The following is a 257,895-nucleotide window of genomic DNA, read 5'->3' on the forward strand; positions in this document are numbered from 1 at the left end:
AAAATGATGGGCTTCCACGCAGCGCCTCTCTCCAAAGCGATTCGGATTTGACGCATGCGCATCACGGCGATAGGGGATGGGTAGGGATGTTGCATGTTTGCCAGCCGCGAGCTCTAGGTGGCGTCTTCAGCCCGGAACGAAGCACGCACGCGCCGAGATTCGCACGAGGGCAGGGCGGGTGCGCGCCGCGGGCATGCGCCATGCTAGGCGAGACGGCGGCTCGGCTGGGTCATCCCAGCGCAGGCGCAGTGCGGTGTTTGTCTGCCGGACTGACGGACGGCCCGGCGGTGCGCGGCGGCGGCGGCGGGGAAGATGGCGGCGTCCTCCCTGGAGCAAAAGCTGTCCCGACTAGAAGCAAAGCTGAAGCAGGAGAACCGCGAGGCCCGGAGGAGGATCGACCTCAACCTGGATATCAGCCCCCAGCGGCCCAGGCCCAGTAAGCACGGCGGCGTGGGGGAGGGGGTGGGCGGGTGGGGCGGGGCGCGCTCTGCGGGGGGCCCCGCCCCCGTCGCCAGGCCCCGCCCCCGCTTCCGGGGCGCTCGGGCTCCTCCTCTCTGCCCTACCGCTGTTGGCTCGCTGGGTGAGGGTCACGGTGACCCAGGGGGCGTGGGGCCTGCGGGTTCCGGGCGGCCTTTCCCCGGACCCTGGGGGTTCCCACTCTTGGGGCTTGGGAGCCTAGTTACTGGGCTCAAAGGAGGCTCCGCTCACTCCATGACCCGCCTCCGATCCCGGGTCATCGCGATACCAAGATCCTCTGCCACCTGCACTGAACCGGGCTCACCGACCTCACACGACCGTGAGCGAATCCAGGTCCCCCTCGCAAACACACTGACATCTCTTTTGACCCAGTAATTCTGCTGCCATCTCAGTATCAAGAGTTCCCCTTCCCTGGCCTGGTCAAGCAGATGATCCACTCACACATACCTACCACTGGGCCTGGGGACACTTGAAGTCACTTAACCACGTATACCTGTACCCACATATAATCCTTCTGGACAGAGGAGTCTATCATTTGATCCTGTGACCATATCTGGTGCTCTGTTTTCCTCAGCCTGGGATTACTTTGTCATTGGGGTTCAACAGACCCCTTAATACCTCTGTGACAAGCTCCAGTACGTCCATCTTGGTCAATGTGTCTAGTTCTCCAGAAACATACGTACATCTCCCAGTCTCCTGGGCTCTGGTGACTTTTTCCTGTCCTCATATCCAGCTGGCTTGTGGAAACCTAAGGCCCAAATGAATATAGGTTCAATGAGCAAACACACACCTCTTTTCGGATCTTGCCATCTCTGTGCCCTAGCTCCCTGACATTTTGTTGCCCTGAATCAACAGCTGTCCTTGCCCCTCCATACATACCTGACCTGGGATCATCATGACCATAAGTAGCTTCCCTGTTGTGTCCCACAGGCCTCTGTCCCCAATTCTCTGCTGAAGGGAATTGGATTTTCCCCTGCTGTAAGGATCTTGTGACCAGTTCCACCCCATGACTCTTTTCTGTGTTTCTCTTGACACAGCAGAACACCCTCTTATGTCCCCTGTGATATAATCCTTGGAGTTTATATAGTTCCCTGTGGAGTCATCCTAACAGGAGGGGGAAGCCCCCCTCCCCCCATATCTAAGTACTCTATCCACTTCCTGTTCAGCTAGTCTGACCTCCACAGCCTAACCCCTCACCCATCCCTATTCAAGGTTCACTTCTGTCCCTCCCTCTTCTGACCTCAGTCTGTGTGGGTCCCTTCCTTCCTGGGGAGTCCCTTGTGGGCCCAGAGAAATTCTGGAGGTGGAGATGCTGTCATTTGGATGCTGCCTATGACCAGAAGCCTGCCCAAGACTTGGAGGATCCCTGCTAGACTCGTCAGGGCTGACCTCCCCAGTCCCAGCATGAATGAGATAGGGTTGGGTATGGGGTCCCTGTGCCCCTAGTTGCACAGTGAGGCCTGGTGAGGCCCATGGCGGGCAGGCCCCGAGAAGCCCCCTCCAGGCATCTGTGTCTGTCAGCTCCATCCCATCCTCCCACCCTCCCATCTCTGTCAGTTTCTACCCATCTCTGCAGTTTGGTGCCTTGTGCCACCCCCCCCCAATTATGATTTGATTTCTTTTCTTTTGGACAAATCGGTTGTTTCTGTTGTGATTTATCGTGGTGTTGTTTTTTTTCTTCCTTTTCCCCATCCAGTTATTGTGATCACTCTAAGCCCTGCTCCTGCCCCGTCCCAGCGAGCAGGTACCAGCCTTTTTATCATCGCCCGCTTGGACATCTGCACCATTGACCTAACCACCCCGAACGCAGAATGCCATCCCCACTCCATGCTCTGTGTGTGTCTTCACCCTCACTTTCTGTCGCTCCACTAGAGTAGTGTGGGCCTGGCCCAGCCCTATGCGTCCTCTCACTGCCCCCCTTCCTTTTGACTCAGTTTGGAGTTCCTAGAGAAATGGGTGTCTGGCAGGAATCTCATGGGTGTGTTCCTGCATGTGTGTGTGTGTAAGAGAGAAAGTGGGGCCAGGCAGGTGCACTGTGTTCAGTCTTTCTCAACCCTGGTATAAATGTCTGTTCTCAGCACCAGGGACACAGCAGTGAGCAGAACAGACCAACCCTTTGTCTGTGGGGCTGAGGCTGCAGTAGGGGGTCCACCGGTGGACAGGGAGAACATTCTAATTGGGTGAGGGGTTCTGCAGGGGATCACTCAGGGAAAGTCTCTGGAGGAGATAGGATTTGTACGAAGTGTCCTGGGACACTGGGGGAGGGGACAGCCCCAATGAGGTTTGGGAGTGTGTTTGGGAGCAGACAAGTTGGACAGTTGGGGCATGCAGTTCCCACCTGTGCAGTGCATGTAGAAGAGAGTGCCTGTGTTGACAGAGGTGGGAGGTCTGACTCGGTGGGTGGTTGTGTGTTACTGTGGCTGGGTGAGGCTGTTGTGTGTTCCCAACCTTTTTGTGTGTGAGGGAGGGGATGGAGGAGGGGTGGGGATTCTGGCTCTGTCCCTGTCTGCATGTGTGTGTGGATTTTTCCATGCCCTGTGTATACTTGCATGAGTATGTGTGAATGTTGGGTTGGCATCCTGAACTTACAAGGCTTCTGTCAGTGGGCACATGTCCTTCTACTCTCTCTCTTTCTCTCTCTCATTTATTCATTCTCCCCCTCTTATATTCACTCTGCTCTCCTGACCTGCTGTGTGACTGTCACCCTCTCTATGACCTCTGTTCTCAGTGCCTTTGTGCATTTCCCTCCCTTTCCCGTTCTAGCCCCCCTCAAATCCCCACCATGCTCCAGGGTCTGGGGCCTGCAGCCTTTTTCCCCAGGAGGGCCTAGTGGACTGCAAGGGGCACCCATAGGGCACCTCACTGTATGGAGAGACTGGGGATGTAGTCCTGTCTCCAGAGAGTGGAGGGTGTTGGGTGAAGGAGCCCAGGTACCCCTGGAGGTGAAACCCGGACAGTTCCTAGAGATAGTCAGGGTGCTGGGGAAGGGGACACAGGTCCTTAGGAACCAGTGAGGAATCAGGATTGTGATTGGGGTCATGGCCACAGCAGAGGCATAGGGACATCAAGATGCTGCTGCTCAGCCAGGAGCAGCAGGAGAGGACATGGGAAGTGAGGCTTCGGGCTGGTGGTAAGTGCTGGACTCAGCCATGTCCTCAAGGCTCTTCCTTTGCTCCCGCCAAGCTCTGGCAAGACCTGCCCCTGACCCGCATCTCTGACTGCAGGTCAGGGTCCTCTTACCTGCTTCCTATTGCTGGTTGAGATCAGGGACCTGGCCATGAGGCCAAGAAGGAACGTGGCTACAAGCAACTTGAGTGATTTCTCTCTACTCCTTGGTCACTGGGCCCAAGTCTCCAGGAGCCTGCAGTCCTGAGGGCTGTGGGAGAGTGATAGGCTCCAGGCCCCCAGAAAGGTGATTCTTGGAGAGGGCTTGTTGCCAGTACTCTGAGGTGAGCAAGCCATTGTCTGTTCAGGGCACTGGGCCCTCTGGGGTACAAGCGGCCCCTGGAGGACAGGCGCTGCACCAGACTCTCAGTTCCTGCTCCCCCACGCCATCGCAGTCAGGCCAGGGAGACCCTAGCTCTTCAGGCACCTGTTCTACCATCCCAGACTTCTTTCTGGCCTATCTGCAGTGCCTCCTTTGGGCAGCTAGGCCCCAAGTCTTGGCTCCTATCTGTCTGTCTTCTGCCCCTCTTCCTACCCTCTAACGCCACCTGCCCATCCTGGGGTGCCCGCTGCCTGCCCGCCTGCCTGCCCACCTTGCCCGCCTGTAGCATGCCCAAGCTATCGCATGCAGGCCGCTGGGAAGTACCAACCCCTCTGCCTGTCCCAGTGCTCACCCCCAATCTCTAGAGGAGCTATCCCCCTTAATTCCCTTCACCTGCTCCAGCTCTGCAGGCCTGGCTTGGGGGCATACAGATCAGCCGTCTAGTCAGAGGGTAGCCCTCCCTGATGCTGGAGCAGAACATGGGGCGTGGCAACCAGAACCAGGAACCCCTGGCTCTTGTTTGACCACTAAATTCACTGCTGGTGACAAGGCCAAAAAGGCCCAGTCCGATCCTGGCGGGCGTTCTGTCCTCACATGGTCAGATGTGGATGCCATGGGCCTGCTTCCGGGCAGAGGCGGACATAAAAGTAGCATGCCAGGGAAGCCACCTAGCTGAGGTCTCCACCTCATGTCTCTGGCAAACGTAGACTTGGAAACAAAGTCTTTTGTGACCACCCCTCCCCCACCCACCCCATCTTTCAGGTCGGGGAGTGGGGGGGGCAGGAGAAGGCACCTTGAGGACAGTCCAGGTGGGGAGGGTGACCCCAATCTGTAGGGCAGGGGCTCTGCTGGCCTGGCTGAGGGCTATCAGGGAGGGGAACCTGAGGACCTGTCCCCTCTCCAGAATGCCAGCCCTGGAGCTGGGATCAGCTAGATATTAATCCCTTCCCTGCCCCTGGTTCTCAACCTTCCCAGCCCTGCAGCTCCCGCTGGCCAATGATGGGGGCAGCCGTTCGCCGTCCTCAGAGAGCTCTCCACAGCACCCCACACCCCCCGCCCGGCCCCGCCACATGCTGGGGCTCCCGCCGACCTTGTTCACACCCCGCAGCATGGAGAGGTGAGTTGATACAGGGCTATCACTCAGCCCTGTGCCAGCTCCCAGGGAGGTGGGTGATGAATTCTGTGTGATACCCGGTATGTGGGACTGGTATTCCATTAGATTGGTCAGGATTCCTTCCTCCAGCCCCTGCTCTCTGACCCCACAGCATCGAGATCGATCAGAAGTTGCAGGAGATCATGAAACAGACAGGCTACCTAACCATCGGGGGCCAGGTACCACCCTTCATTCTGCACCCTGCATGGCTAGGACCAGACACAGCTGGGCTGGGGTGGGATTAGAGGCCCCAGGGACCCTCCAGCCTTGCTCTCCTCCCAGCGCTATCAGGCAGAAATCAATGACCTCGAGAATCTGGGTGAGATGGGCAGTGGTACCTGTGGCCAGGTATGGAAGATGCGCTTCCGGAAGACAGGCCACATCATTGCCGTCAAGGTAAGCCATGGTCCCTCCTCCAGACTGGGTCCCACATCCTGCAGCCCAGCACTGAGGTTCCCTCTAACTACTCCTCCTTGTAGCAAATGAGGCGCTCGGGGAACAAGGAGGAGAACAAACGCATCCTCATGGACCTCGATGTGGTGCTCAAGAGCCACGACTGCCCCTACATTGTTCAGTGCTTCGGCACCTTCATCACCAACGTGAGCTGCCCTGCCTATTACTGGGGACCAGAATGAGACTGGGGTGTAGAGCAGGACAGGTTTCCTAGCCACAAGTGCCACTGTCCCTCTACAGACTGACGTCTTCATTGCCATGGAGCTCATGGGCACCTGTGCAGAGAAGCTTAAGAAGCGGATGCAGGGCCCTATCCCTGAGCGGATCCTGGGCAAGATGACTGTGGCGGTGAGTGGGCCAGACCAGGGCTTGTGTGGCCAGATGGGCAGCCCTGGACCCTGTCTCCTCCTCACGGTGTCTGCCCTCTCTGTACTGCAGATTGTGAAGGCGCTGTACTACCTGAAGGAGAAACACGGCGTCATCCACCGAGACGTCAAGCCCTCCAACATCCTGCTGGATGAGCGGGGCCAGATCAAGCTCTGTGACTTTGGCATCAGTGGCCGCCTCGTCGACTCCAAGGCCAAAACACGGAGCGCTGGCTGTGCCGCCTACATGGCAGTGAGTGGGGTCCAGCAGGGCCTGACTGGGTTCCTGGGGGCTAGCCCTACCTTCGGTACATCCTTCTCTTCTCCCTCCCGGTAGCCTGAGCGCATAGATCCCCCGGATCCCACCAAGCCTGACTATGACATCCGGGCTGATGTGTGGAGCCTGGGTATCTCCTTGGTGAGTTGGAGTCCTGCCTCTGGCCTCAGGCTGGGGTTGAGGCCATCTAGGTTGCAGAGGGAGGGAGGGAGGAAGGGCAGGGACTCCTCTGCCAGCCCAGCCATGCCTGTTTCCCTCCAGGTGGAGCTGGCAACAGGACAGTTTCCCTACAAGAATTGCAAGACGGACTTTGAGGTCCTCACCAAAGTCCTACAGGAAGAACCCCCGCTCCTGCCCAGTCACATGGGCTTCTCGGGGGACTTCCAGTCGTTCGTCAAAGACTGGTGAGCATCCCACCCTGCCCTGCCTGTCCACTCGGAGACCCTGGGAGGTCAGCTGTGGTCCGGTGCCCAGGAATACTTGGGTATGACCAGGAAGGGAGGGGCCGGCCTAGGACAGAGTGGGGTTAGCTGTTTTTGGGCTCATGGCCAGGGATGCAGGCAGGCGCTGAAGCTGGTGCCCTGGGAGCCACGACTTGGTTTGGATGTAACCAGAGGGGACAGCTGGCCCTGTGGGTGTATGGCACCTGTGGGAGATTGTGCACAAAGCACACATTCAAGTCACCCTGAAAGTCCCACTTACCTCTTAAGTGGGAACCTCACACCCCAGATCTGGCTTCCCAAGCCAGGTCCTAACATGCCGCTCTGGGCCAGGAGGCTTTGGGGATGCACAGCTTGGCAGAGTTCAGCTGCCAGCAGGAGGCCCAAGAACACCAACAGCTGCTTCCCACAGATCTGGAAGATCCCTGGCTCACTTGGGGAGGGCCTGAGCAGAGGAGTGCAGCCAGTCCTAGCTCTCACTTCTCTCCTTTTTCTTTCTCCAGCCTTACTAAAGATCACAGGAAGAGACCAAAGTATAATAAGCTACTTGTGAGTACTTGGGCCCCACCCCCACCCCCACCCCCACCCCCACCACTCGGGAAGCCCCACCCCCCCAAGTGAGAGGCCAGGAGGGAAGACCCCTCGTTCTAAGCCACCCCTCGGCCCACAGGAACATAGCTTCATCAAGCGCTATGAGATGCTCGAGGTGGATGTGGCATCCTGGTTCAAGGATGTCATGGCAAAGACCGAGTCACCGCGGACTAGTGGAGCCCTGAGCCAACATCATCTGCCCTTATTCAGGTAGCTGTGTGGTGGCAGCCAGCCCCACAGGGGCCCAGGGGCGTGGCCACAGGCCCCTCTTCCCTATCTGGCCACCCAGCTGCCCACCAGGGGAGACCTGGGACCTGGACGGCTGCCGAGGGCTGAAGACAGAAAGTAGGGGGCGCCCACCCACCCCTGACTCCCTGCCCACCAGCTGTGGACAGATGTGCCTGCTGGGCCCCAGCCCTTCCCATCCCGGGGTCAGCCGGCCATGCACGTCCCCCCAACAGACACTGTGAACGGAAGACAGCAGGCCGCAAGCAGACTCAATACTATTTATTCAGTTGTAACCTCTGGGCTGGGGCGGCCCCCAGGGGCCAGGAGGGCGCCTCCTCGTCCCAACCCCCATGCTCCCAGCGTCTGTCCTTTCCGCCTCTCCCCACACGCTTGCTGTCCGTTTCCCTCTGTTCCCTCTTTTTCTACCTCTGTGTTCCTATCTGGCATTCCCCATCTTCCTCCTGCCTCTCTCCTGGCCCAGCCTGTGGTGGGAGCCCTAGATCTACCTAGGCTTCCCGCAGTCCTCACCCCAGGAAGACTGTGTGGGCATGGTGACTGCACCCAAACTGGGGCTGGGTTTTCCTCTCTTTCTCTCGCTCTCTCTCTCTCTTTCTCTTTCTCTCCCCCCCCCCTCTTTCTTTGATCTCAGGGGGTCCTTTATGGAGTTTATTGTATTTTATTGTACTTGGTGGGGTGTTTGGGGGGAGGGGGAGGAGAGCTTGTCCTCATGGGGTGTGTCAGTACCTTCAGAAACTTTTACCAAAGTCATGTTTAGCTGCCGTGGTGAGTCCCCCTAACCACCCTTGGGTGCTGGGATCCTGGGGCCGAGCTGAGGGGGCCTGGCTCGCTACTCCCTTGTCAACCCTGGCCTAGGAGAGGCCCAGGAGAGCTGAGACCCAAGGCTGGGCTCCAGGGAGCTGCTCTTCCCAAAGGGCTGGAGACTGGCCATAGCTTGGGGGTGAGTTGAAGAGCTCAGGCGGCACAGAGGGAGCCCAAGGGGCCTCGGCCACAAAGATGGCCTTCAGGGAGGGTGAGGAGGGGGTGCAGAAGAGAGGAGCAGGTGACAGGGAGGCTGCTGAAGGGAATCGATGACAGGAGTGGGGCTAGGGGGGCTGATGGGGGTGGGTGAGGAAGGAGTCAGGGATCAAGAGTGAAAGGAGTGGTTGTGGAGGTTCGAGGATGTGTGACAGGGACAAGAGGGACAGGCATGAGTGCAGGGGAAGGTCAGGCCAGGGTATGGGACTGTGAAGTGGCTAACCCCATCATGCCCCTGAGCATCCCTCAGCTCACCCGGAGCTGGCCAGCCTGAGCCCACCTTGAGGTCTGGGTTAGGGAAGAATCCACCCCAGGCATCTACCCCAGGACCCAGGCTGTGGTGCCCCAGAGCCCACTGCAGCAGCCAGAGCAGGATGGGGTGTGTTTCTTTTTTGTTGGTAATGCATGCAGATCAAGTGGACAAGAGAACAAAATAATAAAAGAAAAAAATATATACATAAAACCACAAACAAAACCCAACCAACACCAAAGGTGAGGAACCTTGCTGGATGTAGCTGAAGCAGCATAGGCTTAGCCGTCACTATGGCCTCTTACCTATCATATTGACTTATGTATTCACAAAATGTCGCATGTTTAAAGTGTAATAGAAGTCATCTTCTCTCTGCCCCTTGTCCCCTTTGTGAGGGGATATGGGAGTGGCCAACAGGCCTGGCCCCTCAACCTCACTGAGGCTAGCCATGGGGGCCTCTCTGTAGCTGGAAGGTTGCTAGACTGGTTCCAGGGCCAACACAGGCCTAAGGCTGGGTTGCCTGGTTTTATCTTTAACTTTTATTTTCTGTTTTGTGAGTGTGTGTCTACCCTCAGCCCCCTTTTCAGTGTTAATTGGGAGCCCAGGGGAAGTCTCCTACCTCCCCACCTCTCCCAAGATCTCCCATCACCAGCCATCCCTCTGGACCAGGCAGAGGGTGGATGGGGCCAGCAGGGGCCTGGGGTGGCCTGACCCAGGCCCCTGGCCCACGGACTCCTCAAATTCCTCAGACAGCTAGTGTTGCCCTGTCCCTTTTTAAACAAAATGCCCACGTTTGTAAGTCCTTAAGATGCTTGAGAATAAAATCCTCCCTTTTCTTCTGAGTCTGTGGTGTGTCCCGAGCCAGGTAGGACCTGGCAGGGAAGATTGGGAAGGGGCTGGGGTGTGCCATTTTGGTGGATGAGGACTCTTCATTGAGGGGAAACTGAGGCAGGGTTTGGGGCTGGATAAGTGGGAGGTGTTCAGAATGACTTGTTATGAAGCAGCTTGTGCAAGGGACCCCTTCTCTGTAGTAGTCCCAGGTGGAGCTGGAAAGGAGCCCTTAATCCCTGAAGGCCTTGGGCACCTGCTCAGATTTCAGCCCCTCAGTTCTCCACCCCCGCTTTCGAGGGTGGCTGCCCTGCCAAGGACAGGGCTGCTTGCTCCTCTGCAGGGCCTGGGTGCAGTCCAGCCAGGTCCTTTCACTGGTGACCTGGAACTACCAACTTCAGGGAGTCCAGTATGCTGGGCACCCCACTCTTGCTCCTGGCCCTGCTCCCAGGGACCTCCACCTTGCCTGATGGGCCACTTGGTATGTAGAGGCTGGTGTAACCCTGGGCCATCATGCTGTCACTCCCTAGTGTCCTTTCTTACCTTGACCTTATCTGTTGCACCTGGGGATAGGGAGTTATGGTGGGCTCTGCTCTATCTTCTGTCCCCAGGCTGGCTTCTGATGGCCTGTTCACCATGCTCTACTCAAGTGGCTAGTTACTGTGCTATCCCCTTAGTGACCCTGAGACATTACAAACTAGCAGCTTTTTCTTCAGAGTCCCCATAGCCAGGTGAAGACAAGGACTATAGGAGTGGGGACAGGTGTGCAGACCTATTTGATGACCCCAGCTGAGTGCCACATGAAGACAGATGACTGCCCGCAGGCCAGACTAGTGTGTTTGGGGGTCACATAGGAGACCCCAGCGCTCTGTGGCTTCTGCAACCCACAGTCTGGGAGTGTGAGGCTCCAATGAACAGAAAACCCAAGACCCTAGGGGTCTGGCTAGGCTGTGGCTCTGCTCAGAAAAGCTTCCAGGTGGGCATGCTCCTGTCCTCCCCTTAGAAAGCGAGCAGCAGGCCCTGCTGCACCCGTAAGAGCAATCCAGAGACCGCCATCTGGCGCTCTTCAACTCTGCCCTGGGATTCCCTCGCCCACTCGGTAGATGGAGAAATAGAAGTCGAGAATGAAGGACCTTCCCTCTGTGGCACACAGCTTTGCGTGGGGCCTCAGCTGCTAGGTTGTAATGTCTCGGGGTGGTTAGGGGAACAGCTCAGTAACTAGCCACTTTGGGAGTCGAGCATGGTGAACGGGCCATCAGAAGCGCATCCCTTTTCCAAAGGAGGCGTTGGGGCAGGAGTTCGGGGCTCTTTCTTGGAGAGACTGGAGGAGTGTGTTCTCCCTCCTCTGTGCTGCCTTCCCCCCCTTCACCAGCACCCCCATTTCTCGGGGCGCCTGGCCCCTGGCTGCGCAGACCCCTTTTCATTCTGGAGCTGTCGGACGCAGAGGACGCCTTCCCGAGGCGCGCCGGACCGCTCGAAGTCCCGGCCGACAGTCGTGTGTTTGTGCAGGTGCGGACACTCGGCGGGACAGACGGCGGGTGGGGACAGGTGGGGACCGGGCGATCCTGATGACGCCTCCGTCCCCCAGGCGGCTCTGGCCCGTCCTTCCGCGCGGTGGGGCCTGGCCCTGCACCGCTGCTCAGTGACGCCGTCCTCACGCCCGGCCCCAGGGCCTGCCCTGGTGCTGCTGCGCGGGGGCTGCCCTGCTGACGCCTCGGTCGCCTTCCCACCACGGCCGCACCCGGATGCCGCGGGTCTCCCCGCACGCTTCAGCTTCCGCCTGCGCCCGGTCTTCAACGCCTCGGTGCAGTTTTTGCACTGCCAGCTGAGCCGCTGCCGCCGCTTCCGGGGAGGCCGCCGGACGCTTGCGCCTCTGACCCCGCTACCGCCATCGCGGGTGCGCGCGCAGAGCCGGGAATCTGGGCGCCGAGGCACCTCACCGGCTGGACACTAGCGTCTGGCATCTCGGGGAGGGGCTCCTCGGGATTTGGGGACCGGGAAGGGTCGGAGCGCTTTGGGTTCTGGAGCAGGGAACCCTCAGGGCTGAGGCTGGGGCTGGATGCAGAGACTCCCGGAGGCCCTTGGGGCTCTTCGCAAGGACTCCTCAGGGAGAACAGGAAGTGAACACTAGATTCCTTAGTGGACAGGCCTCTGGCACCCTTTGGAGGGGCCTGAAGTCCCTCGGCCTGGAGATTGGATACGGAAGCCTGCGACGGGGCTAAATCTGATGTTAGGCTTCACTGGCTAGGTGCCAAGAGTCGGATCATGTGACCTTTGCTGACATTTGGGGTTTTTTGGGGGGGGGTAGGCGTCCAGCCACTTGTATATCTATGGGCTCAGGAAGGGATAGTGGTCTCCTGGCTTCGGCGGAGAGTTGGACGCTTAGGTCTGTCTTAGGAGCCCCAGTGGCCAGACCCAGTATCGCCAGGCCCTGACGTCCCCGTCTCTTCCCTCCGCCTACCCCCAGTGTCTGCCTCAGGATGAGGCGTGTGCGGGCGCCAGCGGCAGCGGCGAGAGTCTTGGTGCAGACAACCCCCACCTGCACACGCTGACGCAGCCCATCGTGGTCACAGTACCGCGGCCGCCCCCCAGTAAGCTCGCACTCCTCCCCTGCAGAGGACCGTAGGGCCTGAGTGGGGAGGACATCTTGATCCTGGGCCCAGTCTCAGCGTTGCACTCTCCACAGGGCCGCCCAAGAGCTTCCCAGGCAGGGCTTTGCGCCCCGAACCGCCCGCTCCAGCCCCGGTGGCCCTAGAGCCCGCGCCAGTGGTGGCGCTGGTGTTGGCAGCCTTCGTGCTGGGCGCCGCGCTAGCCGCCGGGCTTGGCCTGGTCTGCGCACGTTCAGGTATCGGACTTCTGCCCTCGCGAGTCCCTAGCCAGTTCCCACCGCCCAGACCGGGGACGGCCGGACATCCCTAGACCTGCCTCTGCTACGCCCGCAGCAGTCCCCAGAGGGCGCGCGTGCCCTGGCGCAGCGCGCGGCAACCCCACTACCACCTTTCCTTCCAGCGCCCCCGCCCCCCCGCCCGCCAGCAAGAGCCTCGCCCAGCGGTCCCCAGCCCCGGAGACCCCAGTGAGGCAGGTAAGTTTGGAGCAGGGAGATCTGGAGCAAGAACTTGAGAAGGGAGGGAGGGAGTGATAATGGCCCTTCATAGAGCTTACTCTTTTGCGAGGCATAGCTACAAATATTTCATACACATTAATACTCCTAATGACCTTTAGGTAGATGCTATTAAAATCCCCACTAGAGATGAGAAAAGTGAGGCACTCATATAACTTAACGAGGTTAAGCAATTCGTCAAAGGTCATAACTTCAGGTGGCAGTGGGATTCGAATTCAGGGAGTGGGGCCAGCCGCGACGAACTGCGGGCTCTGAATGGAAACAAAAAAGGTCCTCAAACTTCAGACAGACAGTAGGAGAGGAAAATGTGGGACTCAGACCCAGTTCCCAGTCTTATCCCGACACATAGACTGATGAAAGAGGGCAATGCCTACTGGGAAAAGGGTGGCCTACGTAATGTTCCCGCTCTCGTGCAACCTCTGCCACCCCTCCCCAGGGATGGCGTGCCCCAGCGGGGTCCAGAGGTGCAGCCAGCCATGGCTTCAGGGCTAGGCCCGCCAGGACCGGACTCGCCGCCCTGGAACGCGACTCTGGAACCATGACTTCTGCGCTTCTCCCCTCCCTCCATCTCCCCCTTCCCTCCATCTCCCCCCTCCCTCCATCTCCCCCCTCCCTTCATCTCCCCCCTCCCTCCATCTCCCCCCTCCCACCTGGGCTCAAAATAAACTATGTATTGCCCTGCTGAGTTCTGGTGGAATCAAGATGGGCGCATGGCGGTGGGGGGAGGGGAGGATGCCTGGGACCAGAACGGGGAGAGGGGGCTAGGAAAGGTCTGGACTGGAGGAGCGGGGCTCCTACGCCCACATACACGTGTCAAGGGAGAATCAAGGGTGTTTTGTTCCAAACAGAAAGTGGCACCCAACCCTAACAGTTTAAGTTTAAAATAAGCCCCGCCTTCTCCTTCACTCCTATGCCAGCCCACCAGCCACCTTCCATCTTCCCCCATCTGGGCCTTTTCTACTCCTCACTTCCACCTCCTGGACCATGCCATCGCTCGTTCCCCCTCGCTGATCTGGCCTCTGCACTCCTCTTAGCCTAGAGTTCCTTAAATTCCTCCTGCCCGAGTTCCTCCCTCCTCTGAGCATAGACAAGACTGCAACTATTCTCGCAGTTTACAGATGAAGAAACTGAGGCTCGGCAAGGCTACATCACTTGTCGAAGGTCCCCAGAGCTGTCCGACCTCATAGCCCAGGTTTTGGGGATTTTGTTTGTTTTTTAGCCAGGGTCTATGTAGCTCTGGCTGGCCTCGAACTCACGCTCCTCCTGCCTCAGCTTCCGGAGTGCTAGGATTACAGGCGTGCATCACCAGGCCCGGGGCAAGCCCAGGCTCTTGGCCATGACTGCCTACTCTTCTGTGAGAAGCCAAATATGCAGTAGGAGTTTCATGAGTTAGTTCAGAAATGTAAGTAGGACACGAGATCCAAAGTGCTCCAGTTCAGGAGGCAGATAAAAGGCGGACCGAGGGTCTCTTTTTGCCCCCGCCTCAGTTTCAGCGCCAGTCCCGCCTCCTTTCTACGAAAGCTGCTCCCTGCCACCTACAAACGCGAGCCACGCCCCCATCCGCTTCCGCCTCCGCGCGGAGCTTTCTGGCTTCCGCGGCCTCCGTAGCTCCGCCCACCAGAGAAGCGGTCCTAAAGCGCCGGAGTCCTGAGCAACATGAAGCCACCGCAGCGGCGGCGAGCGGCCCCGGCACGCTATCTGAAGGAGGTGACCGGTCCCACGCCCTGGAGTCCCCGCGAGAAGCGGCAGCTACTGCGACTACTGCAGGCTCGGCGGGGTCAGCCGGAGCCAGATGCCGCCGAGCTGGTCCGGGAGCTGCCGGGCCGGACCGAGGCCGAGGTGAGACGCTGGTCCCGGTATAGAAGTGGGGCTGGGGGCGGGGCTAGAGTGTGTCCTGGACCGGGCTTAGCGGAGGAGTGGGTGGGACGAGGGTAAAGTTAGGGGCGGGGCTACCGCCGGCTGCTGCAGGCCGTCGTGCAGCTGAGGCTGGATGTGAATGGGCGAGCCGGATGGGCGTGGCCTCTCCGGGGGCAGGGCATGAGGAGCCTGAGGGGCGGGGTCTGTCCTTGGCGGGGGAGTGGGCGGAGGGAGCTTGTGAGTAAGGCTTGGGAGTAGTGTGAGGCTAAGCGGTCAGGCCAGTAGAAAATTAGAGACGGGCCAACTAGGAGTAAGAGGAGGTGGGGGCTGGACACTTGGTAAAAGACCATTTTGGAGGAAGCGAGAGTGAGGATGAAATGAGAGTCAGGAAATGGGGTGGAGTGGAAGTGAGTAGGGACCGGCTCTGCCTGCAGGGAGGAGCCAGAACAGACTGGTTCTTCCATCTTCATTAAGTAGCTGGTCACACTCTGGAGCCTTGGTCTGAGTCGCGGCAGAATCTCAGGAATTCATGACACCAAACAGAAAAAGGGAGCAAGTATGACAGTGGACTTTGGAGTCTCTCCATCCTTGAGCTCATAGAAGACCCATTCGATCTCCTCCTCTTTCTCTCTCAGATCCGGGACTTCCTCCAGCAGCTCAAAGGCCGGGTGGTCCGTGAGGCCATTCGGAGGGTGCATCCAGGTGGCTCACAGGGTCCAAGAAGCCGAGAGGCACAGACCCCAGCCCCCATAGAGGTAAGGCAGGTAGCCAAGGAAAGGCTTCTAGGACTGCCTCTAGTAGAGGGGGGATAACCTGGCCAGGGAACTCCCAGGACGGGCAGAGCGTGGGAGATCCCTCCTGGCTGATCAAGATCTGTGTACTGATTTCACCCAGGTATGGATGGATCTGGCAGAGAAGATAACAGGTCCACTGGAGGAAGCCCTGACCACAGCTTTCTCTCAGGTACCACTATCTCCCAGGCAGGTCAGGGGTGTACCAGGGAACAGAGTCGTAAATATGAGTCCAGATAAGGTGAGACTTGTGAAATGGGGGGGGGTCACTGGTAGAGCAACAAAACAAGGTGGATCAGGGTCCTGATTGGGCCCTTCTTGCCAGCTTGGTGACCCCAACCAGGCACTAGACACCTTTGAGTCTGTGTCCCTGTCTGTGAAGCCGTCTTTTGTCTGTGCCATCTTCCTCATTGTGGCAGGGAAGATTTAGTGAGTGGATGGAAGTAGAGGGCTCTGCCTCCCCTGGCAGGGCAGTGGAAGATGGAATAATTCTCTCTTCCTTCCCTGATGGCTCTGCTGCTAGGTGCTCACCATTGCTGCTACGGAACCCCTCAGCCTTCTGCACTCCAAGCCCCCCAAGCCCACGAAGGCCCATGGCAAGCCGCTGCCTCTAAGCACCACCAGGGGGCAAGAGAACCCTACTTCTGCGGCTTCCAGCCCCGCCCCTGAGACCTCTGGCTCCACCCCTGAGGCCTCTGGCTCTGCCCCTGAGGCACAAGCCGAATCCCTGGCTGGCCCCTCCATTCAGGAAGACTTTAATGTGGATTTTGAGAAAATCTACAAATACCTGTCCTTCTCCTCCCGAAGTGGCCGTGGTCCCGAGCTCTCAGCAGCTGGTGAGTAGGGAAAGGGAAGGGAAGGACTGGCAGGAGGAGGAGGGGTTCCAGGCTCAGGCCTTGCCCTCCCCTCACTCCTTCCCTTTTCCTCCATTACCAGAGTCAGCTGTGGTCCTTGACCTGCTCATGTCGCTTCCCGAGGAGCTGCCACGCCTGCCCTGCACAGCCCTAGCGGAGCATATGGCTGAAACATATGCTCGCTTGATGGCCCCCCAGCCCAGCCCTCATGATGGGAGCCCTAGACCTGGGGCTGAAGATGGTGGGCCTGGCATTAGGGGACCAGAGGAGCCTGGCCAGGTTACTCCACAAGCCTCTGAGCCCAGAGAACTGAAATCAACCTGGCAAGCAGCTGGGATCTGCCCCCTGAACCCCTTCCTGGTGCCCCTAAAGCTCCTGGGTAGGGTGGCCACCCCTGCAAGGTGAGGGGCACAGCAGTTGTAGGATATACCTCACTTCCAGGTGGGGCCCTCAGTCCTGCACCGCTGGCACTGGGTTGTCATGAGGATTGTTGTGGAAGTTCCCTGACATGGCTCTCAGCCGTGAGCTAAACCTTCAGTTAATTGTACAAGGGGCTCCCTGGGGGTAGTCAGCTGGAGTAATGGAGAACGGGGTCACAGGACTCTACACACTCACAGTCTGAATTCCTGGACACATGGATGCCTTCCCAAGCCCAGCTGTGCCTTATTCTCTACCAGGGAGCCATAGCTGGTACCCACACCATAGCCCCCCATCACATGCCCTCCTGTTTGCATTCCCCTAGGCCTCTTCAACTGACCACTGTCCAGTGCTCCCCACTGCCAGCTCCTCCCTCCTTCCCTTCCTGGGGTGTCCTGTGACCTTAAATAAAAGTTCTTGTGTACCTGACTTGCTGTACTTTTCCTATGACTTAGATAGATAGGAGTGGGGGCTCTGAAGGTCCCATAGTTTTGGGGACAGAGATGCTGGGGAGGATGGTGCAGTCCTTGCCTAGAGTGACCTCGGTTTGGCCATGAGCCCACTGGTGACAATATGGAGGTTTGACAAGTGTGGATGGGAAGAGGGAGAGCCAGGCAGGGCTCAAAAGGGGACAGGTGTCAGAGACAAGTTTTCAGAATGGAGCAATGTCACATCCAGATGGAAGGTAGAAGCCATCAAGGGGCTTGGCAGCCAGAGTCAGTCAGGGAGCAAGGGCCTGACTCAAAGGAGGCTAAGCTAGGTATGGGCTACCCCAAGTGACAGGAGATGACTGGAAGGAAGGAGGGGATGGTGTTCTTGGAAGTCACCTTGGGGCCTCAACAACTGTAGAAGTTGGGAGAGGAGGGAGGCTGAGCTGGAGGGATCTTAGATACAGGGAGCAGGGCATTGGAGAGAGGGGCTGAATTCCTTATTGATTCCCAAGACCCCACATTCCTGAGGGTGCTGGGCTTCCTAGCAGCAAATGCACCTGCCCTGTAGGCATGGAGTAGAGAACAGGCCTGGGGGAAAATGGTTCTTCTTGAGGAAGTAGGTGTTCCTCGGCAGCACCCTCCCCCAAGCCTAACTAGTCCTCTGAGTAGGTAAATTTTCTGTTCACTGAGCTGTGCCTTCTCACGGCTTTTTATGGAAACACTAGTTTCTCCCCCACACACATTGCACACGGCTCCCCTGGGGCACACAACACATCTCCCGGGCAGAATGTGGAGCAGAGCCAGCTCACTCAGTAGTTACAGCCCCACAGTGCCAGCCCCACAGGTTCCAAGGCACACAAGCTGATAAGGGCAGGAGGTTTGGGGCTGCAGGTGCCATTCTTGGGGCTGACTTCCAGGGCAGTCTGAGGGCACCTCATCCCAGCTTGCCAGATCAAGGGAACAAAAAAAGAGTGTGGTTTGGGGAGGGGGGTTCTCAGCTGTGCCTGGAGCTGGAGAAATCAAGATGGTTATACACATCAGCCCTCAATGCCAGTGCATGTGAGTTTGGGTGACTTTGCAGGACCTGGCAGCAGTTATGAACATACAAAAGCCAGACCTGGGTTCCACTGCCAGCCTGAGTGAACACTAGCCACATGGCTAAGGGCAATCGCTCTAGCTGCCAGGACCTCTCTCCCCTGGCCTGCAGAATGGACATGCTAGAAGGTCTGGCTCTTTCTCACCATCCCGGAGAGCAAAAAGGAAAGGTTAGAAACAGGAGGTGCTAATTCAGCCCACTACTTGGCATGCAGTAAGCGCTCAAGAATAGCTTTTATTATCATCTTCATCGCTCAGAGGCAGAGAGAAATGAAAAGGCATAGGAGGGAAGTGGAAGGATGGCAGGGGTGCCAGGGGAAGGTGGCAGAAGGGCAGATGGGGGACGGAGGTGGGTAGGAGGGAGGGGCGCTGACCTGTGCTGGGGCCAGGGCTGGGGGCGGGGATAAGCTTGCTCGCACTCTTCCTCCACCAAAAGCACCACATATCTTGAACACCACAGCCATAGTGTCTTCAGGTTCATCTTCAGAGCAGGGTGTGCAGGCCATCATTGGTATGCAGCGTCTGCCCGGTGAGCCAGGGAGAGCTGCCCCGCAGGTCAGAGCTCAAAGAGGGATTCAACACTCCATCATGATGAAACTGGGGAAGGTCAGAAGACAGGGAAGGGAGCGGGGGACAAGGGGACCCTCACGCCCAGTAAAGGACGTGACATTCATGCCTGGCAGCAGGGCAATAGCAGACTCACTTGCAAGCTGGGGAAGAAGGGAGTTGGTGCGGGGGTCCTCCTTCCGCCTGGGATTCAGAGTTGGGGTACCAGCCGGCAGGGACAGTGTGCAGAGAGTGAGGGAAAGGACAGATAAAGGCACAGAGATGGGGGTCCGGCCAGGCCAGGAGGGGAGATGAGCGGGGATTAGGAGGGGAGCGGTTGGACTTGTCCTAACGCCCTCAACCACCGGCAAGCAGATCTGGGCGGAATCCTGAGCGCAGTCCAGGCTGGGCCCCTCACACCAACGCGTAGTCGAACTGCCCGCGCTCGAGCGCCTCCTTGTGGTCGGTCCAGGACGAGGCGGGCATGCGGCTGTAGGGGTCGAGCAGGATGCGCACGCAGCGCACCATCAGCAGCACCAGCACCACGAGCAGGCAAAGCACGAAGGCAAACACGGTGCGCTGTTCCGCGTCCAGGCCCGCGCCCACCGGGGGCCCTGTCGAAGGCGGCAGCGGCTCCGGGGACAGCGTCCACGTCGCGCTCATGGCTCACATCGCCGCGTGCCCTGAGGAAGAGGGGGTCGGCGAGGGGATGAAACTACGCCCTCCCGCGCCAACGCCTCGCCCCCTCCTGCCTCCGCCCCCTGTCGTATCCCGCAACATCCCAAGCCACCGCCGCCATCCCCGGGCTACGCCCATGCCCGGCCCAAGGGTTTGCTGCCATCGCCACGCGGGGACCCAACTCCGGCCGTGCGCGCAGGTAGGGGCGCTGAGAGTGGAGACAAGGAGTCCAGGCCGGCTCGGCCCGCGCACAACAGGTGCGAACGCGCAGCCCGGGTTCTGGGCAACACAGCGCGGACGAGTCCCCGCTATCCGCGCTGCGCTCCCTTTGTTCTCCGCGGCCTGGGACCCCCTCCCCCACCGCCGCCCCCGCCCGGCGCGCCCCTCACCCTGGCTTCGACCCAGACAGGCACGGGCAGCCTGGCGGCCGCGCTCTCTCAAAACCTGCGCCGACTCTGCTCCCGGTCTCTCCCCGGCGGCGGCGGCGGTGGCGCTGGCAGCAGCGGCGGCGGCGGCAGCAGCCCGAGCTCAGCCCACCCCACCCGCCCCTGGAGTGGAGGAGACCGAGGCAGGCGAGCCGCGCGCCAGCCCGGCCGCCGCGGCTGTTCCCATGGTGACGGGGGCGGGGCCGTCATGGGGGCGGGGCCATGGGGGCGGAGGCTGCGCAGGGAGCGGCGCGTGGGCCCGCGACCCCGCCCCAGTCTGCAGAAGACCAGAGCCCCCGCCCCTGGAGTCTGTGGAGTCACCAGGACATCGGAGGCCCCTGAACACCCAGGACTTCGTCCGGACGTGGGCAGTCCCGCCCACATTCACCTCGGCCACCCCCTGCCTGACCTCAGCACCCACATCCCCATTCCCTGCAAGACCCTTCACCTAGACTGTTGAGGGAGGGAGGTTGTGCTAATGTCCTTCCACATCACTCGCGGGCGTTCAAGTTCTTCAGCCCAACAGACCCTAGGCAGGTTTCCTGGGGGACTAATTCCCTCTAGTATTTGTCACTGGCCTCCCCAAAACAAGGGGCAGGGTCCTGGCCACAGCAAAGCAGGCCCCTCTGGGGCTGCAGTTCCTTCACTGACCTTGACTGCTCTCCAGAACCAGCTGGCCACCTCCCACCGCTTCCCCCACCCCCTCCATCCCAGAGTCCCTGCCAGAGACACACACCTCAGACCATGCAAGCTGCTTTTCTGCACTTTGGTGTTTTATTTCCAAATCTCAGGCTTATATACAGTAAGTAAGAGCACTGATATAATTAAAAACAGACCTAAAATGGCCTGGCTGGCGTGGCCAGTGGGCCATTTGAAGTAGTGGGCAGGCCCCCACCACCCTGCCCTCCAGGGGAGTCCCTGGGCTGGGGGCCTCTTGGCACTGCATGACTGGTGTGCCCGTGCTGACCAGCCATCAGGAGCGCCCGTGTGGCACCATGGGGAGTGTCAATCCCCACGAGGCACCCTCCACAGCCTGTGGCCCCTTCCTTGTCCAGCTGATTTTGCAGCTGCCATGGTAGAGCTGGGGGCAGAGCCCTGAGTAGTGTGCCTGTGCCTGCCACACTATCCAGCCCTGGAGCTCCATTTGCAGCTGGGCATTCACAGGATCTGCTCTGTGCTGGAGGCTGAGATGTCCAGCAGACGCCAGGCTGCATAGGGGTTGAGCTCATCCTGGTCTCGACAGAGCGCCCACACGTACAGCATGCGCAGCACCTTGTCCTGAGACCAGGTAGAGTAAGCAATCAAGGAGGGGCCACTCAGCAACGGCAAGGAGAGGCATGACTGGTGACTGGTGGGGTCTTCTGATATCCACCAGGCCCCCAACTCCCACCCCAGGGTTTCTCCTCATCCACACAGGTCACAGGACTGATGTGTGTGTCAGGTGACCACAGGCAGGGTCCTGGGTGTGGTAGGCTGTCCCTATCCCAATCTCCAACTCCCCTACTCACCGGGTCACCCTCGACCACCTCGCCCTTGGGGTTTCTGATCACCATCACCAGCTGGGCCTGGAAGGTGATGATCAGCACCGGGCCCTGCTCCATCATCTTGCCCATGGCCAGCTGCAGGAAGTAGAGAGGGCATGTGGGCTTCAGAATGGCCTGTCCTCCTCCTGCTGAGGGCATCATATGCCCCTCCCCAGCCCAGCCCAGCCCACTTTGGGGGGGGGGGAAGACCCTTTCTTTGGACAAGTCCAGAGCCTCAGTTGTAAGACACTCACGGGGCTTCTCTGTCCCTGGACTCAGGTCATCAGATCATAAAGGCTGAAGGGACAAGGAGCTGGCCGTGGCATGCATGCAGCTCCCCATAGGGAGGAAATCTGGGAGATCAGGGCAGAGCTGCCTCCTGGGCACCTCGCTGTAGTGACAAAACTCTTGCCTTTCCCTGGGAAGGTGCAGGGCTATCACTGCTTATGGGGCTCTCAGGAAGCTGAAGTCTGGGCAATGCCCCCCAGCTACCCAAGAACATAGGTGCTCCTGGACCTATGATGGGAGTTGATTCTGAAAAACTAGTTGAAAATAATGCTTGCAATACACCTAACCTACTGAGCATCTGACCTAGCCGATCTTAAATGTGCTCAGAACAATGTTCACTGGCTTAATGCTGGACATCATCTAACACAAAGACTAGTTTAATTTTTGAAATAGAGTCTCATTATGTAGCCCAGGCTGGCCTTGAACTGTCCAACCTCCTTCCTCAGCCTCCCAAGTGCTGGGATTACAGACGTAAGCCATAAGCCACCATGCTTGGCTCATTACATAGAATCCCCTCCCCCCCACCCCGCTTAACCCCCGTACTGGGGCTTTAACTCAGGGCCTACATCTTGAGCCACTCCATCAGCCCTTTTTTGTGATTTTTTTTTTTTTTCCCCAAGATAGGGTCATGAGAACTCTTTATTCAGGGCTGGCTTTGAACAAGATCCTCCTGATATTTGCCTCCTGAGTACCAAGGATTTCGCACATGAGCCACCAGCACCTGGCTATTATACAGAATTTTGAATCAAAATTTGAAGTATAGTTTTAACAACAATTGGGGATGGACTATATTCTAACCTTTGAAGCCTTGTGCAAAAAAGCAACCCTGCAGGTCATTTAATTGTAAATGCCTGCCTGTGTCAAGCAGGCATTGACTGTGACCAGCAGTTTCCAGCCGCCCTCTGGGGGTCGACCCACAGAGGCACTTACATCCACGCTGTCGATGTCCAGGATACGGGAGTGGAACTGGAGGCCCAGGGCCTTGGCCTGCTGGATGGGGTGGGCCAGCTGGCTGTAGGTCTGCAACGAGAGGCCGATAGGCCCATGTGGATGACCACTGAGGGCAGGTGACACCCCAGCTGCACTCATGTCCACATGTCCCAGTTCCCCAAGTGTGTGTCAACTAACACCAAGAGCAGTAGAGGCCAAGATCTAAGCAAGAGGCAGGTGCCACCGCCTTGCTGGCCTGAACCATAGGCTTGCTTCTTGTTATGGAAAGAGCAAGATGCCCAAGTGAAAGAAGTATTAATCAGCCAAGTGGGTAATTCTGGAACATGATCCAAAATATACTCCCTGGGTAAGTGGGTGGATCCTTGGCTGATCTCTAACATTCCATATTCACCTCACTTGGAATTTTGGCTGGAATGAAAAGTCTTTTCTAGGATTTGTCCTAAACCCGTGGGCTGCCCTGGAACTCATTGCCTAGGGCAGCCTCTCTCACAGACCACCCCCGCATGTCCACGACCCCCTCCACCCCCTGCTGTGCCACGACCAGCAGCTTCTCTGGGCTTGGCAGGCAGCTAGGATGGAAGACACTCAAGGCCTCTACTTTTTATGGAAATAACTGATCCACTGAGGAAAAGAAACAGGGCCAATCCTGCTTGGTGGGTTTCTTCAAGATGGCATTTTAAAAACACCTCAGTGGAAGCAGTTGGGACTTCAGCCATGAGTCCAGGGGTACCAGCTGCTCTCTGGCAAAGATGATCAGCCGCAGCTTAATGGTACCAAAGTTAGAAAAAAGAAACACAACAACTCATAAATGCCTGCTGGATTAGTCACCGTGCAGGGGAGTACTGAAAAAGAAAATCTGACAGTATCTTCTCTTCTATGCCTTCTCCAAGTTGTTTGTTAGCTGGGTACAGAATAGAATGAGCCAAAAGTCTCTGGACTGCTTCATATAAAGAAGCTGGGAGGGAGGAAAAAAAAAAAAACGCCTGAAGAGGCAGATTGGGGAGTGACAGGATGAGTTGAGGTGGCCTGACCAGACAGGAGCCAGGAGCCCCACAGGGATGGGAAGGCTGCCAGGAGTGGGGCAGACAGCATGTGCTCCTGGGCACGCCCGCCGGCCTGTCTGCACCCCAGCTCTGATGGTGGCCCTAAGACCCTAAGCCTTGACTCCGGGAAGCTGTCAGGACCTTGTCAGGACACGACGTTCCTCCCCAGGCGGGAAGTCTGTCCACATTGTTTTGATCTGTGTTTCGGAACCTTGTGAGAACAGCTAATGGATCTGTCCGGCACTTTGTGCTTCTGTGTATAATTTGCCCTTTACGACCCCCTAAGTGTGTCAAGGGATGGAGGATGGGCCCAGTACCTACAATCACTATGCACAGGGCTTGGGAGCACCCTCTCCCTGACTTCTAAGTCCCCAGCCCACACATACCCCAGGCCATCTCAGCCATGGGATCTTACTCCTAGAGACCTGACCAGGGGAGGAAAAGGCACAAAGGGCCACTCTGGAACCCCCATGGCTTGAATTGCCTCTCCCCACTCTTCTTACTTAAAACTAGTTGAAGATGAGGACTAGGGGAAGGCCCAGGAAAACTGGCAGCTCTGTGGAATTGGGCTGTCTCTCAGGAACCAAGCCAGAATGGAATCATTCCTGACTGGGGAGTTCACTGTCTGGAAGCAGAGGACCCAGTACCAGCTCACAGGCACAGATGTACCACACTAAGGAAGGGACGGAAGGGTGGGCTGTTGGAATCTTCAAGAACCACACATATCAGAAACAAGGTCCCACCACAGCCCTGTGCTATCTTCCCTAAAGGAGTCCCCAAGCAGACCTCCTACTCCACATTGTGACTTTGCTTTCTGGTTTCTTTTTCTGGTGCTGGGGATGGGACCAGGGCCCCATGTGTGCTAGGTAAGCACTGTATCCTGAGTCACATGCTCAGTCCTCCTGTGTTTTTTTTTTTTGTCGGAAAAAAAGAAAGAAAGAAGAAAACTCACAGCTTCATAGCACCAGTCTTTGAGAATGTCAAGCTCTCCAGAAATCATGGCCTAAAAAGGAAAGATAAAAAATAAGCACAAGGAGAGCAGGCTTTTGCAGCAGGAGAACTCCTGAGGACATTCTCTGGTGGGGGCCTTTCCTAGAGACCCCTGGGCCCCAATCTGAAGGCTTAAATCTGAGAAGGAAAGGAGGGACCAGTCAGGTGACACCAGTGGCAGCTCTTGCAGAGTGTGTGTGTGTGTGTGTGTGTGTGTGTGTGAGAGGCTTTGGCCGCCTAGGTGCAGGCATAGGAAAGGCATGGAGACTGCAGAGGTGCCCCATGATGGGTCCCCAGGGGCCTGTGGAAAGAAGGTAGCTGTGTGGTCTCAGATGTATGAGTGAGGAGCTCCTTTCCGGCTCTCTTGAACCCACAGCCCTGCCTCCCTGGGGACAAGGTTTTGACCAGCCAGGACTACCACTGGAACAGACCTCCCAAACAGTGGGGGAAATACAGGCAAGGCAGACTACAAAGAGTGGTTCTCAGGTGTGGGACACATCCACAGGAACCTGGGCACAGGACTGGGTCTGGCAAAGATGAGGGAGGTGCTGAGAGAGAAAACAGCATGAAGGAGCCAGATGCTCATGAGGAAAATCGTGGCCCAGTTAGTGCCGAGAATACCATACCTCAGGAGAAGCTGCCTGGGCTTCAGCTGCTACTCCTGGCAATGGCTCCCCTTCCCACCTCCTCCCAGCCCTGCCCAAAGTGGCGGTAGGATCAGACAGATCGGAGGAGGGGACCATATGAAGGTGGCAAGCAGGCTGCAGGATGACTTGAGCAAGACATTCCCTCCTTGCTTATAAACCGGAGGGGCAAAAGGACTTGACTGCGGACGTCAGGGTTACCGGACAGTGGCCCTGAGCCTCTCGGCTGAGGTCTAGCCAGTGTACTCTGGGTCAGAGCATGAGTGTAGCACTGCCACTACTGGCCACTGTGGCTGCTCTGGGCAACCTTCAGGGAATGACTTTAGGCAGAGAATTTGATGGAAACCACAGCACAAAGCCTGGGGCCAAGTTTCAGGGAGTAAGCAGGGGGTAGGAATATCTGTCTGAGCACAAGGAGAAAGAGAAAACCAACTCCCTGAGCACCTCACACCCTGTGGGTAAGGCAAGACCGCAGCCACTAGCTCTGTACCACAGGTGAGGCCAATTCCCTCTTCTGAGACTGCTCTCATGAGTGGGACATGGTCAGGCCTCTGAAGCCTGGGAAGGGCAAGGAACACACCCTGTGGGTCAGCTGCAGTCAAGCAGGAGTCAGGGAGTGCTGTATCTGCTCAGAAAACAGCCCCACCAGCCAAACTCCCTTTGAGTAACTGCGGACTTTAACCCAGGGTGCTGCATGGGGACAGGGAGGTGATACAGCATGCCCGGGCCTCCACCAGAGGACCTGCCACCTGGGGAAGGGGCCATGCTGAGTTTACCCACACACCTCTAGGATGTTGGGGATGATGTCGTTCTCACACTGCTGCAGAAACCGGTCCTTGTCGAAGGCTGGGTCCACCCGCAAGATCTCAGTGAGCACCTCTGACATTTCTGTCTTTGAGAAAAGGCCCCCTGCAGGGAGTGGAGCCCTGAGTGAGTCCAGGGCCTGGGTCCCTTTCCCACTGCCAGCCAGGACAGACAGTATGGTCTGGGGCTAGGCACTCACCCAGCAGGTCAGTGACTTTGTCCGTCAGGGCCCGGGATGCCCGGATTAGTGCATTGTCACTCTCATCATACTTCATCTTCATCTCAAAGAACCCTGTGGGGGATAGGGAGAGGGGCTGGAGGGGTCCCTTCTGGAAAGCCACCCCAACCCCACAGCTTTCAGGGGCTCCCATTGAGACCCACCCTTGACACCAGTCAGCTCTGAGAGGCAGATCTCAGAGCCTGCTTCCTCATCTGTGCATGGGGGACCACTACCTGCCCACCTACCTGGCAAGGCCGCAGAGACCCTCTGCCGTGGCCCTACAGGGGCTGTGCAAATTATGGGGTGCCACCCCTGCTGGCTGTTGCTTCCACTACAAAGGAAACACAGGCCTCTAGTGGTCCTTACAAGATAAGGGATAAGGGCGGACAGCCCATGGCTCTCCTGCTCAGTCCCTGGGAAATTCCATGCCCAGCTGAAAACAAACCAGTGCCTACCACGGGGCTTTGGGCTGACCATGGCCTCCATTAACACCAGGACTCTAGTGCCCCAACTGTTCTGTGAGGGACTGATCACATAGCATCTTGGGGACAGAATCTACAGCCAAACAATCAGGTGGCCCTTAGGAAGTGAGCAACCCTCTCTGGCCCCATCTTCTCCTCCGCAAAATGGGGCTCTGTCCAGTGCCCAACTAGTGTATTGTAATGCTGCCATCACCCTGCCTGGGACCCTGCAGGATGGTCACACTCACGGTTGAATACCACGTTGTTGTCTTTGAAGTCCTTCCACTGCTGGTACCATTTGGAGTCCTTGTGCAGCACGACCCCCAGAGCCTCCCTGGGGAAGATGGCAGGTGGCAAGTGTGAGCCACAGCCCCAGTACTGCCAGGCCAGAGCCCTGCACCCTTCCAATCCCATGGGAAGAGACAGCAGAAGACGACTTCAAGCCCAGGGGCTGCAATGACCCTGTCCTCACTTCCTGCCTTTCCTCCTCCCCACCCATATCACTTCCTCCACATCTCTCAAGGGAGCCAGGAACCCTGCACAGAGAAATGGATGTGTACAGGGGCCTCCTGTGGGTCCTAAAACAGATACTGAGGAGAGGTGGCATGGTGACCATCTGGGACCTACTCATTGGGCTCGAACACTTTCTCCTCCTTGAACTTCTCTCCCGCAAATTCCGTCCTTTTCCTGAGCCGCTCAGGCCTGCGGTAGGGCCCCGTCTGTCCCAGCACACTCTCATCAATCTCCTTCTTCACAGACTCCACTCCCTGCCAAAAAAGCAGCAGGCTGGTGGGCACTGGAGTGGCTGCTAGCCCCACCCTGCCACCACCTTGTCTGTCTGGACCAAGCTTGGCTCACCTGCGAGATGGCTTTGAAAGCTGCAGTCCTGCCCAGCTTCTCCCCACCCTTGGACACCGACTCAGCCGACTGCTTGGCTGTCTTGGCAGCCTCTTCCACCCCTTCCTTGATCTTCCGGCCAAGGTCACTCTTACTGACTTCGTCAAGACTCTACTGAGACAGACAGAGAGGCGGGCGCTTGCACAGCACCCCATGGGGCAGGGAGAGGCCCATGCCTAGGAGCTGTGTCCAGCATTGGATTTCTGGAGGGCTGGATGCCAGGGCTCAGGGACAGATGCTGGGTCAAGCGGCTTTACCCTGTCATGGCAGAAAGAGCCTTGGGAACTACCCAGCAACAGTGACTCCAAGGGAGCAGTTGGACAGGGGGTGAATAGTATCAAGGGGGCACCTGAGCTGGGCCTTCAGACATATACAGTCCTACTCTGTCTCCTCCACTGCCCTTTCAGGAGGGCTGCAAAGCTACCTCACCCTCACCTGGAGGTGGCAGTATCCCCTCCCCTTTTATTTTCGGTCAGGAAGAACAAAAATCCTCACTTTACCGTCTTATTTTTGCTAGTGTCACATGACAATGACTCAGATGGTTACCACCCTGCCAATGGGCCACAGTGTGACTTTGATGCCCCATGTATCTGAACTCCTGAAGCTTTCTGGGAGTGCCTGTGGCCACCACCCACAGGCATTGCACCCCACTCACTCCTGGCTGCCTGGTCAGCCCCTCCCGGGCTCCCAACTACCTGTGACTCAGCTTTCAATGGGGTGGCAATACCAATGGCTCCAGGTCAAGTCTGCCCATTACCTCCTTCACTGTCCCTGTCAGCTCCCCCAGCTTCTTCCTTATCGCCTCGCTGGTACGCATTGTCTCCGACTCAATGGTTTTCTAGGGTAAAAGACAGTGTTTCTTTTTGTTTCCATACAAGTGAGGTTGATCTTACAACCAAAGATCCCCAGAAGCATTTTCTCATCAGCCCAAACTCCCCATAGAGCTCCTACCCCATGCCTGCCACCTGGCAGTCACCTCCTGAGCACTAGATCCCCTGGCCCTGGGTCTTTTTCTAGGTGGCAGGAAGTGGTTGTGGCAGTCCAGTCATCAGCAACATTATCTCAGGGGCCACTCTTGGCATGATCCTGACCTCACTACGCCTCCCTTCCAGCCTCCTGCAGCTCGATCTTGTGTCACCACCTTGCTCTGCCCTCAAACAGCCCCTTCCTTAATAACAGGGCAAACCAATCTTCCACTGGGTGTTCCACTCTACACAGAGTACCACCAAAATGAGCAACTTAGGGAATACTCAGTGGAAAAAGGGCCTTGCCCAGGACCTGGCTGGGGCCAAAAGAACAAAATGCTGGGAGGCCTGGGGAAAGGTACACCTCCTGAGGCTCAGGTGTTTATTGGTAAATGGGGATGCAGGGTCTTTACATAGCATAAAATCATGGAGCCTAGTCCCATGGCTGGCCCTTGGCAGCTGTTCAAAGAGTGACAGCGGTGGTAATTAATAATGACACTGGTGCAGTGACCCAATTTCCATCACCACAACCAGGAGCTCCAAGGAGCAGTGTGTGTGGCTCAAAGCTTTCATGTTAGCCGACACCAGTGGCTCACTCCTGTAAGCTTAGCTACTCAGGAAGCAGGGATCAGGAGGATCGCGGTTCGAAGCCAGCCCAGGCAAATAGTTTATGAGACCCTATCTCAAAAAAACCCATCACAAAAAAGGGCTGGTGGCGTGGCTCAAGGTATAGGCCCTGAGTTCAAACCCAAGTACCACAACAACAACAAAAAAAAGCTTTCATTCTATGGGTCAGCCAGACATTCCCCAGCAAGCCGCACAGTTCTAAGAAGTGATACTGCTGTTCAGTGGCCATATTTAGGGGGTTTTTTTGGCAGTGCTAGGAACGGGTCTCTTCCATGCTAAGCATGTGCTCTACCACTGAGCTACACCTGGGTTCTGACCACACTCTGAGCTATAAAGAGCCCTGCAGAACCAGGAGGCCTGGGTGAACCACTCCTGTCCCCTGGCTCATTCTCATGAGGGTAGCGACCTTATCTTTCAAGCAGCCACCTTCCTAGCAGCCCTGACCCTGGTTCTAGGAATAAGTGGGTTAGGCAGGAGGTATAGAGCAAAGGTATAGACTCACATATTTCCTTCTTGCTTCCTGGAGTGCATCTGACTCTTCCAGCTTCTTTGCCTCATCTCGGAATTTTTTTATACTTTCTTTCATCTCTTTGTTTTTGGCTAATTCTTGTTTGATGTTATCTACTAAGCCAGACAAAAAACCTTTTCTGTTCCCAGAAGAATATGATTTGGACTAGAAAGAATATAGAAGAAAAAAAAATTTAAAAGACTGGAAGAACACACAAGGAAATGTCTGGTAACTACCAAGTACCTACGAGGGATTTTAAAATTTTCTCTCTCCATTGATACAGGTTTAATAGTGAATCAATGTATCTCCATTATGATAGTAAGTAAAGAAACACCCACCAGTGTAAAACTGGGGTGCAAACCTTTATACCCACAGGTTCCATATTCAGAGATTCAAACACCACAGATCAAAAAAGAAGAAAAAAAAAAAATTCTGAGTCAGGCCTGGTGGTGCAGGCCTTAATCCTAGCTAGAGGCAGAGGCAGAAGGATCATGAGTTTGAGGCCAGTCTGGGCATTCAGGGAGACCTTGTCTCAAAAGACAAAACAAAACCAAAAAAGTTCTAAACACAGGCAAGCTTTTTTCTTCTCAGTATTCCCTAAAGAATACAGTGTAGCATTTACATTGTATATTACATAGTATTTACAATGTATTAGATAATACCTCATTTATAAGCAATGAAAAGTCTACAGGAAGCCAGGCACAACATGAAATCTTAGCTGTTTGGGAAGACGCCATCTCATCCAACTCTATGACATTGTGAAAGACAAAACTATGGAGACTGTAAAAAGATCAGTGGCTGTCAGGGATTGGAGGAAGGAGGGATGGACAGGTAGGTCATAGCAGAGTTTTGGGGAGTGAAACTACTCTGTGTGAGTCTATGAGGTCCTTGTGTTTGTCACAAGGAGAACAAATGGAATGGAGAATACAGAAGTGAACCTGAAGGTAACCACAGATCTCAGTCAGTAACACTGTATCAAGACTGGCTTGCCATTGTAACAAATGTCACCCACAATAACAATGGGAGAAGTGAATAACAAGGGACATGATGTGCCCAGATGGGGGAGAGGAAGTAGATGGGAACTCTCTATACTTTCTGTCAATTTTTTGGTAAATCTAAAACTGCTCTAAAAAAAAAAAAAGTATATGAAAAGTAAAACAAAACATCAGGTTCCTTCTCCAATAGTGGGAACATAGAGGTTAAGGAATGGGCTGGACTCTGTATCCTCATGGGCAAACACACTCCCATAACCCAAGGCAAAATCAACACAAAGGGGCCTCCATGGGGTGAGGTCCAAGTTCAGCCTGGGCTCCTAGAGGTGAGATCACTTCCCTCTGGCCCCTCTTGGAGAACTGGGGCCACTCCCAATGAACCCAGCTGGCACCCATCTCATCCAAAGCCTGGGAAACACAGGTTTCCCTCTCTCCATCCACAGGATAACCATCACAGAGGTCAGGGTTCCCCCCCTTGGGAAAATCCAACACACCTAAAGGCAGTTTAAGAGAAAGCCTGAGGCAAAGCTCTGGGTACAGTAGCCAATGTCATCCATTGCTCATGAACACAGGCCTAGGGAAGGAGGGGATGCATAGAGGCAGGTTAATGTTGCAGGAAGAGAGGCTGTGGGCTGCCCCAGGGGTGTAGTTGGATAAGAGGACTAACTTCTAATGTTCTGTAGCACAGCAACAATGGAAGACAACAATTAATTGAATGTTCCAAAATAACTAGTAGAGAGGATTTTGAATGTCTCCAATACAAAGAAATGATCAATGTTTAATGAGGTGATGGATATGCCAATGACCTTGATCTGATCCTTATACATTGTATATATTTTAAAATACCACATTATCCCATACATACATGTAATTATGTGTCAATTAAAAATAATACATATATTAGCAGGGCATGGTGGTACACATCTGTAATCCCAGGATTTGGGATGATGGAGGCAAAAAGGCTTGAGAGTTCAAGGTCAATATGGGTTACATAGTGAAACCCTGTCTCAAAAACCCAAGGGCTAGGGATGTAGAGAACTTGCCTAGCATGTGCAAGGCCTTGGGTTTAATCCTTAGCACAGAAGAAAAACACAAAAAAATATAAAAAAACATAGATTTCAGGATCAAACTGAGCTAGATTTAAATCCTTATTTTGATATGTGTGTAGTTGAGAGTAGTAGGCTGAAAAACAACACACAGCTTAAGCAAAAACTAAGAGTGTCAAGTCACAAGGAGTGACCACATGCAGTTAACACGTGTTGGGCATAACACAGTGGCTGAGGGGGCCACTTTACCAGCATCAAGAACAACTGCCTCCCTGGCCCCTGTCAAACCACAAGGTAGAGTGGTACAGGGTTAGGAGGGCTGGCCAGGCCTCCTGCCCACTCACATTCCTCTAGGCCATATGATGCCCAGGCCCTAAGACTGAAAGGGATTCCACTACCTTGCCCCAGCCCGAACACACACTCTGAGGCTGTAAACTCTTGATGGACAGGGAGGGGAGACAGGACTGACAACTAAGGGAGAGAATCACTAGGGCCTGTCCCATACCTAGGACACCCCCAGGAAAGGATCAGGGAGATAGTTAGCTGCCTGCAGGAAGTAGTTGTTGAGTTGAGGCTGTGAGTGCAGGAAGAGAGGCTGTAGGCTGCCCCAGTAAGCAGGTTTGGGGCAGATGTGACACATCAAAAGAAGCATGGTTGAAAAGGAGTGACTAGGAGAAAGCAAGACTCACAACAATGGAGTAACTCTATTCCAATGCTAAAGACTATCTCCCAGAAGAGAGGACAGCCATGCTTGGTGAGGAACCCACACACTAAAACCACAGGGAGGGAAAATGCAGCTCAATACAGGGCAGCCTTCTCTAGCCACCAGAGCTGATCTATGTGCTATTTTTGAGGCAAGAGCATTTTTGCTGTCGCTGACAACGTCAAGCGGGAGGCTGACCAAGCACTTCCTGGGACACCAAGAACATTGGGTCTATCAGCCTTTGAAACTCTTAATACAGAAGCCCACCCCTGAGCTGCCCCTGGTGATGTCTGCAACCTCAGTAGCCCCACCCCTTTCCCCAGCAAACAAAGACCAACTTTTCAGACTTCCCCGTGCCTGCTTGCTGGCATCCCAGGTCACTCACCACCAATGGCAGCTCTCTACCTGGCCAGCGTATCTGGTAGGCTGAACCATGGGGTAGGTTGTGGCTAGAAAGAAACTGGACTCCATTGCCAAGGCATCTCTAAATGGATGAGAAAAGAGAAAGAGTCATTCAAACGAGAGGGTGACTGGGAAGTAGTCAAGAAACACAGGGGTTGCCTGTGACTCATTTGCTGATTTTGATAGCGTGCATGTTTTGTGCTAGAAAATCTGCAATCTTTGCAAAGTCTGAGAAGCCAGTGGAATTTGGAGGAAAGAGAAAATGCTGTATTCAAAACTGGGTGGGAATCAGATGAATCCAGGCAGATGCCAACCTGCAGGGAAAGAAGGCTAAAGGTATCCAGAACTTGACCTAATCCTTAGTCTAAAGAGGGCAAACTAAGTCTCCAGGCTGGTGGCAAGTAGTCTTCTATCACAAGCCCACCCCACTTCTGTCAGACTCCTAATAGAGCCTCGGACTCTCAGAGGCAAACCAATTAACTAACTGCCCCATGGAGAATCCTGCAATAAAACTAGTAATGTCCTGGTCAAGGGTTGGGCTACAAGCAGAGCAATTTAAGGGAGTCTCTGTGGACAAAGACTCAACTGACCTCATGAGAAAGGACCTTTCTTCTCCTACCAGGCAATAAACATTAAGCTGTTGCAGGTCTTGCTCAATTCTGCACCCTGGCACCCAGCGTGGGAACCTGATACACTGAAGTCAAAGATCAAATAGAACCACTCTGTTTTCTGGGCCTTTCCTCTCTCTCTGTTCCCTGACTCTTAGCTCTGGGACCACAACATCCTAAATTTATAGTTACCACTATCACCAATGGTTACTGGAGGATAACTCTTTGGTGCGTAAATAACCAAGTATATGTAGGCACATACTTCTCTATATGCCCACACTGGTGATCCCAGAAGCATGAAATCAGCAATCATCTGAAGTAGAAGTGGATGGCTGTCAACTTGGGAGAGAAATCTCATGACAGTATGAAACCTGACATTGGTTCTGCTTAGTCTCATGCCCAAATCCAATAGGTGTAAATTTAACCCCTGAACCCTGACTCGAAAGACAAAGAATTCCCCCTCCTCTGCAAAAAAAAAAAAAAAAAAATGCAGTCCTGATTCAAGGACACCTTCTATCTCTCAACATTCAGTTCCTATGAGATACTGTCCTTCTTCGTTAACAGTTTGGCTCTAGAGTAAGTCTGATCTGGGGTTTGAACCACATCAGCCACCTAGTAGCTCTGGGATTGCGGGCAGGTTACTTAACCTTTCTGAGCCTCGGGTTCCGAAATCGGGTCAAGCAGTGACAATACGAAGTACTATTTTCTGAGTGTGCATTACAGACTCTGACTCCCACCGCCTTAGGGAAACAAGAGCCCAGCTCTTAGCCAACGCGAAAGGGGAGGCGATGCAAGAAATGCCCTCGCCAAGGACCTGACATTTAAACGCGAGGCGTGAATGTCAAGGATTTTGCCTTCACCTGGCTGCTACTTCTCTACGGGGCACTGCCGCCCCGGCCAACACTCATTCCACCCGCACATGGTCTGATCGGGAGGCAAGAAGTGCACAGCTCCCCGCGAAGCTCGTGCACTGCCGCCCCTCGTCCGGCACGCTCGGTCCCCGCCCTCCGGCCTCGCTACGTGCTCCCTGCCCCGACCTCATTTGACCCAATGGCCTGACCCCAAGAATCCCGTGGTGGCCACGGGAAGGTCCATCGAGCCAAGGGCCTGAGCACAAGGAGGCCTTGGAGACTGCGCGCCCAAAGCTCACTAAACCCGCCCCACCAGCCCCGTACAGCCACTCACCCGTGAACAGCGGCACCAGCCGCCCCGCAGCGCCGCCGCCGCCATATTGGAGAATTCCGTGTGACCTTACTGCGTCGCGCCCTGATGGCGTCATCCGCCCCATCTGCCTGGACCAGCGCGGGCCTGGGAAAAGCCGACCTCAGGGGCGGGATTTAGGAAGGGAAAAGCCTTTGATTGGGCAGGACTCTCCAAGGAGAACACGAGATCAGTGATAGGGGTGGGACCGACTAGAGGGCGGGGAATTCTTAGAGAGCTCGTCTTCTGATAGGGCAGGGTTTTGAAAAAGCGGACCTATGACTGGATGCGGCCCTGTGAGTCTCAGATCTGTGGTTGGGTGAGACTACAAAGGGGCGGGGCCTGAGGTGTGAATTCAGTCGCGAGAGACAGCTCAGTATTGTAGCTCCAGGGACGGACGCGTGGGTTGATCGATTACAAGGACAGATTCATTTGGATTTTGACTGACTGGTGGACTAAACCAAGAGTGATTACTCGATCTCTACGGACAATGACTGATTGATTGACAGCGACTGAGTTGTTCCAAGCGCAAAAAGGAGTCAACTCCTGTTCAGCGCTTTGGGAAGACGCTTGTTGGTGCTTAGCAAAAAAGGGAAAAACTGAGACCTCAGCCTAAGCTGTGGACAAGTTCTTCATCAGTTCAGCGTGAGTGGATACATCTTGCCCTGTGAAGCCCAGGCTTTTGCTATTTCAGCATCCCTATGCTAATTTCCATTTGGCGAATGCCGCCATCAAGTGGCGGTACTTTGACCTGGCCATGCAATCTGTGGCTAGATAAGGTTAGGAGGGGTGGCCCATGGCGGAGTGAATGAATGTCGCTGTGAAGCAGTGATACAGGCTTATGGACTTGATTCTTTGAAAAGGAGGCATCTTACAGTGGAGAATATTGAAGACAGGACCAGCATCCCACCTTTGAGATTATATCTCCAGACTAATGCTTCAACATTTGGGACAGAAACACGTGCGCCTTGTGTATCAGACAAACCGTTCTTCTCAAGAGAACCAAGGGACGTATCTGAAAAAAATTTGAAAAACAGACACATTTGTTATCACTAATTAACCTGCATAACAGGCGCTTCTATACTTTTAATAAATTTACTTTTATTTTAAAAGAAAAGAAGAGGAAAAAAGGCAGCTTGGCACTGGGGAACATGTATTCCCTGACTTTCAGCCTGGACAGACCTGTCCTTCAGGAACTCCCCTTCCAGGATGGAGTAAGGGAAAAAAGCTACTCTGGTTTTACATGAGATGTCTTTACTTCCAGAAAAGACTAGTTACGTGTTTGGAGTATATAGATTTGTGGGGGAGAAGGTGGTCTGGGCTAGAAATACAGCTTCTTAGTTGTGTTGAAACACAAGACAAGGGTACCCAGGGACAGTGTGTCAAATGGGCAGCCAAGGTGGGAGAATAAGAGCCCTTGGAGGAGCCTGGGCAGGACTGTCCAGTGGTATGAACATGACTTGCAGGGCGGTGGAGAAGGCGGGTGGAATCAGCAGTGTGGAATGCAGGCAAGGCAAAGACAGAACTGTGTTCACTGTCCTTTACACTTTGCAAAATAGGTCTCTGGGGAGAAGAGCCTGCAGGGTTTTGATTGAATAGTGAGAGAGAAGCCAGATTCACTGGATTGAGATTTTCTTTCACACAGGTGGTCTGAAGCCAGCTTGTATTGATTCTTGAGAGCCAAGTGGCAAGTTTTCAAGAATTTTGCAACCAGTTGTTAAACACAGCTAATATTTAATGATGAATTGTATAAACAGGACCAAATGGGTTATATTAAAAACAAAGGTAATGAACACCCTGAATGATTCACTTTTTTTTTTTTTAGTACTGGAGTTTGAACTTAGGGCTTCACACTTGCTAGGCAGGTGCTGTACTGACTGAGCCACCCCCCCAGCCCTTTTTGCTCTGGTTATTTTTATATAAAGTCTTGGGTTTTGCACAGCCCTGCCTGGACTGTAATCCTATTTTAAGCTTCCCACTGTCAGCTGAGATAACAGGCACACACCACCATGCCCAGCTTTTTTCAGTTTAGATCGGGTCTCGAAAACTTTTTGCCTCAGCTGTCCTGGAAACTCTGTCCTCCCAATCTCAGCCTCCTAGGTAGCTTGGGATGACTGGAACACACCATCATACAGAACTATTGGTTGAGATGGGGTCTCAAACTATTTGCCCAGGCTGACCTTGAACTGTGATCCTCCAGATCTCAGCCTCCCAAGTAGCTAGGATTACAGGCGTGAGCCACTGGTGCCTGGATGATTCACTTCTTAATTATTTTACTATTATCTATGCTTAAAGTTATTTACATATAAACATGTGACACAATACCATTTGAGTCATAGACAGGCCCATATAAGATGGCCAGTAGTTTCATAAGATTATAATGGCACTGGGCTGGGAGTATAGCTCAGTGGTAGAATGCTTACCTACCATGTGTGAGGCCCTGGATTCATTCCCACCCAGCACCACACACACACACACACACACACAAAGTTACAATGGCACTGAAAAATTGCTGTGGCATAGTGACATTGTGTAGTTGTCATAGCACAATGCATTCATTACTCACTCTACTGAGCTGCCAATCATTTAAAAATATGGCACAGCCGGCCTCAGTGGCTCAGGCTTGAAATCTTAGCTACTTAGAAGGCAGAGATAGAGAGGATCACAGTTCAAGGCCAGCCTAGTCAAAAAAAAAAATCAGTGAGAGCCCATCTCAGACAATAAAAAGCTGGGCACGGTGGCAGGCGCCTGTCATCCTATCTACGTGGGAAACTTAGATAAGAAGATCAAGGTTCAGCCTTGCCCAAGCATAAATAAATACAAGACCCTATTCAAGGGGCTGAGGATGTACCTCAGTGCTAAGTGTTTGCCTAGCATGAATGAGGTCCCAGCTGTGATCCCCAATACTGGGGGAAAAAAAAAAAGACCCTATTCAAAAAACTTTAAAAAAATCACTTCTCAGTCTTTTGGCTAAGATCAAGTGTAGTATCTGTTCTTATCAGTTTAATATCTGATATGTCCTCTATCCAAGGACAATATATTAAATGGATTTTTGGAACAGGGAGATAGAATAGGAGCTTGCTCCGTCCACTCCACGCATCGACCTGGTATTGCAGTACCTCCAGGAACAGTGCACCCAAAAAAAAAAAAATTTAAAAAAGCAAAATGGGCTAGGGACATGGCTAAAGTGGTAGGGCACGCTCAAAGCCCTGAGTTCAAACCCTAGTGCCACACACACACAAAAATATGGTACAAAAATTATGTACAGTACATACACTTGATAATAAATGACTATATTACTAGTTTATTTTACTTTATTTTGTGGTACTGGAGGTTGAACTTAGGGCCTCACACAAGCATTCTACCCACTTGAGCCACGCCTCCAGTCCTTTTGTTTTTAGTTTGTTTTTTAGGGAAGGTATCATGCTAACTTTGCCTGGGCTGGCCTGAAACCTTGGTCCTTTTCCCTCTTCCTCCCCAGTAGCTGGGATTATAGGCATGTACCACTACATGCCCAGCTGTACTACTGCTTCATGTCTTTTCTATAGTGTACATTTATTGCTATTTTAATTTTTTTCTTAGGTTTTGTTTGTTTGTTTGTTTGTTTGTTTTAGACAGGCTTTCACTATGTAGTCCAGGGTGGCCTTGAACTTGCAATCTTCTGGCCACAGACTCCCAAGTACTGGGCCTACATTTACTGCTATTTTAGAATATACTCCTACTTATAAAAAAATAAAAGTTTAAACCCCAATCCCACCAAAAAGACAGTTTATTACTAAGCAATCAACCATATCATACCATACCTCATGCTTACCATGCCTCTCGACTGGATTGAGAGGGTGAATGAGATGATCAGCTGACACTGCTGTTCACAATTACAAGATTGCATAACACTGCATTTGTTAGAATATGTCCGTGTCCCTAAATAATGCATGACTGTAACGTTAAATCTGTATGCTGGACATACAACATGAAGGGTGTCGCCACCTCTTTTACCAATTCTGTCTTTGATGATGCCCTGATATAGTGAAATCAGTCATGGTGGGAATATTTACACCACAGGAATTGACAAAAAAACTACTAATCAGGTGCATTTTGGTTTATTTAGAAAGCCAGTTATTAAACATTCAACCAGCACAGTGGTGGCTGGGAACATAGGGACAGTGAACATAGATGCTTCTGAGGAATCTTTGCTATGTGCAGAAGGTGAGATGATGACAGCTGGAGGAACATATGGAAAGGAATGAGGGTGCTTTGTTTTTTCCAATTTTTTATTTTGCAGAATTTCAAAGCTACTTGGGAGGTTGAGATCAGGAAGATTATGGTTTAAGGTCAGCTGGGCCAAATAGTTCCTGAGACCCCCATCTCCAAAATAACCAGAATAAAATGGACTGGAGGTGTGGCTCAAGCAGTAGGGCACCTGCTTTGCAAGTGCAAAGACCTGACTTCAAACCCCAGTCCCACCAAAAAAAAAAAAAAATCTGCAAGAATAGTATAATTCTTATATGTCCTTCATCTAGATTCATTTAGTCATCCCATCCTTGCTTTAGTGTTCTCTCTGTCTCTCTCATTAATTTTGCTAACCCATTTGTTTGTTTGGTTGTTGTTTTTATTTCCTCTACTGGGCATTGAACCCAGGGCCTCTCACAGGCTAGATAAGAACTCTACCACTGAGCTGCACTACAGCCCTGTTTTTAATTTTCTTTTACTAATCCATCTCTTTTTTTTTTGTTTGCATTTTAAGAAAGTAATTTTGTCAGCTTATCTCATTTATTTTTTGGTGGCACTGAGGCCACCCCCAGTTCTTGAATGACAGTTCCTTATGTTTACTGGGCTGACAACTAGCTTCCTTGCTCATTGTCAGTCAGGCTGCTCTGTGCTCCAGAATCCTTCTCAGGTGGCCCCCTCCACCTTTATGGAAGCAGTGTCCCTTTCCACCATTCTCAGCTTGGATTCTCTTTCTCTCTCTAACATTCTCTGCTGCTACAAGATAGAGACAAATGCTGTGTAGTGCTGGGTTCCAACCCAGAGCCTTAAGCATGCTAGGCAAGCACACTACATCCCCAAACCATTGCTTTGCTTTTAAAATGCTCCTGTTTAGCCTGGGGGACTGTATCAAGTGGTACAGCACCTGCCTAGCAAGTATAAGGCCCTAAGTTCAAGCCCCAGTACCACTCAAAAAAAAAAAAAAAGAATACCTTTATAGGGCTAGAGGCATGGCTCAAATAGTAGAGCACCCAAGCACCCACCTAGCAAATGCAAAGCCCTGAGTTCAAATTCCAGTACCATCAAAAAGGAAAAAACATAAACTTTTGGATCACCACAGCTGTGGCACCCTGAGGTGACCAAGACAGTCAGTTCTCCTGGATCTTTAGATGAAACTGCATCTCAGACTTCCCGGTGTTGAGGCAGGGTACAGAGGACCTTCCCACAGCTGCATGGTGAGTGTGCTTTGGAACAGGCAAGGCACAGTCAATGACACAGTCAGTAGTGGTCAAAGGACAGAAGCAATCAGGGAGCCACCCTTGGAAGAAGCATCCAAGCCTGTTCTTGGGAGTATTTCCATCTAGGAAGGACAAGATTTGGGGAACTACGATGATCGTAGCAAGACTCCTTGCTGGGTGACAAATCACTGCAAAACATAATGCTTAACAGAATGGTGGTGAATGAATGGACCCATTGCTTTGAGTCTGTGTGTGTGTGTGTGTGTGGTATACTTGATGACAATGGTGGAGGGCATATGGTGAAGCAGACTGCTGGCCTCATAGCCAGAGAGCAACATGGAGCTTCCACACTCTCCTTCAAGGACACACCCTCAATAACCTAAAGACCTCCCACAAGACTCTACCTCTTAAAGGCTTCACCAGTTCCCAACAGCACCACCCTGGGGATCAAGCCCTCAATGCAAGGGTGTTTAGGGGACATTCAGTATCCAAACTATAGCAGGGGTTAGAACAGCTCCAATGGAACCCTGAGTTAGTTCTTGAGAGGGGGTTGTTATTAGAAAAAAATAGCAACCTTGGCCCCCTCCCGTTGTTTTGGCTTCCTGTCTTGATAATGTGATCTCTTGCTTCTACATATTCTCCTACCATTTGGATACCAGCTTCCATGAGGCCCTCACCAGAGCCCAGCTGCTGCTGGTGCCAGAGTCTTGAACCATGAGCTAAATAAGCCTCTTTTCTGTATATAGTACCCAGTTTTAGTTATTTTGTTATAGTAACAAAAATGGACTAAGACATTCCTCTGTGCCTGTTAGGGAGTAAATTGTGTCCTCCCAAAATTTATATGCTGAAGTCCTCACCCCCAGTGCCTTAGAATGTGGCTTTATTTGGAAGTAAGGTCTTCAAAGAGGGAATTAAGGTAAAGTGAGGGCACTGGGGTGCACCCTAGTTCAATAGGACTGGTATCCTTAAAAGACATTAGGAAAGACATGTACAGAGGGATGACCATGTAAGGACACAAGGAGAAGACACTATCTGCATGTCAAGGAACCAGCCATGCTGACACCTCAATCTTAGAACTTCCACCCTGCAGAACTGTGAGAAGATAAATTTCTGTTGTGAGAACCACCCGGTCTGTGTCCTTTGTTAGAGCAGCGCGAGCAGACTCATACAGTGGGCCCTCAGCCTTCTGCACACCCCCCTCCACCATCTGTTTTCCCTGACTGATACTTCCTTTCCTCTTCTGCTCCTTCTACTCTCTGCTGACACCCTCCTCCATCTCCGGCTCAGCTTTTTTTATTTTTTGTGATACTGGGGGGCTTGAACTCAGGGCCTACACCTTGAGGTACTCCACCAGCCCTTTTTTTGTGATGGATTTTTTTGAGACAGGGTCTTTTGAACTATTTTCCTGGGCTGGCTTTGAACCGCAATCCTCCTGATCTCTGCCTCCTGAGTAGCTGAGATGACAGGCATGAGCCACTAGCACCCAGCTTGACTCAGCTTAAGGTATAATTGCTGCTGGTACTACTGCCTGCCCATCTCTTCCTGCTTGGCCCTAGGAAGCAGGAAGTGGGTGCTGTCATGGGACTTCTTACCCCATGAAGAACCCAGAGCTTCCAGAGGGGAAGGAAGTTGCCCATGGCCACACAGCTAGTGTCAAAGAGAGACTCCACTGGTCTGCTTGGAGCAGGATTTGTCCCAGGCCACCGTGCAGATGCTGGCTGCCTTCTCCAAGTGGGTGGGGTGTTGAAGAAGCAGGGGTAGGAGTCTATATGAGACTTGGCTTCTGCTCAGAACCTGTGAAGTCAGCAGTGTTAGGCCCCGGGAACCTAAAACTGCTAAGTACTGTTAATAAAAGTGTAGTGTCAGTCCCTCTTTTACAGGCAAGGAAGTGACGGGCCTCAGAGTTTAAACGCTCAACTGTCACGTGGGACACCCAAGGTGTCTTGAGAAGAGATCAAGGGTCAGCTGGGCCTGTGAGGGAATTTCAAGACAGGGAATGACCAGTGTCATATCCGGGAAGCAAAGGAACATGGCTGGAGAGCTAGGAGGGGACAAGGGGGACAAAGTCAAGGAGCTATTGCAATCTAAGCTTTACACTGAGAGGAACCAGGAGCTACTGAAGAGTTTTGTGGCTTGGGGCTTTTTTGTGGATTTATTTATTATTTTGGTGGTGCTGAGGTTTGAACTCAGGTCCTCACACTTGCTAGGCAGGTGCTGTCTGAGCCACTCCATCAGCCCTTTTTTGTGATGGGTATTTTTGAGATAAGGTCTCTCGAATATTTGCCCAGGCTGGTTTCGAACCATTATCTTCTTGATCTCTGCCTCCTGAGTAGCTAGGATTACAGGTGTGAGCCAACAGCACCTGGCCACCAGCTCTTTTTTGAGTTATTTTCAAGATAGGGTCTCTTGAACTATTTGCCCAGCCTGGCCTCAAACCATGATTCTCCTGATCTCAGCCTCACAAGTATCTAGGATTATAGGTGTGAACCACTGGCACCCAGCCTGTGTGTGTTTGTTTTGAGACAGAGTCTCACTGTGCCACTCAGGTTGGCCTGGAACTCACTATGTAACCAAGTTTGGCTCTGAATTTATGATCCTCTTGCCTCAGGCTCCCAAGTACTGGGATTACATATGTGCCACTGCATCTGGTTTCCTTTTTTTTTTTTGTTTTCTAAAACTACTTATTTTTTTAGTAGTATGAGGTTTGAACTCAGAGCCTTGTGCTTGTTTGGCAGGTGCTCTACCACTTGAGCCACACCCCAAGCCCTTTATGCTTTTAGTTATTTGGCAGATAAAAAGGTCTTGATTTTTTGCCTGAACTGTAATCCTCCTGATCTCTGCCTCCTAAGTAGCTGGGATTTTAAGTGTAAGCCCCTATGCCTGGCTCAAGACAATTTTTTTTTTTTGGTGATACTGAGGTTTGAACTCAGGGCCTCAGGCTTGCAAAGCAGGAGCTCTACTGCCTAAGCCATGCCTCCAGTCCCCAAGACTATTTTTTTAGAACAGTTTTGGGTTCACAGAACAATTGAATGGAAGGAAGGCACAGAGAGATCCTGTTTACTCCCTGCCTTTTACTTACTGCAGCCTTCTGCACTCCACTCTGAGCATCCCGTACCCCATGCAGGAGCTGAAACCCAGGGCCTTGCACATGCTAGACAAGCAGTTTGTGTTGGAGAAATTTTGTTTTATGCTTTCTTTGCAGTACTGGAGTTTGAACCAATGCAGGGCTTCACGCTTGCTAGGCAGGTGCTCTATCATTTGTGCCACTCCACCAACCTTCGTGTGTGTGTGTGTGTGTGTGTGTGTGTGTGTGTGTGTGTACTTCTTTTGAGATAAGGTCTCGCTTTTTGCCTGGGCTGGCCTCAAACCTCAATCCTCCTAATCTCTGCCTCCTGATTAGCTAGGACTACAGGAGTGAGCCACTGGCTCCCAGCTGTGTTGGAGAGTTTTAAATGGAGCTTAAAGGGGTGTTGTGCGAGGGATGTTTTGTGGAACAATCCCTTGGCTGCAGTAGGGAGGCTGCTGTGGTCCCCAAGAACAGAGACGGTAGTGTCTCAAAATCAAGGACTTGGCAGATGGGCCTGCTGAGAAGCCAGGAGATAGGTGAGCAGAACTTGGTGACCTATAACATGACTCCAGAGCCTGCCTGTCATGGAAGGGCAGGCGGTACAGCCCATTTTGAGAGCATCTGGTTCCAGCCCTCCAGGCACACCGTGAGCACAGAGCACCACCAGGTCCCCATGCAGGGCCTGGAGCTGTGGCCACGGGCAGCCCTGGGCTTCCTGGGGCCCCTTGTGGTCAGTCAGAATCCTCCCACTCTGGAATCAGCTTCTCTCTGTCATTTGCACCTCTAAGAGTCCATTTAGGAAGCAGGTGGGAGGGTGGGAAGTCAGCAGATGGCACAGGCAGATCCTCTAAGGCAATCTGACCTTGGAAAAACCAAGCCTGACCTCTTAGTAGGGCTGATTTAACTAGTAAATGCTCAGGTCTCAGCACATATCTTAAAATTGGAACTCTGAGAGATGAGCCTGGCCCTTGCTCAAAGATGACATTCAAATTCGTGAAGCGTTCCATATACTTATATATACATTTTTTCCAGGCATGACAGTGCATGCCTGTAACTCCAGCTAAGTGGGAGGCAGAGGAAGGAGGAGGAGCATCTTGTTCCCAGGCCAGCTTAGGCAAAGTCAGTATGAGACGCTATCTAAAAAAAACAAGCTAAAAGCGAAAGGAATGGGAGTGTGGTTCAAGCAGTGGAGTGTGAGGCCCTGAATCTAACCCCAATAACACAAAATAAAATAAAATAAATGCTTAGGAACATGATTCTCTGGGAGCCCTTGATGATGTTTCAATTTCTTTTCTTCCTTGTTTCTTCCTTTTGGGGTTGGGGGAAGTGGGGTTTGAACTCAGGGCTTACAAAGCAGGCACCCTACTGCTTGAACCACACCTCCAATTTGTTTTGCTCTGGTTATTTTGGAGATGGAGTCTCGCAAACTATTTGCCTGAGCTGGCCTCAAACCTCAATCTTCCTGATGTCAGCCTCACCTGAGTTGCTGTGTCTAGCTCAAAAAGAAGTTTTCACACATTACAACGTGGATGTACCTTAAGCATCCATGTTGATGCTCAATGAAATAAAGCAGACATGAAAAGGACAAAAATTGTGTGGTTCAGTCAGGCGCTGGTGACTCATGCCTGTAATCCTAGCTACTCAGGAGGCAGAGATCAGGAGGATTGAGGTTCAAAGCCTGCCCCAGGCAAATAATTCACAAAACCCTATCTCAAAAAAAACCCATCACAAAAAAGAACTGGTGGAATTGTTCAAGTGCCTTCTTATCAAGCATGAAGCCCTGAATTAAAACCCCAGTACTGAAAAAAAAAAAAAAAGTACAGTTCCACTGACAGGAGGCCCCTAGATCCACAGAGACAGGAAGTGGGATGGTGCACACCAGGAACTTCAGAGTGGGGAGATGAGAAGGTTCTGGAAATGAGTGGTAGGGACGGCTGCACAGCAATGTACTTAGTTCCACTGTACTGTTCACTTAAACATGATTAAGATAATAAACTTTATGCTATATGTATACTTATCAATTTTTTAAAAAATGTGTAACAATTAATTGTGTATTTTAAAATAGCTAGCAGAGAGGTTTTGGGGTTTGTTTTTGTGATGCTGGGAATCAAGCCTAGGGTCTTATGCATGCTAGGCAAGTGCTCTACCATTGAGCTACATTCCCAACCCTTGGTTTCTTGACAGGGTGTCAGTAGGTAGCCTAGGCTGGCCTCAAACTCACAATCCTCCTGTTTCAGTCTCCTGAGTGCTAGGATTACAGGTGTGCACTACACCACCCTGCTATAGAGAAGATTGTGAATGTTGTCAACAAAGAAATGATAAATGAGATGATGGGTGTGCCAATGACCCTGATTTCATTATTGCACACTAAATGCATGTAGTGAAGTATCACACTGTACCCCACAAGTTTGTATGATTATCATATCAATTAAAAAATTTTAAAAATTAGCCAAGTGCAGGTGGCCCATGCCTGTAATCCTAGATACTTGGGAGGCTGAGATGGGGAGGACTGAGGTTCAAGGCCAGCCCAGGCAAACAGAATCACGAGACCCCCATCTCCAAAATAAGTAGAGCAAAGTGGACTGGTGTGGTACAGCTCAAGCGGGAGAGCACCTGCTTTGCAAGTGCAAAGCCCTAGGTTCAAACCCCAGTCCCACCAAAGAAAAAAAGAAAAAATTAAAAGCCCACTAGAAATCTGATGGCTTCACCCCCTATTTAAACCTCACAATACAGTCTGATAGATTTCCTTGTATGTGCATGGAATGTTTTTTGAGGGATTAACACAGGCAGCTCACAGGGGAGGGAGGGAGTTCGGTAACTAGGAAACCAGAGAGGGAATTTCCATTCAGTAATCTTTGGACCTTGCAAGCTTTGAACCATGAATGTTTCCTATTAAAAATAAACATAGCGGACAGGCATGTTAGCACACACCAGTAATCCCAGAACTGGGGAGGCTGAGGCAAGAGGATTGTGAGTGAGAGGCCAGTCTGGGGTACATAGCAAGACCCTGTTGGAAAAAAGTAAAATAAAATAAAAAATAAACATAGGGGATGGGGAATTCATATTCAATGTGGACAGAGTCTGTTTGGGAAAAGAGAGTTGTGGTAGTGGTGGTGGGATAGCCGCATAGCACTGCCAATGTGCGTAACGCCACTGGGCCATGCCCTTAAAATGGTTAAGGTGGTTATTTTAAGTCGCACATGCTTTGCCATAATAAAAAATTAATAAACATGCCAAATGTGGTGTTTCATGCCTATAACTCCAGCACTGTCGATGCTGAGGCAGAAGGATCAAAATTCAAGGCCAGTCTGAATTATACAGCAAGATCTTGTCTCAAAAAAATTAATAAGCACAATTATATATATATTACCAAAGAAAGAAAAGACTCAGGAGCCAGACTGCCCTTGGAACCCTGGGTAAGGCCCTTCACCTATCTTGTGCCTCAGTTTGCCCACTTGTAAAATGGAGATAATATTAACTGCCTTATAGAACTGTAAGGACTGGAGGAGTCAGTCAACTGTGTGATATCCATCTTACAGGGGTGAGAATGCCTGCCTTGTTATGATCGGGGATAGAAAACAGACAAATGTGCCAAATTGCCAGTGGCTCACGCCTGTAATCATAACTCAGGAGGCAGAAGAGATTAGGAGGATCAAAGAGGTTTGAAGCCAGCCCTGGGCAAACTGTTAGCAAGATCCTAGCTTGAAAAAAACCCATGACAAAAAAGGGCTTGAAGTAGCTCATGCAGTAAAGTGCCTGACTAGCAAGTGTGAGGTCCTGAGTTCAAACCCCAGTGCTGCCAAAAAAAAAAAGGGGAGAACTTTGGAGTCACTGATAATTTATTAGTTTCCTGTTGCTGCCCTAACAAATAGCTGCAAACTTCAAACAAGTTTATTCTTACAGCTCTGGAGGTCAGAATTCTGAGTGGGCACCAGTGCCCTGAAATCACCTTGAGAGCAGGGATCAAGCTCCCTGCGGCCAGATGTTCTAGGGGAGAACCCATTTCCCGGCCATTTTCAGCTTCCAAGCCCGGTTTCTGGCAGTCATAGGTTCATGGCCCTTCCTGCTGCTAGCCCAGCATGTGGTCTCTGACTTCTCTCGGTGCCTCCCCTCCTGATGACATCCAATCACTTGGAAAACCCAGAATGAGTGCCCCATTCTAAGACCCTCAACTTAATCTTTTTTTTTTTCTTTTATTATTCATATGTGCATACAAGGCTTGGGTCATTTCTCCCCCCTGCCCCCACCCCCTCCCTTACCACCCACTCCGCCCCCTCCCTCTCCCCCCCTCAATACCCAGCAGAAACTATTTTGCCCTTATCTCTAATTTTTCCTCAACTTAATCTTATCTGCAATCAGGTAATATACTCACTGGGTCCAGGGATCAGGAACTGAGTATCCTTGGAGGCCATGATTCTCCCTCCCATAACCCTGGCTGGAAGCCCTCCTGCACTTCCAGGCAGGCCCTTTTGCAAGCCTGGCTTTCCTCACCTAGGAAATCAAAGCAACAACCCCTGGTTAGGTGACTGCTGTAAGGCTTGTGCCATTCCAGCACCAGGCCAGGCAGGTGATGGTCTGCCCCCTCTATCCAGACCTTGCTTCAAGGACACGCAGTATGGGCAGGGCTGGTTGGAGGACTTTCAGTGGTGAGTGCCTGCTGCCCATTCTCTGAAACTGAACAAGTTCAGGCAGATGGGGCTGGATGGGCTCCCATCACTCAACATTTGTGCATCACTGGCCACAAATCAGGCACTAATGGCCAAACCTGTGGTTGTCTCCAGCACTGGTCCCCTTCACTTCTGGCATGACCTTGGCATTTGGGACCTCCACTTTCTTCTACCCATGAACTTTTCAGAGAACCACATCCCCACTGCTCCCCAAAGACTGGTGTGTCCTACTTTCAGTGCATCTGCCCCTAATATTCTTTGGTTTTTGGACAAAGGGTCTCACTATGCTGCCCAGGCTGGCCTTGAAATCTTGTTGCTCCTGCCTCAGTCTCCCCAGTGGTGGGATTACAGGCTTGTTCAAGCCCACTTTTAGAAAGTTACTCTTTGAGGACAGGGTCTTGAGCATATAGTCCATGAGCTTAGGATTCTGGGCCTGCCCCCAAGACAGTGTTCTGAGGGGTCCTGATGTGAATTCTTGGTTGCCACCTCCAACCAGAAGACCCTTACCATCCACATTTGGTGACAAGCCATCCAGCTGTCTTCTTGGATGTAGCAATTTTATTTTTGTGGGCAAAGGAGAAAGCTATGTTCATCTGTAGGGAAAACCAGCATCATGCACTTGGTGGTTCTGGCATTTTCCTTAAAGGCTTCAGGCCCTCCAGGACCCTCATGGATTATTTCTGGACCTTACTGTCCCCAGCCCTTTTGCACTCACCTGGGGCTGGCCATTTGGCTCAAGTTAGGGGTGTATGGTTTACAGTGCTGACCCACAAGGTCTCTCTCTCCAGGAGGCCTGACTTAACAGAGAGAAAATGGCATCTGTGTATGTTCCCCTTGTCATCTGCCCACTCTTGTGCCCATCCTCACAGCCACCTCTTGTCCTGGGTTCCTTCAGCTGGGGAGAGTCCTTCAGCAGCCTTTCCTGAGGCCTGATCCCTCTCCCTCCTTCCCTCCCTCCATGCAGTGGCTGAAATGCAACTTCCTCTCCAGACTCAGGTCCTCACTCCTCCTCCTCTTCCACTTCCTCTTAGGACCATGCAGCAAAATCCTTCAACTTGAGAAAATCTATGAGATCAGAGCAGACCAAATGCAATCCTTGGGAATGAAAGGTGAAAGGCAGATTTTGAAATTCCATGATCCAGTCCAAGACAAGCCGAAAACCCTGAACAGAGACTGGAGGGCATGCCCTAGGAGAGGTCAACAATAGCTGTGGGAGGGACCCCTAGGGGAGAAAGCTGGCAGGAGACCCAAGAACAGGGGAGTCTGGGGGACAAGCTGGTGTCCTGGGCATAGGACTCTGTAACTCTTGTGCTCCTAAACCATCTGACTGTCCTATCTTTGGGTAAGTTAGAGAGTTACACTGGCCTTCCTGTCCTCAAAGGAGTCCCAGTAACCCCACGTGGCCTCAAACTCAGGTATGGCCATACTATGATCCAACCTGGGGGTGAGGGGAAGAGGGAGGATCCACGAGCCAACATCAGAACAAGGGAGGCCAGGCTATGGTATGGGGAACAAACAGACCACACCCAGGGACCCCAAGACAGGCCCAAGGGCTGTGAACCTGGAAAAGCAGGGCCTCAAAGTCTTGGACGAGAGGAGGCTGGCTTGTGAGCTCATCCACAGGAGGAAACATCTGGGCAGACAAAGGGAGGTCATGGGATAGGTGGCTCCCAGCACAGGTCAAGGCTGTGGCCTGGCCCAGGCTTACCAAGCCAAGAAAGAGGAAGTCACCTGGCGCTTTACTCGGCTGCAGCTGCTCACGAGTCACACATGATCACCCCTACACCGTAGCATCGCGATTATCCCACTTCATTTATTACCAAAATATCACAGAATTCCAGTCATTGGTAACATACAGCATTTAACACAAACCTGATACCTGCGGAAGGAACTGAGTATTCGGACAATTGACTTGTTTGGAATCATCAGTAACTCCCCGAACCGTTACCACTCTGCACTTCAAAAATACGCTTTTGAGAGCTTTGGAAACTGAATTAAAATGTCTACACAGCTATGAACAATTGTTTAATAAAACTTTTTCATGTTTCCATTACATGTAAATATATCAATTTGGCATCTCTATAAAAACTCTGAAAATGGTGCAAAAGTTTCATTCTCTTTGAGAAAGCCATTGACAAAAAATATTCACACTTCACTAAAATTTTGAAAAATGGTCTTCTTTCAAAGCTTCTTTATTAATCTGAAATCTTCTGGATTATCAAAATCTAGGTTTGCTTTTTCCTCCTAAAACACTAAAGAACATTTAGTCACAAGGATTAAAGAGAGAGAGAGAGAAAAAAAAAAGGCAATGGGGAAATGGAAAACTGATAAGGACTTTTTTCCCCCTGTTTCTGAAAGTAAATTTAAAAAGCTAGTTACATAAGCATCCTCAAAAGAACACAATGGGATTCATTTTATTGTTGACTTTTGGACAGCAGTGTCAGACTTTATTGAAAACAAACCCATGTAAAAACAAAGTTAAAATGAAAAATGGTACCTGAAAAATAAATTATTTCATATAAAACAAATCAATAACTTAAAACACACTAATATACAAAATGTCTAGCCATCTACGGTACAACATGGGAATCAGTTGGTTCAATCCCCCCTCCCCCAAGCAAGCCACTGTAAACGCAACATCACGTGGGAAAAGAGGTGGCCCCAGCCAGTGGTTGGGCCTTCTCTTCCAGGGGAAGGAAAACACAGTCCTCTCAAAGTCTCCATCAGCCTAACTTAGATACTTGCAGTGTGTGACTTATAAATAAAATAAATAAATAAATAAATAAATAAATGAAATAATTTCCTTTTCTATGACCAAGAAAAACCTGAACTACATCACTGAGAGATTGTGGGAAAATACAATACAATCATTAGAGGTCGGGGAAATCCCTGATGGGATCAAGATTCAGGTTCTACTGCTCTGGAATGTGTCAATGATCAATGCCACTCAACAGAAAGCACTTGTGACTTCACTTGTCTCTCAGGAAGCTTGGGAACAGGACCCCCACTTCCTGGGAGTGTGGTGAACCCTAGGGGTCTTCCCTAAGGAGCTGCCTCAGGGCCCAGTAGGTGAGGCAGGTCCTACGAAGATGGGAAGGAGTGATGGTATTGAGATGGGGGACAGTTTCTTACTTTCTTTTGTCCAATTGTACAAAGCATATGGAAATAGTATCAGGCTAAATCTAACGTGAAATGCTACTGACAACTGATGTCAACTTTCATTTTCAAGTCTGACACCAGACTGGGATAACTCATGTCTTCTCAGTAACTTATAGACAAACGGCTCTTGTCTGGAGGCAAACTGGGGTAGATAATTAATTGCTATCAACTGTCTTAGGGGGCTCACCTACTTCTGTTACCCAGAAGGAGCCCCTTGATTGCCAGTTCCAAGGTGACAGCTTTGGCTCTCTACATCAGTGTGGTTCAGTCCATGGATGCCTGAGGTTTCCTGAACTAATACAAGTGCAGACTCTCCAAGGTTAAGGCAGCTGCCCTTGGCTAGGGAGACTCACCTGTCAGAAGGCAGAACCCACCCAGCACCATCCGCATGGGGCCCCAAGGAAGCCCCACTTTCAGATAGTGATGTGGAATGGTGGTTGTGGAGGGGACTAGGTACCCTCAGGTTTGGGGGTAGGGAATGTCACAGTACTGCGATCACAGGCATAGCCAGCACAGAAAGTCACACTTGGCACATTACATGGAAAAGCTAAATTGGGGCAGAGCCACTTGGGGAGAAGTGGGTAATTCAACCAGAAACAGGTTCACCAATTTGGAGCTGCTCAAAGTATAATAACTACCACAGGAAATGACATAGGTCAAAAGAGAATTCAATCAAAACCTCTTTGGTATTCACCAAACCAAAATTTTAATAATCTAGCATTATCTACTCTTTATTCTTTTTCATCAAATTCCTGAATGACTGAAAAGCACTCATTTTTGCTCTGTACAAATCTCATGAATTTGTAAAAAATTTTTTTAAAATGATTTATTTTGGGTTGTGACTTTTTTTCTTTGCAGTGCTAAAAACCCAGGGCCTTGCACATGCTAGGCAAAGGCTCTACCACTGAGCTACATCCCCAGCCCCCCAGGGTTCTGAGATGGCCTCTTTGCAAACAGGCCTGGAAATTAATGAACTCTCTGAGCCCAGGGCCAGCACCTAGGTTCTTTGATGGGGTGAGAACTGCTTTCAGAAATGCCGTATCAAAAGCTAAGTCTTCTACACACTGGCAAATCAAAGCTCCTGGAGAAATGCACTGTGATTTTTATCTAGAAGGCTGTTCAAACAGTGGAGACCAGTTCACTGAACTGAGAAACCCAGACCACCTCCACAAGTTGGCATACTCTGTTTCCCACTCCCATGTTCCAGCATCAGAACAATAACTAGGAAGCAAACAGGAGAGGAGGGGAGGAGAGCAGCTGAGATTCTGGCTGCGAGCTCATGGTGCCCTTAACAATTAAGACTTAAGACAGAATCCCCTTCAGGGATGGGATTCTAGCTAAGCTGCAGCAATGTGCAGGAGTGTGAGGATGGCAGGGAAAGTTTCTGGATTAGGAATCCCACTTTCACTCAGACATTGGTCCAAGGAACCAGAAAGGGCTACTTTTTTCCAGGAAAACATTCTGGTCCCAAGGGGAGGAGCGCTCCAGGGCAACAGAGCAGGGACCCTTTTGTGTTGGATCCAGGCAGATGGGCCTGGATTCTAGGTTCCAGGAGGAGGCCCCATGTGTTGGCTTTGAGTGAGGACCTGGGATTTCTGGGATGGGGGTGGGAGGAGGCCCTGTATAGCACAAAGCCCACTTCTATACAACAGAGCCTGAGTGTGGGGCAACCTCTTCAGGTTGCCCTGAAACAGGCCCTCTATGAAGGTCAGAGAAAGGGGGCAGGGGGCAGGCAGCCTCAAATTGTCCAAGGGCTTCTTGAGATGCTGACCTGCTCTGGAGACGACTGTGCTTGTTGCTCAAATTTCTACTTAAATAGTTAGATTAATAAATAAATAAATAAATAAATAATGCTATCATCCCATGATTCCAAGAACTTAAAAAACAGCCTGTCGTTAGATATTTTATCTCAGATCAAGGCTAAGATCTGCCAGTACTGAGTTATCCTGGTTTTGATTCTTTCTGTACACTAGTTATTTAAAAACTCAGATCACATTCCTGAGAAGCTGCAGGGGACCGGCCCTATCTCCTCCGCAGGCCTTCCCTTGGCCCCTTCCTGCCAGCTCTCAGGTTAAGAACCACTAATCCATGACCGTGTTCCTACGCCATGGATTCAGAAATGCTTTCTCTTTGAGACAAGTGTTTTGTTTCTCAAGGTCTTACGACTCCTCCCTGAATGCTGGGCTGTCTGTGCCTTCCCTAGCCAAAAAGAAAGAAAAGGTAAAATAAAAAACAAAACAAAACTCGAGCAAAACAAAATCAAATTTAATGGTCTTAAATGCAAAAGTAAAAACAAACAAAAAACACAAAAAAGCAAAAGAAAATTAACAGAACAGAACAACCCCAAATGTCAAGGCAGTTATGAAGAGAACTTTGAGGGTTAATTTTTAAAACTACAAATCAAAGGTTTTGTTAATAGATAACTGGCAAGAAGTACTTTTCTGCTGAGTGTCCATAAGAAAGCAAAATTCCAAAACAAAATCCGACTAAGATAGAAAAAGTCTAGCGCTCACAAGGAGGGATGCGAGAAATACAATGCTCAAATGTTTATGTGTTATTAAAAAATAGAGCTATCTTGCACATTCAAGCTATGTTAAATGCTCTTGGAAACTGGAGAAATCATGTGAACAACAGTGTCTGATGTGTGGGGCACTGTGCATGCAATGTGTGGACAGCAACTGGGGATGTCAGAGGAGCGACACATCTTCAGGTGTGCCTGGAGCTCAGGTCTGACTCTGGAATATACTGGAGTTTCCCTGAAACTCTTTGGTCCATTCCCATTGGTGCCCGGGCTAAGGAAACACCTTTGTGTCCTCTGGAGGGCCCAGCCCGGCCCAGCATGTGGACCCCCTCCCTGGTGGTAGCCCACAAGGGATAGGTGCGCTGCCACTCCCAGAACCACTCCACAGAGCCCAGGACTGAGTGAGCAGGAGGTGGCAGCGGAACCTGCTTGGGAAAGCAATTTCCTGTCAACCAAAGCATAAATCGCTTAAAAAAAAAACGTACACTCGACATCTGTCTAACATCTTTAGATTAAAAACTAAAACTAAAAGATTGTTTTTTAAATCCAGTTTGTGGAGACATCGAGTATAACGAGTGTTAGACAGTCTTAGAAGTTAAAGCATGCTTCAGTTCCACCACCATCCAGAGGGACTGGTTAATCAATGCAGTCTACTTAGGTTTCTGTTTAATATATATTTTAAAGGAAATAACTTAAGAAACTTAAAATTGGCCTAACATTGTGGGATTTCAAACATTTGAACATGTCGGTTGCATCCCAGAGTATAAAAACCTTTTCACTTCTCATTTAGACTAAGACAAACACTTGTGAAAATTGGCGCAAAATGAGTTGTACACTAACAAAAAAGTTTCAACTTCTTCACTCTTAATTATCTATTCCGTACAAAAAAAGCATGAGCGAGTTATTTGTGGGACTTGTTGGTTTTGAAGGAAACCTGTAAGATTTTGTCCCCCAGGCGGTAGCCATTCAGACTTGCTATGGCCATTGCAGCTTCTTCATAGTTTGTCATGGTCACAAAACCAAACCCTTTGCACTTGTTGGTGTTGAAATCACGAATCACTTTCACATTGGTGACTGCGCCAAAGGGGCCAAACATCTGCCAGAGGATCCCCTCATCAGCATCTTGCCCCAGGTTGTAGATGAAGATGCACCAGCCCGAAGAAGCGTTTCCGGGGACATTGACACCAGAAATCCCACTCATGTGATCTACACCCATAGGGGAGAACCTAGCAAACAGAGAGCACATGTTCAGGTCAAGGTCAGTGCAGGTGATTTGGTGACATAGGAGCAGCAGGGGATGGCAGGAATAGGACATCTGGCTCAGGCACACACCAACATAAGGACATTGGGTCCCCTTCCTTCTCTATGCAGCCCAGCTCCTCCAAGATGCAGTTGCTCAAGACTGCGGTACCACTTGTGTCAAAAATTACTTTAAAAAAAAAACCATACTAATTGTATAAATTACAGGGTTCACTGCCTCCATCCCTGTGTGTGTGTGTGTGTGTGTGTGTACGGAGGGCTGTTCAGTTGTTTCTGTGGCCTGCTCCATCTTACTTTATTTCTTGTGGTGCTTGGGCTGTAACTCAGATTTGTGCACCACCACATCCCTAGTCTCACTCGTATCTACCTATCTAATATATTTACGTATTTGCGGTACTATCGTTTAAACTCCATGCCTCCAAGTCCTCCGCAAATTGAGCCATACATGCAGTCTTTTAATTAATTTATTTATTTTGCTTTAGTTATTTTTTTAGATAGGGTTTTTTTTTTTTTTTTTTGCCTGGGTTAGCCTAAACCACAATGCTCCTTAGTCCTCCCATGTAGCTGGGACCACAGAATTGAGTAAACATTCCAGGCTTACTGGTTGAGATGGGGGTCTCCATAACTTCACACCTCAGCTGGCCTCGACACACAATACTCTACATCCCGACTAGCTGGGATTATAGGCATGAGACACCACACCTGGTCCTTCCCACATTTTAAATGATGGTGCTTCTTCCACATCCTCCTAGGCAGATAAAAGCACCTGTAGGTGTCCCACACTGCCAATCTCCCTGGTGTAAGTGTACATGTGCGCTTATGTGTGTGGAGAGAGAAGGAAGTTCTTTTTCCAAGTTTAGTCCCTTCTCATCATGACACCCTCCCCCCAGGGGTCACAGCAAGCCAAAAGGACTCTAGTGAGAGCACAACCCTGCATGGGGCTATTATAGGTTACAGGAACTCCTCGCCACAGCTTTGGGCTGGCTCAATCCATCCCACAAGGACCAGGGCCAAACACTGAGAGCTGTGAAGGTGTCAGAACATCAGCAGCCACAGGTCACCCAACTTGACCAACTCATGGAGCACTTCCCACCGCGATAACTTTTGTTTACTTTAAAAAAAAAAAAAACAAAACTGGAAAACATGTGGATACAGAAGGACTGCGGTGGACTAAGGTGGATGGTAAAACTGTTAGCGAAGCTATGCTGCACCTTACATGTTTTGTAAATGAAAACTGTATTGGGCTTAGGGCTGATTTGGGAACACCTGATTTGGGGTGCCTTCAGTGGTCCTAAGGCCATCTTGGACAAGGAGACCACAGTATCATTGACATGGGGTGGGAAAAGGCACCCCAGGTATCTGTGGAACACTAGGCCAAGCTACTTTTCAATGAGAACTGGAAGGAGATGCCAACACTGCAGTCCCAAGTCATCAGAGTAGCCGAAATTTTCACATAGATATTTTAGTTGACCGGCTCTATCCACCTGTTTTGAATCTGCAATTCAACAGACTTCCAATCAAAGAAAGTATCTGCAAAACCCCTGCATCTGTCCTGAATGTGTAGACCTTTTTCTTGTCATTATTCCCTAAATGATACAGTGTAACAACTATTTCCATGGCATTTATATTGTGTCAGGATATGTCATAAATCACCTAGAGATGATGTGAAGTCTCTGGGAGAACGTGTGTGGGTTCTATACAAACATGATACCATTTTATCTAAGAAACTCAAGCATCCGAGGATTTGGCATCTGAGCGGGTGAGTCCTGGAACCGATCCCCCATGTACAATGAGGGACAACTGTATCCTGAAAATAATCTGGGGTACTTTTGGTGATACTGGGGTTTGAACTCAGGGCCTCACACTTGCTAGGCAGGAGCTCTACCACTTGAGCCACTTTACCAGCCCCTTTATGCATTGGCTATTTTTGAGATAGGGTCTCGAGAACTATTTACCCAGGCTGGCCTCAAACTGAGATCCTCCTGATCTGTGCCTCCTGAGTAGCTAGGATTACAGGCGTGAATCACTGGCACCCGGCTAGGGTACTAGTTTACCATAATCTTTCCTCCACATGCTGGGATTACAGGCTTATACCACCATGGCCAATATCCAGCAAATGACTCTCATTAAGAATTATTCATGTCTGTTGGTCTTTCTCCTACTGATGGGAGCTGATTTCTTTGACCCACACCTCATTCTCACCTCTGTTTTTGTTTTGTTGTACTGAGGGTTGAACTTAAGGCCTCATGCTTGCTAGGCAGATGCTCTACTCCTTGAGCCATGCCTCCAGTTCTTTTTGCTTTAGTCATTTTTCAAATAGGGTTTTACCTATTTGATTTATGCCCAGGCTGGCCTGGACCACGATCTTCCTAGTTATGCTTTCTGCTACCTAGGATGACAGGTGCACACCACCATACCCACTTTTTAATTGGTTGAGATGGGGTCTCGTTGACTTTTTATAAGGCTTTGAACCACAATCCTCCCAAGAAGTTGGGAAATACAGGCATGATTCACCAAGAGCAGCTGTACAGATACTTTTGATGGAGGTGGGGACAGAGCTAGGAAATGGTCCTGAGAGGCAACTCTGTTAGGATTGGCCTCATGTCCCCAGTGTTATCTACTCTGTGTAGCCATCCGCCCGCAGGGTTGCATGCAACTTGAAAGAGCATGGCAGACTTCCAGCACACAACCTACAGACCCACCTGAATCTCTGTGCCTGGTGGTGCACGGGGCCTCCGAACCGCCTTGCAGGAGAGTGGTACAGCTGCGAGAGGAGGGCCATGTTTTTGTTCTGGTTGGGATTGGCTGCGAACTTCACTGTGATGGGCTCAGAGGAACCTGGGGGTTTATGACCATTGAAACTGGTAATTGCCTCTTCTGCTTCCGACCGTTTGTCAAACCGGATAAACGCAACCCCTCTGGACAAACCTTTTTAACAAACCAACAGAAAAGGAATTAGGGGAAAAAAAAAAAGGACTTGTAAAACTGAAAAGCAAAAGTCAAGTCAATCTACTACGCTTCAAATTGGACATCTAGTTAATGAAATAAATAAAATTAAACCTAAACATGAAAACAAATGAACATATTAAAGAAAACAACCAATGATAATAAAAGATTAAGGGTTCAGACTCTTTTTCCAGTTGAAGCAAGGGCAACCACAGTCTTGCTACCAAAAGATATTTTGGTAACACATATCCTAAACAGATACCCTGAGCCTGTTTTCTAAAGGAAAGCAACACCAGGAAAGATAGTGTCTTGGTCACTACTTAGCCACCAGTTGCCTTACACAGTATGGGTGCATGGACATTCTAGGAAGTGTGGCCCTAGGCAGAGGGCTGGGTCAGAACTCCTCTTTTGCTGTAGGCCTGTGTCCCAGCTATTGCCTCCAAACGTCCACTGTAAGGAGTAATAGCCAGGTGGAGGGCGATGAGGGTAAGACTTGAAGCCCCACCAGACCTTTCTGGCTTGACCTGAGCCCACCTTTGGCTGCCTCAGCCTACAGACCTTCTCAATGACTTCAGGAGAGTATGCAATACTGGAACCAACCTTCTCCTAGTTCTTTCCTGCCCTGCTGCTTCACTCATCTCTTACAGGCTCTCCTGTGAGGCCCAAGGACCTCCCATCAACCCCAACTGCCCTCAGAAACAAATTAGGTCACTTGCCCTCTCTACAGAAAACCTCCCCACATGGACAACAGAGCAGAACCCACCAGATTCACCAGGAGAATCACAAGCCACTGATAGGAGCCCCTCTATGGAAAGGGCCATGGTCCAACTGGCACAGCATCAAGGGGCAAGAGGAAACCTTTCCTAGCCACCTGAAGGCAAGCCCTGCCCTCCCTTTGGAAGCCAATCCCTCACCTGAGCAGCCTGAAACCCGAGGCCTGATTGCTGAAGGCAGTGTCATCAGCCCAGCTGGAGTGTGAGATACAGAGCAAACTGGGAAAAGGAAGGGCCCAGCCACCCTTCATTTGCTACCTGTCCACATTCTAGGCCTCTGGGAGGAGAAAATGGGTTGATTCTGTCCCTGGAAGAGCTTGAGGAATGGGGCAAGGCATAGATGTGTTGACAGTGGGGCAGACTGGCTCCTTCTCCGGGGAAGAAGAATGTTAAAGCCGAGGGGAAGGACAGAGTATGGGGAAAGGTAATGGCTAAGAGGCCTGTCCAAGTGACTTCTCTGGGCTCATAGGCAGGAGAGGCTTCCCCAGCTTGGCTAAGCACCCTCATTCTCAAGACTAGCAAAGGCGAAGTGGGGCTTCTCTAGGAAAAGGACTTTTTGCACATGGTGAATGATAATGACCAAAATGAGAGAGCCCAGGACTTCAGGTGATCCACTTAGTGAGCCACCTGTCCTCAAATCCCTTCCTACATTTTGGCATTTTTCCTCATCATTTCCAGAAAGGTTCTCAATACACCCATGATTGAGATACTGTGAGCTTTGCATGAGGACGCGGACAACAGCCAAGGACTCTTTCTTTACAAATGTAGAAAGTCTTGGATACCTCTCTCTACTGAGTCCTCAAGCTCACACTCCAACTCTCCAACTGGGATTCTCCTCCTGATCTTGGGGCCATCCCTCCCCCAACACAGCAGTTTCAAAGTTGCCACTACCAGGGTTCCATGACTATTTAAATTTATATGCCTAGCATGTGTGAGGCCATGTTCAATCCCCTCGAAACAAAAGAAAACATTTCAAATGACTTAGTAAGGTCAGACCTAGCAATACACAGTGTTACAAAGATGTTAGTGCCTTGACCTCACTGTCAAATTTCAAATTTGAAAGATACCTGAAGTCACACACTAAGCCCATGTTGGGTTTCTATTTACTCTTATGTGGCACGAATGACAGATTAGTTAGTCCTGCGCAGCTAAATACAAATCTAACATTAGGCCAATTGGACTGAAAGCTGTGACAGGCTGGCTCTCACACAGAACCACTTCAGAGAGACATCACTCTATTCCTAAAGACCTGTGACAAAGCAGAGAAAGTGTTTGTACAAGTGTGCTTTCCTTGCCTAGTTTTATACAATGGTGTTTGAATGAGAACTGCCTGAGTGAAATGAAGAAAACCTGGAAACAAAAAATAATGGTATTTCATGAAAGGGGATATAAAACCATTAAATTATTTGATGAACTTATAATTTTTGAAGGTGGCTCTATTTTTGCTTTTATTTTTTCTAGTGTTTTCTGGATTAATAGCAGAGACCAAGAAATGGCACAATCTCCAGATAAGTGAACTAATAAAGTTCACAATTAAGGATGAATGAAAGAAATTAAAAAATAAAGTTCTGTCTGAGTAGGGGGTGGGGGCTTCCAGTCCCCTTGCCGAAGTGAGTAAGAGAAGTCCAAGGAAGGGAGCAATGGTGAGGGGAGAACCCAGGAAAGCATGGTTTGTGTGTACAGGGTGTTCCTGAGGGAGGGCTCCAATTGAGAGTTTTCCATACATGGTAGTGCTAGGACTGAGTCCCAGAGTCCACTAGGCAGAGCTGCTACAGCCAGTTGGGAGAAGGCAGAGTAGCTGACAAGGCCACTGTCCCACAGCACACAGCTCAGAGGGATACAGCTCAATGTATACAGTTCCAACCCTGCCTGCCATGACCTGGAAGGACCAGGGATAAGGCAGGGATTGTATGGGTCCACCCACTGCTGGTCTCTCAAAAGGGAGGTCATCCCCAAGCTGAAACTACCACAGTTCAACTACCCACAGCCAAGGGGTGGGGCATGCAATCTGTGTGGGGAGAAAGTAAAAAAACTACAGGTGATGGAATGGGCTTCACTGAGCCCCAGTGAGCCTGTGAACAGACTTCCTTTCTGGTTTGTCAGCAAATTCCCACTCCTGCTGGGAAGAAAGCACATGGATTCTAAAGTAGGAGGGGCCTGCCCTGAAGACAGGGCTGCACATGAGGCTTAGTCCAGAATGTCCTGGTCCCAGTCCCTAGATTAGTAGGACAGGCAGGCAGGCAGAAGGGTTGAAGCACAGCCTTCAGCATGTGTATGTAGGTCTTTGGTTCATCTGTGCCCAATGGCTTCACATACAGCCCAGAGCTCAAGTCCTATACTGAGGTGGCCCAGGAGGAACTGGGCCAAGTGGCTAGGATGCTAGCGAGATAATTCACTGCCTTTGTGCACTCTGAGCTTGTTCCCTGGAAGGGAGCATAGCAATTATGAAGACTGAAGAAGGGTCCACCTGAAACAGCAAACAGTGTTGCTTGAAAGCAATACAAAGTCAGGGCTTGGAACCATAAAAAGAGACAGTAACACACCATCTGCCTGCAATAGGAACTGCAGTGGACAGATGAGCAACTGCCTTTCCACTCCACTCCACTCATGCATGGTAGATGAAGTCATTTGGGTGCCTAAGAGGAGGTGCCAGAATTCCTTGGAGTTTTATTATAAAATGTTGGACTTCTTTTAATGCCATCTAATTTCCTCAGCTAAGGTCTTCACATTTCCATTTGTCCTTTATTTGAAGAATATCTAATGATTCTGAAAACCAAACAGTGATCCTCCTTCCCTAGAACACCTGGTCTTTGGCCTGGAGGAACGCCCTTAAGCCCGTCCCTGCCGCCTGCCATACCTGTGGTCTGATCCACAAGGACCCGGGAGTTGATGATTCGCCCAAACCGAGAGAACATGTCCTCCACGTCCTTCTGGGTCATGGTTCTTGGGAGCCCACTGATGTATAAGTTGGCATCTTTAATGACCTCTGAGCTCGGGCGAGCATATGACACCTTAAAAACAAAACCACATTCTAGGATTAGGTTGGGTACACAGCCAAAGCACCAAGGAGGGCATCAAAATGTAGAATTAAGAAAAGTCAATGCTGTGGCAGGAAAGTGCACATGACAACTTTTCATTTTAATGCTCATGATCTGTAGCAGCCTGTGCTATCAACTCACTATGAGACAGGCTATGAGCCAAGACACCTTGAAGTGTTTTCTCACTTAGTAACATGGTGATCCTTACTATCTTCAACAAAGTGGCCATTATTCCTATTTTGGAAAGTCAAGAGATTGAGGACCCACAGTGGTGGGTGGCAGGGCTGGGATCCAAGCTTGGGTTGCCTGTTTTACTGTCTGATGAACTGAACAGTGAGTTGGGGCTGGGACAGGATCTGGTCCCCACCTGAGAGGAGAATGAGGTGTGGCACACAGAAGAGCTGGGAGCCCCTGTGAGCATATATAACACTTCCTGCCAAGAGGCAAGCTTCTCACAGAAGCCCAGTGGGACCCAAGTCTGTCCCTCAAATGCTCACTATTAATGTCTGTGCTGGATGATGGGGAGGGAGGCCCCAGAGGCAACAACAAGGTGTTTGGTCTTTCCCAGGTGGACACTGTTGGCTATATGGATACCACAGACCAGGAGGGATGGGACCAAGGCTACCCCTGATGAGAAGGTATAGCTGGCAGGAGGTCCTTCTGCTTGCAGAGGAATAGTCTGGCAGGGCAGCAGAACTCACAAAGCAATCCAGGAGCCTAGGCATAGAAGAGGGAGAGTGTTCCTGAAGGGTGGGGCTTGAAGCAGTACAGGAGAGAGAATGTTCTCTTTGAGAGACACAGAACTGCTGAGAACATACTGCAGGGAGCAATGAACCTCTTGAGTGATACCAGGCAGGAAGGAAACTAAGGGGCACAAGGTATAGTCAGGGGCCTGGGGGAGGGGTGCCTCTGATGAAGGGGAGCTGCATATGCCAATGTTTCCTGGAAGCTCCCCATCTGCTCCTAGGCCCAGAGAACCTTGGTTCAGCCTGTGGGGCAGGAGCCATTCCATGGGGACACTTGGCCATTCCATGATTGAGGTCAGGAGTTGATACACATACAGCACTTCCCACCTTGGCCCATAGCCTCCCCACAGAGATCTAAAAGTGTCTGGGTCAACCATCCAGCCTCCCCACCCCAGGGTCTCCAGCTACTCTTTGCTTTCCCAGATTTAGGCGGGAGCGGGAGCTAGCTGCTGCCCAAGACCACCCCACCCTGAGTGCTGACCGAGGCTACATGCAGGATGGATCATTCCTCAGCTTCCAACAGAAGATGTAGTGGGAATGGGCATTCCCAAACTGGGAGCTCTAGCATTGTTGAGCAGAGCTGGCACTTCCCCAGATGATGCCCCAAAGGAGAAACACCTTTTGGAGTCAAATGCTGGAGAAAACTTCCATACCAAAGGGCAATGGTTGTCTTCAAGGACCATGATAACTCTGCTTTACTCTGCTCTCCAGCCACTGTCAAGTTCAGAGTCAAACAATAATCACATGGGGTTGTACTAGAGCAGCTGGCACTACAGGAACCATTAGGGTGCTGCTCCATGGCACCTTGAGAGTCCTCTTTCCTCAGCTCCTATCAACACTTGTTCTTCAGCTTCAATCTGGTCTTTTCCTGTTCTCAGGAAATCTCCTGTGAGGGGCTGAATTGTGTGTCCTGATTTCCAATTCAAAGTCACATGGTTAAATCTTAATTCCTCAGGATCTCAAAATGTGACCTAATTTGGAGACAGGGTCCTTATAGATGTATTTAGTTAAGATGACATCACATGGAAGGGTGGGCCCTTAATCCACTCTGGCTGTATCCTTATAAAAAGGGGGAAATTTGGACACAGGCATACATACAAGAATACCAAATGAAGATGGGGGCAGAAAGCAGGGTGATGCTTCTACAAGCCAAGGATTGCCAAGGATTGCCAACAAGCACCAGTAGTGAGGAAGAGGCCTCAGGTGGATCCTTCCCCAGTGCCTCCAGAAGAACCAGCCCTGCTGACACCTCGACCTCAAGACTTTCAGCCTTCAGAACTGTGAGATGGTTAAGTTTCTGCTATTTGAGCAGTCTGGGGTATTGTATTGGGGCAGCCGTACCAAGCTTGGCACGTTCTTGACCATGTAATTGGCATGAGTCCCTGCACCAACTCAATGACAAGCCCCACCCCCATCCCTATTTCATTATTAGCACCATTGTATTTACCATGCCCTGACACACTATGTATTTTACCTAACCAACTCCATGAGGGAAACACTTGGGTGATCACTGCTATAACCCAGCACCCAGACTCAGGAGGATGCAGGCATTTATTAAATACCTGCTCAATGATCAACATAGTCACCAGTGCTAAGAATACCTCCTGGCTGGGTGTGGTGGTGCATGTCTGTAATGCCAACAATATAGGGAGGCTGAAGCAGAACTGCGAATTTGAGGATAGTCTTGGATACGCAGTGAGACCCTGTCTCAAAAAAACCAAAACCAAAGTCAACTAGTTGGTGTCAGACTAAAGGTGATGTATGAGATGAACCCGTATTTATACGCTGCACAGATGGGCTGCCCTTAAACTGGGGGTTCTCAAGACAGGCAGAGCAGGGCAGGTGATTTAAAGGCTCTCAATCTCTAGGAATCTGGCTTAGCACCTGGCATTGGCTGGGGCCTTTGGTAAAGGTTTGCTGAATGAAAGAACATACTTGGAAGACAAAGGACCCCAGAATACACCAGAGGAGCTGCTAAAGGAGCCAGGCAGCATCTACATAGAGATGACTCCAGAAAGGATGACCAAGGGCCATCATGTCCATGAGGAACTGGCCTGTTTCTGTAGAACTAGGACAGTAGTGAGAACCGCCGAGAACCAAATTCAGTTGGCCAAAGGCAGGGATGTCAAAGGTGTAGCAGACTTCCACAGGCACTCAGTCAGGGTGACAGGGAAGGACAGCAGCACCTGCCCAGGCCTGCTCCCTTGTGGCCCCATGAGGTACTGGCTTTGGCCTCAGGAAGGGTCACTTCCTGTCAACATCAACCTCAAATGGTGGATCAGATTCATACAGGGATGTGTGTTTTTTGCCTGTGAGTAACAGAACACCGCGTTTATGAATAACTGTTCTGCTTTCTACCTTGCTTGGCTGCCTCAGAAACAAGAGCATGAGAGCCTTTTCCAAATGAGGGAGATAATTCCTAAGAGGTAGGGTGCACACTTGGGGCTGGGGCCAAAGAATCAAAGTCCCTGCTTAGGAGAACATGCCAGAACAAGTGGCTGCCTTCATTAACCTTTACTGTGTAAGGGGTCTTTAGGAGCCTGTGCCACATACAAGGGTACATGCATGAGCTGTCCTTCTGCCCTGGAGCAGCTCCAAGTCCACCTGGCACAAGGCACAGCAAAGAAATCTGCTTCTTAGTAGTTCCAGGAAGGGTTTGACCACCCAGTAACCAAGATCACAGACCAATTTAAGGACGGAGCAGAACCCTCCAGACTGAATGTGCACTGCTTTGCCCAGGTGAGCAGGCTTCCCTGATGAGCTGGCAAAAATAATGTTGCACCAGGCACCGCTGGTGGCTCACACCTGTAATCCTAGCTACTCAGGAGGCAGAGATCAGGAGGATCTTGTTTTGAAGCCAGCACCAGGCAAACAGTTTGCAAGACCCTATCTCAAAAAAACCCATCAAAAAAAGGACTGGTGGAGTGGCTCAAGGTGTAGGCCCTGAGTTCAAGCCCCAGTACTGCAAAATAATAACAACAATAATAATAATATTGCCAGGGCCATCCTGCAGTCACTCTAGAAATCAAATGCAGCCCTGTGCACCTGTATTTTTCAAGTCCCCAGGTGGTTCTGATACTCATGTAAGCCCAGGAAACACATTTTTGTGCAGGTCCTAAAAGGGATCCCCCTACGCACTGATGTGTGTGAACTGAAAGGAGTATCCTCTTATGGGGAGGGATAATGTCCTGTACATTTCATACAGGACAATCTCACTCTCAATACTTCAGATCAATAGAGATGATTCCAGTAGGTGTATGTCTGTATGTCTTGGGAACAAGAGGTTAACAACCCAGGTCTGTGGGCACAAGACCAGAGCCCGTGAGAAAGACAGTGGCCAAAGAAGCTATGTAGCTATGGCACAAAGTAAGGTCATGGGGCAGAGGCTCAGGGAAGGCCGGTGGTGCCTAGGACTGACAGTGGGTGAAGAAACAAAGGTTGGAGAGAACATGAGGCTGGTTCTGGACAGCAGCTACTACCATACTCAGGGGCTGCCAGACAGATCGTGGGGTCAGGGAGGAGGTGGGGTCCTGCTGTGAGAAAACCATCCAAACAGAGAGAGTGGCTGAGGCAGCAGGTTCAGGGGGATGCAGAGGCAGAAGAAGCTGATCTGTGCAACCAGAAGGACCTGCTGACTGAGGAGAACACAAGAGCCCTGCCTGAGGCCCCTCCCACAGGGCACTGCATGGCAGGTTCCATTATCACCTGTCACCCTGAAGCCTCCCCCCAAACCACCTGCCTGTGTCACATGTGGCTTTCCTATTTCTTGTTTACTGACTGCAGCCACTTCCCCCTGGCTCCTGGTTCCATGAGGACACTGAATCTGTTTTGGTCACTGTCTGGAGAGTGAGTTTATTGAGCAGGTACTCAATGGATGCTGAATGAACTGGTGAGAGAAGAGTTATGACTGGTGTGAGGAAGCAAGAAGGGAGCCCTAGGCAGGAGAGCAAAGACGGTCACACACTTCCAGGAGGACAGGATCCACATGGAGAAGGGAAATGGCAAGGCAAGGAGAAGAAACAAGCTGGGGAGGACTGACTTGGTGACCAAGTGTGTACCTATTTGATGGAGACTTCCAGATGCGGCAGGCCTCAGAGGAACAGTCAATCTGATGATCCCCTAGACAGTGAAAGGCCAGGCCAGGGCACAGCATGACCCCTGCTTGGGATAGGAATGGATGACATATGATTAGGTATCTTTACCTTAATGGTTTTTGACTGGAGCCTCAGGCCATTCAGCGTGCTGATCGCTCTCTCTGCATCCTTTGCAGTCACATAGTTCACAAAGCCATAGCCCAAGCTGTGTCCTGTGCAGGAGAACATGAAGATATTGGTAAACTGGCTGCCAGTGAGAACCAACAGGATTTTATCGGACCAAGCTCAAGGGTAAGGGCAGAAAAAGAGAAGACGAAAATAACACAACAAAGAGTCAATAGAAGTGGTCTTTGGGGAACCATATTAGAGATGGTGGCAAACTTTCTTTAGCAAACTCATTTTGTAATTAAAAGTTATTTAAACAGTAATAATGTGCTACTGACTGCATCCTGTGGAACTGAAGAGCACTATGGGGTCTGGGTACGTGAGTATGAGGAGAGTTATAGCAGGCCAAGCCCGTGTGCAGGGCCAGGTAGACTATGGGATGTCTATCTTATGTCCCTGCTGGTTCTCTGATATCTTGTTCCTCAGAGTGGGTAGGCTTGCTGGTTCTGGCACCACTGAACACTCATTCCATTCCCTTTCCTGAACCTAAAGCCATCTGGACACACTTGAAGAGCAGTAGAGAGCTGGGAGTTCAAGGAGAAGCCAGAGCTGAGAAAATCCCCAGCCTGCCAAGCAGCCCCAGCCCTGGCCAAGATTCCAGGTCCTCTCCTGGCAGCAGACTCCACTGTAAGTAACAATGTCACCAGCTCAAATTCAGGACAGTTGTAGTAAAGATGAAAAGCTGAGCGCAGGGGGCTCACCACCTGTAATCCTAGTTACTTGGGAAACTGAGATTGGGATGATCAAGGTTCAAGGCCAGCCTGGGCAAACAGTTCTTGAGACCAAAATGATCAGAGCAAAACGGACAGGGAGTGTGGCTCAAGTGGTAGGGCTTTGCAAGTATAAAACCCTGAGTTTAAATCCTAGGTTCCACAAAAAAAAAAAAAAAAAAAAAAAAAGTAAAAACTCCAGTCCACAAAGAAGAGCAAGGTGACAGGTAGGGGTCCCAATCCCCTCTTTGTGGAACACTCAGTTCAGGCAGGAGCAACCACCAACCAGATACCAGGGGAGGGACACAACACAGCAGGGGGAAGGCCCAGGGAGACATAGCTGCGGGCGGTGTGTCTCAGAGGATACCTAGCCAAACCCTTTAACTAAAGGAGCACAATTCACATTCTAGCTCAAGCTGTCACCCACAATGTTAGTCAGCACTTACTTCACTCTGCTCTGGGCACCAGAGGGAGTAGGTACATGAAAGGCCTGAAGCCATGCAGAGGCAGAGATTCTCATGGTAGCTGAGCCAACAGCAGATGAAACCCAGACCACTCTCACTAAAAACAAGACCCCAAACCCTGTGGACAGCATAACTCAGTCTTGCATTTTCTTTTCATTTGTTGCCACTTTTTCAAGTAAACATTTTTCCTTGGGAAAATTAATACACAGAGAGTCCTCCTACCAGCTTCCCCTCTTAGTAAAATTTTACACGAGCATGGTACATTTCTTACAATAAAACATACTGCTAATGTCCATACTTGATGTCCTTAGTTTTTCCCTTAAGGCCACTGTCCCAGGATTCTACCCTACATTTAGTCCTCAGGTCTCCCTAGGCTCCTCTGGGCTCTGACAGCTGCTCAGACTGCCCTTATTTTTTTTTCTTTACTCATATGTTCATATGTGCATACGCTCTTTGGGTCATTTCTCCCCCCTACCTCCTCCCTCTGCCCCCATGACTGTCTTTATTTTTGATGGCCAAGCCATTCTGCAGAAGGCCTGGTTGGTGTTTTATACAGTGTCCCCTATTCTGGGTCTGTCTAGTGATTTTGGTTGGAGTGATGAATTTCAGTGAAGAAGACCACAGAGGTGAAGTGCCTTACTAACCACATCTGATTGAGGGTTAAGTGCCTATGCTGTCAATGTCATACCATCCTGATCACCTGGTTGGGGCAGTCAGTTTGTTGAATTCTCCCCCACCCCTTTCCACATTGTCCTTTCTGGAAGGAAGTCTGGCTGTACAGCTGACACTTCAGGAGCAGCCTTGTGAATCCCATTCCTCCTCCTCCTTCACAGCACAGCAGCTACATGCATTATTTGCAATTCTACACAGGTCATTTTCTTTTTGGAGTCACAGCAGCAGGAGTTTAAGGCCAGGGCCCACCCAGCACTATCAGTTCAGAAAACTACTAACAGTGCCAGGTTGGGAACTTCAAATTCTCCATAAAAAGTCCAGACTATAAGTCTGCACAGTACGTCACACCTGTAATCCCAGACACTTGAGAAGCAGAAATTGTAAACATCTTAGTCCAAACAAAACCAAAATACCCTATTCAAAAAATTAATAAGGCAGAGGGCAGAACAGGTTCTGCCCTGTGGTGGTGCGGTGGGAGGGGGAGGTTGGCACCAGTGGGAGGTGGTGGGTAAAGGGGTAGGAGAATGAATATGGTGCAAATAATGTATACATATATATAAGGGAGGGAGGGAGGAAGCGGGGAAGGACTGGAGGCATGGCTCAAGTGGCAGAGCACAGCCTAGCAAGCACAATGGCCTGAATTCAAACCTCAATACTACAGGGAAAAAAAAGGGGTCCAGACTGCAAATGTGAAATATATGTGTGAAATATATGTGTGGAATGTCTGTGGTGAGGATTCTCAACCACCATTCCAGTCTGATCAGATTTTTTTACTTCCAAGCACTTGCTGTTTGAGACCCCAGGACAGAGCACCTTGGCCTCTCTGAGGCCTCACTGTTTAAGACTTTTTTGTCTTTCTCCTCCAACCCATGACCCTGGACGATCCATCTCCTTTGCTGCTGGTGCCTCAAGTGGCCTAAGCACTGCTGGGAAAGATCAGACACTAATGAGGACTTCCTTTCCAGGTCCTGTCCAGACACCAATGAGGACTTCCTTCCCAGGTTCTGTCCATGTCTTCAGTCACAGCTGGCTCTGCTCACTTCTGCTTCCTCCCCTCCCAGTTGCTTGGCAACCCTGGCCAGCCCCACTAGGTGGCTACTGCTGACACTGAGGTATGGCCCTGAGGTCTTTCTAGATGTGTTTTCCTGAGCTCTCAGTAGCACTATCTGACTTGGGATGCCACCTCTTCCAGGGCATGGCAACAACACAAGGTTGGCCTCCCGTTGCCTATCCCTCCTCAGGTTCCTCAATCATACACTCCTCTTGACTACACATGAGCATATGTGTGCCTGTCACAAGGAAGTCACACAGCCTCAGACATCCACTGCCTCCTTCCTTGGTCTGGCTCTTCCTCTCACCTCCTCAATGAGCCAACATGTTAACTGAGCACCTACGTTATTGTCAGGCCTTGTGCCTGGCTGGAAGTTGATGATGTTCACGAGAGAACAGTTGCTGCAGTAATGAAAGTTGTCACATCCTTGGGGGCAAGCCAGAAAACAAACCAGTGAAAAAATGAATGAGCAAAGCCCCCCTAGAACAAAGCTCCTGGAAGTAGTATAAGGTTGACCTCCATTGGCTGTGAAGGACTGCCAGGATGGACTGTGTCAGGGTGGCTAGGAGGGCCTGTGGCAGAGATGACTTTGAGCCAAGCCTTGGCATGGCTGGGCTTGAGCAGTCCAGACAGAAGAGCAAGTGCCAAGTCCTCCAGGTGTAGGAGACTCTAGTGTTTCAGGAAAGGAGAGGCAGTAGTGAAGCCAAGCAAACTCATCCAGGGTAACAGACCACAAGGTGGCTGCTACATGGAGAGTGGACAGTCATGCAGCAGAAGCTCACGTAAAGCCCAGGGGAGCCTCCATTAGTCATTCCAGACTAGCAGAAGGACTGCAGAGAGTGTGACAGGAGAGGCAGTTCTACAGGGAATGGGAGAGGGCAGCTCCTGACACCTCTACAGGTTGAGCCTTCCAGGCTTGTGTCCAAGGAGGGTGGAGCTTCATAGTAATGCAGAGAAGCCCGGGCCTGGACAGTAAGCACTGAGAGGAGGAGGCTGGTGGGAGGCCTCAGAAAGGGAAGCAGCCCCTAAATGACCGTTTCTTCCCTAGCTGCCAGTATCTGGGAAGGCCAGCAGACATGTGAATCTGCATTTCCAAGCTCCTTCCTGATGCTTCTCCTGCTCACTAGAAGCAGAGGGCCAGTCAGGGCTGTTCCCTTTTGGAGAAGTAGATCAGCCTAGAGAAAGGCCTGAGGGCTGGAAGCAGCAGAAGTGCCAAGTTAGGCTGAACATGGCTCCTGCACAGGCTGCTGTGGGCTTGGGCAGTAGGGCCTGCCTGGAATTAGGGCAACCAGAATCCTGAAGATGGACATATGGTACAGAAGATGAGGTAGGGAGATGAGAGAAAGAAGGAAGAGAGAGAAAAGAAGGAGGGATAAAGACTAGATAAACCCTGGGTTTGAGGTCTGAGGATGTTCCAGAGGCTGGTGCTTCTCAGCTCTCACTTCCTTGAAATGTAGAATACAATTCTGGGCCCTGGTTTTAACACAGATGATCCAACTCCCCAGAGTGGCTGATTTGGTGTGTCTAGGTGGGGCCCCAGACCTGTATTTCTCCAAGTCCCCAGAAACTATCAGGGGTCAAGGAACAGCTTCAGAGGGATGCTGCCCAGGGAAAAACAAGGCTGCCTCTGCATGGAACACCACCTCTGCTGCTCTGTCAGGTATCTCCCTGATAAACTTGGGCCAGTACTCTTACATTTCCAAACATATTTCTCACTTTTCAGACAAGGGTTAAAAATGGAGAGATGATGCCTCGCCACTGTGTCTTACATTGCCAGACATAATGGTTTAATCCCTTGGTGCTTCTTGGAACTGGGAACCTCAGAGCAGCCTGGGGTATGGGGCTAGGGGAGGAGAGGTTTCCTCTGCATGGAGAGGGCAGGTGTCATGAGATCTTTCTTTAAAGGTCGATGGGGGCATCAGGGAAAACCTCCAAAAGAGAGAGACTGGGGCTAAGAGCAGGGAGAGGGAGGGAGTGAATTCATCAGGTAGTAAGTATGAAGCAGTAAAGGGCCCCAAAAGAAATAAGGTAGGCAAAGGATGAGAAGGGTATTTTCCAAAAGGAGAAATAAAGCCAGTAAAAATATGAAAACAATGATTAACTTCATTAGGAATGCAAATCAGCACCATGACTGAATGTCATTTGTCATGTTATCAGGCTGGCAAAGAGAAATTCTGCCAGCCCCAGGGGATGGACAGAGGGCTGGGTGGAAGGGAGGGTGAGTTGGCAGCAGGGACCAAAAGTTCTTATGAAGAATGCTCTCCCATCTGCTACTTCACTTCTAAGAAGACTCTGTATGGAAATAATCAGGGAGCAAAGACTTATGCCAAGATACTCATCTCAATTGGGCTTATAAATATGAAAAAAACCAAACAACCAAATACTACACAACCACTGTGATGATGGGATAGTATGACGTTCCATCACAAAGGAATATATTCAAATACAGGAAGAAAAGTTTATTGTATAGCTTGCGGGGTGCCTGCCCATTCTTTTGTGAAGTACATGATTGTTTACAAACAGTACATAACAAAAAAATGTCAGGAAGGACATATACCTTCAAGGAAACTGGTGGGATTATGGGTAATTTAAGCTTTTTTTTCTTGCTTATCTCACGTTTAAATTTTTTTTGTAAGTAACAAAGATGACTCGTATCAAGGAAAAAAAGTGATCAGACTGGCAGTGTGTAGAAGGGACAGTGTTCAGAGAATCCTGACAGTCCAAGAGCAGGGTATGTCCGGGAAATGACAAGCAGTTTAGTTCAGCCCAAGGGTGGTCACAGGGTACAGCAAGTAGGAATGAAGGGCCAGGCATCCAGGAGTCTTAGGAGCTACAGGCAGGGGTGTGGGCTCTATCCTGACCAGAGGTGCATGGCAAAAAGAAGCTGAGCAAATGGTCTGAAAGCTGGAAATCCAGTGTCTGCCTAAGGGTTGTCCATGAGGATAGAGGGCTAACTCTTGGCACCTACAGGGTCAAACTGGACCACTGCAGGCTCATACAAGACCAGACACCAGGGCAAAGAGCAGAGCCAGGCTGTATAGGAAGGCACTGAGCAGCATAACTGGAGTCTGCAGTGACAGTGTTTGTGTGTTTGTGGCTGAAAGAACTAACAACAAAAGCTGTGACCCCAACAAGGGGAACCTGTGTCTTACTTGCCAGCAAAATATTCTGAATTTTCAGGCCTACACACCGGACATTCCCTTCACCCCAGCTACCACATGTTCTTCCTATTGTCACTCATGCAGTGGTTGGCCCACAACAGACATTTGCTAAATGAATGAACGTCCCCAGGCTCTAGCACTATTCATTCTCTTGCTCATACATTCATTCAGTCAACAAATACTGAGGCTGTATCTAGGCTACACAGAATATTAAGGCTCCTACCTCCAAAAACTATACTGATGTACTGGATGAAAAAGTTCCAACCTCAGTGCAGTGTGGAAACCCCATGGTGCAGGGCATCCTGGTTGCTGTGAGAACCCACAAGTGGAGCATGAGACTGGCTGGGTGGGCTACAGAAGGCCTCTCCAAGCAAACACAGCCCAAGACCTGAAGGGTTTTAAAGGAGGGGAGAGACAGGGTCACATGTGGGCAGACGAAGAGGTCCCTTTACAGCAGTGAGAAGAATGTATGACAAAGGGATAAGGCAGGGGGTCAGTAGGAGGCCATAGCAATAGTCAGGCAAAGGCAAAGGCATTCCTGGGCTTGGATGATGTTTGGGGAGATGCAGGGAAAGGATGAACTGAAGAAACATCCAGAAGATAAGTACCAGAACCTAGGTCAGAAGCCATCCTTTGATTTCTGACTGGAGCCAGTACAGACAGTGGTGCCATCCACTAAGATGAAGGACACTGGAGAGCCAGCTTGCAGTATAAGATCAGTTTAGCATAAGCTGACTCTGTGGTACTGAAAGGCCTGAGGCTCAGGAGAGCTTTCTGGTATAGAGAAACTCAGGACAGTTTCTGGTGGCAAACTGAAGGGACACTGAAGCAGTGAGGGCAGATCCTCTTAACCAAGTACTGGTTCTGAAAAAAGGACTGCAGAATAACCTTTAAGGACCACAGATATTCAAGGCTGGGAAAAGGAACAGCTGCAACAGACAGAGTGTGGCTTTGAGGATAGGATGACAGGGAAAGAGGATGCTTTTAGAAGTAGAGATAGGAGAGTCTGTGTGCAGAAGGACAACAAAGAGTGGTGGTTCTCACCCAGGGCCAATTCTGCCTCCCACAAGACACATAGCAATGTCTGGATACATGTTTTGGTTTTCACAACTGGTTTCTAGTTGGTGGAAGACAGGGATACTGCTCAACAACCTCTAATGTATAGCCTAGCTCCAGACAGTATTATCCAGTCTTGAATGTCAACAATGCTGATGGAGGGAAACCCTGAGCTTCTAGAAGTCAAGGAGCCTAGAAAAGTTGACTCTTCAACACTGATGGAGGAATCCAGGAAAAGGGGCACTTAGATAGCTTGAGTGTCCTGGATAGCCAAAAAGGGAAGGGATTTAGGGTACAGGTAGAAACGTCTGTTAGTTCCACTGTGAAACAGGAGGTGGTTATCAGCTATTAGCTGAGAGTGAGGGGCAGAGGCCAGAGGAGGGAAAACACACTGAAATGGTGGTCGTGAAGAAGGGGTCACCCGTGGTCCCAGCTGAGTAGGCCAGGACTGGCCTTGGCAATGTGCCTATCTGACTGGACATAAGAGACTCCCTTGCTGGGGTGGGCAGTGCAATCTCTAGCCAGAAGAAAGCAGGGTTAGGCCAGGGTTTGGGCAGAGTGGTCAGGACATTGTCAGGACAGACTGACAATGCCATGGCCCCAGCATCAGCAAGCAAAGAAGTTTTCACACACTGATGATAGGAGGAGAATACTGAGGGCACAGTGAATATTTCAGAAAGCTCCATTTATTGAATCTGAAAGACAGGAAGTGAGAGGCCAAGCTGAGCTACAAGCCCAGGTACCTCCTCCACAAGCCCCAGCATGCTACTGGGGCTTGAGAAAGAAGACCAACTTTACCTCTGAACTGAACTTATTTCCCAATCATACTTTTGCTGCCTCCACTGGCTTCTAAGACCAGTTCTCCCAGGACTGACCTCCCCACCTAAGTGTTCCCACTAGCATAGCTCACATTCCTCTGAAAACCACAACAAGCCAACAGAGAAAGAAGTCAGGTAATGAGAATCAGACTCCAACACATGGATGAAGATTCCCTCCCACCAGAACGTAAGCAAAGAAGCAAAGACTTGTTAGAGGCACTGGAGAATTTCAAAATCCCTCTAGACAGAATCCACTTTTTCAGGGTGGTGTTCTGGAACATTCTAACACTGTTCAGGTTTTATAATTCCAAAGTTCCTCTTTAGGAGGTACTTATTAAATCACAGACTTGAGGGCTTTGGGGTTCAATTCCCTCATCTGAGGAATTAATTCTCTAGATGGCCATCAGAGAAACTGTAGGGGGGAGTCATTAAGGGGTCAAGCACCTTTAGGTTACTGGTAAAATGTTGACGATTGATGAACCAGGACAATGGGTACATTGGGCTCAATATATTACTCTTTGTTCATGAAGACTTGAAATTTTCCATGATAAAAAATGTATTTAACTTTTAAATTAGATTCTAAGATAAGGAATCAAGGTACCTACAAACCAGGCAGCAGCCAGAATGCCCTGAGAGTACTACTTGTTCCTCAGCCCGCCAAAGTGGAGCAGAGAGGAAGGAGGTGGACGGAGGTGGAAGGAGGAGGGGGAAAAGGAAGAGGTGCAGAAAGAAGATGAACGTTTCTCAGAACAACATTGCTCCTGGGGAGAAAAGGAAAGAAGCAGAGCTTTGTAGCACCTGATTTCTCTTATGCTCCAAAGTCCCTGAAGTCACACTGTTAGAATGGAGGCCATCCCATAAGCAGGGCCTTAATAAGAACTGGGCCTTCCACAAGCATCTGCAAGGTAGTCAGGATACCACCATCAGGGCATAGGTACCACCATCCTGCTTCATGGATGGTTACAGGGAGTCCCAGGTGTCTTTGCAAGGAATTTGAACAGTGGAACAAGCTCAGTGTGGTACGGAAGTTCAAGTTGATGGAGCAATAATAGTTGGAGTGGCCTAAACTTAAGGAAGGGCTGCCCACGGGCTGGTCCATGACTGGGAGTCTGAACAAACAGGGACAGATCTGCCAGTGCCTGCCCCAGGCCGGGGCACTCACCAGGGATTCTTCCACATATGGGATTTGATCAACCTATGCAAGTGGGGTCAAGCTAATAATGTTCCTTGGCCCTTCCAGTTCTCAGAGGAGTCCCTGTTTCCAATGGCTCTTCATTATCCTCTCCCATGTTTTATATTTTGTATATGCACTCCGTCTTAATAATTTTTCAGGCTGGCTGAGTAGCTCAAGTGGCAGAGCGCTTGCCTAGCAAGCATGAGGATCTGAATTCAAACCCCATTGCCACCAAAAAAAAAAAAAAAGATTCTTTTCCCCTTTAGGGAACCTATGTACAATTTTACACTAAGACACTGGAAAAACAAGAGTTCAACACACAAACACAAAATGAAACTTCAAAGCCACAGCTTCCAGCCTATTCTTGCTTTTCTTTTTTTGCTATTGCCTTTTTTTGTTTTTTTGAGATAGGATCTCACTATATAGCCCAGACTGGCCTGGAACTCACAATCCTCCTGCTAAGATTTGGTGTACAACACTAAGCCTGGCTCAGGCTGTAGTTATTCTACACTAAGGAACATGACAGTCACAGTCAGGGATGACAGTACTTAACAGGACGGCCGCACACACCCCTTCACAGAAACTTCTTTACCTGCTACTTTATCGCGAATAAGTTTTGCAGATTCAACTTCACCAATGCTGCTGAACAGACTTCGTAGCTCCTCCTGGGTCATGTTCTGAGGGAGGTAGTTGACAATTAGATTCGTTCTCCCAATGTCATCCCTGCAGTCTTCGGCCATGTGGTCTTCATAACCATTAGACATTGTATTTTTAAAAAATCTGCAAAGAAAAACAAGATGGAGTAAATTCCAAATGTTCATACTATGGTATGTGAGGGCAGGGATAATGTCTATGCTTATACTTAAAGAGATTTTCTTTTTACCACTCTAAGTTCAACTATGGTGATTAAAAAAAAAAGTCTGCTTATGGATGCTATTATTCATAATTGCCAAAACCTGGAAGCAACCAAATGTCCTTCAGTGGATGAATGGATAAACTCCATTCCTATGGTACACCCATAAAATGGAGTTATTACTCAGTGCTTAAAAAGAAATGAGTTACTAAACCACAAAAAGACAAACAGGAAATTTATTTTTAATTTTTTAACTTTAAAAAATATTTTTGGGCTGGGCACAGTGGCTCAAATCTATAATTCTAACTACTTGAGAGGTAGAGATTGGGAGGATTGCAGCTCAAGGCCAGCTGGGAAGTAAGTCCAGGAGATCCCCATCTGAACCAACAGCTGGGCACAGGGGTGTGTGCCTGCCATTCCCAGCTACACAGGAGAAGCATAAGTAAGAGGATGTCAGTTCAGACCAGTTCGGGAATAATGAGAGACCTATCTGAAAAAAATAACCAAGGCAAAAAGGGCTTGGAGGCATGGCTCAAGTGGTAGCACGCCTGCCTAGTGAGCATAAGACCCTGAGTTCAACCTCCAGTGTCAAAAAAAAAAAAAAAAAAAACAATCAATCTGTGGGTTTGGGGGTGGGGAGTCCAATCTAGGGCCTTGCCCGTGTTAGGCAAGCACTCTACCACTGACCTACATCCCCTGCTCAGCAAGGAGGAACTTTAAGTGCATATTGTTAAGTGAAAGAAAACAACCTGGAAAAGGCCACAGGTTATACGATTTCAACCATATAACATTCTGGAAAAGAGACAGTTTAAAAAAAAAAAAAAAGGTCAATGGTTTCCAGGGATGGGAGTGAGGAAGGATTAACAGGCAGATTACTAGAGATTTTTAGGATAGCAAAGTGTTCTACAGGCTACTGTAATGGCAGATGCAGACATATGTCAAAGCCCAAGGAATATACAACACAAAGAGTGAATTACAGGCTTCAGTTAATATTTTGATATTGTTTCATTAACTATAACAAATGTACCACTAACGCAAGATGTGAAAAACAGGGGAAATGGCTGTTGGGGGAAGAATGTATGGGACCTCATTGTAGTTACATCACAATTTTTCTGTAAACCTAAAAATACTTTAAAAAATAAAAGCCTATTAACATAAAACAGAGCAATTCCCAATTCAACCATGTCCACTAAGATGGCTTTAAAGAGGGCTGGGAATGTTGCTCAGTGGGAAAGCACTTGCTTAGCATGTGCAAGGCCCTGCACCTTAAAAAAAAAAAAAAGGCTTTAAAGAAACCTACACATGATCCCAGCACCATAGCTCAAGCGCCTGTAAGAAAATTCATGCTGTTTTGAAAGTTTGCCAAGGATTCCTAACCACTTTATTCCCATGTCCACGGATGACCACAGCTGGATCCTGAGGAGCCCATGACTTCCACCACAGCAGCCCAAGCTGTGGTTGAGAAAGCACTGTACCCTTTATCCCCAAAGAAAGAGGGATGGAGCTAGAAAGAGGTTAACATTTTTCTCCCAGTCAGATAGGCTTGGCCTTCAGGGCTTGCAGGCTTGGAAACCCTCACAGCTTGCTGTAGTCTTTACTTTCAGTGACAAAACATCAAAGCCCAGGATGGCTTTGGAAAGTGTCTGGGTTAATGCAGCTGAGAAGCAAGTTCTGAAAGCGCAGCCCACAATGGGTTTGTGCATAGATGTTGCCATGTTGTGACCTAGCCAAAGAAGTCCTGCATCCCTGCCTGTAGCCTGTAAGTACTCATCATGCAGTGGGTGCTGACCAGCCTAGAGGTCTCAGCGGGCAATCCCCCATTCCTCCTGATCCCTGGTGTGCATGTGCAGCTCTGCATTATGTCTGAAAAACCCAATGCCATCTTTAAACAGCTTTTCAGGACTGGGAATGTAGCTCAGTGGTAGAGCACTTGCCTGGAATACATAAGGCCCTGGGCTCCATCCCTAGTTCCCCTTTTTAAAAAAAAGGCAAGCTTTGCCAGTCATTACATAAAACTTTGAACACACCTCTTGCACAGACTTTCCTCCTGCCCCTTGAATCAATGCTGAGAAGAATTAGGCCTGTTTTCTTTATTCCTGGTGGAAATGTTCAGGTCTTCCCAATCCTCCTACTCTCAGATAAAAGGGCAAAATTAATACAATTTCCCAGCATTTCTGTTACCTATTTGAAGGTTTCTATGCTTCCTGCGCTCTATAAAGTAGGTAAGGATTGAAGAAGAAAAGCCTGAAAAGTCAAACTTCATAAAACTCAAAACTGTATGGAAAAAAGCACTGGAAACAAAGACTAGCAGTAAGACTGGGAGAAAATAATACTTGCTATGCATTATTTAGATCAGTGGGTTCTTGGGGCAACTCCCCTCTCCCCCTGGACAGTGTGCAACGTCTGCAGACATTTTGGGTTAGATCCCAGTATCTAGTGGTTAGAAATCAAGATGGTGTTAATGAAATATTCTTCAAGGCACAGGGCAATGCCTACAACCAAGAAATTATCCAGCCTAAAATGTCAGCACAGATGAGTATCTACAGACCAACAAGAAAGAAACCTAACGTATTACCAAAAGAAAAGTGGGCAAAGCAGCCAACTACAATTTAAAGATGTTAGCAATTCAAATCAGTAATAAAGCCATTAGGAGCTCAAAAACGAAGAAAATGCAAAATAAAATGAGATGCTACTTTCTTCCAGGAAGATGAAAGAAAATCTGATTAAATCCAGTGCAAGTAAGAATAAGAGGGGGAGAAAGTCTCATAGACTGACATGAGCACAAGACAGTACCACCTTTTTGGAGAGTAAGTTGGCAGCTCCTACCAAAATTTTCAATGTGAACCACTACCCTGTGACTCAGAACCGAAGGAATCTGTTCTACAGAAATAATCACACATGTGCAGGTTAACATCCAAGAGGAACATACATATAAAAGTACAAAACCTAACATAATCTAAATGTACATTAATGGGGGATGGATAAATAAATATCAATTTTCAGTAGAAAACATTAAAATTTAATCATGAAAAACTCCAGTGAATCTGTTAAACTGTCCATGAGACTTAAAATAGAATATTAGATCAAAACAAACAATGAACAAAAATACTTGCTGAAGCCTAATCCAAACCATACAAGTTTTCATGCTGAAAATTAATATGCATGCTTACGTTTGTTCAAGATGTGATTCAAATATTTCTCTTTCTCCTTCCTTTTCTTGGGGGGAGGGGTAGGTACTGGGTACTGATCCAGGGGACTTATGCATAGTAGGCGAGTACTCTTCTTTTTCCTCATTCTGCCTTCAGGATGATAAATCAGACAATGATTATCCCTCTCTTGTTATACTTTATGCCTGGTAAAAAGTGGGCCTTCTAATTTTTTTGGTGGGGGGGGGTGAGACTGGGGTTTGAACTCAGGGCTTCCTACTTGCAAAGCAGGTACTCTACCTCTTAAGCCACACCTCCAGTCCAAAAGTGGATCTTCTAAAACAGAGATCTGTCACCATGGCCTGAAGAATAAATGTGCCCCATTACCTGTTTTGTTTGTTTTTTGGTGGTACTATTGTATCTCTAGCCCTTTCTGTTTCATTTTTTTAAAATAGGGTCTCATGCTTTTGCCCCAGCTGGCCTTGGACCTCAATCCTACTGCCACTACTTCCCAACCAGTTGGGATTATAGGTGTGCATCACCACACCTGGTCCATTATTTATTTTTATAAATAAAGTTTTACTGGCACATAATCACTCTCTTTTATTTATGTACTCTCTATGGCTTATTTTTTCATTACAATGACAGCACTGTGTAGTAACAACCTAGTAACAACCGTATGGCCCACAGAGCCAAAAACATTCACCATCTGGCTCTTCACAGAAAAAGTATGCCGACCTCTAAAATACAAAAATATAAATTTCTACAAGAAAAGCTTTGTGACACTGGGCTAGACACAGATTTCTTAGATACAACACCAAAAGCTCACTCCAGATAACTGGATATCATCAAAATGTAAAACTGCTCAGCAAAAGACACTGATAGAATTAAAATCCACAGACTGGAGAAAATATTTGCAAAATAGGGCTTATATTCAGAACATGTTTTTTAAAACTCTTGAACCAGTTAGAAAACAACCCAATTTCAAAAATGGCAAAAGATTTGGATACTACATCAAAGACATATAGATGGCAAATAAGAATGTGGAGAGATGCTCAATATCATAAGTAAATAGGGAAAATGCAAATTAAAGCCACATAGAGGTACTTGATACCCACTTATCAGAATGGCTAAAACAAAACAGAAGCAAACAAACAACAAGACAATGTATGGGCTGGGGAGGAAGGGAAGAAACCACACCTTTCATGCACTGCTGGTAGGAATGTAAAATGCTATAGCACTCTGGAAAACAAATTGACAATTTCTTAGTTAAACACATTAGTATACTAGTAGCCTAAAATTCTACTTCTCATATTGATGTAAGGAACATGAAACCTATGTTCATACAAACCTATACACAAATGCTTAATGGCAGATTTACTCATAAATACCAAAAAAAAAAAAAAACACCCAAGTAAACTGTTCATGGATACAGTATGGTGCACTATACAATACATACAACTTAGCAATGAAAAGCCACTACCAATTCATAATACTTTGATGAATTTCTAACACAACTTGCTAAATGTGAAAAAAACAAAGAGACTCAAAAGGCTACCTACTATGTGATTCCATTCCTAGGGCATTCCAGAAAGGGTCAAACTACAGTTGGTCCCCAACCAATAATGGTTCAACTTACAACCTTTCAGTAGTGCAAAAGTGGTATGTATTCTGTAGAAACTGTACTTCAAATTTTGGCTTTGGATCTTTTTCTGGGCTAGTGATGTGGTATGATGCTCTCCTGTGATACTGAACACTAGCAACTCCCAGATAGCCCTCCCATCACAAGGTGAACCAGAGACTCCACAATGTACTATGGACCTGGGCTATGCAGCTCTGTAGGTTAGCTGTATTCAGTGCATTTTTGACTTAAGATATTAATTACAACAGGTTTATCAGCAGTTCCACTGTAAGTAGAGGAGTATCCATATAGGGACAGATTTATGGTTGCTAGGGATAGGGAGTGAAGGGTAGAGTCAACTACCCAAGGGCAGGAAGAGGGAAGACTTTTGTTTTTGGATAATGGATAATGAAACTTCTTGGTAGTGACAAATCTGTGCATTTATCGAAAGTCACATCTATACCAAAGAATGAATTTTTCCATAATGCAAATTAAAAAATAGAATTAAGATTTAAAAAGGGAACTCTGTTCCACTCCTCCTGACATTCAATCAAAGCTGAGCACCCTCCTGCAGGCCAACTCTTTGGTCAACTGGCAACAATGGAGTCAGTCTTAAGGAGCTTCAGAGCCACTTCAACCTGCACTTGACCCTTTCCAAACATGCATCGGCCAGATTGGGCCCAACCAGCCTCTTTGTCCACAAGCTCTAACCACAACTAGGCCCTATCACCACCCAGTTATGACTTCCAGGTCATCTCCACCTCCTGCTCCCTCTAAGTCAACTCCCTCCATCCTCTCATTTTCCCAGTCAGTGGTGTCATTACCTATTGAGGCTCAGAGGCACAACTTTGCTCGTGATGGCATCATGCCTCCAGCAAACGGTAGGACTTGGCCTTGAGCTGTCCCTACAGAGTCATTTTCCAAGCATGAGTCACAAGGCTTTTGCAATGGGGCCTCCATTGGGTTCTCCAGCCTCAGCATTCCCTGCCCCAACTTCTTCCCAACATGCCACAGACTTTCATATTTCAGGATCTCTGTTTGCAAGGTACATCCTCCTCTTTCACCTCCAACCCATCTTTATGTCACCTTCCCCCAGGACAATAGGTTGTGCTAGTTCTCAGTTCCTCTACACCATCACCTTTATGATTGTTCTAATCACTCCAACTTGTAATTATGTGCAATTCACCAACATCAAGGGTAAGAGCCTTGAGGGCCAAGGCTACACCACTGTCATCTAAGGGTTCCCAGGCAAATGCAGGGTGTGTTACACAGTAGGAGAGGGAGTCGCTGGCTCTCAGACTCCCCCTGGAGTCATGTATATGTGAACTATTTCTTTTCTGTTAAAAAAGGGCAGTCAGAAATTGCCTTGACACGCATTCTATTAACACATTCAGTATATTACATACTTAGGATCATCAATAAGCGCTGTCCCAAAAAATCAAGAGTTAACTGCAGGGAGCAAAAAGGGAAACTTAGTTTGACGGAATGATTCCTACTGATTTGGAAACATTTCAAGTAATTGGAGGTATCAGGAAGAAGTCTTATTTGGATGATCTTGGAGTTTTTACTTCCATCACAAGATTTCAAACAATCCTGGTTATGCCTGAGTGATGCCAGTGGTAGGGTTCACAAGTGTGGCACACCCACCACACACACAGAGGATAGATGTGTGTCTTTATGTATGACATAAAAACATAGACAGGTGGTACACCAGTGAGACTGATTTCCATTAGGCACATGTGAGAATCTGACTTCATAATAATGGAGCAGGCTTTCTAAATGACTTGCACCATTTAGAAATGGTTTGAACTAGAACAGTCAAATTCATCTTCAGGCTCAACCCTGACACCTCACACATCATCCGACAGGGCCTGGGCTCAATTTTTCTAAGGTCCTTTCCAGATGTAATACTCTGAGCTTTCAAGGTAAAAGTGTCAGGTCACCCAGGAAATGTTCTGGTGCTAGAAAAAACTGAAGGTACCACCTGACTCAATTGTCACTGTCACTTGGGCAAAGGCTCAGGTAGATGTAATGCACATAGCTCTTACTGGCTTCTGTCCACGGCCCACAGAAGGGAAGGCCACCTGACTGGAGTTGCTTAGCTAAGTCATAGCAATTCTGCATTTGCCAGGCTAAGCCAGGGGGAGAAGCAGGTCAGGTATAACCAGCATGTGGCCCAGTCTAAGTGCTCTACAGATTCAGGAGGACCTAATGAGCTTCAAACCCTGCTAAGAGTAGCTCTTTCTAGCTGATAAAACTCTCACACAGAAGAACAAACCAAAATGGCAGAGCAAGAAAAACCCACAGGCTCCAGAGTCTGACAGGCCTGAGCACTTCCCTTCCCTGAGTCTCAGTTGCCTCCCATGGGATGGGATGTAACCACCTGCTACATAACATCTGGTACTTGGTAAGTGTGCATCCCCTACCCTTATGTCATTAAAAGCAAGGTGAATATGTGTGCATATGTGTGTCCTGAGTTCTCTGTTTCCAGATGCAAACATCCTCTCCTCTTCTCTTCCTGTCCTTGCCCCTCTTCAAATCTCCTCCTCCTCCATCCTTCCTGTGGTGGCATCTCTATACCTGTCCTCCAAGTCACCTCTCTTCATTCCTTGTACTTAATCCAAGTCCTGCCGGTTTGACATCTGAGATACATCACTAACTCTACCCATCTCTGCCATCATTTGATCCCTGTCTGTCATCTGATCTATTTGATCCCTGTCACCTCTTACCTAGACTAACTCCTAAAGGTGTTTCTAAACCCTTTCCCTCCAAATGACTCCTCTTCCTCCATCCCCCAGCTTTTATTCATGATGACATCAGCTTTGCCATTGAGTTGCTCTGCACTGTTCCCTCTTCTGTGAATCCTTTCTCTGGCATAAAGGTCTCTTTGATGGATAGCTGGATCCAAGCACTTCTGAGCTCTCTGCTAACCCTTTCTTCCCCTGGCAAACAGAGGGTCAACCAGGTCCCAGGCATAGGGCAAGGCATGGGACACACAAAACACAAGAGACCCTGAGAGTAGGGGTCAGCTAAGAACTGTAACAGCTCTCTACTGGTTGGTCTTGTCTCTCCCTGACCAAGCAATCTTCTGGGATCATCTTTATCAGGTTTAGGAATCTTCTACCACCTGACTCTAGCACTTTTCTAGATTTATCTCCAAGTTTACCTTCCTGACCCTCTGCCTGGCCAAACAGGTCCACTCAAGCTACACAGCCTCTTGGCCATCTGCTGTCCCTGGACAGCCCTCCTGGCATCTCTTTAATCACAATCGATTGAACAAAAACAAATCCTCAACACCAAATAATCATTTCTTTCAACACACTGCTGGGTCTGGTCCCTTCATTTTTGTTATTAAATCTCACACATGGAGGTCCGTTCTCCTCAATCCAGCAGGCAGTTTCTTCCTCTTCCCCATGACAAGAGCAGGCAGTTACATTTTACATTTTCAAGCTACTGAGGTGTGAACACTGGCTCTGCCAGTTCACACAGGGTTTCTGGTGGGGTAGAGATGGACTACTGAGCACACAAGTGAATCCCTACACACCCGTGGATATGGGCGGTCTTTCTGTCACCTTTCCAGTTCCCACACTCTGCTCCAGTGATGTGCTTTCTTATCTCCATCCACACTGAACTGTTCCTTCTCTTGCCTTCTCAGTTTCTTTTAGTGCCAGTCAATTTCCAGTCACTCAAGCACTGGCAAATATCAGCCATTAGTTTTCTTTCTTGCTCAATTCCCATATCCAAATACCCTCAAGTCCTGTGACTTTGACCCCTACCTACTTCTCAACCCTCCCTTCTCTGTTCCAACCACCACAGCCCTGGGTCATATTTGCAACTTTTCTGACTTGAAAGACAGCAACTTTCTCCTAGCTGATTTTCTGGCCTTTGGCTCTATCACCCTCCAGCTCCTCCTATGCAAACCTGATTACTTCTTTGTGGACTAACACTGCTGAGGAGCTGATCCTGAAAACACCTAAGCTCTCTGCCCAGCAAACCTACAAGTACCGTCACTACTCACTTCATTCTTCTTGCCCCGGAAGTATCACAACCCACGTGGCTTCCTGAACAAACTGAGTTGGTCCCACCTCCGTATCTTGGACACTGTGGTTTCTCCATCTTGCAGAGCCCTTCCCACTGGTCTTTGCCTGGGTACCTCCTCCAACCCCTCTTGCCTCACTCTTCCCAGAAGCATTCTGGGATCTCCTGGGCCCACCTAGGCTTTGGTACATCAGCGAGTGCTACAATCACCAGAGTGGCTGAAATGACCTAAACACATCGCATGCACCACTGCACCACTAGCCTCCCCAGAGCCTAGCACAAGGCCTAGGACACAGCTTAAAGCAGGAAGAGTCCTTCAAACAGGAGAGCAAGGCTCACTTCCCTCCTATAGGCTGGTTTCCTTTGGTTTTCCCTTGACCCACAGCCAGCCACTCTGCTGCACTACTGCCATCTAGGGGTAAAAGACCATCACTCTCACCATTCAGCATTTAACTAGATTCAACAAACTGAATGAGATGGGAACACAAATGAGGGAACAGTTGATTCTGGAGGGGGTGGAGGAAGGGTGTCAGTTGGAAGCGGCTTCAAGTGGTGAGTGAGCTAAGCTGGACCATGCAGCAAGAGAAAGAGATCTCCGGGGGAAGAGAACAGCCTTACAGGCAGAGAAAACAACACGGAGGAAGGCTCAGCATTGGGGTCTATGCGCAAAAGAAGTCGGAAAGGAAGAGAGGGGTGGAGTGTGAAGTTAATTGGCATCCCAAGCTAAGGGCTTCAGACTTCATCTAGGAGGCCACTCAAACAGGCCGGAAGAAAAAAATTGCTTTTATCCACCCAAAGACTTTTAATCAGGAAGGACACATTCAAATCTACATCTACAAAAGGCAACTCTCGATGGAGTGTGGAAAGGGGACAGAAATGAGAAGTAAGAGAAGTGACAGAGCAAGTATCAGAAAGACAGCATTTTCATAATTCTCTCCTTTTCTACTTGCTGCCCCATTTTCCTACAACTCAACACATGCAGACTGAAATTCTGTTCCCTCAAGCCAGTGCTTCTAGAGAAACATTATTTCTCACCACATCTGGGATGTTAATGTAACTCAGCCTCTTCATGGACTTCAAAGTTGCAGCATTTTAAAACACATCCCAGCAGAGTTTTGTACACAGACGTTCAATGGCAACAGAATGGGACTCCCTGAAACACTGCCTCTAGGGGTGCCCTGGGCCTCTGAAATTGTAAGACAGTAAAGTTCAGTGGTTTCGAGTAAGGGCTTTGAGTCAGAAGGCCTGAGTTCAAACCCATCTCAGCCACTTTAGTGCATGACATTCGCCACAACAAGCCACTCAACAACGCCTTGGCTTCTTCATCTGTAAAATGGAAATCATGACAGTACCTACTTCAAGGACTGGAGACAAATGTCTGTGAAGTGTCAAGCACTTGGGAAATGCCTACCATGTTCAGCCATGCACAATGCTAGGGGTTCCCTACACCCTTAAATCTGTACAATACTTTCACCCTTCCCATTTTACAGATAAGACTAAGTAAGGTTCAACAGAGCTGAGTTTGTTCGAAATAATTGGGAGCATCTCCCTGGACATCAGAAGAACTTTTTTGTAGAAGATCATTTAGGTCAGTAGCAGTTTTCACCCGTGGGATGGAGGGAGGGGTATAAGAGCAGAAAGACCCCCCCCCATACTCCCTCAGGACATCTGGCAATGTCTGGAAATATTTTTGATCCTCACAACTGGGGCGGGGAAAGAGATGTTGGTAATATCTAGTGGATAGAATCCAGGGATGCTCTTCAACTTCCTACAACGCACAGGGCAGCCCTCCACAAGCAAGAATTACCTGACCCCAGTTGTAGGAGTGCCCAGGTTGAGAAACCCTTGTCTAGCCAGATAGTCTTCCCCATTTTACCCGTTCTGGATTAATCCCACATAAACACTTAACATAATGGGGTCTCTGTCGCTCCAGGGACGCCTCGTGCAAAAGTTCTTCTCCACCTGCCCTACACACAGTAGGTATCAGAATCCATTTTAATAAACCTATCAGCACTAGATACCGGAAAAGGAAGACCGTCCGTCCCCCATTGTTCAACTGCGTGTACTTTTGTATTTTCAACACACACATTTTACAAATTCAAATATTACACTCCCTACTAACAGCTTTGATAGAGACGGCGATAATATATACATATTTTTTTCCTTTTCTAGGACTCCCTTACGTACCAAAGGGCTTGCACACTTTTAAAAGGACCTCGGACCGGCCGCGGCGCTCTGACAACGACCACAAAAGAATCTAGGATTTCCCGAGAGCGAGCCCCTGGGCTGTGACCTCTGCGCGCTCAAGACGCTCACCCCATTCCCCGCCTCTGGTTCTACCCTCCCGCCCCCGGATCCAGGGCCTCTAAGACTACCGGGGCCCCGGCAGCGGAGCCCGGCCCCAGCCGCGTGCCCACGCCGTGTCCCCCTCGCCCGCCCCTCGCGGCGCCTAAGGAATCTGGCCCTGGGTCTGACGCCGGCCCCCTCAGTGGCCGGCTCCCGCCCGCCCGCCGCCGCGGCCCGCGCGCGTCCCCTCCCGGCCTGGCGCGGCCTGGGCCTCAGCCGGTGCAGGCCCGCGGGCACCCGCGGCCCGGCTAGATGAGCTCAGGCTTGCCGCGGCCTACTCCGTTGGATGCCGCCGAAGGCTCCCTGCCTCACCTGGACGCAGGCGGGAGGGCCCGGGACTGCTCCGGGGCGGGCGGGCGGCGGCGGCTCGGCGATAACGGCTCCGTTCGGCCTCGGTAGCGGTGGCGGTGGCGACGGCGACGGCGGCGGCGGCTCCTCCTCAGCCCGCACGACCCGCTCCGGCCCGCGGCCCGGACACGCCCCCCCGGCGCGCGCGCCCATTGGTCAGCGTCCACTACGGCGAGCTGCTCATTGGTCGATGAGGCTGTCGCGGCACCCTGGAGTGCGCGGCGGAGGCGGAACTTCCTGTCTGCGCAGCCTGCGGAGGACTAGGCGGCCGGCGGAGACGCTGGTGGCCAGCGATGGCCGCGGAGTGGGCGAGTTGGGGCCTGGCCTAGAGAGGCCACCTGGAGGCAGCAGCCGAGGAGCGACGCTCTTTGTCGGACGCATGTTGTGTGTCCCGCACCTGCCCGTCGCTGCCTCTGCCCAGCAGGATAGGAGCGATCTGTGCGCCAAGGCTATGAGGACAGAACCCGGGTTCGAATCCCAGCCCCGACGTTTGCGCACGCCGTCACCTCGCCTGGCCTCAGTTTTTTTATCTGGAGCGGTGAGGAGGCGGGGCATGGGACGTGGTCGGCGCTCCAGCAGTAGTGGCTATTACAGCAAGTGAGTTTCCATGGCTCAGCCTCCCCTTCATTCATTAAAATTTTATTGAGCACCTACTGTATGCCAGTCACTGGGCAGTGAACAGACAAACAAAAGCCTGTCTCATTTTTGAGCTGACATTCTACGCCTGTATTGTCCAGCAGAAATCCAAGCGAGCCACAAATTTGCCAGCTACATATACAAATTTAAATTTATTAAATTATGGGCTGGGAAGTTTAGCTCAATGGTAGAGCTCTTGCCTAGGATACCTAAGGAGATTGCAAAAAAGAAGAAAAAAAGTTAAGCTATTAGGTGTGTTTTTAAAAAGTAAAAAGAAGCAGATGAGGTTAATTTTACTAATCTATTTCAAAATAAGAAGTTACAAGATCTTTTACATTTTTCCCCATTTCCTTTTGAAATATAATGTGTACTGTACTCTCAGATTGGACTGACAGCATTTCTAGGACTCAACAGACACATGCTGCCAGTGGCACTACATTGGACCATGCACTGACTGCTACATGGGGAGGCAAATGAGAAATCAAATGGATTCCACCCCAAGTGGTGAACAGGATAAGAAGAAAAGTAAGTTGGGGAAAGGAAGGGTTGTAATTTGAAAGAGGGTGGTCGGGAAGGTTGAGAAGACAGCATTTGCAAAATGATCCAAAGGAGTTGAGAATACTAAATAATTATATTCTGCATTGTTTAGGAGAACTTGCCAAGATGATGGTCATGTTCTATTTGAGCATTGTCCAATTCAGCCTCTGGGTCAGTGTTGCCTTGGGGCACTTGACAATCACTAGTGCCACTGAAGAACTGAATTTTTAGTTGTATTTACAAGTTTTAAATTCTAAATAATGATAATTTACTTTTTTTTAATACAAGATTTCACTATTTAGCCCAGAATGATCTCCAACTCAAGAGCCTCTTGCTTTAGCCTCCCAGTTGCTGGGATTACAGGTGCAAATCACAATGCCCAGCCAATTATTTTAAATTTAATAGCCACGTAGGGTTAATGCCTCCCATAGTGGATGGCATAGGTTTATTAACAGTGGTAGTAAGTGTTAAAAAAATTTAGCATATGTTTTGTGCAAAATTCTTTATGTACATTTTCCCAGTAAAATCTTAGAAGTAGCTCTGGAAGAAATGAGAGCTCTATGGCCAGGCCAGGTGTGATGGCTCATGTCTGTAATCCCAGTTACTCAGGGAGAGATGGAGTTCCAAGGCCAGCCCAGGCAAAAAGTTAGTGAGACCTCATTTTAACCAACAGGCCAGGCATTGTGGTCCATATATATGTTCCCAGCTATAAAAGAGGTATAGGTAGGAAGATGGAGGTCTGAGGCCTGCTCCAGACAAAAAGTTGAATCCTACCTAAAAAATAACTAAAAGTAAAAAAGGCCTGGGGGTGTGGCTAAAGTGGTAGAGCCATTGTTTAGCAAGCACAAGGCACTGAGTTCAAACCCCAGTACCACAAAAAAGAGAGAAAGAGAGAGAAATGCAAACTATAATCCCTGTTGTCATGATAAAGAATGGAGTCTTTAGGCCAGGCCCAGTGGCACGCATCTGCAGTCCCAGCATTCAGGAGACAGAGGCAGAAGGAGTTCAAGGCCAGCCTGGGCTATATAGAGAGATGTCTCAGAAAAGAAAACAGAAAACAAAAAGTGAAGTCCTTCATTCATTCATTCATAGATTTTATTTTTTAGAACAGTTTTAGATTTATAGGAATATTGCAAAGATAATAGAATTACCAGTCCCTGTTAGTAACATCTTTTATTAATATATTTGTTATAATTAATGAGCCAATATTGATATTTTGCTGTTATTAACTAAAGTTAATACTTTATATAGACTTTCCATGTTTTTTCTATAACGTCCTTTTTCTCTTCCAGGACCCCATCCAAGCTACCATGTTATACTTAACTGTCCTGTCTAGTCTCCTCTTGGCTATAGCAGAGTCTTGGACTCTGCTTGTTTGTGATGACCTTCACTGTTATTTTTAGGATGCTCCTCTGTTGGAATTTGTCATGATAAGACTGTGATGATGGGCCATTGGCAGAAAAACCAAAGAGGTAAACTGCCATTTTCATCCTATCATATCAAGGTATATCCAATCAATAGTATTGTTTGTTTGCTTGTTTGTTTTTGCAGTCCTGGGGAGGGGACCCAAGGCCTCGAGCATGCTAGGCAAGTGCTCTACCATTTAGCTACACTTCACCGCTTATTGTATACTTTGGAAGGAAGTCACTGTGGACAGCCCACATCTAAGTAGTGAGAGTTTATGCTCCACCTCCTTAAGAGTGGTTAGCTACATAATAAATTATTTGAGCATAAATCTTCTGCATGGGAGATAAGTCTCTCCTCTTGCATTGTTTAATTAGATAATTAACTCAATCATCTAGTTATGTCAGTGTAGACTCTGGATGTTTATCTTATGCTTTTGATTCTAACCCAAGACTACTTTATTGTCTTGCTCAAACTATTTTGACTTTGGCCAGCTGCATATTTTTCATTTAGCTCTTACAGCCCTTGAAAAACTCCCTTCTGTGTTTTCTGATGTTTGGTTTTTTTGGAGCACTTCCTTATTCTCTGGTGTTGAAGACACTGCAGGCTCACCTTGTGTACTTCCAGCCACAGTCATGGAAGCAGCCATTTCTCCAACAGACTGTGGTTCTTTTTATCAGAGAACAGTAGAAATTGAGATCTAAGTGGTGGTGTTTCTCTTATATCATCAATGCAAGTGTGTGTGCATGTATGTTGCTGGGGATGGAACCCAGGGCCTCATGCATGCTGAGCAAATGCCCTACCACTGAGCTACAGTCCCAGCCCTAGTCAATACTTTGCAACAACTCACAGTGCACCAGGTGAGGGCACTAAGCAACAAGGAAATAACCATGTGCAGTACTTGCCCTCGGCCTCGTGGAACTTAGTGTCAATCTATGAGGACATGCTTAGTACAGCAGCTCCAACAGTAATTAGTTGTGCAGCCTTGGAAAGTTAATATCTGAGCTTCAGTCCCACCCCCACCCCCCACATCCTCCCCCCACCACCCCACCCCTGTAAAATGGGTATGATTATAATACTTCCTGAGGCACTGTGAGAATTGATGAAGTGACCCATTTTTAGAAACTCTGGGTCTATAGCCATACCAGTCTCTTTTGATCTCAGAAACTAAGCAAGATCTGGCCTGGTTAGTATTTGGATGAAGAAATTGTGGAACACAGCCTGGCATAAGGTGCATATTACACATCTTGTTCGTTTCTTTTTTTAACCCTTTGGTGCTAGAGAGAGAACCCAGGGTCCTAGGCATGCTAGGCAAGTGCTCTGTCACTGAGCTACATACCCAGTCCCACATCTTATTCGTTATAATAGTAATAATGAGTTACACAAATGGTTATAATCTGCAGAGGTTCAGAATACCACAAAAGCATGGGATAGGAATACTCAACCTCATTTTGGGGCATCCAAAGAAGGCTTCCCATGTCAGCACTGTTGCAGCTAAAGGCACAAGAGAGGGATACTATTTCAGACAGAATGAATAGCATGTACAAAGGCCCTGAGGCAGGCAGAAGTCCAGCAGACTTAGGGATTGAGAACTGGCCGGCTGTGGAGACATGGATTGACAGGGCCTGGTTGGCTGTGATGTGTTGAGACGTGATCCTGAAAACAAAGGAAGTGATTAATCCCAATGCACACAGCAGTGATTTGAATTTAAGATATGCTTAATTTCAGATCTTATTTCCCAGATTGAAATTTGAGATAGCAAGTTCTTGTTTTCTGCTTTGTTCTTCTGGTCAGAAATGTAGTTTCGATCCTCAGGGGGAGGAGTCAGAGGACACTCCAGCCAGGGTTGTTTCAGGTTGTTCTTGCTGTTCCTCCTCCTAGCACAAACTATCAAGGGTCCATAAGGTCAGAAGACAAAGAGATGACTCAGTGCTGGTCCCTGCCCTTGAGGACATTGCTGCCCTGAGGTAGGCTTTTCACAGTGAGCAGTGTCTGATTAGCATGCTCGCTCAAGGCCCCCCTAAAAAATCAAGGAGGGTCTGCCTGTCAGAGAAGGGGTGGAGGGAGGTGTTCTAGACAGAGGCACAGATTTGTTCAGGAGAGTTGTTCCAGGTCAGAAATGCAGGTAGTAAGGAAAGAGGGCAGTTAGACAACACTGGAGAGGTGTTTGTCCCCAGGTCAGAGAAGTTGGAATATAACCTTATAGATGAGGTGCCAGCAAACGATTACCCAATTCAGCTCATGCCTGTTTTTCTACAACCTGTGAGATAAGAATGAGCTCTACATTTTTACATGCTTAGAAAAACCCAAAAGAACAGTAGTAGTGTGTGATGTGAAAGTTGCACAAAAAGCTAGAAATCCATTGGTGGGTTAATCCATTGAGGTCAGAACCCTCATGAACCAGTCACTTCCCCAAAGCTCCACCTCTGAACACTGCTGTTTTGGGGAGCAAGACTTGAAGACATGAACTTTCAGGGGACTTTTCACCACCATAGGAGGCAGAATAATGACTCTCCAAAGATGTCTACATCCTATTCCTTTGGAACCTGAATGTGTGACCTCATGTAGCCAAAGGAGCTGTGCAGAAGTGATTGGGCTACCGATGGGGAGCTGGGATCCTCTGGGGCCCAGTGTCATCACAGGATCCTTGTAAGAGTGGGACAGGAGGGTCAGAGGCAGAGACTGGGAGACGCTGCACTGCTGGTTCTGAAGAGGGAGGAAGGGGCTGCAAGCCAAGGGACGCAGGGCCTCTAGGAACTGGGACAGGGATCCTTCCCCAAAGCCTCCAGGCGGGACCAGCCCTGCCAGCACCTTATCTTAGCCTGGTAAGGCTTAATTTCAGTACTCTGGTATTTATTATCTTACAAGACAATAATATGCAGTGTTTTAAGCCGGCGAGTTGTAGTAATTGATTGCAGCTGCCATAAGCTAGTAGGCAACAAGCATCTAAAAGAATTGGTCTTCTAGTCAGAATTTTTAAGTGAGACCTAATGTGATTTTTTTATTTGTTAATTTGAAGGAAGGAAACCTGAGGCAAGCAGGGAATTCAGCCTGAGGAGAAGGAAAGATGGAGCAGGGGACTGGCAGGGCAGGGAGAGGTGTCAAAGCAGAAGGGGAGGCTGATACGTAGAGAAGGAGGTCAATTCTAGGTGTTTATAAGGTGGCGTCTGTGGGACTTGGTGGTCAATACAGAGATGCGGGAAAAGTCATGGTAGCTGAGCCAGGTGTATGGCTCCACATGCAAGTTGGGGAATTTGAGGAACTTTAGAAATGGATACAATGTGAGGCAAGCAGTTCACTGGCCAGCCCCCTCCCCCCGGAAGTGACTCTGCAGACCAGAGCTGGGCAAGTGCCAACAAGCTCAGAGAACCTTCAAGAGTTCTTTGGGGGCCAAACTTCAGTCTGATTCTGCCTCAGGTGCCAAATAGGTCAAACTTCAGTCTGATTCTGCCTCAGGTGCCAAATAGGTCACAAGGAAAATAAGCTTAATCCTCCCCATACCCCCATCCCCCCATCCCCCAGCCTTAGGCAGCTCAGTTGGTTTTCAGATTAAGAACAGTTTGGAGTTCTTTCCTGATAACATCACAACCAGAGGAGCAAGTAACCTCTGGATCAGTCTCCTGGGTCCTTCTCCATTCCTGTTTGTGCATATTTGTGACCTGAAAGCTAGTCCTGGAGCACACAGAAATGGGGGTTTCCTTCAGGAATTCTTGGACTACTAAACTCACTCCCCAGCCTCATGGTTGCTTACGTGCAAAGGCAGGTGGTACCCTTCCCTACGCCATCTTGGGAACCACAGGCAGCAGGCTCTGAGCACACTGCCACACACTGATCACAAGGCTGTGATCAGTGTCCCCAACAGCAGCAAGGGCTACTTGGCCTCTTTCAATTTCTGCTCCAAGATAAATATGGGTCATTGACCTGGGCCAACCTGGGAGGTTTGTTTTCCAGAATCATTAAGGGTTCATCTCATAACATTCCCATCCCAGTGTCTTTCTGTGAGCACAGCACTGGGCATTTTAAACTCCTGGGTCAGGATGGGGAAAAACCACACAGCTCTGACTCCCAGGGGGTCACAGAGTGGTCCATTGTGTCCTGTTGTCTCCCAGCAGTATTGGCAGTGACCCTGTTTGCTCTCAGGCATTCCCCAGTGGGTCATTAATCAATAAATAAATCATTTTCACCCTTCTCATTTCTACTCTCATCTACACTACTATTTTCAAGATTATTTTTTATCTAACCATTCCATTTTATGTCATGAGTTCTCTTTCTTGCCGTGCCTCCAAATGTTTTATATGTATTTGTTAGTTTTTGCCATGATAGTTTGTGTTTTTAAGTGAAAATTCAGTGGATTCTAGAATAGTGACAAAATTATACAACTAGCACCACTGTCTCATTCCAGAACATTCCCATCTCCCCAGAAAGAAACCCTGTGTCTATTAGAAGTCACTCCCCATCCCCCCAACCCAGCCCACTGATCTGCTTTCTCACTGTGGATTTGCTGCTTCTGGATACTTCTTTACTATATGTGGCCAGCATAATGTCCTCAAGGTTCATTCATGTTGTAGCATGTGTCAGTGCCTTGTTCCTTTTTTTTTTATTTTATTTTTATTCATCTATTCACATGTGCATACATTGTTTGGGCCATTTTGCCTTGTTCCTTTTTGTGGCTGAATAATATTCCACTGTGTGGATGGACTACGTTGTGTTTATCCATTTATCCATTACTGGACATCTGGGCTGTTTCTACCTTTTGGCCATTGGGAATAGGGCTGCTGTGAAAGTACACCTACAAGTTTCTGTATGGACCTATGTTTTCATTTCTCTTGGGCATGAAATTGCTGGCTGTTTCTTTTTCTTTTTTTGGTGCTGGGGGTATAACCCAGGACTGCACACATTTGGCAAGTGCTCAGCACTGGGCTACATCCTCCCCCCGTCCCTATTTCTCATTAAAAAAATTTTCTGGCAGTACTAAGGTTTGAACTCAGAGCCTCATACTTTCCTTGGTTGCTAGGCAGGCACACTACAACTTGAGCCACTCCATTAGTGCCTCCGACCCTTTCTTAAAGACTTTTTTGATGTTGTTTTGAATCAGGGTCTCCCCATATAGCCCAGGCTGGCCTCAAACTCGTGATCTTCCTTCCTCAGCCTTCTGAATGCTGAGATTATAGGTTCACACCACCATATCCAGCCTGTTTCTTTTTAAGGAACTGCCAGACTTTCCCAGTTTTTTCTTTCTTTTGTCTTTTTTTTCCTTTCCCTGTCTTTATAAATGAGATGGAGGCTTGACATGGTTATCAATCATTGCCAAGCAGTCAGTTTATCATTTCATTTCCTACAGTGTAGGCTAGGGTTTAGCTTAGTAGTAGAGTGTGTCCTTACTGACTGCAAGGCCCTGGGTTCAATTCCCAGTACCACATAAACAAAAATCAGTTCAACCAGCCTTTTTCCTCATCCAGGGGCACAGGGATTTGCCAGTGTACTTTTAAGGTGGTTCCACCTGCAACAACCCTGGGGGGAAGGATGAGCACTTGGAATACCCAGTTCTGCCCCACCCTGGCAACTTCCACACTCAGATATCATAAAAGCCTCCAGCCCCCCAGATAAGAGATCAGAAGATGAAGCCAGCAGCATTTCTGGGAGTGTTCCATATACTCAAACCTCTAAGTACACACTGAAGAGAAAGTACTTGCAATAGCAAAGCACATGTTATCAGTCTATTAAAACCTCACACAAATTGATAAGAACAGAAGGAGCAAAGATCAAGAACAACAATTCACGGGATGAGAAAGTCAACCAAGCTGGACTGGGTCTAGCAAGAGCTGTGGGCAAAGATTTGCCAACTGAAGGCCCATTCTAATGCTGACAGGACCCCAACACTCACTTCCCTAAGGGGTGCTGCCCACATTAATCAGAGAACCCCTTTGGTGGGTACCAGCACAGAGTAGGGTTCATGATCTGACCCTGTGGTTCTATCACTGAAAATGGTCCTGAGCCGCCCATGAAGGGCTGTCCATGAGGATGCCTTTCTTACAATTTTTATTAAGTTCCCTTCTAGTTGGGTACTAGCTAAACGCCTGGCAATCAGACTGCCTTCATCCACTGGAAACTGTGGTTAGGAGGCCAGGTACCATGTGGAATAATGGTGGCTCCCAGGCTCCAGGCCAAGCTCAACGTGGATGCTTATTAATCTTCACGGTAAACCTGTGAGTTGGACTCTGCCCCATTTTACAGAAGGCCCAAGGGGCCGCGCACACACACAGAAGAGTAGCTGATAGAGTTTGGGTCTGGAATGTCCCCCAAAGGTTCATGTGTTAAAGGCTTGGTCTCCAATGCAGCAGTGTTCGGAGGTGGAGCTTTTGGGAACCGATTGGATCATGAGGACTCTGACCTCATCAGTGGATTCATCAGTTGATGGTTTCTTAATTCTTTAGACAGTTGGGAAGTAATGGAAGTTTAGGAGGTGGGACCTAGTTGAAGGGAGTGGACCTTTTGGGACGTGCCCTTGGGGACTATTATCTTACTCCTGGACCCTCTCTCCCTCCCTCCCTTCTTCCTGGCCACCATGAGATGAGCTGCTTTGGTCTACCATGGACTTCCCACCATAATGTTCTACCCCACCTCAGCCCAGAAACAACAGATCCCAGCAACCCTGTACTAAAACCATGAGCCAAAATAAGTTTTTCCTCCTTTAAGCTGATTTTCTCAGGTATTTTGTCACAGTGAAAGATGGCTGACTAACGTGGTGGCCAAAAGAGGCAGGGGCTGAAATCTAAAACCCTGGGACTTGTGCACAGAACCTTGATGCTTCACTACACCCAATCGCACCTGCACCATTCAGGACCTCTACTTACAGCTGCAGAGTAAGGAAAGCTGAAGAGGAATGGAGATGGATTGCGAGTGGGGCTCCAATCCCAGGAGCAACACAGGTGAAAGAATAGTATAAGAGATGGGGGAATAGGAAGAAATGAGGCCACCAGGGCCACTGGGGAAGCAGAGGAGCCCAGTGGGTGGAGGATTGTGGGTTCATCGTGGCCTGTGTGTGTGTGTGTTTGGGAGGGGGTGTTATTCCCACTCTAATCAAGGCCCTGCAACTTGAGGTGCTTGAGTTGTGGGAGGGGGCATACCCAATAATGCAGTTACAGCAGTGGTTTCAATTGCAGATGGAAGAGGAAAGAAACCAAGGGTGGAGGCAAGGAATCCTTTACTTTTTTTTTTTTTTAATTTGTTTTTTTGGTGGGACTGGGAGTTTGAACTCAGGGCTTCATGCTTGCAAAGCAGGCATTCTACCCCATGAGCCACACCTCCAGTCCATTTTGCTCTGGTTATTTTGGAGATGGGGATCTGGAGAACTATTTGCTTGGGCTGGCCTCGACTTGTGATCCTTCCAATCTCAGCCTCTCAAGTAGCTAGGATTACAGGTGTGAACCAGCAGCACCTAACTCTTTGTTCTATCCACTAGACACCAAGGAGTCAGGATTCTGGGGTTTAGGCGCCCTGTTCTCTGATGGGTGAGGCTGGCCTGGAGCCCCTGCATGAGGACCAGGTGCTATCATACAGCAGGGGATTGGGGTCAGCCAGGGCCCACCTGGAAATCCAGAACTGGCCTGAGCAACTGCAGCCTGTACTGTAGGGAGAGGGATCGGAATCTAGGAGCCGCAACTGGATTGGGTGGGAGGGACAGCGAGTCTTCCCAGGTCAGACTTCCTTCTCCCAGGAGAAGGGGAGGAAGGCTTCTTGGGGTCACCTCTAGGGGTAGGGTTTTCCCAGGGCTTCCTGGGCTTACACCCCGCAGCGCTGGGAACTTGGGGCTTCCCTAGGTTCACACCCCCAGGGGTGGAACTCCCCTACGCTCAGTCTCCTCCCCCCTCCCCTTGAGTTATCTCCAGAGGCGGGGCTTCCTTGGGTTCACCTGATAGGCTGGGGAGGCACCCTGGGCCTCTCCCCTCCCCCTCCCCCTCCTGCTCCTCCCTGAGCCGGTGCAAGGTGGCACGCCGCCTGGGGCGTCGTCTGCACTGATCCCTGCTGCCCTCTTCCCTGGCTGACGCTCTGCCCCTCCATTCCCGGGAATGCAGGTGTCCTGCCCTCAATGAAAATGCTTGCAAGACACCCAGATAGGTAGGGTCCGGCTCTCAGATAAGCCGGTTCTGCGCAAGTGAACCCTAGCCTGCCTTGTCGCTGTTACCTCTTGAAGGACAGAGGCTGAGATTTGCCCACTTTGGCCTCACCAGCGCTCGGTGCTCAGTACGCGGCAAAGGTCTCCTAACCATATGAACACGCAGCCGGCCGTTCTCTCCAGAGCCAACAGCAGGACGACGCAGCCGGGTTTATTACATCCCAGCCGGCATGAGGCCAACACGCTGTACCTGGGCCTCTGCCCCATCTGGCCTCCCCTTCCAGCCCAAGGAGGACCTGCACAGCACGAGGAGGTGGCTGTTGTGGAGGGGATCAGTGACATGAGTCCTGCCGGGAGGCAGCAACAAGGAGCTAGAGAACAAGGCAGACGGAAGAAGGGGGACCTACCACCCCAACTCACTGCCTCCTCTAGGCGGTCACCTGCTGGCTAGTGCCAACTGTGTATCCATGACAATCACAAGCTAACACAAGTCTCCCTCTCCCAGGGCAGCCTGGAACCCAGAAGCCTGAGCTGCTCAGGCCTGGGGGTGGAGGAAAAACGCTGCTATTCTTAGATCCTTCTTCCTTGGGGAGGGGGAGCACTTCACATTCCAGAGGCAGCATTCAACCCACACAAATGCTCCATTCCAGGGGCTAAGTTCGCCAGGAACTAGAGTCGACCTTTCTCAAGAAGGATAATTAGGGGGTGCAGGGATAGAAAGGCCCAAAGTCACCAAGTAGAAACTCCCCAGCTGCCCATGGTGGGGACAGAGGAGAACAGCAGCATCTCTGGACCTCCCTCCACCCCAGTTGTGACAGTCGAATATCTCACCAGCATTTTCAGGTGTCCCCTGAGGTGAGATTCATGGCTTTGTAGAAAAGAATGGACAGATGCTGGCTTATGGGCCTCAGGTCACATCTCTGGCAGGTATTTAGGGAGCCTGCTGTTTGTTGGTGCTTGGGGATAGAAGCCAGGGCCTCCTGTATGCTAAGCAGGAGCTCTCCAGCCTGCTATTTTATGTGCCCTATTCCCTCTGCCTGGAAAATCCTCTCCACCAACCTTACTCACTGTCTTCCAGAACTAAACCTCCACATTCCCCCCCCAAGAAGTGTTCTGCGGGCCTTTGTCTTATGACTTTGAACACTGTGAATGTTACGATAGGCAAAATAATGCTCCCTTCACCAGAAGGTTCATGTTTTCATCCCCAGAACCGGGGGATACTTCTCTAAACTCACAAAAGAGATTTTGCAGACAGGATTAAGTAAAGAACCTGAGGTGGAGGACATACCGTGGATTATTCAGAGGCAGGAAAGTCAAAGTCTCAGAGGGAGATGTGAGCCCGGAAGTAAGGTTAGAGAGAGATGCTGGGCTGTTGACTTAGAAGATGGAGTTAAGGGGCCACAAGCCAAGGGATACCAGTGCCTCTACAAGATGGAAAAGGGGACACAGATTCTTCCCTGGAGCCTTCAGGAGGGACCAGCCCTGCTGATGCCTTGATTTTAGAATTCTGACCTCTACTACTAGAAGAGTATAAATTTGTGTTGTTTTAAGACACCATTTGTCATTTGTTACAGCAGCCACAGGAAACTCATACCAGCATCTATTTTCAAGTCCTGAGTCAGGAAGAGCCCCTGCACAGTGGGGCTGGCCTTCGCTTCTCTGAGCTGGAGCTACATCACACTACAGAGCTTGTTTGTGGGGTTCATCTCCCAGGAGACAGGGAGGACTCACTGTAGGAAGACTTGGGAGAAGGTTTTCTCAAGTTTAAAACACTGCCTCATCAGGAAGATAGAAACGTACACAAGATGGCCACCTTTTCTCCTCTAATTAAAAAAAAAAAAAAGTCATCTTCAAAGACCCAGTATTAGCTTTGGATTATTACAACAAAATTCTTGAGACAACTAACTTATAAAGAGAAAAGGTTTATTCAGCTTCCCAGTTATGGAAGTTCAAGTTCAAGATCAGGCAACCCCTCGGGCTTGGTCCACTGATGAAGGCACTGGATGACAATGGTGTGGAGTGCTGTCTGACAAGGGGTCAGCCACATCTCAAGCTAGAGAGCAGAGAGATACTGAGAGACAGGGAGTCCCATCAGCCCCAGTGGATCAAAGAGGAAAACTCAGAGGAAATTAGAAAATAAGAGGAATGAAAATGACAAAACACACTAAAACACAAGGTGCAAAAAAAGAAGGGCTCAGACAGAAATTTATAGCTGCAAGTGACTGCATTACAAAAATGATTTTAATTTATAATCTATACTTTAAGGAACTAGAAAAAGAAAAGCAAACTAAATCCAAAACTAGAAGAAGGAAGGATATAATAAAGATTAGGGTAGAAACAAATGGAAACAGGGAATAAAAACACAATCAGTAAAAAACCAAAATGATCCACAATAGTATGATCATTTACCTTGACTAAGAAAAAAAGAATATTCGGGCACAATGGCTCATGCCTGTAATCCCAGCTACTGAGGAGGCAGAGATCAGGAGGATTGCGGTTTGAAGCCAGCCCAGGCAAACAGTTCAAGAGACCCTATCTCAAAAAACCCTTTCCAAAAAAGGTGTAAGGTCTGAGTTCAAATTCCAGTACTGCAAAAAAAGAAAAGAAAGAAAATAGAATGAATAGCTAAAATCAGAAATCAATATTGGCACACACTACAGACCTTACGGAAGTTAAGACTATTTACAATTATATACTGACAAATTAGCTCATCTAGATGAAACAAGCAAATTCATAGAAAAACGAACCACCAAAACTGAGTCAAGAAAAAAATATAAGTGCTGGAGTGTGGCTCAAGTGGTAGAATGCCTGTCTAACCAGCACGAAACTCTGAGTTCGATCCCCCAGTATATTTGAACAGTTGTATGTGCCTCTCTAGGGATTTTGCTTTTGGCTTCAGCCAGTGGTTTTCAAACTCTTTTCAGAGGTCTAAGGATACTTACAAGTCCATGGTGGATGGAAATGGGGTATGAGTGGCCAGAGGCTCACATTCCCTAGTTGAACCATATAACTCCATTCTAATTTGTTTTCTCTTGGGCAGGGGGTGATGGATTGATGGATTCTGCACAACTTCTTAAAGAATCGCACCCTGCCGGGCACCAGTGATTCACGCCTATAATCCTAACCACTCAGGAGACAGAGATCAGGAGGGTCGAGGTTCGAAGCCAGCCAGGGTAAATAGTTTGAGAGACCCTATCTTGAAAATACCCAACACCAGAGAAAGGGTTGAAGGAGTGGCTCAAGTACTAGAGCACCTGCCTAGCAAACGTGAAGCCCAGAGTTCAAACCCCAGTGCTGCCCCCCCAAAAAAAAAAAAAGCCTGTATAGAAGGAGCTTGAAAGGTTGAAGCATCAGGATGCAGGATGAGCGAGGGTTAGTGTTAGCCTAGGGCTGCTCTGAGGGAAGACATATGCCCAGCTGTTGCAGCCAGAGGGTGCTGCAGGTTCTGACAAGATTCAGGCTGGCCAGGCTGGCATCTGTGGGGCTGTACCCTACCATAGGAAGAAACCTGCAGGCTCCCAGCACCAGTGGCCTTGGCTCTTTGATTGACTATTGGAGGTCCTCTGCAATTCTATTATAAATTTTAGGATTTGCTTTTCCATTTCAGTGGGGGAGGGGTGAAGACGTCATTGGGATTCTGATAGGGATTGCATTGAATCTGCACATCACTTTAGGGCTTGTCATTAACTTACTCATATGAGGTCTTCCAATCCATGAACATGGGATATCTTCCTATTTAGTTAGTTTTCTTTAAAATTTCAGCAATGTTTTTAGTTTTTTGTGTATTAAGCTTGCACCTTCTTAGTTAAATTTATTCCTAGATATTTTGTTCTTTTTTTATTCTGTTGTAAAAGGTCTTGATTTCAAAATTTTCCTTTTTCAAGTTGTTCATTGATACTGTACAGAAATACAGCTGGTGCATGTTGATCTTGTAGCTAGTGAATTTTCTAACTTCATTTATTGGTTTTTTGTTTTGTTTTGTTTTTTTGGTGGTGGTACTGAAGCTTGAACTCAGGGCCTACACCTTGAACCACTCTACCAGCCCTTTTTTGGATGGGTTTTTTTCAAGATAGGGTCTCTCAAACTATTTGCCCAGGCTGGCTTCAAACCATGATTCTCCTGATCTCTGCCTCCTGAGCAGCTAGGATTGTTTGTGTTTAAGCTCAGGGCTTTGTGCTTGCTGCTTGAGCCACACCTCCAGCCTTATTTTATTAGTTTTAATAACTATGTGTAGTTGGATTCTTTATAGTCTATGTATAGGATCACATCCTTTGCAAATAGAGAAAAAGTCAGCATCTATGAATTCAGCCAACCATGGGCCAAAATATTTGTTTTAGTTCAGTCTGGTTAGGCATAGTGCTACATACCTGTAGTTCCAGTACCTGGGAGGCAGAGGTAGGAGGATGGCAAGTTCAAGGCCAACTTGGGCTACACAGTGAGACCCTGTTTCATGTAACTCTGTGGTAGACTGCTTGCCTAGCATGTGATCCCAGCACATACTGAACATGTGCAGACTTTTTCTTGTCATTATTTCCTAACAATACAGTGTAAGAACTATTTACTTAACATCTATGTTGGATTAAATGCTAATCATCCCTAGATGATTTAAAACATGCAGGAGGATGTGTATATGTTCTATGAAGATACTGTGAAATTTTATATAACAAACTCAATACCCACAGATTTGGCAAGTACAGGGTGTCCTGGAACCAATCCCCTCAGGTAGAGAGGGACAACTATAGTTTTAATTCCATCCCATTTTGGATGGCTTTACATTTTTCTTACTGGATTGCTCTGACTAGTACTTCCAATGTCGAATAGAAGTGGTGAAAGTGGAGGTCTTGTTCTTGTTTCTCATCTCGGGAAAGCTCTGTCTCTTACCACTGAATGTAATGTTAGCTGTGGGTGTTTCATAAATGATCTTTATCGGATTGAGGAAGTTCTTTTCTCTTCCTATTTTGTTGAGTGTGTTGTTTTTGTTTTTTGAAATCAGGAAAAGGCTGGGTATGGTAGTTCACACCTGTAATCTCAGCACTCCGAAGGCTGAGGTGGGAGAATCATGAGTTTGAAGTGATAGCCTGGGCTACTAGTAAGGTCCTGTCTCAAAAAAAAAGAGAGAGAGAGAGAATGATAAAGAATAATACTGAAATACATTTCAGCTGAGTAGGAAGAAGGTATAGCAAAAGTATTGAAAGCTGTTGACCAATAGGGTATAGCGGGAAAGAGTAAGGGAGAGTAATAGAGAGGGTTAGACTGATTAAAGTATAATATATTCTTTGGTGAAATACCAGGGCAAAAATCCTTTGAAGAATGAATATAACTTAAGTAATGAAGGACAGGAATGTGAAACAGGTCCTGTTACAGGGAAGGCATTAGTGGGAGAGGGAGGGGGAATGGAAAGGGAGAATATATACTTATATATTTGTATGAAAATAGAACAATGAAACCTGTTGAAATCATTTTAAGTAGGAGGGGAGGGGGAAGAGGGAGAATGATGGTGGGGGGAATCTAACCAAGGTACATTGTAAGTATATATGGAAATGACACAGTGAAACCCCCTGTACAACTACATGTTAATAAAAATGTCAAAAAGAATGGTGTCACAGGTGGCTTTCTTTACTCATTGACTTGTTTCCTCTCTTGTCATGTGATTTCTCTCTCTCTCTCTCTCTCTCTCTCTCTCTCACTCACTCATATCCTGCCATATGATGTTATCCATCACGAGGCCTGCTACAGTTTGATCATTTAGTGTCCCCCAAAGGTTCCATGTATTAAAGGCTTAGTCCCAGGATGGCACTGTTGGGAGATGGTGAAACCTTTAAGAAGTGGGAACTAGTGGAGGTCCTCAGGTCATTGGGAGTGTGCCCTTCAAGGGGATTGTGGGCCCCAGCCCCGTTCTCTTCCTTACTTTTGCCCCTGGCTATGAGGCAAATGCTCTGCTATGTGCTCCTGCCTAAAAGTAACCAGACCAAGCAATCACCAACTAGAACCTCCAAAATGTAAGCCAGAGCAAACCTTTTCTCTTTGTAAGTTGATTATCTCAGATATCTTATTATAAAAATGGAAAGTGACTAACACAAGGTCCTCACTAGAAACCAATGCTAGCGCCTTGCTCTTGGACCTCCAGAACTGTGAGCTAAATAAACTCCTTATACATTATGTAGAGTTAAATGTTCTGTTAAAGAAACACAAAAACGACTAAGATGCCTGGTTTCTATGCCTTTGCTGTTATGTCTGCCTAGCATACCCTCAGGATAATTTAGCTTCTTCATTGTGCATTGTATCCATATCCAAGTTCAAAATACGGCTCATATCTAAGGTTCAAAATGTGATCTTAGAACCACATACTGAAGTTGGCAGAGCCACAAGAAGGAAGGGGTCTAGGTTCTAAAATTTACACTTGCCTGTCTATCAGTAACACTGTGGAATTTTTTTTTTTTTTGGCAGTGCTGGGGTGTTGAACTCAGGACCTTGTGCTTCCTAGGCAAGTGTTCTACCACTTGAGCCAAGCCTCCAGCCCTTTTTAGGTTGGTTGTTTTTATTTTTCTTTGAGATAGAATCTCTCTTTATGCCTGGACTGAGAGCTTACTATTTGCATTTTCCTGTGTAGCTGAAGATGACAGGTGTGCATCCATTCATTGGTTGAAATAGGGTCTTGTTAACTTTTTGCCCTTAGCTGGCCTGGAATCACAGTCCTCCCAAGTAGCTAGAATTACAGATCTGAGCCACGGTGCCCAGCTCACTGTGGATTTTATTTTATTTTATTTTTTCTTTTATTCATGTGTGCATACAATGTTTGGGTCATTTCTTCCCCCTTCCCCCCCACCTCCTCCCTTACCCCCCTACCCCCTCCCTCTCCCCCCACCCCCTCACTACCAGGCAGAAACTATTTTGCCCTTATCTCTAGTTTTGTTGAAGAGAGAGTATAAGCAATAATAGAAAGGAACAAGGGTTTTTGCTAGTTGACATGAGGATAGCTATACAGGGATTTGACTTGCATTGCTTTCCTGTGCATGTGTGTTGCCTTCTAAATTAATTCTTCTCGAACTAACCTTTTCTCTAGTTCCTGGTCCCCTTCTCCTATTGGCCTCAGTTGCTTTAAAGTATCTGCATTAGTTTCTCTGCATTGAGGGCAACAAATACTATCTAGTTTTTTGGGTGTCTTACCTATCCTCATACCTCCCTAGCGTGCTCTTGCTTTATCATCACTGTGGATTTTAATGACTTGGACGCTGTCATTTGTTCACAGGTGTTGTGGGTTGGATGTTTCTCAGAATTCATATGTTGGAACTCAAACCCCAAGATGATGGTATTAGAAAGTGTGGCCTTTGATTGGGTCTTCAGAGTTACATCCTCCAACCTTATGAAAGAGCTGGAGGAACTAGCTAGGTCTTTCTACCTTATGAAAATGCAGCATGGCACCATACTGGAAGCAGAAAAGACACTGAATCCTCTGGTGCTTTACCTCCAGAACTGTGGGCAATAACTTTCTATGACTTATACATTACCCATCCTTAGGTATTGTGTGATAGTAGCACAAACAAACCAAGACTCCCCTCCTTCCCCTGGCATAGCTCCCTATGCATGGGATGCACTCCTCATCCCCTAACGTAGGTGTGGCCACAGACTGGATGGAAGTGACCTTCACCAGATTTGTGACAAAAGCTGCAGGAGCATCAAGTGGTTTCATCCCCCCCTCTTGCCATTACTAGAAGACAGATATACCCTGGGACGCCTCTGAATAAAAAGACACATGGAGCAAGGCACTGGCCGCTCACACCTGTAATCCTAGCTACTCAGGAGGCAGAGATCAGGAGGACCATAATTTGAAGCCAGCTGAGGGCAAATAGTTCACAAGACCCTATCTCGAAAAAGTCCATCATGAAAAAAGAACTGGTAGAGTGGCTCAAGTGGTAGAGCACCTGCCTAGCAAGCATGAGGCCCTGAGTTCAAACCCCAGTGCCACCAAAAAAGACACATGGAACAGACATTGCATCAGTCAGCTCTCTGTTGTTGTGACAAAATACTTGAGAAAAGTCAGGCATGCATGATGGTACACCTCTGTAATCCCAGTACTTGGGAGGCTGAGGATCTTAAGTTCAAGGCTAGGATATATACCAAGACTCTGTCTCAAAAAATCAAAAAACAAAAGAAAAACAACTTAAAGGAGGAAAGGTTTAGTTTCAAAGTTCTCAGTTCATGGTTGGCTGGCTCTATTGCTTTGAGGACTGTGGTGAGGCAGAGCATCATGGCAGAAGGATATGGTAGAGGAAAGCCACTCATTTCATGATGGCTAGGAAGCAGAGAGGGAGAGGGAGCGAAGGGGAGGGGAAGAGAGAGAATGTAAGAGGGGTGGGAGAAAGGGCCAAGGACAAGATGTAGCCCAGAAGGGCACACTCCCAAGAACCTACTCCCTAGGTCCCACTTCCTAAATTTCCACCACCTCCCAATAGCTTATCAAATTTGGGAACCCATCAGAGGAACACTGGTGGCTCACTCCTATAATCCTAGTTTATTGGGAGGCTGAGATTAGGAGGATCATGGTTGGAGGCCAGCCTGGACAAAAAGTTCAAGAGAGCCTTTTCAACCAATGACTAGGCACAGTGGTATACATGCCTGTCATCCCAATGACAATCATCTGGGCAAAAAGCAAGATCCGATCTTCAAAACAACCAGAGCAAAAAGGACTGGAGGTGTGGTTCCAGCAGTAGAGCACCTGCCTAGCAAGTGCAAAGCCCTGAGTTCAAATCTTAGTATCATCAAAAAAAAAAAAATGAATCCATCAATGGGTTAATTCACTGATGAGGTCAGAATCCTGGTGATCTGATCATTTCCAAAAGTCCCTCTTCTGAACACTGTTGCATTGGTGACCAAGCTTTTGCCACACTAGCCCTCAGACTGAAGCCATAACATACATGAGTCCAATTCACGCTTGAAGTAAGGTCCAGCAGGGTCATGGCCGATCCCCAAGGGAGAAACAAATGCTCTTTCTCTTACAAAAAACCCAAAACTTTGCTCAGCTACCTTGATCCAATCATGAATTCCTTGTGTAAGGAATGGGGTAAGTACTTTGCTTACTGCAATGTGTCACTGTTAGACTCCCATGCAACAATGCTCAACAGTGAGAAATGTGGGGAGACGTGAGAAACTGAGTGAAGGGGACCTGAGAAGAGTTTGTAAGTTTGGACAGAGTGACAGCTTCTGGGGGGGGCTACAGCACTTGGGGACTTGCAAGAGGGGGTCTTGGCCCTTCCTAGAGGGGCTTTCTCAGGGGAAGTTGATGGGGTACACATCACAGGTAAAGGAGAAGATGGAGGCACATTTGTTCCTTGAGACCCCATGGCTGCAAAGTGAAGGCAGATACATGATAGGATTTCAGAGCCAAAGATGAACAGAAGCAGGACAGGCCTACCACAGAGCCCAGGTTGTCAGGGTGACATATCTCAGAAGCCTAAAAACCAATCCAGGCCAAGCTGGCTTCCTTGAGATGCATGCTGGGTGAGGGTGTGAGGGGCGAGAGTACACTAGGGAGAAGGCCCTGCTGGGCCAAAGGTTCAGCAGGAGGCAAGAGGAGATAAGAGTCCTAGGGAAGTAGGTGACATGGAAGAAGAGGAACCACAGTGGTGGAGAGCCAGTCTTCCTCTCCAGTACAGCACCCCTAGGACTGTGTGAGCACCTGGCAGATCTGGCTCTGTGTGCTTAGAATGACCTGGAATCAGGAGCTGGCACTGCAGATATGACAGGGTATGGGTAGAAGCTCCTAATATTCCTAAAGTTGGATGTTGGGCCAAGTACAGTGGCTCACGCCTGTAAATCCAGCTCTTCGGTAAGTGGAAATTGGGAGGATCAACATTTGAGGGCAGCCTGGGCAAAAAGTTAAGACTCCCTCCATCTCAACAAAAAAGCAGGGTGTGGTGGTACATGCATGTGATCTTAGCTATGGGTCAGGGTCAGAGGCTGGCCTGAGTTCAAACCCCAGTTCATCCAAAAAAAAAAAAAAAAAGATCCAAATCAAAAACCCTGGGCACTGGCATCCTTCCAGAGTCCCTTCTTGTGAGTGGCATGCACTGTACTTCCAGGGTGTCCACATGTGAGAAGTAGACGGCAGTGGGAGGCTCTCTGGGATCTGCCCACCTGTATGCATGGATCTGGTCCATTGATGCTCCCCGTCTTCCAAATGACCTTGGCAGAGTTCAGAAACAGGCTAGACTAAATAAACCCCTTCAGCAGCTCTCCAGTGTCTTCCTGATGAAGGTCATCTTTCTTGGCTTTGCAGGTGAGGCCCCAAATAGTCTTTCTCCTCCCACTTCCACTATCCACCCCCGCCCCACCGTCCTGCCCCAGCTGTTCCGCACTTGGCAGTTTCCTCTAGCATCCTGCTCTGCTGACCTCTGACTGACACCAACTCACCCTCTAGGTCTCCATTCAGCTGTTGTTCCCCCTGGAGAAGTGGTGGGGCGCCCTCAGCATCCCTGCAGTCTGTGTGCAGCCCTCCTATGGGATGCTGACCTCCAGGAAGCTTTGAGCATCCTATGAGAGCCTCCCCATCCAGGGAGTGGCATGTCTGTTATCTGCCCTCTGTCCCCAGCTCCCTGGATATCACTTGGTATCTGTTTTTATTTATTATTATCCTTTTTTTGGCATTTTTGATTACCATATATTAGTTGTATGGGGGGGTTCATTGTGACATTTACATATGTGCTTACAATGTATCTTAATTAGATTCACCTCTCTATCATTCTTCCTCATCCCCCTTCTGAGAACCATTTCAACATGGTTCATTGTGCTATTTTCATGTATAAAAAGTATATCCACCATAGTCACTTCCTTCACCCTGTTTGCCCTCCCCCTCCCACTGTACCCATCCCTGACAGGACCTGTTTTACCTTCTGTCATTCATTTTTTTAGTGTATATTGATTGTTCAAGGGGGTTTTGCCTTGGTATTTCACACATGTACATACCATACTTTAATCAGATTAACCCTCTCTATTACTTACTCTTTATTGCCCTGTTCCCCTATTATTCAGCAACTTACAGTGCATTTCATTATGCTGTCTTCATACACAAATGCAGTGTATTTCAATGTTACTCAGTGGCTCAAGTAGTAAAGCACCTGCCTATCCTTTTCTTTTTCTTTCTGTGGTGTTGAGGATCAAACTCAGGACCTTGTGCATGCTCTCCCATGGAGCATCGTCCTCAGCCCTGGACATCTGTTTTTACATTTTTTTAAAGTATTTTATTTTATTTTTCCAGGTAGGGTCTCAGATGTTTTCCACAAAGCCCAGCCTTGGACTTAGATTCTTCTATCTACACTTTCTGCATAACTGAGATTACAGGTGTGCACCACTAATCCCAGCCTCTATGTCTGTTTTTATTTTGCTTTATTTTATTTTATTTTTTTGGCAGTACTGGGATTTGAACTCAAAGTCTCACACTTGTTAGACAGGTGCTCTTCCACTTGAGCCATGCCCTCCGCTATACCTGTTCTTAAATGTAGGTTTTACCCAACAGATCAGATGATTGGCATGAAAAAGATACTTGTTACTTTCAGTTTCCAAGAGGAGGAGCCATGCCACACCACCCTGCCACATGGGGAAGCACCAGGAGGCAGAGGGAGTAGGGAAAAAAACTAAGCAAGAGCCTTCATGATAGTTTAAAGGAGCAGGTGAGGCAGGATAAACAGGCAGAGGCTTGCCTAGTTGACATCATTTCAGAGGACTCTTGAGCGTAGGGGATGTCCCTAGTGGGCTGCTACCTGGCCTTGGAGTGATTAAAGCAGGTGGATAGGAGTTGGGCTGTGGTTCAGCCTGTGTGAAGCTCTGGGTTAGAGCCTCAACTACCCCTCTCCCTGCCCCCCCCACCAAAAAAAGGGTGGTGGCCTAGTCTGTGCTAATTAAAAAGGTGGTTGAATGTGGGCTCTGGATTGGTTGGTTTTCATTTGAAAAGCACACACTGGGGGTGGGGGTGAGTGGTCCTTTCTATCTCGAGGAACTGGCTAGCCCTAGGAGGGGTCCATTTTTTTCCAGGATCTGTAAGGACCCAGCTGTCAAAACACTGGGACTTTTTAGTCATGCTGTGTTTTTGGTTCTGTTTTTTCCTTTTTTGTCAGTCCTGGGGTTTGTACTCAGGGCCTCAAGCTTGCTAGGCAAGTGCTCAACCATTTCAGCCATGCCCCTGGCCCATTTACTTCAGTTATTATTTTCATAGGGTCTCCCGCTTTTGCTTAGGGCCTGACTTGGACCAATCCTACCACCTATGCCTCCCACATAGCTGGGACCACCACTACTGACTTGTTGGTTGAGATGGAGTCTTGCTAACGTTTTTGGCCTGAGTTGGCCTAAAACCCCAATCTCTGACTCCCAAGTACCTGAGACATGTGCCACCATATCACTGTCAAATACAGAGGGTTTTTTTATGTGTGTGTGTGTGTGTGAGTGTGGTGCTGGGGCTTGAACTGAGGTCTTCTCACACATGCTGGGCAAACACTTTCTACCAGTGAGCTACATCCCCAGTCCAAAAGCCATGCTTAACCCAGCACTGTGGGATGCAAATGTCAGATTTGGTTTTAGAACCCGGCTCTGCTATAAAAGCACCCTAGCCTCTCTCATCCTAGATTGATTGCTTTTTCCCTGTAGAGGCACACTGTAATCTTATCGGGCTCTTTTTACTCCAGTGGAAGTCTTAAAGGAGCTCAGACCATCCTCAGTGCTTTGTTGTCTTATCTGCTCTCTCACTAAACTATGAGCACTTGAAATCATCTCTGTCACTGCTTGTTTCTTCTGGTTTCCAAAAGGAGGGGGTATGCCACATCATATAGGGCCACACCAGAGAGCAGCAGCACTTGTCAGGAGACAAAAGGAGTGAGGGAAACCATGGATAAGAGTCTTTATTTTCTGGCATCTGCAGAAAGGAACAGGTGAGACAGAGTAAGCCAGTTTAGAATTGGCCAAGCACCTAACTTCACACCTGGCATATAGTAGGTGCTTACTAAGTGTTTGTTGAAGGAATGAAATAGCAAATGACTGGAAATAGGTTTTTAATGAGGCATCAATGACATCACAGTCATCTTTGTTTGTTTTTGAGATAGGGTCTCACTACGTAGCCCAGGCTGATCTTGAACCCCAGCCTCCTACCTCAGCCTTTGGAGCACTGAGATTATAGGTGTGAACCACCATTCCTGGCTCTATCACCATTATCTTTGAAGTGACACTCTCCTTGCTTATCACTGTCACCTCCAGGTACACACATGGCAGGCCCATAAGATGCTCAGAGGCTGGGCACTGGTGGCTCATGCCTGTAATGCTAGCTATTTGGGAGGCAGAGAACAAGAGGATTGAGGTTTGAATTTAGCCCAGGCAAATAGTTTGAGAGATCCTATCTCGAAAATACCCAATGGAAAACAGGGCTGCCAGACTGGCTCAAGTAGTAGAGCACCTGCCTAACAAGGCTAGAAGCATGAGGCCCTGAGTTCAAACGCCAGTTCTCCCCTGACCCCCCCTGCCCCAAAAAACCCAGATGCTCAGAAAACCTGTATTGAGAGGAGCTCAGCAGTTTCAAAGAGGGAGTCTACATGACTCTCTCCTCAGGACTTACCCCCTCCCTCCCATATCCCTTCCACAGTCAGGGCCAGCATTGGGTAGTCAACATGCCCAGCTGTTCTACCACACACACCCAACAGAGATAGGAGAAACTCAAGGACTGAGGCCAAAAGCAGAACCAGTGCTGGTAGTATGAGGGCCTCTGGTCAGCCATGACCCCCACCCAAGGCCATGGCTGCAGCTGGCCCCTAGAATAGGGAAGACACTGGTTAGCCTGGTACAGGAAGTTCCTCAAAGTCAACCTTCTAGGAGGCAGCAGGGTCAACTTACACTGGGGACACAATGAAAGGGGTTGCTCAGGGACTGTCCTTAAACCAGGCCAGGGGCTTGCAAGGCATCCTGATAGAATACTTTTTCTTCTAGTCCTCCAGTTGCCAGGAAACCACTGTGCATCTGGACTACAGCAAGAGGCAGGTGGGTATAAGACCACACATAGATTGAAAGAGAAGGGATGAAAAAAAGATACTCCTTGAAAATGTAAAACCAAAAGAGAGTGGGGATAACTATACTTATATCAGATAAGAGAGACTTTAAGTCAAATGCTGGAAAATGAGACAAGAAGGTTATATAATGACAAGAGGGTCAATTCATCAAGAAGATATAAAAATAGTAAATATAGGTGCACCCAATATAAGAACAACTAAATATATTAATATTAGATATTAATAGACTTGAAGAGAGAGATAAACTACAATACAATAATAGTAAGGGGCTTCATTACTCTACGTTCAGAGCACACAGACAGAAAATCTAATAAGGAAAGGTCAGACTTGAACTATATTCTGGCCCAAATAGACTAGAATATTCAATCTGACAGCTTCAGAATCCATATTCTTCCCAAGTGCACATGGAAAATTCCCCAGGACAGATCATATTTTAGGCACAAAACAAGTCACCACAAATTTTAAGATGGCTGAGATCAAATTAAGTGTCTTTTCCAAACCTGAAACTAGAAATTAACACTAAGTATGAAACAAATTAACTTTAGGAGAAATTTCAGAAAATTAACACTTATGTGGAAAATAAACAACCAATGGGTCAATGAAGAAATTAAAAGATAAATGCAAACGGGCACACAATACACCAAGGCTTATGGGATGCAGCTAAAGCATTCCCTCTTAGAACTGTAAGAGGAAATTTTATAGCAATAAATGCCTATATCAAAGAAGAAGAGGAACAATCTCAAATAAATTCTATTTTTTAAAAAGAGGCAGCTTGGCACAACAGGAGTCAGGCCTGGCAGACAGGGCACCAGGGATATGTGCCCCTACGAACTGCACAGCGATATGGGGAAAGGCCTTCTGGGGCTTCTCCCAGGGACCACAGAGCCAAGGCTGCCAAAGAGTCTTAGCAGGGACCTGGGGGCACCAGAACTTCAGGATAACCAGGGTCAACCAAGGTCTGATTTGCAAAAGTGACCGCAGGAGGAGCGAGGACCCTCTCCCCCACGTACTTCAGCACAGAGTGCTCACCCAATGCCCCTACACCTTTCCTGAAGACCTCCCAGTCTCTCTGCTTTACAGCCCTCCAACATTAGATGTCTCCCTTTCCTTCACTCGTGTGTGTGTGTGTGTGTGTGTGTGTGTGTGTGTGTGTGTGTTACTGGGGTTTGAACTTGGGGCTTCTCACTTGCTAGGAAGCCACACTACTGTATTTATGTATTGGTTATTTATCTATTTTAGCGGGACTGGGGTTTGAACTCAGGGCTTCATGCTTGCAAATCAGGCGCAAAATCAGTCCATTTTGCTCTGGTTATTGTGGAGATGAGGTCTTGCAAACTATTTCCCAGGGCTGGCTTTGAACCGCGATCGTCCCAGTCTCAACCTCCCAAGTAGCAAGGATTGCAGGCGTGAGCCGCCAGCAACCGGCTCCCCACAGTATTTTTTAAACAATAAATTGCTTGGCTTTCCTGAACCTTTCTCCTCTGAGAGTTGGGCCAACAGTGAGCACTTAGGATGAGACTTCATTTACATGCACCCACTGAGGGCCACCTCCAGTAGGTGGAGGGTGCTCCCCAGAGCTGAGTCCAGCCCCTGCCAACCACCTGGCCACTACAGCTGGCTCAGCTTGATGAAAGAAGAGCCCTGCAAGCTCTAGGGTGTCATCAGTCCCTCAGTTTGGCTGAGTTGCAGCTAAAGAACCCCCTCCAACCACCTCTATCATTGCTGGTGACTAGAAGCCAGAAGTTCTGGTGGGGGATTTGATCTCCTCACCCCAGCGCAGAGATCATTTCACAAGGCAGAGAAGAGAGGCTCCGTTGGTAGTAGCAATTTTTGTTCCCAGAAGCTGTAGAGATGGAAGAGGTGTAGCCTCCCCAGGTCGGCCCTGACAGTGAAGATCTGGCCCTCACACTTGTAAATCGTGGTCCCCGGGACTGTGCGCTTTAATTCAAGGCTTCATCGCTTTGAACATCCTGTCTCCTGCCTGAACACCTGGATCCCCAGCGCGCACATCTCTGGATAACTGCATCCTGATCCCTCGCACCCCCTCGTCCCCATGAAGGCTGCTGATGGGACAAACTCTGAGGGGTAGGGCGGGGAGGTGGGCTTACACTCCAGGTCTGGGTGACGCCAAGTCTTGGCCGCTGCCGGCCAAAGGGGCAGGTAGGGGGGCCAGTGACCCATAGCAGGTAGGCAGGCTCTAGCCCACCACGCCGCGTCCCCAAGCCCTCAGTCACGCGGAGCGGCGTCCAACCCATCCTCTCATTCACCTAAAACAAGGCGTGGAGGAACTTGAGCAGTTCGCCGGCCCTGGGACCTGTGCATCCCCGCTGCAAAAGACTGCTGAGAGCCGGGGCCTCAGTTTAGGGCGGAATCTACAAGCCCCGCCCCTAGCATGAACCCCACCCAGAAAGCCCCACGCTTGCTCCCAAGCACCACCACTCAAACCCCGCCCTGCCCTCACTGCCTGAGGCACTAAGTGCCATCCATCAAGTCCCATCCCACTCTAATCCCCACCCACCAAGTCACGCCCCCAGCCCCAGGTGCCGTTCCTCAAGCCCCGCCCCAAGCATCCTACAAAAAGCCCCACCTCTGCTCTAGGCCCCGCCTTCCCAGCTGCAGACCAGCCTTCAGAGAACAGGAACGGGACCACACCTGCGCCGACGCAGAGCAGGAGAAATGAGAAAGGTTGAGTATGTTACATACCCGGAGAGAGGTCAGAGTTAGCTATGGATGAGGGCGTTGAAAAGTTAAAAGCAATCAACTGAGGTCTCTGCAGCGCCTGCTCCCCTCCCTCACCGCCACCTCCCCCATCGCCCTAGCCCCTGTTGCGTGGAGTGGGTCATGCTGACCCAGGGAAGGAAGGAATGCCTTGTAAATGAATTTTGCGTTGCTTCTCACGGAAATGGTTCGTTACCTGGGACTCCTTCCTGGCTTTGCTTCCAAACCCAGAGTATTTCTTCTTTGTTTCTTGCGGTTGTTAATAACAGTTTCATTGGGATTATCCTTAATATAATCTTGGAGAAAATTCCCATTTCACACTTCGCCATTGAAAACATACCATTCTAGGGTGCTTACTAGGCTTAGACAATCAACACCATTACCTGATTTCAGAGCAAAAAATATACACATACCCTTGAACAGCCTTCCCTCCCCCAGCCACCCCTCAGGGCTACCACTAAGCTACTTTCTGTTTCTATGGATGCGTATTCTGGAAACCAGGGCATTTCTGCAACACAATAAATCATCCAGTGCGCAGAAGATGAAGAGGGGAGGGAAGTTAGCGACCCAGGGGAACAGATGGCTTGGGAGTGGGCAGCCCAGGAAATACTTCCTTCTGGGACTCTTAACTGGCTGAGGCTTTGGGGCAGAAGGCTTGTGTCCACCCGCCTAGGTGTGTGACGTGAAGGACCTGAGAAGGAAGGGAGAGAGCAGGGATGCTGGCAGGGAAGCTTGGGATGGAGTGAGGGGAATCAGAAGGCTCAAGGACCAGCCAGTTTTTGAGAGCCAGGTGGTCTGAACTTGGTCTATCTGGGAGGGAATAGCCTGGAGTTTCACCAGGGGATGCGGTTGGGGGAGGAGGAGGGAGGGAGGGAGTGCAGAGGGAGGGCAGAAGATTGTAGGGTGGGGCTCTATCTATAAAGGGTGAAGTCGGTCTGCTGACCCTACAGAAAGCACACCTCAGCAGCATCAGCTCCCAGGACTACACAGGCACCGGTGAGTCCTTTCCCTGACCATGGCTGAGATCAGCAGCAGATCCCTGGCCTGCTCCACTTTTCCCTGACCTGTGCCACCTGTCTCTTGCTGAAGGCCCCTGGGGCCTGGCTTGAGATGGGTTGCTCCCAGTGCCTGCTGATGACCTCACCACCCTCTCCACCTTGCCAGGTGGCCCTGTTATCTCTTAAGGCACCCACAGAAGAGATCCAGACTACACCATGAACGTGTGGCTCCTTGTCTGCCTGGTAGCGGGTTTCATGGGATCCTGGGCCACTGCTGTCCACGCTCAAGGTACTGTCTTCAGCCATACCTACCCTACCACTCTGGACTGTCCTTTCCCTATCCATCCTCCTTGTCCCTCTGGCTCTCTCATTGTCCCTCCCCACTCCTAGAAATCTCCCAGATCTCATCTCAACATTGAATTCTCAATGTCTCCTGCCCAGAGCACAGCAAGAATTCCTGGCATTTGAGAAGCTCCTGGGGTGGAGGGAGAAGGAGAGTCCCCAGATCCCAGATCCTTCATTCAGAGACCTGGCACCCCCCTATCCCCATGGTGCCTTCTTTGCAGGCCTCCAGTGGCCTAGGAACTGCAGGGAGGAGAGGGTGGCTTCCAGCCTTGGGCGAAGCCACTTACAGCTAGGAAGCAGCTGCAGTGCCTTGACCCTGAAGAGCCAGGGATGAGGTCAGAGCTTGGAGTCCTGGAGGCCTTTGGAAGTTCATTCCTGTCCCAGGCTGTGTTCCTCCTTCCCTGTACAGCCTGGCTGTGTTGTTCCTCAACTATTGTGAGCCTCGGTTTCCTCATCTGCAAAGTAGGGATCTGAAATTTCCACTGCATGGACTAGACATAAGGATCCAATGAGTCCGTGGCTGAAAATGCCCAGTGCTCAGAAACAATAATAATAATAGCCATTATTTTTATTAATGGGGAACTATTTCCATCTCCCTGCCCCCCCCCACCCCAGAGTGGGTAACTGAGGATTTCAGTCACCAAAAGGTCAGTTCTAGGCATGCAGTGTCCCTCAGGATCCCCCATACTAGGTGCTATATCTCTGGGGTCCCAGCATGGCCCCTGCCAGGTTGATGCCCCACAGCCCCACCCTCCTGTCTTGCCTGCTCCTACCCTGGGTCTGACAGTTCCAAGCCCAGTTCCCAGCAGAGCCTACCCTTTGCCCAGGAGAGAGACTGGGCTTCGTTCCCATTGCCAGCTATCAGAGCCAGGCCCAGCCTCTGCCCTTTGATCCTAGGGGGAAAGTGGCCCCCACCTTTGGAAACCACCTGCAGAGGAGCCCTGGAGCCCCAGATCCATCTGACCCCACTGCCTTTTGTCCTCAAGGGTCAAGGTTGGACTGTGCAAGGAGGCTGAGTCCCGCCCCCTGCTCTGCCAGGACTCAGACTGGGCCCCTGGAGGGGGCACTGGCAGATGGGGATTGCAGAGGATCTGGAAGACTGGCTGGGCTGGGGAACCCCCATCTCAGTTCCTCTTCTCCTCATTCATTTCAGGTGCTCCTCTTTCTAAATCTTTCTACGGGTTCCCCCAGCACCTGTACATCCTCCTGTTTGCATAGTTCAACCTCCTTGGACCCCATCAGTCTGGAGCTCCCCCAAGACACTAAGTTCAGTTCATTTTTATATTGTCTGGACCTTTGACACCTAATGGGAGCTGTTTAAATACTTTTTTTCTTCCTTTTTATTGCAGTGTTGAGGATCAAACCGAGGGCCTTGAGTTTATTTGCTTATTTATTTATTTTCAGGGCCTTAAAAAAAATCAGGGCCTCATGATTGCTAGATAGGTACTCTATCACTTGAGCCACACTCCTGGTTTTTTTGGGATTTTTTGCTTTAGTTGTATTTCAGATAGGGTCTTTTTTTTTTTTTTTTTTTTTTTGCCCAACCAGCCTAGACTGTATTTCCTACTTTTGCCTCCCCAAAGCCTACTTTTGTAGCTGGGATAACAGGTGTGCAACCACCATATCTGGCTTTTTTGTTGATATGGGGTTTGCTAACATTTTTGCCCAGGGTGGTCTTCAGCCATAATCCTCCCAATCTCTGCCTCCCAAGTAGCTGGGATTACAGGTGTGAGCCACTGTTCCCAGGCTTATTTCTTTTCTTTTTAAAATTCTCTATTATTTATTTAAGACAGGGACTCACTAGGTAGCCCAGGCTGGCATATAAGAGGTGATCCTTCTGCCTCCTGAGTTCTTGAATTACAGACATGCAACCCCATGCCTGGCCCTCAAGAGTCTTTAAATACATGTTAGACCAATGGGAAAATCAACATGGAACTCCGCGTCTGACCAGGTCAATTGAGTGGTCACTATGATGGGGACAGAAAGGAAGAGATTTGAGCTAGTCTCATGTAGGAACAGGCCAGCCTATAGCTGGACCTGGGACTTGGAGGCAGCTGATCAAGCTGTCCAATTTTAGGAAAGTGGCACTGGGTAGAGGAAGGAAGCCCCGAACCCCTCCTCAAGGCGTGTAGTTGCCCTCCTTTGCCCTCTGCCTTAGAGCAGGAGTAGAAGGGGCTTGGTCTTGTTCCTTTGGTTGCCACCTGTCCCCATAGCAAGGACTAAGAGTGATCCAGGCAGCTTCCTTATCTCTCAGACAGTCTGTTAGCCTCTGCACGTCTACAGACCTATGTGTGGGGCCTATGTGTGTACACAGGTGCCTATGACTGTGACCATCCCTGCTGAACCCACACACAGATTCAAGTGTACAGTGGCCTTGTGGTTGCAGGTGCCTTTGAGGACTGCTGTCTGGGTTACCACCGTAACGTCACCTGGCGTCAACTCCAGCATGCCAGGCGTCACCTGCACCAGGAGGTGAGCGGAAGCTGCAATCTACCTGCCGTGATGTAAGTAGGGCTGTGAGGGGTGGGTTAGGGCTCATGGGGTAGGGCTTACTATCGGAGGTGGGGCTCCTCCTTTACACTCTGACTTGGGCACCCCCTCTCCATGCACCATAGATTCTATTTCCCGAAGAACAGGATACTGTGTGGGAACCCACGGGACAAGGAAGTGCAGAAGGCACTGAACCTATTATTCAGGAGACGGATCAAGTCCAGCCACAACTCCTGGAAGGCCTTGCAAGGTGGGTAGGGCTCCCACCCAGTCCAGTATTTAGGGGGCCTGTCCTCCCTGTCTTCAGGGGAACCTGAGCTCAGCATGTTAGCCAAAGACAGCCAGTTGCTGGCAAGTCAGGGACGAAGTGAATGACCAATGGATGGGACCATCTTCCAGCTCTTTTAATCAGGACATTTTCAGTTGTTGCAGATGGAAAGTTCAAGCACAGAGAAAACTCACTGACTGCCAGGCTCTGGTGGCTCACACCTGTAATCCTAGCTACTCAGGAGGTAGTGATCAGGAGGATCATGGTTCGAAGCTAGCCCCAGCAATTAGTTTGTGAGATCCTATCTTGAAGAACCCATCACAAAGAAGGACTGGTGGAGTGGCTCAAGTAGTAGAGCATCTGCCTAGCAAGCAAGAGGCCCTGAGTTTAAATCCCAGTACTGCAAAATTAAACAAACAAACAAAAATTCACTGGCTTGAGTAACTAACCAACAGCTTCAGGATCAGCTGGATCAAGGGGCTCAAAGGGTGTTGGTGGAACTCTTATCTATTTCTTTCTGTTGTCTGATAGCTTCTCTGGCTGGGAAGAAGAAATTGCATTCAGGAAAGTCCAAGTTTAAGGATTCCAGCAGCAGCAGCAAGAGAAATGCCTCCCTAAGTGATTCCAGGTAAGGACTCTTGATCACACATGTGACCTTCCTCCATCTATCACTTTTGTTGATGATCAAGGACTCATGACAGTCCAGACTGGGACAGTATTTACCTTTAGGACCTAGGAGAGCTGGCTGTGTGGTCAGTTTCACAGGTTCACACAGGAGGGTCCCAGATGATTGTTCAGGCCTCCAACCCAACCTAGGGGGACTTTGGTAAAAGCTGAAGAGAAACCATGGCAGGTGAACCAAGAGCTGTGTTACTCCTTTATATAGAAAAACAATTTTTTCCCCCTCTCCTCACATACACCATTTTCTTCTTCTTTTTTTGTTCCTACAACTTTTATTTCCCCCAACAGTTTTTTTTTGGTGATACCGGGGACTGAACTTAGGGCCTCATGCTTGCTAGGCAGGTTCTGTGCCACTTGAACTATGACCCCAGTTCAGCACAACACTTCTCATGGCACATATGCAGGTGTATCTCCTCATACCCTAAGCAACTCTCCCACAGACACTGGTAGGGTGTCCCATAATGCAATTCAATTCTGACACTATCCGCCTGGGAGTGTCAGATCTCACGTTAGAGACTCAGAGCCATGAGGCTACCCCTACTTACGATGTAACCTCACTGTGGGGTAAGCAGCTCATGCCTGTAATCACACCTACTTGGGAGGCAGATAGATCATGGTTCAAGGTCAGCCTGGCAAAAGGTTCTCAAGACCCCATCTCAACCAATAAACTGGGAGTGGTGGTGCACACCTGTTATCCCATGTACGAAGGAATCCTAAATAGGTGAACAGTGGTCCAGGCCAACCTGAACAAAAGTTCAAGACTCTGTCTGGAAAATAACTAAAGCTAAAAGGGCTCAGGGACATGGCTCAAGTGGTAGAGAACCTACCTAGCAAGCACAAAGCCCCGAGTTCAAACCCAGTGCCACCACCGCCACCAAAAAAAAAAAAAAAAAAAAAAGGCACACCTCTGTGAACCTGTTTTCCCATCTTCAAAATTGGAGATGATAATGACACTGTCCACTGTCTATTCCACAGGATTTTCATGACGACCAAAGGGATCAACAGTCATAAATTACTGAGAATGGTGCATGGTATGTAACATGTGGTCAGTAATGCCACCTGTACTTCACTGGGAGTCCCATGATCGCATCCTTGGTTTGGATTATTTGCTAGGTCAGCTCCCAGGACTCAGAGAAACACTTTCCTTCATCCCCTGGCTTATCATAAGGGATATTACAAAAGGAAGGGTGAACAGCCAGATGAAGGAGATCCACAGGGCAGAATGTATGAGCCCTGAGTGCAGGAGCTCCTGTCCCTGCAGGGTTGGCGCACATGGAAGTGTTCACCAACCTGGAAGCTCCCCGAACCCCGTAGTTCAGGGATTTACGGCAGCTTTATCAGATAGGCATAATCAATTATTAACTCCACTTCCAACCTTTCTCTCTCTGGAGAATGAGAGGTGAAACAAAAATCTTCTAATAATGGTTGGGTCTTTCTGTGACCGGCCACCATCCAGGACCCAACTCATCCAGGAAATCCCAAGGGATCAGGGGCTCTGTGTCAGGAGCTGGGGGCCAAAGACCAATGATTAGAACAAAAGATGCTCCTAGCATCTTTAGGCTCCAATTACAAGGGTTTTAGGAGGAGCTCTGTGCCAGGGACTGGGGGCACAAGCCAATTACGTCTATTTCTTGTTTCACAGTGCCCCAAGCCCCTGCAGTCAGGCCTCTGTAATCCCTCCTGCAGGACTGCAAGACCCACACCTCGGAGATCCACAGCACAAGAGGCGCTGGACCTTTCTTTGCCTCCATGGCCAACCCGTCTGTGGCCAGGCTGCCCCAGCCCTTCTGTCGTTCAGCCTGATTCTTAATACCTGTGCTTGCATTGGTTTTCTGGTCTTTGTTCTACCACCTCATCCCTCACTCCCCTGGAAAGAGATAGTTGGCTTTACTTTAAGCTCCTTGCTACTCTGGGGACCAGCATCAAGCTTGGATGGGGACCCTTGTAGACAAGACCCCTTGGGATATATCACCCACTTGCAGCCTCTTGCCATTCACCCCCAAGCTACCTGCTTGTGTCCCTCCAGGTCCTTGCAAGACTTTGGTCCATCAGGGACATCCTACTACGCCATGCTTTTTTAAATAACATTTAAAGAAAACTTTAGAGAAGATGTCATCTCTTAAAACACTGGCACATTTTGGTTTTTTGAGACAAGTTATTGGTGTTGGACTTGTTGTTTTGGTGGGACTGGGATTTGAACTCAGGGCTTCTGGATTGCAAAGCAGGTGTTCTATCGCTTGAGCCACACCTCCAGTCCGGCGTTGAACTTATGATCCTCCTGCCTTACTCTGTGAGTGCGGTCATGATTAATTATGAGGTGTCCCAGACTGGGGCGAATCCCATCTGAGTCCTATCACCCCAAGATCTGTGCCCCAGTCCTTATAACTGTTTCGGGGGGATGCTGAGCACAGGGCTGGGTATGGTGATGCATGCCTGTAATCACAGCTCCAATGAGGTTTGGTAAAAGAATTGTGGTCCAAGACCTGGCTGGGTAAAAGCAAGGACCCTATCTGAAAAATAGCTAAAACAGAAAAGGACTGGTGGATGTGGCTCAAATCAGAGAAAACCTGCCTAACAAGAATGAGGCCCTGAGTTCAAACTCTAGTACCACCCCCAAAATTAATAAAATGGAGGTCACTGTGCTTGCTCTGCTCAGATTTCAGAACTGTGGGGGGTCCAGCTAATGAATGGAGAAGCCCTCTGTAAGCCTTAATGGGCTTCTCACATGCCACTGGTAAGTCAGGTGGGCCAGGACCAGAACAAAGACAGTCCTGTGGCAAAGCACTAGAGACAGCTCTACAGGTAGAGGTTTGAGTCATGACTTTGCTGCCCTGTCTTGGGCAGCCTCAGTTTCAATCACAACAGAGAATGTTCTAGATAAAAACCTACTGCTACCTGGACCTGTGTCTCTGCACAGGTGACGATGGTCTCACTACATTTTCTTCTCAGAGCCCTGAGTCTGGACCCTCCTGGGGCTGCAGAAGTCCAGCCCAGGTCTCTGGCACCCCCATGCGGAGGACAGCATCTACTTATTTGAGAACTTGCCAAGAGGCAGGCAGATTTACCCAAAATAACTTTATTGTTTTCTCCACTTTTGATATAAAAGCATCCCTGGAACCCTAGCCCAGGCCCTGGAGGAATGAACATGGGTGCTGTGGCTGTAGGGTCAGGATTCCCCTTTCTGCTTTGAGGGATGAGCCCTACACCCCATGTCCCACTGACAACCCCCTCCCTGGGGTGAGCCACAGTGCAGTATAGAAGTTTAAGCCTGAGATAGACCAGAAACAGTGACCAATGGGCCCCCCATGGACCCTGGCTGTGTGTGTGTGTGTGGGAGGTACACTGCAGCTTCTAGCTGTCTCCAAGAAAGACTGAGTGTTGGGGTCCCCCAGGCTGGCAAAGAGGGTCCTGGCATGGGGCTGAGCTTGTCTGAGGTCATGTGATATAGCATTCCACTCTTCCTGAGTTTTGGGGTTTGACCTGCTCAGCCACTGCCACTGGAGCATCAGTTTTTCCTAGTTCTACAATCTCCACCTCCAGATGGTTCAGGAGTTCTGGGGTTCATAGAGGTGCCTCCCAATTACAGCAGCTGTAATTTCAGATTCAGCCGCAAGGCCTGGCCCACTGGCCCTGGCTGGACACTTTGAGCCCCTGCCACGCTCACCACCTCCAGCTGGTACAACCCAGGCTTTGGCCTCTGACGCCCCAGCTGCAGGGAGCTAAAGCCACCCAGGTGGTGCATGTGGAAGAAACCTTTCTTGTTGCCATGAACGATGACATAGCGAACCTGGCCTTCTAGACCCTCCAAAGCCGGCCGCAGCTCCAGGATATGCTGGGCTTGGCCCAAGCGTGAGAGGTTCAGGCCCAAGGTCAGGGGCACTTCCGCATCAAGAGTGGCCAAGCTCACCTGGGGAGAAAGACCAGAGACTGGGTAAATGGGGATGTGGTGGGTAGAGGGTCATGGCCAAAGAGGAGGTTTTTAGCTTTGCACACTTTGTCCTTGGCTTCTTTTGTCTAGCTCTCCACAAGGCCAAGGTTAGCTTAGGCTGAGGAGACAAGGCTGAGGCTGCTGAAATGCAGAGGGAGGGAGGCAGGCAGCCACTTTGTATACACGGATGCCAGACCTCTGCCAGCCTGGGTTAAGGGAATCAAAGGTTTGCCTTAGAGACCCAGACAAGGGGTCAGGGAGATGGCATCAGGCCCCAGAACCCAAAGGTCACTCAGGCAGCCCAGGGTAGCTAGTGTTAGGACCAAGAGCCTCTCTGCAAAATCAAGCCAGCTCTCCAAAAGGATGCCAGAATGGACAGAGAGAAAAGCAGGACACTCAGCTGGACCAGAAAGAAGAAAGTAAGGGCCAAATCACAGAAGAGCCACTCACTAGCTAGCTTCCGCTGTACTTCCTGTATCTGGCTGTTTTGAGAATCCCCTGTGTGTAGATGACAAACCCTTCTTTATTTGAGCTCCTCTGAAGAGCCTTGGTGATCCTGGCAGCTGGACAGTGCCCTCAATAAGCCAGCAATCCTCGATGACAAGCTACCCCGGGCTGGGTGACGTACTGGATCCCACAGAAAATTATCTGTGTCTGTTTCACCTCATTTACATGCTGGTGGAGTGTTCTACTGTTGCATTCAAGTGAAAGCTATTTCTGTTTCCCAGCCTCCTGCATCTGGGAATCTCTGGCTTTTTCCCAGGAGTGTGGCTCAGACATATGCTCTTACTGACACCTGCTGGTGGAGAGCAGGTATTGCAGGCAAAGGTACAAAGACAACCACTCCACTCTCACTGAGAACAAAAGGCTGGAGACACGGTGGCAAATAACAGTAACTATGGGATAATTTCCAAGGTGGACGTTTTTCCCAGCAAGGGGGGAAAAACAACTAGAGAAGAAAATGAGTATAAAGTAATGAATTCACCTCTAGTCAATCAGACTCAATATGCTTATCTCGCTCTGGCTTTATATTTTCCTGTAGCATATATCATGGGTCATATTTATCATGAGTTATAAAACATGATATCTACTTAATGATTTCTTGTCTGTCCCCTATGAGACTATCAGCCCCACGAGGGCAGGGACTTTTTTCTTGTTCATTCCTGCATCACAGAGTCTAAACAGGAGGTGCCTGAATCATCGTAGGAGTGAGGTAAGGTACCCAGAGAAAAGTCTCCACAGGGAAATACCAGGGCTGAGAAAGTACAAGAAGACCTGGGCAGGCACCATGCCATGAGGGACAAAATGGGATGTGAACCTAGTTTTCTTTCCTGGGGTACCACAGCCTCCTTCCCACCCTGACAGCCCCCTGGCCCAGTGAAACCTCCATTGCACCTGGTGGCCCCTGTGAGTGCTGCGTCGTGGCCGGTCTGGAGAGGAGAAGCCCTTTATCTTACATTCGTAGCAGGCTTCAGATGACAGTGGCTCCACTTCATCTGAGGTGTCCTGAAGTCCAGGGTGGAAGCCCAAGCCGGAGACACAGTGCCTGGGCCATGATAGTAGAGAGGGACAAGGCTCTCAGGGGCAGGCTGGTGGCACCTTCCCAGCCACCTCCTACACTACTCTCCATCTCACTCCATTCTGAGCCATGGGAGAGGGGGTGTCAAATGCTATCATGCAAACGAGCTGTACGTGCTGACGTGGCTGTGGAAGCCCTTGCACACATGTGCACCTAAATGAAGGGTGTGTGTGCATGTACATCTCTTGATTTACCTAGGCATCGGTGTGAACACAGGAAAGGGATGGCATGCATGTGCTGGGATAGGTGACTATATCCGAGCATGCACAGGGCTGTGTGTACATGCGAGCCTGTGTGCACACCTGGAAGATAGTGCCCAAGTACACACCATGCCAACCATTCAGGGACTGAAAATGTTAGCTCTTTGCTGGTGTGTGCCATGTAGTTAGATCTATAATGGTTGCATCTGTATTAAACATATATGTACTAAATGTATACTAAATAATATGGTTACTCTTTCCTTGCCATTATCCCCAAAACAATACATTATGACAGCAACAGACTTGGCATTTACATCATATTATGTATCAGAAGGCTTGGAGAGATGATTTGGAGTCTACGGAGGATGTGCACAGGTTCCATTGTAAACACTATGCCATTTTATATAAGCAACAGGAGCATCCTCAGATTCTGGTATCTTGGGGTTGGGGGAGTCAAGGAACAATCCCCTGTAGATACTAAGGGATGACGTATGGCATGAGCCAGCACACAAAGAGGGCTCGTCATGTGTTATTCCTCATGTGTGCAAACCAGGATGTATCACTGGCACATAAGTATCCCCAAGGATTTGAGCACACGTGAGCCTGCACAGACACTGAGATATGCCACGGACATGTGCACGTGCACACTGGGATCTATAAATGCCCGAGGGTGTGCTGGTGCAGGTGTGTACGTGTGGGCAATTACATACACAGTAGGGGGTGTACACAGGATGTTGGTGCCTCTGTGTGCAGTTCTGACAGAGGGAGTTCTTCTGTTGGATTCTCAGTGTACGCACAAGCCCGTGTTGTATACACATTTGCACAGCATGGAGTCCAAGCCTACTCCGCCCCTGCTTGCCCCACTCAAAGCTCTTACCCTTGTCCAGCCCGGAAGTAACCTCGGGGACAGCCACACAAGAAGCCACCAGGCGTGTTGGCGCAGCCATAGCTGCAAGGGCTGTCACGGTTGGCACACTCATCCACATCCTGGCAGCCCCCAAGGGCCTGGTTGAATTCGAAGCCAGAGGGGCAGACACAGTGGAAGCCACCAAGGGTGTTGTGGCAGGAGGCACTGCCACAGGCCATGGGTGACAATGCACACTCATTCTCATCTGTGGGCAGGGAGGAGAGGAAGAACGGGATGGGGGAGGCTTTGTACCCCCAGAGCCTTCCATCAGGCACGCACCTGGCATACTCACTAATCAATTCCTGCATTTTTGCTGTGCAAAGCCTCCAGCAAGCTTGCTGGACATGTCTTCTTCCATCCCCTGCTTTATACCCCCAGTCCCTGCCCCAAAGCCTGTGATTCTCCTTCACAGCATTTTTCAAACCTTCCCCTAAATCCTAAATTGTGGAATGTTCTACAATAAGCTTTTTCTTCCTCAGCCCTACTGATATGTGGTGCTGGGTCATTTTGTGGTGTGAAATTTGAGCAGAATCCCTTGGCCTCTGCCCACTCAATGCCACGATCACTCTCCTCCTCCAGTTGTGACTAGACTATTAGAAATGTCTCTAAGATACTTCAAAATGTCCCCTAGGGAACAAAATGGTCCCCAGTTGAGAACCCAATGTATGGCCTAATGAATCCCCATCTCCATTGCTAAGACTGAAGAACTCTGGGGCAGGCATGGTGTCTGTCTGAGGCTCACTTCTACATCCTCAGTGCCTGATGTAAGGCAGGTGAGTAAACATGCAGAAGGCAAGAAGTTGAGAAGGACGCAGTGCCAGCAAAGGCCAATGGTTTGTGCCATCTTGAGACTCCTGGGCATGAATGCCCCGGTGGGGTAGGGTGGGAAAACTGACAGGAACTTAGTTAAACACCTGCCATGAGAAACAGAAGAGGGATCAGAGAAGGCAGCCTGGCAAGGCAGCAGGAAGGTGGGGACAGCTATGTCACAGAGGCCTCAGAAGGCTGAAGTATCCAGCAGGTGGCAGGTTGCAGTACCCAGAATATGAAGGTTGAAGGTAAGAGCCGAGCAGAGGTGGACAGAGAAGACTCAGGAGTGGGGCCCACAAAGGGGGAAGGTGAAAGTTGGAAGAGTGTAGACAGATGGTGAAGACGAGGCTGTTAGGAAGGCCTGAGGCAGTAAAAAAGATAGGGAAGGATGGGAGGGCAGAGGGCAGAAGAGCCTCTGTGACACTTACAGAAGAGATGCAGCATGCATGTCTTAAATGCCATTGCTGTACCTATGGCAGACATCATTAATCAATCACACCATTCTTTCCATTGCATTCTTTCCATGCAGACATCACAAATCAACCACAGCATTCTTGGTGCTATACCCACCCATGCAGCACTCTTTTGGAAAGATTCAGGTAGGGGACCCAGTTTCCTGCTAGCCCCTGCCACTCACCCACACACTGGGCCCACTGGGAGTGTTGGGTGAAGCCCTGGGGACAGCTGCAGCGGTAGCCTCCCAGCTCATTCTGACAGCCGTGCTGGCAGCGATGGGGACCGTCACATTCATCTATATCTGAGACACAGACAGAGAGGGAGAGAGGCTCAGCTGGCGACCCTCAGGACCATCCCCCAGTCCTGGATTCCACCCAAGCCTGGCTTTACCTTCACAGCTACGGCCAGAGCTGTCCAGGGTGAATCCTTGGTAGCACTCACAGCGGAAGCTGCCTGGGGTGTTGTGGCAGTGTCCTCGGGTGCCACATGGGCCAGGTTGGGTCAAGCATTCGTTATTGTCTGTATAGGACAGAGAATGGACAGGGTTGCCTGTGCTGCTTCAGGCAAAACACTCACCTTCTCTGTGCATTTCTCCTTCTGTGAAATAAGATCCAGAGAAGTTTCTATCATGGCCACTATTTGGGATGGTGCACATAAAAGATTTTGCTTGAATCCCCTTTCCGCTGTTGCCAAGCTGTGTGATCTCAGTTGAATGAATGACTTACCTTTTCTGTGCCTCAGCTTCCTCAGTTGTAACAATGGAGATGGTAATACTCCTTTTTTGCACTTTTAAGGTGAGAACTAAAATTGATTTAACCACACACAAGACTGAGGCCAGTGCCTGGCATGGGAGTAAAAGATTATCAAAATTGGGCTGGAGGGGTGGCTTAAGTAGTAGAGCGCTGCCTGCTTAGCAAGTGTTAAGCCACGGCAAACTCCACTATTGAATAGAAAAACAATTACCAAAACCAGGCTAGGGGTACAGGTCAGCGGTAGAACATGTGCTTAGCACATGTGAGGCTCTGGGTTCTATCCTCAGACCAAGAAATACACAACAACCCCTTTTCCTTTTTCCATGGGAAAGTGACCTAGTTGAGCTTTGTCTCAGGAGACCTGACACATGCTGTAGACTGGAAGTTTGTGTCCCTGTAAACCCTATGTTGAAACCCTAACTCCCGATGGGACAGTATGTGGAGCTCTTTTGGAAAGAAGAGCTCCCATAAGGAGGGACCCCCATGATGGGATTATAAGTGACAGCCCTTATAAGAAGAGACAGCCTGGAGCCAGAGGCTCACGCCTACACTCCTACCTACTCGGGAGGCAAAGATCAAGAGGATTGAGACTTGAGGCCAGCCAGGGTAAATGGTTTGAGAGACTATCTAGAACTAACCCTTCACAAAAAAGGGCTGGTGACATGTCTCAAGGTGTAGGTCCTGAGCTCAAACCCCAGTACCATGCACACACACAAAAACCCTTAACGTTCTGCAAACATCTTTCCATGTCTTTAAGTATTTTGTTCTGTTTCGTTTAAGACAGGATCTAACTGTGCAGCCCAGATGACCTTGACCTTGCTGTCCTGCCTCAGCCTCCCAAGTGCTGGGATTATAATCGTGAACAACCACTCTCAGCTTAAATATTCTTAGTACTCTTATTTAAATCATGATTAATGACTACCTCATTTTTGGTTTGACCTCAAGGTCAAGGCCTTGTGCTTGATAGGCAGGTGCTCTAACACTTGTGCCACTCGCCCCCCTCCCCCCACAAGCCACTTTTTTTGCTTTAGTTATTGTTCAGATAGGATCTTGGGCCTGGGGCTGACCTTGGACCTAAATCATCCTGCCAACACCTCCTGGGCCAATTGTAGATGTTGACTTGTTAATTGAGATGAGATCTTGATAATTTTTGTCCAAGGTGGCCTTGAACCTCGACCCTCTCAATTTCTGCCTCCCAAGTAGCTGGGATTACAACAGTGCACCACTCGCCTCTTCTGATGCTAAGATTCTTTTTTTCAATTTTCCACCATTTTAAACAATGTAAAGACTAAGTACCTGTGTGTAAGTATGGTGATTTCCTTAGAATAAATTCCTAAAAGGCACAGACAGCCATATCTGCAAGTTTTGGAAGTGAACTGCTAAATCCTACTCTTACGGTCTATGGTATTTTGTTACCACTGTGAAACTAAGACAGCTGAGTTTTCAGGCAGTATTATTAGTGATAATGACACAGCTAGTAGACTGTATTTGGACTGGGAAGTCAACAACAAATTCCTGATGGTGAACCCTAGTTTTGGCTTCCCTAAGCACAAAGATTCTTGATATTAAGCATTATCCCTGGGTGTGGTGGTGCATGCTTGTAATCTCAGCCCTCAGGAGGCTGAGGCAGGAGGATCGAGTTCCAGGGCAGTTTGGGCTACATAGCAAGACCCCATCTCAAAAAACCAAAACAAATAAACAAAAACCAAAACAAACAAAAACCAGCCAAAGTGATGCAGTGTCTCTAGCTTCTGAACCACCGTCCCCAGAGGGAGCTGGGTGAATTCCTGGAGTTTTGGGAGCACTCTGGGGAGGTCCTAGGAGGGAGACCTAGCAGGGACTGGTCAGGGGCAAGGGGAGCTGCCCTGGGTGCAGGTCAGCCTTCTTAGAGTGGGCTTCCTGCTTCCCTAGGGTGAGGAAGAAGGAAGGAGGTTGTAGATGCTACCAGGATGTGAGTGCTGAGGAAGCAGGCACTTTGTTCCAGTCACTGCCCTCCCGTGTCTGGGGTTGTGCGCCACCTGTCACGCATGTGTGTGGGAGGAACTCACCGAAGCAGGCCTGGTGGCGCTGGATGAAGCCGGGAGGACAACGGCAGGTGAAGGCACCGATGGTGTTGAGGCAGATGAACTGGCAGTTATGCTGCCTGGAGGAGCACTCATCCAGGTCTGTGGCACAGAAGGTCCCAGAGACTCAGGGGGCGGGGCCCGAGCAGTCTGGAGGCGGGACCAGAGCCTGGGGGCGGGGCCCGAACAGCCTGGAGGCGGGGCCAGGGGCGAGGCCTGGAGGCAGCCCTGAAGTGTCAGGGGCAGGGCCACGAGGCAGGGGCGGGACTCCAGGGTGGTAACTAGCTCCATGCCCTGGGGAGGGTGTGAGACCACAGGGGCAGATGGGGCACAGGGTGTGGGGAGCGAGACGTCACCCTTGCAGATCTTGCCATCTTCTTCCAGCAGGTAGCCGCGGGGGCAGGCGCACAGGAAGCTGCCCTCCGTGTTTTTGCAGAGGAAGGAACATGGCTTGGGGTTCTGGCTGCACTCGTCCACGTCTAGAGGGATGCCAGGGTTGAGAGGTCAAACACTCCCAGGGATGGGGGTGCTTAGAGGCTGGGGTCCCCTTCTCAGACTCTGGCTATCCAAAATCTGTGGATATACCTACACAGGAATTGGCACATTTTCTATAAAAAGTCAAATAGTAAACAGAGTTGGCCCTCTGTACATGTGAATCCAACCAACTGCGATGGAAAAAAAATTTTTTAATACATCTGTACTGAATGTGTACAGATTTTTTCTTGTCATGATGCCTTAAACAATATAGAGTAACTACACAGCATTTATATTGCATTAGGTATTGGGAGTCATTTAAGATTATTTAAAGTCTACAGCAGAGGCTGGGATGTGGCTCAGCGGTACAGCCCTTGCTTAGCACATGGGTGCCCTGGGGTCCATCCCTAGGACCACCAAAAGTAAATAAAAAAATAAAAGCAAGCAAATGAAAACTACCCAAATAAAGTATACAAGAGGATGTGTGTAGTTCATATGCAAACACATCATTTTAGCCAGATGCAGTGGCTCATGCCTGTAATCCCAGCTACTCTGGAGGCAGACATAGAGAAGACTGCCATTACAGGCCAGCCTGGGGTGTAGGAGAACATTAGCAAGACCCCATCTCAACCAATATGCCAGGTGTGGTGGTGCGTGCCTGTGATCCTAGCTACACAATAAGGCCACAGGTAAGAGGATCAAGGCCCTAGAAGGCCCTAGGCCAAAAAGACCCTATATGAAAGATAATTTAGAGCCAGGTGCCAGTGGCTCATGTCTGTAATCCTAGCTATTCAGGAGGCAGAGATCAGGAGGACTGTGGTTCAAAGTCAGTCTGGGGAAATAGTTCTCCAGACCTTATCTCAAAAATACCCAACACAAAAAAGAGGCAATTGAGTGGCTCAAGTGATAGAGCACCTTCCTAGCAAGCGTGAGGCACTGAGTTCAAACCACAGTAGCACCGAAACCAACAAAAACCCACACCATTTTATGAAAGAAACTTGAATAACCCAGACTTTGGTGTTTGAGGGGTGTCTTGGAACAAATCCTCCTTGGATTCTGAGGGACAACCACATGTTTGGCTTTGCAGGCCAGGCTGTCATGGTCACAACTAGCCAACACAGCCTTCTAATCAGAAAAGTAGCCACTGAAGGTAAGGCATGGCTGTGTGCTAATAAAACTACTTACAAAAACAACCAAGGGCCAACTTGGCCCCGGGGTTGGAGTTTGTGGTCCCGACTTAGATGAATACCTGCTACATAATGTAAGTGAAAATGTCAGGATGTACAAAATAACGAGGAAATAAGAGCAGAGATGTGGCCCCAAACAGGGTGGAGAAGCCAAGAAAGCTTTATTTCTGCTCTTGGTTTTCTGGTTTCCTCAGGATGTGCGTACCATGTTGGAAGGCTCCAGGGAAGAGGAGGCCAGGAGCTACTTGCAGGGGCCTGGCTAGGGATGGGGCTAGGCTCACCAATGCAGGAAATGGCAGTGGAGTCCAGGGTGTACCCAGCCTGGCAGTGGCAGCGGAAGGAGCCAATGCTGTTAATGCACTCGCCATGGGGGCACAGGTGAGCAAGCACATGGCATTCGTTCACATCTGCGGACAAGCGGGGTAGGACTGCGTGGGATGTGTGGTGACACATCGTGTCACCAGGGCATGCCTCCTTCCTTCTGCTCACCAGCCCTCTTTCCAGAAGCAAGCCCAGTCTCCCTACCCCTTCCTCTTCCAGCACCCCAGCCCATGCAGACACGAACTTCAGACTGCGAGGTGTTCTCGAGCCAGCAGGACACAGTAATGGTGCTCCTTCCACACATACCACACACACACCCAGACAGTGCTGCAGAATCACAGAGACACACACACATACCTCAGCAAAGGCACCTCCCCCAGGTCTAGCCATGTCTCAGAGTCCCTGACACACTTGGTGACACTCTTGCTCATTCCCACACACACATGCACGTGCACACACATGCCTACCTTCACACACTCGCTAGAATCCAGAACACCTTGGCCAGCTCACTCCCTGTCACTGACTTCTAGTCTGTGGATGGCATGTTCCTCTCCCACATCACAAGCACAGAATACACACCAGCTTCTATGCTCACACGCACACATGCACACTCATTAGCAAACCTGCACACACAGAGAACACATACTGGCTCATAGAGAACACATGGCAGCTTGCACTCTCACCAATACACATGCATACACAGGCAAATTCATTAATACAATAATAGAAGGAGGACACACACCAACTATGTGCGTGCTATCACCTCACTAACACACACGCTTGCCCATACAGAGAACAAACACTGGCTGAAGTGCTTGTGCATGCTCACTGGCATGCATGTACTTATGTACAAATGTATACACGGGAACACACCCAGCTCATATACTCACTAGCACACACATACACACGCTCATTAACATGTGCCATGCACACACTCTCGCACACTCATTAATGAGCTTGCACACACACATGTACTAGCTCACGTATCTGCCCACCTGGGCACTGGACTCCATAAACACACACAGCACACATACTGTTCACACACACGTGCACATGTACACACCGAGTGGCTCACACAATCTAGCACACACATCCATACAACCTTGCATGGGACATCAAGGACCCCACCTAGGCCCTCAGTCGTGTAGCCTGAGCCGTGGGGACACAGCTTCCTGTAGGTGGAAGTGCCAGGCAGGGGACAGAGCTCGCAATGGGATCCCCAGGCCCGGCCGCCTCCACAGCAGCATGCAGCCCTGGACACAGCTTCAATACCGCTTGACCGGGCCTGGCACATAGCCTGCAGCACTTCTGTGAAGCACAGCCCCTGCCGGATGTCTGCAGAAAACAGGTAGGGATGGTGGGCAGGAGAACTGTGCCGCCCTGAACCCCTCCTTATGGTGTCCTCCCTATGCTATCAGTAGCTAGGCACATCTGCAGAGGGGGCAATCTGCCCAGTCATTGCCACTGGACACTGTGAGACACCCTCAACAGGCTGGGCTGGGCAGTGATTGCTCTGGGGGAGGCTCAGAAGCTGGGTGGCCTCTTGGAGCCAAGGGGCAGCATGCTTTGGCCACAGACAGAATGGATTGCCAAGGGGTAGAAGGGAATCCAGGGACCATCAGGTAGAGGACAAGAGGTGGTGATGTCCAGGATAGAACAGCAGGGTCAGAGGAGAAAAATGACATCCAGACAGGTGGGAAGTGAGGAGGACCAAATGTAGACTAGATATTGGGGTGAGGGACAGGAGGACACTGGTCATTCTAGGAAGCTGACTTGGGCATCTGTCATGAGATGTGGCTTGGGATGTCTAATAGGCAGCTAGATACATCTGGCCTGAAGCTGGGGGATGGACACCATGCTCAGGGGAGGGAAGAAGAATGGTGGGACAAGCAGGGCACCAGTGGCTCACGCCTGTAATCCTAGCTATTCAGGAGGCAGAGATCAGGAAGATCGCGGTTTGAAGCCATCTTCCTGAGACAGGGTCTCAGAAAACCCATCACAAAAACGGGCTGGTGAATTGGCTTAAGGTGTAGGCCCTGAGTTCAAGACCCAGTACTGGCAAAAAAAAAAAAAAGAACGGTGGGCAGTAATGGACATGTGCCAGGACAGATGGTACCAGAAGGTCATCTGCTGGATTTATTTCCCAGGAAGTGGGAAATCTGAGGAGGGCTCTTTCTTGGGTGATGTGTTGGCCATTGGAAGAGTCATGGGAGATGGGTGGGATTGGGGGGAGGGGGGGTGGCTCTTCCAAAGTGTTTGATTGAAGGGAAAAAAAGGAAGGAAAGAGAGAAACAGACAGATAGACAAGAGACCGAGACAGGAAGAGAGAGAGAGCACATGTGTGCAGTGGACACGTGCGTTCTGATTGGCACAGCAACCCCCTGCATGTCCTCTTTGTACCCCCAGCCCTGACGCCATCCCTGCCTCATGGAGCACCCCAGTGACAAGGAGAGACAGGCAGTAGTGGCTGCACCCACCTAGCTCCTGTCTGGTCACACTCACCATGGCACTCGGTGAGAGTGGGGCTGGGCTGGAAGCCCTCGTCACAGTTGCACTGGAAGCTGCCCACAGTATTGACACAGTGTCCATGAGCACAGAGGCTGGGCTGAGTGTGGCATTCGTCCTCATCTGAGGTGGGAAGGATGAAGGAGACCAGAAGGGGAGGCAGAGCCGCGAGCCAGCCTCCCTACAGGTCCAAAGATCCCCCTTGGGTCTGCCCACAACCTCTTGCTTTGACCTCTCCCCTCTGTGGGGGGTTCCTGCACCCCAGAAGCACCCCATACCTGTGCAGCCCTCCTCAGAACCAGGCTGTGGCTGCATGCCTGGGGGACAGATGCAGGAAAAAGTCCCGATGAGGTTCTTGCACAGCATTCCTTGGATGTGACAATCTTGCAACCCATCTGCACACTCGTCCACATCTTTGGATGACCAGAGACAGGTGTTGGTCAAAGCTGGGTGCCCCATGTCCTGGTCCCAGGCAGGAAGGTCCTGGGTCACCCTCCTCCCCCTGCAGCCTCAGTGAGACCTCAGTGAGGTTCTTGCAGTCCTGCAAGGAGCCTGTCCCTAACAGGAAGAGAGCCACCAGACCCTGGGCACAGCCTCAAGGGGCTCAGGACTGCACTCAGCCCTCCTCCCCTACCACTTCAGGGACTGTGACTCTGTCTGCCTTAAATCATGGCTCCTGGAACATGAAACTCTGAAACAGCCTTGGACCAAGGACCAAGTCCCAGCCTCAGGATTTTGCCCTGACACTATGAACATTTGGGACAAGAAAGTCATTTGTGGTAGGAGCTACTATGTGTGCACTGTAAGATATTTAACAGCATCCCCAGTCACCCACTGTCAGCAGTGTTCCACTCCCCTGTGTGACAATGAAAAATGTCACAGACATGACCATGTGTTCTCTGGAAAGCACAATCACTGTCCTCTCTGTCCTACTCCATTGAGGGCAGGTCCAGCCCCAGCTGTCCCATTGGACTCTGGACCCAGGGAGATCCCATGTGCAGAACAGCAAAGTTTATAAAAGAACCAGAACTCTGCTATAGCTGGTGTGTCCCCAGAGTCCTATGTTAATGGCGTTTGGAGGTGGGCCTTTGGAAAGTGATTAGGACTGGATGGGGTCATAAGGTGGCATTAGTAGATTTATAACAGAAAAACCTGAGCTAATAACCTGTGCCATGTTGTGATGTAGCCCGGAGGCCCTCACCAGATGCAGTGTCATGTCTTTGGACTTCCTGGCCTCCAGAGCCATGAACCAAATACACTTTTATTTTTATTTTTCTCAATTACCCAGTCTGTGGTAATCAGTTATAATAGCAGAAAACAAACAAAGACAAATATTCTTTCCAACAAAGTGCCTACTGTGTGCTCATTTGATTTAGCTCTTTGCACATATGAACTCCCTCAATGCTTGTTCCCACTCTTGAGGGCTCAAGCCTTATTTCTCCATTTCACAATTAGGAAGTGGAGGACCTCAGACCACACCAGGGTCTGCTGAACTCCAGGGCCCAGCGAAGATCGTAAGACCAAAGGTGGGGAGCCCCAGGGCCCTGCCCCCATCTCCAACCAGTGCAGAGCATACCTCGGCACATGGCCCCGTCCTCCCGCAGGGCATAGCCGGCTGGGCAGGTGCACAGGTAGGATCCCTCAGTGTTGTGGCATCGAAAGGCACAGAGCAGCGGGTTCAAGGAGCACTCGTCAATGTCTGTGAAAGTCAGCAGAAACATTGGGTGGTTAGGTTCTGCCTACCCAGCCCTCCAGGCCACCCCTCCAGGTGTCCCTGTCACACAACTGTCCTGGACAGGCAGCAGCATACCCTCACAGGTCACCATGGGGCCAGGCTCAAAGCCATCAGCACAGGCACATTCAAAACCTCCAATGACATTGGTGCACGTGCCTTCTCCACAGGGGTGCCCGACAGAGCACTCATCTGTGTCTGGTTAGGGAAAAGGAAGGAATGGTCAGCACTTGTGAAGCCTCCGTTTTCAACATTATCCCATCTGACTTCTTTTTGAATGCCACAGACTGGATAGGCTGGCTAAGATGCAGGCATGAATATATGTTAAAAGAACGAATGAGGGGGTGAGTGAGTGGAGAGTGAACAGTAGGCAAGAGAATGAATGAGCAAGGGATTGAGGGAACAAATAAAATGAAGTGAATGAGTGTGAAAGAGCAAGTGATTGAGTTAGTGAGAGAATGAACGAGCAAGGGAGTAAATGAGTGAATAATTAAGTGGATAAATGAATGAATTATTACATACCTAAGTGAATGAATGGGTGAATAAGTGAAGGAGTTATTGAGTGCTTGAGTGAATAACTGAGCAAGGGAATGAAGGAGTGACCAAGAGAGTGACAATGAGGGAATTAATGAATGAGTAGGTGAAAGAGTGAATGAATGCATTATAATTGAGAGGAAAAATTAAATGAATGAATGAACAAGCAAGTGAGTGAGTGATCAAGTGATGAATGAATGAGCAAGGGGACAGATGGGGAGATGAACGCGCAAGTGAATGGATGAATGAGTGAATGAATGAATGAGTGAGTGAATGAGTGAAGCATGAGGAGTGAGTGTGAAGGGGCTGGGGCAGGATAGAACGGCTGCTCACCCACACAGCTGATGCCGGTGAAGTCCAGGCTATAGCCAAAGGGACATTCACAGCGGAAGGACCCGTCGGTGTTAATACAAAGGCCATTAGCACAGATACTGGGGTTCTCTGCACACTCATTCACATCTGCAGGCAACAGGGGTTGAGACAAACACCTGCCACTGTGACAACCCCAGGGCCACCCGTGTGACAAGGAAGGAGCCTAAGACTTGGGGATCCATGCAATGCTGAGATGGCAAGACTGGGCTGCTGAGGAGGGGCTCTTAATGGGTGACAGGCTCACCTTCTCTAGTGTCATCTGGTCCTGGGACTGCCCCATGGCCAAAGGGACAGAGTTCCTGAAAAGCAGCTGGACAAGAAGGGAGAGGAAAAGGGGAAGTCAGAATTAGGACCCTGTACAGCACCTAGGATCCTGGACTACTGACGGAAAACTGCAGGAGGAGGAGGAAGGAAAGCACAGGCCATCAGAGTTGTGCACGGATAGGGCAGATGCTCACCACTGCCCTCCTGAGGACACAGCTCACAGGGGTCGCCCCAGCCTTCCCCAGGCCTCTTACTGCAGCAGCACCGGGTCTTGGTGGTGTTGAAAGCTTTGGGCACCAAGCATTTCCCAGCCTCAAACCCAGTGAAGCAGAAACTCTGACGCATGTCTGTGGGATGGCAAGTAGGGGGCTCCATTACTATAATTAAGGACCATCAGCAGCAGGCACCTGCACGGTCCCCCTCCTTCACCCCTACTGAAGGGGCAGAGCTGATCCTACTAGCAGCCAATCAGAACACTTGATGTCCCCAGGCATGGTGATTGGCTCAGGAATTAACACATGACCCACACTGGGCCAATGAGGATCAGCCTTGGGACTTTGGCTGGACAAATGGGAATCCCTTCCACCAATTCCAACCCACTTCACTGCTGTGGGGTGCCCTTGCACGGGGAAGGATCCAACTGGGCCAGTTACTTTTGGATCAGAAGCCCCTTCCTGGAGAAACAAAGCCTCTGATTCCAGGGGACCAGGGGACCCTTCCTGCCCCTAGCAGATTCCAAACCCTCAAACTTCAGTTCCACTGTACTCCTATCGTGAGAAGTTCTCAGGGGCAGGCTAGGATGCTGCTCACCACTGGACCCCAGATCCCCAGAACAACAGACATTGCTCCAGTCCAGCTACAGGCTGTGCTCTCATCCTTTTTGCTCCTAACCTGTGAGAGAAGGCTGGCTTAAGTTGAGTGAGGCTAGCCCTTACTGCACTAGGCTAGCCCAAATGAGATGAAGCCAGCCCAGATTGTTCTCAGCTAGCTTCAACTAACAAAACCTGTCCAGTGAGAGCAACTGCGATTAATCCAGGACAACCTAAGCCCCAGGAACAAGTTAGCCCCCTGTAGAAGTGATCTGTCTAGTTAGAACTCCTGAAATGTTGTAGAAACATTACTGGGTCATATCCCCTTACTGGGTAATAGGACCTTACTCCCCACCACCCTCTTCCCCAAGCCCTGAGTGCTCCCCGAGCTCCAGGCTCACCAAAGCAATGGTGTCCATTGTCAGAGAGGACAAAGCCAAGAGGGCAGAGGCACTGGAAGCTCCCGGGACTGTTGGTACAGGTGCCAGAGAGGCAAAGGTTAGGCTCCTCCAAGCATTCGTTGATATCTGGAGGGGCAGAGACATGAGCTGGGATGGGTACAAGTTAGGTCCTCTGTCACTATGCAGAGGACTTGACTGTGGGGGACAGGCAGATGCAGTGGGGGTCCAGCCCTCATGGGCCCAAGGGCTGAAACAAAGCAGGGAACCTGAGGGCTCAGTATGTACCATAGCACTAGGTTGGGGGGTGGTTTTTCTCCAGTGTGTCCAGAGTATAGGTGTGGTCAAAAAAAGTTTATTTTTAGAGACTTAAATTTTACAAAGTTAACTGAGACTGGGATCAGTTTAACCTGTACTAAATGAAGTCCGCTCATGTTGCACCAGGCTAACCCAGATGGAATAAACCAGAAGGGGCCAAGTCAGACTGTCCACATTAGCCCAATGTATACAAGCTAGCCCATCTTCTCAAGCCAAACGGTCCAGGTTAGCTCAGATTTTGTAAGACTAGCCCAAACAGAAGATTGTACCAGAGGTGGTACAATCCAGGCTATCCTGGTTCAGGTTAGCACAGATTATACAAGGCTAGCCCAAATAAAAGAATAGAATAGAGGTGGTCAAGCCAGGTTGGTCTAGGTTAGTCTAGACTATACAAGCCTAGCCCAATGAGTGGATTGGTCACTCCTGTGGCTAGAAACTGGGCCAGACTGGTCTTTGACCACTTTTTTTTTTTTTTTAAGAGTACCTGGGTTGGAACTCAGGGCTCATGTTTATGAGGCAGATGCTCTACCTCTTAACCTAAGCCTCCACCCATTTTTGCTCTGGTTCTTTTGGAGATAGGGTCTCACTTGTTTCCTGGATTGGCCTGAACTGCAAACCTCCTCATTTAACACTCCCGCCATCACTGAGATGACAGGTGTGTACCACCACACCTAGCTTTTTTCCATTGAGATGGAGTCTCACAAACATTTTTTTGTCTGAACTGCCCTGGAACTGTGATCCTCCCGATCTCAGCCTCCCACATAGCTGGGATGACAGGTGTGCACAACCATGCCCAGCTACTGGATGAGATGGGGGTCTTGTGAACTTTTTGCCTTGAATTGCGATCCTCTGGACTCAGCCTCCTAAGTTGCTACAATTACAGGTATGAGCCACCTGTGCCCAACCCTTGACCACTTATGGAGTGAGAAGTTCTATTATTGGATGCTCTGAAGTGCACTGATACCAAAAACCCATGTCCATTTTATAAGGAAGTCTGTGGACCTTGGAGAGAAAGCCCTGAGCCCAGGAGTAAAAAAAAAAAAACAAACAAAAAACAATCCTAACAGTAACAGTATATGGAGCTGTGTTTGGTGCTGTGCTAGGTGTATTTCTACCTCACTATTATCTGGCTGGTATTCCCATTTTACAAATGAGGAACTGAGGCCCAGAGGTACCTCCCTGTCCCCAGAGCTGGGAGATGGGAATGAACACTCACCAACACAGTGGTCACTCTGCACCTGGAAGCCAGCGGGGCAGATGCAGTGGAAGGAGCCCTCGAGGTTCTGACAAGTGCCGGACCGGCAGGTTCCCGTGAGGCTAAGACACTCATTGATGTCTGTGGAGAGGAGAAGGAGGGGATCCCAGTGCCAAAAAGGAGGCAGAGGGCTCACCAGGATCTGGAGCCAATACCTGCAGTCACTGTTTGACAGCCAAGGGCCCCAGGATGAGCCCTTCCAGTGACAGTCTGGATCCAAGGGAAAGGCTGAGAGTCCAGAAAACAGGGATAGCAGAGAAAGGGTTTATCTGGCCTTAGTGGGGTTATAGGTGGTGCCAGATTGTGTCCTGGGGGCAAGAGGGAGCAAGATACCTTCTAAGATTTCGGATTTTTTTTGTTTGTTTTCTGCAGTATTGGGATTTGAACTCAGGGCCTTGCATTTACTAGGCAGGCACCCTATCACTTAAGCCACGCTCCCTCCTTTTTGCTTTAGCTGTTTTTAAAATAGGGTGTCATGTTTATACGCGGGCCAGCCAGAACAGCTATCTTCCTATTTATGCTTCACATATAGCTAGTATGACAGGCATGCACCACCACACCCAGCTTTTATTAGTTGAGATGGGGTCTTGCAAACTTTTGCCTGGGCTGGCCTTGAACTGCCATCCTCCCAATATCCTCCTCCTGAGTAGTTAGGATTACAGGCGTGAGCCACTACCCCAACTCCTTCTAAGATTTCTGTGGCTTCCATTTAGCTCCTCAACTATTCCTTGTTTCAGAAAATTTACATTTTCAAGACAGTCTCACTCTAAACCACACCCCCGGTGAAAATGGAATGTGCTAGTTTTTTTTTAGTTTAATATTATGCCTTAAAATGCACAGATAGTAAATGAAACCATGCTTGCTCAAAAGTATCAACTGCAGGTAAATGTGACACAAGGGCTGGCTGAGATGGTTTCAGCAGCGTGAGGAGACTTACCCATACAATTCTTCCCATCAGCCGTGAGCTCGAAGCCATCCTGGCACAGACACCGGAAGGAGCCAGCCATATTGAGGCACTGGCCAAATCGGCACACCTGTCCCACCAAGGTAGTACACTCATCAACATCTGCAGGGGGGTGATAGGCAGGAAGGGTCAACCACTGAGCCCGAGGAGACTAAGCCTCCCTTGCACTCCTGTCCACAACTAAGCTGAGTTGATGGCATTGACTTTAATGCATCGAGCATTCATGTATGACTGTCTTCTTATTAGCCTATGAGGAAGGTACCAATATTTTCTAATATAAAACCATGTAAGGCTATGAAAGTGCCACTAAATGCTCTTAGCTGCATCCCACACATTTAGATGATATGTATTCATTTTCATTTAATTAAAAATATTTACTAATTGCCTTTACAATTTCTTCTTGGATCTATGAATTATTTAGGAGTGTGTTGTTTAATTTCCAAATCTTTGGGAACTCTGAGCATCTGAATTCTACCTTCATTCCCTTACAACCCAAGGACCTATTTTGTGTGTCTTCAATTCTTTTATGGCCCAGAATATGGTGTTTCCTGATGAAATTCCATGTACATTTGAGAAGAGTGTGTATTCTAGAATGTTTTATAAATATCATTCAGGTTGAGGTGGTTGATAGTGTTGTGCTTGCCTTCTATATCCTTCTTGATTCCTGTCTACTTGTTCTTTTTATGACTGAGGGAAGCAAGTTGAAGCCATCAACGATAATTGGATTGCTTTACCAGTTCTCTCAATTTTTGCATCATATATTTTGAAGGTCTGTAGTAGGATGCCTATGCATTTATGATTAGGTCTTCTGAGAGAATCGACCCCCTTGCTCAGTATATATATATCTCTCTCCCTTGCTCCTGGAATGGAGCGCAGGGCCTTGAGCAGGCTAGGCAAGTGCTCTACCACTGAGCCACACTCCCAGCCTAATGTGTCTCTCTGATAGCATTCCCACTGACAAGTCTATGTAGTCTGATATTTTTTACTCTGGTAGGTATTATCATTAACTCCCTTTTACAGACAAGAAAGTGGAGGCACAGAGAAGTAAATGACTTGTTTAGAATCACAGAGCTGGTAGATGGCAAAGTTAGGATTTGAACTCACACTGCCTGACCTCAGAGTCTACATTTTTTACCTAGTGTCCATATTTTTTACCTAGTACACTAAACAGGTAGAGAAAGACTTTCTCTCTCTTTTCATCCAAGAAATCATAAAGCTAGAATATATTTTAATTGAATGAAAATGAAAACCTAACATATCAGAATTTGTGAGACGCAGCTAAGAAGCACTTAGAGGCAAATTCATACCATTTAATTGTATTATCCATCTGCCTCCCACCAACTTCAGCTTCAACTCTGACAAGAGGTCCCTAAAGTCCCCCCATTGGCACCAGGTGATTGAAAAGGTATGGAGAATTTTGTGGTTAACTCCTTTTCAGAGGAAATCCAGCCCAAGGTTCCATATGGCTCCCTAGGTAGAGATCTTTGATTGAAGAGGAACCTTCAGGCATGGATCCACTTTTCAGTGGGGAACACTGAGGCCTGGCCATTGACTCATTGACCCAGCCAGCTTACCCACACAGTCCCCATTGTGCGTTGCTACAAAGCCAGGGAAACAGAGGCAGCTGTAGGAGCCAACGATGTTCTTGCAGGTCCCATTTCCACATGGCTGTTGGTCACATTCATCCAGATCTAACAGAGCAAAAGCCCACAAACCCACTCAACTCACTCAATGGCATTGAGTAGCTTAGGGAGAGACTTTCTGGCTGGACCTAGCCTGCCTCCCCTGTACCAAGCCCTCCCTACATGGCTAGGTAGCAAGCCCTACAGGGAGTGGTTGGGAAGTATCCCTGGTTCTATTTATGATTCCCACTTTACAGATGGAAAAATTGAGGCACAGGGAGGAAAAACAGAGTCATTTGCCCAAGATCTTGGGTTCAAGTCATACCTAAGATGCCAAGATTCGAACCTGGGCCTGTCTGTGAGTTAGGATGGATGAACAAACCATCCCCACCCCAGGGGAGATGAAGACCCCAGGCAGAGCCTGGCCTGAGAGGAGGAAGTAGGAGGGGCTCTCACCCATGCACAGGGTCTGGTCCGCCGAGGCCTGGAAGCCCTGGTGACACAGGCACAGGTAGCTGCCCTCCGTGTCCACACAGTCACCATGGCTACAGACATTCGGGATCTCCTCGCACTCATTCCGTCCTGGGGGCACAGGCAGCATGATGTCCCCAGTGTCCCACTGGTGTTTCCCTGAAACCGCCCCCCACCATGCTGCAGCAGGGGAGTCAGTGCCTGACTTAAAGCTGTCCCTCACATAACAAGCTTCCCCCCAGGGACCACGGGTTGCCACCTCCATCACATCTTATTTCACCCTCACAGCTGCGCTATTGATGGGTGCTTATTAGAATAGGGAGAAAGACCTGTGCGAAGCCACACCCCACACATGTCACAGCAAGCAACAGAGCCCACTGCCCTCACCTCCTTCTCCCTTGCTCTGCTGGAGTCTGGCCTGTCACTTCCCTGGGGACCCACTCACCTACACAGGCCCCACTGGGCGACAGCTTGAAGCCTCGGGCACACTCACAGCGGTAGCTGCCAGGGATGTTGACACAGTCTGCATTCCTCTGGCAGGGATGATTTCTACTGGTACACTCATCCACATCTGGGGGGCCCAGCAGACAGAGTGGGAGTGAAAGAGAAGCCCACCCTGACAGAAGCAAGCCCCAAACTGAGCTTCTGAGCGGGTGGTCTCTCTAGAAACAGCCAAGACTGGAATGAGGATGGTTATGGGGGAATGGAGAGCATCAGCAGGCAGGTGTTAGTTCTGTTATTCAGATAGGGAAACTAAGGCTCACAGGGTATTTTACATGGCTCGCCCAGTGGGGGACTGGTATCCCACCCAGGCCCCAGGGCTGGGGACAGAGTGAGGAGGTGGCACCTTCGCAGGTCAGCAAGTTACTGTTGTACTCGAAGCCCAGGGGACACTCGCAGCGGAAGCTCCCAATTTGGTTGATGCAGATGCCATGGGCACAGATGGCTGGGATCTCCCCACACTCGTCAATATCTAGGGGTCACAGTAACCATCAGGGACTGCCCAGCCCTGGGGACTTTCTGGGGACAGTGAGCTCGGGAACCCACTAGTCCTGGAGTGTAGCAGATGTGGTCACAAATCACACATGTTGCACAAATCCTGCTGAGGTCAAAATGCATCCACTCACACCAGAAAGAGGCCAGGATGTGCAAGAATGGCAAGAGCAGGAGAGAGTGTTACTCTCAATTGAAAATTCATATTTTAAGTTGGTGCCAATGGCTCACGCGTGTAATCCTAGCTATTTGGAAAGCTGAGATCACAGGGTCGCAATTTGAGGCCAACCTTGGGCAAAGAGTTGGTAAGACTCCATTTTCAAAATAATCAGAGCAAAATGGATTGGAGGTGTAACTCAAGTGATAGAGCGCTTGCTTTGCAAGCTCAAAGCCCCTCCTTCCTGAGGGAGGGAGGGAGGAAAGAAGGAAGGTCACACATTTCCCGTGACCTAGCAACCCTGCTCCTCACAAGCTACAGAAACTAAGAGTGCTGTGTGAGCAAGAAAACTGGAAGAGGGGCTGGGCACAGTGGGGCACACCTGTAGTCTCAAGTATTCAGGAGGCTGAGGCAGGAAGATCACTTGAGCTTAGGAGTTCGAGATTAGCCTGGGAAACAGAAGACCCCGAGAAGAAGGAGGAGGTGGAGGAGGAAGAAGAGAAGGAGGGAAGTAAAGAAGGGAAGGAGAAGAAGGAAGGAAGAAAAAAATAGAATGAAAAGGAAAAGGAGAAGAAAGAGAAGGAGGAGGAAGAAGAAAAGGAGGAGGAGGAGGGAAGAATGAAAGCAAGGAAAGAGAAAGAAAGGAAAGAAGGGAGGAAGCGAGGCAGGGAAGTAAGAGAGGAAAGAAAGAAGGAAGGAAGGAAGGAAGGAGAAAGAGAAAGAAAGAAAACTGGAAAGAGACAGTACTTAGCAAGAAACTGAACAATTGATTGATTAATAGGTAATGAAATATGAGCTGTGAATATTTTGTGGAATATTCTTTAGCCATATGAAGCATTGGCACATGAACCCTGAAAACAGGATGCCGGGTTAAAGAAGTCATACACAAAAAGGCAAATATGGCAGGACTCTGGAAGTGTCAAGAAATGGCATATCAAGAGAGAAAGATTTGACAGGCACCTGTGACTCAAGCCTATAATCCTAGCTACTCATGAGGCAGAGATCAGGAGGATTGTGGTTCAAAGCCCGCCCGGGCAGATAGTTCAAGAGACCTCATCTCGAAAATACCTAACACAAAAAGAGCTGGTGGGGTGGCTCAAGGTGTAGGCCCTGAGTTCGAGTCCTGGTACCACCAAAAAAAAGAAGGGGCAGAGCAGTGATTGCTCATGGGGACAGGAGTTCTTTCTTTTCTGTTTTTTTGAGGCAGGTCTCTCTATGCAGCCCAGGTTGGCCCCAAATTTGCAGTCCTCCTGCCTCAGCCTCCTGAGTGCTAGGATTACAGGTGTGTACCACCATGTCTGACAGGATAAGTTTTTGTTTTGTTTTGTTTTTGTAATGAAGATGTTCAAACTTAGATGGGGGATAGTTGCTCAACTCTGTGAACTCACCAAAACCCACTGGATTGTGTACTTTAAATGAGTGACTTGTGTGGCACATGAATTATATCTCAATAAAGCTCTTCCTCCCTCTCTCTCTCTCTCTCTCTCTTACAGTTGACCCTCCATATCTGTGGGCTTTGTATCCATGGGTTCTGCATCCACAGATTCAATCAACCTTAGATCAAAAATATTTTTTTAAAAAATAGAATCTCAGGCTGGGCTGTAGCTCAGTGGCACCTGTGCAAGGCCCTGGGTTCCATTCCTAAACAGAAAGAAAGAAAAGAAACTGCATCCAGGGCCCAGTGTGGTGGTTCACACCTGTAATCCCAGTACTTAGGAGGCTGAAGTAGGAAAGTCATGTGTTCAAGGCCAGTCTGGGATATATAGCAAGACCCTGTCTCAAAAAAAAAAAAATCTATGTTGAATGTGTACAGACTTTTTTCTCACATTATTCCCTAAATAGTACAGCATAACAACTATTTCTGTGCCATAGCCTTAGAAGTTATGTAAAGATGAGGTAAGGACATGGGAGGACGTTCATAAGGTTGTATGCAAATACTATGTTATATTTTATTTTTGTGGTTCTGGGGATCAAACCAGCCTCGCTCATGCCAGGAAAGTGCTCTACCTCTGAGCTTCATACACAGACCCTGTGCCATTTTATACAGGGACTTGTGCATCTGTGGATTTTGGTGTCTATGGGGAGTTCTGGAACCAATCCCCAGTGGACAGCAAGGAAATATGTATAGTTACAACTATAGTTATATACACACATACACACACACATACATACACACACACATACATATACACACACACATAAAAATACACACAAACATATTCACACACACACACACACACACACACACACACACAGCCTAAGTGCCACAGTAGGGACTAGCTCATGACCTGGAGTGCAGCCAGACTGTGGAATGTTCCAAAGTGAGACAAAGAGGAAGGCCACACTGCATATGGCCACTTCTTCAGTTTTGGGTAAAAAGGAGCAAGTCAGGGGCCAGTGTACCAGGTATTGTAGAATTTATGTAAAACTCTCCCAGAAAGTTGGCTTAATGCTTTCAACATGGGGAACCTGTATGTGTCATGAGTGAAAATAATTCTAGAAACAAACATTCTAGGTGTAAAGCATAAGCAATGTTCAGGGAGTGGAAGGAGACAGACCTGGGCGGTAACAAGAGGAAAGTGTGTTTTCTCTGCACATCCCAATTTTGTAAAAGTAGGAGAAGACCTCTGTAGGCTTCAAGCAACTAGAAGCGCATTCACCAAACAAGCACCACACAGCTGAAATTAGGCGCTCAGGTGTAAAACTGCACAAAACCCTGTTTAACTTACAAAGAGAGTATTCTGTCATTTCTGTTACATAGTAAGACTAAAGTACTTCATACCCATGTACAAAAACAGAATAATGAAACCTGTTAAAAACTGTTTTTAAAATGGGGGGAGGGAGGATAAGGAACAGTAAAAGGGGGTGAATTTGCTCAAAGTACACTATATGCATGTTTGGAAATATCACAATGAAAGCCCTTTGTATAATTAATATGTGCTAATAAAAAATTAGAAAAAAAGAAAAGGAAGAGAAAGAAAGAGAAAAAGAAAAAAAGGAAGCATTCTTGGGGTGGGATTCCTGGGGAGTTGGAGGTACAGGGAAGATGGGGAGAGAGGGTGGGAAGGAAAGAGCTGGGGACAGGGGAAGGGAGAGGAAGAGCCAGAAGGACTGGCGCTCAGAGGTGATGGGCGGGGGGCAGCTGTCACTCACCAAGGGGCTTCCCCGTGTGGATGTCAATGACGAAGCCGGGGACTGGGTTCCCACACAGGATCTGGTAGTCAGCTGGGCAAAAGAGACCAGAGCTGCAGACCAGGTCCACACCCACTCCAAGAGACCCCCTCACCCCTGAAGCTGTCCCCATCTTTAAGCGGCCCTGGATTGAAGGCTGCTATAGTCCCATGCAGTGTGATCTTCCAACACACAGATGGTGACCTCCGTCTCTTCCTTGTCCAGGAAACACCAACCATGCCTCACCAAACACCAAGCGCCAAGACTGCTCAGTTATCACTTCAAGACCTTCACCCCGCCCCACTATCCCTCCAGCAGAAATTCCTGCCCCCAGCCATGAGTATAGCCGTCTGTCTGAATGTGACCAGCTCTGTCAAGCAGCCACACCTTTGCACAAGCTGTTCTCTCTGTCCACAGGGTCCTTCTCTCCTTACCTTCCTCAATGCTACGGTTTGATGTATCTCCCAAAATTTTACGTTCTGAAAACTTAATCTCCAAAGGCATATATTGATGGTGTTTGGAGATGGGGCCTTTGGGAGGTGATTAGCATTAATGAATTCAAAGAGGGTGATAGGAGTAGGGCCAGGATGGCATAGTGGCTTTAAAAGAAGAGGAAGAGAGCCAGGCATGGTAGCACATGCCTGTAATCCCAGCTTCCCTGGAGGCAGAGGTAGGAGCATTGTGATCCAAGTGATAGAATACTTGCCTAGCAAGCATGAGGTCCTGAGTTCAAACCACAGTACCAGCAAAAAGAGAGAAGAGGAAAGAGGGAGAGGGAAAGAGGGAAGAAAGAGGGGAGAGTGAGGAAAAAAAAAGAGGGAGGGGAAAGAGGGAGGGGAAAGGGGAGATTATGGGGAGAGGGAGAGGGAAGAAGTGGGAAGGGAGAGGAAGGGAAGAGATGTAGCTACAGGCCAAAGATCACTGAAGAACCCCTGGAGTCACCAGCTGGTGACTAAGAAGAGGTAGGAAGAGTTTTCCCTTGGAGTCTCCAGAGCACAGCCCTGCTGACACCCTGATTTTGAACTTCTGTCCTCCAGAATTGTGACAGCCCCCTCCCCCAAGTTGATGATAAAGGGTTTCCAGCAGCCTCAGGGAATGAACAGACTCACTGCGTCTTTCTGCTCATTGCCCCACGTCCACGGCTCTTTCTGCATCCTGGTCTGGCTGCTACATCATCCCAACATTCTGCTTTGCCTTGTTAGAGACAGGCTCTCGCTTTGTAGCCCAGGCTGACCTCGAACTCACAATCCTCTTGCCTCTGCCTCTGAGTAGCCAGAATTACAGGCCTGTACCACAGTGCTGGCTTCTAACAGGTTGTTTATCATGTGCCACCATCCTCTGCTCAGTCCTGCCAGTAGCTGTTTGCCCTTGCCGTTCCCTCACCTGGACCCCAGGCTCTCATCAGGGGTCTAATCTTCCTCTGAATTTCCTCAACTCTCTGTCTTCCCCAGCCCAGGGTTGGGGGATGTTCTAGGTTTCTCTAACCCTCTGTGCTTTTCCCCCTGGTCCAGGCACTCACCAAGCCCCACCCACTAACTAGCTCTGTAAGTCTCAAAGAGCTTTTCCCACCACCGACCAATCCTGAATTCACAGAGTCTGCAAAATGTTTGGCCCACCTGAAATCCTGGTTTCCATACACAGGAAGGTGGCTGACTCTCCAGCTCTCATCAGAACAAGGAGATGAATAGTTTAGAACCCTCCGTGCACTGTGCTAGGAGGGGGCCAGGCTGGGGGGCAGGTGGAGAGGAGGGCACTCACGGCTGGCAGGGGTGGGGCAGGCCTCACAGGGTCTGTTCCAGGCCCGGCCAATGTTGTAGGAGCAGCAGCACATCCTCCGGGTCACGTTCAAGGGCAGCTCGTTCTCACACGTGCCGTTATAGTGCCGGGAACACACACTCTTTCTCATGTCTACAGTCAGCATCAGCGGGGAGAAGAATGGGTGGGGTCCGAGGAAGAGAGGGCCAAACAGATGAAGAGCTCATTGATGGACAGCTCTCCTCCCCAGCACACTATTCATATTTTGGCTTTTCTTGGGCAATGCAAAACCTGAGCAACTCTTCATGGCAGCCCTGGGCTCTCGTGTCCTGTCATACTGTTCACTGACACATGTCAGTTGTTATAGCAATTACCCTCCTCCCATCACGACACCGCCTACCCATGCAGTGCTTGCCGCCGTTGACTTGCAGGTACTCCGCAGGGCAGACACAGGTGTAGTTCCCCAGGGTGTTGTAGCATGTGCCAGGGGCACAGATGCCTGGGTGCACAGAGCATTCATCGATATCTGCAGGGGAGGGGGACTGGCGTCAGTGTCCAGCGCCTGTCCGAGTAACTCCAGATCCCAAACTCAGCAGTTACTTCTTTACAGGCTTCGATTTGGTTTCAAAATCAGTTTAAAATTGTACAGACACTTTAGTGATATGGAATGCTATCACAGGGTATAACATGATAAAAGTATGCAATGATACCAATTCTGTTAAAAAAAAAATGACCTGAGCTCATATGTTCATTTTGTTATCACTAAGAAAGAGCAGCCGTGTGGCCATAATGTGAGGTGACAGAAAGCAGGAGCCCCATTGAGAAAGTGCAGTCACCCTCCCCTTATCCTTGTTCCAAGACTCCCACTAGAAGGCTGGTGGAGTGGCTCAAGTGGTACAGCACCTGCCTAGCAAGCTTGAGGCCCTGTGTTCAGTCCCCAGTACACCAAACGAACAACAGTCAGGCACCGCTGGCGCACACCTGTAATCCTCGCTACTCAGGAGGCAGAGATCAGAGAACTGCAGTTCAAAGCCAACCCCAGGCAAATAGTTTGTGAGACCCTATCTTGAAAAACCCAACATAAAAAAGGGCTGGCAGAGTGGCTCAAGTGGTAGAGCTCCTGCCTAGCAAGTGTGAGGCCCTGAAACAAACAAATATACAGTGGATGTCTAAAAATATAGATACTACCAAATCCTATATTTACTATATTTTTCCTACATTTCCTGTATTTTTCTACTTATGCTAGAGCTTAATTTACAAAATTAGGCACGATAACAACAAAAATTAATAATAAATAAGGATAATTATGAAATATACTGTAATAAATATTTAAAACTTTGCTGTTTATTTCTGGAATTGTCCATTCAATATTTTTAGATTGATCATGGGTAATTGACACCATAGAAAGTTGAAAATGTGATCCAAGCATAATGGCTCACACCTGTAATCCCAACTATTCAGGAGGTAGAGATTGGGAGGATTGCAGTTTGAGGCCAGTTAGTGAGACCCCATCTCAACCAATAAACCAGATGTGGTGGACCATACTGGTAACCCCGGCCATGTAGGAAGCATAGGTAAGGGGATTGCAGTCTGAGGCTGGCCAAGGGCAAAAAGTGAGACCCCCACATGGAAAAAAAAACTCAAAAAGAAAGTGAAAATGTGGATAGATAAGGAGGATCACCGTATTACAGAGGGAAAAAACTGATTCTCAACCTACTCTATCCCTTTAGTTCAGAGGCAGCAAACGTAGATATTTTTTTTTTGAGGCAAACTAAAGTTTCTAATAGTAATTATTCAATCTGTCATTGTAGTATAAAAGCAGCCAGGGACAACATGTAAAGTAATTATGGTATTTACTGTACTCCAAGAAAACTTTAGTCATGGCCCTAAAATTTCAATTTCATATAATTTCCATGTGCCCAAAAATATTCTTTTGATTTTTCCCCCAACAATTTAAAAAATGTAAAAAGCATTTTTAGCTAATGGGCTGTTTAAAAACAGGTGCAGAATGTAGTGCTAGAAGTGATGTCACCAAAAGTGACTGAGTAAGTGACAACCATTCTCCACTCCTATTAGGCAAAGAACTAAAAGAAGAAAATTCAACATTTGCAGAACTTTGGAATGTAGTCAAAAATTTATGATTAAAAAAAGAACTATGAGCCAGGTGCCAGTGGCTCACACCTGTAATCCTAGCAACTCAGGAGGCAGAGATCAGGAGGATCACGGTTTGAAGCCAGCCCAGGCAAATCATTCACGAGATCCTATCTCAAAAAACCTCATCACCAAAAAGGGCTGGTGGGGTGGGTCAAGGGGTAGAACACCTGCCTGGCAAGCATAGGCCTTAAGTTCAATCCCAGTGTTGCTGAAAAAAACAAAACAAAACTATGAGCTGGGTGCTGGTAACTCCCACCTATAATCCTAACTACTTGGGAGGCTGAGATCGGGAGGACCACAGTTCAAGGCCAGTCCAGAAAAATAGTTCCCCAAACTCCATCTCCAAAATAACCAGAGCAAAATGGACTGGAGATGGGGCTCAGGTAGTACAGTGCCTGCTTGGCAATAATGAAGCCCCAAGTTCAAACCCCAGTCCTACCAAAAACAAACAAACAAAAACACTATGCCATGTTGTAGTAGGGGTGCTCTGTGGCATTTTCAAGAGTCTCTTACCCTCCCCCAACTGCAGACCCACAGCAGCCAAGAGAACCTTAGAGCAGCAAAAGAGAAGTGACATATGTCATACAAGGGGTCTTCAATTAGGTTAACAGACAATTTCTCTTCCGAAGCCACAGAAAAGAAAACAATGCTAGGAAAATATCCTATCATCTAAGAATTCTGTATTTGGCAAAACTATCCCTCAGAAATGAAGGAGAACTTAAGATAGCCCTAGAAAAACGAAAACATAGGGAGCTCATCTCTGGTAGACCTTAGAAGAAATACTAAAGTCTTCCAAATAGAAGAAAAAGACACTGGAGAACAACTCAAAGTAATACAGAGAAATAAAGGACAATGAAAATGTTGGCAACATAGTAAATATAAAAGCCAGCGGTATTGTATTTTTTTCCCTGTATGATTCACGAGATAAATGCATAAACAATTATTTTTTAATTAGAGATGAAAGTTTACTATGTTGCCCAGGCCAGTCTCAAACTCATGGGCTCAAGCAACCTTTGTGCCTCTGCCTCCCAAGTAACTGGGACTACAGATGTGCACCACCATGCCTGGCTAAAAACAATAATTATTAATAAATGTTAACAGGCACACATTTTATAAAGATGTAATTGGTGATAAGAACAACATGGAGAGGAGATGGAGATGGAAAAGAGCAGAGTTTTGTATACTATCATAACTGAGTTGGTATTAAACTTGATTGTTGTAAAGTTAAGATGCTAATTGTAACCTCAAAACAACGTCTTGAAAACTTGAGAAAAAACTTGAAAAGTGTACAGAAAAAGAAACAATCAATGAACATAATATACCACATTCACAACCAGTTGGTGTTGCTGCTGGGAGTATAAAATGGTGCAGCCACTGTGCCATGACTTGAACCAGAAATGAAAGTGGAGACATCACTAACAACATTAAGAAGGCTGGGCTCCTGTAGAATACAGTTGTCCTTATGTGGATTTCCATGCCTGACTGGACGTAGGTGCTCAGTTACTACTGGCTGGAAGAGAAAGGATGGATGGATGGATGAATGGATAGATGGGTGGGAAGGTGGGTGGATATACAGATGAATGGATAGGTGGGTGGGTGGATGGATGGATGGATGGATAGATGGATGGGAGGGTGGTAGATAGATAGATGGATGGATGAATGAATTTGTAAACTGCATCAAAAGAGTTCAGGCTTGAGGATCAGAAAGGTGGGTTCAGAGCTGGTCTCCATAGCTGGTGCTTCTGGACAAATCTTTTAATCTCCTTGGGCCTTACTTTCTGCATCTGAAAAATGGGATCAAAATAGGAAAGCTTCCCTCATTGGGCTCTTGTGGTGACCAAATCACAAACAAGGATTCTCAGCACAATGGTAAACCACAGCCCTGGACACCAGCTAGCTGTTGGCCGTTACCATGATGCTCACTCAAAAAGAATAAAGTGACAGGTGAATTATGCTTGAAGAAAAAGTGAGACTGTTCCTTCTTATCTTTTCCTTCCCACCTGTTACCTCTGGGCTTGGTCAGCTTTGCCCTAAGGGAGGAAGGGCATGGTTTTTGTTGTAAAGCCAAGTCACTTCTTAGTGGGTAAAGAGCAGAACAATGGTGGGGCGGGGGATTGTAGATGGATGGATGCGAGAGGAAGAGGCAGCAGAGTAGAGGACAAACCAAGGCATTCAGATACAACCTTCTCCTCCCTAAGTCTTAAGAAGCTCAGCAGGGCAGCAGGAAGGGAGGGGAAGAGCCTGATGCAGCCTGGGGAGAGGTCACACTCACCCTCACAGACGCGGGTGTCCTCTTTGAGGTGGTATCCACGTGGGCACTGGCACTGGAAGCTGCCAAAGGTGTTGGCACAGTCTCCTCCCTGGCACAGACCGGGAAGCTCCTGGCACTCATCAATGTCTGTGTGGAATAAGGAAGCTGGGCATGGGAGCTAAATCCCAGCAGAGGACTGGGGGGCCCACAGGCTCCTGTGGGCTCCCTCAAGGATCCCCAAGAGCTCTCCTATGGTTGCTGGATATTTGGAGGGTCTACCTCAAAGGCTGGACCCAGACTCTCTTGAGTCAGTGCTAGCCTGAGTCCAACTCCTTTTATCTGTGTCAATCTTGCCATCCATGAGAGTTCCCTCAGGTTGTAATGTCTTCTCCAACCTCATCACTCCCTGCACATGGGACTGATGCAAGGATGGATGGATGGCTATGAAAAGTAGTAGATAGGTAAAGAAGCAATAGGGTCAATGGGTGAGAAGATGAATGAGTGGGTGGATGAGTAGGTGGATAGGTGAATAGATGGATGGATGGATGGATGGATGGATGGATGGGTAGATAGTGCATGGGTGGATGGGGGGTAGATGGATGAGGGACAGTGGATGGAGAATAGATGATGGGGGATAGATGGATGAATGGGTACACAGGGGATGGGTGGATAGAAGGTAGATGGCTGGGGATAAGTGGATGGGTGGGTGGATAAGTGGGGAATCAGTGGATGGATAGATGAAGGATGGCTGGATGGGTGGAAGGATGGAGAATAGATGAGTGGATGAACAGATGGGTGGATAGAGCATCAATAACTAAGTGAATGGAGGATGGCTGGATGGCTGGCTGGCAGGACGGATGGTGAGTAGGTGAACAGATGGGTGGACAGTGGGTGGATGGATGGAAAGGCAGATGGATGGAAGGATAATAGGTGGATAAGTGAATGGATGGAAGGGTTGATAAGTGAATGTAAGGATGCATCAATGAACCAAAAAGCAAAAGAAGAAATGGCTGAAAGAATAGACTAAACATTCAATGCAAACTGAAAGCATAGCCTGATTCTTCTGCCTGGTGTCTGGGTGGAGGATACGACTCCCAGGCCACCCAACTTGGCCCTTTAGTGAGGTGGGGATGAGAGAAAGTGTGTCAGTGGGTGGATGGATGGGTGGATGGATGGACGGATGGCCTCCCAGGAACTCACCTTCCAGAATGACAGTGATGGGATTGGGCCGAAAACCCTCACCACCTGGGCACAGGGTTCTGTATTCAGCTGCAAGAGAAACAGGCGCTGATGAGAAGCTTGGTGGTGGGGCGGGGAGGGGGGGGGATTGGGACAAAATCTGAGGGAAACAGGAGGGAGATCCCCTGATAAGGGCTGAAGAGTCACAGCCCCCATCCCTCTGCTACACCAACTACATTTACTCATTCCCTTAACCTCTTGGGGCCAAGAGACCTTCACCAGTCTTGGAGCTGTGGCTGTGGCGGTGTGAGAGGGTAGATGTTAAATGTGGATTTATATTCAGCGTGTGAGCAGATGGCTCATGAGGTAGTGGCTTTGCATATGCTGGTCCCACTGCACTGCACACCCTTGCCTTTACTCTTCTAGGAAAACTCCTATTCATCTTTCAAAACCTCACTCAAGCTTCCTCCTGTGGGAAACCTTTCTTTCACACCTTCCTCTCCATAGCTTCCTCTTGGGCCATTGGCTAAGCCTCAATTCTCTATTCTCACAGTCCTGGGACTGTGGGTTCACAGGTGAAAGGCAGGTGTGCAGTAGCTGTAGCTTCTTCTCTAAATCCCCAGTCTCTAGGACAAAGTATAGAGGGACTCATTGTTTGTTGATTGACTGAGCAATGGATGACTAAAACACACAGAGAATTTGCAGAAAGTGACCATGGAGAGAGGTCTGGCCCATGAACTGCCAAGAGCATACTGTGTGACTCTGGATGAGACTCTCTCCTTTCTTGGTTCTCTATTTCTCTGTCCCCTAAAGCCTTCTGTGTGCAGAGATGACCCTAAGGTTCTGGGTCTCTGTGGCTGAAGCCACAGTTCCTGCCTGCCCTGCAGGGACTCACTGGTGTTTCCCACGGGGCACAGTTCACAGGGGTTGCCCCAGGCCTGGCCTAGGGAGCAACAGCAGGAGGCTCGGGTGACACCAACTCCAACCTCAGCACTGCAGGAAATGCCACTGTCCCCTCGGTCATGGGTGTCCAGGAAACAGTTCCCTGCCCGGGTGTCTAGAGACGAAGAAGGGGATAGTTAGCAAGTTGTGGAGAAAAAAAGCGTGTGTGTGAGAATGTGCATGTGTGCGCATGCACCTGTGTGTGCAACGGTATGTGTACACAAGTACTGTGCACCCGTGTGTGTACCTGGGGTCTCCCTGTGTGCCTTTATATAACTATATTTCTCTATGTAACTACTGTCTCTGCGTGCAACTGCAGATGTGGGTGCAGCAGTCTGTCTGTGTGTAACTACTGTCTCTGAATAACTGTGCATGTATGCCTATGTAATTACCATCTCTGACTGTAAATGTAAATCTGTGTAATTGTGTGTACCTCTGGGTCTATAACTCATCTCTGGGTGTAACTGTGTTTCTCTGTGTGTAATTCTTATCTGTTCTGCAACTGTGTATGTATGTGTGTGTAACTGTTGTCTCTGACTGTAACTACATGTCTTTATGTATAACTAACTGTGTGTGCCTAGGTGTATCTGTGTATAGCCATGTGTGTTTGTGTAGAACTGTATTTCTATGTATAGCTGTGCACCCCTGGGTAGGTCTTTGAGTATATCAGTATGTTTAACTGTTGTCTCTATAACTCTAGCTCTACAGATATGTATGTCTCTACATGTAACTGTGTGTGTCTCTGTGTGTGCTTCGGTATGTTTAAATGTGTGTGTGTATGCAGGCACACATGTGTGCGGGTGCATATGTGGTGGATGGGTGTTTCTGAATCAGCAAACATGGAAAATCATACAGAGGCCAGGCAGGAATGGTGTATGTGTGTATGTGTGCACGTGTGTGAAACCATATGTGCATGTGTCTGAATGTCTGTCTACACCATGCTGTATTTCAACAGACGACAAGGATTATCATGCTGGCCTGGCAAATGTCCTGCCTGTCAGGAGCAGGTGGATTTGCACAGGTTGACATCTAGGGTGACCCAGGCCACAGCTCTGCCCAGTTCTGCTGACCCCACAGCCCCCAGGTTAGAGCCAAGTGTGGACTCACCCACGCAGCCCACCCTACTGGGGTTCAGCTCAAAATCCTGGGGGCAGTTGCAGAGGTAGCTGCCAGGGGTGTTGACACACAGGCCATTAATGCAGTTCACAGGGTCTGCACACTCGTTGATATCTGGGGGCAAGGGGACACACACCAAAGTCAGGGGGAGCCCTCACTCCACTCCCTTTCCTCTAAGCCCTTACTTGGGGTCCACTCTTGAGTGCTAGACTACAGGATGAATCCATGGGAAATTCCAGGGGAAGGCCCTGGGAAGAAACTGGAGGGGACAGGTCCTGGCCAACCCCCTCTCCTCCCCTGCTCTGTTCCTCTAAGCACAGGTTTGCCCCCTTCAAAACTCTTCGCCACCACAGTTCTCCGCAGCCAACATACAAAAGCCAGGTTTAGAAAATGATTTCAAACCAGGGATTGGCAAACTCCAACCCACAGGCCCAGTGCTTGATTATGTCAATAAAGATTTATTGGCACATAACACACCCACTCATTTACATATCATCTATGGCTGCTTTCAAGCCAAAGTGGCAGAGTTGAGTGGTGGCAACAGAGATTGTGGCTTGTAATGCCAAACACATTTATTATCTGCTCATTTTAAAAAACACACAGGTGGAGGACTATTTCAGTAAAGGTCATCCATTCATTCACTGCATTGATTCAGGGAATGGTAACGAGGCAACAACACACAGTGACAAAAACAGGGAGTGATGGGGGACTATCTGAGAAGGGGAGTCAGGCAAGGATACTGAGGGGGCCAATTGTGTCCTGCACCCCCAACCGCAGCTCAGTTGACCTCACACCTGCACAGTTGCTGCCACTTTGGTCCTGCTCATAGCCATTGTCACACATACAGCGGAACATTCCAGGCAGGTTCTCACAGCTCCCGAACATGCAGATGTCTCCAAGAGCACACTCGTCCACATCTGCAGGGACCCCAGGAGTGCCCACTCTGTCATGCAGCACACTCTGGGGACCCACCCACTCCATTCCCTGCCCCACCAGGCTCAGAACTCACCGTGGCAGGTCTGATGGTCCTCGGCGGGGTTGAAGCCCATCTCACATTCACAGCGGTATCCACCGGGTACATTGAGGCACTGCCCATTCTCACAGAGGTCCATGTCCTCAGCACATTCGTCCCTGTCTGAGGGGCCACAAAAAACAGCTGAACGCCAGAGAGGCTGGGATCCATGTGGGGAGAGCAGGAGGTCCCAGGTGCTTGAACCCTTCTCTGTCACCCAGGGTCCCAGAATTGAGCACTAGGAACGCAGACCCAAACTCAAGGTGAGCAGGTGACCCACACAGGGGCCAAGGAGTGGAAAGGTGCACACACAGACTCCAGCTGAACAGGCAGAGAAGCTACTTTGTCCCTCAGGATTTGGAGCAGAACGCAGCCAGGAAGTAAGCAAGTTCCCATGCATTTAAAAGTCTAAGGCAGCTAGGCATCGGTGGCTCACCCCTGTAATCCTAGCTACTTGGGAGGCTGAGATTGGGAGAATCAAGTTTCAAGGCCAGTCCAGGCAAACAAATTATGAGACCCTCATCTCCAAAATAACCAGAGCAAAATGGACTGGAGGTGTGGCTCAAGTGGTAGAGCACCTGCTTTGCAAGCACCGAGCACTGAGTTAAAAACCCCATAAATAAATAAATAAATAAATAAAATGTCTAAACGGGGGGGGGGGGGGCAGAGTCCAAGGGATAAGCCACACAGGGTGGCTCACACCTGTAATCCTAGAACTCAGGTGGCTAAAGCAGGAGGATTGTGAGTTTAAGGCTAGCTTAGGCTACATAGTGAGGCCCTGTCTAAAAAAAAAAAGCCCAAGAGAAAAGAGATTCCCTGTAGATTCCCTGTGACTCTACATTTGACTGAAGGATAGGGTGGGCAGAGGGCTGGCTCATGGGCTGAGAGAACAGTCTCCCCCAACAGTGGTTGGACACTGGTTGGGGTGAATCCAGCCCTGTGAGTGTCCCTCTTAGCCCCCTGCCCTGTCCACTCCATCTTACCTTCACAGGAGAAGCCGTCACCAGCAAATCCTGGGTGGCAGGCACAGTGGTAGGACCCGGGTGCATTGAGGCAATCAGCCCTTGGGCTGCATTGATGTTCCTGGATGGCACATTCATCCAGATCTGTATGAAACAGACCCCAAAAGTGTGTGCAATGGGGAGCTGTGGGGAGACAGACCCTCCCAGCCCAGCCCTGTATGACCTCCACAGACACCTCTGGGCCCCTCGCTCCCACCTTGCCCTCCACCTACCTCTTCCACTTTGCAGGGACTCCTCTGCCCCAGGTACTCACCATGGCATTCGAGGCCATCCCCCACCCAGCCTGGCTGACACCTGCAGCTGAAACTCCCAGGTATGTTGAGACAGGAGGCGTGGCTGTCACAGTTGTCCCCTCCCAGCTCACATTCGTCCATGTCTGAGGGGAGAGGGAGCCATGGTGGGACCCAGGCCCAGAAGGGAAGACTCAGTGCAGTAGCAGTGAAAAGCATAAGGGAGCAGCTCGCCCAGCCACCCAAGGAGGTTCCATCTTCTCCACAGTCTCAGAGAGAAGCCCCCAAACCCAATAGACCAGACCCCCAGCAGCCCTCAGCAACAGCCTGAAGTGGCAGTGAGACCGAGAAACACACAGGACAAGGAAAAACAAGTGAAATGATAAACAACAAATGCAATATTAAATAATATGCCCTTCTACATTGTGTTATGTTCATTCCTGCTGACAGAGCCCAGTCCTTATCGAAAGACACCACAGAGCACTGTAAATGCTACATTCCTTCACCCTAACCTCACAAAGCAACCCCACAGAGAACTTTAAACCCTGCTAAGACACCAAACCTTAAAGAAAACACACATTAAAATACCAAACATGTTCCTGTAACATAAAAGTAAATAATCATAAAAAAAAATAATAATAATCATGTGCCCTCTAATTTGACATTCTCACTAAAGTCACACAGCAACAGGCCAGGAATCAACAGATAAGACCTTAATAACAGAAACCTCAGCTACGATGCTAAGGTGTAAAAGTCAGGCTGGGTGTGGTGGTACACACCTATAATTCCAGCTACTCAGAAGGCAGAGATTGGGAGGATCACGGACTGAGGCTAGCCTGGACAAAAAAATTAGTGAGACCCCCATCTCAACCAGTAGGTTGGATATGATGATTCAAACTTGTCATCCCATCTACACAAGAGGCATAGGTAGGAGAACTGAGGTCCAGGCTGGCCTAGGCAAAAAGCACAAGATCCTATCCGAAAAATCAACTGAAAACAAAGGGAATGGGGGCGTGGCTCAAGTGAAGAGTGCTTGCCAAGCAAATGTGAGGCCCTGGGTTCAATACTCTGCACTGCAAAAACAAACAAACAAAAATTCACTATGTAGACAGGCACCAGTGGCTCCCGCCTATAATCCCAAATACTTGGGGAGCTAAGATCTAGAGGATCAAGGTTCGCTTTCAGCCTGGGCAAATAGTTCATGAGATCCCATTTCCAAAAACAACCAGGGCAAAATGGACTGGCGGTATGGCTCGAGTGGAAGAGCACCTGCTTTGCAAGCTCAAAGCCCTGAGTTCAAATTCCAATCCCACCAAAACAGCAACAATTAAAAAACATTAGTCACAGATTGTCGTGATGTTCCTACAGACCAAGGATGCTGGAGAGAGGCATGGGACAGATTCCCCTTGAGTCCCAAACAAGACATCAACCCTGCCCACACCTTGATTTCAGACTCCTGGCCTTTAGAACTGCCATTCAGGAGACAGAAGAAATCCTGGGTGTTCTAAACCAGCAGGTGTATTAATTCCTTGCTCAGCCCTGGGAAGCTAATTCTGTAACTATTCAAATGTTTAAATGGTCGTCCCTGTGTCATGCAAAATCTTCAGGCTGGGAAAGCTGCAGTGCACATTTGGGATTCTTTCTGTCAAGCTGTTTAAGGGAGCCCCAGGCTGTTTTATTCTCATGAGGTCTCATTAGTGGAAATCCCTAAGAATGAATTCTGTCCCGAGGCACAGGGACAGGTCCCTCCCACCTCCATCACTGACTCACCAGAGCAGCCCATGGTCCCCTTCCTGAAGATGTAGCCCAGCTGGCAGTGGCAGACAAAAGACCCCTTTGTATTCTCACAGTTCCCATGGAGACAGATGTGGGGGTTCAGGTCACACTCATTCACATCTGTAGGGGGAGAGGGCATGAGGACATGAGGCCTGAGGACTGGGTGCTAGGGAGAAAAGTGGGAGGGACAAGAGGGAGACTAAAAGCATTCCTAAGGGTCTCCAGGGGTAGAGAGCTCCCTCCAAGACTAAAACTGGCTACTTTAAGTGTATAGCTCCTGGAACACACCAGCCATTATTCCCAAAAGGACTGTATGGTCAAATACATTTGGGGAATGCTGGGTCCCACAAAGCTAATTGGGTTTTCCTCCTGCAGGACTTTTCAGAGCCTTTATGACAATCCCCATCGGAGCTGCAACAGGGTGATGGAGCAGAAGCATTCCCTATTTACTCTCTTTTTTGATCTGCTTCTTGAGATTTCTATGAGCTGAAACTCAAGCTCCCCTGGGTTACATAAGTTCCAGCTCTGCCATGACAGGGCACCCAGTATATATCTACACCTCAGGGCCCAGGACCACCTGTCTTATCCTTAGGTGGGGACAGGGATCAGGGATTGCACTGCCCAAACAGCCTGAGGGTCCTCTGAGTCTCTTTCCCACCTGGGTCACCCACCTCTACAAAACAAACACAAAAACTCACCTTTTTCAGGGGCTCTCTGACAGGTGATGGGTACACAGTGAGTGCTCAAAAATGCAATTCAGAAAAACAAGGGCTAGGGGACTCAGCTTCTTTGAAACAGATGCTACAGGCTTTGGAGAGTGTGCTCAGGGAGTTGATGGCACCCCCAAGGAGACCACCAAGCTGCAAAGCCACACCTCCCTTTTCTGTCTATGGCAGGGTGGGTCCTGGGGTTTTCTGTGTCCAGGGAAGGTGTGGGGTTCACATGCTACCTTGTCCATCCCGCAGTCCCGGCTCCTCACCAACACATGTCCTTGTGTCCGGTGTGGTGGTGAAGCCATCATAACACAGGCAGTGGTGTCCCCCAGGCACGTTGGTGCACTGGCCCTGGCCACAGATGCTCGGGTTCTCTTCACACTCGTTCACGTCTGGGGATGCAAGAGTAGGGGATGGGCTTCAGGTGGGCAGATCCCATGGGTCTTTCCCAGACCTTCAGCAGCCCACTAACCAGGTGAGGGATGCTCTGGGTCTGGCTGGCCCTGCCTGGACTGGGCCGTGCAGGGCTCTGGGCTACATTGGGACCCAACCGACACCTGTCACCCCGCATCCTCGGTAGAGGGAAAGGCCACGGTCACCCACCTGCACAGGCCCTCCCATCAGGCATCAGCGAGTAGCCCTGACTGCAGCTGCACCTGAAGCTGCCCTCAGTGTTCACACAGTATATGTCACAGCCACCATTCTGCACTTGGCACTCATTGATGTCTGCAGGATGCGAGGCAGAACAGGAGGGGCTGAGCGGTGGGACAGGGTTGGGCACCGAGCCAGGGCTGACTCAGGGACAGGAGTGGGGTCTGAAGGTGGGGTGGGTAGGGACTGAGTTGCGGACAGGGCTGCAAGTGAGGACTAGGACTGGTGCAGTCTCACCCACGCAGCCCTGGCGGTCAGGTGTGCCCTGGAACCCTGTGTGGCAGGAGCACCGGAAGGCACCAATCACATTGACGCACTGGCCATGGGGACACAGGCCGTCACTCAGGGCACACTCGTCAACATCTGTAAGAGAACACACACATAGCTGGTGCGGGGGTCCCTGGTGAAGGTCTCCACCCATCTGCCATCTTCACGACCATGCAACACACTCAGGCACACATGCATACAAATGAGCTCACACTGCCTGCATCAACTCAGTCCACTCGCAAACACACCCTTGCACGGTGCACATGGGGACACACATACCATTGGTAGACACACAATCCACACCCAGATACACACTCACACTGACATTGTTGGTGCACAATGAGAGTCACCAACACACCTCACGCTCACAGTCGCCCTTGTGCAACATGCATCCAGTGTATACTCACACCCACACTTACACGTATGTGCACACTCACAAATACAAACGCACCAACACATCTCCCTCACACAAACACGCATCTCTGCCCAAACACACACTCGCATCCTCTTGCACACCGACTGACACACACAGAAGTACCCACTCACAGCATTCACACCCAAGTACATGCTCACACATATGTACACAAATTCACACCTGCTCACATGCAAACTCACCCTCGTGCAGACACACATGCACACAGACCCACAAACACTCACCTCTGTACACACGTGGGAAACACATCACACGTCACGGACATACTCCTCAACTCACTTCCGTACACACACGCCACTCACACACACAGATTCACACTGACACACAAAACACCTTCCACACTTGTTTTTCCAATTCACACCCACACATACACAAATGCACACTCCCTCCATCTTGCGCATGCAAGCACTCACCCATAGACACAACACACACCCCCAGAGATACACAGATACTCCCGTCCGCCATCTCAGTCATACAACAGGGAGGCACTCACACTAATTTGTGACTAACACCGCACACACCTGGTTGCATGCTCACCCTCACAGGTAGTGCCCTGGGCTGTTAGCTCATGTCCAGAGGGACACTGGCACTTGTAGCTCCCCTCTGTGTTGGTACAGGTACCTCCCCGGCAGAGCAGTGGGTCCCTCACACACTCATCCACGTCTGGACATATGGAAAGACAGAGCAGGTTGAATGCTGACAGAGGACAGTTATGTGGCTCCTGGAAGCTTCTCTCTGCTGCCTCCCACCCATCCCCCCACTGAAGCCAGCACAGCCTGAGGTTCAGGGCTTTGTTGATGCAGTGGAGGCTGAGCTGGAAGAAGCAGGGACAGGTCAGAGAGGGAGAGGGGCTGGGAAGTTGACACTTCTGGAGTCACTACGGGAAGCTGGAAGAGCCTCCCCTTCCCTTCAGGACACACTGGGAAGGTGAGGCACAGCAGCTCTGCCAGGAATCCCAGAGGGGAGCCTCATCACCCTCCTCACTTTCTAGCCACTCGTCTCCTCTACCTCTCAGGCCTGCCCCAGGACCTTGGCATATGTTTTCCCCTCCTCTAGCTCTTCTCACAGCATGACCAGCCACCTTCAGACCCACCTCAGGGCCTTTGCACGCGCGCGCTGTTCTTTCTCCAGGCCATTCTTCAGCCTCTCCTTGCCCTATCTGCTCCACTCTTCTCAGCCACCACCACAAACCCCACAGAATGGGTACATTCTCCCAGATCCATATTCCTATTGGACCATGTGGCAAGTTTGTATTCCTTTGGAAATTTATTTTATTAACATATGTTTTTCCATGAGGCCATAAGCTCCAAAAAAATAATGCTTAAGCTCCCTCTAGATCCATATGCAATGTTCATTGAATGAACAAAAAACAGAAGCCAGAACACAGGCTTTTTTTTTTTTTTTTTTGGTGGAACTGGGGTTTGAACTCAGGGCTTTGTGCATGCTAGTCAGGGGCTCTACCACTTGATTCATGCCTCCAGTGCTCCCCATCTTTTTTTTCTTTTTTTTTTTTTGAGGCAGGGTCTCACGACATAGCCCAGGCTGCCCTGCAACTTGAGATTCTCCTGGCTCCACCTCCAGAGTGCTGGAATTACAGGTGTGTACCACCACACCTAACCCAGAGTTTTCTTAGAAGGAAGCATTTTCCTGGCTTCTCTGCAGTGCTCTGTCCTCTGCTTACACCACGTGGTCCCTGGGAGACCCCAGTGTGCTGGCCGCTCGCGGATCTCAGTTCCCAGGCCTCTGCCCTAATGATGGGGCCCAGAGGAACTCAGATGCACCAGGTAAAAGGCAGCTACTCCCCTTGCTGCCTTCACCCACATCTGCACAGACTTGTCCCTGCCAGCCAGGACTCTCTGGACATCCGGGGCTCCCTCACGCCCTCATCCTGCGGCCACTCACTCACCCATGCAGGTTTTCGCCAGCATGATGCTACTCTTGTAGCCAGGGAAACACTCGCATTCAAAGCTACCCAGGGTGTTGACACAGGCGCCCTGGCCGCAGAGGTCAGGGGAGATGTGACACTCGTCAATGTCTGTGGGAAGGGAGGACATGCGCTGGGGTCCATGAGTGTAGCATGAGAGGCCCAGGGTGAAGGATCTCTGTGTGCAAACATGAGAGGACACAGGCCAAGAGGCTTCCCTGCTTCAGACAGGAGGGGATATGGAGTGGGGTCCCTGTAGACACAAGGGGCTGATTACACGGGAGCTCCAAGATGGAGAACTGAGCTGGGAAGGAGAAATTCCCTGACTGAATACAGGACAAGGACAGGAAACTCCTCATAGTCTTGGAAGTCCCTTTGCTAGTCCCTCCATAGAGACAACAGAGATCACTGCAGCCCAGAGAGGGTGATGATCCACCCTAGGTCACACAGCACACAGGTGCCTAAAGAATGGGCCTTGCCTCCATGTCTGATTCAAGCCCCCTGTCCTTGCATGCATGATCCAGTCTCCAAGAGACACAGGTGGGTACCCACCTGTGCAGTTCCTCTCCTGGGGATCCAGGACAAAGCCCTTGGGACAGGAACAGTGGAAGCTGCCCACAGTATTACGGCAGGTGCCATAGGTGCAGAGCCCAGGGAACGCTTTGCATTCATTCACATCTGGAGCATAGGGGCATAAAACACCATCAGACAAAGTACCCTGATGTCCCAAAGTGTGGGACCCATAGACTTGGCCCTGCCTGGGCTCTTGCTTCCTGACAGCTCTCCATCCCCATTCTCCAAACAGACATCCCACCTTCCAGGCCTGGACTCATGCTGGCCCTTCCCAGTCCCCCAGGACCCACTCCTTCCCGCTCCCCTTCCCCAGCCAAACCTTTATAGAAGGGCCGGCCAGACAGGAAGTCCTGGCTGGCAAAGCCCAGCCCGCGGGGACAGAGGCTGGCAAACTCCGGGGAGTCAGGCTCTGGGCAAGCCTTGCACTCAGCTCCCCACGAGACCCCGATGGAGCAGCAGCAAACGTCCATCCGGTACTTGCCAGGCAGGGGGACCCCACAGTAGTCCTCGTCAAACTGCAGGAAACACAGCTCCAGCCTCACGTCTGCACAGAGGAACGGTCCATTGGGTTGGTCCCTGTCACACTGTGGCAGGCTTGTCACTCAGTACCACTCGCCTGAGACTGTCCCCAACACAGTCAGACGGACAGGAAGAGCCAGAAGGTGTGACTTCCAAATGCTGAATCCGATGTCACCCCACAGTAGCACGCAAGAGTAATCAAAATCCACACTGCCTAGGTGCTCTATAACACTACTGGGCACTGTTCTGAACACTTTAATCCATTCACTCCTCAAAATGATACTCAGAAGTCAGGCACTGGTGGCTCACACCTGCAATCCTAACTATTCAGGAGGCAGAGATCAGGAAGATTGTGATTCAAAGCCAGCCCCAGGCAAAATACTTGCCAAGTCCCTAGCTCAAAAAAAAAAAAAAAAAAAAAGCCCATTTGCAAATGAGCCTCAGGAAGGGACAGTTCAACTGATGAAGAGAATGAATCACAAAACCAAACGTGTTCTGAGAGAGGTCAGGAGAAGGCAGGCAGGGGGTAGAGGGTCCTGGAGGTCCCCCTACATCTCTCCTAATGCTAGGAGGAGTCTCCATTCGCTGTGGATGGAAAGAATGAAGAAAGGACAGGTGGTCCCACCTAGAGACCTCACCTGCCAGACTCACCAACACACAGCCGGCCTGAGGTGTCCAGTGTCAGGCCCTGGGGACACTCACAGTGAAAGGAGCCTTTAGTGTTAATGCAGCCACCATTCAGACAGACCCCAGGGAAGGACTCACATTCGTTCACATCTGGGCAGTGGGAGATAAGGAGAAGGGAAGGTTGGAGGTTCCCAAGGGTGGGAGGGCATAGCTGGCCATTCTCCCTGTGGTCTCCAAGTTCAAGCTGTCATTATAGAGAAAGGAGGGAGACCTGGGCAAGGGTGCTGAGGGACCTCAGGAAGTCTTGGGTACTAGGGAGGGGGTATTTCTGTCTCAACCTCAGACTCCAGGGAGGGGCTCCAGGTGGCGCTTCCGTATGTGCCACGCCAAAGCCAAAGTGGGTTTCTGGGGGAGGTGGAGAACCAGAGAGATGGGGATAGTGATTTACCTTCACAGGTGAGACCCTTCATTCGGGCAAAGCCACGTGAACAGGTGGGGTCTGTGGTTGGGAGAACAGGGATGGAGAGAGGAGTCACCCTCTCCAGTCAGTCCTGGGGACCCACACCACCCAGCGCTACCAATGGGCCAGGGCGCGGGCACAGGGCTGTGCCTGGGAGGCCTTGCAGAGAGTGGTACCGATCTCGCAGCGCTCGCAGGGGCTCCCCCAGGCAGCCCCGAGGGTGGCACAGCATTCGGACCGCAGAGTTGCTCCCTGTAGGTTCACCTCACAATGGCCATCCTGGATCTGCAGCCAGCAGGTGCCTTTGGTACTATCTGGAGAGAAGGGGAGGAATCACCTGTTGGCTCGTGCCTGCGTCCCAACCTACAGATGCCCAGGCCTGCCAACGCCTCTCACCTACACACATGGTCCCAGAGGGTCCCAGCCGGCTGCCAGGGACACATTCACAGGCATAGGAGCCCGCCAGGTTCCGGCACACACCATTCACGCACGGGCTGGAGGAGCACTCGTCGATGTCTGTGGGGACAGCCACTTGCTGAGTGCCGAGCTGAGGGAGGGCAAGGTCCACCTGACCAGGGCCTTCTCCTCCCCTGGGGGCTGCTGCACTGAGGTGCATGCGCCAGCAAACCGAGGGTGTGGGAACAGAACGTCGTGCAAGCAAGTGTGGTCACCAGCCATGCGCGCACACGTGCATTGTAAGAGACAGGAAACACCTAACATTTTTACCACACTCATCCTCAACACAGCATAGAACATGTCAGTGACCAGACATGGGTTTTGTCACACACTGACCTTTTCTCCAGCACCAGCTAAATGCTCTTTAGTTTAATTAAAGTTCCATGAAACAAACTAAGGACTCAATCCCATCAAATTGACCACTACTCCCAATGCCAATACAGACTGGGAACTTCCAGAGCTTCTGACTGACTAGCCATAAATTGGGGACTCCCCAATCTCCTTCATCATTTGTTAGAGCAGCTCACAGAACTCAGGGAAGTGCTTGACTTGGGTATTAACTGTTATGTCAAAGGTTCTTGCAAAGGGTGCACATGAACAGCCAGCTAAAGGAGAGGCAGAGGGTGATGTACAAGATAAGGGGTCTGTGGGTTCAGCTACCTGGAAGCTCCCAAGGGTTTTTATCAGATGTCATCTGATGTGACATCTGACATAATTGATCTGACATGATCAATTATTAGCTCTATTTCCAGCCTCTCTCTCATCCCGAGAGGTTGAACCAGGAAGCTTCAAGCTTCTAAACATGGCTTGGGCTTTCTGATGTGACCAGCCCCAATCCAGAAGCCCAGCTTCATCAGAACAAAGGATGGCTCTGTCACCCAGGAAATCCCAAAGGATTAAGAACTGTGGAACCAGTTTAATCCAGGAACCAGGATTAAAAACCTAATGTTCAGATTACAAGAACATTGGGGGCTCACTGCCAGGGACTAGAGGTGAAGACCAAATGTATATTTCCAATCACAATTTCAGCTGGGCCAGTGGCTCATGCCTGTAATCCTAGCTACTCAGGAGGCAAAGATCAGAAGGATCAAGGCTGGAAGCCAGCTAGGCAAATAGTTCTAGACACCTTATCTCAAAAAACAGGGGTGGGGGAAGCTGGTGGGTGGCTCAAGTGGTAGAGCACCACCTGCCTCACAAGCATGAAGCCCTGAGTTCAAAACCCCAGTACTACCAATAAATAAATAAACAAATAAATCACAATGTCACAGCACCCATATATAAATGCTGATGTGCAGGAACCCAGGTGCGTGCTTGGTGTGGTGCAGTGACTTTCAGGGAAGTTGTGGCGTGAGACAGGACTAGTGTGACACAGAGGTGGAAACACAGAAAGGACAGAGGTCAGGGTGTAGCGAGGGTCAGCTCTGGAAGCAAGGAAAAGGCAGTTGATGTGTGTGTGTGTGTGTGTGTGTGTGTGTGTATGTGAAGCCACATGTACCATGCATGTGCCGTTTGCGTCTGACCACATATGTCTGTGTGCACGCCATATGCATACCTGAGTACATGTGCATGCACATATATACATCCCTCCTTGAGCACGTGTGTGCCTGCATGTATGTCTCATGGTGTGTGTGCAGCAGCACGAAGCACACTCGATACTCCACCTTCGCAGGTCTCTGTGTCTTGGCGGAAGCTGAAACCCTGTGGGCAGGAGCAGCTGTAGCTGCCAGGGCTGTTTCGGCATCGCCCGCTGTCACACAGGAGGCTGTTGAGGGCGCACTCATCCACATCTGCAGGAGGGGTGGGGGGTGGCGGGGTGAGGGGCCTGCTGTGGAGGCAGCCCACCCTCCCACCCACCTGCTGGCACGCTCACCTATGCAGTCCTTGCCTGAGGCGCCTGCCTCATAACCCAGGTTGCAGATGCAGCGGTAGCTGCCCCGAAGGTTCTCACACATGCCATGGGTGCAGACCTCAGGGTCCAGGGCACACTCATTGATGTCTGCAGCAGGAGAAGAGGGATAGCAGCTGCTCTGGCTCTCTGGGGGTCTCCAGAAGCCAATCCACCCCCCAGTCAAACCTCCAGCCCACACTTTGCCTCATTTCTCTCTTGGTACTGGGGACATTCAGGGCTGGCCTGTTCTTTGCTGTGGGTGGCTATCCTGGGCTTCACATAGTGTGTTAAGCCACATCACCAACTTCTACCTACAGGTGCCACTAGTGACCTCCCCCATATTTCTCCAGACATTGCCAAATATTCCCAGGGAGTGAAGAATTGTCCCCAGTTTGAAACCCGCACAGCAGACATTTGTACAACAGCCCTGTAATGTAAATACGGCCCATTTCTGCACCTGTGGATCCAACCAAACGAGGACAGAAAACATTGTAGGAAGAAAAAAAAAAACTGTGTACTGAACACATACAGATTCCCTGCCCCCATCATTATTCTCTGAACAGTATAGTATAACAATTATACGTATATCAATTACATTGTACTAAGTATTAAAAGTCAAGTAGGGGAGCAGGGCACTGGTGGCTCACGCCTGTAATCCTAGCTACTCAGGAAGCAGAGATCAGGAGGATTGTGGCTCAAAGTCAGCCTGGGCAAATAGTTCAAGAGACCCTATCTCAAAAATACCCAACACAAAACAGAGATGATAGTGTGGTTCAAGTGGTAAAGTGCCTGCCTAGCAAGCATAAGTCCCTGAGTTAAAAGCCCAGTACCACACACACACACATACACAATGTTAGAGAGAGATGACTGAGAAGATCTGAGAGGCTTCTATTAATGCATAGAACCTATGATGCATAGGTTCTATTCAAATACTGTGTCATTTTATGGATTTGGGTATTTGCAGGGGTCCCCGGCACCAGCCTCCCATAGACACCCAGGGATGACTGTAAAAGCAATTATGATCACTGATCATACAGGGTGCTCACTATTTTGTGCTAAGCACTATTCTACATGCCCTGAGTACATTAACTCACGGGTGTGCACATCCTCTCTGAAGTGGGTCCTAGTTTCACCCCCACTTTATAAAGAGTCAGAGGCAGAGAGAGGGTATGTAACTTGCCCAAGGTTCTTCAGTCAGTAAATTGTAAGGCTGGGATTTGAACCTGGACAATCTGGTTCTAGAATGGGAGTTGGAGGGAAGACAGTCAAGGCCTATGGTCTGCCCCAGTGGCCCAGGAGTTAGTAGAAAAATTCAAATGTAGGCAGGGCACAGAGGTTCATGCCTGTAGTCACAGCTACTACATGAGGCTCTGCCAGAAGAAGAAGGAGCGGGACAAAGAGGAGGAGGAGAAGGGGATGGAGAAGGAAAGAGAGAGGGAAGGAAGGAAAGAAGGGAGGAGAGGAGGAGGAAAGAAAAAGAGAAAAGAAAAGGACCAGCCTTTCGAACACCTTGATCTTGGACATCTGGTCTCCAGGATCATGAGAGAGTAAGTGTCTGCTGAAGTGAGGAAATCAGTGATATTTTGTTCCTGCAGCCCTAGCAATGAGTGCAGCTCCCAGATGCGTCCTGGCTACACCAGGCAGACACTGCTGGCCCCAATATGAAAGGGCCAATCCACTTACCTCGCCCATCTGTGGTGATGCCAAGTCCACTGCTACAGAGGGCCTGGAATTCGGCTGTGGGGGAAGAGCCCAGCAAAGAGGGGTCATGGAGGTTTGTCATTGTGAAAAGTGAACCATGACCTTGACCATGACTCCTTAGTCTTGGGCAAGAGTCTAGTGCTAAGATGTACTCCTCTACCTCCCCAGACAGAGAGTAACTTCCTTCAGTCTCTTCTTGGAGTGAGCCCCCAGTGATAAGAAATCTCTCCACTCCATGAGAGCCCAGACTTAGGCTACCTGCTACCCCAAGAAGGATGGACAAATGAAGACTCTCACCAGAGTTCTTGGCAGGACAAAGCTGGCAGGGTTCCCCAAACCCATGGTCCGGGTTGGCACAGCAGCATTCAGATTTGGTGACAGTGCCAGGGAAGGGGCGGGTGCAGGAGCCCTGCTCCACAATCCCATAGCACGTGCTGTGCATGTGGGTGTCCACACACACGTGGCCATCTGCACCCACCGCCAGCCCCCCCAGGCACTGGCAGCGGAAGGAGCCCTCAGTGTTGGTGCAGTGGCCATTCATGCAGATGCCTGGTGTCTGGCACTCATCAATGTCTGGGGTGAATGAGATCCACCATGTCCCATTCCACTCCCCTCCCTCACCTATCCATCTTCACAGACCTTCTCCTTTCCTTGTTCAGCTCCTTGCCTCTTCCTCCTTTTCCTTGTCTTCCTTCTCTCCTTCTTTATCCTCCTCCCCTCTTCCCTCATGTCCTCCCTATCCTTTCTCCCTTCCCATCTCTTCCTCTCTTCCTTTCTTCATGCCTTCCCTTTTCTCCTCCTCCATCTCCCTTTTCTCTCTTCACCTTTTTCCTTCTCCCCCATTCCTTCCTCTCTTCTCCCATCTCTCCCTTTCTTCTCATTTCATTCCTCCCCCTCTTTTCCCCATCCCTCCCCTCTTCTTTCCTCTTCCCCATCACCCTCTGAAGTTCCAGGTCCAGCCTCCAGCCTCACCCACACAGTAGTGGCCACCAGGAGCCAGCAGGAAGCCAGGCTTGCAGAGACACGTGAAGCTACCATCCTCATTGATACACATACCATTCAGGCACATGGTGCTGACGGCACATTCGTTGTGGTCTGGGGACAGCGAGAGAGGCTGGGTCTGGGCAGGGAGGCCAGCCCTACCATGCTCACCAGCCCTTCTCTCTTACTTCTCCAAGATGCAAGGCTAGCCCCTTGAAGGACCCTCCCTGGGCGTGGTTGGTTGTGACTAACTTTGCCTATACAGCTGTTCCTCAGTATCTGTGGGGGACTGGTTCCAGGCCCCCTCAGATGAGAAAACCCACGAATGCTCAGGTCCCTTATGTGCAATGGTGTCATTTGCACAGAACCTATGCACATCCTCCCACAGACTAAATCAATTCCAGATGACCAACACTATCTGATGCAATGCCAGGAGCAGTGGCTCACACTTGTAATCCTAGCTACTCGAGAGGTGGAGATCAAGAGGATCACGGTTAGAGCCCAGCAAAATTTTTGCAAGACTCCACGTCAACAGAAAAAAAGCTGGGCATGGTGGCACACTCCTGCCATTCCAGCAACAGCAAGAAGCATAAAATAAAAGGATCATGGCCCAGTCTGACATGGGCAAAAAGTCAGACCCTGTCTCCAAAATAATCAAAGTAAAAAAGGCTGGGAGTGTGGCTCCAGTGACAGAGTACCTGCCTAGTAAAGTTGAGGCCCTGAGTTCAAACTCCCGTACCATCAAAAAAAAAAAAAAAAGACAAATTTCTCCCTGTAAAGGACTTTAAGGCAGATCTCTTCGAGGAAGGTGACAAGAGAGAGTGCAAGGTGTCGCAGACCCGGGATCCCTGCCCCATCTAGATACCCTACAGGGAGAGGGGGGGTTTGTGCTCTCCAAGTTCCTGACCCTACCTCTCTGGGGCCAGGCTGTTCTGGGCTGTCCTGGACATGGAAAGGACCCTAATTCAGGAGGAGAGTCCTGACCAAAATGCCCCCCTTGGCAAATCACAGAATGAATTCTGAAGGAAGGAAGGAGTGTGTGAAGGCAGAAAGGGGACAAGAAGGGTTTCAAGTGCTTTGTGGGTTCAGAGATGTGAGCAGAAGAGACAGAGAAGGGACACATGTAGGTGACGGAGCAGGCACGAAGATTCAAGGTGGCTAGAAAAGGCAGCTAGAGGGGTCAGAAGCCCCCTGCCTATCCACTCAGCCTCAACTCACCCACACAGCTCCTGCCATCAGGGCTGAGCTCGAAGCCTGCATTGCACACACACTGGAAACTCCCCTCCGTGTTGACACAGCGGCCCAGGTGGCAAAGGCCACCTCGGCTGATGCACTCATCCACATCTGGTGAGAGGAAGGCAGGCAAGCAGTCAGGAGGCACCCTCTACCCTGGCCAGGCTCCCCCACTGTCACCCCAACTCTTGAGTGGATAGATGGGTGGACAGTCATACCCACACACTCCTGTTTGGTGAGCGTGGCCTGGAAGCCCTGGTGGCACCAGCAGTGGTAGGAGCCAGGGATATTGACACAGTCACCGTGGCGACAGGGGCTGCTGGTGCATTCATCCACATCTGCAGGCAGAGGACCCTGAGCTCTGGCCCAGCAGGGCGTGCCCACCCCTCCCCACCCTGCTCCGGCTCACCGATACACTCGCCCCGCACATCCTGGGTGTAGCCCAAGTTGCATTCACAGCGATAGCTAGAGGGAGTGGGCAGACAGCGGCCATTGAGACACAGGTTGGTGAAGTGGCGGCAGATGTCGATAGTCTGATTCAGAGTGGCTGTGCCTGCAGGCAAGACCAGTGGGAACCTGAACACTTGCAGCCCCCCACCCCTACCCTCACCCCAAGCCAGAGCCTGGGCTTTGTTTCTAAGTCCTGACATCAGCTCAGGCTCCATCCTCTGTCCTGGGTTTTCTATTCAGACCTCTATCCCAGATCTGGACCCCACCCTGAGCCCAGATATTTACTGTGGGGTAAAACCCCCAACCCAGTGCCCCCACTTCAAGCTAGAAGACACTCAGACTTTTACTCTAGGGTTCAAGGCCCTGACTTTGAGGGCAGGATCGCCAATCAATTCTCACTCCCAGACCACTGTCAATACAATCGTCCCCTGGTATCTTCAGGGAATGGTTCCGAGACCTCCCTCCCGCCGATGCCAAAATTTCTGGATGCTGAAATTCCTTACATAAAATGACATCATGTTTGCATCTATTTCTCTAGATGATTTATAATACCTGACACAGTATAAATGCTAAGTACGTAGTCGTTACATTGTATTGTCATGGAATAATGAGAAGAAAAAAAATCTGTACATGTTCAGTATAGACAAACTCACTCTCTGACTGTCTGTCTCTCTCTCTCTCTGGTGGTACTGGGGTTTGAACTCAGGGCCTCACACTTGTTACGTCATACCTGCAGTCCTTTTTGCTTTAGTTCTTTTTCAGATAGGGCCTCACACTTTTTACCTAGGGCCAACCCAGGACCTCATTCCTCCTACCTATGCCTCCTGAGTAACTGGGATTACAGGCATGCACCACCATACCCACCAACACAAATGTTTCCCTGAATATTTTCTATCCAAGGATAGTTGAGTCTAAGGATGTGCCACCTGCAGATATAGAGAGCCAGTTATACTTTCATCTCGGATGTCCAGGCTGGGATTGTCAATCCAAAGCACTGACCCTCACAGACAGAACTCCTCCCTTTGTCCAGGGCCCTCTCTCCAGACCCAGGCCCACCCATGGTCTTGGAACTGTATTCCTGAGTCCTAGGCCTCACCAATGTTGGAGGTGCCAGGGCCCAGGCTGGGGACCCCAGGCCCATGGGAAGCATGTGGGCTGTGTTGTGCTGGTCCCACGGATCCCATACCATTGGATCCAAAGCCTGGGAGGCCGGGGAAGAGACGAGGGTAGGAGGGCAGTAGCGGGAGCCCCCGGGCACACAGTCGCTGGGATTCATCTGCAAGGAATGGGGTTTGAGACCAAGCCCTCCATCCTACCCAAGGTCCCGACCTGTAAGCTAGGACTGTCACTCACCAGAGCCCCGCAGAGGACACAGCTCTGGGACTGGGATAGTCGCCCAGCACCTGCCCTTGTCACAGCAGCACTGCCTGCGAGTGTAGTGACCAGGAAGGTCTCCACCACAGTGGCCCCCGATTAGTGCTGAGAAGCAGGTGCCTACCCGGCGGTCTGCAACAGGACAGAGGGTGGGGCCCAGAAGCATAGAGCAGGGAGTTGGGGGAGGGGGTTCATTAGTCACCAGACCTGGATTCAAACCCCATCTGCACTCACACTGTCCATAGAATGGGTCTCCCTGCCTCTCTGTGCCTTAGTTTCCCCATCCATAAAATAAGAATGGGCAGGTGTTGCTGGGATGAAAATTGTGGCATGTGATCCACTCTCACTCGGTGCGAACTCTTATGCCCAAACTTTCCAAATGATTCCAGGGAGAAAGATTTGGGCTTATTCCAGACAAGGGGTTCCAACACTCAAAGCAGTGGCCAGCAGTGAGCTGCCTGTGAATGAAGGTTTTCAAACACACTGGCGAGGAGATGGCTGCCCAGTGGAAAGTCAAGCAAGGACATCGAATCAAGTAGTCTCCACCACTGGATGCCATAATGGACTGCATGTGTGTGTGTCGGGGGTGGGGGTGGGGGGGTGGGTAACGTCTGGGCATGTCCTCTCAGTCTTCCTGGATGTTCCTCCACCTTCTCAACAGCAGAGCCTGCGTTTCAGTCAAGTCTGGTTGCCTCTGAACATGAACTTTGGGTTCAGTCCTAGGTTCTGACTGTCAGCTGAACTGCTCCCAGACTCTGTGAGCTTGGGCAACTGAGTTAACTTCTCTGTGCCTCACTTTCTCCATCTGTAAAGTGGGGATAATAGCAATACTGACCCGAAAGAATTATCATGAGGATTAAGTAAGGTGGAATTTGTGGAGTGATTTGTATAGACTACTGGTAAACAGTGGGCACTCAGTACACAGTCATGGAAATGCAGAGAACCTCGGGAAGTTGGGACAGAGCCACTTAGCAGAGCTTGAGTTTGCCTGAGTGCACTCAGGCTTGTTGGCCTATGAGGTTGTGAACTTGAGAAGAATTCCCAAGGATCAGTGGGATGGACTGACAGTCATAGCCCCTAGGGAGCCTGAGCCAGAGACTCCATAGGTACGAGAACCAAAGACACACATCTGCTTCCCACTGGACCCTCAAATCCTATGGCTACACGCAGTGATCACATTTCTCAGGCTTTCACTCCAAGTGCATATTTTTAGGTTGAAAACTCTACAAATCTTGGCTGGTGGCCTATAGTTGAGAAACCCCTCCCACCAGCTGCAAGGACTGCTGGCAGCTGCCCCTGACCTGCCCCAAGCCAGGAAACACGCAAATGTTTCCACCCCTCTGGTTCCACCCTGTATACCTGGAGGCTCCCCAGGTGCAAATGTGGGCGTTGGGGCTCTGCACTCAGCATCATCATAGCCCCTCAAAGAGGGCTTGGCCTGTCCAGACCAGGAGAGGTCAAGAGAGTCCTTCAAGGTCAGCCAGCTGCTAAATCTGGGGCAGGATGAGAAACTAGATTCCTCATCCCCAGGGGATCTGACAAGCAGCTGCCTCTCCAACAGGGAAGAAAGAGACCGAATCTAAGAATTTTAATAGAAATGACAGCTGCCGGTGCTTTAAGCAGCCACCATGACCAGGTCCTGCTAAGTGGCCCTGCCTCAACTTCCCCAAGGTCCTCCAAGTCTCAATGAATGTGTATTGAATGGTCCCTGTGTAGCAGTCATCTGCAAATCTCTCCCCAAATTTTTATTTAAACCTCAGGACTATTCCTGAAGGTCAGTACTGCTAATACCCCATTTTACAGATGGGGATACTGAGGCACAGAGGAGTTAAGTCAGTTGCCTAAGGTTACAGTCTGAGAGCAGCTCAGCTGATGGCTGGAGCACAGGATTGAATGCAAAGCCTGTGTTCAGAGGGAACCAGACTGGCTGAAATGCAGGCTCTGCTACTGAGAAGGTCCCAGGCAATCTAAGGGGCATGTCCAGAAGTACGCACACCCCGCTTCCCACACCCCCCCACCCCCCCCCACCCCCGCCATGCCAGCTCTGATAATGCACAGAAGTGGAGACCTAAAAACTGTGGAACTGGCCGCAGTGGACTGGCCAAACTCCAAACACAATATTCTCAGCCCTGCCTGGTACAGGCACAGCCTGAGGGGCCTGGGGGTGATGCTGGGAAACCTGCCAGGTCCCTTCCCTCTCCCCAAACGGTACTCTGCACATCCACCCACACCAGAATCCATAATTGTGGCCAGACTATGGGCCCCAGGCAACTTGTAGGATCTAATGACTGTAGGATTTGGATAAAGGGGTGGGACAAGCCCTTCTCCTGCCCTAATCAGGCCAAGTGTGGGTGTTTGCACAAGGGTGGGTATGGAGGGGCACAGTCAGAGGTCCCCTACCCTGGCTGCCATCTGGGGAACTAGGTGTGGGCATTTCTGTGTTCTAGACTTGTAGAGTTCACTCAAGCAAACCTTTCTGAGCCTCAGTTTCCCAATCTGAAAAATGGAGTGGGGGAGGGAAAATGAGATGCTGTGGTAAAAGAGGAATAGAGACATAGGGCAGAAAGGCATAGAGATGGAGGCTAGAGGGTCAGTGGGGGCATGGAGACAGTTCTCATAGATACCTAGAGGATAAGAGGGAAACAAAGATCAAAGCTAGAGGGTCAGAAGGAAGACACAGACATAAAACCAGACCATCGTAAGATGAAAGCCATAAGTTACAGGGTCAGAAGGGGGCACAGAGATCAAGACCCCTTCCGGGTCAATGAGCCAGAACGGATAGATTCTGAGGGACAGAGAGGCATGGGGGTGGAGGGAAAGCTGCAACCAAGAACCTAAGCCAGGACACCAGAGCGCTAAATTAGAGCAACTAGGGGGGCCAAAAAAGGCCACCAGTCTGGAGTCCAGGACAGCACAGAGGCTCATGGGTTGAGAGCCAGATTGCCAGAGGGCAGGAAACTGGAGTCCAGAAAGGCAGAAGGACATAGCGATTGGAGGGCTAGAGTGACCAGGGACCAGACTGTTGCAGAGATAGAGGAGGGGCCTGTCTCCTACCCGCCCTCTCCCCCTCCTGACCCCGTGTTTGCCTCACCCAGGCAATGGGCTCCATCCAGGCTGCTGGCAAAGCCTCGGGGACAGGTGCACACGTAGCTCCCAACTGTGTTGGTGCAGCCACCCCCGGAGCAGAGGCCGGGCACAGTGAGACACTCATCCACATCTGCGCAGACACACGGGGTCAAAGGCAGGCCCCTCACCAGTAGGACCCCCTCCACCTCCCTGTAGGACAGCCTGGGTGCCCGGATCAAGAGAAGGTCCCAGGTCATACTCCACCTTCACACGTAACACCACTGTCACTGAGCTGGTGTCCAGCCGGGCAGCGGCACTGGAAGGAACCCACTGTGTTGATACAGCTGCCACCCTGGCACAGGCCCAGGATGGCCTGGCACTCATCCACATCTACGAGATTGAAGTCGGGCAAGGGAGTGAGAGGGCAGTCAGAGGAAGGAACCAGGGCTGCTGGGGGCTCCTACTCAGCCCTGGGGCCTCTGTTCCCCCTTGCTGACCCCAGGACTCACCTTGGCAGGCTCCTGTGCGGATGCTAGGAATAAAGCCACGGCGGCAAGGGTGTGGTTGTGCAGGACAGGGCTCGCACAGGAGGCCCCAGGTGTGGCCCACAGTGGCACAACAGAGTGCCTTGGTGCACACGAGGCCTGTCAGCTGGCGCAGGCACCCCTCAGGGCCCACTTGGCTAAAGCAGGGTCCAGTCCGGTAGTCTGTGAGGCAGACAAATGTACGTAGCTCCCCTGTGTCTCTGTCACCTTCCCAGCTTCTCCACACTATCCCATCAGGCTTTTTCTTGACCACATTCTATCCTGCTTTCTGGATAGAATCTTTCTTTTCCTTCTCTATCTAACAAACTCCTATTCACCCTTCAAGACCCCTTTTCTCCAATGCATTCCCCAACTAACTCCAAGCGGGAAGCCAGGATCTTTAAGCTTACAAAGCGTAGGATGTGTTTGATCACCCCCACCCTTCCTTCAAGCAGGAATCAAGGATGCCTGGCTGAAAAGCTCGTTTCATCACTGAGCACAAGTCCTGACACTGCCAAATCTCTGAGATTGTACAGGGACCCTCCCCCAGTCTGCCCAGATGCTCTGGACTCACCCACCACATCCCCGGGCCCACCCCAAGGTGGCTGCATGGGTTTTCCCAATCACTGTGCATGAGCCCATATGTCACTTCCTGTCTCCACCCTTCAGATGTTTCCAATAACAGGGCTGGCACTCCACCAAGGGCAGTCCCTCCCAGAAAAAGCCAAAGCCACCCTCCATCCCACCCTCTTTACAGAGGAGGGACTTTGGAGATCCCTGGTAGTCTCAACTTTCCAAGCTAAAATACCATTTCCAGAACCTGGGCACCCAGCCCCCTGGAGCCTTGGATGTCCACTGTGTGTCCTGGCCTCTCCTCTCCTGCCCCTTCCCATGGACCCTCACTCCCCATCACCTACCCTCAGCATGCCCCACCTTGCAGCCTACATTCCAAATCATTTTTCTTTCTTTTTTGTTTTGTGGCACTGGAGTTTGAACTCAAGGAGTAAAGCACTCTGCCATTTGAGCCACCTCTCCAGCCCTCCTTTTTCTTTTTTCCAAAAGTCCACTCTGGAACTTAGGTCACCCTCTAGCCACTCCACTTTCTGATTTGTGGCCCCAGTGGTCTTTGCCTTCTTGGGCTCCTCGGCTACACTGGGCACTCCCACGATTTCTGCATCAGAAAAATCTCACACCCAGGCATCCCTAAGCTGTCACTCCTGTTCTTTCTCCTTCTTAGCCTCCTACAGGCTCCATATTTTCTGTCTGCTCTGAAATGCCCAGGTCTCCTCTCTCCTCGCCCTCCATTCTCCTCCCAGGAGCCTCAGTCAATCCCCTGGCTTCAGTCCTCATGGATGGCACAGCCTTAGCAGCCTTCTCAGTCCCTGGCAGATCCAAAGTTCAAGGTCTTCCCCTTCATTCCCCCAATGCACCACCTTCTTCCCAATTGTCAGCTGGGTGTCAGCTTCATCCTCAACTCCATCCTCTTCTCGCTCCCCACACCCAAACTTTCCCACAACATCATTGCTTCCCCCAATGTAGTGTAGGTGATCCATTCACCTTGGCCCCCGGGGTTCTTTTTTAAGAGTCAGGGTTCCAGCTGGGGATATGTCTCAGTGGTAGAGCACTTGGCCTTGGATTCTATTCCCATTCTCCCCCCCCAGCCCCCCAAAAAGAGTCAGGATTCAGTAAGAGGGGGAACTCATCCATCTCATGAACTCTACCTATCCTTCAAGATTCAGCTGTGGGGTCCCTTCCATCGGGAAGCACTCCTTAATCTACTTCCCTGGAGCTCATGGCTTCTACGTAATCCTGCACGCCCCGTCATTGTCATAGCGATGAAACCCCTGCATTACAGACTTCTGTTTGCAGGTTTCTTCCTCCTGCCCCTCAGAAGGAAGCACCTCTCTCCCGCCTCAGGTCTCACTCGCAGTCAGTAAATAACAGATGTTTTGGAAAATGGATGAGCAAACGAGAAAGATGTCCTTAGACTGCCCCAGCAGCCAGAAAGAAGCCAGCTGGACCCTCTCAGTGCCCAGCCAAGTCTCTGTCACTGCCAGGAATCCCCTTCCCTCCTGCTAAATTCCCCCGGTACCTCTCTCACACTGAGGCCCCATGAATCCGTACACACATGCACAGCGGTTAGGCCCAATGCAACGTCCCCCATTGTGGCAGCCGCGATCACAGATGGCTGTGGGGGGACAGGAAAGGGTGATCAGAGGTCCCCCAATGACTGGAGTCCCAGCTTCACCAGGAATTCCCACCATGTGATAAGACTGTGACAATGACCATGTTCACTCCAATCTCTGGTCCCAGGTGAGGGACCTGGACTCAGTGGGCAGGTGGCCACAGAGGCCCATCCTCTGGGATTCCAAGCCAGGTGAGGGTGGTGGGCAGCCCTGAGGGTACTCACGCTGTCCACACACGGTGCCCGTGTAGCCCCTCTGGCATAGACAGGACTCCCCCCGGCAGCTGCCTCCGTTCATGCAGCTCACAGCACACCCCGACCCTAGGGACCAGGAGGGACAGGGTGAGGTGAAGAAGCCTAACGAAGGCAGCTGGACCAGGCAGGCCCAGCCTAGCTCTGGTCCTTCGACAAAACCAGTCTGAGCTCCTCATGGCATCCAGAAGCCTGGAACCTTCTTCTTCTGCCCCAAGGAGGCACTGTCCACTCACCTCGGCTTACCCCGCAGCTGGGGGCCAGTGTCCCATCCGCACAGGTGCACAGGTTGGGCTGGGAGCAAAAGCCCTCAGCACAGGCATTCCTGCAGACAGCTGGAAGAATGGCACACACAGCATCAAGGCCAAGATCCCAGCCTCACACATACCCACTTCTGTGGATGTCCTGGCCGACCAGGACACCAAGGAGGGAGCTGCTGGTCATTTTCAGCCTCAGCTTTGCTCACTGTGTGCACACACGCCCTGTTTACATGGGATGCTCCCCAAGGCTTGGGATGGACTGGACAATGGTATGATCCCAGTTGCAGCTCTGAGATTCTGCTAGACACGTCAGAAGAGATGCTCTGGGCCAGAAGAGCTGGGCTGTGGACAGAGGCTGGAGGCTGGGGATGTGGATGGAAGGGGGCTCTCCTGGAAATGGACTAAGAGACAGAGAGACTGGAGGTGGGGAGGAGGGGGTGAGGCTCAACAGAGACAGAGAGAATGCAAGACCCAGAGAAAGAGATAGAGAGACAAGGAGAGGGAGAGAAGGGAGAAGGGAGAGGAGAGAGTGCCAAACAGGAAAGATTGTAGGACAAAAGAAATGAGTGTGGCAGGGTACCCTGGGAGCCTGAGGCAAGGGCCATTCCTGCAGTTCATCCAGAGGCCCCCGGCCAAGTCCACTTATAACCAGAGCTTGGCTTTTTGGCAGGTAGCAGGTGGGATGGCTGCTGGATCATTTCCTCCCTGTGTCCCCCTTCTCCATAAGCCAACAGCACTCACGCACAACACATTGGTTCCTGCCGGGCAGCGTCCTCCAGCCGGGGCAGCAGAAGGCATAAAAGCGAGAGCCACACACATTTGGCCTTCAGAGAGAGTATGATATGGCTGGTGAGCTCCAGTCTGGCCATGTGTTCCCTCACCCCAGGACAGCCCTGCCCTACCTATACCCTAAGGATCTTTCAGCATCCTGGGAACTACACACCCATGCAAGATGACACCAGGGCTGCCTCGCCTCCGCACACGTCCAGGACCTGCAGCTTCCATGGCCCTGTCCCAGCGGCCTTGACTACCTGCTGTGCACAACAGTGACACCCAGGCCAGCAAGAGCCAAGTCGGGGGTCCCCAGTCCATGATGAGGGCTCTGGCTTCTCCTTACTAAACACAGACTCTTGGCGTCACCCTTGGAGGCTGCAGAGAGGAAGCAGAGTCAGCTCCAAGCAAACCCCTGACCAAGGGGCACCCCAAAAAACCAGGAGCAGGGGCTGGGATAGGGCAACTCTGGAGGACCATAGACCAGGTGAACAGTCAGGGAGGGCTTCTTGGAAGAGGTGCAATGCTTTAGGATGAAGGCAGCCCAGAGAAGGGTCCTGGGGCAGAGGGTGTGCAGCAAAAGCAAGAAGCAAAGAGGTGTAGAGCAGGGAGGGAGAGAGGGTCACGCGGGGATGCGTATTGTGGGAATGGGCAATGGCTGTGCAATAGAGCCTCTACTTGTTTGTCAAGGGCAATGAAGAGCCCTCGGAAGCTTTCGGGGGGTGGGGAGAAGCAAGGTGAACAATGGGTGTTACTTGGAGTAAGGCTGGCCTGTAGAGACCCCAGGAGAAGCTGGCAGGACAGAAGGCTGAGAGGTGTCCAGATCAGGGAGAGGGAGGATGAGGAATAACCAGGAGGTACAATCAACAAGAGTTGGCAGGTGATTGCATGGGAGGTGGGGAACTTTGAGTAGATGAATTCTGGCCAGGCAGACTGAAGGAGGAGGGAGGTAAAGATTGGGGGAGGTGGTAAAAGTCTACATATGTTCCATTGGGAGGTCATTCCTACACCAATAAGGAAGACTCTGTGTCCACTTCACAGATGGGCAAACTAAGACTACCAAACCATTGGTAAAGAGTTGAGCAAAAGGTGGGGAGGGAGAGGAAGAGAAAACACACACACACACACACACACACACACACACACACACACACACGCAGTGGCTGGCTCTTTCCTTGGCCAGGAAGGAGTGGGGACACCTGATGTAGCACATGAGCACTCAAAAGTTTGGAGGATGGGAGCAAAATTTTCCAGGGACAGAAGCCACACCAGATGGCCTTTGAGGACCTTTTGGTACCACTTGCCAAATCAGACAGGAGAGAAGGCCTGATTTGGGAATGGGATGGGTCGTTCTCTGGGTCTTGGGGTTAAGTGAAAATCTGGCCAGGTGGTCCCAAACTCTTGTCAACTTTGGAGGATGGCCCAGGCTGGGGAGGTGAGTCCCTTCTTGCTTTACTGTAGACCTGGCAAAGCTGCGCTGTAAGGACACCTTCTCCAGGCAGCCTCTGGACCTGCGAGCCCTCCCTCCCACCCTATGCGGGGGAGGTCCTCCAGCCTGGCCTGACCAGACCGCACACACTCTCCCCTGCCTCCGAGAGCCAGGCCCCAGGGTTTGTCGAATGAATGAGTCGCAAAGGAGCGCGCGGCACGCACGGGAAGCTGGGGGCCCAGGGGAGCGAGGAGTTAAGGGTTTGGTGGACTGGAAGGGGGCGCCCCTGGAGTCTGCGGGCTGCGATCTCCACACTCCAGGAACGAGGATTCAGGAGCCCACGGGCCACCACCGTGCTTGACTACGCCCTCACCTGCAGCTCCCAAACCCGCTCCAGCGCCCGGGACCCTGGGCATCGGGTCCCCGCGCCCACTCGGACGCACAGCGGATGGCGGCGAGGGGAAGGGGCTGGGCCCGGGGCTGCCGGGCTGCAAACAAAGGAATCCCCTCCCCCTCCCCCGGCCGATTCTCCTCCACCCCCCACCCCCGCCCCCTCCGAGCTCTCCTCCCTCCCCCGCGTCCTGGTGGTCGCCCCGCCGCCAGCCCCGCGCCTTTCCCTACCTGCCGGGCTGCGCGCGTGGGGGCGCGCGGGGAGTGGACGTGCGGGGCTCCGCGCTGCACGACCGGCTCCCGCAGTGCTGGGGGCTCGGGGCGGGAAGGCGAAATCGAGAGGCCGACCCCGCCGAGTTCCCAGCCCAGAGTTGGGGGCGGGAGGAGTTTGGGGGAAGGCGCGTTTGCACCTCGTAGCCTCCAATCTCGGGCGGGAGAGAGGCTGGAGCGAGGGAGGGCTTGGGGCTCCGGGTGAAAATGGGGAGCTGGAGAGATGGAAAGGGGGCTGGGGGCGCCTAAAGTCGAGGCTCAGAAATGGGGGGTGCGTTTTCGGATAGCCTTGGAGCAGGAGGTGGCCCTCAGGTGGGGGCCCGAACAGGGGGCGTCTTGGACAACAGCCAGGGCGAGGAGGTTCCGGGACCTACCTGGGAGGCCCTCCACCTTCTCCGAAGCCGCCTCCCCCTCCCTCGGGCAAGGAGAATTCCAGGAGCAAAGTTGGAAAGTCACCTGGCACCTGGCTTCTGGATTCTTAACAAGACTGGGATCCGTAGGCCCCTAAAAATGTAGGCAAAACACGAAGCAAAGAAAGATGAGTTTCCTGGGGAGAAGTTCCACTTGTTTTTTTCTTCTGAGTGTCAGAGTGAAGACGGATCTAGACTTTCCCATCTCTCTGAGCCTCCTCTTTCCAAGAGTCCAGACGCCATCAGCTCAGCTCCCTGTCTGAAATATACATCCAAGGGACATTTTCTAAATTTCTCCACCACTTTCCCACCTTTGACACCACCACCCAGCGACCTTTAACATGGGGATCTGGCCGAAGCTGTTTATTGGGCCTGAAGTTGTTACTCTACCCAGCAAACTCTCATGTATCTGGATTTTTGAACCCAGTTCAAAAATCCTCTCCTACCTCCAAATTGTTAGTGTACCCTACAGTCGCCAAAGCTGATTGTGCTCAATGTGCTTCCACCATAGTATCTCTGGAATGTAATAAAGACATAAATAGCTCAAGTAACCACTTGAGATAGTATTTATTGGGTGCTTACAGCTTGTCAGGTTTGGTGCTAAGACTGTTATACATATCTCATTTAATTCCCTGTGAGGTAGATAGTTGTAAAATTCCCACATTACAGATGAACAAGCCGAGGTACACCAAGGTTATGTAGCTTATCTAGCCTCACAAAACTTGGCGGAGCTGGGATTCAAACCTGGACCCACCTGGGTGAGTACTCTTGGCAAGACTGGTCCTCATTGGTGTTTAGGTTCACAGGAAGGAGTCCATCTCCTTTTGGGAGAGGGAGGGGGTTTCTGGGGAGTAGTATAGTGGGAAAAAGACCACAAGGGTCTATGGAGGGTCTTTGAAAACAGGATTTGGGGAGAATATTGGGGAGAAGGCCTGAAAGTTTTTCCCTGATCCCTCCCCAGCATCCTCACATCCCAGCTGGGGAACTCTTGCCCCAGCCCTCACAGACTTGCCAATGTGGGTCCCAGGAAACAGACCCAGTCCTGACCCTCCCAAGTCAGAGGGACAGATGGGACTCAGAGCGGATGCCCAGAAGACAGGAGAAAGACACAGCACAGATGAAGGCCTGGAAGCAAGAGAATTAGATCCTGCCAGAATTGAGTGTGCCTGGAGCTTTGGGGGAGAATAAGAGGCTAGAGAGGTAACAAGAGACCAGGAGATCCCCTAGGCTCCCAGGGAAGGGGCAGCTGCAGATGGGCACTTCAGGACCTGGAGAGCACCTGAGCCACAGGGCTGGACTGGGTGAGCAAGGACAGAAGGGGATGTCAGGGACAAGATTGAGGTCATCCAGGCCAAAGAAGCAGAGTCCCCAGAGCCTGTGAAAAAGGTCAAGAGTGGTGTAGGGCGTGGGAAGGGTAGGCTCAAGAGGGAACCACAAGATCAAGTGGATTTGGCAGTGATGGTGGTGTGGGGTTTTAGGTGGGAGATCCCAAGGGCTGTTGAGGACAGGCCAGCAGTCTGGGATGCTCTTGTCATCTCTTACCAGGCTCCTTTGTCAAGATCCACCCTGGTCTGATCTTTAGTGAACAAATGTATCTCACACAGGCACTTGGATAATCACCAGGTGTCCCAGAAATAGCCCAAAAAAGTAGGAGAAGACAATGTCATATCAGGGACACAACATGACACATGTTGCAGTGGCCAAGCACTGTTCTGAAGGGGGTCAAATAGTGATTCACTTCTAAGAGTCTTCTTCGCTGCTCTCTGGAAGTGAGGGGTGAGGGAACCCAAAGGTATGGCGGGACAAAGGGGATAAGCTGTTGGAAGTCCCCACACCTGGGTGGTGGCAATGACAACAGAGAGCGGGCACTTGCTGTCACTCACGCCCTCCTCTTGGGTTCTTCCCAACCTGTCCTGTGGTTCTGCCTTCCAGTAGTTCGACTGCCACGATCTGTCACATTGCTGTCCATACAGATGTGGTCACAGTGACAGTATCATCGTGTTGTGTCCTCACAAAAGGACATTTAAGATCCTAATACACTCTCAGTATCACAGTGCTACCCACAAACTCTCCTCATCAATATGACAGATAGTCACCTCCTGTTCCACGGTCACCCATCACTGTCACCCTCTCTGATGTCACTGTCTCCTTTGCTCTGACTCCCTGAGGTACAGCCACCTGAGGTTCTAGGAAGGCAGGACTGACTGACAGCATATTTATGACAAGGAACTGAAACTAACCCAAAGAACAGCAGAGCTTGGCAGAGGAGAGCATCTCCCAAATGAGGACAATTACCTTTAATAATGAGGCTGCACCCTGGAACAGGAGTAATCATCTCATAGGGACCAGATGGCATCCTTCAGGTGATGACAGTGATAACAACTTCTCCAGAGCCCTCAAAGAGCAGAACTGAGATAATGACCTCCCAGGTCACACTTTGCCTGGGAAGGTTTCATGATGTACAACTCTCATCCCTGCCCCAGTTCTTCCTCCATTTGAACCTAAAGCTTACGACTGTACCCCAAAGATGGGCTGACGTGCTTTGCCTCTCCCATGACTGGCCTTCATAATAAATCTTTCTCTGATCTTCATCACTACCCCCCCACCGGGGGGTTTTGTTGTTGTTATTGTTTTGTTTTGCTTTGTTTTCTACCATACTAAGGATTGAACTAAGGGCCTTGTGCTTGCAAAGAAATTTACCTTTTCTTTTTTTTTTTCACTTCTGGGGTTTGAATTCAGGGCCTCACACTTGCTTGGCCACACCTCCAGTCTTTTACTGGCCTCTTTATTTGGCCTACAGGGCAAGTGACTGAACCTGATGTGGATCCCCTGGAGTTAGGCCTCTGACTCACGACTCCAGTTATACTCCTTTGATTTACTGCGCAGGATTCCTTTTTGGGGACAGGATTCAACTGTATTTACCCAGAACCAGAAGGCTCCCATGGGCTTTAGCAAGGGATGGAAACAGGGTGGACATGGTGTGCCCAGGAGCACAGGGCCAGGGCTGGGGACAAGGAGACATGCAGAGGGGGGAGGTGACCCAAATAATGTATACACATTAAATGTAAAAATGATAAAGTATGACTTAAAAAAAAAAAAGGAGACATGCGGAAAGAGGGAAATAGACGCCTATCGCCTGTGGTGTGTGGGGCGAGCTGGGCCGGCCAAGGCTGGGGTGGCCTGGGGACAGAGCCTTCTTTGTCTGAGCTCAGGAAGCAGCTGGTGGAGCACATGGCCCGAGTTTGGCCAGATGCCTGGGAATGAGGCTGAGGGAGGATGAGAGAAGGCCCCAGAGGAGGTGAGGCAGGGAGGGGCACAGAGACAAACTGCTTCCCCCCTCACCCAAGGGCTTCTTCATCCAACTGTCCAGGGATAATCCCCATTCATGGAGTGCTCACTGTGTGCCAAGCTGTAACTCTCACCACAGACCCCAAGGCATGTTCTGTTATGATCCCATAACCCAGATGGGGAAACTGAGGCTCAAAGCCACCAGGCACTCACCCGGGCCCCACAGCCAGGAGAAAGCACAGCAGATTTGAATCCAGGCCACAAAGCTGGAAAGCTGTCTGCTACAATTCAGATGTAGCCCCCAAAAAGTTCTGGTATTGGTAACCTAATCCCTGAATTCATACCTTGATAGTGACAAGAGGTGACTAGATGAGGTCATGAGGGTGGGGACCCATGATGACATTAGCGTCTTTTTTGTTTGTTTGTTTGTTTTGATGGCTTTGAAGGATAGAAATCTATTCTTTCACAGTTCTAGAGTTTACTACAAGTCTGGAATTGAGTAAAATTGGGTCCCCTGTGGGGCCTGTCAGGGAGAATGTGTGTGTTCCTTGTCTCTTTCACCCTCTTTGATTTTTCTTTTTTGTGACATCAATCTGTACTCAATTGTCACATTACTTTTTATTTCTCTGAGTTTTCTGGTTGGTTGGTTTAGGCTGGTTGGTTTGGTTTGAGATGGGGTCTCTCTGTGGTATGCAGGCTGACCTTGAACTCTTGAACTCAAGGGAACCTCTTTCCCAGCCTCCTGGGTAGCAGGAGCTTACAGGTGCACACAACAGTGCCTGCCTGCGCAATGGCTTTATTGGAAGAGAGAGAAATCTGAGCTGGCAGATTGCTCTGCCTTGCCATGTTGATGCACAGATGACACGTGCAGGAGTTTCAGGTGCTCAGGGTTCTTGAGCCCGCTCTGAAGATGAAAGCACAGGCGGACTCCAACAGCAGAGGTCAGAAAGATTTTATTTGTAGAGAATTTAGTTGGAGAAAAGAGAAGAGAAAGACTGCATGTTGGGGAACGCAGGGGGACCGGGATCCCGTGGGTTAGTGTGGGGAGTGGGTTTTATAGCCTATTTGCATTGCCTGATGGCAGAGATGCCTTTCAGATGTAAACAGGCATTTCCTAGGGAGGAGAAGTGTCTCCTTGACCTCCTGAGGTCTGTCCTTCAGTCCTTCAATGTGACATCTTAAGTCATGTGATAACGTAGCAAGAAGATCCCAGCTAAATGTTGACATCTTCATGTTGGACTTTCCAGCCTCCAGAACCATGAGCTGAACAAACCTCTACTCTGTGTACGTTACCTGGCCTGTGGCATTCACTTATAGAAACAGACAATGACCTAAAACACTTCCCCTGCTCTTGGGCCTCCCCAACACACACCTGAGTCTCCTGGACAGAGGAAAGTAGGAGATCTTGTCTATGTCTTATACAGACACCTATATTTAAAAAATGGAACAGAGTGGCTCAGTGGCAGAGCACTTGCTTAGCATGTGAGAGGCCCTGGGTTCTATCCACAGCACCCTCCCCACAAACACACACACAGATACAGCGGCTCACACCTGTAATCCTAGCTACTCAAGAAACAGAGATCAGGAGGATGTTGGTTTGAGGCCAGCCCAGACAAGGAGTTCTCAAGACCACATCTCAATCAATAAAAACTGGGCATGGTTGAGCATACCTATCTTCCCAACGCCACAGGAAGCATAATTAAGAGGATGGCAGTCCAGGCTGGTTCAGACAAAACGCAAAACCCTATTTGAAAAATCACAAAAGCAAAAAGAGCTGGAGGCATGGCTCAAGCAGTTCAGCCCCTGCCTAGCAAGCTCAAGGCCCTGAGTTCAACCCAAGTACCACCAAAAAAAAAATTAATAATAATAACATAAATGTTAGCATACATTATTCTGTACCTGTCTTTTTCCCTTTTTGTAAAAAAATTATTTTACTGGAGCTGGGGTGTAGCTCAGTGGTAGAGCACTTGCCTAGCATATTAAGGCCTCAATATAAATATAAATATACATATATTTATTTGTAAATTACAACAGTGCCTCTCAATGATTATCTTCTTTAAAACGTTTCTTTTGTTGCTGTGAAGCTCGCATAACATAAAGGCTGCCATTTTAAGACACACAGCTGGGCGGTATTTAGTTCATTCACGGTGTTGTGCAACCACCTCTGTCTAGTCCCAAGAGATTCTCATCTCCCCAGAAAGAAGCCCCACCTCTATTAGCAGTGGCTCCTCATTGTTTTCTTCCCTTCCCCCGGCCACCGCTAATCTACTGCCCATCGCGGTGGATTTGCCTCTCCTGGTTGTTCCAGACAAATGCAGTCACACAGAACGCACGTGCTGCTTTAGCCTGGCTTCTTTCACCGAGCGCAATGCTTCTGTATGGGTCCTATTCACCAAAGGTCCACATGGAAAGGTTTGGTCCCCACAGTGATGTTATTGGAAGGTGCTGTGGGCCTTTAAGAGGTGGGGTCTAGAGAGTTGGGGGCGTGGCCTCAAAAAGGATTCTGGACCTTGATCTCTCAGTCTTTCTGCTCCTGGGTTGAGCTGTAAGATGGGGCCGTTCTTTGTCACCATCACCATCCAGCACCCTCATGAAAGACTAAAACCAATAGGACCAGCTGATCTTTTCCTTTTTTATTTTGTGGTACTGGGGTTTGAACTCAGGGTCTTCACCTTGAGCCACTCCACGTTTTTGTGATGCGCTTTTTTGAGATAGGGTTTCGTGAACTATTTGCACCAGCTGGCTTCATACCACCATCCTCCTGAGCTCTGCCTCCCAAGTAGCTGAGGTTACAGGTGTGAGCCTCTGGGGCTCAGCAAGGGCAAGCCAGTCTTGAACTTGAACCTCCAAAACTGTGAGTTCAACAATCTTTTTATTAAGTTAGCTGTGGCTATTTCCCTGTAGTAACACAAAGCTGGCTAATACAGATGGTGGTGTTGGGCATGAGGAGGGTAGGAAGAAACGATGTCCACAAAGACACTTGGAATCAGAGGCAGGAACCCCCAAGAAAACGGAAAATATCATCAACAAAGAGAAAACAAACAGAGAGAGAAGATAAGAAGGGGCAAACATTTCTTGACCAGAAGGAAGGCAGACAAGGGTCCTGACTTTTCCATGTCCCCACCATACAACCCCCAGTCTGTCCATCAGAAAGTCATGCATTGGAGGATCAGGAAGAAGTCTTAGGGGTTGGGGACATGGCTCAAGCAGTAAGAACGCCTGCTTAGCAAGCAAGAAGCCCTGAGTTCAAACCAAAAAAAAAAAAAAAAAAAAGGTGGAAATCCTGGAAGACTGTTTGCATTTGTAACCACCAGAAGATAATGGAAAGTCATGCCAAACTTTCAAGAATAGGTAGAGCCAGGTGCCAGTGGCTCACGCCTGTAATTTTAGCTACTTGGGAGGCTAAGATCAAGAGGATTGCAGTTTGAAGCCAGCCTGGGCAAATAGTTTCTGAGACCTCCCCATTTCCAAAATAACCAGAGCAAAATGGACTGGAGGTGTGGCTCAAATGGTAGAGTTCCTGCCTTACAAGTACAAAGCCCTGAGTTCAACATCCCAGTCCCACCAAAAAAAAGAGGGGAGGAATCCCAAGAGGAAGCTGCTTCACACCCACTGAAATGGCTATTATCAATCCCAAAATAGCAAATATGGGATCATCTTAAGAAGCTGACTCCCTCATGTCTTGCTGATAGACATGTAAAATGGGGGTTAACAGTACGGTGAGTCCTGGAGATGTTAAACGTAGAGGCACCTGGTTGTTATGGTTTGGATCTGAAAGGTCCCTCAAAGCCTCATGGATGGAAGTCTTGGTCCCCACTGCAGCAGAGGCAGGGCTTTAGGGCAGTGATTGGCTCATGAGGGCTCTGACCCTCAATGGATTACTCCATTGATGGGTCCTTAATTTCACAGGCTGTTGGGAAGTGATGGAAATTTAGGAGGTGGGACCTACTTGAGGGGGGTGGATCTTTGGAGGCGTGCCTAAGTCTGTCTTTTCTTTCTTTTTTCTTTCTTTTCTTTCTTTATTTCCTTTCTCTTCCTTCCTTCTTTCTTCCCTCCTTTCCTCTCTTCCTTCCTTCCTTTCTTTTCTCTCTCCTCCTGTCATGTCTCTGCCTCTCTGCCATTAGGTGAGCCATCTTGCTCCACCATGAGCTCCCTGTCATGATGTTCTGCCCCACCAAAGGCCCAGAAGCAACAGAGCCAGTTGACCATGGACTGAAACATCTGAAACCATGAGCCTCCTTTAAGTTAATTTTCTCAGGCATTTTGTCACAGCAATAGAAATCAAACACACATATGATGTAGCAATCCCATACCTAAAATAATTAAGTGCAAGGATTTAAACATATAAGATACACATAAGATACATATAAGATTCACAGTAACTAAAAGGTGCAAACAACCCAAGTGCCCATGGATGAATCCATCGATGGATAAACCCAATGTGGCAGGTCTATACACTGGAGCATGACGCCTCCTTGGTTTAATTTCCAAACAGAGAAACACATATGCTATTACAAAACCATCTTTCAGAACGGCTTTATATTTGTTAACCAAAGCTGCAGGAACAAAGCCCCAGAAACTAGGCAGCCAAGACTCACAGAAATGTGATTTGGAGGCTACAAGTCTGAAACCAAGGTGTCCACAGGGTTGGTTCCTTCTGAGGACTGTGGGGAGAAGTCTGTTCCATGCCCTTCTCTGAGCTTCTGGTAGCCTCTGGCAGTACTCTGGTCATAGGTGGCCATCTTCTCCCTGTGTGTCTCTATCTGGGCTTTTCTCTCTCTCTCTCTCTCTCTCTCTCTCTCTCTGTTTGCCTCTATATTAAACATGACTTTAAATTTTTTGTATTTGATGCTTTGACATCTGGGGCTTTGTTGGCCCTGATGGATGCTCCCTCCTAGGGCTACCCAAGTCAAGGACTCTTGGATGTATCTTTCACAGTCTATCTATGTCAGAGCACTGGGGAGCCATTGAGGACTTTATGCAGGGGGTGACCACAGGTGGTTCTACAAAGATTGCAACACCTGCGTTGGGTATGAATTACCTTTGCTGGGCAGATGGTGGACCCTGGCACCTATTCATAAACTTGCACCTGCACCCACTTGTCTGGAGATCTACTATCTTCCCAGAGTCTCTCCTTGTGGTCCAGGCTCCACTTTCTGCCCTGCCCCCAACCTCCAGGATGTCATTAGTTCAGTCAACATTTATTAAGCATCTATTGTATGCCAGATGTTTTACATTCATTATGCTACTGAGTTCCTCCAATAAAATCAAACAAGGAAGGTGTACAGCTTAGGGTCAAATGAGAAGACTGAGGCCCAAGAATAAAGTCGATTAAGTGAAACTGCCAACCCAAAAGCCCAAGAATGTGAATATGTGCAGGGCATCCCCTTGGCACACAGGAAATGTTCACTGAATGAATGAATGGTGGGCAAGCCTGGTGTGGTGGGGAGTAGGAGTGGAAATCACTTGGGAAGAGCTGAGTAGGACTCAGAGGGAGAGGAGTCATGAAAGCCAGGAGCATGGATGTGACCTGGAGGCAGCAGGGTGCCATGGAGGCTTCCAGGCAAATAGCCACAAGATCAGGCTTAAGAGGAGTGGGGAGTTCGTCGAGTCTGTCACTAGGGGGCGCTCATGTCTTCGCAAACATTGGCTTCAGAGCTGCCACTGGCCATTTGCACTGAGATGTAAGTGTGAAATACACACCAAAGTGAAAAGACTTCTTATCAGAAAGCAATGTATCATGCTTCATAAAACCTCAATGATACACTTGAGGCACATTGAGATAAATAATTATCTAATAAGATATCATCCTTTTTAATTTTTAAAATGTGGTATCTGAAAGAGTTGAGATTGCAGAGATAGGTCAGGTTTCTTTTTCTAGTGGCCGGTGCTGATTTAGAGAGGTAGAGGAGTTAGTGTTTTCAACAGTCGTGAGGGGCCACCTGCCCTCTCTTTTTCTCTTGTTTATGGCTCCAATGTAGAGTGCTTGCCTCCCAAGCACTGAGATTACAGGTGTGAGTCCCTATACCTGGCTCCAATTCTGGTCTCAGAAGACCTCTCTGGGGAACAGGAGGTCCTTCTTTACACACTCAATACCCTACTGTGACCACCCACTCATCCACACCTGTGCTTTGTGGTTTATATTCGTCTCATGCGGGATGCTCTTTCATCCACTTTAGACTCATTGAGGGGAGGACCAGAGGGAGCCCTCCCAGATGAACCCTCTCCCTTCCCAGCCTGGGTCTCAGCTCTGTCTCTACCCTCTGACCTGCTCACCTTACACAGCATCTTGGATGAGGTGCTTTTTTTTTTTTTTTTTTTTTTCTCTTCTCTCTGCTCGCAGCTGGCCAGACACTGAGGTTGGTCTGTGTGGGAAACAGGGCCTGGTGCCCTCTGGTCCCACGCCCTCTGCTCCTACACAAATCTCAGCAACTGCAGCCAACAACGCCCCCTCTGATGGCCTGGAAGATAGTGTCATTGGCAAATATAGACCCATGCTTCAGGCACACGGAGACATGAAGGAAAACAAAATGGATCGTCCAGGAGCAACCCACACACCCCAGTCCCAGAGGTCATCAGAATGCCCCATTCCTTTTGGTCTCTACTCAGACCAGCCCTGCTCTTCCCAAGGTAAGCATTGCCCATGGCACCCACAATGCCACGGGTCCCCAGCCGGCCTTTCCAGCTCTCACTAGGCCATGCCCTCAACCAAGCTCACCCCCCACCATCATTTCCTACAGATCCGATGACTCTGCTTCCTTGTTCCCTCCTGGAACTCCTCCTGACCTTTTTGCACTGCCCTAGCCCAGGATAGGGCAGGGGCCACCTCTGGACACACTCTCCAGGCCTTCCTCTCCCCTGCACTGCCCCCCACCTCTAGGACTGTTCCACCGAGCTCTGAGTCACCCACACCCTACCCCATCTTTCCTCCGATAAACCACAGACTGAGCACAGACTACACTTTTGCTTCCCTTTTTCTGAGCTGGCTTTCCATTCTTCAAGGAGGTCACAAAAGAAGGCAAAAGGTCCCCATGTTCAAGGGGGCGGGACTAGGATCAGATCTGGGTGCTGGCTGAGGGCCCAGTTGCTAGGCCTGGCAGTGAGCCCAAGGACACAGGTGGGTGGCTAATTTGGGATCTGTCCCTTAGCCTCAATGAGACACAAGCTCTCCTGCCTGGCTGACTGGCCAGCTCTCCAAGATACCCAAGCCAGCTGGGGCAAGGGGAAGGGCTCCATGAAAGCGAGGTGAAAGCAGCTACAGGTGGCATTCACCTGCTTGATGTCCACTTCATGCCAGCAGAGCCAGGGCATAGGGACTACCAGGCCAGGCTCTCATAGGGACATAGGGGGACAGCATAGATCTGGCTCCTGGTTGGCCCCACATGGGACAATCAGTAGAAAACACGGATACAAAGTAACCTAGATCAGAGCAGAACAGAAGCATGGAGCTCTGGAGGCCCAGAGGAGGTGCCTGTTTCTGTGGGGAAATCAGGTAGGACTTTCTGGAGGAGGTGGGAAGTTTAAAGTAACCTTCCCAAGTTAGGGGCCCCTTCTTCATCCTGGCCAACACTACCAGATGGCAGCCCATGTGCCGTTACTATGATGAAAGACTTCAGTCTTGGTCCTTTACAAAAAAAAGAGGTTAAGCCAGGTGCCAATGACTCACACCTATAATCCTAGCTACTTGGCAGGCAGAGATTAGGAGGATTGCATGTCAAAGCCAGCCCAAACCCCAAATAGTTCACAAGACCCTAGCTTCAAAATACCCAACACAAAAAAGGGTTGGTGGAGTGGCTCAAGTGGGAGAGCGCCGGCTTAACAAATGTGAGGCTCTGAGTTCAAATCCCAGTACCACGCACAAGAAAAGAGGTTTATTTAGCTCCCATTTCTGGAGGCTACACAGCATGACCCTGGCATTGGCTTGGTTCTGGTAAGGGTCCCCTTGGGTGTGTCACATGGTGGTGGGAAGAGCATGTGTGGAGAAGAAGGGATCCCGTGGTGAGACAGGAAGCCAGAGTGGGGAAGGGACAGCCTTGATCTTTTTATAACAACCCTCTCATGAGCACTAACCAGGCTTCCACAAAAACTACATCAATTCCTTCCCAATATTGCCAGTGACCTTACAAGCTCCCAGTACACACCATCTCAGGGTTTTGTTTGTTTGTTTTGGTAGGACTGGGGGTTTGAACTCAGGACTTCACACTTGCAAAGTGTGGCTCACTGCTTGAGCCACACCTTCAGTCCACTTTGCTCTGATTATTTTGGAGTTGAGGGACTCGGGAACTGTTTGCCCAGGCTGCCCTTGAACCTCCATACTCCTGATCTCAGTCTCCCAAACAGCTAGGATTACAGATGTAATACCAGCCACCAGTGCCCAGCATAAATGTCTTTTTAAAGGTGGGATCTTTAAGAGGGGATTAGGGCGTGCACCTGTTGCTGTGAGTCCCAGGCCTGGTGCACTCAGAAGGAGCCAGGGCTCTGGATGGGATAAGGATGCCAGAGGGCTGCTATGTGGATGGGACACAGATACTGAATGTCCATATGACTGTCACCCTGAGAGTGAGAAGGAAGGTGCACTTTGGAGGGGTGATGCTCAAGTTGATGAAAGACCTGCTACTGAGGGTACTGCACAGTCCATTAAAGGAAACTACTGGAAAATGTGCACCTGCTGGCGTCAGTCTGAAGGTTCTGAAGCTAGGACACAATGAAGTACAGTAAAATGTCATCTGCACTTCCAAAGGGTGAGGCAGTGTGTGACATATCTATAGTCTGTGCTGGAAGTCGGCTATTTTGAGGATTCAGTTTTATATTGCTGTAACAAGCCAGTGAAAAAGCTTTGTGTGAAAAAAACAGACTTAATAAACTAATTCGAGGTTGACAATTTTAAAAAATTAAGAGGTGTTTGGCCCATGAGGACTCCTGCTCTCTAAATGGATTGTCTTTGCAGGAGGGTGTGCCTGATTAAAAATTAAAAAAAAAAAGGATGAGTTTGACCATATGATCCTACTACATCACTTCTGGGCATATATCCGAAGGAATGTAAGTCTGTGGGTGATAGAGACACCTGAACACCATTGGTGCCATCAAACAATGAATAGATAAATACACCAATGGAGTATTATTCAGTCATAAAGAAGAATGAAGTTATGTCATCTGCAGAAAAACAGATGGAACTGGAGATCATGATGCTAACTGAAATAAGCTAGACTAAGACAAATATCCTATATTCTCTCCATATGTGGTATCTAGATATACAAAAAAAGTGTGAGGTGAATAAAATAGGAATTTTTTTTCATTTTTCTTTTATTATTCATATGTGCATACAAGGCTTGGTTCATTTCTCCCCCCTGCCCCCACCCCCTCCCTTACCACCCACTCCGCCCCCTCCCTCTCCCCCCCAATACCCAGCAGAAACTATTTTGCCCTTATTTCTAATTTTGTTGTAGAGAGAGTATAAGCAATAATAGGAAGGAACAAGGGGTTTTGCTGGTTGAGGTAAGGATAGCTATACAGGGCATTGACTCACATTGATTTCCTGTGCGTGGGTGTTACCTTCTAGGTTAATTCTTTTTGATCTAACCTTTTCTCTAGTACCTGTTCCCCTTTTCCTATTGGCCTCAGTTGCTTTAAGGTATCTGCTTTAGTTTCTCTGCGTTAAGGGCAACAAATGCTAGCTAGTTTTTTAGGTGTCTTACCTATCCTCACCCCTCCCTTGTGTGCTCTTGCTTTTATCAGGTGCTCAAAGTCCAATCCCCTTGTTGTGTTTGCCCTTGATCTAATGTCCACATATGAGGGAGAACATACGATTTTTGGTCTTTTGGGCCAGGCTAACCTTACTCAGAATGATGTTCTCCAATTCCATCCATTTACCAGCGAATGATAACATTTCGTTCTTCTTCATGGCTGCATAAAATTCCATTGAGTAGAGATACCACATTTTCTTAATCCATTCGTCAGTGGTGGGGCATCTTGGCTGTTTCCATAACTTGGGTATTGTGAATAGTGCCGCAATCAACATGGATGTGCAGGTGCCTCTGGAGTAACAGTCTTTTGGGTATATCCCCAAGAGTGGTATTGCTGGTGGGAACCAGTGGGGGGAAGGGTGAAAGGACAGGGTAAAGGGGGCGAATGTGATCAAAGTACTTTATATGCATGCATGGAAACAGAATAATGAAACCCATTTAAAATTGTCTTTTTTTTGTTTTTTTTTTTTGGCAGTACTGGGGTTTGAAGTCAGGGATTCTTGCTTACTAAGCAGGTTCTCTACCACTTGAGTCACTCCACTTGCCCTGTTTTTGTGTTGAGTATTTTCAAGATAGGGTCTTGAAAACTATTTGCCCAAGCTGGCTTTGAACCGTGATTCTCCTGATCTCTGCCTCCTGATTAGCTAGGATTACAAGCGTGAGCCACTGGGGTCAGCTTAAATTTCTTTTTAAAAGGAGGAAGGGATAAGAAAGAGTAATAGAGGGGTGAATTTGATCAAAGCACATTATGTACATGTGTATAAATATCACAATGAAACTCCTGTGTACAATTAATATGCCCTAATAAGAAATTAAAAATAAGAAAGATGAAGGTGGCCAAATTTTTCTCTGTCCCATGTTTGCTGCCATGTTAAGATGAATCACAAAGGCCCTTGCCACATGTTGGCACCATTTTGGCCCCTCTGCAATCTCTAATCTCAGAGCCAAATGCAATTCTCTGGTTTATAATGTAACCCAGTCTGTAGCATTCTGGTACAGCAGCAGAAACGCATTCAATGATGGCCAACCATCTCCAGGGGAAAAAGGTGAGGCTGCTTCACTGCCAGGGCAGCTTCTCCTCCTCCTCCTCCTTCTCCTCCCCGGTGGGCCTCAAATGACATCCAATCCGGTATCTGACTGACAAAGGGCAACTTTGAGAAGTCACAGTATGGGCATGCATTGTGGGTGTGACTTATCCATGAGAACAACCTCAGGGCAGGGAAGGACGATGCTCCAGTGCCCAGCTGTCCACAGACAATGCTGAGACAAGTTCATCCAAAAGGGCACGTGTGGGACCCTGCTGGTCTCACTTCTGGGGTTCCAGAAAAGGCTCAGGCTGCAGAAGCCACAGGCAAGAGAACATGATAGAGGCACAAGGGGCTGGTGACAGAGCTCTGCCTTTAAAAGAAGACAGGCAGAACAAGGGACTCAGACAGGGAGCAGGTGCACAGGTACACGGACACAGGTCAGCAGAGTCACTGGGGAGAAGGGATGTGTGTATCACGCCCTTCTTGCCTTTCACGTTCTCTGGATTTTGTTTATTTCCTGCTGTGCTGGGGATGGAACCCAGGGCCTTTCACATGCTGGGTAAGTTCATTGCAGCTAAGCTACACCCACAAACCCCATTTTCTGATGTTCTGATATCTTGGCCTTGCCCATTCTGGAGCAATAGCTAATTAGGGTTGGCTAATTTCTAGAGACAGCAAACAACTGGTTTATCCAGGAGCAAAGCCTCCATATGCAAACCAACCAGTTCAAAGATCATACCCCACAGCCACCTCGTTTAGGGTGATCTTACACCCCATGATGACATTCTTCTGCCCTAATTGCCCAGGGCCAGGTGCCAGGCAAGTGAGGACAACCTGGATGCTCCAGAACCTACTGAATGGATTCAAACCAGGTAATCCTAAACCTTACTTTGCTTGCTTTTTCTTTCTCATGGAAATCACAATAAAGGTCCTGGCCCATTTTTTGTTGTTGTTGTTTCCCCTGCTTCTTGACTCACCCCAGTGCTTCCCTGTCTACCCCTGTGTGGGGTGCGGTGCTCCTCTTTGAGGGGACTGTATGAATTTCACTCATGACAGTTGTGTTCACATCTGTACAGCTTCACATGTGTCTTAGTCTGTTTCTGTTGCTACAACTGACCACACAGATTGGGTAATTTATAGAGAAAAGAGATTACTTGGCTCAAGGTTCTAGAGGCTGGGATGTCCACTAGCATCTGGTGAAGGCCTCCTCCTCACTTCTTCTTTGGATGGCAGAGAGCATCATCACATGGAGAGAGATAGAACAAGCATGCCAGAAAGAGCTCACTTACATATTTTTTTATTTTTAATTTTTAGTGGCATGGGGCGGAGGGTGGGGAGGGTTGAACTCAGGGCCCTGCACTCGGTAAGCAGGTGCTCTACCACTTGAGCCATGCCTCCAGCCCTTTTTGCTCTGGTTATTTTTGAGATAGGATCTCACTTTATGCCTGGGCTGACCTGGATGGCAATCCTCCTGTTTATACTTCCCACCATAGCTGAAGGATAGGAACCTGCCACCATGCCCCATCTATTCATTGAGATGGCGTCTCATGAATTTTTTGTCCAGGCTGACCTTGAACCACAGTCCTCCTGCTCTCAGTAGCTAGAATTACAGGCATAAACCACCAACACCCAGCTCTCTTTTTTTATTAGCATAGTTTAATTGTACAAAGGGGATTTAATTGTAATTTTGCCATATATGCATATAATGTACTTTAACCAAATTCACCCCTTCTATTACTCTTTCTTTTCCCTCTCACTCCTCCCTCCTCCTTTTAAACAGATTTTGGTGAGGTTCATTATGCTACTTCCACACATGTGTATAATGCACTTCAATTATATCCTCTTCTCTTAAATACCATTGCCATATGACCATAGGGATTAAGTTTCCAAAACATGGTGACATACACCTGGGAGGTGGACATAGGAAGATCATGGTCCAAGGCCAGCCCAGGCAAAAACATGAGACCCTATCTGAAAAACAAACTCAAAGCAAAAAGGGCTGGTGTTATGGCTCAAGTGGTAGAGACCTCACCTAGTAAGCATGAGGCCCTGAGTTCTAGTCTGGGACTGCAAAAAAAAAGTTTCCAACATGTGAAATTTAGGGGACACATTTAAACCATAGCACTATGACTGATTCAAACAAACCCCTTGTATATTTTAATGAGATGCTTTCTAACAGTGTAGATGGTCACTGGACACTGGGCATGGCACCTGTAATCCCAGCACTTGGGAGACAGAGGCAGGAAGATCATAAGTTTGAGGCCAGTCTGAACCAAAGACTAAAATAAAAACTGAAAGGCAAATTCTCAAAGGAAGAGGTACAAGTGGCCAGTAAATACATGAAGAAGTGCTTGTCTTCCCTGGCTACAAAAGTGATGCAAATCAAAACAGCACTTAGATTTCATCTCACCCCAGTTAGAATGGCCTTAATCTCAGATAATAACAACAACAAATGCTGGAGAGGATGTGTCAAAACAGGAATCTTTATACACTACTGGTGGGAATGCAAATTAGTACAACCACTATGAAAAACAATATGGAGATCCCTCAAAAAGCTAAAGACAGAACTGCCATATGATCGAGTGACACTGCTCCTGGGCATCTACCCAAAAGAACGTAAGACAGGATACAATAGAAACATCTATACACCAATGTTCATCGCAGCACTCTTCACAATAGCCAAGCTCTGGAAACAACCCAGATGCCCTACAACTGATGAAAGGATCAAGAAATTGTGGTACACATGCACAGGAAGTTAATGTGAGTCAACTCCCTGTATAGCTGTCCTTATCTCAACCAGCAAAAACCCTTGTTCCTTCCTATTATTGCTTATACTCTCTCTACAACAAAATTAGAGATAAGGGCAAAATAGTTTCTGCTGGGTATTGAGGGGGTGGGGGCAGGAGGGAGAAATGACCCAAGCATTGTATGCACATATGAATAATTAAAAAAAAAGAAATTATGGTATATATACACAATGGAGTATTACTCAGCCATAAGGAATAATGACATGTGGTTTGAAGGTAAATGGATGCAACTGGAGGACATCATGTTAAGTGAAGTCAGCCAGGCTCAGAAAGACAAAGACCACGTGTTTTCTCTATTACATGGAAGACAGATACAAAGATAAACACCTACACAAAACAAACATGATCATATACAAACTCAGATGTAGAACATGTTTGTAACTGTGGAACTACACTATGGAACTCGGGGAAGGAGGGAAAGGAAAAGAGAATGACAGAGCATCAGTAATATCGCATACCATAAGATGTGAAGGTAGAGGATTTAAGCATGTGTACTGAAAGCTGTTGGAAAAGGTGGAGTGTGAGGTAAAGGGGAAGGGTTGAATGGACCAAAGTAAAATATATCCACAGTAGGAACACTTTGAGAAACCCCTTTGAACATCAACTTAAATGTTAACAAAAGACAGGACTGTAAAAGAGGTACAGTGTGCATAAGGGGAGTTCTTGTGGGAGAGAGAGAGTGAATGAAGGACATTAAGGTGAGGGAATATGGTTGATGGACTTCATATACTTGTAGGAAATAGAACAAAAAACCTGTTGCAGTAGTTTTAAGTGGGGTGGGGAGGGGAAGAAAGGGAAAGGGGGAGCGACGGTGGTGGTGATCTAACCAATGTACAATATAAGCCTATTTGGAATTGTCACAATGAGTAACCCCTGTATAACAAATATATCCAAAGAAAAAAATAATGGAGGAAAAAAAAATAAATAGCTTAGTTCACCTCAAAAACAAATCAAAAGGCATGGACGGTCAAGAGTGCCAGATGCTGTGGGAGGTTGGGGTGGCTGAGAGTGACTGGTGATTGCTGAGGACCACCATCTTGGTAGCACATTAGAGTGGTAGCATCTGTAGTTCCGTTCCTGGCATCCAGCTCCTGATAACAAATTCAATGATCACAGAGTGTTCAGCTGCCATCTCTTTCCCTTGCATAAATCCATTAGAACTACTGAGTGACCCTGGCACCCATTCTCCACTCAATAAATTCATGGTAGGATTCCATATCTGGGTTCTATGGGTGGGTCCTGAGCCTGGGTTGTTTTTGTTTGTTCGTTTTTTGTTTTTGTTTATGTGTTTTGGTGGGGCTAGGGTTGGAACTCAGGGCTTCACGCTTGCAAAGCAGGAGCTCTACCTCTTGAGTCATACCTCCAGTCCATTTTGCTCTGGTTATTTTGGAGATGGGGTCTGAGGAACTATCTGCCCAGGCTGGCCTTGAACCTAGATCCTCCCAATTTTGGCTTCCCAATAGCTAGGATTACAGGTATGAGCCATAGGTATCTGGCCTGAGCAAGAATTTTATGGCCATCTTCCGTGGTTGGGTTTTGTGACTTGGTTCGATGGTTGAGTTTTAGGTTGGATTCTGTAACTGTGTTCAGTGCTTGGGTTTTTGTTTTGTTTTGTTTGGCCTCAAACTTGGGATTCTCCTTCCTCAGCCTTCTGAGTGCTGGGATGGCAGGCGTGCACCGACATACCTGGCTAGTGCTTGGTGTTTGTGTCTTGGTTCTGGGTTTCTTGTTGAGCTCTGTGGCTGGATCGTATGACTTGCATTCTATGGTTGGATTTGTGATTTGTCTGTGTGGTGCTGGCTGTGTCTTTCCCCTTGTGGTGGGGGAAGGGAGACTGACTGGGAAATTCAGCTCATTGCACCTGCCCAGCATCACAAGAAAGACTCATACATATATCACTAGCTCATAAAAAGATCAAAGTTCAAAGTATAGCTTTTACCTGAATGCATATCACTCTCACATCATCATAAAGGCCAAAATTCGTTCAATCAAATCATTGTAAGGCTCTAGTTAATTATTTGAGAGGGAAAAAAAGATAGACCTTTACCCTCACACTGTATCAGAACTACTTTGGAGCAGCATTTGTCTATGTCTACCCAAAATCAAACGAACAAAAGCCCAACTAATAGTGACTGAAAGAAAACAAGGAGGGAGGAATACATTGTGCTATTTCTCCCATTATACAAGAGCCCAGCAATGATGCAGAGGCTGCATGGTACCGGTTGGGACCTAGCCTCCATCCATCACCACCATCCTGAGCATGTGACTTTTGTCCTCACAGTCTCAAGATGGCTACTGCACATCCAGACATCCTGACCATGTTCCATGCAGCAAGAAAAGGCAAAGGTAAAGACAAATGAAGGTAGGTGGTTAGTCAGTCTTTTCATTGCTGTGACCAAAATACTTCAGAGAACAACTTAAAGGAGAAAAGATGTATTTTGACTAATAATTTCAGAGGATTTAATCCATAGTCACTTGGCTCCATTACTTTGGGCTTGCTGGAGAGGCTGAAAATCATGGTGTCAGGAGCTTATGGAGGATGAGGTTTTTCATCTCATGGCAGAAAGGAAGCAGGCTGAAGAAGAGACTGGGGATCAGATATAACCTTCAGGTCACACCCCCAGTGACCTACTGCCTCTACGAAGGTCACTACATAAATTTCTACATCCTCTCAGATAGTTCCATCAGCAAGAGGCTAAGCATTCAGCACATTAGAGACATTTCATATTCAAGCCACAACATTCCACTCCTGGTCCCCACTATGCCCATGGTCATCTCTTAATGCAAAATGCATTCACACTGGGTCCCAGCTACTCGGGAGGCAGAGATCAGGAGGATGGTAGTTCCAAGCCAGCCGCAAGTAGTTTGAAAGATCCTATCTTGAAAACACCCAGAACAACAACAACAAAAGGGCTAGTGGTGGCCTGAGGGGTAAAACACCTGCCTAGCAAGCATGAGTCCCCACAGTCTGAACCGTTCCAGCATTGCTCAAAAGTCTCTGTGCAAACTCTTCTGAGACTCAAGACAAGCTCTTAGCTATGAATCCCTGTAAAAACCAAAACCAAATTACATACTCCTGAGATCCCCACTCCAGAAGGGAGGAATAGGAGGATAGGAAGGAAGGATTAGAGTAAACTGGAACCAAGCAGGGCACACACAGGGCATCCAGACCCCGTGGGAAAGTGATGTGAACTCCAACGGGCTAGGGCTACCCTGCCCCATGGCCTTCTGGCTGCACCCCCTGTGGCATCTCCCTTGTTCCTGCTCCACTTGTTGTCTGAAGTGTTCCTTGGTAGGTGTTCTTGTTCCTGGCATCTGCACCATCCTGAGGTCTCTACTGCAGCTTGGGATTCACCCTGAGAGCTTCTCACATCACCTTGCAGGGATTCTGACTGCACACATTCCTGGGCCGCCTTTGAAATCTAGGTGGAAGCCTCCACAACCCCAGAACTCTTACATTCTGCATATCTGTGAAACCAGCATTGTATGAGTGATGCCAAGGTTTGTCAGCAGCTCAAGCAGTAGCCAGGCCAGCTTGGACCATGGTTTCAGTGGCTGTTGAGTACTTGGGTGGTTAAACATGGTGAAACAAATCCTAGGGAAACTTCTTAGTGGCCCTGTGTGAGCAGAGTACCCTGGAGGCCTGGTCTCCTTGAGGGAAAATCTTTCAAATGAGTTTACTCTTTGCCAGGAACCAGTGGCTCACACCTGTAATTCTAGCTACTCAGGAAGCAGTGATCAGGAGAATCACAGTTCAAAGACAGCCTGGGTGGATAGTTTGTGAGACCCTATCTCGAAAATACTCAACACAAAACATTTGGTGGAGTGGATCAAGTGGTACGAACACCTGCTTAGCAAGTGTGGTCCTGAGTTCAAACCCCAGTAGCACTAATAATGACAATAATAATAATAATGAGTTTACACTTCCATTCCCTTGAGGGTACAGTGAGTGGGGTCTGACCAATTCCTGGAATGTCCTTAAGGCAATGCAGAGTTGCTTGACTCCTTTTTTAATGGTGCCTGTCTCTTTCATAACCATGCCCTTTTGGCCAAAACTGAACAGACTCTTTTTCTGACTAAACTGCACATTTTTCAAATCATTCCACTCTGTCCTTTGTTCCTGATTCTTACCGTAAAAAGAAGATCATAATTATCCATGCCACCATCAAAATGCTATGCTGTCTTTAAAGTTCCTCCACCAAGTTAATTACTCCCAAGTTAATTTCAATTAACTCAAAGTCTCAGGACACAGACAAAATGTAGACAAATTCTGTCAGAATGTAGCATGAATGGCTTCTTGTCCAATTCCAAATAGGGTCCTTGTTCCTATCTGAGCCCAGCCTTCACTGTTGGCTTTCTAGCCTTCCAGTCTTCTGAGCGCCTATCAAAATTCCTCACTAATCTCTGCTTATAACATTCTAGGACTTCTCTACGTCCCCAAACTTTTCCAAATTCCCCCCACAAATCAGTTCCAAAGGCCTTAGAACCCCATGGTTAGGTTTAGGCACAACAATGACTCCAGGTGTCCAGGACCAATTTTCTGTATAAGCCAGTCTTTCCATCACTGTGACCAAATACATGATATAAACTGTTATGGAAGGTACATCAATAGGCATGATCAGGGACAGTAACGAGGAATGCTCTAGGCTGAGGCTCCACTCTAAAACCGCCAAATGGACCATGTTCTGGGCTGATGACTAAAATAATGGCCATTAGCCCCATGGAACCAAATCCCCATATCAAGGTTAAACCAGGAAGGGCAAAGAGACCAAATGCACATGTGTATGACTTTCCACACCCAGGCAGCCTCTGTACAGTACTGTCCAAACTATTTGGAGAGGACCACAGGGGAGAACCTCAGTTTTATGCCATCTAATACCACCACTCTATTGGATAAAACCCCAAGCTCCCACAGCTTCTGGGAAGTTATTTTGGAGGGAACTTTTTCTTTCTCCCTCCTTTGTTAGAGTAAGCTTTCTCTCACTCCTGGTTATTACCGAACTAAACTGGGCTTAACTGGGGGAGACTGGAGATTCAGAAAAGACACAGGATAGATAGACAGCCAGAAAGTGGGGTCAGGTGTATTGGGCGCTTGGGTGGAGATGGACAACCCTCATTGCTTCTTTTCTCTATTCTTTAAGGCCTTACTCCTTGCAGTTCTTTAAAACCTTGCTTCTAAAGTAGTCTTTAAAACCTTGCTTAAAATCTTTTTTCATTAGACTTGCTCCGTCCCATATTTTCTCTTAGCTGTTCCTTACCATAATCTCTCTTAAAGTATTTTGATCCCAGACTTGCACTGTCCCATCTTTCTTTAGCTTTCTTAAAGCCTCGGTGCTCAGACTTGCAAACAATAGCTATGCCTAAAAACTGCATATGCATAACTCTTAAAGTCTCGGTTCTTTATCTTGCACTGCCCCATGTTCTTTTTGGCTTTTCTTTAGCTTAGCTTTTGTAAAGTCTATGTTAAAGTTCGTGGTGCAGACTTGCAGACTTCCTATCAACTCCTCTCTAGCAATTCCCCTTTAGCAATTCTTTTCCCTTCCAAAAGCTTCCCACACCAAAAAGCCCTAAAGCAAAAAGCAAAAGCCCCTCAAGCAAAAGCCGAAAGTAAAAGCCAAAGGCAAAAGCCACTCTTCTTCCTTCAGAGGGCCTTTTATACCCAGTGGTAAACAGGGTGGAGGAGTGGTTGATGGGGAGAGGCATGACATTGTAACAGTAGAAACCTGGTTCCAGCTTCTCTAAATGTAAACAATTTAGGAGCCGCAGCTGTTCTGCTTCCCTGTTTTGTGGCGAGGGCTGTGCCTATCTTGGCCTACACATAAAAGCAATTAAGCTGCATCTTGCCCTGCTTACATCCGGTTCTCATAGGCTTCTCATAATCCACTCTCCACATTATTCTTTACCCTAACTTCCTGTCTTACTCCTTGAAGTGTACTGTCCCTGATTAGTACACTTAATCCTTATCAGACTTGCCCTTTGCTTTGCTAATAAATCACTCTTTTTTTTTTTTTTTTTTTGGCAGCACTAGGGTTTGAACTCAGAGCCTCATGCTTGCTAGGCAGGTGCTCTTACTGCTTGAGCCACTCTGCTTGCCCAATAAATCACTCTTTTCTCTTCATGGTTCTTTTTCTATATCTGGGGCAATGTTCTAATCTTAGGCATTGTACCCAAGAACCAAGTACCCAAAACCCAGGGACATCTGGAACACCTCAAACACTGGAAACAAAACTACTGAAGGGAGAAAGGATTCATTTTGTTTATGGTTTCAGAGGTTTCGTCCATCATGGCAAGGAGGACAGACATGGTGGAGCAGAGCTGTTCAACTCATGGCAGCCAGGAAGCGATGCAGGGACTGGGGACTGGATATAACCTTCAAGACAAGCCCCCAGTGGTCTACTTCCTGTAACAAGGCCTCATCTTTTAAAAGTTCCTCAACCTTTCAAAACAGCACTGCCAGTTGGGCACCAAGCGTTCAACACCTGAGCCTTCAGGGAGCATGTCACATTCAAATCATAATAATAGAAGATTTTTTTATTTCTTCCTAATACTTTTCTTTTCTAATTAGGAAAACAATAGTTTTTTCAGACACCCTACTCTCAACATCTAAGTGGATACCTCATGGCCACAAATGGGTCACGTGTTCAATTCTAGCTATGAAGGAATCTAAGCATGTCTGTGTTTTGCCCAAAGCAAACATCAGCATAATTTAGTATGAAAAAGAAAAAGGAAATATTAGGTAGGCAGCCATGCACCTGTGCAAAATTACCTGCCAGCCGATTTCTGGTGTGTGACATTGAGGCTTCAAGACAGCTCCCAGAAATCCTCACTTCTTGTATCCAAGACCCTCCCATATTAAACCAGATGTAGGGTAACCTGTGTGTTTGATAGAATACTGTATGTGACATCCCAAGAGTAGGTTGTAAAAGACATTGCAATTTCTGCCTTGGGCTTTTGCAATGACCAGCAAACTTTTTCAGTAAAGGGCTAGATATTAAATATTTTTGCAGGGTGAGGGGTATAGCTTAGTGGTAGAGCACTTGCCTAGCATGTCCGAGGCAAAATACATATGGATAAAAATCACATTTAAATTTTGGACATCATGTATCATACAGTCTCTGTGACAACTCCTTAGCTTTCAGTCATAGTACAAAAGCAATCATAGGGGCTTGTGGAGTGGCTCAAATGGTAGAGCACCTGCCTAGCAAGCACGAGGCCCTCAGCTCAAACCCTAGTACTGCCAAAAGAAGTCATGGACAACATGTAAACCAATGGACATGGCTGTGTTCCAATAAAACTTTATTTATAAAAACAAACCATGGCCCAATTTGACCAAAGGGCTGTAGTTTCACCACTCCTGGTCTTCAGGTTGCTTGATCTGAGGGAAATCGGCCATCATGTAGGAAAGATGTTGGAGCAGCCCTGTGGAAAGGTTGTGTGGCTAGGATTGAGCTCTTCCACCAATAGCCACTCCAGTTGGGTAAGCAGGCAATGCACCACCTTCAAAGTGAATCCTCCAGTCCCAGTCAAATCTTCATAATACAGCATCCCTGGGAGGCATCTGACTGCAACCATGTGAGTAATCCCTCACCAGGGCCTCCCAGCCATTTCTGAATTTTTGATCTGCAAAAATTGAAAAGGGGGCCATGTGTCAGTGGTTCACGCTTATAATCCTAGATACTTGGAAGGCAGAGTTCAGGAGAATCACAACTCAAAGCCAGCCTGGGCAAATAGTTTGGGACACCCTATCTTGAAACTATCCAACATAAAAATAAGGTTGGTGGAGTGGCTCAAGTGATAGAGAGCCAGCTTAGGAAGCATGAGGCCCTGAGTTCAAACCCCAGTACCATCAAAAAAAAAAAAAAAGTAAAAGAGGGCTGGAGATGTGGCTCAAGTAATATAGCAACTGCTTAGCAAGTGTGAAGCCCTGAGTTCAAATCCTACTATTGCTAAAAAAAAAAAAAAAGGAAAGGAAGCTAGGTATGGTGGCTTACACTTATAGTCCCAGCTACTAAGGAGGCAGAGATAGAAGGATCACAATCTGAGGTCAACCCCAGCAAAGTTAGCATGAGACCTATCTGACAAACAAACAAGTGAAAGGACTGGAGACATGACTCAAGTGGCAGAATGTAAGGCCCTGAGTTCAATACCCAGTACCAGAAAAAAAATTGGAAAGGTAACAACTGTTCATTGCTATTTTTAGCCACTACGTTTTGGAGCAATTTGTTATGCAGCAAGAGCTATGAATACAAAGTGATCTGAAGGCTAAAGGTAGAACTGAACACTATGTGACTAGCAGACCAATGGATTCCAAGTCTTTGGGATGTCGAAATTCTTTCTCACCCATGAGCAATGGGAGAAACAGTAGAGGAGTATACTGGTTGTCTGTTTAAAACTCAAATAGCTTTTACAAACTGATTTATACTAATATTCCAACCAAGAAATGAAGAGGATCATGAACAGAGAAATCACAAATACCTTGATGAGGACTGGATTGTAGCTCAGTGGTACAGGGCTCGTTTGGCAGGTGCAAGGGCCTGGATTCCATCCCCAGCACTGAAAAAAGAAAACAAAGCAAAACAAAAGCAAGCAACCCCATTGCCTCCATATAGAGGAGGCAATAACATCTTTGATCACTCAAAGATGTTAATTGCAGGCCAGGTTCAGTGGCTGATACTTGTAATCCAAGCTACTCTGGGGATCAGGAGGATCAAGGTTGGAGGCCAGCCCAAGCAAAAAGTTTGTGAGATGCCACCTCAACCAGTGGCAGGGCATGGTGGCACATGCCTGTCATTCCAGTTATGCAGGAACCATAAATAGTAGGGTTGTAGTCCTGGCCAGCCTGGATATACAGCAAGATCCGATCTCAAAAATAACCAGAGCAGCTAGGCACTGATGGCTTACATCTGTAATCCTAGCTATTTGGGAGGCCGAGATCAGGAGGATCACAGTTTGAGGCTAGCTGAAGCAAATAATTCTTGAGACCCCCATCTCCAACATAACCAAACCAAAACAGGCTGGAGATGTGGCTCAAGCGGTAGCATGCCAGCACAGCAAGTGTGAAACCCTGAGTTCAAACTTCAGTCCAATGAAAATAATAATAATCACCAGAGCAAAAAGGATTGGGGGTGTGGCTCAAGCAGTAGCATGCCTGCCTAACAAGTACAAGGCCCTGAGTTCAAACCAGTATGCCAAAAAAAAAAAAAAAAGCTAATTGCTAATTAAAAGCGAGACCGCATTTGTCTATCTTACTAGCACAGCAGCTATTTCAATTACAGAAGCTTGGGTCACCCTGCTCCCCACAATATAAATTCCAGCACTGGGGCGAGCACTTGCCACGTGTATCAATCATTGCCTTTACGAGCCAGTTTTTCCACTTCTGAGAGTCCATTCTGAAGACACATGAGAAATAGGCAAGTATTTACATGTCACAAGACTGTGGGAGTATCCTGCTGGCACAAGTCTAAGGTGTCTGCTTCAGTAAAACCTAAGTACAGTAACATCTTAAAACCCATTATGTGGTCATTTTAATGTCTTTCCATTTTTGAATAATATGGAAAATGCTTTCAAACACTGTTTTAGAAAAAAAAGCAAGATACAGAAAGAATTCAATTTTTTTTTGTTTGTTTGAGACAGGGTCTTGCTATGTAGCCCAGGCTATTGTTGAACTCTTGATTCTCCCATCCCTGCCTTCTGAGTGCTGGATTACAGGATGGTCACCACGCCTGGCATCCCTGGCACATTCTTACCCTTTGAAGTTCGGTTCCAATGGGCTGGTTCCCGGAAGACTCCCCCTGCCCTAGGCCCTTGCCTCTGCTCCTACAGACGTCTAGGGGCTGGGAGGCTTTGGGCTGGCTTGATTTTTTATTTTTTCAACACACACACATATTGAGTTTTGCAAAATCAAACAGAAAGCTCTGAGTAATGTGCAAAAACTTACCTGCTCATCACAGAATCCTCTCCTTCAGGGAAGCCGTGGGTCCAGAGGACCCAGGGTTGGAAAGGCCTGAGGAAAACCCTTGGCCTCTGTTCATTCCCTCCCTCTTCACGGGGGAAAAGTCAGGAACCCCAAAGGCCCTGAGACTATTTATTTTTGCAGTGCTGGGGTTTGAACTCAGGGCCAACACCTTGAGCCACTCCACCAGCCATATTTTGTGTGTGTGTGTGTGTTGGGGTTTTTTGAGATAGGGTCTCAACCTATTTGCCCAGGTGGCTTTGAACCGTGATCCTCCTGATCTCTATCTCTTGAGTAGCTAGGATTATGGCCTTAGCCACTGGCACCAGACTCAATGGTACCCCTCTCACTGCAGCATCTGCTTGTGTAAAGCTGACCCCTACCCTCAATCCCACCTTGGGATCTCTGCCGCCATTCATTTTATTTCCACGGGATACCTCAGCCTGTATCTGCTGCCAACTGCCCACCAGAAGTGCCATGTCAAGAGCCAGTGGCTCACTCCTATAATCCTAGCTACTTGGGAGGCAGAGATCAGGAGGATCTGGGTTTTAGTCCAGCTCCAGCAAAAAGTTCATGAGACTGCCCATCTCAACTAATAAAAGCCAGGCATGGTGGTGCCCACTTGTCATCCCAGCTATTCGGGAAGTGTAAATAGGAGGGTCTCAGTTCAGCCCAACCCAGGCAAAAAGGGCTGGGGCCGTGGCTCAAGTGATAGAGTACCTGCCTAGCAAGTACAAAGCCTTGAGTTCAAACCCCATTGCCATCAAAAACAAATAATAAATAAACTAAAATAAGTAAATAATTAAAAATTTAAGCATGAGCACTCGAGCAGTTGAGACAGGATTGAGCTGAGCCTGGGCTATACATAGCAAGATCCTGTCTCAAACGAGCAAACACAACCCTCAAAACCAAACCAAGCAAACAAACAACAACAAAAAAACCACATTTAAAATAAGATAATTTTAAGATATAAACTATAAAATAGTGTCTGGAGGCTGGGGCGTAGAGCAGTGGTAGAGCACTCGCCTAGCAAGTGCTAAACTCTGGGTTCCATCCCCAGCTCTAAAAAAAAGAAGGAAGGGAGGGAGGGAGGGAGGGAGGGAGGGAGGAGAAGGAAGGAAGGAAAGAAGGAAGGAGAAGGAAGGAAGGAAGGAGAAGGAAGGAAGGAAGGAGAAGGAAGGAGAAGGAAGGAAGGAAGGAGGAAGGAAGGAAGGAAATAATGTCGGGCACACAGGCATGCTGTGACAATTCACACCTGTTATTTTTAATAGCTGCCAAGTCAAGGACACACCCTGCCTGTTCAGTAAAGTAGTCAATAAATGCTCTTTTTCCTCCCTGGCTCCTTCCCTCCCTGAAGTTCCTTCTCCCTGCCCTGCTCCCTCCTGTGAGGCTGGCCTGGAAGAGTCAAGGTCGCGGTCTGAACTAATCTTTCAAGGACTGTCTTCAGCCTCAGCCTTTTCTGTCTTGTTGCCCTTGTAGCTCACCCAAGGGGTCCTCAGAGAGACAGAAGAACCCCAGCCAAGTGTCCCCTTGTGGCTAGGATGGGGCTGTCACCCATGGGGTTGCAGGCTACCTATCACTGCATATTTTTCTTCTGAGCGGACACTAAGGACATCCAATCTCCAGCTCAGAAAGACACACTGAGCCTCCCATATGTACTTCCTCCCATAACACCAACCGAATTTCTAGGGCAGAGGCCCCACTCCAGGGGTTCCACACGTCAGGTCAGGTCCGGCACCACACCAAATAAATCTGAGCAGTGGTGACAGGTAGAGAAAGGAGGCTAATTATGCAGCAGCCACAGGAAGGGGCACAGGAAGCACTCAGCCACTCTTCTGGGTACAGGCATGAGCTTTAGATTTAAAAGAGGAAGAATTCGGGCAGGAGGCAAGAGGTGCATGTAATTATTAAACAGTCCCAGGCAAAGTGTGGCCTGGGTGATAATGACCTCAGTTCTGTTTCTGCAAGGGATTCTGAAGAAGTCGTGTAAGAGGTACTCAAATTGCTTTTGCTAAAAAGCACTGACTCCTTACTTGGGCACATGAGTTAACTGAAAACAGGAGAAGCTTGGCAGCCCTGCTCCATTTTATATCTGTCTTTGTTCTAAACCGTTCTCTCTGCAGTCACTTTGCAATCACCTTGGATTCCAGAAAGGACAGAACTGATAACATCTTTATGACAAGGGACTGAAACTTGTCATGAGGAACAGCAGAGACAGCAGATTTGCAGGACAGACCACCACTCCAAATGAGGGCAATTACCTGTAATGATGAGTCTGCACCCTGGAGCAGGAGCAAGCACCTCATGGGAACCAGATCACCCCCCTCAAAGTGATGAGAGTGATAACATCTGCTCTGGAACCCCTCCGGGAACCCTTGGACTGAGATAATATTCAACCAGAGCACACCTGTGACTGGGACTGTTTAACTATGGATGCCTTTGTCTCCTGCCCCCCAGTTCTTTTGTCTACTTAAAACTATAGTTCATGTCTGTACCCCAAAGATGGCTGAAGATGGACTAAGTGCTTACTCTGCCTCTTCCCATGGCATGCCCTGAGTTGGATAATACATTTCCTTTCTCTGACTTCACCATGCCTCTTTATTCAGCGTTTAGGGGCGGTATGGCTGTCATTTGGGGAGTGGTCTGTTTTCACAACCACTGTTGTGATTGCTGTTCTTCGGGGTAGCTTCACTCTTCTGTTACACTTTCAATCAGTCCTGTCCTTCTTGGAGCCCAAGGTGGCTGTGGGAGAGAGACTCAGAGCAAAGGAGACAGATACAAAATGGAGGTGGGGATGCCAAGCTTTTCTCCTGCTTTCGGTTAACTTATGGGCCCAAGTAAGGAGTCAGTACTTTTTCCATGTGCCTGTTATATGGCCCAAATAAGTCTGGACTTCACTCACCCAACCCAGAGTCTTCCCTCCTAACCTGCTGTTGTCCTGTGCTTCCAGGAATCCCGACCTGGCCACTGAGCCAGAGGTGGCATCCTTTGTGCGAAGCACACACGCCTTGACACAGTCCAGGCCCTCAGTGAGACTCCCACCTCCCTCTCCTTCCTTCCACCTGGGGCAGCCTCCAGACACCCTCCTGTTTTGCAAGCCAGGCTCGTGGTTCTTGTCTCCACGTACTTCCCCCACTGCTGCTCTGGTAGTTCTTCAAATTGCAAACCAGCATGACTGTTTCCCAATAAAAACCTGATCACGGGCGTCCTGGGGCTCCATGAAGTCTGGGCCCTTCAGTTGGTACCCCAGGCTGGATTCAGTAGGCTCTGGTCACGCTGGACTTTTGTTTAAACCCCCCCCTTCTCTCCCCTGCCCCCTACCTGTATCCACACCTACCTCCTTTTTGGGAAAGCCACCTTGGCCTCTTAGGTGTGTCCTGAACACCCCATTCTGGCCTCCTAGCCCCACTCACACCTCTCCAGCAAATACCTGCCACTCCACCCCGGATTGTCCAAGGGGCCTTCTGATGTACTTCAGCTCACTGGTCCCAGAAAAAAAAGGTCCCCTCCGTTTAAAACATCCACCAAGCCAGGCACTGGTGGCTCACACCTGTAATCCTAGCTACTCAGGAGGCAGAGATCAGCAGGATTGAGGTTCGAAGCCAGACTGGGCATATAGGTCTCAAGACCCTATCTTGAAAAAAAAAAAAAAAAACTATCACCAATAAGGGCTTGTGGAGTGGCTCAAGGTGTAGGCCCTGAGTTCAAACCCCAGTACCATAAAAATAAAACAACAACAACAAAAAAAACACTACATACCAAAACTCCAGAACAGGACACCAAGAGACAAAGGGTTGACAAGAAGAAACTGTATTTTTCAAAAACAGCAAATGACATAATGAGTTTGATCTCTGTTACAGTTAAGGAGATGGGGCTGTGATTTAAACAACAAGCTAATTCTTAAAATCAAATAAGAAAATCTTTCTGGAGAGCTTTTTTCCTTCCTCCCTTCCTTCCTCCCTCCCTTCCTTCCTTCCTTCCTTTCCTTCCTTCCTTCCTTTCCTTCCTTAGTGGAGGAGGCATTTGTAATCTTCCCTTCCCCCAAAACACACACACAATTGGTTTTCTCTTGTTGTTGTTTGTTTGTTTTTTAAGATTTCTTTTGAAAGAAGATCTTGCCATGTAGGCCAGGCTGGCTTCAAACTCACCATCCTCCTGTCTGTGCCACCTAACTGCTTGGTTTACAGGTCACCATGCCCTGCCTGCCACACACATTTGTATGCCATATTTCCACTTATTTTTCAATATGATTCTGGAGAGATTCATTGGGATGGTGGGGGGACAGACAGACACACACACACATGCACAATGCTTGAGGGTGGTGTGGTTTGAACTGTGTCTTCCAAAATTTTATGTTGACATCCTAAATGCTGGTATCTGTGAATGTGACTTTTATTTGGAAATAGTGTCTTTGCAAATATAATTAAGTTAAGATGAAGTTAGATTGGTTTGGGAGGGGCTAAATCCAGTGCCTGGTGTCTTTATGAGAAATTTGGAAGCCAGGGGCAGTGGCGCACATCTGTAGTCCCAGCTACTTGGGAAACTGAGGCAGGAGACTTGCTTGAGCCCAGGAGTTTGAGACCAGCCTGGGTGACATAGTGAGAACTTGTCTCAAAAAAGAAGAGAGATGAGGGGAAAGAAGGAAAGAAGGAAGGAAGGAAGGAAGGAAGGAAGGAAGGGAGAGAGGGAGATGAAAATAAAAAACTTTGGTCCCAGACTGAGTGATATATAAAGACCCTGTCTCAAAAACAAACAGACAAACAAACAAAAAAGCCCAGCCAGGCTCAATGACTCACATGTGTAATCCCAGCTATTTGGGAGGCAGAAATTGGGAGGATCATGGTTCAAGGCCAGCCTGGGCAAAAAGTTATTGAGAACCCTGCCCCCATCTCAACCAACAAGCCAGGCATAGCAGTTAGTACCTGTAATTCCAGCTATGTAGGAATCAGAGGTAGAAGGATCAAGGTGCAAGGCTGGCCTGGGCAAATGTGGGAGACACTGTCTGAAAAACAACTAAATCAAAAAGGGTTGGAGGCATGACTCAAGTGGTAGAGTGCCTGCCTAGGAAATGTGAGGCCTAAGCCCAAACCCCAACACTACTAAAAAATAAAAATAAAAAGTCATCTCAGAGAATGTTTATAACAATCACAACCAGGAAGCTACTGGCCCCTCCCTGAAACCAAATCTCTCCCTGGCAGGTGTCACTTGATCTTGGACAGAACCAAGAGGCTGAGTGAAGATATCATTTTAGTAGTAAATCATTTTCAAGTCATGACAATTTTGGCCTTGCCTCATACCTCGAGCTGCCCACCTTGCAGACACAATGGCCCATGAGGTGACCAGTTTTGCCCCCACCATGCCCTTCTGCCAGAGGCCCAGAAACAATGGAGCCAGCCCACCATGTACTGAAACCATGAGCCAAAATAAACCTTTCCTCTGTTTAAATTGTTTCACTGCTGCAGAGGCTGGAAATCCAAGAGGTGGCATCTGGAGAGGGGCCTTGTGCTACATCGTGACATGGCAGAAGGACAAGCAAGCATTTAAGAGATAGAGAGAGAGAAACCCGCCAATTCATCTTCTTAAAATCAGGACTTGCTCTTTCAACAATCCGTTCATGTGGGCTCTGCCCTCATGACCTAATCACCTCCTAAAGAGTCATTTCTTAATACTGTTACAACAGCAATGACATTTCAACATGAAGTTGAGCATAGTGGCAAACACTTGTCTTCCAGGCTATCAGGAGGGTGACACAAGAGTATATCAATAGAGCTCAGGAGTTTAAGACCAGTCTGGGCAACAGAACAGACCCCCATGTGGAAAGGAAGAGAACAAAGGAAAAGAAGAAAAGGAAGGGAGGAGAGGGGAGGGAGGGAAGGCAGGGGGAAAAGAATTTTGGAGGGGACATTCAAATTATAGCAGATCCCTACCTCACACCTTACCTCAACATAAATTCCTGATGGAACAAATATTACAGATGAAAAAGAAAGTCATAAAAGTAGTAGGCGGAAAATGCCATACAGGATTCTTTTTCAAATAGTAATTTGAGAGTAGCAAAGGCTCTTCTAAAAAAAATTAAATTGGACTGTAGGTGTGGCTCAAGTGGTAGAACACCTGCCTAGCAAGCACAAAATCCTGAGTTCAAAACCCAGTACTGTTAGGGTGAATAGTATAGCCATGTTAGGACCAGACCCCTTTCCCCTTTGCAGGTAGCTTACTGGAAACCCCATCTGACCCCGAACACTGACAAAGGGACAGTTGTTAAACTTTATTTCTGGGTGGGTGCCAAGGATAGTTAAGCAGACAGTGACCTAACCACAACTTACCTTCCTAGGTTGTCCAGCAACAGTATTCCTTAGTGACCCTCCTGGTACTTTTCCACTAGCCCCCTAGATCTATGACAAGCTTGCAAGTGGCAGCAGGCTCTAGGTCTCTTACAGGAGACCCCTCCACAGGCTCTCTTTCCCAAATAAAGCCTGTGCTGACGTTGAGCCGCCTCCCGCATTTCTTTCCATGCCTCTCTTCAGTTTAAAAAGTACCACTAAAAATAAACAGATTAATTAATTAAGCATAAAAGACACCAAAAAGCCAGGCACAGGTGGCTTATGCCTATAATCCTCGCTACTCAGGAGGCAGAGATCAGGAAGAGCAGAGTTCGAAGCCAGCCTGGGCAAATAGTTCACCAGACCCTATCTTGAAAAATATCCATAAGAACTGGCAGAGTGGCTCAGGTGGTAGTGCTCCTGCCTAGCAAGCATGAGGCCCTGAGTTCAAACCCCAGTGCCACCACCAAAAAAAAAAAGACACCAAAGAAAAAGATAAAATGTCTAACTTCATAAAAATTTAAATAGATGCCTAGAAAGAAAATATCATAAGCAAAGTAAAATGCAATAAACCAGAGGACAGGAAGAATTGTAACTCATTACAAAATAAGAAGTCATAGCACTGAGGGCTTAGAGTACCTGCCTAGCAAGCTTGAGGCCCGAGTTCAAAACCCAAGTACTGCCCCCTCCTCCCCAAAAAAACAAATGTTTCCCTTACTATTAAAAAGAATCTCTTGTGCTAAGAATGTAGGTCAGAGATAGAGTGACTGACTAGCATGCACAAAGCCCTAGGTTCCATCCCAACACTGGAAAAAGAAAGAGAGGGAGACAGAAACAGAGAGGGAGGGAGGGAAGGAAGGAAGGAAGGAAGGAAGGAAGGAAGGAAGGAAGGAAGGAAGGAAGGAAGGAAGGAAGGAAGGAAGGAAGGAAGGGGAGACAAAGAGAAAAGAAAGAAGCTCCGGTGTATATTTTGCCATATTAAAAAAAAAAAGAGGACCCACACCAAAATAAGAAACAGTTTGAGATATTAAAAAAAAAAAATCCAAATCCAGGCCCTACTATAATCCTGCCTGTAATCCTAGCTACTTGAGAAACTGAAATCAGGAAGGACTAGGTATAAGGCCAGTCAGATAATTAGTTCACAAAATCTCATCTCAACCAATAACTTGGTGAGGTAATGCTCACCTGTCACCCAGGTGACAGGGGCAAAGCCCAAAATAGGATGGCAATCCAGGCAGACCTGGACACAAAGTGAGACTCCCATCTCCAAAATAACCAGGGACCAAAAAAGGCTGTAGGTGTGGCTCAAGCAGTAGAGCACCTGCCTAACTTAACAAGTATGACACCATGAGTTCAAACCCCAGGACAGCCAAAAAATGAAATAAAAGAAAAGAAAATTACAGGAAAAGATTAGAAATCCACCTTGGAAGACAAACGGGATGCTTTTTCTCACTCAAAATCATACAAATGCAAGTTAGAAGACTCACTGAACTGCTCAGATTAGCAAAAATTAGCATAGTTTGGTGACAATGCTAGGAAGCCTTTGACACCCTTTTGACCTGGAATTTCATTTCTGAGAATTTATCCAGGACATCTGCTCACTGGCTCAACATCCCTCCTCTGCCGGATTATTCTTTTGCCATGCTTGGAATAGAAGCAACCTCCATGTCCACCAACAGAGGATTAGTTATATAAAGGTTCACTTGTGTAGGATACTATGCAATCATTAAAAAGAGCAAGGTGGCCAGGTGTAGTGGTTCACTGTTAGAATCCCAGCACTGGGGAGGCCGAGGCAGGAGGATCTTGAGTTTGAAGCCAACCATGGGCTGTTTCAAAAAAAAAAAAAGAAAGGCAAGGTGGTAAGAAGTGCCCAGTTCTGCAAATAATTTAAAGACCACTGAATTGCCTTGGACATTTAAAATGGATGGTGTGTCAGCTATTACTTTGAATTGGTTACCAAAAACAACAAACAAGCTAGGCACCAGTGGCTCACACCTGTAATCCTAGCTATTCAGTAGGCAGAGATCTGGAGGATCACAGTTTGAAGCCAGTCCTGGCAAATAGTTTGCAAGACCCTATCTCAAAAAAACCCTAACACAAACTATTGGGCTGGTGGAGTAGCTCAAGGTGAAGGCCCTGAATTCAAACCCCAGTACTGCAAAAAAAGAAAAAATCACTTTCCCTTTCATGGCAGGGGATGGGGGGATGGAAGGGGGGATGGGGAAGAGAAGGAAGGGAGGAAGGAAGGAAGGGCTCTGACCTCATCAATGGATTATTCCACTGATGGATTCATAGCTTAATGTGATATTGGGTGGTAAGTTTAGGAGGTGGAGACTCCTTAGAGGAAGTAGGTCACTAGGAGCAGGTTCTTGAAGGGTATATTTTGTCCCTGGCTTCTTTCTCTCTCCTCCCCAGCCTCTGTGAGATGAGCAACTTTGCTCCACCAAGGGCTCCCCACCATGATACTCTGCCCCACCACAGCCCAGAAACAACAGAGCCAAGTGAACATGAACTGAAACTTCTGAAACCATAAGACAAAATATATCTTTCCTCCTTTAAGCTGATTTTCTCAGGTATTTTGTCACAGTGACAGGAAGCTGACTGATACTAACATGATTTAGCAAGCAGTTCCACTCCAAGGTACACACCCAGAAGAACTGAAAGCAGGGACTTGAAAATATTTATATTTTGGGGGGTGGGGATGTTACTGGGGATTGAACTCAGGTCCTCACATATTCTTCCACTTGAACTACACCTCCAGCCCTTTTTTGCTTCAGTTTGTTTCAGATAGGGTCCCAAGCTGATCTTCCTTCTTCTACCTCTGGAGCTCGTGCGTGTCAGGTATGTGCTCTACCCTTGAGCTACATCTCAAGGCCCATGAAATCACTTCATGCCACTGAACTGTACACTGAAGAGACTGAAAGTTTTATGTCCTATAATACTGCATCTCAATAATTTAAAAATGAGGTGTTGCGCTGAAAGTGTGGCTCAAGTGGTAGTATATTTGCCTAGCAAGCATGAGGCCCTAAGTTCAAACCTCAGCATTGCCAAAAAGATTAAATTTTTAAAAAATGAGCAGAAGAATGTGCAAGGTGATACTTTTCTTTAAAAAGAAAATACAGATACCTATACAAATATTATTTCAGGAAGAGAAACCAGAAATCCACCCTCTGAAAGCCTGGGAAACCCAAGAGAAGACACACCTTACTGATGCAACTTTTTTTGCAGTACTGGGGCTTGAACTCAGGGCCTCACATTTGCTAGGCAGGCACTCTATTACTTGAGCCACTCTTCCAGCCCATCAATGGTGGCTTTTGAATTTTATTTTATTTTATTTTATTTTCATTTTTCTTTAATTATTCATATGTGCATACAAGGCTTGGTTCATTTCTCCCCCCTGCCCCCACCCCCTCCCTTACCACCCACTCCGCCCCCTCCCTCTCCCCCCCCCCCCCCCCGCTTTTGAATTTTATGTGTTGAGTATTTCAAAGGAAAAATATTTGCATGCAAATCATAGATTGACTTTATTTTGTTTTGTCTATTTTATTTCATTTCATTTGTTGAGGATGGAACCCAGTACTAGGTAAGCCCTCTACCACTGAGCTACGCCCTGAGCCTTCTCCTGTTTCTTCCTCTCCTCTCCTCTCCTCCCCTCCCCTCTCCTCCTTTCCCCTTTTCTCCCCTCCACTCCCCTCCTTTCCCTTCCCTTTTTTTTCTTTCCTTTTGTTTTTTGTTTATTTGCTTGCTTTTGGTCTTTATTATTGCTTGTTTGAGACAGGGTCTGGCCATACGGCCCATGCTGGCCTTGAACTTCAGATCCTTCTGCCTCTACCTCCCCAGTGCTGGGATTAGAGATGGTACCACAACACTTGGTCTCTCTCGTTCTATTTTGTTTTGTTTTTTTAAAGAAATGCTTCCAGGTTGGGGGTGTGGCTTAAGTGGTAGAGTACTGGCCTAGCAAGTGCGATGTCCTGAGTTCAAATTCCAGTATCACAAAAAAAGTTTTGTGGCTCCCTTTAGTCTCCCAGCCTTACCTTGTCCAGCCTAGAAGAGGGGATGACATCTCAGACAGGCAGGTGCTGGCACAGGACTCTTGTCCCAGCTGTGTGACTTTGGACAAGTCTCCTCACCTCTTGATAGCGTGGTCGACTGTTCCAAGTTACTCAGGACTGTCTGACATTAGCCCAAAAATCCCATATCCTGGGAAAGTCCTTAGTCTCTGGCACGTGAGATAGTTGATCACATAAGAAAAATAAGAAAACCTGGCTTGGGTTTTCTTGTTTACCAAATAGGGACAGACGAGCTGGATTCAAAGGAATTTACTTCCCTTAACCCTTGGCTCTGTGGCCTTGGACAGCCTGCTGTACCACTCTGAGCGTATCTGAAAATAGGTATAAATGCACCTACTGCTGCAGGGCATGATTTTGTCCCATCCCTTCCTTACCCACGCTGGGAAGCTGAGGTGGGCGTAGGGCCCAGATTGGCGGGAGGCATCATCATTGTGAGCTGGTTGTCTGCCCTGCTTGCGCTGGGTGCCAGCTGCCCCCAGGGTAAACTGGGCAGGGGCCAGGCAGGAGGCAGAGGGAAGCCCTGGGTGGATGGAACACAGAGGCACAGAGCCAGAAGGTGCTTGGGTGGAGCAAAAATCAGGAGAGGAGAGCAGGCTGTGGGCCAGACCTTCAAGACAGAGGAGGAGGGGAGAGTGGGATCCCACACTAATTAGAAGGGGAAGTCAAGGCTGAATGCGCCTATGCTTAGAGGTCACTAGACAGACAGACAGACACATGGACACACACAGAGAAACACACATATACAGAAACACACACACCTATACACATAAATACACACATCCCCAGAGACAGACGCATACCCACAGAGAGATACAACATACACGCACACATACACACAGGCCGATACAGACACACAGACACATCCACATAGACACATACAAATGGACACACGTACACAGAGAGACAGAGACGCACATATACAGACAGACACACATAAGCAGACATGTGGACACATGCAGAGAGACACACACACAAGCTGGGTGCTAGTGGTTCATGTGTATAATTCTAGCTACTTGGGAGGCTGAGACCAGGAGGATCATGGTTTGAGACCGCCAACCTGGGCAAATAGTTCATGAGACCCCATCTCCAATATAACCAGAACAAAATGGACTGGAGGCGTGAGTCAAGCAGTAGAGCACTTGTTTTGTAAGTGCACAGCCCTGATTTCAAACCCCAGTCCCATCAAAAAAACAGATACACACAGACCAAGAGACAGACACACAGGAGAGGCATTCACAGAGACACAGACACAGACAGACAGACAGACACACACAGAGACAGACATGTAATGTGTAGTTAAAAGCTGCTTTTGCTGAGGAACACTGACTACTTACTTGGGCTCAGGAATTAACTAAAGGCAGGGAGAAGTTCAATGATTGTGGTGTTCCTTTTCTATAGAGATGGAAGGAACAAGTTGACAGTGGAGAAAATGTGACCAGGACTAAAAAAGGAAAAAAAAAAACTTTTGGTATGGACAACTTGCACACTGGCCAGTTTACTCTGCTTGTATTCAAACTGACATTTTCCCCCTTCTTGTATTCAAACTGACATTTTCCCCCTTCTCTCTCTCTCTCTCTCTTTCCTCCACATGCTGGGGAGACCAAGGTTAACAGTCTTTAGTCTTCAACTGAACCAGGCAATCTTCTCCCCTTCTCTCTCTGACCACCAAGAAGAAGTAAACCTACCAACTAAGACAAAGAGCTTTTTTTTTAAAAAATGTAGTTTCAAATATTTTTATTTCTATAAAGTTTTTTGTTGAATTACAGGGCTTTTCATTTTATTTTATTTTTTGGCAGCACTGGGGCTTGAACTCAAGTCCTCACACATGCTAGGCAGGTGCTCTTACCACTTGAGCCACTCTGCCAGCCTGACAAAGAGCTTTGAAGATGCTCTTCAAAGTGCCAGTACATCAGGAGATGATAGCCAACCTTTTGGGACTTGTGTTTTGTCACATACTCAAACTGAGCCCCCGAACTCCCCTTTAAAAAGCAGACATTTTCTCTCAGAAGTGGCACAACACAGCTTTGAGAGGTTGACTTTCCCCATCCTCTTCTTCATCTGACAAGTAATAAATCTTATTTCCTTTTCCTCAAGCCCCAGATCCATAATTCGTAAATTGGCATTGAGGCCAGGGGACCAGCTTTCTGGTAATATCTACAGGGTTCCCCATGGGGCCTCCAGGGAGAATCAGTGTCCTGCATCTAGATGTTCCCGCATCTAGAGGCCCCCTCCTCCTTCTTAGAGCCAGCAGGGCAGCTCTCCCATTCTCTCTGCCTCTGACCTCCTGCCTCCCTTGATGAGGACCTGATGGTGACATCGTGCCACCCAGATAATCCAGAATCATGTGCTATCTGAAGAGTCTTATCCCCATCTGCAAAGTCTCTTTTGCCATGTGAAATAACATATTTACAGATTTCAGAGGTTAGGATGTGTGTTCATAGTTGAGTGGTCATTATTCCACCCAACACAGGCTCCATTGTCCAAGGGTCTAGCCTCCAGGCCAGGCTGAGATGGTTTAGGGCTTGGACAAGGCCAATGAGGCTGGAGCCAGGACAGGAGGAATAAAGACACAAAAAGGTCCTCACTTGATCACTCATCTTGTAGCTTATCAGTTCCCTCAATCTTATCTTCTAATTCCACAATTGATTACAGGATCATCAAGGGTGTGAAGGACTGTGGGACCAGGAGGCAGAGAGGATCTCCCCCTCCTCCAGGCCAGCCAGGCCCTGGCCTTCCCTCACAGGAGGCTTGATGGGGGAGGATGCTCTTTTTGCTAGCGTCTAGCTGAGGGACTGACCAGTGCAAAGGTCAGGAAGTCTGATACCTGGCCTTCTAACCCTCCCCATTCCCATGTAAGTGAATTTAAGCCTCTCATGCACTGGGAAGCTGATCCAGGAAGGTCCAAAATTCCTGCAGAGTCTTGGGTCAAACTTCTGTATTGTCCAAAGGTGGCAGACAGATGGTTAGAAGTCCCTTCAAATAACTAGTGCCTGGCCTAGGATTGTTCTCAACCTGGTTCCACCAGGTCAAGGGAACCCCAGCCTCTTTCTTTGTCACCCTAGGCCAAACAGAGGAAGCACCGGCCTATCTCCTGGCTTCATCTCCCCAGCTCTGCTGCCTGACCCCTGCACCCCAAACCACAGCATTTGCCGGATTCCCTCCCGCCTCCCAATCTTGCTGATGGCTCCAGATTGCACCCAGCCAAGTCCTGGGCTAGCCTGACCCGCAAGCAGGTCCCCAGACTCAGGACACCCCACGTGCTGCTGGGTTCAGGTCTCCTTTGCAAAACACAGCAGAGTGGATAGGCGAGCCAGTGCATCCTGGTCACAAAAGGGAACCTGGGAGGGGGTCTCGGGGACCTAAAGCGGACAAGGTGAAGCAAGGGTGGGATAGAGTGCGCGGCGATTGCTGCTGGGGTTAAAAGGTGAGAGAGAAAGCGCAGACCCGAAACGTACTGCTGGACTCCGGCCAAGCGAGCAGCGGGGCGGGGCTGGGGGCGGGGCCACCTTGCGTGGGGCGGGGGTCCGGGAAGAGGTGGCTCGCGCTGAGGGGGCCCGAGCGCGGTGATGACCCCGCCCACGCCCCGCCCAGGCCACGCCCCGAGCCCCCCTCCCGCCCTCCTTGCTTGGCTCAGGGCTGAGGCCCTGCAGAGAGCAGATCCCTGCTGCTTCGGGCGGGCTGCTTCCCCTGGTCCGCCGCCAGCCTCCCCGCCGCCGCCCTCAGTGTGCCCGGCCGCCTGCGCGCCTAGGTAAGCGGGCGTCCTGCGCCACCCCGAATGCCACCCTCGCCGCAGGCCCCAGCCCCAACCCCGCCTCCGCGGCATGGCGGGCCCGGCCCTCAAACGCTGCCCCTGGGTCCTCTGTCACCACACCCGCGATTGCCTCTTGGGGCTTGCCATCTGGTCTGGGGCCCTGGCCACCTCCCCAAGAGAGCCCCGCTTCTCCGAGGGCGCGGGTGCTGGAGGACTCAGCTGCAAAACGGGCGGGAGCGCGGGGTGGGGTGGAGTGAGGGGGGTGCATCGTGGCCCGGTGAGGCGGGGGAATCCGGATGTGTGACCGGGCAGAGAGCCATGAAGTGGCTGCCGGTCACTGAAAAATCGGTGCGGAGCGCCCAGTGGGTGCCAGGACACAGCAGGGCCCTGGCCTCGGAGCCCACAGCCCAGCCGCCTTGACGGCTTCTGAGAGTCGTGTAAAAGAGAATCGCATCAATCCAGCCTGTGCGGGGAAGACGAATACAGGGAACTGGGGGAAGGCTGCGAGAGACCAGGGAGGAATTCGCAGAAAAACGTGCCAATCTGGCCCGTTTGGACCAGAGATAGCTTTCTAGGCCTTCCAGATACAAGGTCTCTGGGAAGGGGCCCAGCCCGGGTGTGTTTACAGAGCAGAAAAAAGAGGCCAATGTACCAGGAGTGCAGAGAGGGAGGATGGGAGATGGGGAGAGGTTGGCCACAGCTTGGAAAGTGATGAGGAGGCCCGGATTCCATTCTCAGGGATGCGGGTACCAGGAAGGCTTGGAACAAACAAGTAACATGATCAGGTTGTGTCTTAAGAAAAAGATCCTGAGCCTGCTTGTGTAGAAGGGCTGGGAAGAGACCTGGGAGGAGGCTTCTGGCTTGGACTGGACTGGCAAGTATGATATTACAAATTCATTTTGACCAAAGAGAGCAACATCCTCTTGGAAGTGCAACAACAAGCATGGAGATTTCTGAGCAGGGCAGACAGAAGTATGTACGGGCCTTTTATTGCTGGGGTGGGATGATTTAGGGAGCACACACACACACACACAGGGTAGGGAACGGGGGGGGGGGGTGGAGGGAGAGGCTCCCCAAGACCCTAGTGTGAGCCAGGGCAAAGCCTTAGACATCTAAGTGCAGAGGCCAGAATGGTCCTCACTGCAGCTACCTGGACCCATTGGATGGGACCCTCCCAGCTAGGAATGCTGGACTGTGGAGTTGCCTTGAAAGCCCTTGACGTTCACATCTGGTCTCTTCCCAGGTGCAGATGCTGTAATATATAAGGGAGTGGGTAGGGGGTCTGGGAGCTTTACTCAGCACCTGGGTCCAGGAGGGCCAGCCAGACTGTAGGGGAGAAACGGCATCCTCTTTGCTGACCTTCTCAGCTTACCCACTCTCAGTGTGTCTCCAATGGGGAGAGAAGAGGCAGTGGACATAGCAAAGAGCCCTGGTCATCAGACTGGCCTTGTGGCCTCGGGAGAGGTTTCTGGGCTTGAGTGTTCCCACCTGTAAAATGGGTAGGTCGGATCTGTCCCTGGGAGTGTTAATGAGTCAAAGGAAGTCACTGCTAGAAAAGAGCTTGACAGATCTCTGTGACACCCACACCTGTGAGGGAATGGGGAGAAGGAGACATTCAAGGCTTGGCCGCCTCTATTCTCTGATCTGAGAAATGCAGAACAGACTGTGCCTTCTGCCCCAGGGCCATCCTACAGGTTGAGTGTTTGGTTGGCCCAGTGCCTGGCACAGAGTGAACACTGGCTCAGGAGCCTCTACGCTGACTATAGATGGTAGGAGGAGTGGGCCAAGGTCCCTTCCTCTAACCGGTGGGATGACACAGGAAGGCAGGCACCAGGGGGAGCGCTCCCCTCTTATCAGGGCACCCCAGGCTGCCCTCTGCCTGCTGTCTGGACTTGTACCTGCCCCCAACCCTGTCCTGCCAGTTTGAGTTTAGCAGCCCTCAGGCTAGTGACTTTACCTCCTCTTGCTGCTTCAGTTTCTCCACCTGTATAATGGAAATGACAGCATTTACCACTGCATAGGTAAAGAACAGAGCACAATGTCCTGCTGGTAATAAGCATCTGGTCAACTGAGGCTATTAAAATATCACAGAAATATGCCTGTGCTGGTGGCTCACACCTGTAATCCTAGCTACCCCAAAGGAAGAGATCAGGATTAAGGTTCAAAGTCAGCCTTGGGCAAATAGTTTGTGAAACCCTATCTCAAAAATCCCCAACACAAAAAAGGGCTAGTGGAGTGGCTCAAGTGGTAGAGCACCTGCCCGGCAAGCATGAGGCCCTGAGATCAGACCCCAGTACCGACAAAACAAAACAAAACAAAACAGAAATATGCAGAGCCCATGACTGGGGAAGGTTGGGAGAGCCCAAAAGAGTCACCTGGCTGGGTCCAGGGAGGGTTAGGGAAGGCCTCCTAGAGGAGGTGTCAGTTCCCTGGGTTGCTAAGGATGAGTAGGAATGAACTGGGCATTCCAGGCAGGAGCAGCAGGTGTAAAGACCCTGAGGCCACTTCTGGGTGCTTGGAGAAGTACCTAGCACAGTTGTGTAAGAACTATGAAGCCAGAGCTGAGAGTTCCAGAAGAGAGCAGAGCAGGCTGGACAGAGCCAGCAGGGCACTTAGAGGTCATTCTGAGCCCAGGGAATAAACCATGGGGTAAGGGCAGGAGCCAGGAGACCAGGATGGAGGTGACTATACTAGTCCAGGTGATGGGGGTCTGGACCAAGTGGAGGTGTAGATAGGTGGGAAATGAGTGGATCTTGAATGGATATGAAGGGCTGGGATGGGGAATGGGCAGCCACTCATGAAGAGCAAGTTCAGGTGCAAGTCAGCTCTCTCTCCCCCGCATCTACAACTTGTGATGCCATTTGACACCGAAGTAGCAAGACAGGAAATGGCTTGGGAGACAATATAGTGGAGGTGGCAAGACAGGAGCCAAGAACCCTAGGGCTTCAATGGGGCCAGGAAGGCTGGAGGTGTAGCTCAGTGGTAGAATGCTTGCCTACCATGCATGAAACTCTGGGTTCCATCCCCAACACCACAAAATAAATAATAAATGAATAAAATAAAAATGAACAAGGAGGAATGGGTCGCCTGTGTCTCTGAATTGCTTGCACCATGCCCCAGTCCAAAACTTTAGAATTACATGGAATTTTTGTTTTTTGTTTTGGGCGGTACTGGGGTTTGAACTAGGCATCACAGCTGCAAAGCAGGAGCTCTACAACTTGAGCCATACCCCCAGCCTTCAGCAGGGGTTTTTCTTCATTCCCTCCCCCTTAACTATCCCTTTCAGACCCAGCCTCTGACTCTGACCAGAGTAGCATAAAAAAAGCCTTTCTCCTCCCTCAGTCTAGACTCAATACTTTTGTTAATATGATGCTGTTTAGCCAGGTGCCATGGCTCACACCTGTAATCCTAGCTACCTGGGAGGCTGAAGTAGAGAGGATCACTGTTGGAGGCCAGCCCAGGAAATTAGTTCATAAGACCCTCATCTGCAAAATGGACTAGGAGGTGTGGTTCAAGTGGTAAAATACCGCTTCGCAAGTGTGAAGCTGTGAGTTCAAACCCCAGTCTCACCAAAAAAAAAACCCATGCAATGCTGAATCAGCTGGAGCTCAACTCTGCTTTCCCTTCCCACCCCTTCCTAAATTCCTAAACTCCTGAGGCCATATTTTGATCCAGAGTCTCTTCTTTGTGCCTGGCCCCACCTTCCTCCCGCCTAGTCTGTGTGTTGGTTATTTGTTCATTTGGCACACTCATATAAAGTACCTGTGCTCGGAGGTAGTGGGGACTGACAGTAACAACATGAAGCCTTGTGGAACTGATGTTCTTGGGGAATGGAGGAAAGAGAGGACAGTGACAGGGACAAGTGGTCATCTGGAGAAGCCATTCCAGAGAGAGAGAGAGAGAGCAGCAGTACAAATGCCCTGAGACCATAAGAAGCTTGAAGTACTAGAGGTACAACAAGGAGGCAGGTATGATTACAGCAGAGTGAGCAAGGGGGAGAGTACAGAGACAAACAGATGGAGAGCCTGGGGGTCCTCAGGGACCCCAAGCCCAAGCCAAGGAAACCCTGCAAGGTCCTTCCTTAAGAGGTGAGAGGTTGTTGGGCCCTATTGCTTTTGCTTTGTTACTTTGTCCACTGGGTACCCTGGCCATCCACCCTGAAGGAGGGAGGAGCGGGTCACTCCATTTTCCACTGGGATCTAGGCTTCTACTCTTCTTGTGTACATGGAGGTCTCAGCTGAGTGGGGAGCATCCTGGAAGGGCCCAGTCTCCTCCCCCACCCTAGGAAAGGGTGGAAGGGTACGGAGACCAAGGGATGAAGGGCAGGGAAGAGAAGGAGAAGGAAGAGGAGGCAGGGTACAGAACTGGATGACAGGTGACAAAAGTCCTGGGTATACAAGGATGACAGGCCTGACTGGTCTTGAGGATGACCCAGCCACCAGCCTGCAATCATCCCCTTCCCAGACAGAGGAGAAAGGACTCCCTCCTTCACCTGCACCCCACGTGGACAAGAACCTGGTCATCCCACACACACTCCCACCACTGACCTCGGCACCTCTACAAACCCCCTCTGGCTTTACTGAGTGGATTTTGACCCCAAATGCTGGAACTGAGATCAGAGGTTCTCCTGAGCCAGGGCACCAGACTGGGGGATGTACCCTCTGTCTGTCTCCAAATTGGGGGCAGGCGCCCATTGGCCCTGACTCTGCTTTGTGATCCTGGCAGAGACCAAGCACCTGGACTCTTGTGAGATGGCAGGGGACACAGAAAGTGACCGAGGAGAGAGAAGCTGGCCCCTGGGTCTCATATTGGTGAGGGCAGGTCAACATAGATGGTGTCACCTCCCTACTCTCCCTTCCTCCCACTCTTCCCTCTGCTGCAGCCACACCAGCTGCATCTCTGTGACCCACACATGATCCTGCCTTTGCATGGGCTATTTGCTCTGACTAGAATGCTCTTTTTCCCGTGGCTTCCTCCCTCCTCTCCCACATTCAAACGTTACCTTCTCAAGGAAACTTTCCTTAACACTTTCAAATCGCAGCCTCCAAGTCACTGCCAGTCACAATGAAACAAACTAATCAACAAAATACATACTGTGTGTCTCCCCATATCCTTTCCTGAGCATCCATTCCTAATGTAGGAATGCTTGTCTGCCCAGCTCCCTGCTGAAATTCTGGGGCTAGCTCAGCCCCTGGCACCCAGTGATGCCAAATAAATGTTTATAAAATGACAGCCATCTGGGTACTTCTGTATACAGCCTGAGAGACTGGGCTGGGGTGGGGATACATACAAGTTCTGGGGACAGGCAAACTCAGTCCCAGCTTTCCCCCATTTCCCTTTATGACCTTGGGTGACTGCACTTCAGTTTCCCCAGTTGCTAGATGAAAGAAGCACCTCACCCTCAACACGACAACTCTGTTGCAGTTTCCTAGAGCCTTAGCTCACACACTGATGCAGGACAGTTAGGACTTTTCCACATAGTGTTAGAATTTACCAGAATCATGACAAGAATGAGGTGGCTTTATTTTGTGCAGTCAGGGCCTTTGTGAAAAAGTGACATTGGAGCCAGAGCCCAAGTCAGAACTGGGACATCGACAGGAACCAGACATGCTTACTGCCCTCCTGGAGCCCCAACCCTGGCCCAATGGAGGGTCCCACAGACCCTGGAGACAAGAGGAGACTCTAGGAACCAGCCTGGAGTCCTGAAGGCTTCTGGGAAGCAGCAGCAGTGAAGCTGGTCACCTGAAGGTTCAGAAGGCCTAGTATCAGGTAGCTGGAATGGTGCACAGGGACTGAAGACACTGGGAACAGCCCAGGAAAAGGCCTGTCACTCTGGGATCATATTAGAGCAAGTTTCTGAGTTTGAATAGAACCTAGGAATCTATGTGTGGATCCAAGCTGAGAAGCATGGAGTCAGGATGATTGGATGAGGCAGGGGATAGGGCCAGGTCACCATGGGGACCTTGAACACCAGGCCAGGAAACATGGAAGCCTGGGGGAGGGGAGCTGCTACTGAGTAAGGGAAGGGACACTAACTATACTATGAGCCACTATTGATTGGGCTGCTGAGAGATGATGAGTCAGGGCAGGTCCCCCTCTGTTTTGCTGCCCTCCCTCTGTGCATGTTACAAACACATCTAGTCCTAAAGGGACTGTGGTATCTTCCCTCAAAAACTGAGACATTCAGGGGGCCCCTGTGCCAGGCAGGAGTGCCCACAGAATTGCCCCTTCCACTATTTCTGCCTCCTTCTCCTGACCCAAAGGCTGTTGTGGTTGCTACTGTGTCTTTAAAATACCACGGCAGACAGCCAGATGGTAGGACAGTGGCTCACTTCTCTGAGGCCACCCAGCAGGATGGAAGCTGACTCCTTCCTCCCCTTGGATTAGGGCAGGTTTGCCAGTTCAAGTGGATGTCCCCTCTCCCCCTCCCCACAGTCACTCCTCCTATCTCTCAGATCTATCATCTCACAATTCCATGGCCAGAATTTGCCCACCTGGCTTTCCTCACCATCTTCTAACCCTTGGCTGTGTGCCCCATGTTCCTATTCAAGCAGGTGGATCCCAGATCAATCCTGGCCCCCCAAAACATACAGTTCCTACCCTTGAATCCACCTGGTCAGCATCTCAGACCTGTCCCCTGTCTTCTGTCTCTTCCAAGAAGCCAGCCATGGGATGACTTACAAGGTCAGTCCTTTCTTCAAAGTCTGTGACATCCCAAGTCCATATCAGGGCCTGGCACTTGCTAGGCAGGCGCTGTACCACTTGAGCCACTCTGCCAGCCCTTTTTTGCATTGGGTGTCGTTGAGATAGTCTTTTAAATTAGTTGCCCAGGCTGGCCTGGCCTTGGACCTGATCCTCCAGATCTCTGCATCCTAAGTAGCTAGGATTACAGGCTTGAGCCACCAGCTGTCCTCGTGTGTGTGTGTGTGTGTGTGTGTGTGTGTGTGTGTGTGTGTGTGTGTGTAGCTGAGGAATGCACTCTGGGGCCTTGAACTTGCAAGGGCACTCTACCACTTGAGCCACACCCCCAGTCCTAGGCCCCACCTCTTAAAGGTCCCACCATCTCCCAATAGGCCCAAACTGAGGACCAAGCTTTTAACATTTAAGATTCAAACCATAGCAGTTATCAAGTATTATGTACCATCTGTAACGTGTATATTATACTTTTATAAGGCTGGGAGTACAGTAGATTTTACACCAGCATCACCACAGATACATGAGTAATGCATTATGCTGCCATATTACGATGGCTACAAAGTCACTAGCTAAGAGGAATTTTCACCTCCGTTACAATCTCACAGGACCGCTGTCATACATGTAGTCTTGTCACTGACCAAAATGTTATGGATATTTCCTTTTTTATTCTTTTTCTTTTTTTTTTTTTCCTTGGGATGAGGGTCTCACTATATGGCCCAGATTGACCTCAAACTCCTGGGCTCAAAACATCTTCCTGCCTCAGCCTCCTGAATAGCTGGGACTATAGGCATGTGTCACCATACCCAGCTTGTTATGTATACTCAGGAGAAAAAAATATGAGCTTTTTGAAGTAGAGTGGTGGGTGTGTATTAGAGCAGATGGAAGAAGCATGGATAAAAAATGGTGATGGGGTAGTGGGAGGGCCTGAAATTGAGGCTCAACTGTTGTCTGGGGTCCTGGTGCCTGGGCCTCACTTTTACCTTTCATTTTTTTCATATTTTTGGTGGACAGCTCCCAGGCATAGAGAGGTCAGGCCAGCCCCTCTCAGCTATGGGGGAAGGTAGACAGTTGCTCACCTCAAAAGTTCTGAGAAAAAAGGGGTAGGAAGGTCTCTAGTATGGTCCAGGGACAACAACAGGGCCTCCTAGAAGGAGTGTCCAGAAGGAAGAGTTGTGTAGAAGTGGAGTTTGATGGGCAGAAGAGGCTGCATTCCTGGTATGGCAAAGCAGCATGTGTGACGGCCCAGAGGTGGGCTGGGGTACACAATGCAAGGCCAGTTAGAAAAGATGGCCTGGATGCCAACATGGGAGAAAATGACTGGGGCAAGATTGGAAGCAGAGAGACCAGGGCAGAGGCTGCCACAATGATTCCATCCAAGAGATCTTGGTTCTCCTGCCTAGGAATTACAAGGTCCCTGGTTCAAACCCCAGTACTGCCCCCCCCCCGCAAAAAAAATATTTAGAAAGAGACCATGGTCGTGGGACTTGGGCAGAGGAAGGGCAGTTATGGGGAGATGGGCATAATCACCAGACCTGGTGAGTGGTTGCATCGGGAGGGTATGGAATGAGTCAGATTCCTGTCCTCTAAAGATGTGGTGGATGGTAGGTTCTTGGTTAAGCAGCCTTGGGAGGCAAAGAAAGCAGGTTTAGTGGTGGGGGTAGGACTTGGTGTGACCTGTCTGAGCACGGAACAGCCTGGTGGCATTGGAAGAGACAGATCTGAGGAGTAACAGAAATTTGGAAGTCTGTAGTGTGGATGTGCTGGTCATGGCTTCTGAGTGGGTGAGATTTCTCAGAGGGAGTAGATAGCAAGAGAGGGTCCAGGACTGGCATGGTGTAGGGTGAAAGGAGAGAAAAACCAGCCTGAATTATAAGCAGAACACAAAACAGCAGATAGGAGGTGAACAAGAAGATAATGGTTCCTGGACAGGGGATGGATGCCTTAGGAGGAGGGTCACAGATACCTGGATTGGCCCTTGGGACTGGCCATTGTGGGGAAACCTGTCATTGATGACCCAAGCAAAGGCCAAAATTGTTAGGGTGGGGTAGAAACATGAAAGTCCTGCTTTCCAAGGACACTGACACTACCATGTGCCTAGATGCTCTGAGCTCTTGTCCTTCTGGAATGCCTAGTAGGGCCATATTCCAAGCCAGCCATTTACCAGCTGGGGTGGATGATTCACCTTGTTAAGGGGACCGTTAAACAGCGTCTTCCTCAGAGTGTGACATTTCCAGTGTAAGGAGGCGGGCCCGCTCCTGAGCAGGCATCCAGTAGACAGTACCAACGTGGCACCAGGGCTGCTGACCATCGGAGCCTTGGGGTATGGCTCACTTTGTGCTTCCTGAAACAGCTTCCAGGACAGCTGTCACCCAGGGGCGGCAACTGGTGGGAGAAGGGGCAGATGTTAGACCAAATTGACCATGACCACTAAAAAATTAATTAATTAATTGATTCAAATTAAAATAAAAAGTTACCCTGAGCTGGATGTTGTGGGTCAAGCCTGTAATCTTACCTACTCCAGAGGGGGAGATCCAGAGGATTGTAATCAAAGACCAGTTTGGACAGTGTTCTTGAGACCCTATCTCAACCAATGACTGGGTGTGATGGTGCATGTCTGTCATCCCAACCACGCAGAAAAGTACAAATAGGATCACTGGCCAGGCCAGCCCCTGGCATAAAGTGAGACCCTATCGCAAAAATAACCAACACAAAAGGGCTGGCAGAGTGATAGAGTGTCTGCATAGCAAGTGCAAGGTCTTGAGTTCAAACCCCAGCAACAGCAAAACAAAACAAACAAAAACCAGTAAAATACAGAATAGTTGCACTGACTCCTGCCCTTCCCCTCACCAGCTTCATGATATATTGGACTGACTATCTTCTTACAGCTTCTTTCTGCATGTTTATCTGTATATATGTAGCCATCAAGAAATTTAGAAAATCAGTGCAGGGGTATGACTCAACGTAGAGCACTTGTTCAGCATGTGGGAGGTCCTGGGTTCAAGCCCCAGTACCACCAAAAAAAAAAAAAAAAAAGAGAGAGTCAGGTGTGGTAGATCACACTTGCAATCCCAGCATTCAGGAGGCTGAAAAAGGAGGAGACAGGATGATTGTCTCCAGGCCAGCCTGGATGATGAGTTCCAGGCCAGCCTGGGCTACAGAGTGAGTGAGACTCTATCTCCAAAACGAAACACCACCAACAAAATACACACACACACAAAATATATACCACAGTGATGTTTTTTTAAATTTCAGATGAAATTTTGGTGTAATTCTCTTAGCTATTGGAGACCAGAGTTTATTTTTTTGTTTTGTTTTGTTTTTTAATACAGTACTGGATTGAACTGAAGGCCTTATGCTTGCTAGGCAAGTGCTATACCACTTGAGCAATATCCCCAGTCATTTTTTCTTTTAGCTTGTTTTTCAAATGGGTCTTGTACTTTTGCCCAGGGCCCACCTCAGACTGTGATCCTCCTACTCCTGCCTCCTATCCTCCTACCTCTGCCTCTTAACTGGCCTCTTTGAACTTTGTGCTCTTACTCTTCAAGCTAGATTCTATCTCTGAAAAACAGCAATAAAAGCTGGGCATAGGTGGCTCACACCTATAATCTCAGCTATTCAGGAGGCAGAGCTCCCCAGGCAAATAATTCAAGAGACCCTATCTCAAAAAAAAAAAAAAAAAAAAAACCCATCTTGAAAGGGCAACAGAGTGGGTCAAGTGATAAGAGTGCCTGCCTAGCAAGCATGAAGCCCTGAGTTCAAACTCCAGTATTACTGAAAAAAAAAAAAGAAAATCAATAAAAATTGAGAAGCTCACTAGTACCATTCATTTGTTTCAGGTATAGACACTTCAGCTTCTCCTGGTTTTGTTCATTCTCTGGAGTGGTACTACTCCATCCTGCCATGATGGAAATGTTCCGTATCTCCCCTGCCCAATACAGTTAGCCACAAGTGGCATTTCTGTATACACGTACTGCTGGTGCAACTGAGGAACTGAATTTTACATTTTATTTAATTAAAAAAAATTTTAGCTGGATTCTGGTGGCTCATGCCTATAATCCAGCTACTTGGAAGATTGGAAAGATCACAGTTCGAGGCTAGCCTGGGCAAATAGTTTGTGAGATCCTATCTCCAAAAAAACCGGAGCAAAATGGACTGGAGGTGTGGCTCAAGCGGTAGAGCAACAGTTTTACAAGCAAGAAGCCCTGAGTTCAAACCCCAGTCCCACCAAAAAAATAAACAAATAAAAAACAAAAATTTAAAAAGTTGTGGTGCTGGGGACTGGATCCAGGTCCTGTGATGCCAGTCAAGAACTCTACCACTGAGCTACACCCCAATCCCAATTGATTTAAAGTTAAGTAGCCGCATGTGACAAGTGGCTGCTATATTGGACACTGAGGACTAAACTTTCTTTATTTGGGTTTTTTTTTTTTTGTGGTACTGGGTTTTGAACTCAGGGCCTCATGCTTGCTAGGGAGGCACTCTACCACTTGAGCCACTCCGCCAGTCTGAGGGCTAAACTTTCAGGTAGTGTTTTTATATTTAGTCGAGAGTTTATCTTTTTTATCTATGAGTCTGGTGCAGCTAACTCTGCCATTACTAGAAGCAGAATTCTTCTGGTGGTTTTCCATGACATAACATAGGTATCAGGCCATAAATTAGTGTCTCTCTGTAGGTTGCTGTTTAAGTCCCACCTTTAAACACTACTGAGTTGGAGACCAAGCCTTCAACACACGAGCTTTTGGGAGACATTAAAGATCCAAACCATGCCTGGCGCTGGTGGCTCACATCTATAATCCTGGCTATTCAGGAGGCAGAGATCAGGAGGATTGCAGTTCAAACACAGCCAGAGGCAAATAGTTCATGAAACCCTATCTCGAAAAAGCCCACCACAAAAAAGGGCTGGTGGAGTGGCCCAAGCGATGAGTGCCTGCCTAGCAAGCTCGAGGCCCTGAGTTGGAAAAGTTCCAAATCATAACAGTAGGAAATTTCATACCATATTGTGTAATGATCCAGGGCTTGAAAGACAAACAGGAGCTGAGTGTGGTGGTGCGTGCCTATAATCCAAGCACTCTGTAGGCTGAGGCAAGAGAATCATAAGTTCAGGCCAGGCCAGCCTGAGCTACCAAAAAAAAAAAAAAGAAAGAAAGAAAAGAAAAAGGAAGGGAGGGAGGGAGGGAGAAGAGGAAGGGAGGGGAGGAGAGGGGAAGGGAGGGGAGAGGAGGGCAGAAGAGGAGGGGTCGAGGTGAGGGGAGGTGAGGCAAGGCAAAAAGCCAAGTGCTGGTGGGAGGCTGAGAACCAGAGGATTGCAGTTCAAGACCAGCCTAGGCAAAAAAGTTCACGAGATCCCATTCCAACAGAAAAAAACTGGATGTGGGCATGCGCCCATCATCCCAGCTATGATAGGAAGCATAAAATGGGGGATCACAGTCCAGGCCATCCTGGGCAAAAAGTGTGATCCTATCTCCAGAATAACCAGAGTAAAATGGACTGAAGGTGTGGCTCAAGCAGTTAGAGTGCCTGCTTTGTAAGTGTGAAGCCCTGAATTCAAATCCCAGTTCCACAAAAAAAAAAAAAAAAGTTCAGTACTGAGCCCCTGGCATCCTGAGAGCTGAGAAGGTGGGCAGGGCTGAGGCTTGCTGCCTTGATCAGCAGAGGCAGGCCTGGGGAGACCTCCACAGGTGCTGTGAGCCCCATCCCCACCCGGGACTCTCCTGTCCTTGTCCTGAGTTTCAGGCTTCTCAGGTCCTAAGTGTTGAGACCATAGGAATGAGAATGAAACCAACCTCGCCTTGTAATGAAGGTGGGCTCTTTTTCTAGAGAGTTCGCCCAACCTGAGCTAAAGGCCTCGTGCTCACCCACTCGTCCATCTGTCCTTCCCACTTCTTCCTGAGCTTTTAACATCCATCATGCCAGACCCTGCCTAAGGTGCTAGCTAGAACAATATCCTTTGCTTTCCTGAGGCTTGTGCCTTGGGGAGGAAGCAGACAAGTAGATAAAGTCAAAGGTCAAGTGGGGTGAGAGTGCTGAAGGAAGTAACCAGAGTCAGAAGCCAGAAATGCTGTGGCTTCTTTGGTGGTTATCTGCAAAGACGTCTCTGAAGAGAAGGGGGGCTGAGGTGAGACAGAGCTCAAAGTGTGGCTATCTGGAAAATTTGTTCCATTTTGAAACTGATTAACATCTACATTATCGTGTCATTATTTGTTTGTTTTTCTTTTTGTTGGTACTGGGGTTTGAATTCAGGGCCTCAGGCTTGCTAGGCAGGCGCTCTACCACCTGAGCTGCCCCCCAACTCTTTTGGCTTTTGTTATTTTTGAGATAGCATCTTGAATTTACACCTGGACTGTGATCCTCCTAGATACACTTCCTACTTAGCTGAGATGGCAGGCATATGCCACCACACCCAGCTTTTATTGGTTAAGATAAGGGTCTCATGAACTTTTTGCTTGGCTATGATTCCTCCCAATCTCCACCTCTTGAGTAGCTATGATTATAAGCTTGAGCCACCATGCCCTGCTGGTATGGGGTTTGAACTCAGGGCTTCACACTTGCTAGCCAGGTGCCCTACCACTTGAGCTATTCCACCAGCCAGCGTTAATATTTTATGTTGAGTAGTATATGCAAAGGCCCTGAGACAGGAATAAGGCTGGTGAGTTGGAAGCCCATTAGGCAGCAGCTGATTTGAACTGAGCTAGGGGGTGAGGTGGGGTAGAGGGGATGGAGGGTAACCCACAGGGTCAGAGCTTGGAGGGCAGAAGCATGTCAAAATACAAGGGACCAAGGCAAGGCAGAGCTATAGACTTAGTGCCCTCCTTGGGTCTTTGTAGACCCTCCTTGGTAGTATTTGGACTGGCTGCATCTCTGGTCATTAGCACTTGGGGGAGGGGAGGTAAGGAGACTGCTCCAAGCCAGGGCCCAGTGCAGGGGCTAGTTGTGGTTATCTACAAATAACCCCCTTGCCCAGCACCGTGTGTCACAGCCTGGGCATCAGGCCACCAGAATCAGGTGACCCCCCCGCACCCCGCAGCAGGCCAGGCTGCGGGGGCCCTTGTGAGTGAGTGTGTATGTGTGTGTGGGGGGGTGGCAGTTCTGAATCAATTGCCTTTTTTACAGTCCTCACTAGGCCTGGGTTTCCAGCTAGTTTTTGTTTTTGTTTTTTTTCCCCAGCTATATTTAAAACAAAACAAAACGAACCTCTGCACACAGTCCTGATGGTTGGGCAATACTGGGGCTCTTGGGAGCCCAGGGGAGCAGTGGGGTTCAGGCCTCCATTCTCAAGCCCATGGGAGGAGGGCAGGGCTCCTTGGCTCATTCCCCACCCCACACCACACACACACCCCCGGCCCCAGGTCAGCACAAAGCCTTGGGCTCTCTTTTCCTTCCATGCAAGGATATTTTTAGTCACTAAGAAGGATTATCAGCTGTCTCCCAGGTTGCAGGGGCAGGCGTGGGAGGCTTCAGAGAGCAGCCCGGGTGGGGGTGGGGCACAGGGAGAATAATTGCTGAGGCTGGTCACGCTGGAGCAGCCACCCACCTGGTGACTTTCCAAATGACCTAGCTTGGCTGCTCTGGTCCAGTCTGGTCTGAAACCATGAGCTGCAGCTTTAAGGAAAGGCTGAGGATGATGCTGGGAACACAGGAATAATCCAGAAAGCCACGCCTGTCATCCTACACTCAGGAGACTGAGGAGGCAAATGAGCTATGTAATGAGACCCTGACTCAGAATAAAAAACAAGGGCTGGGGGTGTAGCTCAGGGTAGAACACCTGCCTAGCATGTGTGAGGTCCTGGGTTCAATCCCCAGCATTGAAGAAAAAAAAAAAACAAAGAGTCATGTAAATAGCAGTGGGAAGAATCATGTAGAAACTGCTGCACACCAGCCTTCCTCTTTCCCAGACTCCCTTCCTATCCCACCCCTGTCTCCTCCCTCCTGTGAAAGTCACTAAATGACACTTATGCCTACTCCACCCCAGGCTTCATTCCCAGCCTCCCCATGTGGAAGGGGCTCTTGTTGTTCCCACTTACAGTTGGATAAACTGAGGCACAGAGAAGCCAAGTCACCTGCCCCCAAGGTTACTGGTAGGACAGGGCTTAAATCAGATGTGGGGCCAGCATGGAGTGTTATGAATTGCCCTGTGACCACCCCCCACAACACACACAACAGCCCACACCACAGCCTGGTAAAGCAGGGGGTCTGCTGTACCCCTTGTTCAGACTGGGCAGCTGAAGCCTAGGGAGAGGCTGTTAGCAGAAATAAGTAGAGGAACTGGGGGTCCAAATGAAAATGTGAAAACTGAGGAAGAATGCAGCCATTAGCCCCATTCCATCCCTCCCCCCCCTCCTTCTCAGGAAGAGAAGTTACAGATGGGCCATACCTGAGCCCATCCTTTAGGCCAGGCCCTGCCTAGATGTTCCACTCAGGGTCTCTGGTCCACCTTGACCCTGCAGGGAAGGCAGCTGCCACAAACCGATGGGTGAAGACATTGAGGCTCCCAGGGCCTTGAAGCAGTGGAGCTGGGAGTCCAGCCAATCTGCCAGGCTCCAGACCGTGGATTCTTCTCAAACTGCAACATTACTTATTTATGCATCAAGAGAGCACAGAGGGTGGGGAAATAGCCAGGGACAAGTTACTTACAGGGTAGGACTTCTGGAGCCAGGACCTCTGCAGTTGGGGGATAGCAGACTGAAGCCCCCTCGAGGGCTATCTGGTTTGGAAAGGGGTCTCCTTTCTGACTTGGGTCCAGAAAGGACTGGGCCTGACTCAACTGAAGGTACTAGTGTTTCTCAATGCCTCCTCCTCATCCCCACACAAAAAATATTGTCTGGCCAGCTCATAATGTCACAGCGAAGAAGGCAGGGCTGGGGAGGGTGCTTTAACTGGACAACTAGGAAATACCTGTAGGAGGAGGTGACAAGCAAGCTGGGTTTTGAAGGATGTATGGGAGTTTGCCAAACAGACAAGGAAGGCATGGAAACCTTTTTGAGAGCAGAGACTTGCCTGCTTTCCCCACTATTTTGTGTTCTTAGTGCCCAGCATGGTGCAGTAAATTTGTAAAGGCTAGGACACGTAAAATCCTATGGGGTGGTAGGAGCCAAGTGTCAGGCTGGGTACACGGACAGAAGCCTACATGAGAAGTCATTGCTCTCGTGTGGTCCCTGTCCCTGAAACACTTTACGATTTGCATGCATCACAACTGCAGTTCATCCCATCTGAAGGCCCTCAGGTTAGGGGGAAGATGTCAGGGCTGGGGGCCTGAACTCCCTGGGGTCTGGCTCCAGCTGTGGCTGGCTGGAGCTTCCCCATGACAACCAGCCCTCTTCCTTCTGCACTTGGGAGCCTGTCAGATGGGTGGGAGGGTCCCAAAGAGGAAGATGCGGATGTTCTGCTATAGCTTTGGTTTTGGCTGTGAGAAGGTACAAGTGAAGCCAAGAGTACCAGGCTGGGCACCTACCCTTGAACTCCACTGGGTGCACTGGGATCAAGCTGACCTTGCCTGTTAGTGAAGATGGTGATCTTTTCTGCAGAGATCACCCACCTGGGTCTTGTCATGGGTCTAGAACAGACCCATGTCACCTTTACTGCTTGTTGGGCCACTGACTTCTAGTGTCCCTCCTCCCACCAGAGCGTCTGCTACTTTCCTAAGTATTGGGCACCTCACGACATGGTCCTGAGCCTCTTCCTTCATCTGCACCCCCTTCCTGGGGGCAAGAGGAGTTCCCATTCATCCTCATGGATTTGAACATCAATCCCATACTGACAGGTCCTGCTCCAACCCCACCCACTCCCACCTGGAGCTCCAGCCCTGAGTAGATCCTGCCTCCTCCATGTGCCCATGGGGACATCTGAGAGGCCTCCTATTTGTCGTTTGATACTTAGCCTAACTCCTGCTTGGAAATCAGCCATCTGGATCTGGTTCCTCAGACTACAACTCAGAGAGGTTCAATGACAAGGGCAAATTGAGGTTGCAGGTGGAATTAAAGTTGCCAATCAGCTGAACTTGAAGTGGGGGCCATCCTGGATCATCCGGGGGTCCAATGCCATCACAGGATCCTCATAAGAGGGAGGAAGGAGGGTCAGTGGAGAAACTGAGGGACACTGAGCGGCTACTATGAAGAGGGAGGAAGGGGCTGCAAGCTGAGGGATGCCGGGCTCTAGGAGCCTGGACAGGAGGAACATGATCCTCCTTGGAGCCTCCAGGAGAGAGCAGCACCTTGGTTTTAGCCAATAAGACCCATTTTGGACCCGTGGAACTGTCAGATCATAAAATTGTGTTGTTTAAAACCAAGTACGGCAACTTAAAAGAGCAGCCACGGAACAAAGCATCATAAATTTATTTACCTGATTTTGAATCTTATGCAAATAGTGGTTTTTGTTTTGGTTTGGTTTTTATTCGTTTATTCATATGTGCATACATTGTCTGGGCCGGCAAATAGTGTTTTAAAGTGTGTGTTTTTTTTACTGTGGTTCTGCACCTTTCATTTGTGGGAGGGAGGTGCTGCGACAGAACCCAGAGTCTCCTGTACACTAGGCAAGAGCTCTACCACAGAGTCACAATCCCAGCTCTAGGCATTTTCATTTTGTTATTCTTTTATTTTTGCTGTTGGAAATTTGTCTTTTACCTGCAAATAAAAATTGTGTACATTAGCTGGGTGTGATGGTGCACACCTGTAATCTGCAGAGGCAGAAGAACCCATGAGTTTGAGAACAACCTAGGGTACATAGTGAGTTCCAGGACAGTCTGAGCTACATAAGGAAGACCCTGCCTCAAAATAAATGAATAAATAAAAACAAGAAAGATTGGCTTACCCAGGTACGTGGATTTGTTGAGAGTTAGCAGCCACGCACTGAAGATGCATGCATTCCACTCCAATACATTCTGTCTTGAAAGAAAACAAATCCCAGTAAATGATCTGTGTGCTGAAATGTTAAGAGGCCATGTGTCTTGATATCCACTGCTTACTTTGAAATGCATCCATAAAAATAAGATGGACTGATGGATGGGTAGATGGAGGGATAGCTAGGCAGATGTGTGATGAAGTAAACAAGAAAATGTGAAGGACAGGATCAAGTGGTGGGTAGCAGGTATTCACTGTAAAATTCTTTCAACTGTGCTATAGATTTTATATTTTTTTCATCATAAAATGTTGGGGGATACTTTGTCCCCACTCCCTGCATGTTCTGCCATATACACCCCCTCATCACCTGTTCCAGACACCTCCCTGCTGGCCCTCCAACACTCTGAGTTCTGTCCTGCCCTAGGACCTTTGTATCTGCTGCTAAGGTTCTGAAAAGTCTCTCCTTCAGCCCCCTCCCACTTCAGCACAAAACTCTTCATCTTGAATCTCAACTCAGATGGTGTCACCTCTGAGAGGTCTTCCTTTATCAGCACATTTAAAATCATGCCACCCTGTGTGTTTTTTACCGTGATAGTCTGGGATCTATTAATGAATCAGCTTACTTGTCTTTGGCTGTTCTCCATTCAGAGATGTGAGTTTCACAGAGCAGGAATATATCTGCTTTGTTCCCCTGCTGTGTCCCTAATGCTCAGCCCCAACCTCGCACATACAGTACAAGTCAACCCAAGAACATCTGTTGCCTGGATGGATGGATGATGGATAGGTGGATGATGGATGGGTAGATGGATGGGTAGATGGATGGATGAATGGACAGATGTTTGGATAGGTAGATGGATGTACAATGGGTAGATGGAAGATGGATGGATGGGTGAATGGATGGATGAACAAATGTTTGGATGGGTACATGGACAGATAATGGATGATGGGTGGGTGGGTGATGGGTAGGTGGATGGATAAATGGATGATGGATGGGTAGATGAACAGATGGACAAATGGACAGATGAATGAATGAATGTACAAACTCTCCAGCTGGGAACTAGTCTCATCTAGGAACTGGGCTCAAGATCGCAGGAAGATAATTGCTGTTTGAATTCCTCAAGCAGACTGGGCCCCTGGGCAGGAGCTGCTCCCCAGGCTGTTGATGGAACATGGCCAACCGTGACCACTGTGCCACCATCTGGCAATGCTAGATATGCAGTGGGCTCTCTTATCCAACTGCAGTCCAGCCCCTGGGATGGCAAGCAACACCCTAAGGGACATTCCTAAGTGTGGCCTGGAGGGAACTGTGGCTCTCCTTTAATCCTTCATCTTTGACCCACACTGGAAGCAGCTTCCTGCAGTGGAAGGAAATCTTCCTGACATTTGAGGACTCAAGTTCATGACCCCAAGTGGCCAGTCTTCTGGCCACCATTTTGGCATCTGAAAAGTCTAAAATAATGTCTGTTATGAATTGCTGTATGGTCATTGCTCTTGTTAAAGGGCAATAGGCTAAGCACTTTCTGTGTCTTATCAGGCTGGGCTGAGACGTGGGTATCATTGCCCATTTTATGAACAAACTTGAAGTTCAGAGAGGTTAAGTCATTTGCCTGAGGACACACAGCCCACGTCTGTTTTCAACACTGGCCATAACGAACTCTGCCAGGCAACGGGGTTGGGGGTGTGAAGGTGGGGTGCTGGTGAAAGCCCTGCCCTTCTGGGGCTAGACAGCAGCTGCACTGACCTGGGAGGAGGGGTCCGTCCACCTTCCAGCCCCGCCCCTGTGCTAATGCACAGTTGCCTAGCAGAGCTGCTGGAGGCACGGGTTCTCAGTGCCCCACCACCCTGCTTGCAGAGCTCTACTTAACTGGCACGTGTGTCCACAGCATGTTGTCCAGCTTCAACGAGTGGCTGTTTCAGCACAAATTCTGGTTACCGCCCAACAGCACGTGGGCCCAGCTGGAGGACCATGATGGCCTGGTCTTCGCCCACCCTCAGCACATGCTGGCGGCCCTGCCCCTGGCGCTGGTCCTGGTGGCGGTGCGCATCACCTTCGAGAGGTGAGTGTCCGAGGGGCTGCGCGAATCCCACCACCGCGCATGCGCATCGCGCTAGCGTTTCTGCCTGAGCACGGTGGGTGCCAGAGGCAGCTCACTTCCTTCTGATCCCAGATGGCTGGCTTATGGCAGCACGGGCCACAGCTCAGGTCTGGTTATGCCACCATCTTTATGTAACAGGAGTGCAGACCCTGAATTTGCTAAGCACGGGCCTGCAGAGGCCAGATGCTGTTGGTAAGTAAACACCTGCCCAAGCCACATGGCCTCGTTCGTCTCCAACCCCTTTGGGCTCTTTTTATTCTTCTTCTTTTTTTTTTTTTTGGTGGGACTGGAGTTTGAACTCAGGGCTTCGAACTTGCAAAGCAGGCGCTCTATCATTTGAGCCAGACCTCCCACTCCTCCAGCTGTTACACAGACCAGACTGACTTTGCAGTTACAATCCTCCTGCCTCAGCCTCCTAAGTGCTGGAATGACAGGCGTGCCACACAGCAGCCCTCCTGGCCCCATCTAACACCTTCCCTTACTAATGTCCCTCATTCACCCCAACCTCTTGCAGCCCTGTGCCCATTCTCCAGGCATGTGCCACCTGCTCAGGTTCCAGTGACCTGTCTGCCAAACCCCATGAATTTTCTATTTCTTTCCTTCCTTCCTTCCTTCCTTCGGTGCTGGGGCTTGAACTCAGGGCTTACACCTTTTTTGTGTTGCCCTTTTTAGTGTTGAGTTTTTTCAAGATAGGGTCTTGCAAACTATTTGCCTGGGCTGGCTTCGAAATGAAATCCTCCTGATCTCTGCCTCCTGAGTAGCTAGGATTACAGGTGTGAGTCACCGGCTCCCCCATGAATTTTCAGTCATTTCCCACATTCTTCCTGAGCATCCATCTACTGGCAAGATTCTTTCCTCTCACACCCTTGGCATCTCTGCCAGGGCCCTATCCCATATTGATCAGTGCTGTGGTCACCCACACTGGCCCTACCAGGCCTCTGGCCTGAAAGTCCCCCACTACCCTCAGCTGTCCTCCCCCTCAGCCTTCTCTGCTCCTCACTCACACCCACTCTCTGTCCTGCCACATTCTTTGTGGCCCCCTGGCCTTTGCACAGGCTTCTCTGTGATTCTTTTATTACTGGATTCCAAGAAGACCTGCCCCTCCCTAAGGCCAGAGCCCTCAGCCTGCCTCAGGGGGCCCCCCCTCTTTAAATCCCTCCCTCTGCCCTAGCCCCGACCTCAAAGCCATGGGAGTGTCATGCATCTTGCTTTGTGGGCCTTCTTGAATTCTGTGTTCCCTGGACACACACAGCCCATAAAGGACTCAAGGATCTTTCACTGAAGTTTATTTATTTAACAGACTCTTGAGGGCTCTCAGCCACTTTTATATCTTTGTTTTGATTTGTTTTTGCAGTAGTGGGGTTTGAACTCAGGGCCTCACTCTTGCTAGACAAGCACTCTACCGCTTGAGCCATGCTGTCGGCTCTCAGTTATTTATGTCTTAACTCACTTAATCCTCATCAGTGCTGCATGAGATGGTACTATTATCATGCACATTATACAAAAGAGGAATTGGAAGCACAGAGAGATCCTAGTGACCTGCCTAAGGACACACAGCAAGTAGACCAGGTGGGCTTGAAGCTTTGCTTTAAGGATTCTGAGAGGCTCAATTCAGCCATACCTTGAAAGGAGGGAAGTCTCTGCCTTCGCACAGGAGTAGGGGAGAATAGGGATGAGAGGAGTGACTTCGGCACTGTGCCCAGGTCCACTGCTGGAGCCCAGAAGGGCCTTAGGCCAGGTATAGTACCACATGCTGTAATCTCAGCACTCAGGAGACAGAGGCAGGATTGTGAGTTTGAGGCCAGCCTGGGCTACAAAGCAAGTTCAAACCCTGCCTAAGCTCCTGTCTCAACCCCTACCCCCTTAAAAATAAATAAACCCAAGATAAATTAAGTGATGACCTTGTCCGAGATACCCCTGGCCTCTGTGAAGGACTGTAAGATTGGGGGAAGTATTTCCAGTTTGCAAAGACAGGAGTTTTAGCTGCTAAAAAAGTAGACCCTTAGGGCTGGGTCTGGTGGCACACTCTTGAAATCCTAGCACTCAGGAGACTGAGGCAGGAGGATCATGAATTGAAGGCCGCTCTGGGCTACATAGTGAGACCGTGTCTTAAAAAAAAAAAAAAAGATATCAGGGTTAAGTAAGCAAAGCATAACAAGGACTTGACCCATGCTTAGCAGATAGTAAGTGCTCTGTAAATGTCATTCCCCTCTGTCCACCATCACAGCTAACTAAGTTCTTTGCTAATTGCCAGTCCTGGTGTATCCCCTGGGGAGGAGGGAGGGTGTGTGTGTGTGGAAGAGAGGCCAGGCCCTGCTTCTGCCCCTTGTGACCCTTAGCCTGGTGGAAGGAGACCAGGACTCAGGCCAACATTAGACAGCCAGTGAGGGGCCTCTCATCCCTGCTTTGGGATGGACAATGTAACTGGGCACCATATGCATTGACCTGTATCCCTCATTTTCAAGACCAGTGAAGCTGCCTTTCTCATGTTTGGCTTAATGCAGAAGCCAGGCTACTCCTCCAAGGCCCCCAGGCATGAGACCAGATGAAGCAATACAAAGTTCTGAGTCCTGACTAGACATAGTGGCTCATGTCTATAATCCCAGCTACTGGGGAGGCAAAGATGGGAAGAATTGGGGTTCAAGGCCAGCCAAGGCAAAGAAGTTAGTGAGACCCCCATCTCAACCAACTAGCTGTGTGTGGTGATTCATATCTGTGATCCCAGCTATACATGGATGCTACTGTAGGTAGGATGATCGTGGTCCAGGGCAGCCCTGGAAAAAATCTGAGACCCTACCTGAAAAATAACTAAAGCAAAGAGGGTCTAGGGGGTGGCTCAAGTAGTAGAGCGCCTGCAAACAGGGTTTTTGACTCTGGGTGTCTGCACCCTCTAGCCAGATAAGAAGAAAGATGCTGTTGTACACCAGCTCTGCCCTGTGTGCTGATACCTCGGTTCCTCCAAATTTGTTCCTCCACCTCCAAAAATATTTCCCCACTGCCATTTCATTCTCATTTGGGCCCTAATGGGCTTTGTCTCCCCTGCACCCAGATTCGTGGCCTTGCCCCTGAGCCGGTGGCTGGGTGTACGGGATCAGATGAGGAGGCAGGTGAAGCCCAACGCCACGCTGGAGAAATACTTCCTCACTACCGGGCGTACACCCAAGGAGGTGAGAGCCCTCATTTCCACATGGCCGGCAGGACTGCCCTGTGGACAGAACATGGGGTGATATGTGGTCTGTTTGTTGGGAGCGGGGAAGTTAAAGTGTCCCTTGGCACCCCCACAAATGCCCCAACCTGCACTCCACCTGGATCCCCAACCTCCCTTGGAAGTGAGGCCCCGCCCCTCTCTCAGGCTCCCGGGGAAGTGAGACGGGGCCCTGCCCAGACCCATTCTGCCCTGAGGCCACGCCCCCCAAGCGCCCTGGGCTGCGAGGCCCCTCCCCTATCAGCCTTTGTGGTGATGAGGCCCTGCCCAGTCACACTTTCCTAGGATACAAGCCTTGTTAGGCTTGCTAGGCAGGCACTCTACCACCTGAGCCACTCCTTCCACCCCGGTTTGTACCAGAGTTTTTCGAGATAGGGGCTCTCAAAGCATTTGCCTCTGGCTGACTTCGAACCACCATCCTCCTGACCTCTACCTCCTGAGTAGCCTGGATTATGGGTGTGAGTCAGCGGCCAGCACCTGACCCCAGCCTCATTCTTAATGCCAATCTCCACCAGTGACCTGTCTTCCCAATGAGCAGGGCTTGGGCCTCATAAGGCCCAGATGTTCTGGCAGTCTTTCCCCTTCCCACTCTTCTTAGTTAGCAGGGACTGCAGAGGCTGCAGGGGAGGTTGAAGCAGAGCCCAGTCCTCTCCAGGGACAAGGGTGGGAAGCCACCACTGGACCTCTGTGACCTTACCCTCCTCACCCCCTCCCCAGTCCCAGATGGCCATCCTGGCAGCCCAGTGTGGCCTCACATTGCGGCAGACTCAGCGGTGGTTCCGGAGACGACGGAACCAGGATCGGCCATGCCTATCCAAGAAGTTCTGTGAGGCCAGGTAATACTGGGGAGGGGACAGCGGAGGGGTTGGTCTGCTGTTAGGCAGCTACCTGCCTCATGGCTTCCTCCCCATCTGCAGCTGGAAGTTTGTCTTCTACCTGTGTTCCTTCTTCGGTGGCATCTCCGTTCTGTACCATGTGAGTATACCTGACTGCACACCTGCCCCACAGACACCCCAGGTGCTTTTGAGAGGCTACCAGGAACTGGCAGTGAACAAGCCCTCAGTGGGAAGTGAAACAGAGATGCAAACAGGAAGGAAAAAGCAGGATTGAGGGGAAAGCCCTTAGGAAACCCCACATCCAGGTGGGGGGGTGGGGGTGGGGGGGTGGCTTCTGACCTTTGACACCCGTTTCCCCACAGGAGCCCTGGCTGTGGATCCCAGCAAAATGTTGGGAAAATTACCCAATCCAGGTGAGTGACAAGGTGTGGGCAGTTCTTGTGGCCACAGTCACAAGAGCCAAACCAGACATCTCAGCCTAAATTCGCCTGATTTTGACTCCTCTGTGGAATAAGGAGGAGGAAATGCAGGGCAGGAGCTGCCACAAGACCAATGCGCTTGATTACTTCCAGGGATGGGGAGCTTACCCCGTCCTCACTCACTGGGATTCAAGTGTCCCGGTTTTGAGCAAATCTGGAAGGTCCTGAGCCGTGTCCCTGCCCTAGCTAACCTTGCCTCCTTGCCATAGACCCTGCAGCCCTCCCTGTACTGGTGGTACCTTCTGGAACTGAGTTTCTACATCTCTCTGCTCATCACACTGCCCTTTGACATCAAGCGCAAGGTGAGGCCAAGCCAAGAGCCCAGCTGGGGGAGTGGACACCATGGGGGAGCTGGGTGATGTCCCCCCTGCCACCCAGGCTGGCTGTGGCGATGACCCACCATCTCCCACAGGATTTCAAGGAGCAGGTGATCCATCACCTCGTGACCGTTACCCTGATCGGCTTCTCCTACAGTTGCAACCTGCTGCGCATCGGCTGTCTGGTGCTGCTGTTACACGACTCTGCTGACTACCTGCTGGAGGTGGGCCGGCCCCTGCCGACCGTCCTTCCCTGCCTTCCCAGGTGCCCCTGGGGATGAGTCCCACCCCTCCTAGCCTACTGGACTGTAAGGCCCCGCCCCTCCCAGCCCTTCCTGGGACATGAGGCCCCACCTCTGTTAGCCTTTCCTGGGATGTGGGAACCTTCCCCTGAAAGATGAGCTTTCCCCCAACCCTCGCCTAGCCTCCTTGGGAGGAGACACACAGACACACACACACCTTTCTAGGCATTTCTGGAGATAAGGCCTCACCCCAGTTTACTTGGTCCCACCCCACAGTGCCTTTTCCGTAAGTGGCCTGGCTCCTCCACTCCCCACCCCCAGTCCTAAGCCCGGTTCTCTCTCCTGCTCTCCCCAGGTCGGTAAGATGTTCAACTACGCAGGCTTGGGGCTAGCGTGCGATGTTGTCTTCTTGGTCTTCTCCCTAGTCTTCTTCTACACCCGCCTCATACTCTTCCCCACCCAGTAAGTCGGCCCTCCCATGGGGATTAGGAAGGTGGGAGGTCATGTCTTAGACCCCGAGGAGCTGAAAGTGTTGATAGACAATTCTTCCAGAAGGCAGGGAAGGGTGTGCCTGGCACAGGGTACAGCCTTTGCAAAAGTCCACAGTAAGAGAGACAGAGAACTGGGCTCAGTCATTCCTGTTGTGCCCGTGGAACATGAAGCAGGAGGAGAAGGAGTAAAGAAAATCTGCTCTCTAAAGTCATTGTCTAGTAAATATTTGAGCCTCTCGAATGTGTCAGGTGGCGGGGACATAGCAGAGGGAACAGTGCAGATCTACCTGTCCTCGTGGAGCTGATGTGACGTGAGTGGGAACAAGGGTATAACGGGCAAGCAAGCAAAATACAGAGCATGTGAGGGAGTGGTACTGCTGAAGAGAAAGTAAAGACAGGAAGGGTGCAGCAAGCGTGTGTGTAGACTGTTGGAATTAGAGGGGAAGATCAAGGACACCCCACTGACAGGACTTGTATAGAAAGAAGGGGGGGAGATGGGGGAGAGAACCACACTGATCATAGAAGAGCATGGGTCCAGGGTGAGGGAATGGCATGTACAAAGGCCCTGAGGCTAGATTATGCCCCAAATACTGGAAAAACCATAAGGATCTCCCTGTGGCTAGAGCAGAGGCAGTGAGGGGGGAGGTGGACAGCAGACAGGAGGTGAGGACAGGGACATGACCAAGGCAAGTACTATGGGCTGCAGAGAGGACTTAGGCTTTTACCTTGGAGCCATGGAGGGCTGTGGACAGAGAAAAGGGGACAGACTCAGTTGCTCTCAGTTTCCCTCTGGTGGTTGCAGAGAGAACAGTTGGTAGGAAACAGGCAGGGGGACAGGCGCAGTGGCCAGGTGCAGGTGTGAAAAGTAGATGGACTCAAGGAGATGCCACGAGGGTCATGGAGGGAACAAGCCGGGGGAGGAGTTCCGTGAGGCATTAGCAGCCCAGCTGTTCTGTGCTGATCTTGAAGGTCTGTGGCCCCCTTAGGAGACAAAGGGCACGTCAGTCTGGCAGTCTGTGTACGCAGGAGAGAGGTACACGGGGAGTCACTAGCCCATGGCAGATGTTGGAGCCTGGATAGGGGATCAGGTGTGAACAGAGAGTCCCAGTGTTGGGGATCCTTTTGCAGAAGGAGGAGAAGCCTGGAGAGAGGACTGGTGGAGCAGTTAGAAGATGGGGAGATGGGATGTGGGGGTCCCTGAAGGCACAGGATGATACAGCATTGCTGTAGAGGGTGCTTTCAAGGAGTCAAGGGAAAAGACATGAAGTGATAGCCAGAGAGGCAAAGAAGAGTGAGCATGGGAGAAGGCAGGAGGATCATAAGTGAGCAAGGGGGTGGGGGGAACGGACAATGACCACGACTCAAGAGTGAGTGTTTTGGTTTTGGTGTTTCTTTCTTGCACATGAAATAACAGCAAAGTTGTCATTAATAGTAGAGCCAACAAGGAAGGGCTCCTGAAGGAAACAGGAACTGTGGAAGAGAGGGGGGTGGCCCAGCTAAGGTCAAAGACAGTGTGTCCAGGGCAATGGGCAGGATTGTGGAGTTGTGGGGGCGGGGCACTCGGGAACATTCTGGCTTTCGGTGCTCTGTGAGATGAGTAGGCAGGTCACATGAAGGTAGGAAGAGATGCTAGGGGTCTGAAGAGAGACGAGGAGGCAAGAAAGGTCCACCCAGGAGGGCACCGGGATTTTAAGCACCTGGGGTTCATAGTCAAGAAAGGCCGGCCAACAAGTTGTGTGCTGTACTGATTTAGTGTAAGCAGATAAAACGGGGGTGGGGGGAGGAATTGAGTGTTGCACTGAAGATCATAGATACCATCTAGGGGACACCAGGGAACCAGAGCAGAGGCCATGCAAGTTAGAGATTCCTAGGACTGAAAGCTACAGCCACTGACGAAACCCCTTCATTCCTCCTGCTCCTGTAGGATCATCTACACCACGATCTATGACTCCATTGCGAATTCCAGCCCCTTCTTTGGCTACTATTTCTTCAATATGCTTCTGATGCTGCTGCAGGTGTTACACGTGTACTGGTTCTGCCTCATCCTGCGCATGCTCTACAGCTTCTTGAAGAAGGGTCAGGTATGGCTGGGCCAAGAGTTAGCTCACGTGTGCCTCTAGGGAGCCCCCAGCCCAGCCCTGCTTCAAGCTCAACTCCGCCCCTCTCTGAGCCCCTCCCTCCCCTGAGCGCTATACCGCTTTGAGCTCCTCCCCCTCCAAACCTCCCCCCCCCCAGTTCCGCCCACTCTGAACTCCGCCCCCGTCTGTTTCCCCAGCTGGGGAAGGACATTCGCAGCGATGCGGAGGAATCTGAGTCTAGCGATGGCGAGGTGGCTTCCGAAGTTCCACAGCTGAAGAACGGGGTGGCTCGAGGGCCTGCAGCTGTCCCCGCTAATGGCCCTCGGAGCCGGGCAGCCAGACGGCTGGCCAACGGGCACGTTCCAGCCACATAACCAGCTGAAGACTGGCCATGAGGGCTGCCCCCAGCGCCTTGGATATTTGTGGGTGGCTGGACTGGCGACCCTTGGGCCAGCTTGGAGGAGATAGGGAAGCCCGACCCTGGAGTGGGCGGAAGGGCTGATGATCTGTCTCTAGCCCCTTTCTTCTCCCTCCATCCCTCTGGGCAAATGGACAGAGCCAGGAGCCACTGCAGGGCACTACAGCTGGCCAGTGCCACCTCCAGGTCTCAGCCTGGGGGCTGTGGGGAGCCCTAGCCCAAAGGCCCAATAAAGCTTGAACGGAGCTGAATTCTATGCCTGAGAATTTGGGTCTCTGTCACAGCTCCTTCTCCTTCCCCAGAGACCCCCCCGAGGGAGCCAGGATTTATCTATTTACACATGCCACTGACTGGATACTCACTGCTACCCCACGACATTTGCCTACTCCCAGGGGTCCCAGACAGCAACAAGGCATGGAGACCCCTGCTGCCCCCAGGTGAGGCCTTGACCCCACACCCACCCCAGCCTGCACCCTGAACAAGCACTTCCTTGTGGTCCAGTGCAGCCCTTGGCCAGCAGTTCACAGACTAGGCTTGCAGGCAAGAAGGTACTAAGCACAGAAAGGACAAAACCTTTGCCCAAGGTCATACAGCAGTCAGGAGCCAAGCAGGAAGGTCAAAGGGAGGCACACACCCGTCCCTGTAGCCCCTACTCAAAAGCGCCCACAATGCCACCCTTGTGGTCCCTTGTAGAATTTCTGGGGTCTGCAGAGGAGGCTCAGGAGTGAGGTTAAATCCCATAGGCTTCTCAGTGGAAGCTTTCCTGAGGTCACCATCTCCTCAGTAGCTCCACAGAAAAGGGATTCCCTCCAAGATGGACACTAGGGGACAGTGTCACATACTCCAGCAATCACAGCCACAAGATTCATGTATGTATGGCCAGACCATATTGCCCTCAAGGGTACAAGTACCCAAGGGGAGCCAAAAATCATGGAAGAGAGAGAAGCAAGAGATGACAGAGGGCAAAGGGACACTGCTGGGGGCACCAGAGAAGAAATGCATTAGAGACAGGATGGTTGTTCAGCGAGAAACTGTAAAGAAATAAAGGGAGGGATAACATCTGAGAGAGAAGCAAGGGAAGAAAGAGGGTCAAGACTGGGCTGAGGGGGACAGTGAGATGGGTACAGGTCTCATCTGTGCTTCTCAGCAAAGAGAAGAGATGGGTGAGAGGAGGGAGCCCCAACTGTGTCTCCACTAACAGACACTAAGGCAGGGGGAAACAAGGTAACAAGATCCAAAGAATGTACTTGGGGGTGCAGGAAAGAGGAACCAGGAAGACAAGAAAGAAGCAGCAGAGAGGAGAAAGAAGAGTTGCAGATGGCACAGAAATGAAAAACAAGCAAAAACAAGAAGGGGAGTGCAAGAAGAAAGAAAAGGGGTGTTGGGGAGAAAATGGAGACACAGAAGAGGAAGAAGTATGGGAGAAAAACTCAAGAGAGGATGGAAAGACCAGAAGAGACTGAGGAGAAAAATAAGAAAAAAATCAAAGAAGGAAGGACTGATTAAATATGGATGTGAATGAGCAAAGGATCAGGAAGTGAAAGAAAAGCGTATCCTAGCAGGTAACCAGTGACTCAGGCCTGTAATCCTAGCTACATGGGAAACTGAGTTCAGGAGGATCACGGTTCAAGGCTAGCCCTGGCAAATAGTCCCCAAGCCCCATCTCCCAAATAATCAGAGCAAATACTGGACTAGAGGTGTGCCTCAAGCAGTAGAGCACCTGCTTTGCAAGCATGAAGCCCTGAGTTCAAACACTAGTTCCACAAGAAAGAAAGAAAGTAGGAAAGAAAGAAAGAAAAGCAGATCCTGAGAGGAGGAGGAATGAAAAGCTGAAAGGATGGACCACAGAAGAAACTGTGCATGAGCCATGATGTCAGGCCTCTTGCAAAATCAACAAGGTGTACATGGAAATGACAGATACTGGCAAAGGTTGAGCATCCTTCATCCAAAAATCCAAAATCTCAATTTGAGCCATGACATTATGGGAACCAGTTGCAGTCAAAAGGCAGGCCTGTGTGGGGCACCGGTGGCTCACACCTGTAATCCTAGCTACTCAGGAAGCAGAGATCAGGAGGATCTCAGTTCAAAACCAGCCTGGGCAAATAGTTTGCAAGACCCTGTCTTGAAAAAACCTTCACAAAAAAATGGCTGGTGGAGTGGCTCAAGGTTTAGGCCCTGAGTTCAAATTCCAGTACCGCCCAAAAAAAAAAAAAAAAAAAACCACAAGCTTCAAAAATACTCAGTACAGTGACCTTCAGAGTATGTCTATAAGGTGTACGTGAAACTGAGAGGAATTTCATGTTTAGATGCAGGTCCCTTCCATACAAGATATCTCTTTATGCATATATAAATATCCCCAAATTCAAAAAGATCAAAATATGAACCAAGCATTTTTGCCCTGTACTTGCAAAAATGCAAGGTGACAGTGCCCTTGGTGAGATCTGCAGGAATGTGGACCTGCTAACCGCAGGGGAATTCCACAACTGGCTAAAATTCAAATGCATTTCTGCCCAGGGCTGGGGGCGTGGCTTGAGTGGTACAGCACCTGCTTAGCAAGCCAGAGGCCCTGAGTTCATACCCCGGTACTGCCCCCCAAAAATGTAAAAACAAGTGCATCTCCTCTTATCTCTAAACATACATCTGGATACTAACGTAGTGAGCATATTAGTAATACATCAGTGTTTCCAATACTTCCGCAACAATAAGAAAAGGACAACGAAGGGCCCATCCTGGCAGCACACACCTGTAATCCCAGCATGCAGGAAGCTGAGGCAGGAGGATCATAAATTCAAGGCCAGCTGGGCTTGAAACAACCAGCCCAAAAAAAAAAAATATATATATATATATAAGAACACACAATAGACAGATACAGAAGAGGAAGCCATTAGAACCATTAAGCTTATAAAAACACACTCAGCCTCATGAATAATGAGGGAAATGGGCTGGGTGCTGGTGGCTCATGCCTGTCATCCTAGCACTCTGGAGGCAGAGATCAGGAGGATCAGGAGGATCGCAGTTCGAAGCCAGCCCAGGCAAATAGTTCACAAGGCCCTATCTTGAAAACAAACAAACAACAAAAAAAAGGGCTGGCAGAGTAGCTCAAGTGGTAGAACGCCTGCTTAGTCAAACATGAGGCCCTGAGTTCAAACCCCAGTATCACCCAAAAAAAAAAAAAAAAAAGCGTTGGTGAGGATGTGCTGGTGGGAATTAAAATGAGTTAACTACTGTGGAACACAGCTTGGTGTTTTCTAAAAAAATTAACTGTGAAATTAGTATATGATCCAGCAATTCCTAGATATATACCCAAAAGAATTGAAAGCAGGAATTCAAATACTTGGACATGAGTGTGGTCACAATAACCATGAGATAGAAAAATCCCAAAGGTCCACCAGTGAGTGAATTAGATAAGCAAATTGTTATGTCCACACAATGGAATAATATTCAGCCATAAAAAGAAAGTACTGACATGTGCTAAACATGAATAAACCTCAACAGCAGGGTCAGTAGAAGCAGCCA

At 49.3% G+C, this 257,895-nt stretch overlaps 9 protein-coding genes, 3 long non-coding RNA genes and 2 other non-coding genes across 23 annotated transcripts; 9 read left to right on the plus strand and 5 right to left on the minus strand.

Moving 5' to 3' along the window:
- The first annotated feature begins 226 nt into the window (after positions 1-226).
- Map2k7 (mitogen-activated protein kinase kinase 7) lies at positions 227-9,598 on the plus strand. 2 transcript variants are annotated; one of them, XM_020182648.2, is made up of 12 exons: positions 227-436; positions 2,174-2,221; positions 4,940-5,081; positions 5,230-5,296; positions 5,400-5,513; positions 5,597-5,716; positions 5,811-5,918; positions 6,009-6,188; positions 6,273-6,353; positions 6,474-6,616; positions 7,156-7,201; positions 7,323-9,598. In XM_020182648.2, the coding sequence occupies exons 1-12, from the start codon at positions 313-315 to the stop codon at positions 7,455-7,457; spliced, it is 1,308 nt and encodes a 435-aa protein (XP_020038237.1). In that variant the 5' UTR covers positions 227-312; the 3' UTR covers positions 7,458-9,598. The 2 variants fall into 2 exon arrangements, with proteins under 2 accessions (XP_020038237.1, XP_020038238.1); XM_020182649.2 differs by lacking the exon at positions 2,174-2,221.
- Positions 9,599-9,691: 93 nt separating this feature from the next.
- Positions 9,692-13,369, plus strand: Tgfbr3l (transforming growth factor beta receptor 3 like). Of its 2 annotated transcripts, XM_020182651.2 has the most exons (7): positions 9,699-10,065; positions 10,957-11,093; positions 11,173-11,481; positions 12,052-12,175; positions 12,271-12,429; positions 12,594-12,666; positions 13,142-13,369. In XM_020182651.2, exons 1-6 carry the CDS (start codon positions 9,996-9,998, stop codon positions 12,659-12,661), a joined length of 867 nt encoding a protein of 288 aa, XP_020038240.1. In that variant the 5' UTR covers positions 9,699-9,995; the 3' UTR covers positions 12,662-12,666; positions 13,142-13,369. The 2 variants fall into 2 exon arrangements, with proteins under 2 accessions (XP_073910350.1, XP_020038240.1); XM_074054249.1 differs by lacking the exons at positions 12,594-12,666; positions 13,142-13,369 and having other exon boundaries at positions 9,692-10,065; positions 12,271-12,587.
- A 159-nt stretch (positions 13,370-13,528) lies between these two features.
- Snapc2 (small nuclear RNA activating complex polypeptide 2) lies at positions 13,529-17,053 on the plus strand. 2 transcript variants are annotated; one of them, XM_020182662.2, is made up of 5 exons: positions 13,529-14,544; positions 15,198-15,317; positions 15,457-15,525; positions 15,877-16,189; positions 16,290-17,053. In XM_020182662.2, the coding sequence occupies exons 1-5, from the start codon at positions 14,362-14,364 to the stop codon at positions 16,610-16,612; spliced, it is 1,008 nt and encodes a 335-aa protein (XP_020038251.2). In that variant the 5' UTR covers positions 13,529-14,361; the 3' UTR covers positions 16,613-17,053. The 2 variants fall into 2 exon arrangements, with proteins under 2 accessions (XP_020038251.2, XP_073910349.1); XM_074054248.1 differs by lacking the exon at positions 13,529-14,544 and adding an exon at positions 14,809-15,118.
- A 1,307-nt stretch (positions 17,054-18,360) lies between these two features.
- Ctxn1 (cortexin 1) lies at positions 18,361-19,954 on the minus strand. Its single transcript, XM_020182667.2, has 2 exons — positions 19,764-19,954; positions 18,361-19,379 (listed from the first exon to the last, which is right to left on the minus strand). Exon 2 carries the CDS (start codon positions 19,357-19,359, stop codon positions 19,111-19,113), a length of 249 nt encoding a protein of 82 aa, XP_020038256.1. The 5' UTR covers positions 19,360-19,379; positions 19,764-19,954; the 3' UTR covers positions 18,361-19,110.
- A 597-nt stretch (positions 19,955-20,551) lies between these two features.
- On the minus strand, positions 20,552-34,808 carry Timm44 (translocase of inner mitochondrial membrane 44). Of its 2 annotated transcripts, XM_020182660.2 has the most exons (13): positions 34,657-34,808; positions 32,847-32,945; positions 29,715-29,885; positions 28,378-28,458; positions 27,582-27,731; positions 27,351-27,490; positions 26,972-27,057; positions 26,242-26,334; positions 26,023-26,147; positions 24,557-24,607; positions 22,541-22,630; positions 21,308-21,418; positions 20,552-21,077 (listed from the first exon to the last, which is right to left on the minus strand). In XM_020182660.2, the coding sequence occupies exons 1-13, from the start codon at positions 34,699-34,701 to the stop codon at positions 20,958-20,960; spliced, it is 1,362 nt and encodes a 453-aa protein (XP_020038249.1). In that variant the 5' UTR covers positions 34,702-34,808; the 3' UTR covers positions 20,552-20,957. The 2 variants fall into 2 exon arrangements, with proteins under 2 accessions (XP_020038249.1, XP_073910351.1); XM_074054250.1 differs by lacking the exon at positions 32,847-32,945 and having other exon boundaries at positions 34,657-34,792.
- A 2,813-nt stretch (positions 34,809-37,621) lies between these two features.
- On the plus strand, positions 37,622-37,812 carry LOC141416970 (U2 spliceosomal RNA). Its single transcript, XR_012441614.1, has one exon. It is a non-coding gene; the product is annotated as a U2 spliceosomal RNA (small nuclear RNA).
- Positions 37,813-44,093: 6,281 nt separating this feature from the next.
- Positions 44,094-44,195, plus strand: LOC141417062 (U6 spliceosomal RNA). Its single transcript, XR_012441689.1, has one exon. It is a non-coding gene; the product is annotated as a U6 spliceosomal RNA (small nuclear RNA).
- Positions 44,196-49,641: 5,446 nt separating this feature from the next.
- Positions 49,642-88,130, minus strand: Elavl1 (ELAV like RNA binding protein 1). Of its 2 annotated transcripts, XM_074054251.1 has the most exons (7): positions 87,974-88,119; positions 78,538-78,638; positions 76,250-76,437; positions 66,495-66,598; positions 61,366-61,519; positions 57,492-57,717; positions 49,642-54,755 (listed from the first exon to the last, which is right to left on the minus strand). In XM_074054251.1, the coding sequence occupies exons 3-7, from the start codon at positions 76,419-76,421 to the stop codon at positions 54,431-54,433; spliced, it is 981 nt and encodes a 326-aa protein (XP_073910352.1). In that variant the 5' UTR covers positions 76,422-76,437; positions 78,538-78,638; positions 87,974-88,119; the 3' UTR covers positions 49,642-54,430. The 2 variants fall into 2 exon arrangements, with proteins under 2 accessions (XP_073910352.1, XP_020038241.1); XM_020182652.2 differs by lacking the exon at positions 78,538-78,638 and having other exon boundaries at positions 87,974-88,130.
- A 120-nt stretch (positions 88,131-88,250) lies between these two features.
- LOC141416794 (uncharacterized) lies at positions 88,251-104,143 on the plus strand. 4 transcript variants are annotated; one of them, XR_012441378.1, is made up of 5 exons: positions 88,251-88,606; positions 89,028-89,170; positions 90,475-90,686; positions 97,310-97,515; positions 101,743-104,135. It is a non-coding gene; the product is annotated as an uncharacterized lncRNA (long non-coding RNA). The 4 variants fall into 4 exon arrangements; XR_012441377.1 differs by having other exon boundaries at positions 97,310-104,143; XR_012441379.1 differs by lacking the exon at positions 97,310-97,515 and having other exon boundaries at positions 90,475-90,654; positions 101,743-104,134.
- An 11,220-nt stretch (positions 104,144-115,363) lies between these two features.
- On the plus strand, positions 115,364-122,954 carry Ccl25 (C-C motif chemokine ligand 25). 2 transcript variants are annotated; one of them, XM_074053436.1, is made up of 7 exons: positions 115,364-115,429; positions 116,627-116,749; positions 119,192-119,309; positions 119,421-119,545; positions 120,095-120,191; positions 121,220-121,275; positions 121,887-122,954. In XM_074053436.1, exons 2-7 carry the CDS (start codon positions 116,677-116,679, stop codon positions 121,916-121,918), a joined length of 501 nt encoding a protein of 166 aa, XP_073909537.1. In that variant the 5' UTR covers positions 115,364-115,429; positions 116,627-116,676; the 3' UTR covers positions 121,919-122,954. The 2 variants fall into 2 exon arrangements, with proteins under 2 accessions (XP_073909537.1, XP_073909536.1); XM_074053435.1 differs by lacking the exon at positions 115,364-115,429 and adding an exon at positions 116,371-116,458.
- A 360-nt stretch (positions 122,955-123,314) lies between these two features.
- Positions 123,315-185,720, minus strand: Fbn3 (fibrillin 3). The gene is made up of 65 exons (XM_074054252.1): positions 185,282-185,720; positions 183,404-183,609; positions 183,202-183,284; positions 182,437-182,535; positions 182,174-182,269; positions 181,856-181,951; positions 179,749-179,946; positions 179,504-179,629; positions 179,265-179,390; positions 176,153-176,305; positions 175,896-176,075; positions 174,759-174,902; positions 174,568-174,687; positions 174,335-174,460; positions 173,108-173,230; positions 172,433-172,708; positions 172,118-172,171; positions 170,417-170,542; positions 170,208-170,333; positions 168,487-168,606; positions 168,267-168,404; positions 168,079-168,129; positions 167,655-167,780; positions 166,804-167,028; positions 166,464-166,589; positions 165,894-166,022; positions 164,525-164,650; positions 163,525-163,650; positions 163,240-163,362; positions 162,903-163,028; positions 161,918-162,043; positions 160,171-160,293; positions 159,879-160,001; positions 158,893-159,018; positions 158,678-158,800; positions 157,875-157,997; positions 156,721-156,882; positions 155,847-155,915; positions 154,668-154,793; positions 150,642-150,767; positions 150,245-150,394; positions 148,469-148,540; positions 145,013-145,138; positions 144,611-144,736; positions 144,151-144,276; positions 143,647-143,763; positions 142,046-142,174; positions 141,070-141,189; positions 139,539-139,664; positions 138,523-138,675; positions 138,309-138,374; positions 138,026-138,151; positions 137,237-137,356; positions 137,003-137,125; positions 135,705-135,839; positions 135,424-135,549; positions 134,050-134,256; positions 132,882-133,007; positions 131,296-131,418; positions 130,925-131,041; positions 128,515-128,643; positions 128,306-128,425; positions 126,829-127,063; positions 125,568-125,718; positions 123,315-124,151 (listed from the first exon to the last, which is right to left on the minus strand). The coding sequence occupies exons 2-65, from the start codon at positions 183,550-183,552 to the stop codon at positions 123,825-123,827; spliced, it is 8,520 nt and encodes a 2,839-aa protein (XP_073910353.1). The 5' UTR covers positions 183,553-183,609; positions 185,282-185,720; the 3' UTR covers positions 123,315-123,824.
- A 9,801-nt stretch (positions 185,721-195,521) lies between these two features.
- LOC141416394 (uncharacterized) lies at positions 195,522-214,987 on the plus strand. The gene is made up of 4 exons (XR_012441126.1): positions 195,522-195,648; positions 200,596-200,661; positions 204,878-204,958; positions 214,672-214,987. It is a non-coding gene; the product is annotated as an uncharacterized lncRNA (long non-coding RNA).
- Positions 209,901-223,210, minus strand: LOC141416396 (uncharacterized). The gene is made up of 3 exons (XR_012441127.1): positions 222,903-223,210; positions 211,072-211,149; positions 209,901-210,216 (listed from the first exon to the last, which is right to left on the minus strand). It is a non-coding gene; the product is annotated as an uncharacterized lncRNA (long non-coding RNA).
- Positions 223,211-226,545: 3,335 nt separating this feature from the next.
- Cers4 (ceramide synthase 4) lies at positions 226,546-257,227 on the plus strand. Its single transcript, XM_020182661.2, has 11 exons — positions 226,546-226,686; positions 246,101-246,274; positions 249,363-249,480; positions 250,236-250,354; positions 250,436-250,493; positions 250,717-250,767; positions 251,043-251,135; positions 251,246-251,374; positions 251,748-251,854; positions 253,808-253,964; positions 254,159-257,227. The coding sequence occupies exons 2-11, from the start codon at positions 246,102-246,104 to the stop codon at positions 254,333-254,335; spliced, it is 1,182 nt and encodes a 393-aa protein (XP_020038250.2). The 5' UTR covers positions 226,546-226,686; position 246,101; the 3' UTR covers positions 254,336-257,227.
- Positions 257,228-257,895: the final 668 nt, after the last annotated feature.

Source organism: Castor canadensis, chromosome 14 (genome assembly GCF_047511655.1).
Source record: "Castor canadensis chromosome 14, mCasCan1.hap1v2, whole genome shotgun sequence".
NCBI classification, from domain to species: Eukaryota; Metazoa; Chordata; class Mammalia; order Rodentia; family Castoridae; genus Castor; species Castor canadensis.

What these genes read in the sequence shown, in the direction of transcription:
- Ctxn1 (XM_020182667.2), bottom strand. Translation starts at nt 19,359, where the DNA reads ATGAGCGCGACGTGGACGCTGTCCCCGGAGCCGCTGCCGCCTTCGACA.
- Elavl1 (XM_020182652.2), bottom strand. Translation starts at nt 76,421, where the DNA reads ATGTCTAATGGTTATGAAGACCACATGGCCGAAGACTGCAGGGATGAC. An exon ending in TCCAGTCAAAAACCATTAAG is followed by an intron (nt 61,520 to 66,494) that starts GTAAAGATACCT and finishes TTTGTTTTTAAG; the next exon opens with GTGTCATATGCTCGCCCGAG. An exon ending in CACCAGGCACAGAGATTCAG is followed by an intron (nt 54,756 to 57,491) that starts GTGGGTCTGTAG and finishes TCTGTTTGCTAG; the next exon opens with GTTCTCCCCTATGGGTGTAG.
- Cers4 (XM_020182661.2), top strand. Translation starts at nt 246,102, where the DNA reads ATGTTGTCCAGCTTCAACGAGTGGCTGTTTCAGCACAAATTCTGGTTA. An exon ending in AAGAAGTTCTGTGAGGCCAG is followed by an intron (nt 250,355 to 250,435) that starts GTAATACTGGGG and finishes CCCCATCTGCAG; the next exon opens with CTGGAAGTTTGTCTTCTACC. An exon ending in CTCATACTCTTCCCCACCCA is followed by an intron (nt 251,855 to 253,807) that starts GTAAGTCGGCCC and finishes CTGCTCCTGTAG; the next exon opens with GATCATCTACACCACGATCT.
- Snapc2 (XM_020182662.2), top strand. Translation starts at nt 14,362, where the DNA reads ATGAAGCCACCGCAGCGGCGGCGAGCGGCCCCGGCACGCTATCTGAAG. An exon ending in TGACCACAGCTTTCTCTCAG is followed by an intron (nt 15,526 to 15,876) that starts GTACCACTATCT and finishes CTCTGCTGCTAG; the next exon opens with GTGCTCACCATTGCTGCTAC. An exon ending in TCCCGAGCTCTCAGCAGCTG is followed by an intron (nt 16,190 to 16,289) that starts GTGAGTAGGGAA and finishes CTCCATTACCAG; the next exon opens with AGTCAGCTGTGGTCCTTGAC.
- Map2k7 (XM_020182648.2), top strand. Translation starts at nt 313, where the DNA reads ATGGCGGCGTCCTCCCTGGAGCAAAAGCTGTCCCGACTAGAAGCAAAG. An exon ending in ACCTAACCATCGGGGGCCAG is followed by an intron (nt 5,297 to 5,399) that starts GTACCACCCTTC and finishes CTCTCCTCCCAG; the next exon opens with CGCTATCAGGCAGAAATCAA. An exon ending in GCCACATCATTGCCGTCAAG is followed by an intron (nt 5,514 to 5,596) that starts GTAAGCCATGGT and finishes TCCTCCTTGTAG; the next exon opens with CAAATGAGGCGCTCGGGGAA.
- Fbn3 (XM_074054252.1), bottom strand. Translation starts at nt 183,552, where the DNA reads ATGGACTGGGGACCCCCGACTTGGCTCTTGCTGGCCTGGGTGTCACTG. An exon ending in CACTGCCATTTCCTGCATTG is followed by an intron (nt 131,419 to 132,881) that starts GTGAGCCTAGCC and finishes GCATCCCTCTAG; the next exon opens with ACGTGGACGAGTGCAGCCAG. An exon ending in CCAGTGGGCCCAGTGTGTGG is followed by an intron (nt 127,064 to 128,305) that starts GTGAGTGGCAGG and finishes CCCTGCCCACAG; the next exon opens with ATGAGAATGAGTGTGCATTG.
- Ccl25 (XM_074053436.1), top strand. Translation starts at nt 116,677, where the DNA reads ATGAACGTGTGGCTCCTTGTCTGCCTGGTAGCGGGTTTCATGGGATCC. An exon ending in CACTGCTGTCCACGCTCAAG is followed by an intron (nt 116,750 to 119,191) that starts GTACTGTCTTCA and finishes TTGTGGTTGCAG; the next exon opens with GTGCCTTTGAGGACTGCTGT. An exon ending in TGCAATCTACCTGCCGTGAT is followed by an intron (nt 119,310 to 119,420) that starts GTAAGTAGGGCT and finishes CATGCACCATAG; the next exon opens with ATTCTATTTCCCGAAGAACA.
- Tgfbr3l (XM_074054249.1), top strand. Translation starts at nt 9,996, where the DNA reads ATGCTGGGCACCCCACTCTTGCTCCTGGCCCTGCTCCCAGGGACCTCC. An exon ending in CTTGCCTGATGGGCCACTTG is followed by an intron (nt 10,066 to 10,956) that starts GTATGTAGAGGC and finishes CCCCTTCACCAG; the next exon opens with CACCCCCATTTCTCGGGGCG. An exon ending in ACAGTCGTGTGTTTGTGCAG is followed by an intron (nt 11,094 to 11,172) that starts GTGCGGACACTC and finishes TCCGTCCCCCAG; the next exon opens with GCGGCTCTGGCCCGTCCTTC.
- Timm44 (XM_020182660.2), bottom strand. Translation starts at nt 34,701, where the DNA reads ATGGCGGCGGCGGCGCTGCGGGGCGGCTGGTGCCGCTGTTCACGG. An exon ending in CTTTCAAAGCCATCTCGCAG is followed by an intron (nt 27,491 to 27,581) that starts GTGAGCCAAGCT and finishes CTTTTTTGGCAG; the next exon opens with GGAGTGGAGTCTGTGAAGAA. An exon ending in TGGACATCGACAGCGTGGAT is followed by an intron (nt 21,419 to 22,540) that starts GTAAGTGCCTCT and finishes TACTTCCTGCAG; the next exon opens with CTGGCCATGGGCAAGATGAT.